Source organism: Capra hircus, chromosome 28 (assembly GCF_001704415.2).
Source record: "Capra hircus breed San Clemente chromosome 28, ASM170441v1, whole genome shotgun sequence".
NCBI classification, from domain to species: Eukaryota; Metazoa; Chordata; class Mammalia; order Artiodactyla; family Bovidae; genus Capra; species Capra hircus.
Window position 1 is genome coordinate 42,874,788 of NC_030835.1, and position 288,358 is coordinate 43,163,145.

General features: G+C 48.0%; 1 protein-coding gene and 1 non-coding gene across 2 annotated transcripts; both read right to left on the reverse strand.

Moving 5' to 3' along the window:
* Positions 26,849-208,961, reverse strand: GALNT2 (polypeptide N-acetylgalactosaminyltransferase 2). The gene is made up of 16 exons (XM_018042312.1): positions 208,750-208,961; positions 112,106-112,199; positions 92,672-92,825; positions 65,165-65,263; positions 64,842-64,909; positions 64,525-64,590; positions 57,424-57,545; positions 56,353-56,440; positions 53,275-53,362; positions 52,129-52,232; positions 48,100-48,226; positions 39,529-39,621; positions 38,988-39,071; positions 37,297-37,423; positions 33,535-33,654; positions 26,849-29,342 (listed from the first exon to the last, which is right to left on the reverse strand). The coding sequence occupies exons 1-16, from the start codon at positions 208,873-208,875 to the stop codon at positions 29,187-29,189; spliced, it is 1,716 nt and encodes a 571-aa protein (XP_017897801.1). The 5' UTR covers positions 208,876-208,961; the 3' UTR covers positions 26,849-29,186.
* On the reverse strand, positions 50,298-50,370 carry TRNAE-UUC. The gene has a single exon. It is a non-coding gene; the product is annotated as a tRNA-Glu (tRNA).

A 288,358-nucleotide genomic window follows, 5' to 3' on the forward strand; every position in this document is an offset into this window, starting at 1 on the left:
TCTGGTGGAACCTGTTGTGATAGCATCAGCTCTTGGGTTCAAAGGGATTTCTCTGCTCTTTCTTGGAGGACAAAATGCCAGGTGGCACTGACTAGGAAAGCCTGCAGGGACCTGGACTGCACCCATGGATGGGGTGTGGGGTGACTGGTCAAAAGTCACCAGACTCCCTACCTCCCTGGGTCTGAAGGCTGGCAGGTCCACACTGGACAGGCTCACCGGGAAGCTGGTCATTGTTCTCGACCAGGAAGGGGCCCAGCTAGAGGTTCTCAGGGGAGAGGCTGCCAGCAGGGCCCTGGCAGAGGCTGGGAGGTAGGTGGCCCCCTTCATTCTGTGGCAAACCAGACCTGTGGGAGGTCTTTGCTGCAGGGTCTAGAAAGGAAGGGTGGACAGTGAGCTTCCAACCCTGTTGGGAAAGCACCAGCAGGACTTCTAAGCTTCTCCAGAGAACATCTGATAGCTGAATGCAAGGTAGACTGTCGGGCTCCGTACAGTTTCTCCTGTGTCACATGGCCTCAGCTGTCTTTGGAAGTAGGTAAGGTAATTCTTGGGCTTCCCTGGTGGCTCAGAGGTAAAAACTCTACTTGCAATGCAGGAGACTGCCTGCAGTGCAGGAGACTCAGGTTTTATCCCTGAATTGGGAAGATCCCCTGGAGGAGGCAATGGCAACCCACTGCAGTATTCTTGCCTGTGGAATCCCAGGACAGAGGAGCCTGACAGGCCATAGTCCATGGGGTCACAAGAGTCAGACAGTGACAGTACCAAGCAACTGAGCCACCACCACCACCGCTAATTCTTAGGAGACTCTAATTAGGATGATTTTCTGTTTGGATTTGGTAGCTTCTTTAGCAGGGTCTGTATTTGTCTTTTCTTCCCACACTCTGCTTCCTCCCCAAAGCCTCAATTTTGAACAATATTTTACTTTGGTCACTGGAACATTACATGAGTATTTCAAAACTCAGGTAAGTGACATAGAAACTTGGCGTCTGGACCATTCTGGGCAAAGAAATCCAGTTTATTGACTGCATTAGACAAGACCTGGCCACCAAAAACGGATTAACTCTGCAGCTGCTGCCTAGATAAGATCGCAGATGGATGAGGAGGACCTGGGTGCATGGCGGGCGCCGCCACCACCCTGAGGAGCCCTGTCTCAGCATCTGCCTGGAGAGGGCCCCTGACGAGGGGGCGAGGCAGGCGTGCCGCCACCATTGAGAGATGCCCCCTCCAGCCTGTAGTGGGGCGCACCACCGCCACCCTGAGGAGCCCTGCCTGGAGAGGGCCCCTGACGAGGGGGCGATGCAGGCGTGCCGCCACCATTGAGAGATGCCCCCTCCAGCCTGTAGTGGGGCGCACCACCGCCACCCTGAGGAGCCCTGCCTGGAGAGGGCCCCTGACGAGGGGGCGAGGCAGGCGTGCCGCCACCATTGAGAGATGCCGCCTGCAGCCTGTGATGAAGGGAAAAGGCGCCCCCCACAGCAGGCCCTGAGGTGGAGGAGAACAACTCAGTGATAGGCTGATGGGAGAGGGGAGGAAGGTTTCACTGACCTGTGCCACGGGCAGCCATGCACAGACAGACACGGCCATGTCCATGGGCCCAGAGAGCTCCCTGTGCCCCAGTTCTCCACCCGGGCTCCCCACAGGGTGGGCCTGGACACCTGCGTCCCCAGCTTGCAGGTAGGCATTGGCAAGGGGTACGTTTTACTGCTTGCCCAGGTGAGCCGGTGGGCCTGATGCTGAGACCATGGTCTAAACCACTGCACAGACTGCTCCCCGGATTCACCAGCGGGGCTGGCGGCTTTAGGCCCAGTTTATGTAATGCCTTTATAGGGCATTTTCTCCTGTCTGAGGCTTTATAGACAGGTGAGATCAAACCTCTCTTCTGATCTGAAATATTGCAGATGCTCAAGGTGCACCCCCTCCCTGCACCATTCTCTCAGCTGCATTCCTTTCTTGCCCTGGATCCAGGCGGGAGCTTTTGGCTGAAGGCCTGATCCAGCCCAGGTTGACCTGCTGGTGAGCTGAGGTCTGGGCAGTGGTTGGCTGGAAAAGAGCCCTCGGCTGCAGCCAGCCCTGTGCTGAGCCAGCTGACTTCTCAGCAGGTGGCACAGGGGGAGGGGAAGGGGAAGGGGGGCCCCTGGAACCTCTCCCCAGGCGCCTGCCGGCTGTCTTGTGAACCAGGGGCTGGGGGTGGAAGGCAGGTCTCCAGAGCGTCATGATCCCTTTCCCCAGGTGCTGGCTGCCCACTCGCCAGCTTGTGTCTGTGTCTCATTCTAGCCCCACAGTGGGCAAAGGCTCATCCGCAGTCTTGGGTGTAGAAAGCCAAGGGCTCCAAAGGAAAGGGAGCCCAGGAAACAGAGCACAGTTCCCAGGAAATGCCTCAGCCCTGCCCAAGGGGCACCGCAGCCCACTCTGGAGGAGAGCTCTGCGGGATGGCCCTGTGGTTCTGCACCCTTGACTGTCACCCTAAACACCTTCTGTCTTTATTAGGAAGAGTGCTGCGACTCCAGTACCTAAGCCTTTATTCCATGTGGCTTCTCTGTGTGGCTCATTTTTAAAAGGATTTTTAAAGCTCCCTTCTGAGTATGTCCTTCTCTCCCATTAAGAAGTACAAGAGGGTATCAGTACCAGGGGGGCACTTGGAGCGTCGCTCGAGGATGTGAGCAGCAAGTGAGGATGTGTCCCGCGTGCTGGGCCTGCGTCTTTCCCCCTGCCCGGAACACGCCCCCTTTCTCCACCGCCCAGGCCCTCCCGGCTGTGGCCACTGCTGGAGGCGCTGCCGTGGGAGTGGAGAGCAGCCGTGCACCGGGCACAGCCAGGGCTGGGGCTCCTTAGAGGAGGGGAGACACTTGGCTGTGCCTCTTCTCCATCAGCTACTGTGCTGCAGATGTAGGGCTTTTTTCCTGCGCTACTTGGAAGCGAGTCCTTTTGTGTCCATATTTGGAGATGAAGGCTGAGCTGGAGGAGAGGCCCCTGACTTCTGTGGGGACTAAGGGGAAGGAGGAGATGGGAGTGGGTGCAGGTGTGAGGGCGTGGGTGTCCGTCAGGTGGGGTGTCCTGTGGCAGAGGGTGAAGGGTCACAGTGGAGCATACCCGAGACACCGCATCTCCCAGCTGGAGGACCGCAAGGGTAGAGCACCTCCCTGCCTGATCTCTCTTTAATCTGTGGTTCATTCTTTTACACATTCCTCAGACAAGGCTATATCAAAGCCAAACTGTGACCACAGTAATGAGTATCACACCCGGGCCTGGCTCTCGGCTCTGCCGGTGCCTCCGCTTACTCCTCAGGACTGCCTGGGAGCCAGGACCGCCACTGCCCCTCCTCCTTGAGTGGGGAAAGTGATGCTTCACGCCCGTGGTGGCTCCAGGGACCTCAGTCACTCCCACCGCCGCCCCCACTGTTGGCGGCTCACTCTTCCGGCAGGGATGGTGCCAAGAGCCAGGCACCCAGCTAGCAAACGGCATGATCTGTGCCTCAAGGGCGCTGGGCGCACATGTGTGGGCTCCACCCGAAGGAGGTCTCCATAAGGGGCAAGCCCTGTGTGGTGGGGGTGCTGTCGGAACTGCTGCCGGGGCACAGTACCCACCCTTCAAACCGTGGGGCGCTTCACGCTGCCTGCCTGCGCACCCCCAGGAAGACGGGATCTGAGCCTCAGGAGGCTGGAGCAGGCCTGCCTCTGACCAGGACCAGCTGGTTTATATGTAACTGTCTTTGGAGCGCATGGCAGCACGTAGAACAACAGAGCAGGAAGTGGTCTCAGCTGCTCGAGAGGCACCGGGAAAGCTGCTCGCCTCATCCGAGCTCACCTTAGGTTGCGACACGGCCTTTCACTCCCTCAGAAGCTTGTAGCTGGTTCTGTTTTCCCCTGGGAAGTGTGCCCACCTCTTTCCTCGCCTTCCTCCACTAGGAAGGGACTGTGGTTCAGGCAACAGTGAGTGGTGGAAAAAATAATTAATGGGACAGATGATATTTTAGCTTTTTAATTAGCTCTCCCCCTAGACTTAGCTGTTTTAAAAAAATACATCTAGCTTCACAGTTGGGAACTTCCTGTAAGTAGTACACAGAGGAGGGAATGGGGCTTCTGTGATTTTAGTAGGTTTAAAAAGATAGACTCAAAGCAGTTGTATACCTTTTTAGGTGTAAATTTTAGAACTGGAGTTGTGGGATTTTTGGTTGAGGTATTTTGGGGTAACTTTCATCCATTCCAACCTAATAGCCCAGTATGACGTGATCCTTATTGATACTTATCACTGCTTATCAATAGAAGTACAGTGTCGAAAGTGGGATGGATGCTCTGCCAGCTCCAGTACCAGTGAAGCCCCGTGTCCAGTCCTGGCCCCTCCCTACAGCAGGAGGCATCGACCAGTCAGGGGTCCAGGAGGCAAGGACAGTGGGTCCACATCGAAAGCGAATGATAGCAGGGGCAGCTGGGGAGACGGGGTGGCGAGTGGGGTGCCGCGCTGGCCCGGGGCAGGGGCTTGGCAGCGGTCTCTGGTCCTCCTCCCCGCTGCTGGGCACGGTGCAGGTCACCCGCAGGTGCCTCGCCACAGGGGAGGGGATTTCCAGCACCAGAAAGAGCTGCCCAGCATGGGAACAGGACACCTTCCAAAGCAGGGGACGCTGCCTACTGCTAACCGCCTTGATGGACAGGGGCGGCGTTGGGCAGGACACTCTTGCTGCAGCTCTGATCTTGACTAAGGAAGAGCAGAAAATGGGCAGGGATTGAGGCCCTGGTCCCAAGGCCTGGCCCCTGGCAGGTGCTGTAACCAGAATGAAGATGCTGTGTCCGGAGGAGGGCTTACCCTCCCCCCAGCCCCTTCCTCTTCCTCGTGATGGTGCCCACTTCCACAGAGTTTCTGACAGGGACATCTGTGTCAAAGAATCTGGAAAGATCGCTGCTTGACATTTTGTTGTTGTTGCCACCATTAGCATTATCTTGTGTTTTTTCAGTTAAGAATCTTTAGGAGAAATTTTTTAATCTTCCTGGAAACTGCATGCATCACAGTTGACATCACACAACTTCTTCTCCATCCCTTTTGACAGTAAAGCAGACCCTTTTGATTATTTTTAAAAATCAAGATTTTGATTTTACACAAAGCATGCTTGAAACACCTTTTTTTTTAACAAATGAAATGAGCTAATTCTGAGTACTAAAATATTAAGTATGACCCCCCAAATTATTATTCAAGTCAGATATCTAATCATGTGTTTTTTATTTCTTCAACAAAGTGATTACACTCAGCAGCTTTGAAATATAGTAAGACACATTGCATTTGCTTTCTTTTCGGGGAGGGCCGGTGCAGGAGGGGATCACAGGACAAAGGAAATCAGGGACTGCGTGTGGGATCTGTTGCCAGAAGTAAATAATAGCGGAGGTTAGGCAGAGCCTGGGGAACCACCCCAGGGATTCTCCTGAAAGTGAAGAGGGATGGCAGGTAAGGGGACCCAGGGGCCACAAGCACATTCTACCACCTGAGCCTTCCCAACCGCTGCTGTTCCTGGGGGAGTCCAAGAATGCTGGGGTCCTCCCTTCTCTCACCTCCCATCTTTTGCCTATGGGGGGCACAGGAGCCCCCACTATCAGAGGTTGAATTGTGCAGCCTGCAGGGTCTACTGCTGCCGTCAGCACTGCCTGTCCTCCCCTTCCTCAGAAGGTTCTGGAATCAGGCATACAACTGGGATGAGCATTTACTGCCAGAAGGCAGGTCCCTGGGAGCAAAGAGAGATGGGGGGGAAAGTGCCCACAAGTGGAGCAGGCATGTGTGGGGCATCAGCAGAGCAAGCTTTGGCTTGGGTGGTAATCTAGGAGGCCAAGGAGTGGAAATTGTTTTCATCAACATAGAAAGTCTTTATATTATGAGGTGTTGGATGCCACTTTCCAGGGTTCTTTTTATACATCATTGGAGGAGGATAAAAGATTTTGAGGAGCATGTGTTTAACCTCAATAACCTAAAATAAGAATTAAAACTTTTTACAGTACATCATGGCAATGTTTTAAGTTCTTTCATAGCCAAAACTAACTTTTAAACACAATTTTAAAGTTTCCATGATATCTTTGCTTGCCACATCTTTCATTAAGTGTTGGAATTACCTTTGCTAAATTGTTTTGTTGACCTCTCATGATCATTTTATATTATTGGTGACTTTCCTCCCCCATCAACTTTATATCTTCCTTCCAACTTTCCTCTCTACATCATTGCCTCTTACTCCCGCCTCTGTATGCATCTCCTCTCCTTTTTCTTCCCCTGCTTTTATCTCCCCACCTCCCTCTCCACATTCCTTTGGTGAGCCCTGGAATCGCTCCCTGACTGTCCTCTCCAGATTCAGAGGGGCCGGTCTTGTCCCACCCTCTTGCAACTATCGTCACCACACCACTGCGATTCAATAGTGGAATGGGTGGGAGATGTGAACATTTGTATCGAAGACACTGCGAGGGTAGAGACAGCCCAGAAAGAGGCTTGGCTTCAACACAGATGAAACAAAAACCCCTTTATAGTTGAGAATGGATATCAGAATTTAATTGACTAATCCTAGGGGGTCCCCCCTTCCATGCCATGTTTCCTGAACTTTCATCGTGTCCCCTGGTGGTATGGCTCTCTTTGAGGTTCACAGGAATACTTGGAAAGTCAAACAGCCACTCTGATTTGAGAGATAGGACAGCAGAGGGAAAGTGGACTAAAAGTCATTCATTAAATAAACTATGAACTCTTCTGAACCATCAGACACTGGGGATGTAAGCAAGGACAGCCTTTCCCATCAGGGACTGTCAAGCTGTGGGAGAGACAGACAGAGATCTCGTGTGACCAGAGTAATAGTATGGAAAAAAAAAAAGGAACAGCGACCATATTTTCTCACTCAGAAATAGGGCAGACTGTTTTTGAAGGAATGTTAATGGGGGATCAGAGAGAGGTCAGCTGTGGATACTACACAAAATGAACCAGCTTGCTGCTTGAAACAAGCCTGCGTCACATGGGCCCATCTTGGGCCAGAGGCTCTGGGATTTGCCACTGGGAGAGTCTTGGGGTCAACAGGTAAAAGTCCAACAGTTCTGCCTCTGTTTAACCACCCTGACACTACGGGGCAGGTGAAATGCATCCATGTTCAAGTTTGTGCTCCAAGGAGAGACAGTCCGTCTGGAGGAAGTAGCTGCTTCTGAGGAAGCCAGGCAGCTGGACACTGGTCTCCTCCGCACAGATCCTGTCTGGGGGCAGCAGCTGCCCCACCAACCCGGGCCCCTTCCCTCCCCACCCCAGGAACTGGAAAAAGGTTGGGTGAGATCTGCCCTCTCTCAAGCCAGATGGTAGCAGTGGCTTTCTATCTAGTCACCATCCACCAAATCAGAATGTCTACAGACCACGAGTAAACAACCCCACAAATGGAGACTCACAGCCAGATTAAGTGTATTCATGAGGATAACAGAATGAAATATTTTAAAACGCAGAAAAATTGTTGTCCTGCTGTAGACTGTATAAGCGCTGGGAAGGGTAGGCGGCTTTGTCTGTTTCCAAGACTGTTAGAATGAAAAATAACGACGCGGCCCTCCCCCAATCAGCCCACCTCTCGAGCCTCTCCATGTCCGACCAGCAGAGGGCAGCAGAGGACGCCGCGTGCGCTTCCGCAGTCTCTGCACAGCGCACTGGTTCCCCCGCGATGCAGTTAGGGTCGCACAGCGTTCCAGGCCCAGTGGATGCTGCAGCGAGAGACACACAAGGTGTCTACGGATACAGCGCTAGGAGAGAGAGCAGTAAGCAAGTCACACTCACAGATGACTTCCTGGGGGCAGGGATGGAAAAGGAACTCGGGACACAATTCCACACTAGTTCCCCTGCAAATGTGTGCCAGGTGTTTACCAGGCCCAGGCCAGGTGACAAGATAAAGACTCCTGCCGTCCTGAAGTTGGGGGAGAGGGTTGGACCCAGTAAACCAAAAAGTGCTTGTACACTGTTTGTACAGATACTTAGTTCTACAGACAGCAGGACAGTTCGGGTTTGATGGGTGCTGAGGCTAGGCTGAGGGGCTTCTGTTTGGAGCAGGTCCCACGGGAGGGTCGGCACAGCAGCTCCAGGGGCCCAGCCAGCCCCACCCTCTGCCAGACTGTGCTGAGGTCACGGGGGGCAGCTGCGCCTGGGCCCTTGGGGAAGAGCAGGGGTCTTGGGCGGAACAGGCTGTGGCAGAGGGGACGGGGCCCAGAGAGGAGGCCAACTCAGCAGGACAGGGAAGGTGCCCTCTGGGGAAGCTGAGGGTGTTGGAGCAGAACCAGCAGAGTGGTTGGTGGAGTGCTCCCAGGCCCCGGAGGGCAGGACGGTGGTTCCTGGCTGTGGATAAAGGGAGGGGCTGAGACAGAAGGTGGGCGGGAGAGGGAAGCCGCGCTGTGGGGCCCTCGCAAACAAGCTGCCGTGGTCCCGCAGGTGGTCTCAGCTTCCAGAACCCTCCCCTCCTCTGGGATTCCCCAGGGACCAAGGCAAGGCTTGACTTCTGACTAGGACTGCTGCAGATGTGAAAATGCGACTCCTGCTTTCATCTTGGCCGCAGCCCCAAGAGGCCAAGGACAGCGAAGCATCCCGACCCCGCGGAGCTGTTGGGCTCAGCAGGGGACCCAACACCCTTTGGAAGTTTCCAGAGGGTTGCCCAGAGTTCTCGGCGTGTCCCCTGTGTGTCCCTGCAGCCTCGGCTGGGCAGCCTGCAGCATCTCAGGAAGCTTCTCCCTACTGCAGTGACCATGGTGGAGCAGGAACAGAAGACAGGATCCTGCAGGGCCTGGCTGTCCAGGCCAGAGACCCTCCCACAGGGTGGCCCTGGGGAAGTGAGGACTGTGAACCCTGGACCCTGCCGAGGGGCCCTGGGGGTCCTGCGCAGAGTGACCCATGGCGGCGGCCTCTGCAGGGGGATGTGCTCTGAGGCTGTGCAGCGGCAGGCTGGGCACAGGCTCCACCCTGAATGCGCCCAATGCCTCTGTGGGCCTCGGTTTCTGGGAACAAAGGACCTGCCTGACTTCTTTACAGAGATCACCATGAAGACATCAGGGTGTGACACGTGGGGACTACTGCCCCCGTTAATGACCCTGGGCTCGGTAGGCGGAGGGCTCCAGTAACAGTGGAGGTCAGCCCTGTCCCAGGCCTCCTGCTCTCAGGCCTGAGGCCTGGTATGCGTCAACCTCCCTGGAAGCAGAAGGCCAGGTAAAGGATGGAACATACAGGGCGTATTCCAGGAAGAGGCTGATCTTTCTAGTGTGAAAAGTGAGACCCCCTAAAAGATGAGATCCCAGCCATGGGGGAGTCCATGTTCCCTCTTTTTCCCAGTCATGCACCCCGCCTCCAAGCAACATCAGGACCCAGTGGAGACAGTCCAGCTCCAAGTGGGGTGAAGGGAACCAAGGGATTACAGGTCCAAGGGATGTGGGGACGGGGATGACATCCAGGGGCAGAGCCCCTGTATGAGGGGATCCCTGTCTTAGGAGCAGAACAGGTTTAGGAAACCAGTCCAGAGTGCCCCACCGCCAGCCCTGCAGGGGTTCCTTTCTTCTAAATCTGTATGTTTCACCAGACACCCCTGCTTGTGGAGTACCCCCCTTCCTTTTAGTAACAGGGAACACTTGCTACTAAAAGATTCACTTGTGTGCACATCTCAGGGCACAAGAGAAGGTGCTCAAAACATGGAGATGGATAGAGGATGCCCAGGCGGCCCAAAGCCGACTGTGGATGTGCAGGTGCTTTCAGAAGAGGGATTGCTTCCAAAAGGCTTTCACTCAGTATTAGGACTGAGATCTCCTCACCAGCTACCACCAGAATCCACAGCAGAAAACAGGAGGCTCCAGGGTGCCTCCCCCTGCAGCTGCACCACTGGGCATCTCACAGAAAATGCCTGAGGGCTCCAGTTTCTCCACACCTGTGACAACACTTGCTGTCTTTGTCTTTTTGATAGTAATGATTCTAACAGGTATGAGGTCTCATTGTGGTTTTAATTAGCATTTTGCTGATGATTGCAATGTTAGCTTCCTCCTCTTACCCTTCCCCCCATGAATGAATGAAACAAAGATGCTCATTTGGTCTGAACCTTTGCAACCTCATGGTCTGTCCATGGAATTCTTCAGGCAAGAATGCTGGAGTGGGTTGATATTCCCTTCTCCAGGGGATCTTCCCGACCCAGGGATCAACCTGAGTATCCTGCATTGCAAGCAGATTCTTTACCATCTGAGGTTCAGTCGCCTCGTACCTGTTGGCTATTTGTATGTCTTCTTTGGAGAAATTAAAAATAGAACTACCACATGATCCAGCAATTTTACTTCTGGGTATTTATCCAAAAGAATTGAAATGAAGATCTTGAAATGACATTAACACTCCCATGATGATTGTAGCACTGTTTGCAACAGCCGAGATGTGGAAACAACCTAATGTCCACTGACAGATGATTGGATAAAGACAACGTGGACTATACATTGCTGATGAAAAATGAATCAGTGGTTAATCTAAGAGAGAAATGGAGATTTTTATTCAAACCAACATGAGGATTATAACCCAGGAGACAGTCTTTCAGAGAGCTCTGAGGACTGTTCCCCCTGTTAGAGGGAAACACAGCTCTACACATTTTTGAGACAAAGGATCACATGTCATGGTAACATACGAACAGTTGGCACAGTCCAACCAGGTGAGCGCAGGTCATCGTGACTCCTTACAGGATCGATGTTATCTCCTGAAGACTGAGCCCGATGGTGCCAGGAGGAAATTGCTTTTTCTTGGCAAGCAGGCTTGCAAGGATGTGGGTAACGAATGGTGCAGATGCACCACACACGCTAAAGAGGGTGAGGGCCCAGTCGGGAAGAGTGAGAATTTTATGTTTAAACTTTCTCTTGTTCTGCTTTCAAAATAATTTTTGTTTCATCAGCATAAGATGCAATGTTAGTGTTTGAAAAGAAGGATATTCTGCAACAGTGCAAATGTGGCTGAACTTTGAGGACCTTATGCTTAGTGGAAAAGGTCAGTTTTTATTCCAGTCCCAAAGAAGGGCAATGCCAAAGAATGTTCAAACTACCGTACAACTGGGCTCATCTCACATGCTAGCAAGGGAATGCTCAAAATCCTTCAAGCTAGGCTTCAACAGTACATGAACTGAGAACTTCTAGATGTACAAGCTGGGTTTAGAAAAGGCAGAGGAACCAGAGATCAAACTGCCAACAACCACTAGATCATAGAAAAAGCAAGGGAATTCCAGAAAATCATCTACTTCTACTTCATTGACTATACTAACGCCCTTTGAATGTGTGGGTCACAACAAACTATGGAAAATTCTTAAAGAGATGGGAATATCAGACCACCTTACCTGCCTGCAGAGAAATCTGTATTCAGGTCAAGAAGCAACAGTTAGAACTGAACATGGAACGATGGACTGGTTCAAAATTGGGAAAGGAGTATGACAAGGCTGTATATTCTCACCCTGCTTATTTAACTCCTATGCAGGGTATATCATGAGAAACGCTGGGCTGGATGAACCACAAGCTGGAATCAAGATTGCTGGGAGAAATATTAATCACCTCGGATATGCAGATGACACCATCCTTATGGCAGAAAGTGAAGAAGAACTAAAGAGCCTCTTGAAGAAAGTGAAAGAGGAGAGTGAAAAAGTTGGCTTAACGCTCAACATTCAGAAAACTAAGATCATGACATCTGGTCCCATCACTGCATGACAAATAGAAGGGGAAAGTGGAAGCAGTGACAGATTTTCTTTTCTTGGGCTCCAAAATCACTGCAGATGGTGGCTGTAGCCATGAAATTAAAAGATGCTTGCTCCTTGGAAGAAAAGCTATGACCAACCTAGACAGTGTATTAAAAAGCAGAGACATTACTTTGCTAACAAAGGTCCATCTAGTCAAAGCTATGGCTTTTCCAGTAGTCATGTACAGATGTGACAGCTAGACTATAAAGAAGGCTGGGCCCCAAAGAATTGATGCTTTTGAATTGTGGTGCTGGAGAAGACTCTTGAGAGTTCAAACCAGTCAATCCTAAAGGAAATCAACCTGAATATTCATTGGAAGGACTGACGCTGAAGTTGGAGCTCCAATACTTTAGCCACCTAATGGAAAGAGCCAACTCATTGGAAAAGACCCTGATGCTAGGAAAGATTGATGAGAAGGGGATGACAAGGATGATATGGCTGAATGGCATCACCAACATAATGGACATGAGTTTGAACAAACTCTGGGAGATGGTGAAGAACAGGGAAGCCTGGCATGCTGCGGTCCATGGGGTCACAAAGAGTTGGACATGACTTAGTGACTGAACAATAACAGAAATGCTTAGTGACATAAGTCAGACACAGCAAGGCAGACTCCACTTACAGGACAGTGGTTTCCCACAGCCTGGGGCAGGGTGGAAGGGTTCAGGCCCAACATGGCAGGGCCCCTAGCACCCTCATTCCTGACACCCTGGGACCTGCACACGAGATTTCTTCACAACATGTGATGCTCAAGCCTGATGCTGAGAAAAAAACCCGCATTTTACTTTTTCTTTTTCGATTGAAGTTCAGAGGGTAGAAGGGGGGCTTCAATCCCTGAATCTCCCAGGAGCTCAGCCACCAGCCAGTGGTCCCCCAGCACCTCCCTCTCCCCAGGCTTTCCCCCACCTCATAGGAAGGAGGGGAGGAGGTCGGCAGGGCTTCCCAATCCAGGGAGTGGGGTCTGTTAACACAGACTCAACTGGCTGGAAGTGATGCTTTATTGCGTAGGACAAGTAATTTGAGAACACCTTCGCCTGCCCCCTTTGCAGGCATCTCTTGAACAGGGGGCCCTGGGATCCTCCCTGTACCCCAACTTCCCTTACATGGAATCCAAACCTCTCCAAGCCCAGAGGCTGTTCATTTCTCTTTCTAAAGTTGCATTCACTCACTAGCAGCAAGGAGCCCCCTTTCCTGCTGGATCTTTTCAAGACCACATGGATCCTCTCAAGACCACAATCAAACTGTGGCCAGCACCCCTCTGGGGACCAGTGGACTAGCAGGTGTTGCTGGGTCACCCTCCCAGGGAGCACCCTCACTTTGGTAACAGCCTGTTAGACTGGGTCCGTGTGGAAGGGGCAGCAGGGAGACTCATGACCTCCCCCCTCAAGGATTTCCTAGAACTTCCGTGTATGTCGCCTTTCATGGCAGATGGAAATTACAGGGGCAGGCAGAGTTAAGGCTGCTAGTCAGCTGACCTTGAGATGGCGAGACTGTCCTGGGTCATCTGGGTGGGGTGGCGTAACCACAGGAGTCCTTCCCAAGTGCATTCACTGAGGAGTATGCGACTATGGAAGACTGTGAGAGGAACCGCTGCCGGCTTTGAAGATGGAAGTGACCAAAAGCCATGGAATATGGACAAGCTCCAGGAAGAAGCTGGGGAAGGCATGAAAATGGAATCTTCCCCCAGAGCCTCCAGAAAGGAAACCCCCCCTCCCCCCCCCAGACACCTTGGTTTTAACTCAGTGAGACCTGCACCAGACTTCTGCACCAGGACAGGAAGACAGCATGTTTATATTGTCTAAGCCACCTAGCTGGAGGGAATTCGTTACAGCAACAACAGGAAACTACTAGCGTGGGGACTTGAGACCCAAGAGTGCCTTTGAGGGCAGCTGGGATATTGGGGTTTTCTCAATAAATATGGAGGAGAAGGCAATGGCACCCACTCCAGCACTCTCGCCTGGAAAGTCCCATGGATGGAGGAGGCTGGTGGGCTGCAGTCCATGGGGTCGCTGAGAGTCGGACACGACTGAGCGAGTTCACTTTCACTTTTCACTTTCATGCATTGGAGAAGGAAATGGCAACCCACTCCAGTGTTCTTGCCTGGAGAATCCCAGGGACGGGGGAGCCTGGTGGGCTGCTGTCTATGGGGTCGCACAGAGTCGGACACGACTGAAGTGACTTAGCAGCAGCAGCAATAAATATGGGGGGCTTCCCAGGTAGCACTAGTAGTAAAGAGCCTCCTGTCAGTGCAGGAGACCTCAGAGACCTGGGTTGGAAATATCCCCTGGAGGAGGGCACACAACCCACTCTAGTGTTCTTGCCTGGAGAATCACATGGACAGAGGAGCCTGTTGGGCTACAGTCCACAGGGTCACAAAGAGTCAGCCACGACTGCAGTGACCTAGCATGCACACATGCAATAAATATGGCTTTGACAGGTGTTCAGCACATCATTTCTGTGGCCTCTTGGAAGAACAGAATGAGCAGGTTTTAATGGAAGAAGCTGGAATCGGGGGATGGGTCACATGAGGGCATCTGGCTTTGTGATCTCCAAATACACAGAGGTCAGCATGGATACTGCCTTCTGTGCTTCCAGTTCACAAACGCGAGCTCTAACTTCTCCCTGTGGTTGGGAGGAGAGTGAGCAAAGTGACGTTTAAGCAGAACTGTGCAGGTGGTAAAGCTTTGTGACAGGGATATTGTCTCAGGTGAAGCCTTTGGACTTAGCCCATCTGAGTTCATCTGTCACCTAAACAAAGGATGGTGGCACATGACAGGTGACCTGTGATCTGGTATAGAGAGAGCCCTGACCTTAAAATGCAGCCTGCTGGGACAGAGGCACATGCCAGGCTGGAGACACGGATGGCGGTTTGGAAGACCCTGGAGATGGATCTCTCTCCGGGTTTCGAACCACCTGGCCCAGGGCCCCTCCAGGCTTTCCAACTCTGCACCATTCCCTGGGCTGACCCTGCATTTAGGGAGGTGGAGGCAGGGCCTGGCGTTATGTTGACTGGCCACATGCCTGCAAGATGAAGTGGTTCTCGTGGGATAAGAAAAAACTGGGCCTTGGAGCCAGGACCTTTGAACCAGGACCTTTGAACTGAAGCCAAGCTCTGTTGTTCACTGCGTTTGCAAATAAATTATGGATCCTCCTTGACCCCTCAGTTCATCTTTTATGGAAAGATGAAGAACTACCTCACAGGGTGACTGTAAGGGTCTTGTCACGACACCCAATGACTAGCTGAGTGTTTCCCAGGTGCCAGCCCCTGCCAGGCTCTTCATCTGCATTATCGAACAGGAGAGGGTCTAGGGAAATGCTCTGGAAAGTACTGTGTTCTTCTCCTGGGGCTGCTGTAGCAAATTACTAAAATATGGGTGGCTTAAAATGACAGAAATGTGTTCACTAACAATTCTGGAGGCCACAGGTCTGAAGTCAAGATGCTGGCAGAGCCACACTCCCTCCGGGGACTCTGAGGAGAGTCTGTTCTTTGCCGCTTCTAACTGCTGTTGGTGGCTGGCAGCCCTTGGCCGGCAGTCACAACACTCAGTTTCTGCCTCTGCCTTCATTTTGCCTTTTCTTCCATGTGTGGCAACACTCCCCCGCCTCTCTCGTGTTTTAAAACAATTATTGACAAAGCCTTATATATATATATATATATATATATGGGCTTTCCTCATAGCTCAGTTGGTGAAGAATCTGCCTGCACTGCAGGAGACCTGGGTTCAATTCTTGGGTCGGAAAGATCCCCTGGAGAAGGAAACAGCAATCCACTCTAGTACTCTTGCCTGGAGAATCCCATGGACAAAGGAACCTGGCAGGCTATAGTCCATGGGGTCAAAGATCAGACATGACTTAGTGACTAAACTACTGCTATTTAATTAATTTATTTTGACTGCACTGGGTCTTCATTGCTGTGTGCAGGCTTGCACAAGCAGCAGTCACTCTAGTTGCAGTGAGTGGGCTCCAGGGTACAGGTACTGATGCACAGGCTTTGTTGCTCTGCAGCATGTGGGATCTACCCAGACCAGGGATCACACCCGTGTACCCTGCATTGGCAGGTGGATTCTTTACTACCAGGTCACAAGGGACTCTCCTGCTTCTCTTTTATAAGGACATTTGTTATTGGATTTAGGGCCCTCTTGGACAACCTAGGGCTATCTCTCCGATATCATGATCCTTAAGTTAATCACAACTGCCGAGACCTCTTTTCTTTATCAGGTAACATTTACAGGCTCCAGAAATTAGGAATTGGGACCTAATATCTTTGGGTGGCCACTATTCAGCCAGCCTACAACAGTCCATCCTCTGGTCCCTAAAGATTCATGTCCATCCCAACTGCAAAATATAGTCACCTTGTTCCAACATCCTCCAAAGTCTCAGCCCATTCAGTATCAATTCAAGCTGAAAATCTTATTTAAATCTCATCAGCTCAAAAGTCTTCAATTAAAACATCTAAATGAGATATCGGTAAGACTATGGATGTAAACCATCCTGCGGGAAAATACCTCTCCTCCTCTGGACCTGTGAAATTAGAAAATAAATAATTGATTCCCAAAATACAAATGGTGGGGCAGGCACAGAATAATAGTTACAGAAATTCTCATTCCAAAAGGTGGAAAAGGGGGCCAGCAATCCAAAGTCCTTTGGAAACTCAGCAGAGCAGCTTCCATTAAGGTCAAGGTGTGGGAGCAGTCCTCTGGGGCTGGAGGTTCCATCCTCTGGTCCGTGGCTCAGACACCAGGGATTAGGATCTATTATCTTTGAAAGAAAGTGAAAGTGTTAGTCGCTCATTCGTGCCCCACTCTTTGCGACCCCATAGACTCTAGCCCACCAGGCTGCTCTGTCTGTGGGATTCTCCAGGCAAGAATACTGGAATGGGTTGCCATTCCCTTCTCCAGGGGATCTTCCTGACTCAGAGACTGAACCAAGGTCTCCTGCATTGTAGGCAGGTTCTTTACTGTCTGAGCCACCAGGGAAGTCTAAAAGCCTACAGTACCCAGTATTCCCAGGCAGTCTCCCATCCAAGTACTAACCAGGCTTGGACCCTGCTTAGGTTCTGAGATCAGCTGAGTTTGGGCATGTTCAGAGTGGTTTGGCTGTAGTGGTTCTTATTGACTCTGCTGCTAGTACCATGCTGGCGTCAGTTGTTCAAAGTATATTTTTCATAAGAGTGTGTTAGAACATACTTTAGAACAATTGTATCTTACTAGTAGATAATCCTGACTGATGGTCATCATACAGGTTGCCTGGGCCGCACTGAACTAAACTTCTTCCTTTTTCCTTTCTGGCCTGGGGGTCAGCTTGGGGACAGCCATACATGCTTTTTTTTTTTTTTTCATCCTGTGCAAAGGCCTCAGCAAATGCAACCACCCCAGCCCTCCTCAGGTCCCCTTGGATTCTGAGGAGCAGGGTGGGGAGGAGGTACTCTCTTCTCCTCGAGCGGCCACCTGTTGGTTCATAGCAACCTGTAAGGCAAATTGGTTTGCATAGGGAAGTGACCGCTGAGCTGGGTGCCCAGCCCTGCCGAGCCACCAGGTCTGAGCTTGGCCCCCAGAGAGGGGCCTATCCCAGGAGGAACCCCACAGATTCCTCTTGGGAAGTCCTGTCCACAACGTCCCCCTCACCCCTCATGGTGCCTTGGAAGGACCTAGACGTCACATGTTCTGAAGAAGCCAGACAAGTCCCTGCAGAGTAGGAAAGAGGCAGGTTGGGATGTGGCCTCATGGTGTGAACACTCCTGAAAACAGTGGGCCCTCCTCCCAATCACAGATCCATCTCCTTCTGTTCAGCTACGGGGACACTGGATGTCCAGAGTCCACAGGTGTGACTGGAGCTCTGCCCTACATTAGTGTTCCCCATCCCCTCTGCTCACCTTCCCTCCTCTCTCGATTTCTCTCCAGGTATCTTTGTGCTACCCAGTGACCCCTTAGCCTCTTCTGGGTGACTCCTCAGAACCCATCTGTCTGTGTCCTCAGAGCCCAGGGCCTAATCTAGATTCAAGCATGGTGTCTGGCTTAGCCCATGTGCAATGGAAATCGTGTGTTTTCCTAACAGGAAGATGCCTCAATAACAAATGTCTTAGGAAGAAGCCTTCACTAGCCTCCCGGAGGTAAGGGCTCTTCATTTCCACAGTGATGGGTGACACAGAAAGAGCCCTGGGCCAGGCGTTGGGGCATTGGCAGAGTCTCTAAGGACTCCCACGGCCCCGTCTTGTGATTAAATAGAGGTCTGGCTCTTCGGCAGGAATCCGCCCACTCTGGCTGCCTATGAGGCTGTCATCTGGTTATCAAGGGAGCTTGGTGAGTGAGTAGTTGATGCTCAAGTTAAAAAGCACTGTGGTCTTCCCTTCTGTAAGATTCTTATATCCATCGAGAGATGGATTTTCATGCTAATACTGCAGGTGGTGTGACAGACGGCTGGGCAGTGATAGTCTGAGGTGAAGGGGCCTTTTGGAATCTCTCAGTCCCATCACTGGGCAACCTCTCATGTAAGAACCGACTTTGGACCCTGGCCACCGGAGTGCAGACACAGACCTTGCTGCCTGGGCCTTCATCCGCAGTGTGATCACAGGCAGACTGGAGACCCTCCCTGCCACCACCGGCTTCTCAATGTCAAGAAGGCCCTCACCATCTGGATCCTCTGTCTCTGGGGCTAACTTAGGTAAAATAAAACGAAGCAGTGGTGAAAGACCATATTAGGGAGGAAAAGCCTGAATTTTATTGAGAGAGATGCAGCTATAAATTTCAGGTCAAATATGTGAGACTCAAGCTACAGGTCTGAGCAGCTCTTTCCCCATAACTATCATTATGAAAAGATACTTAACAGGCAAGAGCGTTTCTCACTGGCAGTTCTCTGCCCCTTGCCCTCCCTGGAAGGGAGCCACCACCCTCTCAGGAGCCCTGCTATCCCAGGAAGAGGAGGGCATGGTGGGTATTTCCCAGAGTGGGGGTCAGGCTGACCAACAAGCCCAGGGCCTCAGGAACCCTCCCCCTCCGCTTCCCCACACACTCCTTGCAGCCCGGAGCCCAGGGGTAAAGACGGCCTCTATATAGGGACAGAGGGACATGTGGGGAGTTCTAGCTGCAGGGCTTGTCAGAGCAGCCAGCATTCCAGTTGTATCCTCTGCTTCGCCTAAAGAACTGGCCCAAAGCCCATACAGTTCCTTAAGGTGCTGATACCAAAACCCAATTCAGCGATCAGCAGAGACCAAAGGAAGAATCTGCTCTCAAGTGCTTTCTTTAAACACATCTCTCAGTTCTAGTCCATCCTCCTTCCAGGAAGGTGGTGGAAGTGGGCCTGTTAGTTTATTTATCACCGAACTCCCTGATCCAGGAGAGAAAGAGCAGGGCTGGTTAGAGGGTTAGAGTCACATACAGACCTTCTCCCACAGTCCAGGAACCAGTGTTTGCCTCAAGCCAGAGCCCAGGAGCCACTTGGGACTGTATTCTTCAGTCCTTGCTTGGATCAAGCCGTTTTTTGCCCCAAAGAAGCTAGCTGTCCATGTTTGAATACTTTTTGCAAGTCTTATTCAATTTATCACCTACTTCTTTAGCGTAAGTTCTGTCACTCAAGGCCTCTGACCCTAAGGATTCCAAATTGAAATCACAAAACGCAGACCTCTGATATGAAGTCCCTCTGAGTCCCAAATGAGGAAAGTGGTTTCCTATGAAGCAGGCTGGCGTAAAAGCACAGCAGTAGAATCACACTGTCCTATCCTTTCCCCATTTTCCTGATGAGAAAACAGAGCAGAGAGACTGAAACACCAAGGTCATGTAATCAGTGCTCAAGCTGGAGCCCATGAAGCTGGCCATACAGCAGTCTGGCTCCAGAATCCACAATTTAAACACCACCCTCAACTGCTCCACAAGGCCACCAGAGGACGCAGCAGCCAGCATTTACATGGAGAAGTGTGGGGCATTCTGCCATCTGACAAGGGCTGCAAGCTAGTCATGGTCTGAACCAAGGGGTGTGCTCCTCACAGTGTGGTCCTGGGAACCACCGGGGAGTTTGTTGGAAATGCAGATTCTCACTGAATTAGCAGTTTAGGGCATGGGGGCCCAGGAGATTCCAACGCGCTGAGGTTTGAAAAGCTGGTCTAGTTCACAAGCCAGCCACGATGATCCTTCCTTAGGAAACTCTGCAGACACAGCAATGCTTGCCCCACTGGTCTTGGACTGGTGTGACATGCATTTTTTGTTTGTTTGTTTTTCAGCTCCAAAAGGAACTGAAATATGCAGCAAGATTTGAGAATTATACCTGTTATACAAAAGGCAGGATTTTGAAGTCTGAGAACTAGGCTCAAATGATTGTTCTGCTGACCACTGAGTGACCGCTACATGACTCAACTCTTAAACATTCAGTGTTCCACTTTGCTCATCTGCTGTGGGGTGGGTAGAAGTGAAGATTGAAGGAGATCACTCATAAGGCAGTGAGCACAGTTTCTGGCCACCCACAGGCCCCATCTTTCAATCAAGCAGCCTCCCCATGTCCCCCAGCTAGTGCCTGAGCAGACTGAGAGTGTTGGAAGGAGAGCTGGGATGCTGGGGGTTCATCATGGTTTATAACTTTAAAGAAGTTGTCCAGTGCTTAGAGTTGACCCTGCAGACATGTGTACCCTAGGACATCTGGTTTGGAACTGGCAGGAGGCCAATCTGAGCTGTGCATATGGGTTTGGGAATTCATGAGGGCGAAAGCCTGTATTAGTCTTCCAGTGCTGCTATAACAAGGAAGAGTGGTGGGGAAGGCATAGGATAGACATTCCGTTTCCAAAAGGGAGAAACTGGAAAGAAGAAAGGGTTAACAGTCCAAAGGAAGTCTGAAACCTTCCATTAGAAGGACAAATTCCATTAGATTGTATGGGTTAAGAACAATCCTCTTTGATACTACAAAGAAAGAAAATTACAGGCTAATATCTTTGATAAATATAGATGCAAAAATCCTCAACAAAGTATTAACAAGTTCAACAATATATAAAAGAGATCATACACCATGATCAAGTGGAATTTATCCTAGAGATGCAAGGATGCTTCAATATCCTCAGATTAATCATTGTGATACATACACCACAGTGACAGAAGCAAGGACAAAAACCACATGGTTGTCTCAATAGACACAGAAAAACCACTTGACAAAATTCACCATCCATTCAAGACAAAAACTCTCACATAGTTGGTGTAGAGGGAGCATCTCGCTGTTTAGTCACTAAGTTGTGTCTGACTCTTTCGGAACCTCATGGACTCCTCTGTCCAGGGATTTCCCAGGCAAGAATACTGGAGAGTGGGTTCCCATTCCCTTCTCTGGGGGATCTTCCCGACCCAGGGATTGAACCTGGATTTTCTGCCTTGCGGGGAGGATTCTTTGGCACTGAGCCACCAGGAAAGCCCCGGAAGGAACGTATCTCAACATCATAAAAGTCACCTATGACAAACCCACAGTTAACATTATGCTCAACAGTGAAAAGCTGAAAGCCTTGCCTCTAAAATTAGAAATAAGATAGGATGCCCACTCTTGCCACTGCTTTGATGCACAGCATCAAAAGTCCTACACAGCAATGAGAAAAGAAAGAAAAAAAAAGGTATCCAAATTGGAAAGGAAGAAGTAAATCTGTCACTATTTGCAGATGATATGATACTGCATATAGAAAACACTAAAAGTGAAGTGAAAGTGAAAGGGAAGTCGCTCAGTCGTGTCCGACTGTGCGACCCCATGGACTGCAGCCTACCAGGCTCCTCCCTCCATGGGATTCTCCAGGCAAGAGTACTGGAGTGGGGTGCCATTTCCTCCTCCAGGGGATCTTCCTGACCCAGGGATTGAACCTGGGTCTCCCGCATTCCAGGCAGACGCTTTAACCTCTGAGCCACCAGGGAAGCCCAGAAAACACTAAAGCCTTCGCCAAAAAATTTTTTGAGCTAATAAATCAGCTCAGTAAAGTTGCAGTAAAGTTGAAGTATACAAGGATTAATACATAGAAATCTGTTGCTTTCCTATACATTAATAATGAACTATCAGAAAAGGAATTCAAGAAAACAATCCCATTTACAATTGCAGCAAAAAGAACAGAATACAAAGGGATAAAGTTAACCAAGGAAGTGAAAGACCTATACTCTGAAGAGTATAAAATATTGATGAATGAAATTAAATGATACAAAGAAATGGCAAAAATATCCCGTATTCTCGGATTGGAAGAATTAATATTGCTGAAATGTCCATTCTACCCAAAGCAATCCACAGATGTAATGCAATCCATATCAAAGTACCCATTACATTTTTTCATATAAATAGAATGAATAATTCTAAAATTTATATGGAAATTTAAAAACCCTGAATAACCAAAGCAAATGTGAGGAAAAAAACAAAGCTGGATTTATCACACTCCCTGACTTCAGACTATACTACAAAACTACAGCAATCAAAACAGTATGCTACCAGCACAAACACAGACACAGATCAATGGAATAGAATAGAGAGCCCAGAAATAAACCCATGCACTTATGGCCAGTTAATCTATGACAAAGAAGGCAAGAATATACAATGAAGAAAATAATAGTCTCTTCAATACATGGTGTTGGGAAAACTGGACAGCTACATCTAAAAGAATGAAATCAGAACAAGTTTCTCACACCATCTACAAAAATAAACTGAAAATGTGCTAAAGACCTAAATGTAAGACTAGAAACTATAAAACTCCTAGAAGAAAACATATGCAGAACACTCTTCGACAGAAATTGCGACAGTATTTTTAAGGATCTGTCTCTTTGGGCAAAGGGAACAAAAGCAAAAATAAACAAATGTGACCTAATTAAACTTAAAAATTTTTGTCCAGCAAAGGAGACCACTGACAAAATGAAAAGACAACCTACCAAATGGGAAAAAATATTTGCAAATGGTATGACCGACAAGAAGTTAATATCCAAAATATATAAACAGCTCATACAACTCAGTATCAAAAACAAAACAAAACTAACTCGATTAAACAAATGAGAAAAGGGAACGTTAGTACACTGTTGGTGGGAGTGTAAATTTATGCAACCGCTATGGGAAAACAGAATGGAGTTTCCTCAAAAACAAAAATAGAACTACCATATAATCTAGCGATCTAGCTCCTGGGTATATGTCTGGAAAAAAAAAACAAAACACTAATTCAAAAAGATACAAGTACCCAGTGTTCATAGCCGAATTATTTATAATTACCAAGGTATGAACTTGGAGAAGGAAGTGGCAACCAACTAGAGTATTCTTGCCTAGAAAATCCCGTGGACAGAGGAGCCTGGTGGACTAAAGTCCATGTGGTCACAAAAACTGGACACAACTTAGCAAATGAGCACACACACACCAAGATATGGAACCAACCTGTGTTCATCAACATAAGAATGGACAAAGAAAATGTGGCGTTCTATACAGAACACTACTCAGCCTTAAAAAAGAATGAAATCTTACTTCTGCTTCATTGACTATGCTAAAGCCTTTGACTGTGTAGATTACAAAGACCTGTGGAAAATTCTTAAAGAGGTAGGCGTACCAGACTACTTTATTTGTCTCTGAGAAACCCATATGCAGGTCAAGAAGCAACACTTAGAACTGGACATGAATCAATGAACTGATTCAAAATTGAGAGGGGAGTTCATCAAAGTTGCTTATTTAACTTATATGCAGAGTACATCATGTGAAATGCTGGGCTGGGTGAATCACAAACTGGAATCAAGATGGTCAGGAGAAATATCAACAACGTCAGATATGCAGATGATACCTCTTTAATGGCAGAAAGTGAAGAGGAACTAAACAGCTTCTTGATGAGAGTGAAAGAAGAGAGTGGAAAAGCTGGCTTAAAACTCAACATTCAAAAAACTAAGATCATGGCATCCAGTCCCCATCATGGCAAACAGATGGGGAAAAAATGGAAACAGTGAAAGATTTTCTTGGATTCCAAAATCACTGTGGATGGCAACTGCAGCCATGAAATTAAAAGATACTTACTTGCTCCTCGGAAGAAAAGTGAAAAGTGGAAGTATTAGTAGCTTCAGTCATGTCCAATTCTTTGCGACCCCATGGACTATAGCCCACCAGGCTCCTCTGTCCATGGGATTTTCCAGCAAGAATACTGGAGTGGGTTGCCATTTCCCCGACCCAGGGATTGAACCTGGGTTGGGAAGCCCTGCCAGCCTCCTCCCCTCCTTCCTCTGAGGTAGGGGGAAAGCCTGGGGAGAGGGAGGTGCTGGGGGGCCACAGATTGGTGACTGAGCTCCTGGGAGACTCAGGGACTGAAGCCCCCCTTTCACCCTCTGAACTTCAATCAGAAAAAAAAAGTAAAAAGTGGGTTTTTTTTCTCAGCATCAAGCTTTAGCATCATGTGTTGTGAACCTGCTCACTGAAAACTCAGCACCTGTAACAAGCCTTTCCCCAGGCCCTGTTCCAGGTCCCTCCCTGCATGCTCACAAGTGCCACTGCCTGCATGAGGACGCCCGGCCAGGGATGTTGTCACATCTCACCTCTCATCATGACCATGACCTCGGGAGGCGAGCAGATTGCCCTGTCTCTCAGACCTGACTTTCCTAAGGTGAGACAGGGCTGGGAGGCAGGAGCCTGCGGTGAGGGCCCATCTGAACTTGCTATGCGCCCCAGGCCTCCCTCGTTTTCTGGGAGTGATTCCCAGCCCGCCTGCCTCTCCCTGCCTCACTCTGCCCGGGGCTCCTTGCCCTCCTGCTGGATCAGAAAGAGGACCGTCTCAATGTGGGTAAACTGGGCAAGAGGCTTGTCCCACTTGGCCCTCAGAATCAAGGCTGGGGCCAAGATCAGGGTCAAGGTTGCTGGGGGTCCTGCGGGGCTCTGCTTCCTGCTGCCCCACCTCCAACTGTCCTACAGTGAGAAGACATGGCTGCTGAGGCACAGAGCTGGTCCCAGAGCACAGCTGTGGGTCACAGGTGGCATCTACTCTGAGATGCTTAGCATTTAGGAGGCCCAGGGACTTCGATGGGAAAAAAATGACGGCTATACTTACTCCTAACTGAATGAAGCCAATTAACTGGGCACCTCGTCACACATACACACACAAATCATGTATCTTCACGTCATATTAATTGTAGATTTTTCACACTACTGTTTATGCTCATCACTACTTTGAATTTACAGCAATTATCAGACATGAGGGTGTACTATTTAACACATTAAGAAACACGTACTATAAAAATATTTTGATAATCACCTTAGTATCATTAGTTGTCTTGGTGATCTCAAGGTATGAGTCTCACTCACTTGAAAACAAAGGGGCCCCACATTGCCAGCAGACACCGGAGGACCAGGGTGAAGCCTCCTCTCATGAAGGATGCAGGAACCTGTGACCATGTGGCCACCCTGCCCATCCAGCTGCTTCCAGAATTCTTTTAGGAGTGACAAGTGTGGTGGGCACAGTGCTTGCCTGAGCAACTGCCCCTCCCTGTCCTGGCCAGCAGATGCGCCCAGGAGTGAGGATGGTGGTGCTGGGAGGTGACCGCTGCCCATGGCCCAGGCACCTGAGCACCCAGTTCTGGGCAACGGGGCCTGAGAGGTCTGTGCAGGGAGTGGGGCGGTCACTGGGAAACGTGTGTCTGCCCTAGGAGGAGGAGGAAAGAAGGAGAAAGATGCACGGGGGCAGCAGGAAACTCTTCCTTTTCACTGTCTTTCTGCATCTAGGTGGGAGCAGGCAGGGGTTGGTCAGGCAGAAACCAGTTTGTTCACAATGAAGTCAAGTCCCAGGATCAAGTTGGAACTCTGTCACCCTGGGCCTTCCTGTTTTACGAGATAATAAATGTTTCTTAATTTATATTGCATTTAGTTGGAATTTCTGACATTCTTAATGGAAGGTGCTTCAGTAGAGAATTCTGTACAATTCAAGAGCACCGTGGACAGTTAATTTCTGGAAGTTCTTCAGCAACCCTGCACCACTTTGAGTCCCCATGTCTTGGCCCCCGATGGAGGACCCTACCCCTAACCACCCCAAAGATTCTCTTCATTACCTTCAGGAGGCCAGGGCCGCCTAAGACTGAATCTATTTCCCTAACTGTTGTCTGTGGTCCAAAATCAGACTGCCCTGGATGTAACCTGGGGCGGGGACCAGTGATGGTCTTTTCCGCAGCCTCCGCCCAGCATCCAGGCTGGGCCCACAGGCGCTCAGGCAGGAGCTGCTGGGCAAATATTTCTGACTGCTTCTTTGGGACCCCACAGATGCAATGACATTTGTAAATAGGATGTTTATCATATCCAGGTACACATAATACATAAATCAAATACATATATATTGTATCATCAGTAAGTTGCTCAGGAATATATAAGAACATCTATGAAGAGAATTTTCTTCTTTTAGGAGAGTCCATGGACAGAAGAGGGCATGTGAACATTTTATTTTTCTGGCTGAACGTTTTTCAGAATGTGAAATACATTACAGAATCTAATTGCTGAGTTGGCGTAAGTATTTTACTCTGTTTTTGCAAATCTGATCCTCCCTGCTCCAGCCCGTGGCTCATACAGCTCCCCTCTCCGCAGAAACGGCCTCCACCACTGACCAGACCTACCCAATCTGGTCTCTAAATACCCTACCTGGAGCCTGCTGGACACCCTGCTTTCTCTTTTTCTGGCTTTTGTTCAAAGGCTGAGGATGAGGGGGAAGAACTCATCCAGCCTGGGATGGAAGTGGAGAGCCCAGATAACTGGTGAATAGTATAGGGATTTAAAATACTCTTAAAGCTGTGATGACAGCAGCCCCTTACCATTCCCCTGCCTCATGTAGAGGGCAGGCGCTGGGTCTCAGTGCCTGAGGCTGACCGGTGAGTACTTAGTGGTATGACCTTGAGCAGATTAGCCTGTGACCTTGAGCAGGCTAACAGCTTCAAGAATCAGCTTCCCAAACCAACTGTAAAATGCAGCCCATAATGCTCTCCCCCCAGGTGACTGAAGAGACAATGAGGACGTATTGAAGCGCTCCACATGGGGCCGGGCACACAAATGGTACTGGCTATTATTACAAATAAGAGTAAATGCCAAAAGGTGCGGCAGTAAAAGGCGAGCGCATTGTAAGAGTGTGATAAGAGTGGTGACTGAGCAGCCCCCACCCCCCAAGGCAGACCATAGTCACAGTCCCCAAACATCAGTCACATCCATCCGATAGAGACCACGTATCTATAAAGTATCTTCTCTTTATTTAAGTTAAACAATTTTCAAGGATGGTTTCCATCTATAAAATGGACAAAGTACAAGCTCTGTACAGCAGTTCTGTTTAAAAATCAACTGGAAAAAAAATTACCAAACTATATTTTGAATCTGCAAAACATACTCACAGATACCATCATTTTAGCTTTTATGAAGACATAACAAAGACCAGCACAGAGAAGACAACTAATTTTGCCACGCTTTGCTCAAAGGGCTCCTAGGAAAGAAAGTTGACTTGTAAAAACAGGAGTGGGAGGGTGGGGCAGTCCCAATGACTGAAGAGCAATGCAGCCACAGTAAGTCCCCTTGGCACACTGTGTCATGTAAACATAGCTCACCTTAGAGAGCCCTCCCAGCCCACCTCTGCTCGCAACGCCCACACCATCCAGGCTACCACCCCCACCAGCTCAGGGATGGGCAGTTGCCCCCCAGGGCCCAGGGGGACCCATCTTGATGTTACCAAGGTTGGTAAGACTTCTGGGTGGGGTGGAGGTGCGTGGGCGAAAGATTTGTCAAGAATCTGATGACAGTTTGCTTCACTTGAAAGCCAAATTTAATTTCCACCCATGGGATTTTTTTTTCCTAACAGTAGTAGTAGCCTGACCAGGGATCCCAAGGGCTGGATGACTGCTTCCTGGCCCACCTGCATTCAGCAGCCTTGTACAGGTATCCAGGACTCATCCCAAGAGCTTACTGGTGGTCAAGATCAGCCTCTGAAGATAGAGGTGTGCAGAGTTAATCCAACCAGGGCCTCCCTGTCTGCTGAAAATACACCTGGTTGGTTGGCAGAGGGCAAAAACGCACAGGACAAAGTCACCCAGCCAGGCCTCCAGGCCTGAGCACACTGTCATGAAGCAAAGCCACGTGGGGCTTTTGCAGTGGAGGAAGCAAGACCAGCATCCCCTTTCCTAGAAGAAACAGGCAGGGAAGAGCTGCACTTGGCAGACTGTCTACCTGGCAGAACCCTTTGGGGCCACTTCCCTGTGACCACCCAGGCCCTCCAGAGGGGCCAGGACATGTGCCCATGTGACTCCTCACCAGGTCTGGCACCTGAAGCGTTGGGCCAGGGGGCGCAGGAAGACAGGAGGGCAGTAATCCTGGGAGTGACTGGGGCACCCTCCTGTGGGCGCTGCAGCTGGGCCACCACTGCATGTGAGCCCCTCAGAGGCCAGGAGGGCTCTGCGGGCCAGGCCAGGGGTCAGGGAGGTGCTCAGGCCTCTTCCTGCTTGACTTTCAGTTTACAACTGGCTCGTGTTTTATGCTGACACAAGCCTCCTTCCTAAGCCACAAAGCTCCTGTTCGTACCCTGAATCCTCAGTGTCAGCGAGCAGGTGTTCACTTCCCCTAATTCTTGACCCAAAGCCCCTGAGGCAGGCGGGACAGGGCCCAGCTCGCCCGGGCCCTCACACGGCGCCCCATGCTGCCTGTGACAGCTTCCAACCATCACTGGGAGCTGGGAGATTGTTTTTTACTCAACTTTATCCTTAGAAAACAGAAATTTAATTTACACAGACCCAAAGCAATATCTGTCAAAACAAGTAACCCATCCAGGGTTTACAGACACCAAGGGCACAAAAAGTGGATTTCAACACACAGCGTGACTCCCAGCTGAAGCCAAACCGAGATGCTGGGGTCGGGGCCTCCGAGCAGCGCTAGCCTCCGCGGGGGTGGAGGGGGGCACCGCGCAGCGGGCACAGTGGCACCACCTCACCTCTAAGGCTCCGGGGGCTATGGAAGCCCCCTCCTCCCGCCGGCCCCTCCTCCTCACGGCTATGATGAGCTTTGTGGAGAAATTACAAGATGAGGATGACTTACGGAAACCACAGGAACTGACCGTACATTCTCTCCTCATCTATATCTGGGTTTAGTGTCCCACCGTAGAAAAGTTCATATCCAAAGAGAGCAGGTACACCACATGGAAGGGGTCTGCGCTGGTAAGACAGTTGGGAGGCAGGCCCGGGGAAACACCGTGGCCGCGACCGGGGTGGACCCCGCACAGGTGTCTGGATCTGGGTGGAGGCTGGAGAGGGGCCCTCCCTGCGCGCAGGGCGCCCCTTCTCTCCCGGTCCACCCTCCGGGGCGCGGTGCTCCGCAGGGGCGCTGGGCGGCCGGGGCGCAGGGCGAGGAGGGCGCGGCAGCTCCATCTCCTCGCGGCTCTGGTGCCGCCCGCACTGCGCTGAGGTCTCCCGACCTGCAGACCATGATGGAATACTGAGGTATATAGTTTCTCGGAAAGTTTAAGAAACAGACTTGATGACGTGCTCGTCGCTGGGTGGCCAGGCGCGGGCAGACGTGGGAGGCTCCACTACGGCTGCAGGTTGAGCGAGAACTTCCACTGCTGCGACAGCGCCGGGCCGCACACCTCCACGCTCAGGCCGCCCGTCTTGGCTGCGCGGCTGTCCAGGCACAGGTTGCTGCCCACATGCCGCAGCTTAGAATTGCCCTCGATCTGCTCCCATTTCTGCAAAAGACAGGAGGACACCTTACAACAAGGGTGCCGACAGGGGAGGACGCAGGGGGTCTGCTCTCCGGGTCTGCTGGCCCCGCTCAAGACAAGGTCCCTGACTACAAGGGACGGGCGGGTACAGCAGCCCTGGGACAGAACAGATGTCTCTGAGGGCCAAGAAGAGACCAGCGCGCTCTACTGGGTTTGCAGCTCAACCTCTTCTCTGGAGACCACTTTCCTGCCCCATCCTTCCCCCTCTTCTGGCATCTCCTCATCCAAACCCTGGGCTCAGGTCCTTGTTCCTCCTCAGTCTTAACAAGGACCTGACACACAGGAGGATTTCCGGGAGGGACTTTGTGCTCATTCACAAGAAGGGCCTCATCTGAGGGTATTTCCCCTGAGGAAGGAGCCACAGGAACCCGGCTGACTCCAGGAGGGCCCAGGCTGCCCCGGCTGTTGAAGGCAGCTCTGCCCAGCCCGGCGTCAGTCACCTCCGAGGGCCCACTTACACTCAGGGCCTTGTGCTGTACCAGAGGGATGGGGAGCGGCCAAATGAGAGGGAAGTGGATGCCGGTATGGACGGAACGCTGTGCTGGGGAGCCCACTTCTCCACCATCTGTGTTCTCACCCTTTCCACCTTGGTGGGCGTGAGAAGCCCATCTCAGCCACCCTGAGTCCCCAGGTACGGCCTGCCAAGCTCCACATGTGCTGTCCAGGGTGTAGCACCACACTCCTGTGTGTACACACCTGTGCCCCACTGAACCCAGACCAGCCCACCAGGTAAACCAGAAAACAAGCCCACAGCCCAGCTGCGGGAAACCTGAGGGCCTCTCACCCTGTTGTTCATCCCTATGTAAAAATCTCTAATGTTTGTTCTTAAAAAAAGTAACATGCTTTTTTCTTTCAAAAGCTCTCCCTTCATTAATGCAGGCTGTGATTCTAATTAATTCTCTACACTGTGTGCACTGAGGCTCCTTTCTGTCGGTAGTTTTGCAGATCCTTTGGACACCATGGAATTCAATTTTCTTCCTCCTGCTTTCCTTTCTCCTTTGACTCTGCAAATGCAGTCATAACACAAATACACAGATGTGCCTGGAAGCCAAATGTTTCAACTGGCAAGACAGTGCAGCTTCGAAACAGAACTCTCTGAGGAGCCTCCTCTCAAAGGGCAAGTGACTAAGGTGGGAAAGAGGCAAAGCGCGGTGGGGAGGAGCTCTCCACTGGGACTGGCTACACAGGGCCCTGCACGGATACGCCGGTGGGGACCTGGGAAGCCTCTTGATCCAGCCTGCTGGCTGGGAGCTTTGCCAACAGTGAGATGCATCACAATCTCCCATCGCCTCCCCCTTCACTCCTCTCCCCTTCGCTGTCACTCCTCCTGCTCTTTTCCTGCTGTCACGTGAAATGTGTCTGTACTGCCAACATCCGTGTGTCACTCTGAGTGGCCAGGACCCGTGTGACAAAGAATGTGGGATGGATGGACCGTGACTGTTCTCTCAGTGAGCTCTGCCTGTGTCTCAGCGTCAGCCAGATGGAGGGCTTAAAAAATGCTGAAACCCCAGCTCCATCAGCAGAAGGTGGCCTCAAGCCCTGGACCCAGAGGGCTGTGGTGGGGCAGGCAGACTTCTCAAATGCTGAGGGTCCACTGAAGGGCCACACCTTCTCTAACAGGTAAGCTCTCACTGTAGGAGACTCCTCCAGAGATGGAGCATCTGTATGTCTGTAACCAAGGCTTGGAGTTCAGATAAGGTCATCACGTTATCCCTCCTCTATGCACAGACGCCCCTGCCCTGACACCCAGGCAGCACACCTGGTCTGACTCATGTTTTCCAATGTCGACTGGTAGGTCCCAGGAGGTCGGGGCAGGAACAGGGACTCCTTTGTTTAACAGTCCCTCCTTCTCACTTGGGTGCCACAGACATCAAAACAGATAGGCATTTAAGGACCAGATGGGGTTTGGCAGAGCAGGGCAGGGGGCACCCAGAACCAGGTGGGGGACAAAGGAGAGACTTTGCAAGTGTTTCCGGACACCTGGGATCCAAGCAAGGGGCCTGGTCTGGGCTGCGCTGTCCCGGGCACCCTTCTATAAGTGAGTGGTGGGTAGGAAATGCGTGTGGGGTCCTGGCTCCAGCAGGCCCCAGGCCTCAGTTTCCCTAGACCTGCCTGTCTTGTGAGGAGGGACAGAAGAGAGTAAGCCCAGGTGCCCGGGGAAAGTCATTTAGGGGCTGCACTAGCCACTTCCCCTGGGCTCAAAAAAGGCTTTGCCCCCAAGGCAGCACCAGGGCACAGATCAGAAAACACCAGCTAAAAAACGTAAATGTGCATTCTGAACGGTTTGAAAAAGATAACTTGAGTGTGTGTGTGTAACATATCTACTTGCACCTTAATCATTTACAATTTATAAACTTAAAAGGAAAAATATTTAATGAATAAACAAAAACGTGGAATTTCTCTTCAAAATGTCCCGTGGTGGGGGCCTTCCCTGGTGGTCCCGTGGTTAGGACTCTGTGCTTCCGCGGCAGGGGGGCACAAGTCCATCCCTGGTCGGGAACTAAGATCCCGCATGCAGCCCAGCCAGTGCACCCCACCAGCAATGAGGCCGGCTGAACCAGTGGAAGTTCAGCTTTGCTTTAAAAATGAGTTTATGACTTTACTCATGAGTAGTTAATGAAATACTGACCCACAAACCAGCCTAGAAAAGACAGCCAAAAAAAAAAGAAGAAAAGACACAAGGTTCATGATAATGTCTCCAAAGGAGGTGTGTGTGTGTTTAAATTCAATTTTTATTCCAAAGACTGTAATAGGTAGAAAGAAAATAGCCAAAACTAGAAACAACTGCCTTAACTGGAAATTAGAAGTAGTTGATTTGCAGGTGAGCAAACAGTAGTGATAGTCTTGGCACTCTGATAACAGCTATAACCAAGAAGGCATAAAAATAACCAATGTCCTGATACATAATATGGATGCGCAGCACATACAGTAAATGACAAGAAAGGAAGAAAGAAAGGAAAAGGAAAGGGAAAAAAAAATCCACAAAACCCCCAAACTCAGAAATTAACAGTAATTTAAGAACATACCATAGTGAAGACTTTTGGTAGCAAAATTTTCGCAATTCTTAAAATAGGAGTCTTCAAAAGTACTTAAGTTCAAAAGCTAAAAAAACTGAAGACAGAACAGTTATACTGGCTTAGAAGAGCTGCCACCTGTCACGAGGATGATAGTCAGCCCTAGTTCCAAACACAATGATAACTGGTGCAGCCAAAAACACAATGTCCAGGGATGTGGGGAGGATATAAGCCACATTAGGCCTCTGGCTTCAGAAATAAAGGGCTCTTCATAGATACTGTTTTATAAAATGCAGGTCAGGTCTTTCCTTTCAGGGTTGGGGTTCATCAGCAAGGAAGTGAAACACCTCCTCTGAGCTGACGTTATCATGAACTCCACTATCTTTTCTAGGCTGGTTCGTAGGTCACTGTCTCACTAACTTCTCATGAGTAAAGTCACGAACTCTCATCTTTAAAGCAAAACTGAACTCCATTGGTTCGGCCAGCCTGGTTCCTGGCGGGCTGCCCTGGGCTACTCGGGTGCTGCAGAGAAGCCAGCGCCCGGGACTCTGCCAGGTCACTCCCGGCTCTGGGGCCAGGGGTCCGTGCCTCCAGGCAGGGTTGGCGGCAGGGAGCTGCAATCCACGCACCCCAGCCACCAGCAGCCCATGCGTCAGGCGCTCCCAGGCACCGCCAGGCACAGTCTTCCCCGGCGCAAGAGGCCTGTCTCAGGGAGGGCCCAGCCTGGCTCATCTGGCCCCCAGGGGGAGCGGGAACCACCTCTGGTGCTGGCACTCCCACCCCAGTGCCCAGCCCTCGTTGACCTGCACAGGAGCTGAACACGTAGCTGCAAAGCACAGCCCTGCCTCTGCAGCCTATTAAAGGGGAGGCTCAACATAAAGAGATGAATCCAGAGGTGACAGGATAAATACCTAGGATGGTGAACTCTGGCAGAAGTTTGGACTGGCCTGTGTGGCACCCATCCCGTGCTCCTCACAGTGACCCCAGTGCAGGATTTGCTGGGTGTTCACAGCTTGTCAGGGGCTCCACGTGGGGACACAAGACGGCACAAGTCACAGGTGCCCCCGTGAACGCCCAGCCCCTGGGACCCCAGCCCTGGGGCAGCGGGGAGCTGGCTCGGGCTCGGCCCTACTGGCGCCTACCTGCCTGCTGTCGTTCTCACGGCAGCCCTGCAGCTTTATGAGGGAGCCAGGCGCCCGGTCCACCACGGTCAGGCACAGGTCCATGTGCTTCACCGACTTTTCCTTGGTAAGGGCCCATTCCTGCAACACAAACCCGAGGTCAGGGCTCGGCTCACGGGGCTGCGGGGTGAGGATGCAGCGAGGAAGGGCCCAAGAAGGGAGGCATGCAGGGAACAGGCTTCAGGAGCCCCAGCTAGCTCAGGGCCAGCAAGGGACTTTGTGCCCAAGAGCAAGTCTCCAGCAGGAGTGTCAGGAGCTTCACCTCTGAGCACGAGGCCAACGCCAGTAAGTACTTCAGCCCAAACACAGGCAAGTGCTCCACACTCCATCTTCCATCATTAACTGTGAGCTGTGAACACTGCAGCCCCAGCTTGTCACCCACGGGTGGCCAGTTAGGGCCAACGTGTCCTTGGAATGAGTCTGGCCTGACACAGGTACAGTTTGGAAATAGCATTTATGACTGTGGCTGTCCTGTGTGAAATTATAAACCAAACACAGCACATTTAGCCTCACTACCAACCACTAAGCCAGGCTACTGATGCGTGTGAAGCCCTGTGAGCTCCCTACGAATGGATCCAGGTCTTTGCCCTCACATGGCACAGCCAGCCCTGGGTGCCCAGAATGTGCCTGGCACTGTTCTAAGCCCTTTATACAGTAGTCCCATGAGAGGCTATTATTAACTCCATTTTACAGATGAGAAAACTGAGCCAGAAAGTGCTGAAATAACTTGCCTATGATCTTAAAGAACAGACATACATGTGAGCACACGCACACGCACACACACACACCCCTTAAAAGCTGAGAGCAGAACCCTTTATTCCGAACACTAAACAAGAGCATGAGAAAGGGGAGGAGGCTGAGAAGGGGACGCGATGGGTGAGTATGACCAGGCAGGAGAGGAGGTAGGAAGTCTACTCTGGGCAGGGCCACAGTGGAGGCAGGAGGACACGGCTTCTGACCTTCACTCTAGGACTTGATGCTTGCAAAAGGATAAAACCCACATGAGGCCCCAGGACCTGGAGCCTCTTCTAAGTCAGAATCCCTCAGGAGGTGCCCTCTCTGCTTCTTCTGTACCCCAAGGAAAGCTGCTATAGGTCAGTCTGTCTATTTATCTGTCTACTCATCCACCCAGTGACTGTCCACTGAGTGCCCACACATTTAAAGGCATTCTCTGAGGTCTGGACCCATGGCAGGGAACACACAGGCCAGGTCTTGCTCCCCAGAGGTTCTGTCCCTTGTGGGGAGAGTACGTATCACCCTAGTGCTTGTGTTGTGTAACATGAGGCACAATTAAGCATTGTGCAGAGATTGTTTTCCTGTTCTCTGCTCTCAGGGGACAGAGCTAAGGGAAGGATGTAGAATCTTTTAAAGAAGCCTCATTGCTCCTCACCTAAATCACCTTGGAGCAGATGGTCTGTTATCAGGACAGTGTTAACATCTGGGGGCCACACATGCACCCCCAACCCACTCAGCAGTGAGATATGAGTCCAGCTCAGGGGGTGGCTGTGGGGCAGAGGCTTGGGCCACATCCAGGAAAGGGAGGGAGAGCTCCTGGGCCATGGGGGGGCTTATTTGTCCCGACAGGGGTTCAGACTAGGCAGCTCCCTCGAATCCCTCAGCTTCAACTTTCTCACCTTCTGATTAGTGTTTCTCAAAGCGAACTCCAGTAGGAATTCTATGAAAAGTTGCTTCCAGGTCAAGTAAATTTGGGAAAACACTGAATTTGGACCATTTGTCACTGTTGCAAGTTTACCAGTAGCCTATGAGAGGCTCTGAAAAGTCCTAGAGGAGGAGAACCTGCGTGGCCTGTCTTCCATGGAAGCCCAGAGCCCCGTGCCCACCCGTCCCCGGGGCTCTTGGTTCTGAGTATGCAGCGCGTTCTCAGAAGGGCCACGTGCTGGGCCGTGAGGGTGGTTCCAGTCTTCCAGGAGGCTGTCCTTCCCAGGGACGGGGGGAGTAGGGGGCCTCAAAGCAGCACCCAGTGCCACGGAGGTGCCAGGAGGGGGCAGAGCCTGCACCTTCCGTTCCTCTAGGTGTCCTTGTACAACAGGAGCTCGGCCTCTCCGTTTAGTAAGAGGAGTGATGGGGCAGCCCTCTGTATGGGGAGGGGTTTTCAACTGTTCCTGGAAGCTGCTGGGGGCTTTGCTGATCTCCACGGAAAGCTCACATCTGAATGTTTCTACAATCTTCCTGCCACCGTATACTTCATTATTTTAAAACAGACTTTACACTGAATCCCAGAAAAACTAATTCAGCTACGCAAGCAGCAGAGATTGCTGCCATTTCCTTTTTCTGTTGCATGTTAGTGATCTAAATTTGCAAATAAAGTTCATGAATATTTAAGAAGTACTTTTTCAAGCTGCCACTCTTAAATTTTCCCATTTCCTGTGTGTCTGCTGAGGCCCAGTCAGAAACCAGATGACACATCTTACCCTCTCAGAGCCGCGTCCAGTTTTCCATAAGGACGTGCTATTTAGTTCGCGCGTGGCTACGTGAGTTGCAGTGAAATACAGTGAGAACTTCACACCGTTAGCCTCACCAGTTTCCAGTGCTGGGCATCCACATGTGGCCAGTGGCTGCTGTGCTGAGTGGTGCAGATCTAGAACCTTCTCTTCAGCACACAGAGGACTACAGGGTGCTCTGATCTGGAAAGGGGCTCACTGCGTCCAGGTTGGTCCACGGAGGACGGTGCTCCCTGACTGGGGGTGGAAGTGTTGTACCGCCTTGCTGTTACCTGCCCCTTTGCATCCTTCCTGCTGGGAAACCCTCCCTGCCCAGCACTCACGGAGGGTCACCCAGCCTGGAGGGCTTCCAAACACCCTGATGCTCTAATTCCAGATTCCTGAAATCAGGCTTTCTGTGCGTGGGACCCGGGATCCATGCTTCCCCAAAGTTTCTGGGCTCTTCTGCTGAGAGCCAGGGAGGTAGCCCGCCTTGGGATATGAGCTGGAGCCGGCTGGGGGCTGTTTGCTCCCCACGTCCTGCCTGTCACACGTCTGGACAACCACAGAGACGACACCACCCGGAGAAGACAGGAGGCCAGGCACCAGAGGCTGCCATCTGTCTAGACATTTCCCAAGAGGATGGAGCCCAGCCAACTTCACACAAAGGCAGGCACCCTCTTTTGAAAATAGTTCCATTTAAAGAAGACTGGGATACACTGAGCTCAAGTGACTTTTTTTTCCAATGGCAGGCCCCGTAAGAGTAGATGGCAGCACCCAGCACTGCCCAGCCATTTTTTGTGTCCAAAGCCCTCATTCTACCACATGCCTGCTATCAACTCACAGGAAAACCACTTTCCAGAACACTGTCCTCTGGGAGATAGGCCACAGCTGGGCCTGTCAAGTCCTCACTCACCTTCCTCCTTTCCCACGAGGACAGAGCTGTGAGTGTTCACATATAAGCTGTTATCATCTAATGGGCAGCCCTAGCAGCTGTGGGTAAGCACCTGCACACACAGACCTGGGCAGGCACAGATGCAGACAGCTGCCCTGGGATGAGCACACGGCCCAGGGTGTCAGTGCAGAGAGGAGGATGGGGGGAGGGGAGACCCAGGTCGCCCGCCCTGCGCACCAGAGCCCGCCCAAGGCTGACCACAGCTCCAGGAGGACATCCCCTCTGGCCCTGAGGCCAGCTGTGAGCGGGTGGCCATCTCAGGAGGAGGGTGGTGAAAGGAAGTGTGGCCTCAGGCCCCTCACCTTCCCCGGCGCCCCATGCACGTACCTGGTTGCCCCCAGCATTGTGACACTCATAAACTCCAACAACACCATCAGCGAAGTGGCCCAAAGTGTCCAGGCAGTTGGTTCCCTGCTGCAAGGCCCCAAAAGCTATATCCTGATGGTCAGGAACCCTGGAATCAAGGAGACAGTCACTCACTGCACTCAGGGTTGCTGGCTCCCTGTCTGCCCAGCCCTGTGCTCAGAGCCCTCAGAAGGGAGCCAGGCAGTGAGAGAGCAAGGGCCCCCTCAGGTCAGGCGCCCCCAGCTGCACCCTGAGACGGCGTGGCTTCAAGATTCTCAATCCCTGACGCTACAGGGAGAATTTTAGGTTGAAGCAGTCTTTTTGTTTTGTACCAGAGAAATTTTTCTGGAAAGAAAATGCTCCTTTTCTCTTTAGTGTTACTTGTTCAAAGTCACTTAGAAAAGCAGTTAATGTGGTCAGATCCTGCTGCTTGGAACTTTCCAGTAGACTGAGGACTAACCTTTACTTAAGAGAGGGGAGAACACAGGTGGGTCAGCCACGTGTCCTCGTGCAAACAGAGCAAGAGAGCACAGTGGCGGGGCGGCCGGCTGCAGGGTCAGAGCTGGCCCCGGGCCTGCCTTGGCTGCGCACCAGCCTTGCGCGCTGCTGTGTGCCCTCCTCCTCAGTGGGGTTGCTTCAGGGGCCACAGAGCAGCCCTCAGCGTGGCTGGGCCCACAGGCTCATGCAGGGAAGGCAGAGTGTGTCGCTGATGCAGCACAAATATCAGGCTGGTGCCCCCCTTGCTGGGCACGGTCAGGGCAGACGATCTACCCATGGCTGTGGTGTGAATGCTTTACACATGTGATCCCACGTGGCACAGGGCCCATGGTCACCCCAAATCACCAGGGATCTCGGGTCAAAACTGCTGTAACGTCACCGCATCTGGTCACACAGGCCAGTGACTGACACTAAAGCGCCAGGAGGGGCTATGGTCCACTGCTGTGAGCCCCTGGTCTGCGGAGGGAGAGGCAACGGCTGGGACGTTACACTGCCGCCGGCCTGCCCAGAGCGGGCAGGGAGGGGACTTCTGTTCTTCCCCTTCCCGGGGGGTGTGGGAAACACGGCAGAGGGACCCCAAGAGCGCGGTAAGTGGACAGCAGCAGAGAGGCCGTGTGGCCTCAGACGAAGCTCTGTGGCCAGGGCTCTGAGAGCCCCTTAGCACAGAAGGGGATGGTGGTGACTCTGCAGTCACAGCCTCTGTGTGCAGACACATTACCTGCTGTGAAATGCACTGGGAAAAGTCAGAGAAAGGAATGCGCCCCACTGAGGCAAGCCCTGTCTGCTGACTCCTCTAAGAAGATGAAGTCCAGAGCAGCCTGAAGCCCACAGACCCACAGGCCTCCTGCTGTGCCTCAGGATGCGAGTGGGCAGGCATCAAAACAACAGGCCAGTGTGGTTATCTGAGCCTCTGCTGGGCGCTCTCCCCTGCTGGCCAAGCCTTGGTCTCCGTCCCTACACAACTGCAGGGGGCAAAGGGGCCTCAAGGGGGAGTCCCAGGCAGGGGGAGCCTGCGGGCTGGGGACAAGGGCACCCCCTTGGGGAGCCTGAGGACAGCGGCCAACTCCTGGCCTCTCCCCCTAACATGACCTTCCTTCCACCTCCAGGCCCTGCACCCGGTGGGAGCTGGCTGCCTCCGAGTCCTTCTGAAGCAGAACCCGGCCCCAGGGCCTCACCTTAGCTCTGGGTAGACATTTTCCAGGTACCATTTGAAAGGCTTGCAGTTAAGTTTCTTCCTGAGCTCCAGTCGGCTCTGAATACTGGAGAAAGAGACAAGATTCTTTAAGATAAATTTAAAAAACAGATGGGCTCTACATCAAACCTGGAAATCTGCCGATGAGAAAAAGAGCTGGGGCAGGCAGTGGGGACTGGAGCAGCCACACTGCTTTTAGACTCCTCTGTCCCCCTGTGCTTCCCGAGAGGGCCCTCGCTGCCCTTGAGCGGAGTCCCCTCTTTGACACCTGGTCGGCTTACGGCACGCACGCACGCACGCACACACACACGCACACACGCACACAAACGCACTCACACACACGCACACACACACGCACGTGCACGCACGCACACACACACGCACACACGCACGCACACACACGTGCACACACGCACGCACGCACACACGCACATGCACGCACACACACACACGCACGCACACACGCACACGCACACACACGATCCCAAGAAGCCAAATAGCGAGAGGCCATGGGCCACACTCACTTCCCATAGGGGACGTTTCTGGCGGAAGGCACGGCTGCGTAGTAGAAGTTCTTGTACTCGTCCATCCAGACCTCTGCTGCCCGGCGGGTGTTACTAGGAACGAAACAAGTCTCCTTGAGCCGTGAGCTGCCTTCTTCCCATCGGCGCTGCTTGGCCTGCACTGAGCAAGCGCTGCGGAGGCTTCAGGGTCAGGCTTCTGGGGGGCTGGCGGCCTGACAGGGGCCCACATGGATCAGGGAGCAGGCTGTCCCCCACCCCAGGTGCCTTCAGGTGGCTGGCATTCAGCAGGTATCACTGAACAACAAATACAACCTCCTCATCTCTCTTTGAACACAGATTGTCAAAGAGCAAAAGTCAAAGTTAGAATGACTGCACAGGGAGCTATTTTAAAACACGGACGTGGCTGTACCACCAAGAAGGGCTGAAGAGAATCACTCTCAGTAACTCTTGTTGTGTAGCCCAGAAGGCTGGTGTCCGGGAGCAAAAACAAGAATCCTTGACCTCCTCTCTCTGGCCTTTCTCATCATGCCTGTGATGGAGAGCTATGACCAAACAGCTCTGGGAAAGGTGAGAGCAAGTCACAGTTACTATTAAATTACTTCGGGCAGAGCTGAGCTGAGAGCACCCTGTTTGGACCAGAAATAGTGAGGGAGAGTAGTATATGCCCCACATTTGGGGTTCCTACTCTCCTGTGCAGAACAGGCTTCTCTAGAAGGCCAGAAGACCCCACACTGACATCTCACAATCACGGAGAGAAACAACCTATGATCAATAAGGCCAGTGGGACAAGCTACCTTGGAATGTAAGATATGTACTAAAGGCCGCCACATGCCCGGCACCAGCATCTTCTCCTGCCAGCGTTCTCCTTAGAGCATCTGCGGAGTAGCACTAAGGCAGTGAGCGTCTCTGCCTCAGTATCCCTGGACTCTGCTCCAAAGCACACTCACATTTTGGGCTGAGAGCCAGTTCTCTTTCAGAACCCATATAAAGGCATTCCATGCTTCTAAGATAGATACATTAGGGAGACAATATTCATATTCTACAAGAATAGGTATTGTTCCCCTATTAGAAAGGTCTTTTTAAAATGGAAAGTGAAAGAAAGGGAAAGTTGCTCAGTCATGTCTGACTCTTACGGACCCCATGGCCTATACAGTCCATGGAATTCTCCAGGCAAGAATACTGGAGTGGGTAGCCTTTCCCTTCTGCAGGGGAGCTTCCCAACCCAGGGATCAAACTCAGGTCTCCACATTACAGGCAGATTCTTTACCAGTTGAGCCACAAGGGAAGGCCATGAATACTGGAGTGGGTAGCCTATCCCTTCTCCAGGGGATCTTCCAGACCCAGGAATCGAACCGGGGTCTCCTATACTGCAGATGGATTCTTTGCCAACTGAGCAATAAGTGGGGAGCCTTCAAATCATCTGAGTTACAATTAATAAAATAATTTGTTTGGGGCCTATATCCTTCTTGGCACCTCTTCTGTCAGGTCCATACCATTTCTGTCCTTTATTGAGCCCATCTTTGCATGAAAAGTTCCCTTGGTATCTCTAATTGTCTTGAAGAGATCTCTCTAGTCTTTCCCATTCTATTGTTTTCCTCTATTTCTTTGCATTGATTGCGGAGGAAGGCTTTCTTCTCTCTCCTTGCTATTCTTTGGAACTCTGCATTCAAATGGGTATATCTTTCCTTTTCTCCTTTGCTTTTCGCTTCCCTTCTTTTCACAGCTATTTGTAAGACCTCCTCAGGCAGCCATTTTGCTTTTTTGCATTTCTTTTTCTTGGGGATGGTCTTGATCCCTGTCTCCTGTACCATGTCACGAACCTCTGTCCATAGTTTATCAGGCACTCTGTGTATCAGATGCAGTCCCTTAAATCTATCTGTCACTTCCACTGTATAATCATAAGGGATTTGATTTAGGTCATACCTGAATGGTCTAGTGGTTTTCCCTACTTTCTTCAATTTAAGTCTGAATTTGGTAATAAGGAGTTCATGATCTGAGTCACAGTCAGCTGCTGGTCTTGTTTTTGCTGACTGTATAGAGCTTCTCCATCTTTGGCCGCAAAGAATAGAATCAATCTGATTTCGGTGTTAACCGTCTGGTAATATCCATGTGTGTAGAGTCTTCTCTTGTGTTGCTGGAAGAGGCTGTTTGTTATGACCAGTGAGTTCTCTTGGCAAAACTTTATTAGCCTTTGCCCTGCTTCATTCTGCATTCCAAGGCCAAATTTACCTGTTACTCCAGGTGTTTCTTGACTTCCTACTTTTGCATTCCAGTCCCCTATAATGAAAAGGACATCTTATTCCAGTGTTAGTTCTAGAAGGTCTTATAGGTCTTCACAGAACTGTCAACTTCAGCTCCTTCAGCATCACTGGTCGGGACATAGACTTGGATTATCGTGATATTGAATGGTTTGCCCTGGAAACGAATGTAGATCATTCTGTCCTTTTTGAGATTACATCCAAATACTGCATTTCAGACTCTTTGCTGCCTATGATGGCTATTCCATTTCTTCTAAGGGATTCTTGCCCACAGTAGTAGATATAATGGTCATCTGAGTTAAATTCACACATTCCAGTCCATTCCTAGAATGTTGATGTTCACTCTTGCCATCTCCTGTTTGGCAAGAATACACAGATGTACAAAAACGATCTTCACAACCCAGTGAATCACGATGGTGTGATCACTCACCTAGAGCTAGACATCCTGGAATGCGAAGTGAAGTGGCCCTTAGGAAGCATCACTATGAACAAAGCTAGTGGAGCTGATGGAATTCCAGTTGACCTATTTGAAATCCTAAAAGATGATGCTGTGAAAGTGCTGCATTTAATATGTCAGCAAATTTGGAAAACTCAGTCGTGGCCACAGGACTGGAAAAGGTCAGTTTTCATTCCAATCCCAAAGAAAGGCAATGCCAAAAAATGTTCAAACTACCGCACAATTGCACTCATCTCACACACTAGTAAAGTTATACTCAAAATTCTCCAAACCAGGCTTCAGCAATACTTGAACCGTGAACTTCCAGATGTTTAAGCTGGTTTTCGAAAAGGCAGAGGAACCAAAGATCAAATTGCCAACATCCGCTGGATCATCAAAAAAGCAAGAGAGTTCCAAAAAAACATTTATTTCTGCTTTATTGACTATGCCAAAGCCTTTAAATGCGTGGATCACAATAAATAGTGGAAAATTCTGAAAGAGATGGGAATACCAGACCACCTGACTTGCCTCTTGAGAAAACCATATGCAGATCAGAAAGCAACAGTTAGAACTGGACATGGAACAACACACTGGTTCCAAATAGGAAAAGGAGTACATCAAGGCTGTATACTGTCACCCTGCTTATTTAACTTACATGCAAAGTACATCATGAGAAACGTTGGCTGGAAGAAGCACAAGCTGGAATCAAGATTGCTGGGAGAAATATCAATAATCTCAAGATACACAGATGACACCACCCTTATGGCAGGAAGTGAAGAACTAAAGAGCCTCTTGAAGAAAGTGAAAGAGGAGAGTGAAAAAGTTGGCTTAAAGCTCAACATTCAGAAAACTAAGATCATGGCATCTGGTCCCATGACTTCATGGCAGATAGATGGGGAAACAGTGGAATCAGTGGCTGACTTTATTTTGGGGGCTCCAAAATCACAGCAGATGGTGACTGCAGCCATGAAATTAAAAGACGCTTACTCCTTGGAAGGAAAGTTATGACCAACCTAGACAGCATATTAAAAAGCAGAGACATTACTTTGCCAACAAAGGTCTGTCTAGTCAAGGCTATGGTTTTTCCAGTGGCCTTGTATGGATGCGAGAGTTGGACTATAAAGAAAGCTGAGTACCAGAGAATTGATGTTTTTGAAATGTGATGTTGGAAAAGACTCTGGAGAGTCCCTTGGACTGCAAGGAGATCCAACCAGTCCATCCTAAAGAAAATCAGTCCTGAATATTCACTGGAAGGACTGATGCTGAAGCTGAAACTCCAATACTTAGGCCACCTGATGTGAAGAGCTGACTCATTTGAAAAGACCCTGATGCTGGGAAAGATTGAGGGCAGGAAGAGAAGGGGATGACAGAGGATGAGATATGAGATGGCATCACTGACTCAATGGACATGAGTTTGGGTGGGCTCCAGGAGTTGGTGATGGACAGACAGGCGTGGCGTGCTGCAGTTCATGCGGTCAGAAAGAGTCGGACACGACTGAGCAACTGAACTGAACTGATCCTTCATAGCAAGTGATATATGTGTCTAGATGGATCGTTGTTTAGAAGACCCTGTAAGAGGCAGAGAAGATAATTCAAATGTACCTGTCCTCTGATCTAGCAGTTCCCACATCTAGAAATTTACCTCAAGAAAATAACCAACCAGGAATGAAAACATGCTTAATTTAGCACTGCTTACAATGGCAGAATGAACAGAAACTATAGAACCATCAGTAGTAAAGTGGTCAAACACATGGGCTCTCTGAGGCCACAAAAGATACAGGTGTACGTTTCACATGGTGCCACGGGAAGACGTCCCGACTTGACGGATGAAGATACAGTAGTAGCAGAAAAGCACCTTTCTGTGTGAGCGGGAGAAGAGTGGTGAGGAGGGGAGTGGGGGAGAGCAAGACTGAAGGATGTTCTCACCAAATTAAAAGATTTTAGGAAGTGCAATCATACAGCAGTTGCAAATCACCTAAAAGTCATTAGTGTTAAGTCATTTCTCAGCTCTTAAATGCGAAGCCCCCTTTTCTGCCTACTTAATAAAAAAAGGTACGTAGGTAGCCTCAAAGAATGAGCCTCATGTGCTGCTCAACGCTAGTTTAAATTCACTGACGCAAATATTTCTCAGGCGCCTATATGGCAAGCAGCCTTCTAGGAGCTGTAGGCACAGGGCACCTTGCCTTTGCTCCCCTCCCTGCCCAGCCTTGGTGCAGGTAAAGTAGTTCTGCCAGGAAGCAGGCAGGAGAGAGACGATGGGACTGGCCAGTCACACACACTACACAGGAAAAAGTTTGGTAAGAGAGTAAGTTTAAACTGCTGCTTTCTGTGTTTAATTTAATCGTAGTTGCCCTTACCATGAACACGTCTCACCATTAGTTGCTAACAGTAAACCCAAACGTCTCCCAAGGCACCCGCCCTGCAGCCCCATGGCTGTTCTGGCCTTGGCTCCCGGCCAGGGAGCTCTAACCCACATCCACATGCTAGCACGTTAGCAACACTCTCCAGTCTCGTAAGAGGCTTTGTAAGAGGCTAACTAGAAACAAGGCTGTAAGCAAAAGAGAAGGACACGCCCAAGGGTTCTCACTCAACGGGTATCCAGGGACGTGCTTTGATGTAAGGGCTTGCAGGTGTGGCATCACCTGGCTCTCTCTAAAGCAACAGGGCACACATGTGCAGAATAAGGCAGGAACCCAGGAGCCCCCTCTGCACCCACTCCCCCATCGTCCCTGCCTGTCTGCCTCCTTCCCTTCCTCACACAGTGACCTGCACAAATGAGATGGTTCTCTACCTGCCACCGTAAACCTACTTTAGAGTCTGTATCTCAATGCCGAAATCTAGCAGCCTCAAGCACTAACTGTACTTAGAGATTTGGATAAAAAATAACATGGACTCCAGAGCCAAGTGGCCAAGACTGAATATCACTTTCCAGCTGCATGAACTTAGACAAAGGAACTGAACCATTTTGTGCCTCAGTTTCTCATACCCCTAAAGCGGAAATGGTGGTGATGGTTTAGATCGCCAAGTTGTGTCTGACTTTTATGACCCCACAGACTGTAGCCCACAAGGCTCCCCTGTCCATAGGATTTTTCCATGGCAAGAATGGCAAGAATCCATGGCAAGAATATTGGAGTGAGTTGCCATTTCCTTCTTCAAGGGATCTTCCCGACCCGGGGAATGAACCTATGTCTCCTGCATGGCAGGCAGTCTCCAACATGACAGACAGATTCTTTACCACTGAGCCACCAGGGAAGCCCAGAAATAATAATACTTAATTTATAAGGCTTTATGAGGAGTATGGGATTGGAATGAAATAGTAAAGTAATGCTTAAAGTTCTCCAAGCCAGGCTTCAGCAATACATGAAAAGTGAACTCCCTGATATTCAAGCTGGTTTTAGAAAAGGCAGAGGAACCAGAGATCAAATTGCCAACATCTGCTAGATCATCGAAAAATCAAGAGAGTTCCAGAAAAACATCTATTTGTGCTTTATTGACTATGCCAAAGCCTTTGACTGTGTGGATCACAAGAAACTGTGGAAAATTCTGAAAGAGATGGGAATACCAGACCACCTGACTTGCCTCTTGAGAAACCTGTCTGCAGGTCAGAAAGCAACAGTTAGAACTGGATATGGAACAACATACTGGTTCCAAACAGAAAAGGAGTACGTCAAGGCTGTATATTGTCACCCTGCTTATTTAACTTATATGCAGAGCACATCATGAGAAATGCTGGGCTGGAAGAAGCACAAGCTAGAATCAAGATTGCCGGGAGAATTATCAATAACCTCAGATATGCTGATAACACCACCCTTATGGCAGAAAGTGAAGAAGAACTAAAGAGCCTCTTGATGAAAGTGAAAGAGGAGAGTGAAAAAGTTGGCTTAAAGCTCAACATTCAGAAAACTAAGATCATGGCATCCAGTCCCATCACTTCATGGCAGATAGATGGGAAAACAGTGGAAACAGTAGCTGACTTTATTTTTCTGGGCTCCAAAATCACTGCAGATGGTGACTGCAGCCATGAAATTAAAAGACGCTTACTCCTTGGAAGGAAAATTATGACCAACCTAGACAGCATATTGAAAACCAGAGACATTACTTTGCCAGCAAAGGTCCATCTAGTCAAGGCTATGGTTTTTCCAGCAGCATGTATGGATGTGAGAGTTGGACTATAAAGAAAAGCTGAGCACAGAAGAATTGATGCTTTTGAACTGTGGTGTTGGAGAAGACTCTTGAGAGTCCCTTGAACTGCATGGAAATCCAACCAGTCCAACCTAAAGGAGATCAGTCTTGCGTATTCACTGGAAGGACTGATGCTGAAGCTGAAACTCCAGTACTTTGGCCACCGGATGGAAAGAGCTGACTCACTGGAGAAGACCCTGATGCTGGAAAAGACTGAGGACAGGAGGAGAAGGGAACGACAGAGGATGAGATGGTTGGATGGCATCATCGACTCGATGGACATGGGTTTGGGTGGACTCCGGGAGTTGGTGATGGACAGGGAGGCCTGGCGTGCTGCAGTTCATGGGGTCGCAAAGAGTCGGACACGACTAAGCGACTGACCTGAACTGATGAGGAGTATGTACTCCTCATACTCATACACATGGAGAGTATGTGAATATTTATAAAGCATCCAACAGCCTAGCACATATGAAACACTTTATAAATATTAGTTATTTTGGTCAAGTTCCAACTTTTAGATGGTGAAATACTTATACCCTGAATGTGACATAATAGAAGAAATTAAAGAGAACTGGACTTCAAAACTAACACATTCCACCATCCTAACTTTTAGGTGAGTCAGCCAAGAGGGGGCAGCAAGGGCCTTGCTGAAGGCCTGACGATCCATGCTGCCCCCAGTTCTGAACCACGGTCCATTTCCTCCCCATATCTCCAGCATAAGGACTCCCGGACTGTAAAATACACTGGAAAAGCTTCCCTTCTAAAGAACAGTGGGGTTTTTCCCTTTAAAAAAGCATATAAAGCGATGCCTTGTGTATTTTATTTTTTTTTTGTCTTGTGTATTTTAAAAGACTGTTTTCTGAAACCCCAGGCTTTGCTGGTAGCTATCAGGCTTTGATTTGAAGTGTTTGATCTGTCTCTACAAGAGGTTTCTGAGAAGAGTCTCACGGTGCCCTAGAGGAAAACGTACATATCACTGTTTGATTTTGTAGAGGTTGTCATGTAAGAACATACTTTTGTTTCTAACAAAGAGAAATGAAGTTTAGACAACATCCAGGAAATGATATACTTATTGGGAGAAGGCAATTTGGTCAGAAGCATTATATGATATTTGGCTTCTGGTCAAGTTTCCCTGAACATAGACTCCCTATGCTAAGAAACCTAGTTTCTGTACGATACAGGAATACTGTGCAGTCTGTACTTCACACGTGCTTTAAAATGCCACACGGAACATAAGCTGGTCATCCCCCACCTTACGCATGCCACCCTACTCTGAGGCTTCCTGTGTCTGTAGGGGCACCGCGTCAGCCAAGTGTGTGAGTGCTAGTGTGGGTGTCACCAAGGAGTCCCTGCTCGCTCTCTCCTGCTCATCAGTAAACATGCCTGCCTGGCCCCTGCCCTCTGCTGCCTGCACCATCATTTCCTCTTGGTGTCATCCTTGCCATCCTCTGGCCAGGGACGAGAAGAACCCTTCTAAAGTCCAAAACAAAGGAGTCTAGTAGCTGCTTAAAACCCACAGGGGCTCCCTGCTCCCCAATCAGACAGCACGATGCGCTGTCCTCAGTCCCTACAGCTGCCCCTGTCATTGCCGAGGGGCGGCCCCTTGCAGGACATGTTTCCACACAGCCCACGGTCAGGCCTGTGCAGGGCTGGTCAGCAGTGCTCGGGGCCCTGCTGGGCTTCTTGGCCACTTACCGGGCGAAGACAGTGCCGCTGCCTCCCGGGAAGGTGTAGGGGTGCTGCTTCCTGAACACGTGTCCCACGCGGCTGCAGGGAATGATCTCCAGGCTGCCGCCACACTGCCACACGCGGAACGAGATCTCTGAGGTGGGGAAGACATGGGTGACCGAGGGCCTGGGCTGCCCACGGGTGTGGATACCCACCCTACCTCCAGGGCCTGAGGCAATGCCAACAGGGAGGTCCCTTTCCCAGTGGGGGGAATGTCCCCTGGGGGGACATCTGACACTGGTCTCTAGACTCCAGGGCACAATCAAGGAAGTATGTGTGTGGTGGGATGCAAGTGCATATCAAATCATCCTGCTGTATACCTTAAATATATACAATTTTAAATTGTCAGTGAAACCTCAATAAAGATGGAGAAAAAAAAGATTGAATGAAATATCCTAAAGATTGAATGATGGTGTCTGCACAGCAGTGGTATTATACAGACAATATAAAGTAGTGTAGATAAAGTGAATAATTTATGCCCAACAAACTACCCACACTGGGACATTTACTATCTTAGATTTTACCACTGAGCAGAATGTCACCAAATTCCTTGTTTTCATGAAAGAAGTCTATTCCAAATTCTAAAGAAAGTAAGAGCACACTTGAAATATTTTTCAGATTTAGACTAGAAACCCTAGGACAAGAGTGACTCCCTGACCCACTGTGGACAGAAGACTCCTGGCAGCAAGCCAGGCATCCCTGTAACATCACCAACACTGTAGATGAGGCTCGGCCCAGAACTCCTCTCTGACTGGTTCTCCACAGTGGAGTATTACTATGCCTCCTAAGGATCCAAGTTAGAAAAGGCAACCAACAGTGCACAAACGTCCATGATCAAGAGGCATGAAATGCCCACATCAGTGTCTAAGAGGCAACTGTGTACACCACCTTCCTCTAAAACTCAAGTGCCCAGAGCATCCGCCTGCACCTGAGCTTCCTCCACCCGGGACAAAAACAATGTCTCCCCTTAAATCGCAAAACTTATCTCATCCCTGGGCAGCAGCAGGTGTCCAGCCAGCCGGCCAAGTCCAGTGACCAATGACGCCAGAAGGACAGCCGACTCAGCACCTGAGCAAGCAGGCGCGGGTCATGAGACATGCACACGCAGGCAGCCCAGAGCACCACGCTTGGGGGCAGCCTGGACACAGGGGGCCGGCCGGGCTCCCGTCCTGATCGCCAGCCACTCTGAGCAGGGGCGTGACCGAACTCGAGAAACAGGTTACACGGGAAAATCAAGATATGATATGATGGAGGGTTAGACTTCGTTTTTCTGAAAGGCTTCCTGAGGTTGGTGTGAAAGGGTGTTTGCTCAGCATCACTCTGCGCCCCTGACAACACGCGGGGGAGTGAGACAGAACGGCACACACAGTCACCGCTGCCAGCGCGGACGGCTCAGAGCCAAGGGCTTCCCGTGGAACTCAAGGCCTCGTGCGGCAGCAGGTGCCCAGGCTGTGGCCAAAGGCATGTGACACCCACGTGAGAGGAGGGCAGCAGGAATCTCTACGGGGGCCAGTGAGTGGAAGCCCCGAACACCTCCCTGTGTGGCAGTCTGGGGATTTTAATGACCACTTCCTTCATCATATTAGAAATGTGTGGTCATAACCACCAAGCCTACACAGTGTTGAACAAAACTTGACTAGGAGGCTCTCTGTATCTAAGGAGATAAGATTCAAAGATATAGTTGCCTATCTGGAAAATTCAAAACTGGGGGCCATGAAGACTCCCTGGCTCCTGTATGGGGAGCCTGTTAAACCAGTAAGGGAGCCATTCAGAGACCTGGTGGGAGAGTTTTAAGGCCACGAGCAACTACAGCTATGTTCAACTGATTTCACTGGGCTCCAACGAGGGATGATCGATTACTCAGGAAAACATGGTGGCTTTTTAATTAGGCAGTTTGTATCTGTATCTTGGCTCTACTATCAATAAGCTCGAGACCTCAAGCAAGACCTCAGTCCCTTCCAGAAAGCATGAAACGAGAGGACGCACTGGGGGTGGTCAGCATCCTTCCTAAGGCTGCGGGGATGGGCTGAAAAGGACAAATCCTAAGGAGTCTAACCCCCACATCTCACAGGGGCCAGAGCTAGCATTCTTTGTCCTTTTTATTTACTTAAAAAAAATTTTTTTTCTCCTTTTTTGGCCACAACGCAAGGCTTGTGGGATCTTAGTTCCCCAACCAGGGATTGAACCTGGTGCCACAGCAATGAAAGTGCTGAGTCCTAACCACTGGACCACCGGGGAATTCTCTCTGTTTCTTTTAACTGCTTTAATTAGATTTACACTGTAGGTCAGGAAATCTGGGAGCACTAGTAGATTTGGTGGGGCATCCCAAGAGGGGGTGTTTGGATTTGACTCGGGCATCCCCACTCCCTGACTCTCCTAATAGGTACCCACATCAGCCCTCAGGCTGGACAACCACTGTGGGTGTGCACGTAGCACCCAGAAAATCAAGTCTGAGCGGTGCCAAGATGAGAGAAGGACTCACTGCAAGCTCTTCCTGCTGAAACTCTGTGCCTCTTTAATCCTGATGTGAGAAGACCCTCCAGAGTGGCCGCGTCAGAGCCCGCCACGGGAGGAAGTGCCACGGTGCCAGCAGCACCCAGACCACATGACCTCAGACCTTCTTTCCCACCCACCACGCACCACCCCACCTGAGCCCCTCGAGCCCTTCCAGGGGACCTCGCACACGGCCCGGGAACTTAAACACACAAACCAAGCCGACAGGAAACCAGGTAGCAGGAGAGAGTGTCTCCCCCCCCGCTGGCCTCCGGGGGCAGTCTCCTCTGCCATTTAAATCAATACTCTTTCTACACTCTGATGCTTTGAAAGGCTGGCTGCCTCCGTCCACCTTCACCTCACAGCACACAGCGAACCCCGAGTGGTGATCCTGGCTGGCTGGGCTGCCCCAGGGGTGCCAGCAGGGCAAAGGTGACAGAATTCTCTCCAGGAGATTAACAATCCTTCTGAAGCCTTCTGTGCTCAGATTTCAATCAAGCCCTGCCTCCTTGTCAGTGTATCCTTAAAAAAATCCAAAAGGCATCTGACTCAGGTCCTTCCTCCGGGTGTAGTTACTGAATCTAAAGAAGCTTTCAAAATCTACCAAGGTGATAACCTCTCTCCACAAATGAGACATTATCACTAACATTGATATCATAAAATGAGAGAAAAATAACAGGCTTGTCTAACCTAGTTTTTTCTTTTAAACAAACAAAAAAAATCAAAGTCTCTGTTGTAAGTAAAAACTACTACAAGCGATAACAGCATCCTTCTTCGCTCCTTCTACCCAGGCGAGAAAGTAATTTGGCAGCACTCAAAGGTGAGGAGACTCAGCTCAAAAACTTCAAGTGAAACAAACAAAACCCCCTGAACAAAAGAACTAACATGACGCAAGAGTCCTTCTATATTTACGCAGTAAATATGATGCAACTACCAATAAAGACCAAACTCCATACAATGTAATTGTCCCTAATCATTGGTAAAAATGATTTGTATGCACTACAAACAAAAACAAAATAGAACCGTCCCTGCCACATGATTACAGTTCAGCCAGTCTAACAGGCTTCGCTGGGACTCATTTTCCACCCTGTGTGTCTGAAAATGAGTCTAAGAGCCTGAAGGGTTCCCCCAATTTTTGTCAGTCTGTTTTCCAAACTCCTGAATTCAGATGACATTAAAAAGTATGGAATTTCCTTCAAAGACTCTGTATCTAGCATCCTACCTTCTTAAGGAAACACATTCTAATGCCCAACCCAAGACACTTTTGAGAGTAAAAAGGGTGCTATTTATACTTTATAAGGGGACTAATTATGTCTGTTACACGGTAACTTTAATGTCTCTACAAACCTTTTCCAATTGGCACCTCGATACTACAAACTCTCACTCAATAATTTCTCCAAAACTTCCACTTTTCATTTCTACTCCTTGGTTGTCAGGAAAAGACCATGGTTTTAGCAGAATTGGAAACAGTTTGGTGTTCAAAGACACAAGGCTCATACGTACCCAGGTTTTCTCCTCCCCACACATCCATCATCATGTCATACTTCCCCAGCTCTTCAAAATAGAACTTATCCATCACGAACAACCCTCCAGCAATCATAGGGGTTCTACAGAGGCAGAGAGGGTAGACGAGAAGAGAGGTCGAAGGTCAAGGTTAGATCACCAGCATTCTAATGCCAAGGTCAAGCCTGAAAACCAGACTTCAAAACAACAGCACAGCCTGGCCCTTAGCTCAGAGCTCTAGGGGCCCCTCTCAGCTTGACCTCTGCTGGCTTCAGTGCCCTGCTCAGATGCTTCCAAGTGCGAGGGGCTGCAGGGAGCCTCCCTACGTGAGAGCAGCTGCTCGGCTGGGACGCTTGCTCGTGTGCCGCAGGCTAGCACTCGGCTTTTCTGTGCCAGGTTCCCTGGAGGATTACAAGCAGCAACAGGCTCACAGCGCCCAGTGCACGCAGGAGGCCCTCGGCGACGCTAGCCACCCTCCTTCTCATCCTCATCACAGGGCAGCTTCTTCCTCTGTGGGAGGAAGCGTCATCTTCTCGTCTCCTCTCAGCCTGGGGACAGGCCAACAGCAGAGCCCCAGCCCTGTCTCCATGGAGTCACTGTGAGAAGTCCAGGCCCCACGCTGCTGGAGCTCCCTGCTGACGGGGGACAAACGCTACAGTGTAGACACTGACAGTGTCCGCAGGGACCCCTGAGCTAGGTGTTCCCGGACAGGCATCCCCACCACGCCTGGGGACCCCACCCCGCTGGCAGTGACACAGGTGCCTCCTCTGCTTGCACAGAGGAGGGCAGGATCCGGTGAGTAAGGGGGGCTGTCTGGCAGCGGTGGGGCTCACCCTGGCTGCCCACCTCTCTGCCCAGACCCTGAGGGCAGCCTGAGACCCCATCCTGTGTGGAAAATGCTCTACATTATCAGCAAAAACGACGTGAAATTGGCAGATTTGATATACTTAAGTACAAGAAAATAAATCTCAAAGTACTTTATTCTACAAGCTGTTGGCAGAGACTCTCCCTTGAGTGAAGATGAGGGCAAGTGAGGGTGTGGCTGGAGACAAGAGCGCGACGCGGTCCCGAGGGAACATGAGGCTGGAGCCTGACGTCTCACCTGCGACCTCAGAGAAGGGAACCTGAAGGACACCTGGCACTTACTTTATGGGAGCGACGGGGTTCCCCTGCCGGGACCGTCTCTGCTCAGGGGTCATGTAGTCCCATTTGAACACCAAGTTCCAGTCAAAACCTGCGGGTCACAGAAGAGAAAAGAAACACAGGATGCTGTAGGCACGGGCTGCCTGCTGCTGGTACTTCCGTCCCTGGTCGCTTAAAGATATCTGGTATTTGGATGGATTCACTGAAAACCAAAGGAAAAACAGAGACGACGCAGAGGGAAGAGGGAGAGACTGTGGGGCAGAGTGGGACAGGGAGACCAGAGGGGTGGGCACACACTGAAATCCTTCCCCATGAGGCTTATCCAACACAGAAGCTGTGGGGCAGTTTTTCCTAAAACCAAAAAGTGTAAGTGTGAAATAAGGCAACTGGAGTCTGTGAGGTGATATCCAAGGGCTGTAAGGAGGTGAGAAAGAAGAGTGATGGATTGAAAAACCTGCCAGGCACCTCCTAACAAGGTCCCAGGGGAGGAGAGAGAGGGCAGAGAGGGATGAGAGTACGGGTTCCCGGGCCGCAAACTTGGTCCCTTCAGTCTCTCCTGGTTGCAGCTGAGCCACGTGAGGTGGGATTTCACCAAATCCTCTCGGAATGGACCTGGCCCAGCCCTGGGGCAGCATGAGGCTGCACCCATGCAGGTCACCTCACCATCCACACCTGCTCCACGTAAGCAGGTGCTGCAGGAGGCGAGCCCGTCACAGCTCAGCTCCTGCACATCCTTGAGGGGTAAGACAAACTGGACAGTCACACCAAGGGTGACAGTGACAGCCAAGGGCTTGAACTGGAAAGCCCCAAACACGCTCACATTTACTAAGCATCTCTGGAATCTTGCCTCGCAACCTAAGTGCCTCCTCCCAGCACGACTGCCCCCAGTTGAGGCACTGGGTGGGAGCCGCCCAATCACGGCCCTGGCCTCCGCCAGCCACCCCAGTGGCTGCACTATCGTCACCCCTTTTCTCAGGCAGGGATGCTGAGGGGCAGAGGGGACGTGGCCTGCCCGTGACAACGCGGCCTGAAAGAGGCACCAGGGCCCAGGGCTCCCCGGCGGGGCCCAGTGTTCCGCTCTCTGAGGTTCCTTCCAATGTCTCAGTTTCACTGTCTCCTTTGTTTACTGTCGGTTGACCCTCAGCTGTCTGTCTGTCTGGAATAGTCCATCTTCTAATCAGTTCAAAACGTTAGAGATGGAAAAGAAGCCCCTCAGCTTACATAAAGGAACTGGGGTGCTGGGCCGTTAGAAGAAGAGTTCACTCGTCTGAGGTGTAGAAGAATCCAGACTGAATAAATCGCAGACACGGAAGGCAAAGGTTCTGACGCCTCTCTGGTTTCTCTCTTTACAGTAGGCTTTGCTGAGTTCTTGGCTCTTAGCTGAGTTCTGAGAGGACAGGCTGCCAACCAGCTGAGTTTCAGAACTTGAAGCATTTACCACTGGGCTGCGCAGGAGCCTGTATGCCCCAGGTCACCCCACAGACAGTCCTGGGGTCACAGGAGAGCCTGCAGGCCCCAGGTCACCCCACAGACAGTCCGGGGGTCACAGGAGAGCCTGCAGGCCCCAGGTCACCCCCACAGACAGTCCTGGGTCACAGGAGAGCCTGCGGGCCCCAGGTCACCCCCACAGACAGTCCTGGGTCACAGAAGAGCCTGCGGGCCCCAGGTCACCCCACAGACAGTCCGGGGGTCACAGGAGAGCCTGCGGGCCTCAGGTCACCCACAGACAGTCCGGGGGTCACAGGAGAGCCTGTGAGCCCCAGGTCACCCCCACAGAGAGTCCTGGGTCACAGGAGAGCCTGTGGGCCAGAGGTCACCCCCACAGACAGTCCTGGGTCACAGGAGAGCCTGCAGGCCCCAGGTCACCCCACAGACAGTCCTGGGTCACAGGAGAGCCTGCGGGACCCAGGTCACCCCATAGACACACAGTCCTGGGTCACAGGGACAATAGGGTTGGCTCCTCAGGGTCAGCTAGCATGAGGCCTGTGTACCCATCAGCTTTGTGAAGCTCCTCATGAAAACAGCAGCTCTCCAGGTGGAGTCCAGGAGCCCCTGGAGTCCTCAGGTCCTTTCTGGAGGTCTGTGATATTGAAACTCCTTTCATATTTATATTAAGGCTTTACAGGCCCCTTTCGATCTCATTTTTCCAAAGTGCAGGAAGGAGTTTTCCGGAAGCTTCAGGATAGGAGGCGTCAGCGCACGTGGGCAGCACAGGTGTGCCTGCATCACTCGCTGCTCTCACCGTCAGCCTTACTTTCTAACACAGCAAATGTTCATCAGCACAGCCCACGTGAACGAAGCTCTTTGGGACCTTCAGTAATTTTCAGGACGGTGAGGACTGCCAACGCAGGAGCCACAGGAGACATGGGTTTGAGCCTTGGGTCGGGAATATCCTTTGGAGGAAGAAATGGCAATCCACTCCAGTATTCTTGCGAGGGTAATCCCACTGACAAAGGAGCCTAGAAGGCTGCAGTCCATGGGGTCTTGAAGAGTCATACTCGACTGAGCACAACAAAGACAAGATTAGACACCTCACTATGGTGCTTTGTGGAGGGTGGGTTTTACGGGTCACACTCAAGACATAAGGGCCCTTGGGAAACTAGTGGCATGATTCAGACAAAAGGGTCCCCAGAAGGAGGCGGGACATGGGTGGCTAGTGGGGAAGGGGGGCTGACAGTTAGGCCATAGGAAGGATGGGCCGTGCAGGCCTGGAGGCCCGGAAATCAGGGCAGAGCCAGGTGGATGGGTTTCCAGCCCGAGATGGAGGCTATGAGGGGATGGTGGGGTGTCGAGGACAGACCCCGTCAGCCTGGCATCTGTCCACCGGCTCCCACGGGGATGGCTCTGTACACCAAGCCACACGTCCCTGCAGCCATGTAAGCCCAGCAGATAAGGATGGGAACCGTGGAGGCAGTCTCAGGGAGCCCAGGCTGCTTCTGCCCCCTTATGAGCCCTGTGGCTTGAGCACAGGCGCGCTCCTGGTGGGGACCTGCAGGCCCGCATGCAGGTGCTATCGCTGCCCCTGACCTGAGATGGAGCAGCGCTGAGCTGCACACAGGCTGGGCCCCAAGCAGCACCTACCGCCTTTTAAGTCCGCAGACGCGCCCACGTACTGAAAGTTGTCCATGTTGATGACATCAATGATGGGGGACACGACACGGGTCCTGTCCTGAAATGCAGGGGAGGCAAGAGCAGGTGTCAGGACCAACCAGGACCTGCATGGGGGAGGCCTGAATGTCAGTGCCCAGAGGGAGATCCCCACCCCCAACACCTGCCGCCCCTCGCCCTGGAGTTTGCCCCCTGGCTTGGCACCCGCAGCCCTGCGCTGTGCTGGGGGTCAGGGGCATAGAGAACACAGCCCCAGAGGAGGTGCCAGGGGGTGTGGGGTAGCCCCGCACATGTTCACTGGTGGAGAACAACTATCTCCTGGGACCGTTCCTGGTTTTGTTTTATTTCCCTAACAGCCAAGAACAAATGTCAATTTTTATTAACCCCAAAGAAGAAATTAAGAGTGGCGGACAGCATCTCAGCAAGCGTTAGCATGAGACTATGTAGTGAGGATTACAACACATCATTTGAGTTAGTTCATGTTTCATGATTTGCTGCTTATCTGAATTCCTGGCTACGGTACAAAAAGAATGACTTGTTCCTTTAATATTTCTCTAGCACTTTCATTACATTTGCTTTACTGTCCCAAAGAACCTCTTTCTTAGTAGGAAGAAAAGAAAGTCAATAAAACAAGCAGATGGCAACAGAGATATCACAAGAGGCTGAACATAACAGTAACACTAGAGATAGCGTTTCTAGGAGGCAAAGGTGAGCAGTCCCTGCTCACCTAACGGCCTCATGCGTCCCTGTGTGGCTGGGGCTGCTCCTGCCCACCAGCTGTAGCCCGGGTCTCAGGGTGGCAAGGCCAGGCTGGGGCCCTGTGGCCTCTGTCCTCAGCGCTCTACCTGCTTTGAGCTCAGAATCGGTGCAAAGCTTCAGGCAGGAAGGGAAGACCCTCCGAAGGGGAGGGCTGTCTTAGATGATGCAGACTCTCAGCAGCCTCTGCTCACCCTCCCCGGTATCTGCCAAGTGGTTTTCCCCAGTTGACAGATTCCCCCAGTGGACAAAATCGCCCCCGAGGCCCGCCCCAGCCCGCACCCTCACCTCAGCCACCCTCTCCAGGAGGGGCTCCAGCCAGCGCTCGTTGCACTCGCAGTGGCTGTCCAGGAAGGTCAGGACCTTGGCCTGCGCCGCGTCGGCCCCGCGCACCCGCGACCTCATCAGGCCTGTGGAGCGACAGCGAAAGCGCGTCAGGGGAGAGCCCGAGCGGGCCCAGCATCTGCGCCTCCTCACGCAGCCCCCTCTCTGGCACAGACTTTACCACAGCGTTTGCAGAGGGATCGATGCTGCCTTGAGGTCACCCAGGTAAGGACTTTTTTTTTAAAGCTCACTGGATGACTGAGGAAACAACTTGAAAAACTGCCTTCTGAGGAAGGCTTTTGCATAATTGGAGTCTTTACCAAGCAACTGAAATGTGCAACTTCTGAAACTACTTTCACGACAACAGAGTTTTCTAATTAACTAGGGTAAGGAATGGGTCACCCAGACACTTCAAGTGCTAAGGGAGCCTATTTTAATGGCAGTGATTCAATGAAAATAGTGTTGTCAATGTCTTTGTCTTCAAAGACTTATCACAAGCCAAATTAACATAAATGATAAAGCCCAGTTGTTTGACTTTTACACAAAATTAGTTATACTATTTGGTCACATTAAAAAATTATATACTTGTGATCTGCTAATAATATACACCTTTTATTATCACACAAAGTCTTCTCATACATAGTATATTCATCACTACATGGTGTGGTCATAACTGGCTTTTGCTGGGCTTCGTACACGGAGACAATGAGAATGTTCACAACCAGTGAGGACAGTACAGTGTTGTATGTTCTTTATACAGGACAGTAGTCAAAAAGGGTTTTCAATGATTCTTAAAGACCCGCATGCTAGAGCAGAAAGAATGGGCAAACAATTTCTGGGTCTGCTATTATGAAGTAGCTTGTAATAGGCAAACCACGTTCCAGAGAACAAGTATAAACTCTTGAGCAAAATGGAAAATCCAATTTGGGAAAGGGCTCGAGTAGCCAAGGGCAGGCAGAAACTAGAGGGCATTCAACCCCTAAATGAAGAAAATTAGGGATTTCCCTGGTGGTCTAATGGTTAAGAATCCATCTTCCAATGCAGGGGATCTGGGTTTGATCCTTGACTGGGGAAAGATCCCACACAGTGGGGACAACCAAGTCCATGTACACAGCAGGAGAAGTGCATGTGCTGAGACTAGAGAGAAGCCCTGCGAGCCGTAACTAGAGAAAGCCTGAGGGCCAGAGTGAAGGCCAGTGTAGCCAAGTTTATTATTAAAATCACATAGAGTGAGAGCGCTCTTTACATGGGACTTCCCCCCAGTGGTACTCTCCAACCCACTGCAATGGAGCTGTTTGGGGCTGAAGTATCAGAGGGTAGAGTCTGGGGTTTCTAGAGCGGCTGAAACAGAAGGAGGAGATCCTGGGAGGGATCTGGTGATCCCTGAAATCCTTGGCTGACTCCTGACCTGCAGGCACAGAGGAGACCTTGAAGAGTCCATGAAGAGAAACAATCAGAAGATTTCTGCTGGAATCGAGCTTTGGCACTCGAGTTCTGCCAGGTTAGAAGGGTTTGGTAAACACCTCAGTTCTACAGAAACTCCAGCAGGGACACATTAGGAACACAGACTATGTCTCAGGAATAAGGGTTTCACCTAAGATATACTCATCCGAACGAAGTATAACGACAAACCTACCCAGGTTCAAGGTCATAAACTAGTCATTTAATTAACCAGATGTAACAAAGATCTTTCTCTAGACAAAGGTAACAGAATCTAGTGTCTCTACTACATATCATTCACATTTCCAACATAAAATTAAAACATTAGCAGACATGAGAAGAGAAAAATGTATTCCATATTCAAGAGAAAAAAAATCAATAGAAACATCCTGAAATGATTCAAATGTTGAAATCAACAGATGAGATTTTAAAGATGCTATTATAATAACTCTATCCAAGAACTCCAAGGAAATGATTGGAATGAGCAAACATGGGGAATCTCAGCAGAGAAATGAAAACTACAAGAATTAAATGGATATTCCTGAACTGAAAACTGCAATTGTCTGAAATAAAAAACTGACTGACTGGGCTGAATAGTAGATTAACCGTATCAGTGAATTTGAAAATGGATCAATAAAAACTGACCTATCTGGTGAATACAGAGAATAATACTGAAAGAGGAAAAAAAGATGAAGCAACCTATGGACAATATCAAGTGGTGTAACACACAGGTGCACTTAGAGGCCAAGAATGAAGCGTGAAACAACATGTAAAGAAACAGAAGGCCAAAGATTTCCCGAATTCAGTGAACACTTCAACTTACAAATTCAAAGGGATCAGCAAATCTGCAGCAGGATAAATGAAAGGCAAATCAAATATAACCAGGTCACAGTCAAACTGCTAAAAACCAAAGATAAAGAGACAGTCTGGAAATCAGCGAGAAGAAATACCCTGCAGCAGACGAGGAATCAGCAACACGGATGCCTACACATAAGCAGAGAGACAGAGGCCAGAGGCAGTGGGGCAGCGTGTTCAAGTGCTGGAAGGCAGACTAATGGTCAGCTCAGATCCCTACACGTGAGACAGAGGGACAGAAGCCAGAGGCAGTGGGGCGGCGTGTTCAAGTGCTGGAAGGCAGACGAACGGTCAGCTCAGACGCCTACACGTGAGCAGAGAGACAGAGGCCAGAGACGTTGGGGCTGTGTGTTCACAGTGCTGGAAGGCAGACGAACGGTCAGCTCAGACGCCTACACGTAAGCAGAGAGACACAGGCCAGAGGCAGTGGGGCGGCGTGTTCAAGTGCTGGAAGGCAGACGAACGGTCAGCTCAGACGCCTACACGTGAGCAGAGAGACAGAGGCCAGAGGCAGTGGGGCGGCGTGTTCACAGGGCTGGAAGGCAGATGAATGGTCAGCTCAGAATTCTACTCAGAGAATACACTCTTCACTAACAAAGGAAAAAGAAAGGCTTTTCAGACAAAGAGAAAGTGAGAGATTTTATTTCCTACAAGAAAAATGAAGTTTTAAAGGTTCTCTGGGCTGAAGGGAAATGACATTAGACAGAAAGCTGAATCTATGGAAAGAAATGAAGATACTAGAATCAAAAAATGCACGGATAAATTTTACAGTCCATTTATATATTCTAATTTCTTTATAAGATAACATTATTTTAAAGCAAGCATTTTAACACTGTTATTTTGGGGTTTAAACCATATCATAACAACAAATGAAGGAAATATATGATAACAACAATATTCAGGACAAGGAATAGAAATGGAATTAATTGTTGCAAGGTTTTACATAAAGTTGTAATTGACTCTAAATAGACTGTTACAAGTTAAAAATGTATGTTGTAACACTCAGAGCAACCAGGATAAGAAGTATATAGCTAAAAGGCTACAAAAAATATGAAAATGGAACACTAAAATAAACAAAAATTACTTCAAACTACATTACCAAGCTACAGTAATCAAAACAGGATGGCCTTGGCATAAAAATAAGTATACAGGTCAATGAGACAGAATGGAGAGCCCAGAAATAAACACACACACACATACGGCTATTAATTTACAACAAAGGAACTAAGAACACATACGGAGAAAGGATAATCTCTTTAATAAATGGTGTCAGGAAACTGGACAGCCACATGCAAAAGAAAGAAACTGGACCCCTATCTTACATCATACACAAAAATCAACTCAAAATGGATTAAAGGTCTGAAAATTAAGGCTTGAAACCATAAAACTTCTAGAAGAAAATATAGGCAAGCTTCTTAACATTCAGTTCAGTTCAGTTGCTCAGTCATGTCCGACTCTTTGCGACCCCATGAACTGCAGCACGCCAGGCCTCCCTGTCCATCACCAACTCCTGGAGTTCACTCAGACTCATGTCCATCAAGTGGTGGCAATGATCTTTTTTTAAATTTGACACCAAAGCAAAGGCAGCAAAAGCAAAAATAAATGATGGGATTACATCAAAGTAAAAAGCTTCTCCAGAGCACGTAGACACACAAAAACTACTCATAAAATGAGAAGGCAACCTATAGAAGGAGAAAAAGTATCTGGAAATCACACAGCTGATAAGAGATTAGTGTCCAAAATATACAAAGAACTCACACAACTCAATACCAAAAACAAAAACAAGATAATCTGATTAAAAATGGCCAGAGGAATTGAAAAGACATTTTTCCAATGAAGACATATAAATGGACAACAGGTACATGAAAAGGTGCTCAACATAAAGGGGCTTATAATCATAATAATAATTACATAATTATGATCAAATTTTATCATATAATTATATAATCACATAACTCATATCATATAATTATATGATATATATTTTATGATATTCATATCATATAATCACAATTTTATCATATATAATCATAATTATAATCATAATCATCAGGGGATTCAAACCAAAACACCTCACACTTCACAGAATGTCTGTATCAAAAATTCAGGCGACATCAATTGCTGGTAAGGGCGTGGAGAGAAGGGAACGCCTGTGCACTGTTCGCAGGCATGCAGACATGTGTGTCCACTGTGGAAACCAGTACGGACAGTCCTCAAAGATTGAAAGTAGAACTGCCGTATGAGCCAGCAATTCCAAGGAAGTAAGAGTCACTACAGGCATCCCCATGCTTGCTGCAGCATTATTTACTATAGCCAAGGCACTGAAGCAAACCAAATGTCCACTGGCAGACGAATGGATAAAGAAAACGCCACACACACACACACACACACACACACACACACACACACACACACACACACACACACACACACACACACACTGCCGCTTGCACCAACAGTATGGATGGATCTTGAGGGCATAATGCTACATGAAATAAGTCAAACAGAGAAAAAGACAAATACTCAGTGAGCTCACTAATATGGAAATCTAAAAAAGCTAACCCAAAGGTAAAGAGAACAACTGGTGGTTGCTGGAGGGAGGGGATGGGTGAGCGTGGTCAAAAAGCACACATTCCCAGTTAATGAGACAGAAGCTCTGGGCATGTGATGTACAGCGTGGCGACCACAGTTAATCATACTGCATTGTTTATTTGAAAGTTGCTTTGAGAGGCAGATCCTGAAAGTTCTCATCACAGGAAAAAGAACTTGTAGCTGTGTGAGGTGATGGGTGTTAACTAAGCTTACTGTGGTGACCACTTCACAATACATACATATATCAAATCACTATATTGTATACCTCAAATGAATACAATATTTTATGTCAATTATATATATCAATAACCTGGAAAAAATCAACTAATCAGGCAGGACAGCAGGAACAAGAAGCACAGGGACAAATTGAGAACCTGGCTTATGAGCAAGGTTTTGGCCCCACTGCTGTCACTAAACAGCTGGATGATCTTGGAAAAGCAACTTAACTTCCTTCACCTTTAATGTTTCCATCTGTACAACAGCAACTAGGTTTTCAAACTTTCAAAGTACATCAGTATTATCAAAATGCAGACGTCCAGGCGCCACCCCTAGACATCTAAAAATTCTAATTCAATTGTGGGTAGCGTCAAGGAATGGTCTTCCTTTAGGTTCCCTAGGTGATTATAATCAATAGCCAGGTAGGGAACGCTGGCACAATTAACTCCCAGCACTAAACGACCCAAGGTTGCTCCTTCACTGTAAGACCTCAAGCAACTGGCTTGCTCTGTCGTCTAGCAGCGTTGCTATGAGCACTTCTGTATATGTTCAACTATATGGGACACACACACAGGCACACGCACACTTGGGTGTGTATTTTCTGATGCAACTATCTCATTCCTCACGTGCTCCACATAGGTCTATCACAATCTGGCTTCCCACAGCTGCTCCTCTTCATTCCTTCCCAAAACAAGGTGGGTTCCCCTCCACATGAACTGCCTAACTTGAAGCAAATGGCAAGCTTCTTTTAGAAACACTGCTTTTGATTTCTAAGCAGGTTACAGGCACTCTGATAAGGCTGGCATGCGGTTTGCCAGTAACAACGGCCAACATGAAAGATAATTTCTTTTCTTTTTTTTCCTCTTCATCTTTTCCCCCATGCCAGAGGACACTTTGGTTTTGAATTCAACAAGTTATTATGTACCTTCTCTGGGGGCAAGTACAGTGCAAGATTTTGGTTTACTCAAAGCTTGGGGGACAGATATAAGTCCAGCAAACAGTTGGCTTAGGGGCAAGGCTGACCCCATTGTTTATGCATCTTGAACATCTGGACTGGAGATCTCTGTTGGTTAAAATATGATGTTGATGATATCGCCCTAACAGGCTCACCCACTTTATTGACTGGTTAGATTCTTGCTAAGAAAAACTGACTCCAGCTGGAGCACACAGGGGACCAGATGAAAGACAATGTTCTCTGATCAAAGGGCACAGCCACCACTCCAGGATCAACACTCATCCTCAAATAGCAAAAACAGCCCATAGTTTAAAGCTCTGCCATTTTCCCTACAGAAAGATTCTCAGGACCCTGGAAGAGCCAAGAATCCGGCCATTAGCTCTCTACCAGCATGGATGCACTGGCTGTTAATTACACTGTGATTTCAGTTTCCTTTCCAGACACTTCAAAGTAATGCTTTCCTCTCTGGAGTCTCTCTTATAACTGCCAATAAAGTGGACTCGATGAGCCCAGCTCCAGCAAAGACAAGACTGACAGCAGGTTTCAAGGCTGGCATTTGCAATAAGCACGTAATTACAGTGCTCTTTCCCCTTTTTGGATGGTTCACCTTGGGCAAGCTGTCGAACTTGAATCCCAGTTATTTAAGCAGATGCCTGAAGCATGGAGTCATTAAAGTTCTCATTACTAAATCTTTTTCTTCTTAATTCTAGTACTCAAGGGACTTGATAAGATTTCCTAGGTTGTGAAAGAGAGAAGCCAGTTTTCTAAATACATAAATAACAATGTAATTTGAACTCGAGCCCTAGTGCACAATTTCAATTAGGTAAGCTTTTAATGTCCTTCCTATGTTTGCTGGGAGAGGCTCCCAAGAGGCTGTGCTGGAGGGAGGCAGACAAAAGACGAGACAGTTAATTGTTCCTGCACCTGAAATGTTTCTTCACACTATTACTGGGTTCAGGGAAAATCAGAATTCAACTGTTTTGGTATTGAATTAAGAGAAGTCTTACCTTCTCGCCGATCGTTTCGGAGTACACGTACTTTCTCAATTTTCCCCAAGAGAGCCCCGTCTTCAGCTGGGAAAAGAAAAGAAGCAAAGCTTTTGAACCTCAAGTTTACAAAGGGCTTGCGGGGGCAGGGATGGTGATTCTCCATCACCTATGGGCTGATGAGCCCCTTGGGGCATCAGAGAGGCCCTCTTTTTGCTGCTCCCACTTCTTGAGGCCTTTTCTTGAAACTTGTCCTTAGCACCCACAGCCCAGAAAGGCTGGTGCCCAGGAGAAGGGCCAGAAGGAGGGGTGGGGGTGGGGGACTGGTCTCTACTTACGGTCATTGCTGTAGTCATCCACCAAGATGATTTCTTTTATCAGGTGGGGCGGGCTTTTCTTAAGGACACTGAGGAAAGGCAGAAAGATACAGTTGCAGGCCTTTCAGGGGTGTGATGCGGGTGGGAAACTCTCATCCCCTGGCCCCAGTCCTGGATGGAGGAGCCACCAGCCCCTCCTGTGCTGCACAGTCAGGGGACCTGTCTGCTCCCCCAGACAGCCCTTGCCTGGCTGTGCTGGGCACTTGGCCCTTGTTCGGCATCGCTGCTGGGGATGCCCCTCTTCGCTTCAGTGGGTGGGAATGGGTGGCAGCTGCAGGCCTCACCTGACCACTGTCCTCAGCAGAGCTGACCTGGCTTCATTGTGAAATGTGATGACCACGCTGGTGGCTGGCAGATCTACCCGCCACTGCTTCCGCTGACACCTGCAGGAAAAGAAGGAGTGACCTGAACCATGAGCTGGGACCAACCCCAGCGAGCCCCCTGACAGCGTGGGCAGCCGGCCCTGCAGGACAGCACTCGGGGTGAACCTGCCGTGTGCAGGAGGCACTGGCCTATTCTGAGATGCAGTCACAGTGGGCCATCAGGAAACAGGAAACACAACCAGAGCAACAATTTAAAAGATGAAAGATTTCAGCAAAATGTAACATACTGAGAACATCTTTCTAACGTGTTAAAAAAAAATGTGTTTCGAAACAGTGAATTCCCATTTAGTCGCACATGCTGATACACCTATATAGATGTGCTTTTCACAGTTCACAGTGGTTACTTCTGAGGGGTGGAATCAACTGTGTGATGCTGCTCTTTTCTTCTCTCCTATTTTGCCTGCAGCAAGCATGTGGGTTGCTGGGATTCTCAGCCGAGCTGTATTTGGTATCCGGCTCTACCCTGGTCCTGGATCGCAAGACACACGCCCCTCACCTTGCCAGACTGTCATCCCAGGGGCCAGTGCTGCAGGCTGCTGTGGGAGAGGGAAGGATGGTTGGGCCTTTGAGCCCATCAGCTCCCCTTCTACTTCCAGCAGCACTGAAAAAATCAGGCTGAATAAAGTCCCTACAAATTGTGGGCAGACTGCAACAGGCAGTCTGTACCCTGCAGACAGACACACGGCTGTGAGGGCCCAGAAAAGCTGTTTCAGAACACAGGACTCTAGAGCCCTGGGCTGAAGATGCTGAGCCATCACCCACTAGGCAACAGAAAGGACCAGCAAAAGGAGATCGGGCTCAGCAGGTACAACATAAGGGACACTGCAAGTCCCTCGAAAGCTCCATGACCTTGAAAAACATGCCAGCAGAGAGGTGATGCTCCGGAGAATCCTGAGAGAGCAAGACCCCTGGGCAGGCTTATAGTTCTTGAGGACTGCTGCGAACAAACTGTGGCATGAGGGCATTCAGGGAGTTATCAGTCTGGTGGCAAAAGGGGTGAGGACAGACAGCTAAAGCCTCTTTGGCCTCTGGAAGCAGCTCTTGGCCCGAGGTGGAGACAGTGATGATCTTGCCTGCAGTAGGGTGGGGACCATCAGTCAGCCACCAGGGACGTGGTCCCTCCACACTGTGCTCACCATCTGGGATCCCTGCACTGGTAGCAGAGAAGGTGGAACACTTTCCATTGGGCCAACATATTTTCAAGAGTTTGTTTTACTCTCGGGACTTTACTGGTGGTGCAGTGGCTAAGTGGCTAAGTGCTCTCAACGCAGGGAGTCTGGATTCAGCCCTGGGTCAGGGCACTAGATCCCACATGCCACAACTAAGAGCTCTCATGCCACAACAAACAAAGACCCCAGCGCAGCCAAACAAGTATTTTTTGAAGAACTTGTTTTACTCTTTAGCTCTTAATGTAATTGACCACAGCTGCAAGTGATCTGCTCCCAGAATTGAAACTATTCAACTTAATGATAAGAAATGAGTAGGAAAAGGAGAAAGATTAATATATTTGGAGCTCAGCAGCGCCTTAAAGGAAAATGGTTGACACATATTTTCCCTCAGGACTGGGAAAACTATTTCAGAGAGCAAATTCTGAAAATGAGCAAGAAAAGCAGTACGATTAAAAAGCAATTAGGTCAGATCACAAAATGGGCTTCTTCTGTTTACCTTAGTTATATGGATATCTGGATTTTAATTAACTATGAGAAAATGACATACCAGTCACTGTTGGGGGAAAGAATGCATTCTGGAATTAATGTCAAGTCTTTAATGACAAGTAGATTGATAGGCTGGAGTGTTTTTTCTTTTTTTTTCACTTTTAAGAATTTGTCGATTGTTAGATTAAGGAAGTAAGAATCTGCAAGGTTCAACTGTAAACAAATGATCAACAAATGTCATTCCCAAGAACCAAAACTGCAAAGCTAATGAAATAAGAACCCCAGGATAGGAGCCAATACTCTGCAATCAGACCCCACTCCACACAGTTGAGGGGGGTGCTTTGCTGAGCTGAGCAGATTTGCTGAACTCTGTCTGGTGCAGCCACGTGAAAAATCAAAAGGAGAGAAAGGAGCATTTTTCAGGCTTAAATCATAGTAAACTCAGCTGATGCAATCACGTCCTATTCCCTCGTTTTCTGTCTCTCTGCAGGAAGCCTCGTCTTCCATGAGCATTTGAAATTCTCAAGGGGCTTTGGACACATTTTTCAGAACGCAGCATTCACACCATTTTATTAAAATTCCTCTCCAGTCATAAGGCACCAAGTTTTGCTAGGAATTGGCAATTAGGAAATTTAAGACGTATATCCTATTTCTAAGATAAAGAGGGATGACAAGTAAAAACCGAGAAATAACTCATACCTTGTGAGTTTAAGAGTGTTATATGTACGTATATGAATTCAGATCCTAAGGCTTCACACTGAGCCAAGAAAAAGGAGGGGTTGTTTGAAGAATTTCTTTAAAAAGAAACAGAATAAATCTTGCATGTAAAGAGCTCTGTCGCTGCCAAGCAGTCTTCTCTGCTTCAGAGCTGGTGAAAGAACGCCTGCCTGATATAGAAACCCACTAGGGGGGCTAGCTGTCAGGGGCACCTTCATCCTGAAGCTTCTCTGAGAACTGAGCAGAAGCCGGGGCTTAGTTGGCATCAGCAGCATGGAGAGTCTGCAGTCAATTCTGTTCTCCCTCCCAGACGACGCAGCTGAGGCAGTGTGATGTGGAGGATAGCTTTGGGTCAAGTTCACTTGAGTTCCATGGGTCATTCTGGTAATTTCCTGTCCAGTTAAATGGGGACTTTAAAAAACTGGACACACAATGATTTTAAAAAATATTTTATTGAGCTTTAAATTTCTGTGAGATGATGGCCATCGTATCTCTCTCTCAATCAGCTGATGTCTAGTACACTGAGCACCTGAGCCCTCAGCGTGCAGAAGGAACCTGTCTCTGGGGAGGCTTGTCTCTGATGCAAACGTTATATGTAGGTTTGGTTGAGACACTGATGAAATATTCAAACACCACATGTCCTCAGACTGGGAAGCTTGGGGCTCCGTTTAGTAACATGGAAGGTTGCTCCATGGTGTGGAAAAGGGTACAGAAATATGCTGTCTACCCCATGCCCTCGACCTACCTCCCAGCCCCACTGCTGGTCTGGCCTGTGGCAACCTTGGTCACTGAGTGACCTGAGGCACTGCACCCTTCTTCGTCTGTGAAACCGGCCCGTACAATTTTGCATGGTCAGTGGGACAATCAAGTATCGAAGAAGGACTCTGAACACTGGAAAGGTTGCTGTCATCCTAATAAGGGCTATCGTATGCACTTGGCTGTCATGTATCAACAGGCATCTACCCAGGCATCTTCTACCAAGCACCTGGGGCTCAACCCCTCTCTGACACCAGCAGGGTCCCCGGAGAGGGCTGTGAAGACCCCACTACCCTAAGCATTCAACACCAGCCCTGCTCTAGCCATGCCCTGGGGCCCCACATAGGGGCAGATTTCCAGCAAATGGGGACCCTGGGTGTCAGTCTCCATGGCAGCGGATTCTTGCTGTGTGTCCATGGTGGGCCTTCTGGCTGGGTCTCAGCTTCCCATGGAACACCTGGAGGGGAAATACCAGGATCATTCACAGTATTTCAAGGTTCTGGTTGCTGTCATGTGTGTTTCTCTTTAGAAATTACTGACCTAAAGAAATTTTGGAAATAAATTTTGGATTTATGCTGTGATTTTACCTGGAGTCTGCCCCTGAGAGACAAATCCAGCTTTGATTTGCTGAGAACAAAACAAGGCACAGCATGGGGAGAAAAATAAACAAGCAAAACAAATTCAGCTCAGTCCAGCTCAGTCACACAGTCATGTCCAACTCTTTGCAACCCCATGGACTGCAGCACTCCTATCCATCGACCGCAGGCCTCCCTGTCCATCACCAACTCCCGGAGCTCACTCAAACTCACGTTCATGGAGTCGGTGATGCCATCCAGCCATCTCATCCTCTGTCGTCCCCTTCTCCTCCTACCTTCAATCTTTCCCAGCATCAGGGTCTTTTCCAACGAGTCAGTTCTTTGCATCAGGTGGCCAATATATTGGAGTTTCAGCTTCAGCATCAGTCCTTCCAAAGAATATTCAGGACTGATTTCCTTCAGGATGGACTGGTTAGATCTCTTTGCAGTCCAAGGGACTCTCAAGAGTCTTCCCCAACACCACAGTTCAGAAGCATCAATTCTTCTGTGCTTAGCTTTCTTCATATTCCAATTCTCACATCCATACTTGACCACTAGAAAAACCATAGCCTTGACTAGATGGACCTTTGTTGGCAAAGTAAAGTCTCTGCTTTTTAATATGTTGTCTAGGTAGGTCATAGCTTTTCTTCCAAGGAGCAAGCGTTTTTAATTCCATAGCTGCAGTCACCATCTGCAGTGATTTTAGAGCCCCCCAAAATAAAACGCAGCCACTGTTTCTACTGTTTCCCCATCTATTTGCTATGAAGTGATGGATGCCATAATCTTAGTTTTCTGAATGTTGAGCTTTAAGCCAGCTTTTTCACTCTCCTCTTTCACTTTCATCAAGAGGCTCTTTAGTTCTTCACTTTCTGCCATAAGGGTGGTGTCATCTGCATATCTGAAGTTATTGATATTTCTCCCAGCAATCTTGATTCTAGCTTGGGCTTCATCCAGCCCAGCATTTCACATGATGTACTCTGCATAGAAGTTAAATAAGCAGGGTGACAATAGACAGCCTTGACGTACTCCTTTTCCTATTTGGAACCAGTCTGTTGTTCCATGTCCAGTTCGAACTGTTGCTTCCTGACCTGCATACAGGTTTCTCAAGAGGCAGCTGAGGTGGTCTGGTATTCTCATCTCTTTAAGAGTTTTTTTAAGAATTTTCCACAGTTTGTTGTGAAAAACAAATTATCAAAGCTAAGGATCAAGTCTTGGACCATGATCAACTCAGGTGTGGTAATGAGTATCCTGTGGCCTGTTGGGGAGAGAGGCAGCAGGCCTGCTTTTTCCCAGGTCGCCACCACCACCACCATCATGGTTATGTCTGCAAGATATCGCAGACATAAAATCTAGAAGATGTTATACAAGCACCTAGGTGTTCCTGCCTGGAGAATCCCAGGGATGGGGGAGCCTGGTGGGCTGCCGTCTATGGGGTAGCACAGAGTCAGACATGACTGAAGCGACTTAGCAGCAAGCACCCTCCACTCCACTTTTTCAAATCTTAATACTTTGCAACACTGGTACCTGATGATTTTTTAAATGAAATAAAACTCGACATGTAATAGTTTAAGTCCTGGTATGTCTTTCCCACCTCAAATCCCATCTTCACCAATGGTAACACTATCCTAAGCTTGGTTCATCAGTATTCCTCAGTACATCTTCATCAAACCACATGTGTTGTGTGTGTGTGTGTGTGTGTTAGTTGCTCAGTTGTGTCTGACTCTTTGTGACTCCATGGACTGTAGCCCACCAGGCTCCTCTGTGCATGGGATTCTCCAGGCAGGGTTGCCATTTCCTTCTCCAGGGGATCTTTCTGACCCAGGGATCAAACCCAGGTCTCCCACATTGCAGGCAGATTCTTTACAGCCTGAGCAGTTCGTAAGCAGAATGGAGCATTGCTTTGCGTATGGCTGACACTGCACTGCGGCTTGCTCTCTCCGCTTTTGGGAATGTACCTGCTTTGACACACATGGCTCTGTTTTATTCACACCCACTGCTGCATGGCTGTCTCTTGCAGGAACACACCACATCCAATCCCTTTCTGCTGACAGTCAATCTCTCTGTTAGGAACAACGCAGTCGTGGGTACTGTCTTTTTGCATATGTGAGAAAATTTCTCTGCATCATTTGCCCGCAGACGACTCCCAGTCACAGATTTATGTTATTCAGCAAGCTGATTTTGAAGGCTGTTCCCAGCTTTACCCCACCCACAAGGGCAGCATTCACGGTGCTCCAAATTCTCACCATCCCCTGACAGCATCAAATTTTGCCCACCAGATAGATATGAAATAGCCTCTTAGTATCCTAATTTTCTTTCCCCTGTTTACTAGAGAGGGCACACATCTTGTCATATGTTCATGAGCTGATGATTAAAGACCCCTTTCTAAAATATTATCCCAGGGCCACAGTTTGAAAAATCAAACTTAAAAAGTATGTGTGACAGAATACATCTTAAACAAAATAACAGGATCTGCCACAGACTTGGAGAAGATTTTTGCAGTACTCACGGCTGACAGAGAATACTATCTGGAATATATAAATTCCTATCATCGAATAATAATGAGGTAAAAACCTGACAAATAGTGGACAAAGAATATGAGCAACCATTTAACAGAAGAAACAATCTAACCAGCTCACAGGGCCACTGCTGGCCATGGCTGGAGTCCGTGGACTGTGCACTCAGCAACCTGACTTGAGCTCTCAGTCCTGAGAATCTGTATATTCTCTGGATTTTCCACCCATTGATTCATCCACATTTTGCCCTTTTCTTTACACCACTTCTACATTTACAGTTCTTGTCTCAATAAGGCACTGTTTATGGCCTGCAATGCAATATGCAATAAAAAAAGGTAGTAGAGAACATCTCATCTTCAAAGTGAATGCAATTCACTTCTCATAAAGCATCATGTTTGCCATAGACATTTTACAGATACCTTTAATCTAGTAAAGTAATGCTCAAAATTCTCCAAGCCAGGCTTCAGCAATACGTGAACTGTGAACTTCCTGACGTTCAAGCTGGATTTAGAAAAGGCAGGGGAACCAGAGATCAAATTGCCAACATCCGCTGGATCATTGAAAAAACAAGAGAATTCCAGAAAAACCTGCTTTATTGACTATGCCAAAGCCTTTGACTGTGTGGATCACAATAAACTGCGGAAAATTCTGAAAGAGACAGGAATACGAGACCACCTGACCTGTCTCTTGAGAAATCTGTATGCAGGTCAGAAAGCAACAGTTAGAATAGGAAAATAGGAAAAGGAGTACATCAAGGCTATATATTGTCACCCTGCTTATTTAACTTATATGTAGAGTACATCATGAGAAACGCTGGGTTGGAGGAAGCACAAGCTGGAATCAGGACTGCTGGGAGAAACATCAATAACTTCAGATATGCAGATGACACCACCCTTATGGCAGAAAGTGAAGAAGAACTAAAGAGCCTCTTGATTAAAGTGAAAGAGGAGAGTGAAAAAGCTGGCTTAAAGCTCAACATTCAGAAAACTAAGATTATGGCATCCATCACTTCATAGCAAATAGATGGGGAAACAGTAGAAATAATGGCTAACTTTATTTTGGGGGGCTCCAATATCACTGCAGACAGTGACTGCAGCCACGAAATTAAAAGACACTTACTTCTTAGAATAAAAGTTATGACCAACCTACACAGCACATTAAAAAGCAGAGTCATTACTTTGCCAACAACGGTCCATCTAATCAAGGCTATGGTTTTTCCAGCAGTCATGTATAGATGTGAGAGTTGGACTGTGAAGAAAGCTGAGCATCAAAGAATTGATGGTTTTGAACTGTGGTGTTGGAGAACACTCTTGAGAGTCCCTTGGACTGCAAGGAGATCCAACCAGTCCATCCTAAAGGAGATCAGTCCTCAGTGTTCATTGGAAGGACTGATGCTAAAGCTGAAACTCCTATACTTTGGGCACCTGATGCGAAGAACTGACTCATTGGAAAAGGCCCTGATGCTGGGAAAGATTGAAGGCAGGAGAAGAAGGTTGGATGGTATCACCGACTCAATGGACCTGAGTTTGGGTAAACTCTGGGAGTTGGTGATGGACAGGGAGGCATGGGGTCGCAAAGAGTCGGACATGACTGAGCGACTGAACTGAATTTAATCAGATTAAGGAAATTCCAAGTGCCAAATCAAGTTTATGATTTTTTCCCTTGCATCTATTAAGAAGATCATATAGCTTTCCTCCTTTAATCCTTTGAGAAGGAATATTATATTAATGTATCTCATGCTGTTCTATCATTTTTGTATTCCTAAATGAAACTCCCCTTGGCTATGACTTTTTAAATAGAGCAATATTAGATACACTGGTACCTGGTTCCCAGTTTTTGACTCTATCATCCTAACAGTAGCTGGCCTACAATGTTCCGTTCTTCTTCATTCTTTGTCCAGTTTCACAAGAAGGTATTCGTGCCCTCAAGAAGTGAACAAGGCAGCTTTCCCTCTCTTTCTAGAAAGTCTCTAAAACAGTCTGTGAATTCAGGGAAGATAAACTTCTTACTGTTAAAAAGACCTTTCATGGCTTGCATTCATATTTTTCTATTTCTTGAATGACTCTGGTCATTTCCACGTTCCTAGAAAACGAAGCATTGCATTAAATTTTCAAATTTGCATACAAGTGTACCCACAGTTTTCTTATAATCTTTACAAACTCTACTCTGTCCATAGTTATATCTGCTCCACTCTTTTATTCCTAACATTATTTAATCAGGTTTTTTACATTTATCAGTATTCTTAGAGATTTCTAATTGTTGAAAATCAAGCTTTAAATGATCCTCTGTTTCTTATTTTCCCAGTTTATTAAATTTTTCTTTCTCCTTATTTCCTTTCTTCTGTTTTGAGGTTTACCCCATTTGTGTGTGTGTGTTTGCCTTTTTGAGTCACAGATCTGTCTTACAGTTTAAAAGTCCAACCAGACTATCACTGGAGAAACAAAGGCGGTTCCGTACACAACCGAGAGGAGGGTGGGGTGAAAGAGGAAGGGGTGCCTGCAGGTGTAACGACTAGCCCTAACGCTGCAAGAGTGATGTGGCACCTGCCTTGGTCCTGTGCCAAGCTATGCACGTAGGGTGGTGCCTCGGGCGATGGACAGCAACACAGCACTGGGCTGGGCTGGTCTCTCCGACAGACAGAGCTCTTGGAAAGGTGCCAGTCTCCACGTGCACCCTCGGTCCAGGTGAGACAAGCCAAGGGAGGCTGTGTCGGGGTCAAGCTCAGGTGGCAGGGCCAGGGGTTTCAAAAAACAAAAGATCCGATCAAAATATATTGTCAGTTCCCAGGCCCTCTGCCTCTGCTTGCATGTGGAGGTGTGCGTGTGTAGGGTCCTACCACACAGAGCCTGGGACGCAGGCTATGAACAGCAGGTGACCCAGCTGAGGCCCCGAAAGTATCTTTTGTCCTTTGCCCTCGCCCACAGGGAACACATTTTCTGTTCAAAGAAAGAAAGAGGCAGGTCTGCTGTTTGAGTTGACTGTGTCCTGGTAGTGGACACAGCGGTCCCCACGGGAGCTGGAACTTTCAGTACAAGCTGTGCAGCTGAAGCCACTCGCTCACCCCATCTGGAGCCAACCATAGGCTGGGCATGCTCCTCATCAGGGACCTGCTGTGCTCTGGGGCCAGGTAGCTGTCCTGGCATGATCTTACGGGCATCACTCACAGAAAGTGAGTGCCAGACTCTCCCAAAAGCAGGTCGTCAACATGCAGACGCCTTGGCTCTGCCCACACAAGTAGGTCTGGCTGATGCCTGGGAATGTGAGTTTTAGAAGCTCCCTCCTGGACGTGAAGCAGCGCATCAAGAGAGCCAGGCCTAAGGCCTCATGGCCCTGGGCCCTGTGGAAGACGGTGGGAGCCTGGATTCACAGCAAGGCACCCTGAACTCAGACCAGCCCTCCCTCCAGCCCCAGGGCAGGCAGAGACCTTAGAGCCTCAACCCCAGTGATTTCGACTTCAACACAACCTGAACAAGGGGTCAGCCTCACACTGCCACCTCCACGGCTCATTTGCTCTGAGGGGCTAGGGAGGCCAGGGGGTAAAACGGGAGTTGGAAATGGGATTTACTAAAGCAGGAAGGTAAAAAAAGAGGTCTCACAGCTGTTGTATAATGTTCATTTAATTAAAATACAGTCTTAATAACCCTTCAAGCAGTGATAATGACATGATGTTCCACCTAATCAACTAATTTCTGATCAGTCCTAATAGCTAGAGAGCTTATTCTATAGAGGTCTTTTAAAATGGAAAAGAATCAAATCCAAAGATATTTTAAAACCTCTGCAGGACCCATCTGAAATTAAGCTTCTTAAAAATCCAGTTGGCAGCGGATCTGAATTAGCCCCAGATAGTGGCAGGTCTGTCTCACTCTGAAGTTTTCAGTCCAAAGCACCCCAATGTTTCACCCGAGTGTTCTCGTACCTCGCGCTGCGTCTGACCACAGGAGCGTGTTCTTATACCAAGAACGAGGTGTCTGAAACCCTTCTCAAGATATCAGAAACTGGAGTCTGTTGTGTTTACCACTCTCCCTTTGAAGTCCTCTGATCCCCTGGAAAAGCCAAGCACTCCAGAGGTGAAAGGATAGCAGACGGTCCAGGAGCACAGACTCCTCACTGAAGCCGCTGCAGCAGAGCCACGGAGAACACACGCTGCCCAGAACACACAGGGTCCTCTCCCGGCCCTGAGGGAGTGGGTGCCAGGTTTCTACTTGCTGCTTTCAGCCAGTGCCTTTTGGAGAAAGCAAACTATTTTCTCATTCAAAGAGTATCACCTGCCCTTTACTGCCTCCAGTTTTACAGATACTAAATTTTAACTGAGAACTTTTTCAAGAGTGGATAGCGACTGAATGTTAAGAAAATAACAGCCGTGGATGAAGCCCTTTGAGGTTCTTATCCTTCCAAGTGCACTTCAGGCAGGACCTCCTGTTCATGGCTGAGGAAGTCAGAGCAGAGAGAAAGCAGAGCTTGAACTTCTTACCCCTTCCGATGCAGGGAGCCACCCTCTCGGGATGAGGGTGCACACTGTTTATCAGAGAGTGAGAGCCGTGGGTCCCCACCTGTTCCACAGACACAGGGCACCTCCACCTTCCTCCTGGACTCAAGTTTCCAGGTTTCTCTTTGCACTGCTCTGTGAAGAGACCTGCTCCCTGCTGGCTCGCGGTTGATCACGCGAGCCCCTCTTGGCTTTAGTCAGACAACCGGCTTTCCTCTCTGTCCTGCGTCTCCCTTCCGATCCTCCCCCCAAATACGGGTCAAATAACCCCTGGGACTGGAAGGATGGCAGGTTCAAGTGCACGGGCCTTGCTGTGGTTCTGACTTTTAAGGACACTGACTTTATCACGGAAGATGCTTTTGGGTACTTTTCAAAGACAGTTAACTCTATGTTTTTGCTTGTTGTACAAAGATAAAATTTTTACCGATTTCCTCACAAGGATGAAAGGCAAACAGAAGAGTTTTGTCACTGGTTAAGGACAAGGATGTAAACTGGAAGCAGAACCCTCCTTGGCCCCAGCCCATCAGGGTTTCACACAAATAACCAAAGGAATATTCAGCACTTGGCTTGAGATGGCCTGTTCCCACCCTCTCCAACCAAAGCTAGGGTGATATCTTGTTCCCTGAGACCTTGCTCATGTCAAGTGTAACAGCATCCTTTTGGAATCTTGGTGGCGGGGGGCGGGGAATTAACTTCTAATGAATGGCAGAAAGATGGTATGTTATGGTCAAGGATGATGAAGTTATCCGATTCATGCTTCCTGACACTGACAGCCACAGCGTCTATGCTCAGTCCTTCTGACTGCAATGTCGTGGAGTCTCTCTTGTGCACCCCTGAAAAAGGGCACAACCATCTTGGTAACACAAAAGTCACACCCCTCTTGCCCCCTTCTTACAGAGCTTGTTTTGGGCAAACTGCCAAGCCCTAGAGATGAGTTCTGCTTGGCCAAAGACAAACTCCTTTCCCTAGCCTCCACCATGATCTCCAATACCATGACTTAGTTCTGGCTAACGAATAGCAACAGAAAGTCTGCTGGGGGATTCCAGAAAAGATGTACTTTGCTGATAAAAGCAAACAGTCCCTAAAGAAAAGACTATTTTGGACCCCTTTGCTTCCTGCCTTGAAAGTAATTATGATGCATGGAGCTATGGCAGCTTTCCTGAAACTATACAAGGCAAAAAAGATGAGGCAGAAAAACAAACAAACAAAAAAAAAAGTGTTTCTAAACAAGAAAAAGGATTTAAGTGCATATGAATATGATATTATACCAATATACTTGAAAACCAAGTGGCATTTATAATAAGCTATAAATTATCAAAATTAATTCAAGCGAAGCACAGGAAAATTTGCCATGTGTCAATATCCATATGGGAATTTTAAGTTATCCAAGGATTACACTGATTCAAACAAAAGCAGCTCTAGGTTTAGATGACTTTTACAGGTGAATTGCAAGAAACAGTTCCTTTATAAATAAGTTTTTCTTAAGCATCTTTTTTTTTTTTTACACATTTGTTCTAAATTCATTTTATAAAGTTAGCATAAGTGTAAAGCCAAACCCACATGAAGGGAGGAGGAGGGAAGGGAAAGGAGGAGACCATGGATAATTTCAATTAGGAATCTTAATTCAAGACCCCAAATAAAATACCAACCAAACTGAGCAATTTACTGAAAAAATTCTGGTAGATTCTCAGAACTAAATAATGTACTGACTTTTAAAAATATACTTCCTTTCAAATGAATGGGCAAAGAGGTTATAAAAAAATACTCACCCCAATACTGTTAGCATTAAAGAAGTAAAGAAACAAACTCCACTCCCATCACCAGAGAACTTCGCCAGTCCAGGTTTGATTCATGATACTGGATGCTTGGGGCTGGTGCACTGGGATGACCCAGAGGGATGGTACGGGGAGGGAAGAGGGAGGGGGGTTCAGGATGGGAACACGTGTATACCTGTGGCGGATTCATGTTGATGTATGGCAAAACCAATACAATGTTGTAAAGTAATTAACCTCCAATTAAAATAAATAAATTTATATTAAAAAAAGAAAAGAAAATCGAATATATAAAGCCATTCAAAATGAACACTAGATTTAAAATGTTTTCTATGCATCACTGAGTGAAAAAGTAGACTGCCCAATAGCAACTGCAGTGTTGTGCAGTTTATACAGAACGGTCTGCATCTAACTACTGGGAGGTATAGGAGACACGTCAGGAAGGATCTCTTAGCAGCTTTCAAATATATCACCTGGCAGCGTTAACTGTGGTCACCATGCTGTACAGCACACCCCCAATACTTATTTATCCTATAACTGGAAGTTCGTTACTTGTGATTACCTTTATCCAACTCCTCCACCTTCTACCTCCGCCTCTGGTAGCCAAATCTGATGAGTTTTTTAGTTCACATGTAAGTGAGATCATATAGTATTTATTCTTCTTCATCTGAATTATCTCATTTAGCAAAATGTCTTCAAGATCCATCCATGTAGTCACAAATGGCAGAATTTCCTTCTTTTTTTATGGCTCGATAACTTTCCATTGTACATGCATGTGTGTGCAAGTATATAACATCCATTCATCCCTCAGTGGGCACTGACATTGCCTACATGTCTTAGAAAGTGTTAGTCACTCAGTCGTGTCCAATTCTTTGAGACCCCACGGACTGTAGTCCGCCAGGCTCCTCTGTCCATGGAATCCTCTAGGTAAGAATACTGCAAGTGAAGTGAAGTGAAAAATACTGGAGTGGTTGCCATTTCCTTCTCCAGGGGATCCCCCCAATCCAGGGATCAAACCTGTCTCCTGCATTGCAGGCAGACTATTCACTGTCTGGGCCACCAGGGGGCTTTCCACGTCTTGGCTATTATGAACAACGCTGCAGTGAGCATGAAGCGCAGATTATCTGAGACAGGGATTTCATTTCCTTTGGAGATACACCCAGGAGTGAAATTGCTGGGTGGCATGGTATCAGTAGTTTCATTTTTTATTTTTTGAGGAACCTCCACACATTTTCCACAGTGGCTACACCAATTTACTTTCCCACCAACAGTGCACAGGGGTTCCCTTTTCTCCACATCCTCACCAACACTTGTTATCTGTTACCTTTTTCGTGACAGTCAATCTAACAGGTGTGAAGTGATTGTCTCACTGTGGTTTGACTGGCATTTCCCTGATGATTAATGATGCTGAGCACATTTTCACGTACCCGTTGGCCATTTTACCAACAGGAACATGAAACAGGTACATCTACCTTCTCTGGAAAAATGTCTATTCCTATTCTGGTCCTTTGCTCACCTTTTGATAACATTTGATCATTATTTTTGCTATTTACGTGAGTTCTTTATATACGCTGGATATTAGCTCCTTATCAAATATGATTTGCTCACATGGCCTCCTTCCCACTCTGCAGGCTGTCCTTTCACTTCACTGGCTGCCCTCTTGCTGTATTAACCACCCATCTATTACTCAACCCTTCATCTTGACCCCCACACATCTGATCCCCATATGTTTTCTCACTACTGCATTTAACATTGTCTTATTCCATAAATCTGATCATTTATTTTACTCTCTTCTATTTTCACTCCCTTGACCTAAGCTCTAAGAAGGCAAAAAAAATTTTTTATCAGTTTTGTTCATTGCTCTTTCCCTGGTGACCTGTCACAAGGCACTCAAATCCTTACTGAATGAATGCAGAAACGCCAAGCGTCAAAATAAATCAACAATGAATAATATAAAAATTGGAATCTAAGTACAATATTCCGACTGCAATATTTTCTTCTTTTAATAGGCTTGAATTTTCACAGACATGAATTTTTCCCTTTCTTTCGTCATTGTCAGATGGGGGAAATCATGGTTGATCCAATATGCTTAAGATGAATATTATTCTAAGCCTGCACTTTTAATTTTATAGATTGAAAGGGGATCTGGGTTCTCGCAGATTCCATCACGAGCACTTGACAGCCAGAGTATGCGTGGATGGGTCAGTTCCAAGAGCAAGCAGGCAGGTGTTTGGGGGTGAGCGTGTGGGTACATCCACTGGCAACACCGCTGCTCTCACACTCATCAGAAAAGTCAAAGGAATCCCTGAATCTGCAGCCTAAATGACTAACAAAGGTATGACACATTTTATAACACTGGGGTTATTTCCCGAAATATTCAAGACTTCCATTGAAAAGGATTTTTTTTTTTCAATTGTTTCATGGTTCCATGGTGATGGTGAAGCAGCTCATTTAAAAGTGTGGCTGAAACAGGATGGTTTTTGTTCAGACCCACCGATTCATCTCGTTTACAAAGCAACACTCTGCTGACTCCATTTTAATTGCCCTGATTTCTTCTGAAACAGGTGGGATTGCTGTTTCAAAGTGGTTTCTCCAACTGCTTTTGGTCAATAATGAAACACTCCAATGTCGTGCTGCAGTGAGAAGACCCAGGTGCCCCTCAGTGTCACACGTGGGAAGCTGAACATCTGCCCTCCATGCCACACTCATGTCGGGAGCACTCAAAGCCAGCTTCACACACTCACACGCCACTAGGCACACACAACAACATCATAATATCCTGTATTTGTACCACTGTTTGCAGTTTATGAAATTTTTTCATAGACATCTGAGCCTAAGAAAAATGTGTACGATGGGCAGGGCAGGTGTTATGGTTTTATAGCTAAGAAATCCAGGGTTTAAAGAAATTATTTCAACCTTAGTTTGACAGTAAGTGGTACAGCCATTAACAGAAGCTACATCTCCCAACTTCAAGTCCACTCTATTTTTATGTACTCTCTTTTGGGACAGACATTGCTGCTTAAAACGAAATTTATGAACTGTGAACTTCCCACTGAATTTAGTTCCAAATAGAACACTCAGCTTTTTCTTGCTCTCAGTGATAGTAAAAAGTCGCTTGTTGTAGATCAACCTACCCACTGAAAGCAACTAGAAATTCTGGATGAAACACATCAAAAACACTGATTTGAAGGTACTGGAGATAGAAAAGGCATCTGGGTTCTCGATCTAGCCAGGTGCTGGAGGGCCAGGTTCTCAGAAGGAAGAGGAGTCGTGGGAGTAAGTCCAACACTCTCCGGTCCTCCTCCCCCAGGCAGGGTGGAGCCAAGAGGCTGAACGAGCCAGGAGGAGCGATGGTGCTGCCGGTGGCATGGGGCTGGGGGGCCAGACTGGGAGTCAAGTCAACAAGGAAGAGGGCCTCCGACACACAGCCCGGACTCCCAGGGAGAATCCCAGTGGGCTGCTGCCCGGGAGCACAGAGATCTGGATGCTCACCAGCTCTCCCACAGAAGACCGACCTCCAGGTCTGCTTCAGCTCAACTCCAGACTCAAGGCAATCTGCCCTATTCTAAGTGCCTGCCAGAGAGCAAAACTAGATCCTCTTCAGAGGGAGAAAACATCAGCTACAGACTGTAAATATCTCCATACCTGTTCATACACAGCAAAATATAATAACTGAAATCAAAATTAAATAGGTGGGTTTGAAAGCAGAATAGATTTCCAAAGCAGGGCAAAAAATTAGGGGGCTGGAAGGCAGGCCAATAGAATTATGTCCAGACTGAAGCTCAAGGAATGAAAGAGAATAAAAAAATATAGAAAATAGCATAAGAGGGACACAGGACATGCGGAAATATCTAACAAAGACGTAGTTAGGGCCCAGCGGGAGTGGGGAGAGAGAGTGTGGCACAGAAACACTGGCACAGCACAAAGCTGTAAGATTCAGGGGCAAGCAGAGACTCCAGCCACGTTCAGCATGGCGACAGTGCCAGGCGCAGTCTAACGAGACTGCTGAAGCCAAAGGTAAACATCCTCAGGGTGGCTAGAGAACACAGTCAAGATCCCTTCAAAAAGCAACAAGAAGACTAACAGCTGATACTCCACCAGGAAGAATGGAGGCAGAAGACAAGTAAATGGTGATGTAAAAGATCAGAAAGTACCTGTCAACCTGGGCATCTCTACTCAGTGAAAACACTCTTCAAAAATGAAAATGAAATAAAGATTTTTTCAGATAAAATGAGAGGACAGATTCCATTGCCAGCAAATTGGCACAGAAAGAAATATTCACAGAAGCTATGAGAACTGAGGAAACCACACCAGGTGGGAAAATGAAAAAATAAAAAATGAGGGAAAATGGAAATATCAATATGCAGATAAATCTAAAAGATATTTACTGTGAAAAAACAATATAAGATATCCAGTAGGGTTTGCACATAAATAAGGAATTAAACCAAATGACAATAATGCACCAAAGGGAGTGGAGGGGAAGTGGTCTGTGCCTTGTCCAGGAGGAAATGAGAGTATTCATTTATATTAGATTCTAATTGCCAAGTTAATGGTGCGGGAAATACTTAGTCCAAAGGAAGCATGAAAGGAGAGGAGAAGAAACACCAAATGGGTGGGAAGAATAGAACCCACCAGAAGAACAGAACCAGACGGCGAGACGATAGTGTTGTTTTGTTTTGTTTTTTAAGTTATAGTTTTGTCCAGATATATGCCCATGAGTGGGACTGCTGGATCATATGGCAACTGTATTTTAGTTTCTTGAGCAAATTCTGTACTATTTTCCATAGGGGCCACACAAACTTACATTCCCACCAACAGTGTAGGAGGGTTCCCTTTTCTCCACACCCTCTCCAGCATTTGTTATCTGTGGACTTTTTATGATGGCCAGTTTGGCCAGTGAGAGGTGGAACTTCATTGCAGTTTTGATTTGCATTTCCCTAGTAACTAGTGGCACTGCGTTTATCTTCATGCACCTGCTGGCCATCTGTGCGTCTTTCCTGGAGGCAGGGCCTATGCAGGTTTCTGCCCGTTTCTTGACCGGGCCCTTTGTCTTCTGTTGCTGAGCTGTGTGCACTCTCTGCCGAGTTTGGAAATTAAGCCTGTGTCGGCCACCTTGTCTGCAAATGTTTTTCTCCTGCTCTGGTTGTCTCTGTGTTTATGGTTTCCTTTACTGTACAGAAGCTTCTAAGTTTGATTAGGTCTCATTTGTTTATTTTTGCTTTTGTTTCTATTGCCTTGGGAAACTGACCTAAGAAAACAATGGTACAATTTATGTCAGAGAATGTTCTCGCTGCGTCATCTAGGAATGTTATGGTGTCATGTCTTAAGACATTTTGAGTTTCTTCTTGTGTATGGTGTGAGGGTGTGTTAAAACTTCATTGATTTACATGTGGCTGTCCAGCTTTCCCAATACTGCTTGCTGAAGAGACTGCATTTTCCCACTGCATAGTCTTACCTCCTCTTGCCAAAGATTGACTGACTCCAGGTGTACGGTTTATTTCTGGGGTCTCTATTCTGTTCCACTGACCCATGTTTGTTTCTGTGCCAATGCCACATTGTTTTGATTCCTGTGGCTTTATAGTTATGCCTGAAGTCTGGGAGGGTTATGCCTCCTGCTTTGTTTTTTCTAGGATTGCTTTGGCAATTCTGGGTCTTTTATGGTTCCATACACATTTTAGAATTATTTGTTCTTGTTTTATGAAAAATGTCATAGGTAATTTGGTTTGGAGAACATTAAATCTGTAGATTGCTTTGTGTAGGAAAGTCATTTTATTAGTAACAATAATAATTCTTCCAATCAAAGAGCATGGGATACCTTCCCATTTCTTTGAATCAGCTTCCATTTCCTTCAATAATGTTTTGTAGTTCTCAGCATATGTCTTTTAGGTCAGGTTTATTGCTAGGTATTTTATTTTTTTGGATGTGATTTTAAAGGGGATTTTTTTCTTTAACATTTCCTTTCTGATAGAACACTGTTAATGTAAAGAAAGGCAACTGACTTTTATACGTTAGCCTTGTATCCTGCTACTTTGTTGTACTATCAGTTCTAGCAGTTTCTGTGTGGAGCCTTTAGGGTTTTCTATATATAGTACCATGTCATCTGAATACAATGACAATTTTACCTCTTCCCTTCCAATCTGGCTAGCTTTTATTTCTTTTTCTTGTCTGATTGCTGTGGCTAGGACTTGTTGCGTACTATGTTGACTAGAAGTGATGAGAGTGGGCATCCTAGTCTTGTTCCAGATTTCAGCAAGAAGGCTTTCTCAACATTTCACAGGTGAATACTATACTGGCTGTGGCATCTTTGTCATAAATGGCTTCTATTATGTTGAGAAATGTTTCCTCAGGCGCAGAGTATTCTTCAATTGAGGTGCACATAAGGCCTGAAATGATCCAAAAGGAAGACCATATAAAGGGCAAAAGAGAGTGGTCCTGGTGCTAAAAACTTGGGAGTCGGTTTTATGAAAACACTAAAAATAAAAACAAACGAACAGAAAGCAAAGGGACAGGAGAGGAGCAATGGCATGGCTTTGGTCTGAATCTGGCACTCAAGGTGCAAGTCAGGCCACATGAGGAGTTGGGGGTAGGGGCGAAAGCAAAGCACCTGGCAGCTGGCCTCCTCCCGCTGCCCAGCTGCTCAGCTTCTGCGCCTGCCCACCTCCCATGCTGGGGCAGGGGGATCACACTGACGGCACACAGGCAGTGGCCTCACCGCCGCCAGCGTGCAAGAACATTTCAGGGGAACGGAAACAGTGTGTTCTGCAATTACGAGAACCCGAGGCTGGAAAAAGGGGACAAAAACCTTGGTTTCTCTCCATTTCTCAGGGTTCTGTCAGTACGTGTCCAGCTGGGAACACGATGTCTCAAGCTACCAACACCCAGCTCTTCCTGCTTTTTGGGGTGCATTCAGCCCTCATGTGAAAGACTCACACCTGAAAACTGGCAGCAGAGAAGACAATTGTGCAGGGCAGATGGTGAGGCACCAAGTCTAGAAGACGGGACTGTGCGCAGAAACCTGGGTACCCAGAGCTCTATCCCTTCCCCTCACTGCCTGCCCCTTGTCCACCACGTGTGACGTCAGGCAGGTGATCCTGCCCCACAGCAGTGGCCAGCTCTCCCACCTGCTGCATGGACTGGGATAAACCACACAGCACAATGACTGTGCCATCTAAGACTTGTGGGGGAAGGGCTCTAGACGGGGGTGCCTGGACAGAGGTCTCAGGGACTTGCATATGATGTCACCTGGAGAAGGTGACATTTGCTGACTCAGACGAAGTAAGATGAAGCATGTAAAAGGCTGGGCACAGGCCAGGACGCCCTCACAATGCCCAACAATGTGTGTGGTTACTGTCGGACAGGCTTTTAAGCCTCACTGCCACACCATACTCAGCCCCGCCAGTCACAAACGCCGATGAGGCCACTGAAACGCAGAGCATGCAGTGGGCCCAGCTCTGAGAAGCCAGCCCCATCCACCAGGGCCCTGCCCACAGGAACCCACAGGGCCAGAGGGGGTCCACCGGGCCCCAGACTGACCTTTGAATGGAGAGCAGCTGGGGCAGCAGCTATGCCACAGGCCTGGTTGTGTATGCTTATAAAATGCCACTTTCATAAGAAAAATGTGGTCTGAAACAAAGCCTTGGGCCCCAGAAATGAGAGACTCTCCCATACCCACTGACAAGGAGCAGAAATGCCCTTCAGAGCTGGGCTTCCTCTTGTTTCTCCAGATCTCTTGCCTCCTAAAAATGAGACTGAATCTCACAATAACTGCCTTCAGAGCTTCATGCCAAGCTGCCGAGTTTACCCTGAGAACCCTTCCTTGGCTTCAGCAATGTTTACTCCTTCCAAGTAACAATGAGAAGTCTGGAGGGTGTCCCTCCCACAGCCCTTAATCCTGATTAGGCACTCTCCTAAGACAACTGACCTCAACTCTGACATGCCACCAGAGCAATGAACACAGCCCATCACTGTAGTGCTAGCCGCTGATTTAAAATTTCTTAAAAAAAAAAAAAAAAAAAAAAAAGCCTCTCAGGAACTCTGATCTCTGTTTCAGTTCAGTTCAGTTCAGTTCAGTTCAGTTGCTCAGTCGTGTCCGACTCTTTGCGACCCCATGAATCCCAGCACGCCAGGCCTCCCTGTCCATCACCAACTTCTGGAGTTCACTCAAACTCACGTCTATCGAGTTGGTGATGCCATCCAGCCATCTTATCCTCTGTCGTCCCCTTCTCCTCCTGCCCTCAATCCCTCCCAGCATCAGAGTCTTTTCCAATGAGTCAACTCTTCGCATAAGGTGGCCAAAGTACTGGAGTTGCTGCTTTAGCATCATTCCTTCCAAAGAAATCCCAGGGCTGATCTCCTTCAGAATGGACTGGTTGGATCTCCTTGCAGTCCAAGGGACTCTCCAGAGTCTTCTCCAACACCACAGTTCAAAAGCATCAATTCCTCGGTGCTCAGCTTTCTTCACAGTCCAACTCTCACATCCATACATGATCACTGGAAAAACCATAACCTTGACTAGATGGACCTTTGTTCACAAAGTAATTTGGGCTGCATTAAAGCCAGACATTTTAAGAGTGGTCAAAACAGAGTTCTTTAAAAACAGAAAAACAAAGTCCGTTAGTGGTTCTTAAACAAAGCAAAAGCTTACAACTGTAATTTATAAATTGAGTCAACACACTTTGTCCTTGATGCAAAGGCTGCCAGAAAACCCATTAGGTGTGTGAAGTGGATGAAATTTGCTCCCAGAGAAGGACCCTCATGGGATCATGGTTGGGCTGCTCTAGTCTCAGGAGCAATACTTCAGTTTTAGATTTTAAAAAATGCCTTAAAACCCTTCATTTTTAATTTAATGATAAAAGGGAAAGGTGTCAACAAAGAAGGAAGTCTCTAATGATTTAAACTTTTGAAACCTGAAGGAATCTGTTCCTTGACTAAGTGGTTCTCCCTTTTAAGAGACTGACTGCTGCTGCTGCTGCTGCTAAGTTGCTTCAGCCGTGTCCTACATAAATAAAAGGCACAGTATTGGCTGATGTGGGAGAGAAGAAAACAAGATAATGTTTCTCCCCAAAGGGTTTATTTGATTTCACTTATATAAACAATTTTAAAGTAAACCATCTAGAGCTCTCCCCAGCAGACAGAATGATGTTCCATACACGTCCCAGGCTCCAGTCCACTTTTATACCTCACTTCCCCATCATATGCAGCTCTGGACAAACACCAGAAAAGAGAACACAACACAAAGCTTTCTGAGCCAGATTCTGGAAAGGCTTTCGCAGGGACAACCCTCTCCTCACAACAGCTCTGTTCTAAAGAAGGTAGCAGAGCGTCCCTGCTGGGGTCTTGGCACTGCGAGAGGTTTGAGCCCCTACGGCGCTTGGCCTGGACTCTGGTCAGCCTGGGTTTTAAATCTGCTCACCGTGTCAGATCATCCAGAGACGGTCCTGGGCCTCTCTCCTCCTTGTGCATGTTCACTGTCTGGGGAATGACACCCCAGCTCATGGTTTAAAATATCATCTGTGCACTCAACATTCCCAAACCGACATTCCCGCTAAGACCTTTCTCCTACACATTTCCAAACACTGACAGAACAAGTCTGTCTACCTTAGATGCTCAATGCACCTTGGACTTAGCCTGTCTGAATTTTACCCTCTGACGTGTCCCCTAGACCTGTACCACTCACAGTTCTTCCATCTCATGAGGGGCTTCAGCCTGAGTCACCTTGTCCATCCATCTGTCCATCCATCAGCCCATCCTGTTGACTCTGCCTTCAGAATATGCCCAAATCTGACTGCCTCTCACCACCTCCAATGCTGCTTCCCATGATCTTTTGTCAAGAGAGGAAAAACAGCTTCCAAACGTGAGGGGGGAAGAAACAAGTCATCTGAAAAGGCCTCTAAAAAACTCCCATTGGTTTAATTTGCTAAGTCTTCATAATTTATTTGAAATTTCAAATAATGTTAATTGAGGTAGAAAATCTTTATTTTCAACTGAGAGACTGAACTTTCAAGACTGGGATGGGCTACCACCTTTCTAATTTCTAAGTGAGTCTAAGAGTTCCAGTATGTCATATCCAGTATTTCACTCAGAGCAGGCTTTTCTACACTTCCTCCTTCATATAAATATTTTTTCTTGGCATAGTATTTGCTACACACTTAAAAAGGTAAATAAAACATAACCCAAAAGTATAGGCTTTTTGTTTGTTTGCAAGGTTCTGAACTTGATTTCTTGGCTCTACCCTGGAACACAGTGAATAAGGGGTGGGTTGTAAGTCATCACTTTCCAGTCCTCTGAGAACCTACCACACAAGAGACACCAGCAGTTCAGCAGCTCCTCCTTACTGCTTAAAAATCTCCCTTTCATCCACCTTTGTTCTTCTATGACTCTTCATATTAAATTTACTGGGTACTCACCATATGCCTGCCACTGAGCCAGGCAATTCACTCACTCAACAAATACTAAGTTTAACGGGTGCCATGAGATGTCTGAATAATAACCCCAGACACGGTCAAGTGGGCCTTAGGAAGCATCACTATGAATAAATCTAGTGGCGATGATGGAATTCCAGTTGAGCTATTTCAAACCCTAAAAGATAATGCTGTTAAAGTGCTGCACTCAGTAAGCCAGCAAATTTGGAAAACTTGGCAGTGGCCACAGGACTGGGAAAGGTCAGTTTTCATTGCAATACCAATGAAGATGAATGCCAAAGATTATTCAAACTACTGCACAATTGCCTCATCTCATATGCTAGCAAAGTAATGCTCAAAATTCTCCAAGCCAGGCTTTAAAAGTACGTGAACTGTGAACTTCCAGATGTTCAAGCTGGTTTTAGAAAAGGCATAGGAACCAGAGATCAAACTGCCAACATCTGTTGGATCATATAAAAAGCAAGAAAGTTCCAGAAAAACAGCTTCTTCTTTTTCTTAAAGAGATGGGAATACCACATCACCTGATATGCCTCCTGAGAAATCTGTGTGCAGGTCAAGAAGCAACAGTTAGAACAGGACATGAAACAATGGACTGGTTCCAAATAGGGAAAGGAATATGCTAAAGTTGTATATTGTCACCCTGCTTATTTAACTTATATGCAGAGTATATCATGTGAAATGCCAGGCTGGATGAAGTACAAGCTGGAATCAAGATTGCTGGGAGAAATACCAATAACCTCAGATACACTGATGACACCACCCTTATGGCAGAAAGCGAAGAACTAAAGAGCCTCTTGATGAAAGTGAAAGAGGAGAATGAAAAAGTTGGCTTAAAGCTCAACATTCAGAAATGAAGATCATGGCATCCAGTCCCATCACTTCATGGCAAACAGATGGGGAAACAATGGAAACTTTATTTTCTTGGGCTCCAAAATCACTGCAGATGGTGACTGCAGCCATGAAATTGCAAGATGCTTACTCCTTGGAAGAAAAGCTATGACCAACCTAGATAGCATTTTAAAAAGCAGAGACATTACTTTGCCAACAAAGGTCCATCTAGTCAAAGCTATGGTTTTTCCAATAGTCATGTATGGATGTGAGAGTTGGACTATAAACAAAGCTGAGTGCCGAAGAACTGATGCTTTTGAACTGTGGTGTTGGAGAAGACTCTTGAGAGTCCCTTGGACTGCAAGGAGATCCAAACCGTCAATCCTAAAGGAAATCAGTCCTGAATATTCACTAGAAGGACTGATGCTGAAACTCCAATAGTTTGGCCACTTGATGTGATGAACTGACCCATTGGAAAAGATCCTGATGCTGGGAAAGATTGAGGGCAGGAGGAGAAAGGGACAACAGAGGATGAGATGGTTGGATGGCATCACTGACTCAATGGACATGAGTTTGAGCAAACTCCGGGAGTTGGTGATGGATAGGGAAGCCTGGCGTGCTGCAGTTTATGAGGTCGCAAAGAGTCAGACATGACTGAGTGAACTGAATTAAACTGAATAGCCCACTACCTTAATGAGCACATTCAGAGCAACATATAGATAGGTGAGACCCGTGGTTTGTAGGTGGTGATGAAGATCATGGAGAAGGATCAACCAGAGAAGTGCGTGGGGATGCTGCAGGGAGAGGCTGGGACCTCACTCCCAGGGCAGGAGCTCAAAGGAGGCGGGTCTGGAACAAAATCTTAGGGGAGGAGGAGCCAGCCTTTGGGAATATTTCCTTTAACCCTCACAGTAGCCAGATCATAATGTCATAATGTCACAGTATTTCATAAGTGACAAAAGACACAGGATTAGGAATTGGAGAAACAGGCTTTCAAACAAGGCCTCTATGACTCCCAAGCCTTTGTTCTTAACCTCTACCTGCACTCCTTTCAGATTTATCATAAGTAAAGACTGAATCCCACAGGCAACCATTTCCATCAGTCTACACAAAGGGAGATGCCGCAGAGCCAAATATATGGTATTTATACAGGAACGTCAAATGCTTTAACAGCCCTCTATTAGATATGGGTTAGGGGTGGGATTCAAATCAGTAACTTAATCTCCTTAGCCTGATATTCAATAATACTGGCTGTTCTAAAGCGGAGTCTTTGCAGACAGGACGTTGGCTCAATTCCAGGCATCAAATTGACTTTGGGGAGATTTTAATTTAGTCCAAATCCAAGAAACGTGGCAGGCATCCCAGCTGCTCCTTTCGCACATGCAGATGAACAGTAGCTGGAGCTAAAATTAAGGCACCTAAAACATAGCCCACTGCAGGATGAATATTCAAACATCTGTTTGGACGAACTCATATTTCAAAAACTGAAAAATATATATATAGTTTTGTGAATATTTAAGGGACTTGGGCTGGAGACAGAACTCCAGTCTACGCACTGTTGAGCATCAGAAAGAACACCATTTTCTCTTAGCTGTGAGGAAAGGTCACATAGGAAAACAGCTCTTAAACCAAAAAGTAAAAGAAAACTCATACCATCTCACGGAGATGTCATTCTAAGTGGTGGATTCCAGTCACCAGGAACAATTTTTGAGCTAGATTCTGCTAGAACTTGAACCTCTCTCCCGAGTTTAGGCCAAATCCCAGACTGTCTCCTAAGTAAAAGCCATGCTAAGTCCTTCTGGCCTCAGCCACTGCTCCCAGCACAGGGCACGTTATAAACATTGCTCTCTCCACAGTGAGGACAACCTTCATATCCCGAGCCACGAGCTATGGGAGTGACTGGCACAGGACGGATCCAGAGGGCTCGGTGAGCCGAGGGGTGAGAGTGGTGGGGACGCAGGCCCCGCGACCCCCCCTAGACATGCAGGCGGCACCACGTGTGGCTGTGCACCAGCTTCGGGGCCTTGCAACCCGAGCCCACGGGTCCCTGAATCCTAGCTCAGGAACTTATATTCTAGACAGGGTGCTTACCAGTTACCCATGCTGACTCCAACCAGCAGCCCATCACAGGGGTTAAGTAAAGCTGCCTTAAACATAAATTAATAGGTTATAACAAATACTAAGCAAAGACAATCTTCTAGGCCAAATTTAGAAAAATGATGAGATTCTTAGTATCATGTACAATGTATATGTTTATATACTGATCATATGTTTCATATATTATCTCTCTTACACACACAAACACACACACAACTTCCTGAGTCTGAAAGAACTGTAACTGTACACAATTGTGAGCTGCTCTGGGTATACAGAGTGGACTACAACCCCACCCCTGCAAAAAAGACCTGCTTGTAAGAGCAGGCAGAGTGCATCTGTATGACTAACTGGTGCACACACAGTTACAAAACTCCCCTGAAATCAGGAAAGAAGAGGAAAAGTGTTAACGTGTTCACGTGGAGCCTGGTGGCTCTTGTTTCTCTCCAGCTCACTGGCCCTTCAGTACCCAGAACTGGCAGCCAGAGGCACGGAACCCCAGGTGGCACTCTGCAGGCCCAGAGCTACCTGTCAGAGCCAGTCACTGGCCTCCTGCCTGGATGCCTGCAGTTCAAGACTCTCCTAGACGTTCACTGCCTCAAATGCACTGGTCCGGAGCAGACTGTCCAAGGGCACACTGCCTCACACCTCCTCCTGCCCCCTACCTCCTGTCCTCTCCACCAGGCAGAGCAGGAGACGTTTTTCTGCTGGAACCCGAGGATCCAAGCACGGCGTCTGCATCACAGTGGATATGGCAGCCACGTATCTTTACACGATGGATGGACAACTCTAAAAGAAGCCTGGTGAGCAGGAAGGCCTGGCAGCATCCAGGGAACAACTCCCCTCCAAAAGCAGCTCCTTATTTTACAATAAAACCAGATTAACCATCTAAGGCCCCTAGTGTGAATAGCGTTCCAACGAGAGACGGTTGCCAGCAAGGCTCAAAGGCACAGAGTAGCCATGAGGGTCATGTTATCACCTCTGTAGTCAGTGTGACAAAACGCACGTTCGGGGATCTGGAGGCCTCCCATGCTGTGCCTCAGAAGCCCTCGGTCCCTGAGAACCAAGGGACAGATGCAGACCACAGCCTGTGCCTCAAGCACTCGGAGTGGGGAGACAGCCCCAGGACCCTGCTCCAAGTTTATTCTCAATTTAACTTCAACCCTGAGGCGCTGTTTCGCTCTCTTTACTGGTCTCTAGAGCATTCCCAACTTTGAGCTTCCCAGTAAGCAAGACTCTTTTTTCCCAGTCAGGTTGTGAACAACAGAAAATTGCTTTGTGAATGGATTTTAAACATGAGTGACCAGTGCACACGAGGGCAGTCACACTGGTGGCTCCCATGCCCTGACCAGCGGCCTGAACACGCCAGGGGGTCAGGAGGACTGGAATGTGACCTCAGGCAGCACTTTCACTCCCTGCAGGTGAGGTTCACTGAAACATGCCTCAAACTTTTCCTAGTTTTCCGGCCCTGTGAAGACACGGCACACACTGTTTTGAAGAGTTAAAAGAAGAAACAAGCATCCCATTGGAAGTTACTCACTGTCAGAGAGGAAGTGGTCAAGGCGGCGCCCGGCCGTGGACTGACACTTACTGGTCATGCCTAGTGTCGGGAACTGCTCTGTCCATCCGCAGCTTATCGCTCTCGACTTGGTTGAACTTGTTGCGTGCATAGGGGTCCTGCCCGGAGCGGACCATTGTCCCGCCAACGTAAGCCTCCTGGTTAAAGTCCCGCCATCGCACTTTCCCTGCAAGGAGCAGAGCAGAGAGTGTGGGATGTGGGCATGAGTGACCAGAGAGCTTGGCACAGGGGCCGCGCATCAGCGTGACTTCAAGGAGTGGTGCCAGGGCTGCAGCTGACGGCAATCTGAACCAACGGGCTACCCGAGAGTGGCCCGAACAAGCAGCAGTAACTGAACTGTTACAGTTTGCAATGTGAAAGGTAAAACCCAGATTTCAAGCATTTGTCCAGTGAACAGTTTCTATGCCCAAATATCCAGGAGAAAGGCACCACTTACACTTCATACAAAAAGAAATACTATGCTTGTCCCACCTTCCCAGGGATTACGGTAACACCAAAAGCACCTCAGACATGGTGACAAAGTTTTTGAACAAGTGAAAGTAAGGTATCTCATCATGTGACATCAGGTGTCCTCCAAACACCATCAAAAGAATGCTGTGTCCCTTTCTCTATTGCAGAGTTGAGGAAACTGAGATGCAGTTATATGTGATTTGTTCCAGGTTGTAGAGTAAATTTTCTATATAAAAGCTCATCCACTTCCTGTTACAATTGTCCTGCAAGGTCAAAAGCCCCATCTCATCTCAGCTGGTTGCCATGGAAATGATGCTGGGGGGTCATAGAGGTCTGGCTTCTCAAATAGGAAAGCAATTCCAAAACTCATGAGATCCCAGACCGTGAGCAATTCTCAGTCTCTGATAAACACTGGGTTCCAGGAGCCAGCCCACCTGCCTGCATTCTCTTCAGCCTAAGATAAAATGTTTCCAGCACACGTTTTCCATGCTGGCAGCCCGAGAAGTACCTATGGATCCTCCACTCTCCACACTTCTGCCTTCACCTTGGGCTCCAGCGCTCCAGCCCCTCCTCCTCACCACATGAGCTCACCCCTCCCCAGCTACACGAATCAGAAGCCCTGCCAAAATCTACCCCAGCAGCACTGACCCAGAATGCAAATAGGCTGGTTCCCATTAAACTAACTTGTTTAATGGCCTGAAAACTCTTCACTTCACAAGGAACTTGGAAGTACAGTGCCCCATCCCAAGCCAGAGAAAGGACCATCACCCACGAGATGCTGTCTCCAATTCTGCTTCTTGCCTGGAGAACTAGGCTCAGCAGGAAGTGGCCTGGTTGGTGGGGGGTGGAAGGGGGTGTCCTGTGTATAGGGGTTGGGATCAAGGCCCCTGCTGAGTTCCTGGTCCTTCAACCCCCCTGTGCCATGAGACTCCTGAACCCTTTCTGCAATAAGGCAGCAGAGGGCTTTATGGATGACTCACGAGGATCAGCTCCGGGGCTGGGGGTGTCCCTGTCTCGGCCTCACGCCATCGCTGTGTACCAGATGTTGACTATGTGCTAGGGATCTCATTGGCTCCTGCAGGTACGTCAACAAAAACAGAGCTGATGCCTGCCTGTGAAAGCCATGCTCTGGGAGACTGGTGGCGGGGTGGTGGGTACAGACAAGAAGATAATGACCATGTTAGTAACTGAGCTAAGTACTAAGAGTGAGGACTGTAGTTCTATGGAGGCGTCTAACAGAGGAGCCTGGTCTAGAGGTGAAGAGGGGCCAGGGGACGCCCCCGGGGAAGGAGCACCTGAGCTGAGATCTGAGGGATCACAGAGCAGTGGAAGAGAAGCTGTCTCAAAATCCTACCATTCTTTAGCCTCCAAAGATGGGATGACCCACTCAGACGCTCTCCTCAGTGAGCCCTGCCCTCTGACACGACAGTCTTTACAGCACTCCTGGGGGCCCTGCCTGGCCTGGTGACAGCAAATTTCCCAAGGCACACAACATTTTACCGGACACAGGTGATATATGACCTTTCTTTCATAAAAGCTTAGCAATATATTAGAGTACTGCAGGGACTTTCAAACGTATTTGACTATGACACACAGCTCACATCATGGCCTGTAAACACATCATGTTACATCATGTTGTAAACACACAGAGGTGAAATGAAGGTTTCCTTCCTTGCTACCTGTGAACACATACCTTCTATTGTTTCATGTGGGTGTGACTCACAAAACTGGCTCCACATTCTTGCTATTGTTGTTCAGTTGCTAAGTCATGTCTGACTCTTCACAGCCCCACAGCATGCCAGGCTTCCCTGTCTTTCACTATCTTCCAGAATTTGCTCAGATTCACGTCCATTGAGTCGGGGATGCTATCTAATCATCTTATCCTCTGCCACCCACTTCTCCTTTTGCCTTCAATCTTTCCCAGCATCGGGGCCTTTCCCAATGAGTCAGTGGGTAAAGAATCCACTGCAATGCAGGAGACACAGGAGACGTGGGTTTGACCCCAGAGCTGGGAAGATCCCCTGGAGAAGAGAATGGCAACCCACTCCAGTATTCTTGCCTGGAGAATCCCACAGCAGAGGAGCCTGGTGGGCTACAGTCCATGGGGCCGCAAAGCAATTAAGCACACATGGCTCCACCCTCTAAGAATGTGGGTTACAGGACCAGCGATTTCTGCATTACAGAGTTGCCAGGGCTGGAGCAGGAAAAGGCAGTGAAAGCAGTGTTCTCAGAGGGAACACGCACCCGGGTGCAAGCTCAGGCAGTAAGGCAAGAAGCAGATGTGGAGTAACCTGGGACTGGGCGGCTAAGGCAGAGGCTGGAGAGAGTCAAAACTACAGACACCGTGTCTGAATATACTGACAGAAAAAAACTACACTTATAAATCACCTTGTATTTTTATCACATTTTAAAATTTTAGAAAGAGCTTTAGAATAAGAGTTTCAAAAAATTACATGAAAATTTAGTGAAATGGACCTGGCTAAGCAGAAGCAGTGGATGGAAAATACCCCACAGATACGAAACTTTTCATGAGAAAGCAGAAGACGCCAGCTTCATCACCGAGACAACAGGAAAACAGAACAGGCACTGAAACAGCAGGAGGGGGGAAAAGGACCCTCACCCTGAGAAGGGCTGTGGAAACTGCTTGCTTGTTACATGGGGTTCTAAAGATCTCGATGAGGAGATTTCTAGCAGACAGACCTTCAAAGCTAAAGGAGGAATGGTGTGACCCCGAGCATTGACACCTCTGGTTCCACACAAGGTGAGGCTTCCCGATGGTTCTGGCAGGCTTCCCCCACTCCCAGCCCTCTAGCAGCCCCCCAGCCCCCTTTTGTGGACACACGCAGCCACTCAAGTCCTCCCCACCCTTCAAGGCCAACCTCGTCTCCTGGGTCCCTGGTACACCATTTCTCCCAGGGTGAGGAACGGGATCCTGGGGGGCACGGACCAGCCCTCTACCTTGACCCCAGCCCAAGATGGCAGTGGGGAAGCGCCAAGCGAGACCTGAGTCACTCAGAAGGCCTGGCCCTGCAGGCAGTCTCCTGCTGACCCCCGGCCTGAGGACTGCTCTCACACACGCTGGACACTGGCTTGAGACCTCCTTCCACGGGCTTGCAGGCATTTTCTAAATGGCGCCCTCTCAAGCCATTTTTCCATCCCCTCCACAAGGAGTCACAGAAGCCAGGCTCCAGGGGCAGCACCTCTGCCTCTGCCAACATTAATTACCAGACCCCCCTCTGGTCAGCCTTGTTCCGAGGCCCTCCATGGTGACCTGCAAACTCTTACTGAACCACAGACCACCCCCCACTGGCCGCACAGAGCCCATGCTCACACACGAGAAACTGTGATACTAGAAGGCTGCTGCTGCTGCTGAGTCGCTTCAGTCGTGTCCAACTCTGTGCGACCCCATAGACGGCAGCCCACCAGGCTCCCCCGTCCCTGGGGTTCTCCAGGCAAGAACACTGGAGTGGGTTGCCATTTCCTTCTCCAATGCATGAAAGTGAAAAGTGAAAGTGAAGTCATTCAGTTGTGTCCGATGCTTAGCGACCCCATGGACTGCAGCCCACCAGGCTCCTCTGTCCATGGGATTTTCCAGGCAAGAGTGCTGGAGTGGGGTGCCACTGCCTTCTCCGATACTAGAAGGCAGGGCTGTTCTAATTTATTTACTCCAGGCTGCCGGCTGCCTAGCTGCCTCCCAGGGTGGCCACCTCCTCCAGGAAGCCTCTCTGGTATCCTCAGCTGCAGTTCCTCCCCAGGGCCTTCCTCACTCACAGCTCCATCCTGAAAAGGGTTTTCTTACACACCTACTGTTAGAGGCCCTCACAGTTTTTACCACTCCTTCATCTAATAACTAACTCAAAACTGTGCCAAGGCACAGCTCTAAGTCTGCCCACCTCTAACTGCTGTTTGCCCTGCTCTGCTGGCACGTTGCTGGCTCAGGGGTCCCCAGGAACCCTGTGCCCTGTCTCTATATGGTCTGGACTCGGAGACACACTCATTTAAAGCATTCAGTATCCTCCTAACAGCATCTTTGTACCTCTTTCCAGTCCAGACATCAAGGTCCCGATGGAGAAGGCAGGGATAAGCGGTCCTAAGGTGAGGACCTCCTGCCGCTCCTACCACTGGGCCACTCTGCCAGACACACCATCCACTGGCCGCCCTGTCCTTACCACACACTGGCCCCTGGCCCGGCAATTCCTTCTCTTCTTCCTTTCTCATCTCTTACTTACTAGAAAAACCTGCCATTGACATTCTTCCTGTCACACCTGCTGTCCCTCACAAGGCTTTGCAGTTGATACATCCTGGAATCCAGAGTTTCTTCTCTCTTCCCCTTATCCACCCATCAGGCCTTAAGTTATGTTGTCTTTCCAGAATCTGTTTCTTCCTAGTTGAGTTTTGGGATTTACCCCCCTATCCATCTTATCTGGACTGGAGAACAGCATCTTTGGAGCAGAGGCTAGCTGGGGATCATAACACGCGTGGTCCAGGGTGCCCGCGTGGGATGCAGAGGTCGGGGTGTCCCAGGTCTGTGCCCTGTGGGGTCTGGGCAAGGCTGGCTCACACACGGTCCCAAGTGCCTCTCAGGACATCACTGTCATGGGAATGCACATTCTAGGCTCCAAATAACCAACCCTCAAATTATCGTTTAGAAAAGACGCTTTTATATTGCGGAAATTGCTTGCCTTTGGATAATGGTGTTCGATTAACTTTAAAATATTACTAAACTTCCAAACACTGTCATTTTTTTTCTCAAAATTTTTATTTTTACTAAACCTCATATTTAAAGAAACAATGATGTAAATCTGAAAATGAGCGCTCAAAGGATTACCACCACAAAACATCTGGCAACATCAAAACATACACGGTCTTCAGATGAGGGCCCCCTCGGCTGTGCCAGTCCTGTGGTCGATGGGGACCCTCTGACACACTCCCCAAGGCAGCCTCATCTTCTGCGTCAGCAGATGCAGGAGGGGAGGTGACAGGCCCTGGCGGTGCAGCCCTGCCCGCCAGGGGGCAGGGGTGGCAGGAGACGTCTGGACTCTGCTCTGGCAACACAGCCACACAGCAAATCTTCACTCAATTCTCCCCGGGAAGGACAGCTTAAACAAACTGAAAGCCTGCCTGTGTGAAACAGCGAGCCTCTTCTGGGAAAGCAGCCAAGAAGGGAAATAGAATGAATTTTAAATCAAAGGACAAAGCTCTCCAATTTATTTTAACCTCTCAGTTGATCTCAGATTGAATGTAATTTTACTATGCTTAAGAGGAAAAAATTCCTCATATTCTTCCTCTAGAAGGTCATAATGTTGTGCCAAGAAAGAGAAGACCAGGGCAAGCCCAGAATTACAAACAAATGTGTCCATTTAAATGACAAAGACATGTAAATAATACTATTATTTGTCTTTATTATTTGTGTGACAGGCTTTTCCACCTATGAGACACTGTCTTCTGAATGAAATAAGGGATCCTACACAACTCATTTTTAAGGATGAAAAAATAGAAAATTCAAAGAGTGATTAAAAGCTAGTTAGAAGACAATATAAGAAAAAAAAAATCAGATGCTGTAGGGTAAATACTCTAAATTTATTTACAATTCTTTGTACTGCCAAAATAACTAAGACCCACTGTGAAACACTATGATTTGCATTACGAGGTCTATACCTGGCTTGAAATCAAGGAATCTTCATATACATTTTTCTTTATCAAACTGTAAACAGAAATTCCTCCTTCTCCCTCTATGAGTAATAGTGTCTAAACACAATAAATTTAGTTTGTTGCATATGGACTGTGAAGAAGGCTGAGCGACAAATTGATGCTTTTGAACTGTGGTGTTGGAGAAGACTCTTGAGACTCCCTTGGACTGCAAGGAGATCCAACCAGTCCATTCTAGAGGAGATCAGCCCTGGGATTTCTTTGGAAGGAATGATGCTAAAGCTGAAACTCCAGTACTTTGGCCACCTCATGGAAGAGTTGATTCATTGGAAAAGACCCTGATGCTGGGAGGGATTGGGGGCAGGAGGAGAAGGGGACGACAGAGGATGAGATGGCTGGATGGCATCACTGACTCGATGGACATGAGTCTGAGTGAACTTCGGGAGTTGGTGATGGACAGGGAGGCCTGGCGTGCTGGGATTCATGGGGTCGCAAAGAGTCAGACACGACTGAGCGACTGAAATGAACTGGTATGGTTTTTCTTCCTGAATATTAGTAAAAGTATCAAAGCGAACCTCCTACTCAGAATTGGGGCTGATACTTAAAAGACAGGAGGAGAGAAAGACGGGCTTGCCAGCCAGCACCCACAGGACAGCAGCTCCGCACAGACCCCACCCAGCACAGAAGAACCCTGCAGAGCACGTGCCGTGACTGCAGTTTGTTTGTGGTTTAGTTGCTCAGTCACGTCCAGCTCTTTGCAATGCCACGAACTGGAGACGGCCAGGCTCCTCTGTCCATGGGGATTTCCAGGCAAGACTATTGGAGCAGGTTGCCATTCTCTCCTCCAGGGGATCTTCTTAATCCAGGGACTGAACTCCGTCTCCTGCACCGCAGGCATACTCTTTACCCCTGAGCGACCAGGGACGTCACCACAGCTTCCACTGTGCTAACAGGGCAACTGAGATGTGGAAGTTAAACTATAAAATGGAACCACAACTCCCACTGTGGCTGACAACTCACTTGGAAGTGGGTGGAATTGTAACTAAGCACCAAAAAGCACCCCCGCAGTGCAGGCCCCATTCCTTCCTTCCAGAGGGCACCAGCCTCCCCGCCCCGTCCTGGCACACTGGAGTCTGACTGGAGGAGATGGGGCCTCTCCTGAAGGCTGACGTCATGTGTTGAAGTCAGAAGGTACCAGGGATGTGGATGTGAAGGGCTCTTCGTTAAACCCCCCAACATGCAGCCAGCCGGAGCTGCCAGCCTGCGCTTCCTTCTACAACAACACTGCTTCCCTACAACTTCCACTCTCTGGAGTCTCAAATAAAAAGAAAAAAAATTAGCCTCAGCCTCTTCTCTGTGGCACCTTTTCAAATATTTGGGCATCATGATCCCACTTTGCCCTTCTCACCCCTTTGTAAAAACATCCATTTGAGTGCTCTTCATCAGATGCTGCTTCCAGCCTCCTCCCCATCTGAGCCATCATCATCTGGATCTACGTGAATTTATGAGCATCTCTGAACACCCTGTGCCCAGAACAGAGTGAAATATTTGAGGGGTGGGCGACAGCACAGAAGACACTGGGCGCTGTTGGAACTGTTTGGGGCGTGACATTTCTACTAATACAGCTCAGAGTCATGTTGCTTTAAGAGTTCCACCCCTATTCTGGCTACTGACTTGACCTAAGTCCTTTGTTTTGCTTTCTTACTCATTGGAAGTGGAGGACAATAGAAGATTTGTTTTTAATGTTGGCTAGGGGGCAAGGTATAGGCACCCTCTAGAAAACAACTTGGTCATTAATATTAAAAAAAAACGCATGTGTTGCTACTGATCCTGCAATTTCACTTTAGGGAATTCATTTCAAGAAAATAATTAGGGACACACAGATTTATAAGACTTACATATAAAGATACTGGCTGGAAACCTTGTGTGTCTTATAATATAGGAAAAACTCAATAAGCTTATAGTAATGGATGCACATTGTCATTAAAAACGCAGGAGTTATTTAAGGACATGAGAAGGTATATATGACATATTACCTTAGTAAGAAATAGGCAAGAATAGTGTAGTGCCGTATCTGTAATAATCTGGATGTAAGCAGATAGTAGGGGCTGCCTGTCACCCGTCCTGAGCTATTTCAGGAGGAAGGTGGAGGAGGGGGCCCCTCTCGGAGACCTGGCGAGAACCTCACGGTGCTGTTGCTGGGAAAGAGGGTTATGTGTGGGTAGACTGCCCAGTTAATCCCCAAGATCTCGGGCAGTGTTATCCATCTAGTAGATGACTTGGAATGTGGTACAATGGGGATGTGTGGACAAAGGGGCCCAAACGCCCAGGAGATAGTGTTGGACTCAGAGAGCGAGGTGTCTGGGCTCAGGCCTCCGTGCTGGGCTTGGCGCACCTGAGAGGCTGCAGAGACAGCTGACTGCAGCCACGGGGGTGAGTGCGTCCAGGTGTCCGCCCAGCGCGAGACTGGGGAACACGCAGCGGGAGAGCCGCAGTCATTAAGAGGTGGTGGAGTTATATGCGAACACAATGCTTTTATTTTTGCTTCTCTGAATTTCTTAAATTTTCTCTGAATTTCTTAAAATTTCTAAAAGCAAACATCATTGTTGGTTAGTTGCTAAGTCATGTCCAACTAACTCCATGACCCCATGCTCCTGGCAGCCTGTCAGGCTCCTCTGTCCATGGAATCTTCCATACAAGAATATTGGAGTGGGGTGGCATTTCCATCTCCAGGGAATCTTCCTGACCCGGAGATCGAACTCGCATCTCCTGCATTACAGGCAGATTATTTACCATTGAGCCACTGAGGTTATTTGCTTTTAAAATGTTTCTCTAGGGATACTCAGAGCTACTTCCTTTCCTGATGAGGACACCGGGCAGACCCTGGGGCTTCAGGCCTGGGTCGCAGGAGGCACGTGGTGTTAGCTGCCCCCTGGCTGCTGCACATGCTACCAGAGGACTTGGCTCATGGCATCCAGGTGCAGAGGTGCAGTGGAGGAGTGTCCAACCTTAAGAAGGAGGGAGACGCTGACACACGCTATCTGCCACAGGGAAGCAAGGGAAACAAGCCTGTCACAGGAGAAAAAAATACCACGTGACTCCACATATGAGGTGCCTGGAAGAGAAGGGTGGGTGCCAGGGGCTGGAGAGGGGATGAGGAGTCAGTGTTTAATGGGGTCAGAGGCTCCGTTTGAGAAGATGAGAAAACTCTGGAGGTGGATGGAAGTGATCGTGGCAGACAAAGTGAATGTACTTACTTGCCACTGACCTCTGTACTTCAAAATAGTTAAAATGGTAAATTTTATGTTATATATATTTTAACATGATTTTTAAAAAAAAAAAAAGCACAATGCTGGAACCCATGAAATCCCTCAGGAGGGGGAGAGGCCGGGGAGCAGTCCTCCTGACCCTGAAACGTAGCATTGCAAAAGCTGTTTGAGATAATGTACACAGGACATTCCGGCCAATTCTATCCAGGGTCATCTAACCAGTCTGGAAATCCCAGCTCAAGTCGAGTCTATCCTATGTGCCAAAAACACACACAGTTGGTTCACCTCACTGCTCTTCCCTGGGAGGCGGAACTGCTAAACACTGTGCAGTGGCAACTCATACCCAGGATTTAAGACCTGCTACACACTTCGCCATTCCCATCTCATTCATCTTTACAGGAACGTGATTTCTGCTTTTTGACCTCAAGTGTCTCCGGTGATGAACCAGCAGCGGGTGAGAGGGGTGGGGTGAAGATCCAGCAAGGGATGGGAAGGACCTCCTAGATACCCCAAAACCTAACCAGGACTCTCCTTTCCTCACTCTCTCCATACCCACTCTCCAAGCTTCACTCCCTCACACGAGGTTTCCAATGAACACAAGAGTAACACTGAGGTCTTGCAAAAGCAAGAAGAAAATCTGCTCTCAGAGGGCACGTCTTCTAAGGATGGGAGTTCCTGGGCAAGACCCTCCACCAAAAGCCATCCTCAAAGCCAGATGCTGGCCCTTCAAATGCAACTGGCCTGTTCCTTCTGTGTCACCTGCTACCCTGCCAACCAGTCTCCTCAATCAGATCAGAGATGCCGAGGAGACAAGAGAAGGAGATACAGGAGGGAGAATTACAAAGAGAAACTGATTTTTCAAACCCAAAAGCTTTTTCTGCACCCAGGGAAAAAAGAAAAAACTTATCTCCATTAGACAGATTTTCAAAAAACAAAAAACTGATGAATAAATACTCTATTTGAAACTCTTTGAAAATCAGTATTTGAAAAAAAGAAATTCAGTGCTTCTAGCTGGAAAACATGATGATGAAGTAGAAACGATGGTCACAGAATCTAAGGGCAAAAGTCCTCCATGCTGGACCTGAAATGCTTTTGCTTACAGGGTGTGTGGTTAAAGAACACTGGAGGCCGTTGCCTCGGGGCGTCACTGCTATCTTACATCTGGCTCCCGCGTCGCTCAGGGGGCCAGGCTGAGCCACCAGCTTGTGTGCACCTCCTTCCTCCCATCTGCCAGAGAGCCATTACACCTAGAAACACAGGAAGCCATGGCATTCCCAAAGAACCTGCTCACAGAGGGCAAAGCGCTGTGACCAGTGGCTCCTTGCAGACCACAGAATTCTGCCCATGCCCATCATTCTTGGAGAAAACATACTTCTTAACCATAACAAAATAGTTTCTAAAGGAAAAAATCACACATATGATGGATGAGTAAGAAAAAATGTTTTAAACAAGAAAAGAAGATAAAGTCCTTTAAAGGCAAAGTAAAAGGATTTGGTGCATTCATCAAAAGTTATTAGTAATATTTCAAAAAAAAAGAGGAAAATCAGTATATTTCTATCTCTTTAAAGATAAATAAATCAACTGCATAACAGTTAAGAACATGAAAGCCCAGGTCAGTGCCACATCGATTTCAACTACTGGGTCTGACTGTAGCAAGCAGCTACATGTAGGACATGTCCTGAAGACAGCTTCTCCCTCTCTCTCCAGTATGCCTTGAAGTCCAAGAGAACACTTGGTTTTATTAATAAAAGACAACCCACAGGAAATCTCTCATTAATCCACACAGAAGAAGTACACCCTATTATTATAAGGAAACACTTTTTAGCTAACTGTTCTGTTCAGATGCTCCCCACTACTCTTGTGTGCCTCTCTCACATAAGAAGGAGCTGTGGTTTGGGGCTTCCGAGTCAGTGGGGAGAGAGGGGCAGGTCTAATGCAGATGTCTAATGCACACACACACTCCCAAGTTGAGTGCAGCTGGAACCTGTGTTGGGTGTTACACAGGCCTGGACTCCCTGGACTGACAGTGTCCCAGAAAGAAACACTAATAATCAAACTCTCGGTCACCATTAAACAAAATTTCATGCACTAACTTCCTGTTTTCAGGAGTTTGTAAGTTATTACTCCAGCCCAACAGATAAACAAGCTGAAAAGCCAACAAGTCCTCTCAGATCGCTCAGAAGTGAGGTTACAGGGCAAACTGCTGCTCCCAAAACTGGGGAGACCAGCTGGTGAATACAGAGAATCACAACCTCCCAGAGCAGCAGCCTGTGGGAGGCAGAGCCTGAGGAGGAAGCCTGAGCTGCAGGATGAACGACTGGAGGCTCGCTGTGAATGAGCCTGAGTGCCAAGGTCAGGGGGCCCCATACTTCCGTGAGTTCTACCTCCAGGAGCTTAACCAGGTTTCCCAGAGTGACTACTGGAGACAGAACCCCTCATGCCTCCAGTGGAGGAGGGAGCTGTTCTGAAAGAGAAGGCGCACTCTGGTGGCTCAGCAGCAAAGAATCCACTGGCAGTGCAGAAGATGTGGGTTCATTCCGTGAGTCAGGAAGATCCCCTGGAGTGGGAAATGGAACCCACTCCAGTATTCTTGCCAGGAAACCCATGGTTCCTTGAGTCAGGAAGGTCCCCTGGAGTGGGAAATGGCAACCCACTCCAGTATTCTTGCCAGGAAACCCACGGTTCCTTGAGTCAGGAAGGTCCCCTGGAGTGGGAAATGGAACCCACTCCAGTATTCTTGCCAGGAAAACCCATGGACAGAGGAGCCAGATGGGCTTCAATCCATTTGGGCTGGAAGAGCTGGACATGACTCAACTAAACCACCATCTGTTGTTAGGAAGTCTTGCCCTTGAGAACCCGACCAACTGGGCTGTTATCGGAGCCTAATCAATCTGAAGGAAGGGAAATACCCAACTCCAGGGACCCCGACTATCTTGTCCCACCTGAGTGGGAGGAAAGCTGAGATTCGTTTGTGAAACAGATGCCAGGGGTGCAGGCTCACTAGAAGACTGAGACCACTATGGCACCAAAGGCTGGGTTAGGGGAGTTCCTCTTACCCAGGACATCGTATCTGGCTTTTAAGAAAAGAATTATAAGACACACTGAAAAGGAAAAGGAATGCTTGAAGAGATGAAGCAAGCAGCAAAATCAGACTCACATATGGCAGGATGTTGGAATCATCAGCCAGGAATTTAAAGCAACTATAATCAATATGCTAAGAGCTCTAACAAAAAAAAGAAGACGAAATGAAAGAAAAAATGACTACCATAGGCAAAGAGATAAAAATTCTAAGAAAATTATAAAATAATGGTAGAGATAAAAAATACTAACAGAAATGAAGTATGACTTTGAGGGGACTGGACATGGCTGATGAGATGACCTCGGGGCTTGAGGATATGACAACAGAAACTTCCAAAATAAAAATCGAAGATAAAAAACAAGACTAGGAAAAAAAAAAAAAAACAAACAAAAAACCCAAAGCAAAACAGAATACCTAAGAACTGTTGGATAACTACAAAAGGTGTAAGAGGTATAAGTGGTTCCACTTACAGAAAAAAAAGAGAAAGGAATATAAGAAATATTTGAAGCAATAATGACTGAAAATTTCCTCATGTTAACTACAACAGCAAACCACAGATTCAGCAAGGTCAGAAAGCACCATACAGGACAAATACAAAAAAACTACACCCAAGCATACTCAGACTGTAGAAAACTAATCATAAAGAAAAAACCTTGAAAGAAGACAGAGGGGGAAAAATAGCTTTACAGAAACAAAGATATGAATTACATCCAACTTCTCCTCAGAAAAAAATGAATACCTCAGAAAAATGACTCGATGGACGTGAGTCTGAGTGAACTCCAGGAGCTGGTGATGGACAGGGAGGCCTGGCGTGCTGCGATTCATGGGGTCGCGAAGAGTCGGACACGGCTGAGCGACTGAACTGACTGAACTCTCCTCAGAAACCGTGCAAGCAAGAAGAGAGTGCAATGAGCTATTTAAAGGGCTGAGAGAAAAAAAATCATCAACCTAGAATTCTGAACCCTATGAAATCTCTGAAAGTGAAGGGGAAATGAAGACTTTCTCAAATCACAAAAACTGAGGGAATATGTTGCCAGTAGACCTGCCTTGCATGAGGTGTTAGCAGAAGCTCTTCAGAGAGAAGGAAGATGATTCATGTCAGAAGTGAGGATCACCATGAAGAAAGGAAGAGCATCAGAGAAGGAAAAATTGAAGGTAAAATTACAGCTTCAATTTTTCTTCTCTTCTTAACTGATCTAACAGATACATTTGCTCAACAACAATAACAGCTATCATATATTTGATGCTGTACGCTTATATCTGCATTCATGTGTATGGCTGACGTGTGTGAATTGAACGACAGTAATGATACAGAGAACGGGGGGAGAGATTCATGACAGTTGCTGTTAGAGGCCTGTGCTGTGAAGCAGGTTACTGTTGTCTGAAATTAGACTTGGATTACCTATAACAAAATGTAAAAAAGCGAGAAAGTGGAATCATACAATGTTTAATTAAAACCACAAAAGGCAGACAAAGAGTGGAAGACACAGAACAGAGAACAAGAGCAGGAGCAGGAGCAGACAAGAATAACACACATGGCAGACACTGACACAGCTGTGTAGTGATTACTTTACACTGTCATGATCCAAACACACCAATTAAAAGACACACTGTCAGGATGGATAAAAAAGCAAGCTCCGACTACCTACATGCTGTGTACAAGAAATCTACTTTATTTATTTATTTTTTTTTTTCCTTTTAGTGGATGTATTTTAAAGAATATTTGACACATGATAAACCAGAACCCATGCAAAAATAAGCCATATTATAAAAGGTTTAATAAATTACAGTCAAAACACACAAAATAAAAAGAAAATGATCAAATGAACAACTGGTCTAGGAACAAAGGAAGCACAATCTGTACAGGATACAAAAGACTGTAAGGTGGACATAGCAAATTTATTGTTTATTAAGACTGGTATTTGAGAAAAAGTAAATAAATTGTGCTTTAAAAGAGCTAAAGATTTGCTTCAGTGAAGTAAAAGTTCACTAGAAAAGCCTCTACAATTAAACAGTGAATTAGAAATAATTCACCTGAGGTTTGGGGCAGGAATTTACCTTTTCATAATCTGTAATCTATATAAATTTGACCATAAAAGTCAGACTGTTTTTTAGGCTTCCACATTACTATTTATAGGTAACTAGGTTTATCAACAAAAAAGACCAGATCTTAAGCAACTTGTCTGGTTGTTAACAAATATTTATAAAACTATATTCATTAAAAAAATTATATGATCTAGAATATTTAATAATCCAGACTAGCCTTTCCTGACAAAATCAAAGATATTTTGCTATTATTTCTCTTTTCTCCTGAAGAGTAAATAAGCGCAACCTTGAAATGTTTCCACGTAACGATTCCCAATATCACTCAAGAAATATATTATCTCAAGAAAGAGGATTCTTCTTTATGAATTCTTTAGAAGTACAATTAAGAGATGGCTTTGCCTTTTCTCTTAGTTTAACCGAGAAATGCATTTAAATTAGTAAATTAAAGTGTCTTCAACTTATTTGATGCTTTAGACATTTAGTAAGCACATGAGATACACTACAAAACTTTAGGCTATAAGAGCCTTGAGAGCCCAAACAAAACTTTATTGAATTAGGAATGATCACAACAGTTTTAAGTACCCTTCAAGAAAGCAGTTAAAAAAAAAAAATCAGTATTCTTGTTTATCAAGCTGAGTATGTAATATATTTCAAATAAATGCTTTCTTAACTTCACATCATCAATTAAGGAGAAAGGACATGTTTTGACAAATCGTTAGTTCAAAGTAAAATGTTTCATTGCTAATACGCTACATTAACTAGTATGCTTTAAAATTCTACTATCCTACTCACCTCCCCACACAAAGTGATGGCATTAATATTACTAAAGATAAATTTTTGGCTCACCAGATGAAAAAGGCATTTGAATTTAAGAGAAGTACTCTTCAGGGTCAATCTAACATTCCCATAGAAGGCCCTCAAATTCCAGTTTAAGAAATACTTGCGTGCAGTCAGATGCTAAGTCGTGTCTGACTCTTTGTGACCCCATGGACTGTAGCCCACCAGGCTCCTCTATCCATGGGATTCTCCAGGCAAGAATACTGGAGTGGGTTGCCATTTCCTTCTCCGAAATCTACTTTAAATATGAAGACACATATAGGTGAAAAGTAAAGGGATGAAAAAAATATACCGTCCCAATACTACTCAAAGGACGGCAGGAGGAGCTGTATTAGCTCAAACAGAACAAACTTCACACCAAGAAAAGTCTCCAGGAATAAAGAAGGGAAATACATAATGATAAAGGCGTCAACCTGCCAAGATGACAGAATAGTCCTTAATGTACATGTGCCTAACAAGAGCATTAAAACACATGATAAAAAAAACTAAGAAACCTGCAAGGAGGAACACAATACATAGGTCACAGAACAAATCTTAGTGAAATTAAAAAATACTCCGAATCAAATAAGAATGAAAATACAACTTACCAAAATTTTGTGTAATGCAGTGAAATCAGTGTATGACAAGAAAATGGCAGCATTGAATAGAATATGGAAAACAAGAAAGATTTGACATTTATCGTCTAAGCTCCTACCTCAGAAAACTAGAAAAGTAGAATAAATCCTAAGTAAACAAAAGAAAATAAATAATAAAAATTACAAAGCTAAGAAATGAGAAAGAATTCTAAAAACTGGTTCTTTGAAAAGAGCAATAAAATCAAGAATCCTCTAGTCAGGCTGCCTATGAACAAATGAGAGAAGACACAGATTAGAATGTCAGAAATGAAAGAGGGTACATCAGTATACAGATCCTGTGGACATTAAAAGGAGAATAAAGGAATACTATGAACACCTCTATGCCTGCAAATTTGATAACTAGATGAATGGGCCAATTTCTTGAAAGATACAATCTCCAAAACTAAGACAAGAAAAAATAGGCAATTTCAATAGGCCTATATCTATCTTAAAAATTGAATCAAGTTACTAACCTCCTATAACAAATGGCACTAGACCCAGCTGCATTCATTGGTGAATTCTGCCAAACATTTAAGGAAGAAATTATACCAATTCTCTATAGTCTCTTCCAGAAATAGAAGCAGAGTGAATACTTCCTACTTTATTTTATGAGGCCAGTGTTAACCCTAATAACAAAACCAGACAAAGGCATTACAAGAAAAAAAATTTTTAAACCAATACTTCTTGTGAACATAAATGCCAAAATCCTCAACAAAATACTGGCAAGTTGAATCCAACAATGTGTAAAAAAGACCTGTACACAATGACCAAATATGATTTATCTCAGGTATGCAAGTCTAGTTCAATATATGAAGATCAGTTAATGTGATCTACCACACTAAGAAGTTAAAGAAGGAAAATCCCATGATCATAGTTACAAATGCAGAAAAAGCAGATGATCAAATTCAACACTTGTTCATGATAAAAATTTTCAGCAAACTAAGAACAGAGGGGAAACTTCCTCAACTTGATAAAGAACATCTAAAAAAACCTTCATCTAACATCATATTTAACGATGAGAAACTAAAAGCTTTCCTTCTAAGATCAGGAACAGGGCAAGAATGTCTTCTCTCATCACTCCCTTTTAATATCATACTAGAAGTCCCAGCTAATGCAGCAAGACAAGAAAACAGAACAAAAGATAGAATACAAACTGAGAAGGAAGAAATAAAACTGGTTTTGTTTGCAGGTGACATGACTGTCTATATAGAAAAACCGAAAGAATCAGCCAGAAAAATCCCTGGAACTGTTAAGTAATTACAACAATCCTTGCTATAATTGCAGGATATACAATGAATACACGAAAGTCAATTGCTTTCCTGTAGTAAACGAACAAGCAGAATTTAAAATTACAAGCACAATACCATTTACATTAGCACCCTCAAAACAGAGATACTTTGATACAAGTTTAACAAAATAGACACAAAAATTTATATGACCAAAACCAAAAAACTCTAATGAAAAATATTTTAAAAGAACTAAATGAATGGACAGATACCCTATGTTCATGGATTAGAAGACTCAATATTGTCAAAATGTCAATTCTTACCAACTTGATCTGCAGACTCAACACAAACCAAATCAAAATCCCAGCAAGTTATTTTGTGAGTATCAACAAACTAATTCTAAAGTTTATATGAAAAGGCAAAACAAAAAACCAGAAAGCCCAACACAAGATCAAAGGGAAAGAACAAAATTGGAAGACTAACGTTACCCAACTTCAAGATTAAATCTCAAGGGAAAGTAGTATTGGAAGGAATAAACAGATAGATCTTTGGAACAGAGAAGACAGCCCAGGAAGAGACCCACATAAATACAGTCCACTGATTTTTGACAAAGGAATAAGGCAACAACAAGACAATGATGGCCTATTCAATAACTAATACTGAACAACTGGATATCCGTATGAAAGGAATAAAAATCTAGGCAGAGACCCTACAACATTAAACTCTTCTCAAAAATTAACTCAAAATGGATCACAGACCTAAATATGGAACACAAAATAATAAAAATCCTAGAAGATAACACAGGAAAAAAAATCTAGGTAACCTTGAACATGGCAATGACTTTTTAGTTATATTGAAGGTATACTCTATGAAGGAACTGATAAAGCTAAACTTCATTAACTTAAGACTTTCTGCTCTGAGCAAGACACTGTCAAGAGAAGAAGCAGCCAAGCCACAGACAGAGAAAGTGTCTGCGTATTATATATCCAACAAAGGACAATTATCCAAAAGACACAGAGAACCCTTAAAAGTTAACAAGAAGAAAAGGAACAGCCCAGTTCCAATGTGGGAAGAAGACCTAAACAGACATTTCCGCAACGAAGCTGTACCTGTGACAAACATACGGTGGCCCTAGTGCTAAAGAACCCGCCTGCCAGTAAGCTATCACTTCCAACCTATTAGAAGGGCCAGACTGAAATACCAACTGCTGGTGAGGATGTGGGATAACAGGAACTCTCATTCACTGCTGGTGCGAGTGCAAAACGGTACAGACACTTTGGAAGACAGTTTGGCAGTTTCTTATAAGTGTATTCCTGCCATATGATCCTTGTATTTACCCAAATGAATTGAAAACTTATGTCCACACACACAAAATTGAACACAGATGTTTACAGCAGCTTTATTCATAACTGCCAAACTTGGAAGCAACCACGATGTCTTTCTGAATGTCCTTGCTAGCTGAATGGATAAATAGATTGATATATCTAGACAACAGAATACTATTCACAATAAAAACAGAAGGGTTATCAAGCCGTGAAAAGACATAGATAAGCGCTCACTGCATGATACTAAGTGAAAGAAGGCAATGCGAAAAGGCTACCTACTATTTGATTCCAACTATGACATTCTGGAAAAGGCAAAAGTCATGGAGAAAGTAAAAGGGTCAGTGGTCGCCAGGGGCTGGGGGAAGGATGACTAGGCAGAGCAGAGAGGACTGGTAGGGCAGTGAAACTACCCCACGTGATCCTGCAGTGGAACACACATGTCACTGAATATAGAATACCATCAGGAAGTCCTAACATGACTACGGACGTTGGGTGTATCACTCTCGGTTCATTGATTGTAACAAATGTCCCATCTGGAGGGTGGGGGATGTTGACAGTGGGAGAGTATGGGGGCGAGGAGTATATGGAAACCTCTGTACACTCTGCTCAGTTTTGCTGAGAACTTAAACTGCTCTAAAAAAAATAAAGTTTATTAAAAAAAAAAATCAGTGAACTGATACATACCATCCTGTATTTTTTTAATTCTATTTTTCCTTTCAAGAAATTTTGGTCACCTCCCAGTAAAGTCATTTCACAAGGCACTTGGGGTTTGAAGGAAGGCTGCTCTAGGGTAGTGTCTTCACTTCCTCATGAAATCCATTCTCCACCCGACAGGAGACTTGCTCCAAATGCCACATCCAGCTCATTCACAGGGGACAAGACAGGTCTGCCCCCCCGCCCCGCCCCCACCAGCAGCCCAAGGCTGGCCTGTCCCGGAGGCAGCTGCAGTACCTGGAGGGAGGGTCTCCATGCTGTGTGCTTTCTCATCCCCATTGCTGTGATGCAGGTCTTTCTTTTTAACTGGGTCAATGTCATTCCAGTCCTCCTGGGAGAGAAAAGATAGCAAATGAGTTGACAGGTTCCTGGAGCACACTTCCATTCATCAGGTCAATAAACAGTGAATCTTTCTAGGCAAGTGGACGCTGGGGACACAGCAAGGTGACACCTCCCATCTATAGGATTGCGCTCCAGACCTGCTCCGTGGTGGAGACCCAAGGACAGAAGTGTGGGACCTGCTTTTCTTTCTCCGTTTTCTATGTATAACACGTACGGAAAGAAATACTCTGGAGACTTGGGGAGGGTGGAGAAGGGAGACAGAGAAACTAGATTAAATAAGAGAATTCAATAGTGGCCAAATCAAAGCCATTAAACTCAGGGTCGCTCTCAGGATGCCTTCTACAGCTTAAGGGTACCATAGAACCAGAGTCTCCCTCGGGCAACTGTACCAGGCTCAAAGGTTGTTAAATGATTTCTGTAATTCTACTGAATAATAGTGGAGGGAGGGGAAAGGATGGCCGAGCTTTCCTTCTGGCTAACAAGGCTACAAATTAAGGGCTTAATGTAAAACCAGATGATAGAAGCTCTGGCAGAATTTATTGAACTCATCTGCGCAAACAATTTAATCTATCAATATTAATCAAACTAAATAGCAACCTCCTGACCACAGAGCTAAATATATTTTTCAGCCACTCGGGACCTGATTTCTGTGAATACCATAAGAAAGGTTTCTGTATACACCCCAAATCAGCAATATCCCATGGCTCGTAATCCTCCCACACAGACAGACGTCTGTGGGCCAAGCATCATCCGCTGGCCATTTCCCCAGCAGATGCTACGAGGACGCCGTCTCCCGCAGGGGAAACCCAGCCAGTCTTGCTTGGATTTATCCAGCCAGCATTCCTCCAGCCAGCAAGGGCTGTGTGACCGCTAGACACGTTTTGGCTCTAAACAATGACAAGTGAGGTCTGCAGAAAGAGAAGTTCTCAGGGGCTGCGCCAAATCAGATGTGTTTCCTAAATGCAACTGGCTGCCAGTAAGCTGCCTTTTTACTCAAGAGGTAGAACAGTTAGAGGAATTGGGCCTAAGCCTCCTCCTCTGGAGGCCAGCTTGTCCTTCAGTTCCTTCTGAGGTGAAATGAAGCTGGTTTATCCCAGCAAGGGAGGGATCGTGGGAGGAACTTCCCACCAACTTATCACAAGGCCTTCTCAGGCCTCCAAGTGCTATGACTTTTGAAGACCCTAGCTTCCCTTGTGGCTCAGCTGGTAAAGAATCCGCCTGCAATGCGAAAAACCTGGGATCGATCCCTGGGTTGGGAAGATCCCCTGGAGAAGGGAAAGGCTAAGCACTCCAGTATTCTGGCCTGGGGAGTTCCAAAGACTGTATAGTCCGTGGGGTCTCAAAGAGTCGGACATGACTGAAGCAATTTAGCACGCACAGCATGTACTCCATTTAAATACTTTTTGCTGCAAAAAAAATTTTTAAGGATATTTATAATTTGACTTTTGAGATTATTTGGTTATAAATAAACTTTAAATTTACTATTGGCAAAGATTTCAAGACAATCTTGGCAACTGCCAGGGAGAGAGAGAGAATCTCTCTCTGCCTTCACAATATAAGGAGACAGGTGAATACTAAATCCAGCAAGTAATGAAGCTACCAGAATCACAGTGTGCAGACTTTTAATTAATTAAGCTTTATTAATTTTTGTTTTGTAGCTTGCTGGTAACATTTTGTGGTTAATAACTTTTTCCCACAGGCATCTCGCCTACTACACACACTGGCTAACCAATCACACCATTTAACCTTGAATTTGAACAAAATCAAAAGTAAACAACAACAAAAAGCGAATTGCTGCTGGTGGGGCCACCAGGCTGTAGTGTGCACCAAATCAACATTTGTAAGTCAACCATCAATGTTTTCTTAGAAAATAAACGTCCTCTTCGCACAAACAAGATTGACCAGTCCGTACATAAAACTCCCTGACCTGTCTCTACGCTTCCCCGCCCCACCCCGGCCATGCGGCAACGAACCGAGCCCACCATAGAACTGAGGCCAAAGATGAGGTCCAACTACATAACAAGGGCACCGCAAAGTCCCAGCAGGTGACGGGATGCTAAGCACCATGATGAACACCTACGCACTAGACACTGCACGAGGATACTTCTTCACCCTGGCAACAAGCCTGCCATTGTATTAGTCCTATCCAACAACAGGGACACCAAAGATCAGGGAGGTTAAGCAAACTGTCCAGGTTACACAGCGGGCAAGCAGCTCAAGTCGGCCCTTCAGCAGGCAGGATGGGGATGGCCGGCCAGGGCCCAGTTGGAACCAAGTTACAAGAGCCTGATTCTCACAGTATCACAAAAATCCAAGAGTACATTTCTAGGGAGTGATCCACAAAGGACTGTTCAGTGCTGCTGCTGCTAAGTCGCTTCAGTCGTGTCCGACCCTGTGCGACCCCACAGACGGTGGCCCACCAGGCCCCTCCGTCCATGGGATTTTCGAGGCAAGAGTACTGGAGTGGGGTGCCATTGCCTTCTCCGGTTTAGTCCTGCACTGCACGCAAAGTCAAAAAGTGCAAATCACCACATTGACTACCCCCTCCTAGAGGAGGGTGGGGAGGGGGAGGAAGGTGGGGAGGGGGAGGAGGGGACAAAGAGGAGGGAGAGGGGAAGGGAGGAGGGGCACTTCGGCCGCTAACACTCACAGGGCCCTTGCTAGGGGCTGAACCCCACCCTAGACCCTGCCCACGTGTCCATCCTCCTTACAATACTAGCACTGTCTCATTCTACTGATGGGAAGGCTGAGGCACCCATCACGGAGTCAGAGCACATTGCAAGGCTGGAGTGTAGCTCAGAGTCTCAAACCTCCCCGTGCCCCACCCTTAGAGAAGACAGCTCCCCTCTACCACCACAACAGTCAAAACTAGAGAAAAACCGTGCATTTCCTATTCCCCTCAGGACATGACGGCCCTGTAAATTCCTCTAGGTCGGGCTGGCCCATCAGACCCGCTGGCTGAGATGATGCCCACACAACTGTCTACTGCAGGTCTGCCCACTCATGGCTTGTCAACACGTCCACCCCATGTTGTTGCTAGACATTTGGGAAGGGCTGAGGGCAACCCACTCCAGTACTCTTGCCTGGAGAGTCCCATGGACAGAGAAGCCTGGTGGGCCACAGTCTATGGGCTCGCAAAGAGTTGGACGTGACTGAAGCGACTTAGCACACACAGCACGAGGGTGCAGGTGACACCCAGCCTGGGACATCGCGACGCGTGCCGGGGGCCGCTGCCCCTCAGCGGAGTCCACACCAGACCCCACAAGGAAAACGAGGAAACAGAATGACAGGGAGGAGATTTGGGACCTGTGTTGTGGAAATGTCACTCTGGCTGTGGTGAGGGAGGAATTGGAGGGGGCAGGAGACGGGCCAGGAGGCCGGAAGGTGCGGCGGCTGGGGTGGGGGCACTGCTGGGGGGCCGCAGGTGGGAAGGAAGTGGCACAGGGGACAGTCATCCACAAGACACATGGGGAAGTCATCAGGGTAGGGCAGGGGTGGCGCTAGGAAGAGGAGTCTGTCCTGGAGGTGCTGGGTTACCCCGAGACACCACAAGCGGAAAGAAGACGGGAGGAAGGCGATGGTCCAGGGTGGCAGGAGAGGCTGGAGTGCCAGGGACAGGCCAGACACATGGCGTGCAGAGATGGGGCCTGGCCTGGGAGCCAGAGCCCTGGGTGCTGGTCACGGCTTTGCTTTGCTGGTGGTGGGGTCTGAGTAACAAGCCTGCCTTCTCAAAGATGGGGATGTGGGGCTAAGGCACTGGAGGGCCCCTGGGAGTCCCAGGGAACAGACCCAGGTATGAGCACTTGATCACGTGTCCTGCCTATAATCCACTAAGGATCTAAAGGCAACACAGGTCCCTTCAAGGCAGAGGATGGGGGAGGTCTCCGGCACATTTCTTTTGTACCCATAGCACCCAGCAGGGTGGTGGTCTTGGGGTAACTGCTCAATAATAAATGCAATTGAAAAAAATCCTCACTCTATTTACTCAGATTAATTTTACTGGCTTTGCTCACTTTGCAGAGGAAGCTTTTCACTACAACCATCCCCCTCACACATTCACACGTATCGTAAGACATACACACATCAGTGGAGGCTCTGTTTAAAAGTAGAGACGCACGGAATATGATCATACAGAGTGGCTCCTTTAGCCAGTCCCTGCCGGCATCCAGGATGCAACACCGGCCATCTGTTTTCTCTGTGTTAAGAGAAAATGACACACGGACAGACAGATCCTCTTTTCAGCGACAAGCATAAACTGCTCAGGTTAGTGGGGTAATGGTGTGGTTTGATGCTGGCTGGGTCAAAAGTTGCAGAGAATCCAAAGCCTGTGATCCGACCCATACATCTGCTTTTACTTCCCAGGAGGCAGCTCCATCTCTGCTGTGCTCCTCCTGCCCGAGGAGGGATGCAGACACTGACTGCGTAGTGACTCACCCACACACGGAGGATGCTGCAGACACATGCACACCAGGCGGGCTTGGCGGTTCAAAATGAAAGCCACGTTCTGTCAGGAAACGTGACCCAAGGACTAGGATTCTCTGCTGCCCAGACTAAGGGGACGCCACTGGCCCCGCGTGACTTCATCGTTTGGATGAAGCCTTGGATACACTCACATGCAGCCCCAGAAAGATGCAGAAAGCATTGACCAGGGCACTGAGACTCTCTCCCTTTTCAGATGGCATTTGGCCAGATACTGCAAGACTAACTCCTGCCCTCCTCACTGACTTACCTGGCAGGTAGTTACTACTATTAGATACTTGAATTTGTTAGTTTTCAGTCCAAAAGCTCAAGGTACGCATTACTCTTACAAATGCATACAGCAGAAGCAGTCTATTCCCTGAAACACAAGTGGAATTAACTCAGGCCATGAGTGAGATCAAATGAAAATAAACAACTGAAAAACGTCTATTTATCTACCATAATTAAAGAGCATGGCAGCCAAAATCCATCCTATTTCTAAGCAGATAAAGGAGCAACGGCTTTTAACAAAATGACATTAGTTTCAGAAACAGTAAATCTAACAGGTTGGTTTGTTGAATAGTTATGAAAATTAAGGGTAAATAGGCTTAGTTATTAAAATAACTTTCTGCACTATATTTCCAATGCGATCTGTCTCTGTTTCAAAATAAGAGGAAATAAATAAAAGGTGGGCTTGGTGTTGGCCTGAGACAAAGCGTCAGTCTTGGTGGTGGGGGGCTGGGCCAAGAGGGAGCCGGGAGGGGGACTTGGACAGAGGTGGGAAGCAACCATCGGCGTCGGGGCACAGCCAGTCAGGCGACCCCTGAGGCTCAGCAGACAGCCACCACCTCGCTCAGGGCACCAGGTCAGCCCTCATGTCCCAGGTGAGGGGACAGCCAGAAGGGTTGGGTGACTTCTCGTTGTTACCAGTCGCTGCCAAACAGATCCCCTCAAAACTTAGTAACTTGGAAGAAGAACACTTAATACCTCACACACCGTCAGAAGGCCAAGGGTCTGTCTGCTTCTGGCCCAGTCTCTCACGAACCACCACGGCAGCACCACCACGGCAGCCGGGGCTGCGGGGCCCAGGGCTGCTTCCAGTGAGTGAGCTGGGCGGGGAGAGGGGACCCCAGGCCCAGCCCAGGAATTGCAGGCGGGTCGCAGCTCCTGGTCATCCAGGAGAGCTGAGTCAGCAGTTCAATCCACACCCAAGAGGGGGGCCCAGACCCCTTCTGAGCAGAGGCAGGCACAGACGAGGCCACGTCGCACAGACTGACGCAGCGCTGCAGCACCCCAGCGGCTACCCGCATGTGCGAGGCTGCGCGGCAAAGTGGCACTCCACCACGCGCTGACCTCCTCACCACCACCCAACGCAGACTGTTCTCCCCACCGTAACACGTGTGAATTATGAACCACCACCAAAACAAACATGCCTACACATGTAAGATCACATAACAAAGAATAAACATATGTGGCTAAACCATCAAAGGCTGCCTTCATGAAGTTTAAATGCCTAATGCAACATTGTTAGCACAGGTGAAAATATCACTGGGGAGGAAAAAAAGAAAATAAACAGGTTGTTTTCACTCCCTGCTTACTGAAATACATTTTGTCACCATTAAATTCCTTCAGCTGACTAGCCCGTCTGCTCAGAGGCAGATCAAGTTACCAAAAATACCACCTGAAGGACTTCTTGAATCTTTTCTCATCAAATGTCTACTTTTCACTGTTATTTAATGACTGTTCAGTAATCCACCACCAGGAACAACATTCTAGTTTGGGGGAAAAAAAAAGCCAGGTTACCAGATGTGTTAAAAAGATGTTCTGTTTCCACAGCCCATTTCTTAAGAGCACACTGCCAAGCTAAGAACAGAAAACTGCTAAGTGGTTTGCTTGAAAGCAAATTTTAAAGAGTGGATGTAGTTTTCTGTTGAAGACCTAGATCCCTACCCCCAGAACTCTCCCTCCAAAGTGATCACAACGTAACTGCAGGGTCCTCTAACTGTTCAGGTGGCAGCCCACCAGGTGGTGCAGGGCACAGTCAGGCCTTCTCACCAAAGGATGAGGAAGGCACTGATACAAGGAAATGTATCTACACTTTCTACCTCAGACCCAATATGCAGCATGGAAACACCTCTATCCACGCCCCTGAAATGACATAACTGGCAGGGCCCCAGCGAATTGTTACATCATTTAAACTCTGAGTCCATGTTCACTGACAACATTTAACCTCCTTCTTCCACTATGAAGACCCAGCCTTTACTCCTCTTTTAATTATCCTACTCCAACCACTAAGCTTCCTCCTTTCTGCCCATAATGAGCTCATTCTCGGACTTGTCAAAATATGAAGTGAAGTGAAGTGAAGTGAAGTCGGTCAGTCGTGTCTGACTCTTTGCGACCCCATGGACTGTAGCCTACCAGGCTCCTCTGTCCATGGGATTTTCCAGGCAATAGTCCTCGAGTGGGTTGCCATTTCCTTCTCTAGGGGATCTTCCCAACCCAGGGATCGAACCCGGGTCTCCCGCACTGTACACAGACGCTTTACCGTCTGAGCCACCAGGGAAGTCCTATTCGTATGCTATTCATATGTTATCTCGTATGTTATACTCCCAAACCTGTGGTTGATGCTGTTTAGTCGCTAAGTCACGTCCGACTCTTTTGCGACCCCACGAACTATACAGCCCACCAGGCTCCTCTATCTCATGGGATTTCCCAGGCAAGAACAGTGGAGTGGGTTGCCATTTCCTCCTCCAGGGGAATCTTCCTGACCCAGGGATTGAACCTTCGTTTCCTGCATCGGCAGGTGGATTCTTTACCACTGAGCTACCAGGGAACCCCCCTTAAACATGTAACTTCAGCTTAATCATGAGAAAAACATCAGACAAGCCCCAAATGAGGGATATTCTACAAAATCTCTGACCAGGCCTCCTCAAAACTGTCAAAGTCATCAAAAGAAGGAAGGCAGGGAACCACTAGAGCCCAGAGGAGCCTAAGGAGACACGACGACTAAATGAAACTGGTACCCGGACAGGCTGCTGAAACAGAAAGAGGACATTAAGGAGAAACTCAGGAAATCTGAACAAAGTAGCTAATAATAACATCATCAATACTGGCTCTTTAATAAGGGAAACTGGTTATAGTTGGCATGGGAACTCTGTACTATGTTCCCATTTTCTCTGTAAATCTTAAATTGCTCTAAAGATAAAGTGTGGGCATAGATCTTACACCTACATGAAAGGAAAATAATCACATTAAACACTCCTGTATTTATCAATCATGTATTTCTAGGGCATCTGTCCATTTTAAATGGCAATGTTAAGCCCTCTCCACATCCTTCAGGGAACTAAGGTGTGAGTCAGCATTTCCTGATTTTAAAGCCAATTTTGTATTGAGACACACACCTAGGAGCGATCTATTTTACACCACAATCCTCTTCCAAGAACAATCAATCCCCTCCCCCCAGCCAAAGCAGCAGGTGGCCCAGGGCAGAGGGAACACAGGCAGGACTATTAACATTCCTTATACCGCGAAGAAGTTTATGACGCAAGACAGCTCCTGGGCCAGGTCCTAAATATCCACGGAGTGGATGACGGAGCAGAGCCTACAGGTGAGCTGAGTGCCTGCCATTTGCGGCCTCATTCTTTATCACGTGGGCTGATTCCACCTCTTTCTTCCGTAAGCAGAGAAACAAACGGCTTCTCCTGTTAGGAGTCTGCACACAGCCCCTCCTTAACTGCTGCTTCTCTTTCTGTTCCGGTAGTCTTAACATTAGCTGAAGCAGCAAACTTGACTCAAAAGTGGCTTTTTCCAAAAAAAAAAAAAAAAAGGGTTTTAGAAAGACTTTCCCCCATGACTTACGTATAAGTCAATTTTTTTTAATGTTAAAAAATAACTCCCAACAGATGAGGAAAAAAGTGGCAGGAGAGAAGCTACACAAGCAACTGCCCGGCCAGCACCAAGTGGCACCGCAGTGAGACGCGGGGACACCCTCAGCGGCCTCAGATCACTGCGCGCTCCCCTCCACCCCCAGGAGCCACACCACGCCACCACCCTTCTGCATGCTCACCGCCTCCAGGACACCTCCCCCACGGCGGCACCCAACCTCAGGCTCAACGCTCTAGAGGCAAAGCTGCTTCCCCACTTGCTTGGGCTCCCAGGTGGATGAGGGCGCATAGAACTGGCTGCAACACCACCTTGTAACCAGTAGGTGTCGCCAGCCCGCACTTCATCCCCAACACTGGTCTTCGCCCCAGGGGTCCCGGTCCGCTCAGTTCCAGGGAGCCACCTGAGTCAGAACTGGCTCCAGGGAGGGATGAGTGAGACCCTCGATGGACTCCAAATCTGGGGTCTGTTTTGAAGAGCGTCTGCAGGGGAAAACGTTATGTGAAGGACTCCAAAGGAACCCAGGGTTAGAAACTTAAATGGAAAATTTGTAATTAATTTTTCCCCCTTCTACAACCACAAATCATCACCGAGTCAGAAATTCCTGGCAGTGAGCATGTGGGCACCGACTCTCTGGGTATCATTCATGAACAACCACCCCACAGGAACACACAAATGCCCGCCAAGGTGGATATGGGGACTTGGAGGAGAGTCCTAGTTCAAGGACAACGTGGATGTTGATCCACTCCTCTCTGTGACAATGAGAATCAGAGACCTAGACGTGGGGGAAAAGGCAAGTGTGGGGCAGTCAGGGGAAGAGAGGGAGCCTTCCCAGAGCTGCCCTGGGAGAGGTGAGCGGGGGGGGGGGGGGGGGGGTGCAACACACACCCATGGCCAGGCCAGGGCCAGCAACCTGAAGGTGGGAGGAGGAGGTGTTTGAAGAATATTTGAAAATTCATATCAAGGTCGGCATGTAAAATGAAGGTGACCACATGGATTTTTAAAAACATAAAATTAGTGAATGTGGCTAGAGGACCAGAAATACCAGGTAGGAGGCACAGCTCAAAAGATGTATGTCATATGCAACCAAGAAATAAACTCGTGAGCATCTCAGTGAGATGCGGGGAGACATTTGCTAGAGTTTCTAGCAAATGAGCAACAGTAAATGGGAACTGTACAGCATTTTTATTAATTTAAAATTTACATGTTCTCATTAACCTTCTCTTGATTTATAGTTCAATGGCTAATTGCCATGTGAGTATTACCCAAAGAGTTGGACACGACTGAGCAACTGAAATGATTACCCAAAAACTCCAGAAGGGTTGTCCTAAATCTATTTTTCTCAAAAGGTCTTTATTCGTTTCAAATTCCTCTTCCACAATGAATTTGTGCCAACGGCACACTCATGCCTCGTGCGCCCACTTCACAGACAAGTGACCCCTGAGAAAGGGGGTTCATGGGCACTCTGGAGTCTGGATTCCACTGGAACCCGCTGTAAAATGCTGGTTTGGCCACAGCTCCGAGTTCTTCTCCACGTTACAGAACCCAGAGAGCGCACCCCTGATGTGAATGAGCTGTAGCAGGCTCTGCACAGAGACCCGCCCCCAAGAGGAGCAGGGCAGCCAGCCTGCCGGGCAGGTTCCAGGGGTGCCTGCTGTGTGCCCCTCCCGCCTATGTTCTGCAAGGGGCAAGGTGCACAGCCCCTGCCAGGGACAGGGAGCTGGATTCTTTACCTCTGGCACACTTACTTACACGTCCATTTTCTGCCTGGGATGTCTTCCACACGATTCCAGTATTACAACATGGGCTACAAATGTCTCACTATCTTATTTAAAAGGAAAAGGATTGGGTTAGTTGAACTTGACTGGAAAGTAATTTGGCGCCATATATCAAGAACTGGAAAGACAGAACTGTTAAGCTGAGAAATCTCATTTCTGTGAATTTATCCTCATGAACTAACCCAAAATAAGGAACAAATTTTATACATGGATGTCGCAGCATTGCTCATAAAAGAAAAAAAAGAAGAAACTTAAAATATTAACTGACAGGTTGGTTAAATTATGTCACAGCCCCTCAGAAGAATATTAGGCAACCATTAAGAATTATAAAGACCACCCAGTTATATGCAAAATGCATATAATACATTAAATGAAAATGCAGGAGACAAAATTTTACATATACAATGAAACAAACTATAAAAAAAGTACCCATATAGATAAGCCTGGAATGAAATGCACTAAAATAAACATGGTTGTGTTGAGAGTGGAGAATGATGAGTGTTGTCTCCATGTCTTGAACTTTCTGTCATATTATTAAATTACTTTCATGAATAATAAATTTTAACACAGGCACGTTTAGGTTGGAACTTGAAACCTACCCAATATTTCATATCAATAACGCATCAGGCCCATACCTGGCCTGAGGCTACGAAAGCTGCCCAAGTTAGCAAGGAGCTGCTTCCAGAAGCAGGTGTGTGCCCGGCCCTGCGTTCACAGTGTGTGGTTGAGGCACTACTCCAGAGCCCACGCAGGCTGCCCCTGCCCTGGAGCTGGGGAGGACTGAGAGGGCGCGCTGGCCTGGGCAGGGCTCGGTGCTGCCAGACTCTGCTCCTGCAGGCCTGCTGAGAGCCCAGCTCCTCTGGCTCTAGCCCTTTCCCTCTGAGTGTTTTTTCCCAAGAAACCGGTCAACAAAAGATTGAACTGATCCTGTGTGCTTGCGGCCACAGCTGGCACTGATCTGTCAAACAAAGGGGTAGCTGGACGTTCTCACAAGTTCCCTGGCAACTACACGCAGAGACCACAGCGCATTGTTCTTCCAGGCCCGTCACCGACTGTCCTGACAGAGGACACGGGGGCGGGAATGCCGATGACAGGGACGCCGCCCCCACAGAGCTGATGCTCCCTGCGAGATCCCGGTTCACAGGTCCATGCTGTGTGCATGTCTCCCAGACACTCTTCACACGCCCTTGAGGAGCAGGGTTCACGTCCTCAGCGAAAAGCAAGAAACCTGAGAACCAAAGAGACCGAGTCAAGAGCACGGAGCCAATGGGCAGCGAGGGCACCAGGGTTCACACTCTGTCCACAAGGCCAGGCCAGCCCTGGGTGGTCTGACCATCCCCTGCCCTTCTGGGGCAGGCCTGGTTCAGCGGCCTGACTGACTGGCCTGGCCTGAGACAGGATCCGCAATAACTCGGGGCAACCCCCCCTTGTCTTCCCTTATTCAACTTCACAAGAATTATCATTTTACACTAATTTTTTTTTTTTCCCAAGGCTGCTTTTCGTGCCCACACGTTTTATCTTGCTTAATTATAAGGAGAAAGATGGTAGGAAGGTGATTTGCTGCATGGAACTCGGGTTCACAGGCAAATTCAGATTTCTGCTCTGGAGTTCACTCAGTAGGAATCGTAACTGCTGCCCAAGGGGACACTGCAGGAATGAAGTGAGACCCGTGCAGTGGATGCTAAGCCTGACACACTTACAGGCTCTCAATGCGTGACCCCCATCCCACATCACAGGCCTAGACATTTAAGGGACTTATTTTACAGCAGAGAAAAGTGAAGCGCACACACACAGAAATTATCTGAGATCCCACAGTTAAAAAAGTCATGAGACTTCTATCCACTGCAGACCCACAGAGTCTATAGAATTCAAGAATCACCACCAGGATATGCCAACCGCATGGAATTTGTTTAAGCAGTGCTTGCCTCTCATCACTAATGTGTTAAAGTCTGAGAATTTAACCACCTCTTCTGATATAGTTATTTCTAATTCAGATTTTAATTTAATGTTGAGTTTCAAAGAGCCAGTTTATCTCTTAATTTACTCTCTACAGCCCAAAGATTCAGGTATCCATTGGCTTTGAAACTAGAAAAACTAGATTCAAATCCATGTTCCAGAACTTTACAAATTATCAATCATTCTAATTCTCAGTAGCACATATCCAGAATGCTGGACGTTGAGAGGTTTAAAGAAAGTAAACGTGAAATACTTTGAATACAGCAGAGCTAACACTTTGAGGATGTGCTGCTGCTGCTGCTGCTGCTGCTGCTAAGTTGCTTCAGTCGTGTCCAACTCTGTGCGACCCCACAGACAGCGGCCCACCAGGCTTCCCCATCCCTGGGACTGTCCAGGCAAGAACACTGGAGTGGGTTGCCATTTTCCTTCTCCAATGCATGAAAGTGAAAAGTGAAAGTGAAGTCGCTCAGTTGTGTCTGACTCTTAGCGATCCCGTCGACTACAGCCCACCAAGCTCCTCTGTCCATGCGATTTTCCAAGCAAGAGTACTGCAGTGGGGTGCCATTGCCTTCTCCAATGAGGATGTGTTGGGCCAGATGAATTAAGCACCAGAAAGAACTCATTAGAAGTCAGTGGGCCTTACATGGGTGTGAAAGGCAGAAGAGTTTACTTGAAGCAAATCAAGCAGAACATGAAACGCACTCTGACTCACGCGCACAGAGGCCCAGGAAACAGCCCTGTAGTCCCGGCTCAGGCGCACAGAGGCCCCGGACACAGCCCTGTAGTCCCGGCTCACGCGCACAGAGGCCCCGGACACAGCCCTGTAGTCCCGGCTCACGCGCACAGAGGCCTAGGAAACAGCCCTGTAGTCCCGGATCCCGCCAGCAAAACCCATGCCTGGGGAGCGCCAGTGTCTGTTTTTAAAGAAATTCTGCTGGTGAGCATCTCCAAAAGTTTATACCTCATATCTTACAAAAGGGAGTGGGTGGCTTAAAATAAAAAATCTAAACAGAAACACCAAAGAAATGGAACATCAAGACTGATGGAAATGAGGAAGCACATTTGAATCCTCATCTTGAGCTTTCCAAAGACGAAAGTAAACGAAGAAACATAAAGAAGAATTTATGATGTGATGAGAAGTGGTCAAAGGTGAGGAACCTGCCCAAGGTGAACAGGACATGATCAGGTAAGAACCCATTCAGATCAGAGACTCCTATCCCTCGTGAAGCCCTAAGTACCTAAACACAGACTGCATTTCTGGTGGCCAATCCTAAAATTTGTCATGAAAGGAATGGATTTGGAGTCACGGGTGGTGGTGGATTAAAGTGTCTGCATTTCTTTCCTGCTCCTCTCCAGGGTGCTGGAGTGCACGGCCCTAAGCCGCCTGGACCCCGGCCCTGGGACTTACTGTAGCTCACTGGGTGGCAGCAACCCAGAGTCCAAGATAGGTTCGTCATCCTGTTCTCTGTCTGCCCCCTCCAAACTCAGCCCTATGGCCCGCACACGTAAGGAAGCAGGCCCGGGTCCTGGAAAGCCAAGGCGCCCCAGAAAGCAGCCATCAAGGCCTGGGGCGGGCAGGTGGGGCCAGCTTGGCCAGCCGGCAACCCAGCTGTCACTTGACTGAATGAGTACACACAACCCGCGGAAAGCCCAGTCAACCCAAGGGCTGCAGGAAGTGAGAAACCGCCCGTTTCTGGGTGGTGGGCTCGGCAGCAGCAGATAAGGGAAACACAGATGCAGAACGGACCCCCACAAGAAATGTCCAACAGCAGCTCCAAGGCCTCAGGAAGCTGCTGTTGTATGGCAGCTGCCCACAACACCTTGGGGTAAGATATGCAAGGACAATTCAGGCAAAGGCTCCAAAGGAAGCAAAACTAGTGTCAGCCACACAGCTGCAGCAACAGCCTGCACTGTGAATATTATATTCCCTCAGAAAGAATAAAAGGGTCTGAGGGAGCCTGTACAAAAAAAAAAAGAGAGAAAGATGAAAGTGAGAGACCTTTTGAGCTTTAGAAGCCATTCCTGATATAACCGATTTACTCATTTAACAGGCATTTGTTTGAATGTTTACTTTTAGGCCAGGTCCTTTCCCAGGAGGCAGAGATGAAGAGAGAACTGTACACCATCAGGTCCCGCCCTCAACAGGCTGGACACACGCTGCGTGATCCCTGGCACGTCTGTGCCCTCCCTGGGGACAGTGGCTACTGGTCGCTGCACGGAATCTCTGTGGGCTCCTGGGACAGTGGCTATTGGTCGCTGTACGGAATCTCTGTGGGCTCCTGGGACAGTGGCTACTGGTCGCTGCACGGAATCTCTGTGGGCTCCTGGGACAGGGCCTGACACACGTGCTACCTGATCAATAACACTAGCACTGATACCACGGTAGGTACCACCACTAGGATCAAGCACAATCTCGACACCAATGGTGCTATCCCTGTGCTGTGGCTCAAAGATGGGCTGGAGAAGTCGTAGCAGGGAGCACAGGGGCGAGGGAGGGTGGGATGGGGCTGTTAGGGAAGGACTGTGGTCCTCCTGGGGAGGCAGAGGGGAAGGTCTGATGCAGGCGCAGAGACCAGAGCTGGCCCATGAACTAGACAGGGAGCAACTGGGTGCAGCTCCTGGCTTGAGAACACAGCCTCCTTGCCCACCTGCCCCCTCAAAACTCCCAGCATCATTTCAGGTCAAAAGGCAAGGATGGTAAGCCCACCCACCAAGTCCTCTAGGCTGGGAGCACACTCTGGCAAGCAGGGCCAGGGCCCTGGGAAAGCTGATGGGGCCCCAGGACTGCAGTTCCCCAGCAGGGTCTCAGTCCTGCAGGTCCCCAGTGAGAGAGGGACTGAGAACCAGCAGGGCCACTGTGGCTAGAGGCGGCAGTCTGGAGGAGCGGGGTGGGCTGTGTCCCTCTGCACTGACCAGGGCTCAGCTGGCCCGTCCGTGACAGTCAGCCTTCCCCCTACCCAGGCCTCACCACAGGTCAAGGGGGCCGCCCACCCAGTCATAACCAAGAGGGTCTGTGCGACCTGGCACCCGGAGGCCAGATATACCCAAGGGTCCCTGCAGACTCCATGTGGGGTTCTGGGTGGCGTGCAGCCCTGGGGCCAAACATGTGCGAAGAACCTTTCCCTCCCCACTGAGAAAAGTCGGGCACACCTGCTGCCCAACAAGACTAGTTTTCAGTGTCTTCTTCAGACCAGAGTGAAATGCAAAGCAGGGATCCAAATAAAGACTCGAAGTTAGGTGAAATTCTCCGGTTGACCTCACATTGAGGGTTTTGAGACCCTTCTTAAACTGAAGGGAACACTGAACATTTTGAAAGAAAAGCAATCAAGGGACTTAGCATCATGGGCACATTTAAGGAAACTTATGCAACATCATGGCCTTCCCTGGTGGCTCAGCTGGTAAAGAATCTGCCTGCAATGCTGGAGACCTGGGTTCGATCCCTGGGTTAGGAAGATCCCCTGGAGAAAGGAAAGGCTACCCTAGCCCAGTACTCTGACTTCGAGAATTCCATGGACTACAGTCCATGGGACTGCAAAGAGTCGGACACAACTGAACAACTTTCATTACGTAACACACATTCCTGTGGAGGAAGTAAGAGAAAAGAAGGTTCCTGTGGTAAATAACAGAGCACATCCATAGTGACCAACTGCAGGGCGGACGGTGCGCTCCCAGGGCTGGGCCACCGCTAACCAGAGGTGACCGACTGCGGGTCAGGACGGGTGCTTCATGTGGAGCTCTATTGCAACTGTTCCTCCTCGGCTCTGCTAAAAGCAGTGTCAGAGCCTCACCAGATACAAACGCTGCCCCTTCACCCACTTCAAACATCTGACGTCAGAACAAACAAACCCCCGTCTGGCTGTGCAGTCGTGAACAGCTGGGGCTGGGATGCTGTTCAGAAACACTCTGACACCAGGGGCTCACAGCATTGTGCAGACATATGGACAAGCCCTCCAGACAGCATTTGTCCAACTAACTTGGAGGCTAATAGTCCAAGACCTTAAGATGACAGAAAACACAAGAGCTCCTAAGGAGAGAAGCGAATGGGCACCCCAAGTCTGTCCACCCGCAGTCTGACGTGATGTACGCAAAGGGAGGAGTGATAGGACCCTCTGCAGGAGGCCAGGCTGCCCGCCCATTAGGAGTTAAGGCTCTGCGGCCCCAGCTGACCACTTCTGCTCTTTGGTGTCTTTAAGGAAGGGAGCGTACATCGGCGATAGTGTCAAGCCTCCCTCCGGTTCCCTCCTACATACACTGGGTTCAGGCCTCATCCACGTGCTGGGGAAATGTGCTGGCCCTTATCCATCCTCTCACAACACAAAATGCCACCCTTATCCTGCCCGCCACTGCCCAGGCAGTCCCGAGGGCTCACTGTTTCCCAGCCCATCAGGCAGGCCACACCACTCCTTCAGTGCCGCTGCAGCTAGACCCCACCCCACACACTCAAGCTGATCTCTTACTGAACCCTCAGCGCTCATTCAGGTCTGCTCCCTCAGGTTCCCGTACACAGCATGATCATTCTCACCTCCTTGGCTGGGCTCAAGATTTTTTTTGTTTTGTTTTTTTCATTTTTAAAGTAAGGTATAAAATAGATAACAATAAAATTCACTCCAGTCTACGGCTCTGAGTTCTGACAATTGTTCACAGCCATGCAACCATCAACACAGAAGGACACAGCAGCTCATCACCCAGAAAACTCCCCCACGCACCTTCACCTCCACTCCCAGGGAACCCCGATCTGTGTTCTGTCGGCAACGCTGCCTTTTCTGGAAGGTCATATGGACTGAATCAGGCAGCATGTGACCTCTGACTCCGCTTCCTCCTCTCTAACGACTGCCTGGGGTCCACCGTGTGTACCGCTCCCTCGTGCAGGGGAGCTGTGTCCACTGCCAGCTGCCACATCGCACATACCGGCGTCCACGGCTAGGTCATCCACTCCCCAGAAGAGGGCCAGTGAAGGAGCTTCCAGTTTGGGGCAAACACAAATAGAAGGTTCTGAATTCTGCGAGCACACAGATTTCCATTTCCCTCAGATAAATATCTAAGGGGTTACTGGGTGGCCTGGGAGCATGCCTAACTCTAAGAACTGCCGGCTGTCCTCCAAACCCTGTGCTGCTTTGCATTCCCACAGCAGGCGTGAGCTCTGGTCACTCTGCGTCCTCACCGTAGTGCTGTTACCATTTTGGGTTTTAAGTCATCCTAACAGGTATATGCGCCATAATGCTGTTTCCTTATCTGCTCTAAGTATGCTCAGTACACACGAGGCATCATGCTTGACGGCTCACACACTCCTCAATTAAGGCTGACTTCAGCTCTATACCATCAGTGCTTTCAAATGAGGACACTGAAGTGACCTTGATCCAGGGTCAAAAGACTACAAAATCCATGGCTTCCAATCAGATCTCTCCCACAAAGACTTTTCTTACCCCTTCATGGGGTCTCCATGTTCCTTCAGAGCCTGGCTCATATGTGACCTATGTAATAGTTTCTCTAAATCATTACATAATACAGCCCAGCCTGGCCTTTCTTGCACTTCATCAGTTCCTTAACTACTTTATTGGTCTCTAGATAGAGAATCAAAGTATTCTCAAAATAGCTCATGCTTCTTATCTCCCAAGCAAGATGCTTCTTCTTGGGGCCAGAGCTCCTCTCTCTCTCTCTCTCTCTCCACCATTACCTTTTCACCTTGTGCATTTCAGGCATGGACAGAAATGCATCAGAATATGTAGGTGTGTGGAAACCAGGGGCGAAGGTGTGCTCTAGAGAACGCTACCTATTTGTGCCCCAGGGCCCCACAACCTACAGGCTCATCCACCCTGCCAGGGGCATCAGGCTGCTAGGGCAGTTGAGCAGCAGAAAAGGTGGTAGGTTTGGGGTCAAGGTAAAGCCCTGCCCCACCCATCAGAAACCTCATAAACTGATCCATGACAAATGGTAATAAAATATCCAGTGTCTAGGAAGCAGGGTAAAACAGCTGTTGGCAACACATGGAAAGAATCAAGAGTTTTAGAAACTAATATTAAACTCAAAAGACACATAAGCCTCTTAGAGTTAACGAATCAATCACCATCCCCCCAGGGATGAGGAGACGTCCCAAGGTGACAGTGGAAAGCAAGGCGAAAGCCAGACCCAGTGCTGACCACACAGCTGACCTTGGCCTCGTCCCTGGAGATCTGGAAAGCAGCCCCACTGGGAGCCCTGCCGTGCACGCAGTGACTCCTCACGTGCCGTCCCCACAGGCCAGTCCGCCCCCAGGATGCAGGACACAGGGCTGCGCTCCACATCCACTCCTCTAGACCTTGCCTCTCACCTTCTCCAAGCCCAGCCCCATGCTGTCACCTGTCCAAAGCAAAGCCTACTTACTGTTCCCATCGGCTTGAGAGCAGGGGCCCCAAACACATGCCCCCCCACAACTGAAAGAAACAAAAGCCTCATCCTTTCTGTCCATCATCACCCATGGAAGCCCCCCGTCTCCCTCACCTCCACCCTCCCCTCGTGTCACAGGGGCCACCACGGGTCCTCCCATGGCCCTCTGGCTACCCCCACGGGTCAACGCACTGCAGTCCTGACTGGTCTCGATCGTTTACTCCTCTCTCTAGCGAGCCACTAGGGAACCCGACCCTTGGAAGGAACACTCTCGCCCCTGCTTGGACCCTACAACCAAATTTCCTCACACTGAGGCATCATTTGTCTGTAACCTTCAGGGCCTTCTCCTGACCAGGCCCCATCTCTAATCTCTCTCCTCTGATCAGGCTTGGGGATTCCTCATCTTTGAGTTCCTTTATCTGACTGCTCACTTGGGAAGCCCAGTTTCGGTTTATAACCACGCTCTCTTAGGAACAGTCCTTAGATGCCATGTGCTGCGGCCCCCACAGCCTGGCTCTGTGTGTGTGTGTGTGTGTGTTGGGGTGCTGTGTTGAGGGTCCTACACTGCCCCCCCAGCCCCAGGGTTGAGACCCTGTTTGGTCATCGGCCCCTTCACCCATCCTAAGGCTTGGAGGGAAGGGACTAAATGATCTCTCGCAACATATCCCAACTCCTGATCTGTTTTTGAAGGTCCCAGAATAAATTAAACTTTATTTTAGATTTCTGAGTTAGTGGCTGCCCTAAACAAAGCTCCTGGTGGAGTTGTATCCAGTTTCTGTCCATGGACAGCCTGGCCGGAGCACTGTTGGGAGCCAGAGGTGAGCTGTGATGGGCACGGTGGCAGTGGCCACTCTCCTGGAGGTCAGAGGCGGCAGGAGAGCCTGACTTCTCACCACAGCTCCCCCGAGCCTCAGGCTGAGCTCTGGGGGCACTGCCCTCTGCTTCCTGCTCTGTACATGTGCTGACACTCTCAGGCAGGAACTCAGGGAGAAGGGGAAATGCTTCTGCAGAATGCCAAATGGAGGACAGCAGAGGCTACACGCCTAAGCTGGAGTAGGCACTCAGGGCAGAGAAGAGGGCCAGCTCTACCTGGGGGCCCTGATGTGTGGGGCGCCACGCCCCAAATCAAGGCCCTTCCTGGCAAAGATCCTGCGGCTCACAGAAAGCCTTTAAGTACTAGTGTTGAAATACCGTACTGCAAGGGGTCTTAGACTGGCATGCCCAATGGGAAAACCTTCTCTAAAGCTGATTTATGATAAACTGACAAACGCTACCTGAATGAGTTTGCTGGGGCTGCCATAACAACGTGCCACAGACCAGGGGACTTAAACACAGAAATTTATTATCTCAGTTCTGGAAGTGACAAGTGCGAAGTCAAGGTCTGGGCAGTGCCCTGCTCCCTCTGAAGGCCATGGAGAGGGCTGCTGCGGGCCTCACCCCCTGGCATGCCGATGGTCGTCTCCTCCCTGCCTCTTCACATGGTCTTCCCTCCGTGTTTCTGTATGTCCCCCTCTTATAAGGACACCAGTCCTAATCGAGCAGGGTCCTCCCTAATGACCTCACTATAACTTGATTATCTCTGTAAAGATCCCCCTACAAAAAAGTCACATTCTGAGGTCCTGGGGCTAGGAGCCCGTATCTTTGTTTTCGTCGGGGGACACATAATACTGTCTCCCAGACAGTTCACAGGAACAGAGCACGTGAAAGAAGGGCTATTCCCCTCGCACTCAACCCTTGGCTTCAGCACGGACCTGGGCCGTTTGTTCAAGGACCACGGGCTCTGAACCTCCCGGGGAAGTGGGAGTGTCCAGTGCGTGCATGGGCTGTGGCCCCTCTCTATTAAGGAAGCATCCCACCTGGAGGGAAACTTCGTCACCTGGCTCTGTGACTTGGGCCGCAGCTTAGTACCAAACACGGGATGTGCAACTGTGTCATTTCTAATGGGAAGGAACAGTCAGAAACTTAAAACATGCAAAATATACATTCTCATTGCACAACAGGGATAAGTCCTGGGTAGCAGCTCAGCAGACACTCTGATTATGCAAGCTCTTTTCAGAAAGCTTCCAGTCTCCAAGAAGCTAATCTGACAGAGACTTATTATTCTCTCCAAATAATGGGTGAAAAAAGAAACCATTGCTGAGTCTTTATGAGACCGACCCCCAGGCAGACAGGCCTGCACAATCAATCTGCATAAAAGTTGGTGAGAGGGCTGGGCACCAGTAGCTTTTATGAGAGTATCAATTCCACCAGCCCCTGATGAAGGGAAGTGAGTGAATGATAGGAGGCCCCAGCCCTGCTGCCCCCCTCGCTGCTGCTGGCCTGATAGGAGGGCTGGGCCCAGGACAAAGGCTGCAATCAATCTCAAAGAGTGAGGAGCAGGGCGCAGGAGACAGCCAAGCTCACTGTGTCTGACAAAAGACACTTTTCACAACCGAGACCTTTGGGCTACAATTATGAAAAGACAGCGGGGGTGGGAGCCGGGAGGGTGCGAGAGGGGCTGATGACTGGTGAATTAGAAGGCTTAGAGGTGTCCTCAGACAAAATTAGACATTCTGTACGAATTATTTTTTGAAAGGACTGGGTAAATTACACCAAGGTCATTGTAATACGTATTTCTATGTAGAAAGTATTATGGGTATTTTTTTCCCTAACAGAGAATTAAAGTGTACTGGCCATGATTTAAAAAAACAGACAGAAAAATCTCTAAGTTGTTCAGGGATGAGCCTCATAAATTACTGTCTCAGGATATTTGTCAAATCCGAATACAGAAATACTCTTTGCAGAAAGACTGTAAGAAAAACAGTCTAGACCATCAGTGAGTATCTGCAGTTTGAGGCATGGCACCTGGCATATGTGGTTCAAGCAGTTCGTTTAAATTTATCTCATCTAAATATATTTAAAAGGACTGAATACATTTAGTCAAGTTTTAAGTTTTACTGATAGCAACAGACAAAAACCCTTAAGGCATGGGAAGACGGGTGTGATCAGGAGACGGCGACAGAGCAGGTAACAGGAAGGAAACGGAACCTGAGACCTTAGGCAGATGGGGAGGTGTCCTCCTCCAAGTGCACCTGGGAGCCGGGGACTAAGAGGCAGACCCGGCCCCGTGAAGACAGGCAGGTCTCGGGGTCATCTGTGTGTGGACAGAGGCTGGGAAGGAGCATGACACTCGTCACATGCAGCTAACAACAGGGTGAGCTGGTTCCTTCATGTGCCAGCAGCCCAGCGGCTGTCAAACTTTTTTGCCAAAACCCACTGTAAGAGATAAATTTGATGCAGAGAGGCAGCACACAATTCATATAATACATATATGTTGGAGAAGGCAATGGCACCCCATGCCAGTACTCTCACCTGGAAAATCCCATGGACAAAGGAGCCTGGCGGGTTGCAGTCCATGGGGTCGCTAGCAGCTGGACACTACTGAGCGACTTCACTTTCACTTTTCACTTTCATGCATTGAAGGAAATGGCAACCCACTCCAGTATTCTTGCCTGGGGAATCCCAGGGACGGGGGAGCCTGGTGGGCGGCCGTCTATGGGGTCGCACAGAGTCGGACACGACTGAGGCGACTTAGCAGTAGCAGCAGCAATACATATATGCATACATAAAATTTCATAAAATACCATCTACATTCACTATGTGTTATGTGCTAGTATTTTCCATCTTTTTTAAAAATACTTTTAAGTTAGTTTCATTATCTACTTAGTGGTTGATATTTAAAACTGGAGACTTGCCCTTGTCTTTGGAAGAGTCATGTTCAAGGTTCCAGCCTGTCCACTTACACACCAGGAGTCCACACCCGAGGCAAAGAGGCAGAAGCTGTCACTGGTCTGAGCTGTAGGGAGTCGTCTTTTTGCTCCTTGGAGCTGACACCTTTGATGAGCTCCAGGAGCCGTGCAGCCCATCCTCGGGTCTGCCCACGAGGACCCTGGCTGAGCAGAGGGGATATGCCAGGGGAGGAAGTCTGAGCTAATCAGAGAACAGGAAGTCCTCCTCCGGGGGGGGCACTGCAGAGAACAGGGGTCAGCGTCTTAGTACTTTCATTACGGAAACGTGGACCTCGAGTTGCCTCCGCTATGGCATCCTGTGCCCTGAAGGCAGTTAACATTTCTGGCAGGGCCATCGTTCCTGGCTTCATGGAGGTACCTGGATGGACGATTAGACCGTTTATCACCTTTATTCTCTTTGACCTGGATCTGGGCTCCCCGGTGGCTCAGGTGGTAAAGAATTCACCTGCCAGTTCAGGAGACACAAGAGACGTTGGTTCAATCCCTGGGTCAGGAAGATCCCCTGGAGAAGGACATGCAACCCACTTCAGTATCCTTGCCTGGACAGAGAAACCTGGCAGGCTACAGTCCATGGGGGCGCAAAGATTCAGACATGAGTGACTGCACACGCACGCATACGCACACAACCTGGATCTTAATGTGCAGCCCTGCGTTTGAATGAAAACAGCCGTTAGAACAGGAGATGAAGGCGTGAGGCTCTACTGACACAGCCCTCAGTGCCTGTTCCTGCGGGGGTACATCCTGGAGCCCCGTGAGCTCCAGCGACGGGAGGGGCAGAGAGAGAAGGCAGCGGTGGTCACCAACCGTGCTGTAATCATTGTGCTGGCAGACAGCAAAGTCCAGGCCAGGAGGCTACACAAAATCCTGAACATATTTGCGCAAGAGAAACAACATACTGTTTCCAGAAGCACCTCGGACAGTGTAACTTAACCAGAGGAAAGCTGAGCAGCAGCACACACAGGCACACAGCACTGCCGCGGCATCAGCCTGTACTCAGAGCTGCAAGCAGCAGCCCCACCTGGGGGTTCCGTGAGTCCCTTTGAGGCCACGAGAACAGATTCCCCAGGGAAGGAAAAGCAAAGATGGTTTCCTCTGTGCTCAGGGGAGAGCGGGCTTCCATCCCAAGCAGCACAGTCAGAGGCGAGCTGCAGAGCCCCAGTCCAGGAGGCTGACCGCCTGGATGGGAGTGAGGCTGCTTGGTGCCTCCTGCCACCTAGAAAGGGCAAGCGGAGGGCTGATGTCCCAGAACCTCCTCTCTTGTATGGCCAGACACCACAGCAGCTCTACAGAGGCACCCGGGAAAGATGGTCAGTGGAGTTTAAAGTCTCAAAACAAGAGAAAACTCCAGAAGAACTTTGAAACTACTATAAAAGGAAAAGAGACTCTATAAGAAGATTCATCCACAGAGGAGAGGAGACTTTACTTCCAAAATAAAATTATATGCACATCCCCTCCCAACCCCAAATTCAAACTCCAGTGGAGACATTCACTTCTAAGAAGGCTGCTGACAAAAACAAAGCCTCAGGACAGAGAAAACTGAGGCTGTTTTTGTGTATCTTCTTAAAACAGCTTTCAGAAATAGGTTCAAAATTAAGAATTAAAAAAAAGGGGGATTTCTGATTGTTTCATCCAAACACAAATTTCTGGAAGCAAATCTGCCCTCTGGGAGATGTATGAAATATGCCTGAAAGGTCACTTCTGGGTGTCCTCTCGTGGGCCTCCATGTGAGATCAAGAGGAAAGAAAAATGGAGGCACAGAGAGGTGGGCAGCTATCCATGTGGCAAATAACCAAACGCGCGGCCAGCTCCAGAACTCCAGAGCCCAGGATGGAGCAGCCTGCAGGGGTCCGGGGGGCCGCCACCTGTGCACTGACACTCCACGTGGGGACACAGTCAGGGAGGACACTGGGGGGATACAAATTGTCTCTACAGAGTAAATTAAGGGTGGAAGGCCCGAACAGGCCCCAGCATGTCAGGATCAATGGCCCCGAAGGACCCAGAGAATCTCTGCTGAGCTTGTGCCAGCGGCCGCTGATCCGGAAGGGAAGTCCTCAGGAGCGCGCAAGGCGTCCGGGGGGCTCTACCCCACTGCGCTATTCTGAGTGAAGGGTGTGTGGCTGCAACTTCCTGCCCGGGACACAGAATTATTCAATGTATCTGTCTATTTATATTTATATGGCTGAGACATAAAACAACCAAACAATAGCAAAGCCCACTGCCTACCTCATTAAGCTGACTCAGGCAGCACACTCTGCAAGACACACACACACACACACACACACACACACACACACACACACACACACGAGTGGTTTCCTCGCTCCTCTTAATACAAGGGTCCTCAACCTTCTGCAGATTGCCGAGCACCAAAGAAGTCCAGGACCACCGGGAGGAGGGGGAACCTCCCTCCCCGAGACCCAAACTGCACACGCTGCAGGCAGCCACTGAAATAGCGCCTTGAAAGCTGGTGACTTGGTGGCCAGTGTGACTGATGCTCCTATACCCTAGGAGGTCCTGCACTGTTCCCCCCGGGAGAGAGGAGGTCTAGTTAGAGAGCAGCAGCGTTTGCATTCAGGTGGCTGAGAATCAGCTAGGAGCCCCTGTAAGAGGCTGAGCACTGAACGCTGGCTTGGAGCGAGGGGGCATCTTTAGGATGAGGCCTCTGCAGCAAGGAGGTGGGGTTGGGAGGGCAGCAAAGCCTGCTAGACAAGGGCCTGGCCAGTCCTGTGGGGCCTCAGGACCCACTACCCTGCTCACAGAGTTAGAAGAGGATTCCACAGTCACAGAGACTGTGCTGAAATGTCCGGGGCTGAAGAACGTCCCTGCGGCATCCAGAAGAAAAGCCCCCAACAGCATCTGGCTCCCCCAGAGCATGCGGGGCACCCTGCTTCCCGGTGATCTCTCCCCTGGTGGGTGGCCTTCATGCCGTCCAATGACCCATCTCTGTCGGGCAGCATCTCTGTCTTTGAAGCCTGAAGCCATGGACTTCCTCGGGGGCGCAGTGGTTATGCGTACCACCTTGCAATGCAGGGTGCGCAGGTTCAATCCTGTGAGGGAGCTGAGATCCTGAAGGCCTCGGGGCAACTAAACCTGTGTGCTCCAACTACTGAGCCTGTGCTCGAGAGCCTGTGCCACAACGAGCACCCAGAGCAGCCAAACAGAAGAGCTGAAGTCGAAAACCGCAGAGAGAGGGAGGCCTGTGTCTGCTGGGCTGGGCATATCATCCAGGTGTCTAAGAGGTCGTACCTGTATTTATTACTGTCAACCTTATCCTGGGGTCGGTGAGTGCAGACACCCAAGAGCACTGGGGCAGGGTGGGGAGGGGGTGGTGCTTGCCACTAAGACTCCTGAGCACCTGTTTGGGGGCCACGGTGAGGCTCAACGGAACCTCAGCGCATGGCTCTCTGTCAGCTCCCCAAAGGCGCACACCCAGCAGGCGAGGTTGAGACATCTGCCAGGAGACAGACACCCACCAAGCACGGGAGGGAGGCAGCAGAGCACGGAGAGGACGGCAGCCGCAACCCCTAACAGGAGCCAGGTCAGCAACCCCCAAGATCCGCCTGAGCCTTTACAAGGGAATGGAAGTGGCGAGCGAAGAGAGGGGATGTGGTCTGGCAGGGCCAAGGAAGGAGACACACGCTGCCGAAGCAGCCCGTGATCTCTCCCTCCCTCGGGGAGAGGCACTCACCAGCCTCAGACCACAGCCGCCCCCACTTGACCGGCTCTCCAGCCATTTCCGCCAGGAGCCAAGGACCCCAACGTGAGCACACAGGCAAAACCACACCTTCACCTTGAAGCGGGTGGTGCCCAGTGAAATGTTTTCACCATAATGAGTGTTTAATAAAATGAGATCATTATAACTCATGGTCAGCTAAACTAGGAAACAAAATGCCAGAGGAAAGGTTTTGGAGGTGTTTCTTTAATTGCTGTATTAATCATCCAGGGATGACATCCTACAAAGAGCACAAAAGCAATCCTCCACACAGGATGGAGTCAAATCTTAGAACATCAAGTGGGATCACCTCTACTGCACCCCCTCCTCCGTGACACCCCCACCCACCGCCAGGCCCAGACCCCGGGCCTCACCACCTGTCCTGCTGTATGGACTCCGCTTCCTGTTTCTGTTCCCAGGCTGGCTTCCCTGACACCCTGCTCCAGTGCATCAGGGGGAGCACTGCACAGCACACCCACACCCAGGGCCCCCACCATCCTCACCTCCACCTTCCCACCGTTTCCAAGCACCCCCCCACACACACACACCTCCAGCAGCTGCCAGCTTATAAGTGACTTGCCAATAGGCATGCACGACCCCTCCCCTCCTGCCCCTCCCAGGGAACGGCCCACCCCTCTGGCTTAGCCCTGGTCCCACCGCTCTGTAATCACTTGTTTTCTTGCCTCTCCTGAACAGGTCAGCCCCAACGGCAGCGTGGGCTCCCTGCGCCGGTGTGCGGGGCAAGCACAGCGGAGATGTAACATGGAAGGCACTCACGGGTGCTCCCACAGAGGCCTTCCTCTGCCAGGAGCCGGCCGCTTCTCTCCAGCCTGGCAGGAAAGGAGGGGCCCCAACCCACACTTTAAAGAAAAAGTTTTCTCAGAAAAAGTAAAGAATCAGAAACATGATTTAGTTATTAACAAAAAGTACTGGAGAAGGAGGGGCGGTGGTTCAGGGCCCTGGTCTGGCAGGGTGGAGAGGGGACTCGGGACTCCCAGCCCTGCCCAGGGAGTGGGGGCCCCCCAACTGCACGGAAGGGGAATCGTGGTCAGCCTTCAGCTTCCAGGCTTCCCCTATCCCATTCCAGATAGCAGAAGCAAAACGACTGGCTTTTCCATTCCGAGCCCAGAAGAAGGAAGGAAAAGAGGGCCTATCTTAGCCAGGCCTCCACCGCTCAGTGAGGGCCGAGGAGGAGACAGGACCCACTAGAGGTCAGGGCCACAGCAAACTGCGGCACACAGCGCTGGGAACGTGGCCTGAGGGGGCGGAACAGGTAGAGTGCTGGCTCTCCTGGCCGAAGGAAAGCCGGAAGAAACCCCCACACATGAGCCCACCTGTGTGTCTCTCCACACGTACCCTTTTTCTCCCAGTAGACACTTCACTTGTTTCACTGCCTTCTATCTCCGTGTGGAAATTCACTTCTACACAGCTGAGGGGCCAGGGCCTTGTCACTAGCCACTGGTCTAGCAGCTAAGATTCAGCGTTTTCACTGCTGCGGCCTGACCTCGGGAACCAAAATCTGCTTCCAGTCACTGCAGGCCAAGGCCACTGAGATCCCTGGATCTCAGCCCCTTTTCTCCTTGATTTCACAGGTTACCAAACAAGAGGAGCCTGACTTAACTCCAAGGTCTTTCCCAAAGGCCTGCCAGCAAGTATCTGAAAACTGTGGAAGATTAACTCAGAGTCACACTGTCTCCACAACCAGTTTGGAAGCCACCATTTCAGAAATGCTCACTGTACCCTTTGCACCAAACCAGCCACCTCTTCCCACAGGGTTCTTGCGCCCTACAAGCAGCGCTCCGCCCTCTCACTAGCCCCTCTGCTCTCCTCGCCCCACACAAGACTCAGACGCTGGTTCATGATGCATGAGCATCACAGAAGGAAAGCAACGCCCGGGATCTGCTTGAAGACGTGCCGGCCAGTTCACGGCAGCCAGAGCGACTGCGACCCAAAAGGCTGCAAGCAACAAATGCTGGACAGGGTGTCAGAAAAGGGAAGCCTCCTACACTGCTGGTGGGAGCGCAAACTAGTACAGCCACTACGGAGAACAGTGTGGAGACTCCTGAAAAAGCTGGAAATAGAACTGCCTTATGACCCAGCAATCCCACTGCTGGGCCTACACACCGAGGAAACCAGAACCGAAAGAGACACAGTACCCCAATGTTCATCGCAGCACTGTTTATAGTAGCCAGGACATGGAAGCAACCTAGATGTCCATCAGCAGACGAATGGATAAGAAAGCTGTAGTACATATACACAATGGAGTATTACTCAGCTATTAAAAAGAATACATTTGAATCAGTTCTAATGAGGTGGATGAAACTGGAGCCTATTATACAGAGTGAAGTAAGCCAGAAAGAAAAACACCAATACAGTATACTAACACATATATATGGAATTTAGAAAGGTGGTAACAATAACCCTGTATGCGAGACAGCAAAAGAGACACAGATGTGTAGAACAGTCTTTTGGACTCTGTGGGAGAGGGCGAGGGTGGGATGATTTGGGAGAATGGCATTGAAACATGTATACTATCATATGCGAAACGAATCGCCAGTCCAGGTTCGATACAGGATGCTCAGGGGTGGTGCACTGGGATGACCCAGAGGGATGGGATGGGGAGGGAATTGGGATGGGGGTTCAGGATGGGGAACACGTGTACACCCGTGGCGGATTCATGTTGATGTATGACAGAACCAGTGTAGTGTTGTAGGGTAGTTAGCCTCCAATAAAAATGGATAAATTTATATTTTTAAAAGTTTAATAATTAAAAAATGAAAATATACCAGCCAAAGAGGGGTAAAAGCATATCCAAGAAAAGGCAAAGCAAGCACAGAACATCCTGATGGCCCCCGAAGCGGGGGCGGTAGCAATACAGGAGTTCATAGCATCTACGCCTGTGGGTTTTCCATAATAAAAATTTTTTTTAAGATAAAATGCTAAGAGTCTGTGTATTTCTTACAATCATAATTATAACGCTAGGCAGGGAACAGGGGCCACTGTATCTGTGGTCATTTGGTCACAGGCCAGTGACCCCCACTGTCCCAGCCTCCAGCTGCTCTCCTCAAGTAATTATCAGCCCTTGGCCTCCACATTCAGAAGCACTTGGCCAGACACTGAATCACGGTCACTCAGACAGGGAACAACCAGGGTCATTCTTGAAATGTGGCCCCAAAGCAGCGCAGTGACCGCCTCACCTCTGACCTGCTCTACGTCGTGATCCAAGTTAAAATGCCGGCCCAGGTCTGCGCTCACACATGGCTCCCCACAGGCGTCAGGTTGCAAAGCACTGTCGAGTTATGCTTTTGTAAACTGAATACATTCCGACAGCTTTCAGAGCACTCAGACTTCCGAAGGTTTTAAAAAGCACCACCTCTGTTCAGAAGGATGCTGCTTTTAATATGATGAAGATGTAAAGGTTAGCAATTAAAGCCACTAAAAACTAAACTCTCAGTAACTGACAAATGCCTAAATGACAGGAAGACCACCACCACATGGGAAAAAGAAAATGAGCTAGGTACTGCCGAACTCGGTGCCAGGCACGCAGCACCTGAACAGACACGAACAGTCGTCACAGCTGGAAAGTCTGGGTGTCCCCTGGACACCCTCCACATAGTGCCACAGGTGAAGGCAGGCACGACACCCTCTGAAGGATGAGAGCGCACCTGAGGCTGAGGACCAGAGCTGCAGCCAGGCAAAGGGCAGGGGAAGAGACAGCGAGTGCAGCCGCCGGATGACGCTTCCTCCCGGGTCCCCCCGCATCCGTCATACCCTGGACAAAGCAACAGTGCACGGGCCCCACACAGGGCTTCTGGGGCAGGGGGCCGCCTGAAGGGTGGGGACCACTCTCCTCGCGCACCCATACATCCTGAACTCCGTTCTGTGCATTTCATCCTCACTCCCCACACCCCACTGCCACCCCCGGGCAGGGGGCCCCTCAAATCCATCACAACCAGGAGGCAACTACAGAGCCTGCGGGTGGTCTCTCCCCTGGAGCTTTCAGCCGCAGAAACCAAGAGCTAGAGTTGGGACCTTACCCAGGTGACAAGGCTCCCTTCGTGACACAGCAGAGTGGCCTGGCCACCCCTCTCCCAGTCCCCGACCCCCGGCGCCCGCTGCTCAGAGAGCCCTGGGGGTCCTGCCTCTGGACCCAGCTCCAGGAGCACTGGAGCCACGCAACCACCACACGCAGGCAGCTGTGAGCCTGCACCTCCGGCGAGGGGGGCGCCTCTGCCAGGACACAGCACCTCCTCGGTGCACGCTCAGGCTCATCCCACTGCAGACGCTGAAAGGATAAGTGGTAAGTGAGTACTCTGGGAAACCCATGAAAGCCAGTGTACACAGGCCCCCAGGTAAGGCAGAGGGGAGAAAAATCTCTGAGCAGTAAGTACCCAGAGAGCATTCAGCAAATAAGCGAATGTATTTTCTTCAGGCCATGCTCTGCTTAAGAAGTTAAATTTCAGACTCCCAGACACACCAGGAGTCAGACCATCTTCACCCACAGCAGGGTCCCTGCTCACGTGGTACTCCCTGTGCTAAACCCACTCAGGTGGGCCTCAACACCCCCACGGGCAGGACGCTCCAGGCCTTTCACTCAGCAAGACAGAGGCACAGAGAGGTGACAGCTCCTGCCCCGGGGCGGAATGTAAACTCACCTCTGGCTCCAGACCCTGGCCGTGATCCCTGGCCACGAGGCTCCCCTGCAGGACTGCTGGGGTGCTCGGTGCTACCTTTGGAAACACCTGTCACTTCCACAGGTGTGGGAAAGAGACGGACCGGCCCCACGCTGCCTGGCAGAGAGTGGGGAAGGCTCCCAGCCACAGCCCGGCCTGTCTGCAGTCTCCCCTCACCTCACAGGCCTCTGCCTCCCTGGCTCTGGTCTCTGCTAGGCTTCCTGGTCCTAAAACACAGTCCCATCTCTCACTAAGCAGTGTATGGCTTTTCTGGGTGGACCAATTGACAGCACACCCTGTACAATCATTCTCTAAGTGCTAAACAAGTAACTCACAGAAAAGTGAAAACCCTTTACAGACCCTGTGAAATCACTTGAGAAAAACAGGGAGACAGAGCCCATCACCACACGGGGAAATGTGAGACAGAGAAGATATGCTCCACCCACCCAGGACATGGCCCTGGAGTGACGGCAGTGCAGCCAGGGGCCCTCAGTGGGCAGCCCTGCGGGAGGCACATCGGGTGTGGCCAGGGTCTCTGCTCGGCATCCCCGGCCAAGCTGAAACTCGACGCAGACTGCTCAGCAAGGCTCTGGAGTGTTGACCAGGCTTTGAACCCTTTACATGTGTTGACACTTAATTCCCTTCACAACCCAAGGTCAAAAAGTAAGCCTACCAAAACCCCCAGAAAACAGCAAGTGCTGGTGATGGTGTGGAGAAATCGGGATCCCTGCAGACCGCTGGTGGGAATATAAACGGTGCAGCTGCTGTGGAAAACAGTATGGATGTTCCTCAAAAGTTAAAAGTAGAGTTGCCACATGACCCAGTAACCCCTCTCCTTGGAATATACTCCAAAGAACTGAAAGCAGAGGTCTGCATACTCAAGTTCACAGCAGTATTATTCCCAACATCCTAGAGACAGAAGCAACAAGTGTCCTCTGATGGAGGAATGAAAAAACAAAATGTGATATAGCCACACAATGGAATGTTACTCAGTGTTTAAAACGGGAGGAAATTCTGACACCTGCTATAACACGCATAAACTTGTGGACATGACAATCAGTGAAACAAGCCAGTCACAAAAGGACCGATATTATAAGATTCCCTTAATATGAGGTACCAATACTGTACGATTCCATTAATACGAGGTACCAAATTGGCCAAATTCATAGAGACGGAAAGCAGAATGGTGGTCGTCAGGGCTGGGGCGGGTGGGGGAGGGGGAATGCTTAATGGAGACTAGGTTATAATTTGGAAAGATGAAAATGTTTTGGAGATGGATGGTGGCGCTGGTTGGACAAAAATGTGAATGTTTTTAATGTCAATGGTACACTTAGAAAAGGTTAAGATGGTAAATTTTGTTATAGATATGTGATTAAAACAACAACAAAGAAATGGTTTAAAGGGAAATAAAGGGCACAACCAGGGTCTGCTGAACCTAGTATGTAGCCCCGGAGCAGAGGCTATCTTAAATGATGGGCAGGTCTTTTCTTTCAGCTGTAACATCAAGACTCCATGACACACTGTTTCCGAAATCAATCAGCTCCTACTATCTTCTTGTCAGACCTAATTCACAGCGCTAGCAACCCCTTTAAAAAACAGATTACCTAGAATGTTGGTAAGACATTCTACCAACATATGTTGGTATCCACATAGCTATACACTCCTGCTTACTTTGTGGTTTGTTCCAAAACACACACATTTGCAAGGAATGAATGCTTTTGCCATGATGACACAAAACCAGAGAAATAAGGACACAGCTTGTTTACAACCCAGGAAAACGGATATCTCCATTTTTCTGTCTTTTAACACCACCATTTGGTAAACAGATAGGAGATCCTTTGGGTAAATTTAAAGACTGTGTAAGTGGGTTGTACAAAGACACATACCTCTGAGAGCCACCTCATTCACTGTACGTTACACTAAATGACTTGACAATTCACTCACCACAAGGCGTACACAAGCCTCTCCTGGAAGAACAAACAGGGCCGGGGGGCACTGAGGGGAGGTTCCTAAACAAGAGGGTATCTAAACACCTCAGACAGGATTAGGTGTAGGAGGGGGAAGAATGAATCCGCAATACATTTGCAAAAACAGCCTTCTGCAGCAGGACCAGGAGCGAGCCAGCCCAGAAAACACAGCCTGCAGAAATGACAAGCTTCCTAGCACCGCTGCAACACTCCGAGCTAGGATTCTGAATTTCTATAGAAACAGGCAGTAGGCTTCAAAGGGACCTTACAAGCCACCGTGTCCTCCTACCCCTGCCCCTCCGTGGGTTCCCAGAGACCATGAAACGTCCACCCAGGCACTGCAGGACACAAACTATTGTGGAGGGGAGGGAAACTGGGCCTGGGTGGCCAAGACGGGGAGCTGCAGGGGCAGACACTGAACACAAGTTCTCTGCCAAACATCCCTGGCAGGGACCATGGTGCAGCTAACTCTAGCTGTTCCCAAATATGAGGCACAGGCAAGGCAAGGACAAACTATTTCATGTGCCCAGACCCACAGCTCTAGCAAGGGGAGAAGGCAGGCCTGGAGAGCAGGGCAAGGCCCTGCGTGGAGGGCACCCTGGCACAGGCTCCAGCCTGGCTGGGGAGGGACACAGACATCCGGGCAAACACAGCCTCTCTGAGAAGGCTGGACCAACTCACCTTTGCTCTCCCTCCCAACGCTGCGCAACCCTGAGTCTGTGAACACAACCGGAATGACCAGCCCACAGCACAGTGAAAGGCGTCCTGCGGCTTAAGGACCTCCACTCCCAGCTATAACCCCAAAGCAAAATGATTCTCCAGGAAGCTGGGCAATCTTCACAGGCAGTAACAAGACCAGATTTCCTTTGACAGCAAACGGATCCCATCTTTACCCCCGAGTCCACGCACTGGCAAATTACTGAGCTCAGTGCTTTGCTTTTTCTTCCCCAGAATTGTATCTAAAACACAAAAAGCAGAACTCCTGGTGCGCTGCTCTTTCTGTCGGTGGCCATTTTCTCATGATCCTACCAGCTCTGGGCTGACTGTAGGTTAGAGAGGTCCCAGCTTATCAGAAAGAAAAGGACGGCACGCAGGTGGAATCAGCCACTCCGGGCAGCACAGCACTGCCGGGAGGTCACGCGTTCACACACCTGTGCCACGGCAGGGGAAACGGTCTGCAAGTGCACCACACGCCTGCCTCACAGTGTCAGCGCTGTCCCCAGGCGTGCAGCACACTCGTCTCACCGCAGCAGTGTCACCAGCGTGCGGCACGGTCTCACAGCAGCAGTGATGAGCAGCTGGGAAGCGCACCTGTTCCACGGCACCCGTGACTGCTTCCCTCTGAGGAAAGGGAGGAGCCTCTGCAGCCAGTCCACCGAGAGGAGGGCGTCTGCTCTCTTTCCTGCAGACACTGCAGGGGAGGGCGAGATCCCTCCGTGTAACCCAGCGGGGCACCCACCAGCAATTCAGGGGTGGAGCATCAGCCGCTCACACCCTCCACACCACCTCACAGCCCAAAGTACACGCTGCAAATCCTCGTGTTTTGCTGAAAAGGGAAGCCCACCATACACATGGTCCTTTGTTTGTCTAGTTCTCTCGGATGCTAATGAATCTTCACACCTGCTTCCAGGCCACCCAGAGAGTGGGGCTAGGGCATGGGTCTCCTCCATGTATGGAACCCACTATCCTCCCCTCACAGGGCAGGAGGGTGAGCACTGCTGGGGCAGTGTGGGCTCTCCATAGACCAGGCGTCTCTCTGTAGGGCCATACAGCTCAGAGGCCAGCGCATTGGACACAGACGGACACACCTCACATCATGAGTCAGACGCACAGGACTCAGTGCATGGGCTCCAATGCTAACTCACGATTCTTCAGGAGCAGCAGAGACCTCAGTGTCCTCACTTAAACTTCCTTCTTTAAATATATGGAGACAGGGATGAATCCCCGTCTCTCACAGTGAGGAAAGGGACCAGGGAAGTGACGTGATTGTCAGCAGTCCATGGTGAGAGAAAACTAGAGGCTGAGGCTCCAAGCTGGTCTCATTAGACCACAGTCCCTGGAGACATCCCTCAGGATCCCCACCACTGACATCTGATGGAACCACGGGGGTGGGGCAGGGGGCTGTAGCCAGAGGACTTAGGAAAGGTGTCAGCAGTGACAAGCAAGGGATTTCAATCAAGCCATCACTGAACAAAGATCAAGAAAAAAAGGTAAAAGGGATGAGTGAAGGACTAGAATAAGGTACAACCACCGGTAAAACAAATCACAATTAAAATACCAGGGGACAACAATGATGGTGTGTTTAAAGACTTGGAGGAAATATTCATCTCCATAAAATCAATAGAAATCAAAGGAGAAAGTGTTCCATTTTCATTCATGAAACAAAATAAAAGTGGAACCCTGTACAACATCATTCCTGAGTCAATCCTATTTTTTTCTCTCTCCTTTCAGTGTGTTTACTTAAGCGGGCTGCCACCCAAGCTGCACACCTCAAGGAGGGCTGGCAAATCCCCTTGGCTGTGTCAGGACACGGGGTCTGAAGCAGTGAGCTCCTGACACTCTGGCCAGGGAGAGCCTCAGAGTCAGGAGAATTTAATTAGAAAGCAATGGCCTTTCTTCAAAAACTTAAGTAATTCACATATACCCCTCAGCCTTGGGAGAGGCAGTGATTCATTTCTGATTGTTGGAACGGTGGCAGTGGGCTGCCCAGCTGAGGGTCAGCAGGAAGCACCCTCTCCAGCAGCAGCAGGTGAGGAGGTACAAGGCCCACATCCCAGCCTCAGCACCTAGGTGCACCTTCTGGGTGACAGTGTGCAGTGACACCCGCCTGACCACAGCATGAGTCAGCACTGGGCCGACTCCAGGAAAATCTTTCTTCCATGCTGGCCACCCCTGCACAGCTGGGACCCAGCTACACCACCTTCCAGCCGGGCCCGGAGCGGGGAGACAGACAGCAGCTCCTCTGTACAAGCGTTTGGCCTCACTGCTCCCAGTAGGAGCACTGGGGCAGCCCGCATCCCGGGGAGCTATACCCTAGGAGGGAAGCTGGGAAGCAGAAGCTCTGGTGGCAGCACAGACTCCCACCTGGAGGAAAGACTCTCAACTCAGAAGGACCCACAGCCCCCAGCTGCTGCTCCTGCCACCCTGGGGACCGGTGAGAAGCCAGGGAAGGCGGTGATGGGGGGCGACTGAGTGGGGGAGAAGCGCTTGGTCTCAGGGTGGTTTCCACACGTTCTTGCGGGATGACCTTGGACCAGACGCTGACATTCTCACTTCCTGTAAAGGGCACAACCAGGAACCTCCTCCCACTCCTCCACGCCAAGCCCTGGGAGGATCCACACCAGTGGTGCCTGGAAGAGCATCAGTGCAGAACACTGGCCCATCATCTGCAAGGGACTCCCATGCCCAGGCCTCCAGAAGGGCCCCCAGTCTGTGACGCGAAGCCCCCGCTTTGGGGTGGACACACTCCCCCAGGGAGGGGGAGTTGTGGCTCTGGGCCAGGGGTGGTCAGGAGGCCACACTCTACACTGGAAATCACGCCAGGCAGGCACCTGGGATACACAGGCTGTAGGGACACAGCATGTCTGAGATGCTGGGCTAAATGGGGAGAGTGTGACTTCACACCTCCCCAACAAGGTGTGGACCCCACCTCCCTCAGAGCTCAGTGGCAGGGTCACCTGCAGACAGCGGATGGCCAGACACACCTGGACAGTAAGACAAGGAGCGGACGTATCAGGCGTGTTCTGATCCGGGGTCACCAGCAGTTACCCGATACCCCACCGAAACAGCAGGACTCTTCCATCTCCTGCGCTCCCCCGTGTCGCCCCAAACGCTTGAGACAGTGAGAAGGAAAGTGATGCGTAGTGTCCACAGCACACCCAGGGCTTCACACACTTCAGCTCACTTCACTATGCTGACAAGGCTCCCGAGGAAGTCTTTTATCCTCATTTTACAGTAAACTGAGGGTCAGAAACGGCACTTGTCTCAGACCCCTCAAGCAACAAACGGCAGAGACAGATTTCACATTCACACCCAAGCTCACCAGGCTCAAGAGGCTCCTCACATCCCCACCCCGTTCTCTGCAGGGGGCAGGATGAAGGCTAAGTCACCGAGGTCACTGAGACACACCACCTTCCGACGCCACCTCTCAGGGGAAGGCAGTCTGATGTGGCTGTCTATGCCTGACAGTTCCAAGAAAGAAAAGTGGAAGGCACCTGGGCTGAATTCACAGGTTCTGTCAGCACAACGGAAGTGAGGTAAAGAGAAGTGGAGAATGGAGTCTTCTCTCAAACAAGCGTCACCAAATAGAATCACCAAGAGAAAGGAGCCTCAGGAATCTGCACAAACATGAAGATTCTGTGTTAAGTTTACGGGACCGTCCTCCATGAGCACCCACACCACGCCTGCAGCCGGGGCGGCGTCTCCTCGGGGCTCTCCCAGCAGAACCTGCTCCTGGGTGCAGGACTGCCCCCGTGTCGACCCCTCTGAGGCGGAGGCGAGCCTGAAGACTGGCAGTGGGACAGCCTGTCCTGGTCTCTCTCTTAGAGGTAACAACAACAGCGCGTCTTACACACCTCACACCTCGGACTGGAATTTATATTTTATAATGTTTTCAAATTATATAACATTTCTAGATGGTTCAAAATACTGTCAAATATTCTGTCTCACAGGAACTTCACCTGTCTCAGACGCAAGTCAAATAGGGTTTCAAATTCCCACTGTTCTTAAATAAAAGCAGAGAAACGGAGACACGTTGCTCGGAGATTTTTTAAACAAGTGGCAACACCAACAATGGACTGGAGCTTCTCGAGCTGGGCCCACGGGGAGGAGCCTAAAGTTCCGGTAGGAGCAGCAGGTAAATGCAGGTGGCCTGGCCCCACCTGCACTGGGCTCCACGACTTGGACCCGTCTGAAGATCAAAGCCTCAAGATGAGCTGACTCGGGGGGAAGACCTCCGTAAATACAGAGCATCACCGGCTTTAAAAGAGGCTGAGTCAAGGAAACTAGTCCTCCCCACTGAGCCCGGGATGCCCTCCACCTGGCCCCAGACCAGCAGGAGAGGATGTGGGAGGAAAGATTAGAAAGAGGCCCTGAAACAGAGCAACTGGCTGCTGTGTGTGGACAACGGGGCAGCTACTGGAGGGGGTCGACTTAGAGCTCCCCTTCCCACGGTATCAAACAAATTCAGGTGGATGAAGAGTTAAATGTGGAAACCAAGCAAACAAACCAAACATCAGAACACTGTGTAAGTAAATATTAGTTCTATCTGATTTCTAGGTGAGAAAGGCATTTCTGAGCTTAAAAGCAATGGAAGACACCACAAACGAAGAGAATGAGAATTTAACTACACGAACTTAAGTCTCCTTAACTTAAAAAGAGAAAAAACAAAAAAACTCCGCCGAACTATTAACCCCTCCAGAAATAGACAGACAGTTGTCATTTGTAATATTTAGTAAACAGCAAATACAAAGTCATGAGAAAAGCAGTTAATATAAGTGGGAAGCTGTTCTGTTCAGGAGAATTAAAGAACTGAAAATGGCTATGTCAACCACCACCTACACGATGAACAAAGATTTTATTTGCAAATATTAATGTTTGCTGTGGCAAAGGCACAAAAGAGTCTTCTGGTCCAAGCACGAACTGATACAACCTTTCTGAAAAGAAGGTGACAACCTCTATCTCAGAAACGTTCAAACTCTCTGACCTTACAATTCTGCTCTTAGGAATTTATTCTTAAGGAAACGGTAAAAAATACAGCCAAGGTTTGTGCACAAAGATATTCATTGTAAATTAAATGACCGACAGAGAATTATTAACAGCTAGGTAGATAGGGACACAACTTCACGTTGTTACTAAAAGCTTTCAGATCATGAAAATTTACTTATGACGCAGTGTTTAAACTTTCAAAGCAGGGATAAAAACTGTACATGTTTTTATCTCAAGGATATTTAAAAAATAAAGAAAATAAAGCTTAGAAGGAACCACAGCAGTGCTGCTTTTGAAGTATGGACTACATGTCAGTTCTTTCTGCTTCCCATGATGTTCTTCTGTATTTTTATATTTAATATGCACTCATCCTATAAGGCGGGAGGGTAACAGGTGACTACCCTTACTCTCTCATGCAAGGCAAAAGGCGGCTATCACAACAGACACTAGAACATTTTTATGACATTCAGAAAGAAAAGAAAATCTAACAGTGGTTCTTTATTCTGCAGCAAACTACTCAAAACATTTTTTGCTGCTGCTGCTGCTTCTGCTGCTAAGTCGCTTCAGTCGTGTCCAACTCTGTGCGACCCCATAGATGGCAGCCCACCTGGCTGCCCCGTCCCTGGGATTCTCCAGGCAGGAACACTGGAGTGGGTCGCCATTTCCTTCTCCAATGTATGAAAGTGAAAATTGAAAGTGAAGTCGCTCAGCCGTGTCCAACTCTGTGCCACCCCATAGACGGCAGCCCACCAGGCTCCTCTGTCCATGGGATTTTCCAGGCAAGAGTACTGGAGTGGGGTGCCTTTGCCTTCTCCCAAAACATTTTTAAATCACTGCTTTAATTCTTTCAACCACTGGCTCCACCTGCGTCAAGAAATGCAGAGATCGCCCCTTTTCATCAAAGTACTGCCGTCCATTCCTTCTCCCGCCCCCCCCGCCCCCCCGCCCTGCCCAAGTAAGCACCAAAACAACTCGCAAGTCACCAGGCTTGCCCAGTCTCTTCTTTAAGTCTCCTATTTTCACATTTACCAGCAAGACCCAGCTTTGCAGCAAAACCAGAGGCAGGGGCAGGGCCAGCTGGCAGGCAACTTTCCAGTCCACCAGGGGTGAGCTGGAGAGTCTGGGTTCCAGGAGCTTCAGTGCACACCAGGGAGCCCACCCCAGTATCAGCCAGAGAGATGGCCACTGGGCCCCTTGAGGGAGAGGAGTCAGTATGTTCTTTCCCCAGAAGCCCCTGGTTCTTGGGTTGGAAGACCTGGCCTCCCCCATTTCTGTCCCCTTTGGGGCTATCTGCATCTGGCCCAGCCCAAGCCCCTCCTTCTCTCTCTGGGACTCACCCTCTAGCTTTCTGCTCCCCTGAGAAACAGAGAGCAATCAGGTGGCAGGGGTGGGGGGCGGGGGCGAGGGACCAGCCCCTCCGCTGCTTTAGCAGCCATCCTGCCAGCTCCATCCTGGCCCAGGGTGCTGCTTCACCGGTGGCCCACAAACTGTCAGAGTGGGTCGGCCACTGTCCGCCACGCTCAGCTAAACACAGAGAGCTCAGATCTCCAAACCCAGCTAAGTGGAAATTCCAGACAGTTCGTCTGCAGAGGTCCCCCAGGGACAGGCAAATGGGAGCGCCCGCAGGAGGAAGGAGCCAGGGCCAGGGAGGCCCGTCTGCTCCAGACCCTGAAGCTGGCTGCCTCCACAGCAGACCCCAAGCTTGCTGGCCTGTGTCCCATGGGTGCTCCTTGAGGCCGCCCCCCGCCCCAGTCCCAGGAGTCCACACAAAGTGTCCCCGTTCCAGTCGGGCTTGCAGCACAGCGCATCCTTCGCTCAGCTCATGCACAGCAGCAGCCAGAAACAAGCATTTAATGAGTGCTTTCCGGCTGCCAAAGCCTGTGGCGAGTGCTTCTGAGGCCACTGAATTTACTCCACAAGCAAGGCAGTTGTGCCTGAGCTGTGTGTGGATGCTCGGCTCACATACAAAAGGCTACGGCTCCAGCTCAGAAGCTGCAAGGAGTGCAGGCACAGGGGGCTGTGGAGCAGGTGCTGAAGAACTCAAAACCCTAAGATGTGGAGGGATTAGACGCTCAGCGTAGAGCAGAAGACCTGCATGGCAGTAGAAGGTGGTCTGAGAGTGCTCTTCAGATATCCAAGAGACTTTCACATGCAGAAGGCATTAAGACCAGAAAGTCGCACAGTGGTGGGTCAGCCAACCAGGAGCTTCAGAGACACCAAGGGTTTCGGGGCTGTCCAGCGAACTCTGCACGTTTCCAGCAAGGAGACCGAGGCCACACAGATCTTCCACACAACCTGGATGACACCAGCTGTGTCCTGCCCACCCAGAATGTTCCAGGAGGAGAGTCATCGGGGGCCGAAGGGGAAATACCTGCACTGGGGCGCAGCTGTGGAAGCTTACAGAGCTAATGCTCTGACACTGACTGAACACGTACCGAGGGAGGAGCCAGGCGTGTGGTCCCTCCTGAAAGGCACTCGGGAGCCACTGTCCCCTCCGAAAGCTCTAGATTTGTGGGTTTCCTCCCCAAATAGCACACAGGCTATAGGCGAGAAAAGAATAAGAAACAGAAAAATTCACAGCATATCCGCAGCCAGAATTTGGCTTTAAACCCTAGTAACATAATCTATTCTGAGCACTAGACAAGTTAGCTAATTCCCGATGAGCCAGATTAGAAACAGTCTACAAACGCATAGCAAACTCATCACAAATTACAAGAGTGCCCAAAATACGCCCGTCACTTATGAGCTGCTAATAGTGCCACATGGCCACCGAGGGGCTGGTGTCCTGGGGCCCAGGAGAAAGAGGGCAGTAGTGCTGTCCTCTGCAGAATTCCTCCCGAATCACTGAGCCCCACGGGCCCGGGACGACAGGGCTGAGCCACCCTGACGGGCTCACGGAGACGAGCGATCACAGGGCACCCTGCACCACCTCCAGAAGGCTGTCCTGAGTGGGGCCCGTCGGGGAGCACTCCAACGGACGGCAAAAGGGGTCCAGAGGAGGGGAGACTGGGACTTCAGCACGGAAGAGCCTGGAAAGAAGGGGCTTCCTGGCCAAAGCTCAGGTACTCTGACCAGTCTGGGAGACACACCCAGAAACATCCCTGGCAAACTCCCTTCTCTGCTCCGAGACAGTTTCTGCTTTGCTCTCCATCCTCCCACCCAAGAAATGGTGACTTTCTGGAGACAAACTGGAACCCAGTGGTTCCAACCTCAGGACACAAGAACCAACTGGGCGCCTTTTTTCCATAGTCGGGGGCACTGGGCTCCATGTCCTCAGTGGAGGGACCCTCTGAGCAGCGAGGCACTGACCTCCAGTGTCCGGGGCCAGTGAGGAGCCCTGAGCCCCATTATCACTGGAATGATACAAGGCCCTGGGGAGACCCCACGTGGCACATGGAACCCTGTCTGTGGTAAGTGCGGGTGACAGCCCCTCCCCCGCAGCCCAGGAGGACTCGGTGACCATCCCTGCAAAGATGAGACACTCTGGGGAAGGTGGAGAGAATGGTATCTGAGGCGGGTGCTGGGTCCCATTCGTTCTCCCGCTCCCAGCACAGCCGCAGAAGCCGTCAGGGGTCAGGGGCCCCACAGAGGCACTGCGGTCATTGGCGACGCTCTCAGAGCAAGGCCCAGGGACATCTTGTTTTCACCTGTGAAGATGCGCCACGCTGCACACCTCGGAGGCAGCACCCATGGCGGCCACGAGGACCCCCCCCCAACTGCAGCCAGCTGGGGGCGCTGACGAGCAGCACCCATGGCGGCCACGAGGACTCTCACTGCAGCCGGCTGGGGGCGCTGATGAGCAGCACCCATGGCGGCCACGAGGACCCCACCTCCAGCCAGCTGGGGGCGCTAACGAGCAGGACCCATGGCGGCCACGAGGACCCCCCCCCCCCACTGCAGCCGGCTGGGGGCGCTGACGAGCAGCACCCATGGCGGCCACGAGGACTCTCACTGCAGCCGGCTGGGGGCGCTGATGAGCAGCACCCATGGCGGCCACGAGGACTCTCACTGCAGCCGGCTGGGGGCGCTGACGAGCAGCACCCATGGCGGCCACGAGGACCCCACCTCCAGCCAGCTGGGGGCGCTAACGAGCAGGACCCATGGCGGCCACGAGGACCCCCCCCCCACTGCAGCCGGCTGGGGGCGCTGACGAGCAGCACCCATGGCGGCCACGAGGACCCCGCCTCCAGCCGGCTGGGGGCGCTGACGAGCAGCACATGACGACCACGAGGACCTCCACTGCAGCCGGCTGGGGGCGCTAACGGTCAGATGGCGCGGGCGGCTGCGGAGAGGAGCACACACAGCAAAGGTGACCATGTCCCACTCTCTTCACACGCAACTTTCAAAATGAAGTTTAAATCAAGCACTAAGACAGGCCTCCAAAGCGGGTGCCTGGGCGAGCCACAAAGAGGACTCTGGGGCAGCTTCCGCCTGGCCCGCTTCCCAAATGAGGTGTGGCCAGCCCACAGGGAGGGGTGTACGTTTTCTGGGTCTTGTGCTGTGCAAACATCAACATCCGTCTTGAGAGCCGGAGACACTCTGGGCACACCCACAGCCAGCCACCAGGAACACGGGAGCCCCAGGAGCGGGAGGCTGTGCGCCCACAGGAATGAAGGGCTGGGAGCTGAGGTCTCCCTCCCGACGCCGACGGTGTCCTAACCCCTTAGCTCCTCTTCTGGCCTCAGCAGAGGGCACCAAGAGGCTACTTGTGGCCGTGAGCTGACGGGGTGGCCCACCTGAGGGTGCTCGCTCAGGGGGACCAGCAGATTTCTTCCTACCGTGGGGTGGGGGGGGTCTCATCCTCACTCCGATCTTCTCAGAGCATCAGCTCCATTCATCCTCCACTGCAGCCCCCTTTTCATCCAACAGTCACGCAGGCCCGACAGCGCCCCAGGGGGCCCCAAAGCCACTGGACAGCTGACCCCTCTGGACCACACTCTTCACCAGGTCCATCCGTGCACCACACACAGCACGGGGTACCTGCCTCCCCCATCTGGCTCTCACTGTGACCCAGGCGCCCTCTCTGCCCCAGGCACCTTGCCCAGGGATGTTCTCCATCTCAGGGTCTCGCCTGGGCTGTCCATGGACCAGGACCATCTTGTCTCCACCCGCCATCTGGGTGACGCACCTCATCGGGGGAGTGTCCTCTCCAAGAGGCCTCTCCATCAGTCCCTTTGTTTATGTGTGGCCTCCACCGGGCTCTGGGCACTTGGGGAAGCCCACCCTTCCCACTGTCCGACAAGTTCTGGTCATGGAAACGTGGAATTGAGGAGACAGGTGGGGAAATCAGAACTCTGATGAAAATCTTTCTGGAAGGGCTGGGCACATGTACTTCAGTTCTAAATAAAAGATGACATGAAGCATGACAAGAATGTTTAAAATGAGCTTAGTTTTTCACTGAAAAGGAAATGAGAGTATCAGTGTTGAAACCCTCAGAACTTGCTCACCTAACACAAACTGGCCTGTTATCCTCTGCTGCTGCTGCTAAGTCACTTCAGTCATGTGTGACCCCATAGACAGCAGCCCACTAGGCTCCCCTGTCCCTGGGATTCTCCAGGCAAGAACACTGGAGTGGGTTGCCATTTCCTTCTCCAATGCATGAAAGTGAAAAGTGAAAGGGAAGTCACTCAGTCATGTCCGACTCTTCACGACCCCATGGACCGCAGCCTACCAGGCTCCTCTGTCCATGGGATTTTCCAGGCAAGAGTACTGGAGTGGGGTGCCATCGCTTTCTCCTCTGCACCCCAGTATAATTTCTCAGTGCCCAACCCCTCAGGCACAGCTCTCCTGCCACCAAAATCTGTGACCCCACTCTCCACTACACAACTTAGGATAGTTTCAATACTATTGATATTTCCATATGTGCAATAGACATAAAATCTAAGACATAATCTTGGCTGAAAGGCTTATAATCCAAACACAGTAAGTCAACCTTTCATCTTCCATTATTCAATCTGCCTTTAATTTAAAACTCATGATGCTCTCAAACTCCAGCCCAGTCTGGAGTGACACTCCTCAGGGTGGGGTTTGGGGGCATCCAGCAAACTGCAGGATCTGAAAAACGGGGACCTTCCCACAGCTGTTCTCTCTCCCTCCACGCCCACCCCCCACCACACACACACCACAACCCTATACAGCTTCCTTAGCCCCATCTCAGTTCATCTGACTTGGAGAAGGGAGCCTACACTGTGATTCTGCAATGGGGCATCACACCTTCAGAAGCTTGGTTATCTTCTCTTGACGTCTATTGACTTTAAGCCAGGCTCAAGAAGCCCTGACATTGGACAAGAAAAGATAGGAAGGACTTGGTAGAGATCAGGTTATGTGATGACTCAAGTTCTTTCAGATTCTTCAACAAATAAAGCCGAATCTGAAGGGAGAAGGTGGTCTGCCTGGCAAAGAAGGGGACAAAGGTGGTACAGACCAGCCATCAGACCACTGAGCGCAGCGACCCGGGCTTCACAGCCACACAGGCGGGCTCTGGAGGGACAGACCATATTCCCAGACCAAACGGGCCCTCACCCGCCAGGAGGGGCCCTGGGCAGGGCTATGAGCGTAGGTCTCACCTGCAGCCCCCATTTTTGTTGCTGGAGTCGTGGGAAGGGCTCCAACCAAAGGCAAGTAGAAATTCCAAAGCCCTGGGTTTGACTTCTCTGAGGACCTGAAGGGATCCAGTGTGTTCAGGAATACTACAAGCACCTTCCAGCCTCTTTAATGAGGACTGCCACCCGCCCTCATGAAGCACCCAGAGACCTGAAATTAAACGCCCATATGTGACACCTCAGCTACTTCCGGACACAGTGTAATCAGGGAGGTTTTTCATCCTGTAGGCAGATTTGAGGAGAATCCCTAACTATATTGTCTTTGTTCTTTAATGACACTTAATAACACTGGGGATAAGGGGACACGCCAGCTTGGCTCAGAAGGGCTCTTCCAGTGGCCGAACAGTCCTTTCAGCAATGACCACCAGCATAGCATCACGCTGTGTTCTTCAGAGCTAGCGTTGTTCCCTCTCCCGCCCTCCACATTTGCAGCAAAATTAAAGAGAAGAAAATAATCAAATCAACTCCAAGAAAGTACCTGTCAGTACTATGGCTTAAACTAATCCCATCTAACCTATGCCAATATTGTTCACCCTGGATAGATCTAATGACAACATCTTCCTTGCTTTTCAGATTTGAGCTGGGCACAGGGTTGATTCAAGTGCTGCTGAAGTCTGGAAGGCAGGGACCAGCCTCTCAGATCACCCATAAGCCACCTTCTGCACATTTTAATTACATGGCAGAAGCTGCACTTCGGGGTCTCCAAAGTTCACCAAGGGAACATAAGTCTAAGAAACCAACACTGTGGTGTTCTCACATGTTCAGAGTGCTCGCACAGAGGTTTTGGGGTTTGGTTTCTAGATCACATTTGCTAAGGTCATTGTAAAACTGCACATACTGAGAAACAAGCAAAGGTTATGATCAGGGGGCTAAAGGAGACAAAAGGCGGCAATTAGCACATCCTATTTCTCACAACAGAGGAGAAGGGCATAAGCACACTTGCTGCCTTCTAGATGGTATACATCCCCCCACCTTCCATGTCACCAGAAAGCAAGGAAGCAGAAAAGACCTTCAAAACACGAGGTAAAGATCTGTCCCAACATGGTCCCAGACAGGACGCTCCCAGATGGGCACAGAGTGAAAGATTAGACGGGGGAGCCTGCAGGGGCTGGGGAGGCGCCAGGCTGGCCTTTACCTATGGGGGCAGCACACGCACGCCTGAGTCCGCACAGCTGGGCTGTGTTCAGATCCTGGTACTCTGATGCACACGGCCCCAGGGCAGACCCTGCGCACCCCACACGGCCCCAGGGCAGACCCTGCGCACCCCACACGGCCCCAGGGCAGACCCTGCGCACCCCACACGGCCCCAGGGCAGACCCTGCGCACCCCACACGGCCCCAGGGCAGACCCTGCGCACCCCACACGGCCCCAGGGCAGACCCTGCGCACCCCACACGGCCCCAGGGCAGACCCTGCGCACCCCACACGGCCCCAGGGCAGACCCTGCGCACCCCACACGGCCCCAGGGCAGACCCTGCGCACCCCACACGGCCCCAGGGCAGACCCTGCGCACCCCACACGGCCCCAGGGCAGACCCTGGGCACCCGACAGAGCCCCAGGGCAGACCCTGTGCACCCCACACGGCCCCAGGGCAGACCCTGGGCACCCCACACGGCCCCAGGGCAGACCCTGGGCACCCCACACGGCCCCAGGGCAGACCCTGGGCACCCCACACGGCCCCAGGGCAGACCCTGGGCACCCCACACGGCCCCAGGGCAGACCCTGGGCACCCCACACGGCCCCAGGGCAGACCCTGGGCACCCGACACGGCCCCAGGGCAGACCCTGCGCACCCCACACGGCCCCAGGGCAGACCCTGCGCACCCCACACGGCCCCAGGGCAGACCCTGCGCACCCCACACGGCCCCAGGGCAGACCCTGCGCACCCCACACGGCCCCAGGGCAGACCCTGCGCACCCCACACGGCCCCAGGGCAGACCCTGCGCACCCCACACGGCCCCAGGGCAGACCCTGGGCACCCCACACGGCCCCAGGGCAGACCCTGGGCACCCCACACGGCCCCAGGGCAGACCCTGGGCACATCCACGATGCTGCTGTGACCCAAAACACATGTGGAACTCCTCCCATGGGTGGCACCCTCAGAGCCCACAGCATAATTTTCATCCTTTAAGGCTAGTTTGTTTTTTGGAAATAGCTAACAACCACTCAGAGCCAAGAGTCATGAATAAGGTGGGTGACTAAGCTTGGTAATTTCATTCATGGTCAGAAACTCACAGTGGGCTGAAAGTAACCAGCACATATTCTCAGATGGCTTGTAACCCAGCTGCAGTGGTGATGCTGAGGGCAGTCCTCCAACCATGCTCTGTGCAGGGATATGAGGGGGGTCCCCCGCCCCAAACAGAATGTGGGAAGATCACCCCTTCTTTCACACACACATTCCAATGAGTCTGTGAAATCCAGCCCTCTGGTTTACAGTCGTTCGTGATAATCACTCGTCACTCCTGCACATCCCCAACTCGATGCAGCCCCTAACAAGTCGTTATTACCGAGAGGACACTGCACACTTTGTCGGAAATGCAGACCAGGAAGCACAGCCCTGCAGAGATGCCAGCACCGCACGGGTACAGCCAAGCCCCAGCAGTGAGTGTAAGCACCATGTGCATTCCACGCAGGGGGCAGATAAACATACTCACACTGCACAGACCTACAACTCATCCCAATCATCTTCAGTGGGTTTATCCTAAATACAGATAATAAATTCAGTGTTACTAACAGCTGAGACCTTTAAAATCCTCTGAAGGGAAACACACACCACTACACCTTTCACATCCCTCCACAGTGGCTGACTGGCTGTGGTTTTCTGGTTTCTCTACAATTGGAAGAAGAAATTTGCATTTAAAAGGTGCAACTAAAAAACATGAGATAAAATACAAACACAAACACTGATGCGGGACCTCCCTGGAACACACGCTTCTCAACAGGAAAATGTGTGGATTTCACTGGGTGGCGAGGAGTCGCTGATCTGGGAGCCTCGAGGCTTGGGTCGCAGATTTGCTAAACCTGGATCTAACGGACAGTGGATTTTCTCAAGGGAAGGTTACGCCACTTGCTTTTCCAAGAAAAGAAACAGCTGGGATACAGCCATCTAATCTCTTCTATAATCATGTTGCAAGTCTCTGCAGCGTGGCCCATCTCCCAGGAGACACACAGCACTAGTGATTCCAAAGGTCAGATCACCCATCTCTGACAGGATCAACAAGAGGATCTCCGGCCAGAACTAAGACAGACGCCAGTAACTCCTGCAACACACACACCTGCGTCACAAACCGCCTAACCGCACATCTGTCTAAGGCTCTCTTCTCCAACCCCTACCTCAGGATTCAGGAACAGCACTAAAACTCTCCTTGTCAGCGATGCAGCCAATCGGAAAACTGATGCACGAAAGAAGGAGAGAACTAGAGAGTGAAGTTTGGCTTGCAGCAGAAGCAGAACAGCAGGGAGAATCAGGAAAATGAAGAGGAGAGGACAGAAAGCAAAACAGAGTTGTCCAAGTGAGAAAGCCCTGCCGTGCTTCTTCCAGCACTGGGTGCCTCCCTGCCTGGGGCAGAGACAGCTCTCCTCCAGGGGGATCTGGTTCCCCTCACATTCTCACACAGAGGACCACGGCCCCAGCAGACAAAAGGGATGAGCCAGAGTGGATGCTCAGATCCTGGGGTGGACAGGGAAGCAGCTCCATCTCATGGGACACCAGCTGCAGCTGCTGTAAGGTCGCCTCTGGATGGGGACTGGGTGGCCAGCAGAACGCAGTGTCATGGAGAGGCACCTGCTCTGCACCCATCCTAGGGAGCTTCTGATAGATGTGGACAAAGGTGAGACATCGTAAACCAAGGTTAATCAACATCTAGCCTGGTGCCTACATCAAGGTTTGCTGATGAGGCACCCAGCCTGTCAAAAAGTAAGGAAATAACTGGAAATGTTGTTTCAACCATAGTGAAAAGATGCGCCGCTACAGCCTCACCATGTCTGATCATGGGTGATGAGCAGGGGCATGGCCACCGTGCAGAAACACACCAGAGGGTACGCGAGCATGTACCAGAGAAAAAGGAAGGGAGGAAGGCTGAGTACAGAGTCCTGCGGAGGGAAGGGCTGAAGGAGCAGGTCTGGGTCTGGCTCTGAGACACAAGGGCCTAATCGGTGTGTCCAGCTCGCCTGGTGATGCCAGAGAGGAGAAGTGTACAGGCTCCATTTAACACAGAACCTAGTGCACCACACAGCAAACATGTGGGGGGTCACACAGATGGGTGTGACACTCCAAAGAACAAAGACTCAGGGAGAGTCTTTGGATGGGGCTCAGGCACCAGGAGGATTTGCAGCCTGGCAGCTCCAGAGAGACACCCTCTGCAGGAACCACATCCTTCTCAGGAAGAGTCCTGGCAGGCCCGATATGGGCGCAGGCGTCCACAAGGAGAGCTGAGACCCAACAACCTCACAGGCTGCTCATGACCAGCTCCCAGAACAGTGGATGGGACTGTGGGAAGAGATGGGGAGACCCCAGTAGAACACAGGCTAGGGGGCAGGCCTGGAGAAGCTCCGATGTTCTGTGTGATGGCACCAAATGGCCAAAAACCCAAAGGTGGACCAACCTGATGCTGAGTCCGGACTTGTATGTCTCAGGAAAGGACACGAGGGTAAGAGGTTGTCACGGTTATACCGACAGTACCCAGAAGTTTCACCCGGGGCAGAGAGCACGGTGACGAAACTCAGACACATCACTTGCTAATAGGAAGGAACCAGGCTCTCTGGGAAAAAGGCCAGTTCTAGGTCTGGGCAGGACATACACAATGTGACCCTGGAAATCCTATCATGCGAGCTAGCAAGCCAGGAAGATCACACCAAAAGGACCCAGGAGCCACTAATACTCTCCCACTGACCAAAGCTGGGACAAGTTTAACATTAATAAGAACAGTAACAGCAATACACCAAAACACAAATGTTTAAATCCCTGAGTTCACAATGATCTAAATCCAAAGCAAATACAACTCCCGCTTGGTCACCAGTGACTGAAACCTGAGAAATAGAAGAGAAAGAACCCAGAAGTGAGTGATCTTTCCCATATGGACAGAACCCCAAGGTGAACAGACAGTTGGGCAAGGCAGAGCAGTCCTTTCCAAGTCTTCAAACCAGGAAGTAAAAGCAGCTGATGAATGGGGTGTTGTAACCCAGGTATCAGGGGATGCAGGCACAGATATCAACAGTTGCACAACTGGAGATTCCAGCCTGAAGAACAGAACTCCTCCCGTGAGCGCAACCGGCCCACCTCTCCAAAAATAAAAATAAAACCCAAACTTGAATCTCACCGTACTTCACATCCAACCTCCAATTCGCAGACATAAAGGAGCACCAAGGAACGGGCTAAACTCCACCCTGGGGATGCACCTGCCTAATTCAGACTGCGGAAACGTGTAGGCAAAGCCCAGCCCCCTGAACAAACGCATTATGAAAACAAACCAAGAAATAAGATCAAACCACAGGAAAGATAAAAGAGGAAACTGTGACTTAAGAAAACAGACAATTAAATCATAAAGAGTGACTCTATCTGAATCCTGAATTAAGGAAAAACTGTAAAATAAGTTTATGACATTTATGAACTAACTGGGAATGTGAATGCTAATTAAATATTTGACGTTATTAAGCAATTTGTTCATTTGGGAGTATGAGCCACACCTTATTAGGTTTGTTTAAAAGTACTTATATTTGAGAGATATGTAGTAAAATATTTACAGATGAAAAAAGAAACATTTCCGGGCTCTGCTTGGAGGGGACCAGGGCGGGGGCAGGACGGACCACATACTGCTGGTGGCTGCAGGAGGGCAATGGGCATGTGGGGTTCATAGTACCATTCTGTCTGCTTACGTGTATTTGAACTCCTCCATAATACCTTTAAAAAAAAAAGGCAGGCTGGGCTAAGAGCTAGGTCCTCCAGAGAAGGTGAGATCTGGACCAAACCCTGCAGGCTGGGGTGGTGGGAGCACAGGGCAGGAGGCAACGACGCCAGAGGAGAAGCGCCAGCCCGCCTGCCGCGGTCTGCACACTGGCGTTCCCAAAGTCACAGGTGGAAAGCCGAACGCTGAGCGTGTTGGGAGGTGGGCCTTTGGGAGGTGATCACGTCGTGAGAGGGGAGCCAGTGTGAATGGGACCTTATAAAGGAGGGACCCCTAACCCCTCTGCCCTGCGAGGACACAGAAGTCTGCATCCTGCGAGAGGACCTCACAGAAACCCCTGCCGCTGGGCCTGGTCTCAGCCCTCCAGCCTCCGGAACCCTAAGAACCCAATGTGCGCTGCTTACAGCAACCTGAACACGCTCCTCACAGGACGGAAGGGGGCCAACACCGAGGCCGGGGGCGGGCGGGAGAAAACATGGCCACGGAGGGGCCTTCCTTTTACGCCGTCAAGCTGGGACTCCGCGACGGGGAGACCGGCCATATTATGGTTCAAATGTCGCAGGTCGGCAGATGGAGGCCCGGTCACTTACGTGGGCTCCCATCAACTGCTGGCCTGCACATTGGAGACCTGTTCTTACTGCTGTGATTAACTCCACACCACACAATCCTGGGTTCTGGACCAGACAGGAAAGTGAGCTGAGGACATGTATCCCGGATCAGGCACACACTCCACCTCAGCAGGCCAGCTCACCGCCTGATCCAGGACTACCAGCTCGGGAGATCCCTGCCCATGGGGGTGGCCCAAGCCCACCACCAGTGTCCAGGTCGGCACGCTGCCTCATAAACCCACTCCCCATCCTCTGGCTAAGTGAGAGGAGGGGGAGTGGCTTACCTCCACCTCACTACCACTCAAAAAGAATTGTTTTGCAGAGGTGATAATATGGAAAATGTCCGTCAATTTACTAACCTCACATGCCTTCCTAAATTTCACCAACAAGCCATTCACCTGGAAAATTTCTTCACAAGTAAGAGTTTGAGGCTACCAGGTAAAGGCAGAGAAAGGGCAAGAAGGACTAAATCTCTCACTGGAATGAGATGTGGAAACAACAGGCAACTCAGCTGAAAACCTGATATTCAATATGGTAAAGAAGGAATCACTGTGGCCCATTTCAAACTCCTCGGATCACCAGGGATGCAGCTCAGGGTGTGGGGACCTCCGACTCCAGCTGAAGCCAGCTCTGAACTTAAAGGAGACAGAGGACAAAACCAGCTGCCCTCAGAAGGACACTGACGCCGGGGACTTCTGCACAATGGCCTCCACCACAGTCCATGTTCTAGCCCAGTCCGTGGTCTGTCTGCACTGTTCCCATGCCCTAGTGCTCACATGGCTTTCTGAGGCCAGACAGCCTTCCTGCTCTCAGTACCATGAGATATCACCACATCCCCAGGGTAAACTCCCTGCTCTGCTTAAAGTAGCCTTCAATCGTCTGCTTAAAAAAAAAATTATTTATTTGGCTGCATCACGTCTGCAGGATCTTTAGTCGAGGCATGTGGGATCGAGTTCCCTAACCAGGGATCAAACCTGGGCCCCCTGCAATGGGAGAGTGGAGTCTTAGCCACTGGACCACCAGGGAAGTCCTTCAATAGGCTGCTTTTACTTGTAACCAATAAGATCTTTTAAAAGAAAATACATTAAAAATCAAAGAACAAAAAAGAGGCTACAGTGTGTGAATCTGGTGCCCACCACTCAGGTGATACAGGACAAGGGCAATCAACATTTTACTCCCAGATTTCAAGTCCTAAACTCTAGACACACACACAGGTACATACACACACATACATCCCCTCCCTCTGCCCCCTATATTCTCACAAGTCAGGGATGACCAACACCTCCAACTCATCCTTTTCAGCTTCTGCTGGCTAGTGTGCTTCCAGCACTTGAGAGAGGAGAGCGTGGATTTCTCTGGGGCCTCAGGGTCTCCCTGCTCTGTGCAGAGCTCGCCTGGAGGGGCAGGTCCTGTGTGTGTGGTCCTGTTCTGCATCTCTGCTCCCTGATCCACTGCAGCCCCCAACCCCCGTTCTCCAGAAAGGTGGGCTAAGGTCCAAACCCTCTGAGCTCACACTCACATACCCGCATTCCCAGTTTCAGCTCAACCAGGAAAGTCCCTGGACAAATACGTTGGAGAAAAAATAAAATTCAGGAAAGCACAGCTGAGATGGACCCTCAGAGCTCAGGCAAAGCAGCCAGAAAGCAGCAGGTACTGTAGAGGAACAGCAAGGAGCCGGCACGGTGTCACTAGGCGCCCCGCCCCTGCCTCGCTCAGCCTCTGTGCGCCGCGGAAGCTCCCTCCTCGGGAGTGGGCGCCGGACCGAGGTGACAGTGTCACGCCCTCACGGCTGCGCTGGGCTCCCCCAAGGAGCCACACTCCAGCCACTTCAACTCCCGGCCTGTGAGACTTGGGGGCACCTGGCCCCAGAATCTGTGACTCAGACAAGGACAGCCGAGAACATCATCTGTCCCTTCTTCCCCGAAACGTGCCTCCCACACAGGAAGATGCACAAGATGGGTGAAGGAGGCCGCCACAAAACTGAAGGCCCGCAGTAGGGACCGCGGACTGCAAGCCGGGGCAGGCCCGAGACTGCGGGGTGTGACGGCTGCCAGCATGAGGCTGCAGGCGGGAGGACACGGGTCCCCTGGCGCCCGGCCCACGAGGTGACCACCCAGCACCACACGTGACACACAGTTCTGCTCCACACCAGCGACCCCACCACAGGAGCCAGAAACAAGCCTGGCACACGGACACCGACCATGTCCAAAGACCCAGAGGGTACAGACTTGTGAGATGAATGTGCTAGGCCTCTGGACTCTCAGGGCCCACGACCCGCTCCCCCGGTCACTGCCCATCCTCGCTGCTGTGGGCCCTGTCTTCCTGTTTCACACACTGACCCCTCTCAGGGACTCCTCCCCACTGCTCCCACCTCTCCATCAGCCCTGCAGCCTCCACAGCCTCTCCTGCTGCATCCGAGGCCCCCTCCCGTGAGATCCGGGCCCTCCACCCCTTCCGGCCACCCAGCCCCTGTGAACTGCACAGCTCGCCCACTTGCCATTTTGTGCCCAGGGAGGTGCTCTCCATTGCTCTTCTGAGAGATGATTTAACTGGTCATCAAATCCTTTCTACCAGGGCCAGACTGGACCTGGGAGCCAAGAAGCAAAGTTTCACGGTGTAACCCTCACTGGATTCCTAAAGACATCAAATGTCATCTGTGAACAGCAGCACGAGCAGCCTGTGGAGGCATCTGGGACAGAATTTTCAACACCCACACCCCAGGACAATTGGGCCAGAGCTGGTGGCTGGCAGAACCCTCCGCAGCCCCGTCCAAAGCTAGCTCCAGGTCTCAGCACTGCCTTCCCCTTACTGCTGCTCCAGCAGCCCCGCTTCGGCCACACCCAGTGGGGGCACTCACAGGCCTCTCATCACCGTCACACACGAAGCAGTAAGACTCTCTAGCAGTGAGAGCACGCCCTGGGCCACCTCCCCGTGCTGGCCATCGGAGCTCCGTGGAGAACAGGAGAGCCCGCATGCCCGTCACTGCACCTCTGCTGGGGGTGGGGTCATCCGGGGAAAATGAGTCACTGGGAAGACAGGACAGGAGGGGACAGGGGGAGCCAGCATCCCTCTGCCTCTCCTCAGGCTCCGCAAGGTCTAGGACTCGGGGGTCTTAGAGGCCTTCAGGGGGCATCCAGAGAAACAAGAGGCGCAGCCTGCACTGGGTCAGTGTCCAGACGAGTGATGCCTCTGTGAGCAGCACAAGTGGTAGGTGTGCACTCCCCTCCCTTCACAAGTAAGAGAATGAAGGCTCGGAGAGATGAACAGCCACTGTGCGCAGGACGGCTGCACAGTGCGGAGGCGGCTCGGTGGAGGCAGGTCTCCACGTGAGAAGCGGGAAGATCTAGGCAGGGTGCCCCAGCTCATCTCACCACACAGCTCTCCATCCAAACGCCCAGGTGGGCCTGGTTATGCTTCAAGACTTCAGAGTGCAGGATGTGTGCTGATGCCTGTGCAGAATTCAAGGCGAGCCCCTCGGCCCACAGGTCAGGGGAGGGGGCCACAAGGGGGCGTGAACCTGGGTCACTTGGGGCCTGCCACCCTGCTGTCCCTGCCCAAGTGGAAGTTGCCCCTCGCCACCATCCTTCAAGGCTGGGGTCTAATTTTGTTGACAGTGTGTCCTCAACTTACAAACTCCTGGGGTGGAAAATAAGTGGGTCAATGACTATGGCAGGGAAAAATAACCAAGTATCATCGGAGAAGGCGATGGCACCCCACTCCAGTACTCTAGCCTGGAAAATCCCATGGACAGAGGAGCCTGGTAGGCTGCAGTCCACGGGGTCGCGAAGAGTTGGACACGACTGAGCAACTTCCCTTTCACTTTTCACTTTCATGCATTGGAGAAGGAAATGGCAACCCACTCCAGTGTTCCTGCCTGGAGAATCCCAGGGACGGGGAGGGGAGCCTGGTGGGCTGCTGTCTATGGGGTCACACAGTCAGACACGACTGAAGGGACTTAGCAGCAGCAGCACAAGAGATGCAGGAAGCAGGCTTGGCTGCAGCAAAGGGGTGATCTGTTTAGGACAATGGTTCTTAACCTTGGCTGCTGATGCCTACCCCCTGCCTCCAAGAAACAGCCTGAGCAGGGGCTGCCCATGCCCAGGTATCAGCCGTGCACAGAACAAGCCTCCAGGTCACTCCCTGCTCCTCACGGTGGACATGGGCTCAGCACGGCTTTCAGTTCTGCTGCACCTCCCACAGAGCACAGCACAGACTCTGAATAAACACTGGTTCGTTTCTGATGATTCCAGATGAACGATCTCACCAAATGCACATCCCTAAAAGGAAGAGCAGCCTTCATAAGCAGAGTCCATTTATATTTCTATCATTAACCATTTAGTGTCAGAGCTGGGTGGCTTCCACCTGCCCCATTTCACCAGGGTCTCCAATTATCTGCAGATCTAACCTTGATAGATGTTGGGACTTCATAATGTTGCAGCCTGAGTGTTGCCTAAATAGTAACCATGCCATAAGACACACAGGGGAGCCAGTCCTGGCTGGGCCAGAGAATCCAAGAGCTGTTGGTGATCCCAGACACGGATGTCAGACCGACTGACCATACAAGCCGGTGCAGGTGGCAGGGCTGCCGTCCCTGGGCCTGGTGGTCCTACAGGACGCTCGGGGCCCTGTCCCACTCCCCAAGGGAGTGCCGCACCCACCTGCTCCTCCTTCCCAGCCCCGCGTTATCAGTTCACAGCAGTGAGGACATCAAAGTACACTCAGCAATAGTCAGCTTGCCTGCTGCTCTCCTCAAACATCTCATGAAACACCTCGCCAAAATTCACCCAAAACCTCCTTAGGCATCAGGTCCTCTCATAGGTCTTCTGTCCTCACCTCTCTTAGGGAGACAGGCATCTCAGGGAAGGCCCATCTGCAGGGTGAGAGATCAATGCAGCGGGGTGAATCTGCACATTTTTCATGAGATAGCATAAAAGAAAAAAGAATATTCAGCAGGATGGGTGGATAGATGGATAGATTTCACCTTCAAAACAATTAGAAAACCTCTTCCTAGATCATCTTATTTTGACCTCACTGATCAATGTTAGACCAGAACTGCTCTTTCAGGATCATCCACATTGCTTCACGGGTGGACAATCTCTTGTGGCCTTGAGTGGGAGCTCTTGGGTGCAGTGAGCCCACCTCTTCCTGCTGCCTCCACCCTAACCCAGCACTCTGTCCTATGCAGTCTGCTGGACCCTCTGTGAGCTTGTCCAAAGCTCAGCCCCTCTCACAGCACTCTAGAGTTTATCAGGAGGACATCTGTCCACACCTGCAGGAGGAATGGGAGGAAACACACAGGGAGCCAAGTCCAGGATGCCAGGTTCCCACAGAGCCACCTCCAAGAGGCAGCCTAAGCCCCAGGAACTACTGGGTGCTGCTTCCACCTTCCTCACGCTCTGACTCTGATCATTAATGTCTCAAGTCTAACGAACATCTTTTAGGAAGATTTTTTTCTTTTACTCACGTAAACCACCCTCCAAAACTCCTGCTCCCGCAGAGATACATAAACCACTTTTCAGTTCAGTTCAGTTCAGTTGCTCAGTCGTGTCCGACTCTTTGCAACCCCATGAATCGCAGCACACCAGGCTTCCCTGTCCATCACCATGTCCATCCCGGAGTTCACTCAGACTCACGTCCACCGAGTCCGTGATGCCATCCAGCCATCTTTTCCGCGGTCGTCCCCTTCTCCTCCTACCCCCAAACCCTCCCAGCATCAGAGTCTTTTCCAATGAGTCAACTCTTCGCATGAGGTGGCCAAAGTACTGGAGCTTCAGCTTTAGCATCATTCCTTCCAAAGAAATCCCAGGGTTGATCTCCTTCAGAATGGACTGGTTGGACCTCCTTGCAGTCCAAGGGACTCTCAAGAGTCTTCTCCAACACCACCATTCAAATACATCAATTCTTCGGCACTCAGCCTTCTTCACAGTCCAGCTCTCACATCCATACATGACCGCAGGAAAAACCATAGCCTTGACTAGATGGACCTTAGTCAGCAAAGTAATGTCTCTGCTTTTGAATATGCTATCTAGGTTGGTCATAACTTTCCTTCCAAGGAGTAAGCGTCTTTTAATTTCATGGCTTCAGTCACCATCTGCAGTGATTTTGGAGTCCCCCAAAATAAAGTCTGACACTGTTTCCACTGTTTCCCCATCTATTTCCCATGAAGTGATGGGACCAGATGCCATGATCTTTGTTTTCTGAATGTTGAGCTTTAAGCCAACTTTTTCGCTCTCCTCTTTCACTTTCATCGAGAGGCTTTTTAGCTCCTCTTCACTTTCTGCCATAAGGGTGGTCTCATCTGCATATCTGAGGTTACTGAGATTTCTCCTGGCAATCTTGATTCCAGCTTGTGTTTCTTCAAGTCCAGCATTTCTCATGATATACTCTGCATAGAAGTCAAATGAGCAGGGTGACAATAGACAGCCTTGATGTACTCCTTTTCCTATTTGGAACCAGTCTGTTGTTCCATGTCCAGTTCTAACTGTTGCTTCCTGACCTGCATACAGATTTCTCAAGAGGCAGGTTAGGCGGTCTGGTATTCCCATCTCTTTCAGAATTTTCTACAGTTTCTTGTGATCCACACAGTCAAAGGCTTTGGCATAGTCAATAAAGCAGAAATAGATGTTTTTCTGGAACTCTCTTGCTTTTTCCATGATCCAGCGGATGTTGGCAATTTGACCTCTGGTTCCTCTGCCTTTTCTAAAACCAGCTTGAACATCAGGGAGTTCACGGTTCACGTATTGCTGAAGCCTGGCTTGGAGAATTTTGAGCATTACTTTACTAGCATGTGAGATGAGTGCAATTGTGTGGTAGTTGGAGCATTCTTTTGCATTGCCTTTCTTTGGAATTGGAATGAAAACTGACCTTTTCCAGTCCTGTGGCCACTGCTGAGTTTTCCAAATTTGCTGGCATATTGAGTGTAGCACTTTCACAGCATCATCTTTCAGGATTTGAAACAGCTCAACAGGAATTCCATCACCTCCACTAGCTGTGTTCGTAGTGATGCTTTCTAAGGCCCACTTGACTTCACATTCCAAGATGTCTGGCTCTAGATTAGTAATCACATCATCATGATTATCTGGGTCATGAAGATCCTTTTGGTACAGTTCTTCTGTGTATTCTTGCCACCTCTTCTTAATATCTTCTGCTTCTGTTAGGTCCATACCATTCCTGTCCTTTATCGAGCCCATCTTTGCATGAAGTGTTTCCTTGGTATCTCTAATTTTCTTGAAGAGATCTCTAGTCTTTCCCATTCTGTTGTTTTCCTCTATTTCTTTGCACTGATCGCTGAAGAAGGCTTTCTTATCTCTTCTTGCTATTCTTTGGAACTCTGCATTCAGATGCTTATATCTTTCCTTTTCTCCTTTGCTTTTTGCCTCTCTTCTTTTCAGAGCTATTTGTAAGGCCTCCCCAGACAGCCATTTTGCTTTTTTGCATTTCTTTTCCATGGGGATGATCTTGATCCCTGTCTCCTGTACAATGTCACAAACCTCATTCCATAGTTCATCAGGCACTCTATCTATCAGATCTAGACCCTTAAATCTATTTCTCACTTCCACTGTATAATCATAAGGGATTTGATTTAGGTCATACCTGAATGGTCTAGCAGTTTTCCCTGCTTTCTTCAATTTAAGTCTGAATTTGGCAATAAGGAGATCATGATCTGAACCACAGTCAGCTCCTGGTCTTGTTTTTGCTGACTGTATAGAGCTTCTCCATCTTTGGCTGCAAAGAATATAATCAATCTGATTTCAGTGTTGACCATCTGGTGATGTCCATGTGTAAAGTCTTCTCTTGTGTTGTTGGAAGAGGGTGTTTGCTATGACCAGTGCATTTTCTTGGCAAAACTCTATTAGTCTTTGTCCTGCTCCATTCCGCATTCCAAGGCCAAATTTGCCTGTTACTCCAGGTGTTTCTTGACTTCCTACTTTTGCATTCCAGTCCCCTTTAATGAAAAGGACATCTTTTTGGGGTGTTACTTCTAAAAGATCTGTAGATCTTCATAAAACTGTTCAACTTCAGTTTCTTCAGCATTACTGGTTGGTGCATAGACTTGGATAACTGTGATATTGAATGGTTTGCCTTGGAGACGAACAGAGATCATTCTGTCGTTTTTGAGATTGCATCCAAGTACTGCATTTCAGACTCTTTTGTTGACCATGATGGCTACTCCATTTCTTCTGAGGGATTCCTGCCCGCAGTAGTAGATATAATGGTCATCAGAGTTAAGTTCACCCATTCCAGTCCATTTTAGTTCACTGATTCCTAGAATGTCGATGTTCACCCTTGCCATATCTTGTTTGTTCACTTCCAATTTGCCTTGATTCATGGACCTGACATTCCAGGTTCCTATGCAATATTGCTCTTTACAGCATCGGACCTTGCTTCTATCACCAGTCACATCCACAACCGGGTGTTGTTTTTGTTTTGGCTCCATCCCTTCATTCTTTCTGGAGTTATTTCTCCACTGATCTCCGGTAGCATACTGGGCAGTTACTGACCTGGGGAGTTCCTCTTTCAGTATCCTATCATTTTTGCCTTTTCATACTGTTCATGGGGTACTCAAGACAATACTGAAGTGGCTTGCCATTCCCTTCTCCAGTGGACCACATTCTGTCATTCTCTCCACCATGACCCACCCATCTTGGGTTGCCCCATGGGCATGGCTTGGCTTCACTGAGTTAGACAAGGCTGTGGTCCTAGTGTGATTAGATTGACTAGTTTTCTGTGAGTATGGTTTCACTGCGTCTGCCCTCTGATGCCCTCTTGCAACACCTACCATCTTAGTCATCAAAAACCTACCTAGAAGTTGAAAGAGCCCCATTACTCGCTTTTCTTTAATCAACAGATTAAACCACACACACACTCGGTCTATGAGAAGAAACTACAACTCACATTTCCTTGAATGAGTCCCTCTCCACCTGTCAAGGGCAGCCAGTCCCCCAACAAGGAGAAGGCAACTCACTGCATCCATCAGTCAGCCTCTGAGCCACAGCCGTTTCTCACCATCACCCATGAGTAACCTCCCTGAGCGTTTGAGATCTTACATCCTGCTGACAGGATGCCACCTTCCGGAGAAACGCTGGGCAGCCTGCCTTCTGGGTTCTACAGTCAAGTTTCTGGAACTTGGTTCAGCTCTGAGCATGGGGCCCAGGGTTCAGACCACCTACCCGTCAGGGTAACACCTGCACTGTCCATCAGGGTGACACCTGCACTGCCCGTCAGGACACCTGCACCGCCCATCAGGACAACACCTGCACCGCCCATCAGGACACCTGCACCACCCGTCAGGACAACACCTGCACCACCCGTCAGGACACCTGCACCGCCCATCAGGACAACACCTGCACCGCCCATCAGGACACCTGCACCGCCCATCAGGACAACACCTGCACCGCCCATCAGGACAACACCTGCACCGCCCATCAGGACAACACCTGCACCGCCCATCAGGACACCTGCACCGCCCATCAGGAAAACACCTGCACCGCCCATCAGGACACCTGCACCGCCCGTCAGGACGACACCTGCACCGCCCGTCAGGACACCTGCACCACCCGTCAGGACAACACCTGCACCGCCCATCAGGACACCTGCACCGCCCGTCATGACGACACCTGCACCGCCCGTCATGACGACACCTGCACCATCCATCAGGAGAGGGTGACACCTGCACCGCCTGTCAGGACGACACCTGCACCACCCATCAGGACAGGGTGACACCTGCACCGGCCGTCATGACGACACCTGCACCGCCCGTCAGGACACCTGCACTGCCCGTCATGATGACACCTGCACCGCCCATCAGGACACCTGCACCACCCGTCAGGAAAACACCTGCACCGCCCATCAGGACACCTGCACCGCCCATCATGACGACACCTGCACCGCCCATCAGGACACCTGCACCGCCCATCAGGACGACACCTGCACCGCCCGTCAGGACACCTGCACCGCCCATCAGGACGACACCTGCACCGCCCGTCAGGACACCTGCACCGCCCGTCAGGACGACACCTGCACCGCCCGTCAGGACGACACCTGCACCGCCCGTCATGACGACACCTGCACCGCCCATCAGGACGACACCTGCACCGCCCATCAGGACGACACCTGCACCGCCCGTCAGGACACCTGCACCGCCCATCAGGACGACACCTGCACCGCCCATCAGGACACCTGCACCGCCCATCAGGACGACACCTGCACCGCCCGTCAGGACACCTGCACCGTCCGTCATGACGACACCTGCACCGCCCATCAGGACGACACCTGCACCGCCCATCAGGACGACACCTGCACCGCCCATCAGGACGACACCTGCACCGCCCATCAGGACGACACCTGCACCGCCCGTCAGGACACCTGCACCGCCCATCAGGACGACACCTGCACCGCCCGTCAGGACACCTGCACCGCCCGTCAGGACACCTGCACCGTCCGTCATGACGACACCTGCACCGCCCATCAGGACACCTGCACCGCCCATCAGGATGACACCTGCACCGCCCATCAGGACACCTGCACCGCCCATCAGGACAACACCTGCACCGCCCATCAGGACAGGGTGACACCTGCACCGCCTGTCAGGACGACACCTGCACTCCTGCAATGTGCCCACCACGTGCCCCAAGACTACCTCTGCTTTGTCACTGAACATACTGCCTCTTCAAGGTGTTATGGAACACCCGCGAGGGTGAAAGGGAGCGTGTGACCCCCCAGGGCTGTCCTGGGACACCAGTGTGTACAGCCCACCTGCTGACTGAGGACTTGGCACAGTGCTTGGCAAGAGCAACTATTCAACGAGGACTGAAGAAACCAGCAACAGGAGTGTGAGCAAATGCACAGGATCACATCATCCTGTCCCACCTCAACCCCCATGAATAAATGAACAGGCACTAAAGCCAAACACAAAACAAAAAAACTGAAGCATCTCCAGGAGAGGGTGGGTTTAAAAGCAGTGGCCAAATGACATGTGGCTTCAGCGAACTGCAGGGGCAGAGAGCCTCAGGTGTCCAGGGTCCCGCCCCCAGGCCCCAAGGGTGCTCCAGCTCCCAGAGGCAGCCTCCCTGCTGTCATCTCCTGCTGGCACCCCTTCTCACACTCAACTCTCTGGGTGATAAAATGCCCCTCCCTGCAAGGCATGGTCAGGCTCACAGAGGAATACACTCGCTGCCCAGAGATCCATGGCTTATTCATGTGGAGAATACAGAACTGTGCTATCATCAAGTGTCCAGGAGACGGAGGACAATGCCTGCTCACTGTGCAATGGGCAGACTTGAGCAAGAAGAGCTGACACAGACTTGTCACGTGGTTAATATGCAACTATTGCACAAGACCAGCCTCTGAGACGTCAGAGCCTAAAGAAATGAACCATCTTTACTGCATCCACCATGATGGCCTACAGGGCTGAGAATAAAGATGAGTGGGAGAGGCTCGAAAGATAAAGGGTGTGCTGACAGGGGTCAGGGCCTGGACCTTGGAGCCTGGCCTCTGTCACTTACTAGCTGTGTCACAAACAAGCCTGTGCCTGCAGCCCAATGTGTAAAAGGGGGGTGATCATCCTCATGAGCCCACAGGTCGCTAACACCAAACCAGATGTCAGTGTCCTGAGGAGCCAGGCTGCAAAGATACCCACAGGAGTCCTTGCTTTTGTACGCTGCTCTCTGTGTACCTGCCACCCTTCATCCACACCAACCACCATGCGGATGAGGTGGGTCAGAAAGAACACGTCCCCTGAGCACAGGCAAGAGCCACAGAGGTCATCGAATCCAAGACCCAGCAACTGCAAGGCCGTGAACTCCACCTAACACTCAAGAGGAAGGGTTATCAATGAAACCATGAAACACCAACCATTACAAGATGCAACCTCATTTTAGAGATGTTAAAATGTGAGGGGGAAATGTGCATTTTAGAATCAATGAGACATAGTGTGAGAAGAACCCCAGGGCCCTGGAGCTCAGGGTCTGGTCCTGACTGGACAATGTCCAAGGCCAGTCTGAGCCCACAGAGCAGTGGTGTCCAGTGCGGGCTGCTCCTCAGTAACCTTTGGGACCTTGTTTAAATTCCAGGCTCCTTGTTCTGATTCAGTAGATCTAGGCAGGGAACACGACACACTCTGGAAGGGGCAGATGGTAGAGAATTCCTGCCACTCACCAGTTAGCCCTTGCATGCCCTGCCCACTGCCACGCCCTGGGCTGAGAAAGTGTAAAGATGTGTGTGTCAGTCACAGCACGGAGACTGGTGAGGCCAACAGAAAGGATCTGCCCTCCCCGAGGTGCCCCTTCCCCCCGGCCTCTGGCATCAGGTCACCCGTGTGGGGAGGAAAGGCCCAGGAGCACAGAGGTGTGGGCCTGACCCAGCACTGTTTGTGGTTCTCCCACACCTCCCTCCTGGTACGTCTCCCACACACTCTCCCCGACTCTGATTCATCTGGAGTGTGCGGCTGCAGACTTCCAATTAGAAAGGGGGCTGGAGGCATCCTGGGCGGCATTTCCCCAAGTCAGCTGTGACTCAGCCTGGCAAAGCCCCAAGGGCCTTTACAGCGGCCTCCTTCTGCCCGTTGATTGGCTTAGTAAGCAGCAAGAACCAGTCATCACAGGCGATCACTGCTCACTGCACATTTACCAGCGCCTCCTGGGACTCAGAGGAAGAACAGGCACACGGCTCCTTCCTCCCAGTGTGGGGACACAGGTGGAGCTCTGTGGCTGGTGAATTACACATTCCAGGATTTCTAAAGCCTATTAAGAAAGGACAGCCTACATGAGGATATAGCTCCAGCCACCTGTCTCCCTCCTCCCGCCCCCACTCAGCGTTTCACATCTACTTTATGACTCAAGGCATCCAACGAGGCAGGGGTTTTAAAGCTTCCCATTTCTGATGCTAGACAGCTGGGGGCGGAATGCCAGACAAGCGGGTCACAGTGACAGCCCCCGCTCTCTCAAGCCCACCAGCTGCTTCTGATGACTGATTTTACCATGATAGGAAAGGATTCCTTGGCCATCTATGCCCAAATCCCGGGAAGAGAGGACTTCAGCCTTTTTAGATAGTGGTTCTACTAAGTTTTAGAGAAGGGAGCGGGGGAGACCGTGGGAGAGAGAGCCCCCTCCCCCACCGACTCCGGCAGCACCTCCCAGGCCCAGAGCCACCGGCCCAAGCAGGTCCAACATCCTACATCTTGAAAGAACTTAAGGAGCTTATAAGAATACCTGGGAGTCAGAGGGACAGGCTGCTGGCGGGACAGGGCACGTGTCCAGCATGGTGACTGCACAGCAAGCACTGAGTGAAGCAATTTGTTAACGACACCAAATCCGTGATGTCGGAGGGAGAAGCACCTCCGCCCTGAGCAGGGAATTCTGCTGGAGGAAGAAGTCATCACTGCGGGATATCAGGTGGAAGCAGCTCTCTCCAAGCAAATGACTAGGGGAAGGGAGGGAGTAAATAACTAGCCATTACCTAATAAGGGGTTTGTCTACACCAGCTGACTCATTCCAGAACTGAGGCCAAAATCAGGGTTAACTGAACAGGGCCGACATGATAATTACGCTTTTTTTTTGTCTTTTCATTTTTGGTGTTTTTAAAGCCACAACTCCTTTCCTTAGAGCCACACACAGGATCCTGCAGGACGCACTTTCCTGGAGACAGAAATGCATCCTCGGACAGTCCGGCTGATGCAGGCAGCCTGCAGCCCATTGACACCTGCCCCAAACCGAACAGGAGCGCTGACCAGCACTTCTTCCCAACCCTGAGGCTGAGGGTGGAAACGTGTCCGTGGCCATGGATGCTTGTCTTGATGAAAAGACAGCAGCTGCGGGAAAGCATTTCCACGCTCACCTCTGCGTCAGTCTTTGCTGAATAAAAATAGTCACTTTGCACAAAAGCAGTGGTCGTTCATGGATGCAAAGTGAACCACAGGAAAGACAGTAAAAGCCACACTCAGTCTCTGCAGCACAAACCGAGATTCCATGAATGTCATTAAAATCTATTAAAGGGATTTGGGCCTCTGTGAAATCTAAGGAAAGAATATTAAAGGACCACAATTCTCTCTCTACCTCTGCAAATAGCTCTTTCTAGCAACTGTTTTTCTGGATAGCATCACCTAGGAGGAAGTTGAGGCTGTTATAAATTCTGCCAAGCAAATGACTAGGATTATAAGAATCCCTTAACGCCAAGACTTCCCTGGTGGTCCAGTAGTTGAGAATCCACCTGCCAATGCACGGGACATGGATTTGGTCCCTGCTCAGGAAAGATTCCACATGCTGCAGGGCAATTAAGCCCACGCACCATAACGACTGAGAACCCTCGGGCCTGTGCACTGCAACAAGAGAGGCCACTGCAATAAGCCCACACACAGCAGCTAGAGAAAGCCCTTGTGCAGCAACGAAGACCCAGTGCAGGCAAAAATTAACTCATTTTTAAAAATTATATTTAAAATGTTTTTTAAAAAATAAGAATCCCTAACATAAAGTGCTGTGTTCTAAACATTATCTCAGAAAGACCAACATACACAGGTCTCAGGCCCAGTAAGATGCATCAAAGCAAAATGTCACTTCTCCCAGCTCCAGAGGGAGTCCTCGATGACACCTTGTCCACACTCCTCCTGTGGCCACCCGTCCCCGGGCCACCACAGTCACAGTATCCGGAAGGTTTCCAACCTCTCCACTACCCAAGATCCTCTTTGTAGTTTCCCCTATGGACTCTTTCCATGAACACCTAGGAAAAAACCAGGGAATGACTTAGTTTGCTCTCTCGATGGGGGAAAAAAGCCACAAGGTGCCCTGAGTCATCACACTTAGTGAATGTCATTCTAACCAGATGCAGAGGCAGTTGTCACAAAGCCCATACAGCCTTATGTCAGATGAATAAGCAACCTCCACCTGGCTTTGGCAAATACTAATACTTCAAAGACTCCAACAGGGAACCCCTGAGGCATTCTGTTCTTTCCCCACAGAACCACATCTGCTGCAAACTCTTTCAGAAAATAAACTGGGGTTTCTAAAACAGAAAATCATCTGTTTGGGCTTGCAATTTCTGAGAGACACAACTTCACTTTAAGACCAAAACTGCAGCATGTATTGTTAAGCTGTAGTCACTGTCTCAAGCAGGAGCTCCCCTCCTGCATTTATAGCACGGAAAATCTGACCTCCAGCCAAGGGTTGGGGTGCCCAGGGTGCCAAGGACCCGCTGGGCTCCAGAAACTCAACACAAAACACAACATAACTGTCCCCACAGGGTTTCAGCTCATCTCCCCTTTCCTTACTTTAAAAAGAAAGAGTTGAGCTTATTTTTTCAGGAGAAAGAGATTCTTCTAAGAAAATAAAAAACGGTGAGCCCTGTAAGCCCTTAAAGTGTTCAGTTCCATTCAATTCAGTCGCTCAGTCGTGTCCGACTCTTTGAGACCCCATGAGTGACAACACGCCAGGCCTCTTGTCCGTCACCAACTCCCGGAGTTCACTCAGACTCACATCCATTGAGTCGGTAATGCCATCTAGCCATCTCATCATCAGTCGTCCCCTTCTCCTCCTGCCCCCAATCCCTCTCAGCATCAGGGTCTTTTTCAATGAGTTAACTCATCGCATGAGGTGGCCAAAGTACTGGAGTTTCAGCTTCAGCATCAGTTCTTCCAATGAACATCCAGGACTGATCTCCATTAGGATGGACTGGTTGGATCTCCTTGCAGTCCAAGGGACTCTCAAGAGTCTTCTCCAACACCACAGTTCAAAAGCATCAATTCTTCAGGGCTCAGCTTTCTTCAGAGTCCAACTCTCACATCCATACATAACCACAGGAAAAAACCATAGCCTTGACTAGATGGACCACTGTCGGCCAAGTAATATCTCTGCTTTTGAATATGCTGTCTAGGTTGGTCATACCTTTCCTTCCAAGGAGTAAGCGTCTTTTAATTTCATGGCTCCAATCACCATCTGCAGTGATTTGGGAGCCCAAAAAAATGAAGTCTGACACTGTTTCCACTCTTTCCCCATCTATTTGCCATGAAGTGATGGGACCGGGTGCCATGATCTTCTTTTTCTGAATGTTGAGCTTTACGTCAACTTTTTCACTCTCCTCTTTCACTTTCATCAAGAGGCTTTTTAGTTTCTCTTCACTTTCTGCCATAAGGGTGGTGTTATCTGCATAATCTGAGGTTATTGATATTTCTCCCGGCAATCTTGATTCCAGCTTGTGCTTCTTCCAGCCCAGCATTTTTCATGATGTACTCTGCATAGAAGTTAAATAAACAGGGTACAATAGACAGCCTTGACGTACACCTTTTCCTATTTGGAACCAGTCTGTTGTTTCCTGACTGTTGCTTCCTGACCTGCATATAGGTTTCTCAAGAGGCAGGTCAGGTGGTCTGGTATTCCCATCTCTTCCAGAATTTTCCACAGTTTATTGTGATCCACACAGTCAAAGGCTTTGGCATAGTCAATAAAGCAGAAATAGACGTTTTTCTGGAACTCTCTTGCTTTTTCCATGATCCAGCGGATGTTGGCAATTTGATCTCTGGTTCCTCTGCCTTTTCTAAAACCAGCTTGAACATCCAGAAATTCACACTTAACGTATTGCTGAAGCCTGACCTGGAGCGTGTGAGATGAGTGCAACTGTGCGGTAGTTTGAGCATTCTTTAGCATTGCCTTTCTTTGGGATTGGAATGAAAACCGACCTTTTCCAGTCCTGTGGCCAATGCTGAGTTTTCCAAATTTGCTGGCATATTGAGTGCAGCACTTTCACAGCATCATCTTTCAGGATTTGAAATAGCTCAACAGGAATTCCATCACCTCCACTAGCTTTGTTTGTAGTGATGCTTCTGAAGGCCCACTTGACTTCACATTCCAGGATGTCTGGCTCTAGGTGAGTGATCACACCATCATGATTATCTGGGTCATGAAGCTCTTTTTTGTTTAGTTCTCCTGTATTCTTGCCACCTCTTCTTAATATCTTCTGCTTCTGTTAGGTCCATACCATTTCTGTCCTTTATCAAGCCCATCTCTGCACGAAATGTTCCCTTGGTATCTCTAATTTTCTTGAAGAGATCTCTAGTCTTTCCCATTCTATTGTTTTCCTCTATTTCTTTCCACTGATCGCTGAAGAAGGCTTTCTTATCTCTTCTTGCTATTCTTTGGAACTCTGCATTCAGATGTTTATATCTTTCCTTTTCTCCTTGGCTTTTCGCCTCTCTTCTTTTCACAGCTATTTGTAAGGCCTCCTCAGACAACCATTTTGCTCTCTTGCATTTCTTTTCCATGGGGATGGTCTTGATCCCTGTCTCCTGTACAATGTCACAAACCTCCATCCATAGTTCATCAAGCACTCTATCTATCAGATCTAGACCCTTAAATCTATTTCTCACTTCCACTGTATAATCATAAGGGATTTGATTTAGGTCATACCTGAATGATCTAGTGGTTTTCCCTGCTTTCTTCAATTTAAGTCTGAATTTGGCAATAAGGAGTTCATGATCTGAGCCACAGTCAGCTCCCAGTCTTGTTTTTACTGACTGTATAGAGCTTCTCCATCTTTGACTGCAAAGAATATAATCAATCTGATTTCGGTGTTGACCATCTGGTGATGTCCATGTGTAGAGTCTTCTCTCGTGTTGTTGGAAGAGGGTGTTTGCTATGACCAGTGAGTTCTCTTGGCAAAACTCTATTATCCTTTGCCCTGCTCCATTCCGTATTCCAAGGCCAAATTTGCCTGTTACTCCAGGTGTTTCTTGACTTCCTACTTTTGCATTCCAGTCCCCTATAATGAAAAGGACATCGTTTTTAGGTGTTAGTTCTAAAAGGTCTTGTACGTCTTCACAGAACCGTTCAACTTCAGCTTCTTCAGCATTACTGGTTGGGGCATAGGCTTGGATTACCGTGATATTGAATGGTTTGCCTTGGAGATGAACAGAGATCATTCTGTTGGTTTTGAGATTGCATCCAAGTACTGCATTTCGGACTCTTTTGTTGACCATGATGGCTACTCCATTTCTTCTGAGGGATTCCTGCCTGCAGTAGTAGATATAATGGTCATCTGAGTTAAATTCACCCATTCCAGTCCATTTTAATTCACTGATTCCTAGAATGTCGACGTTCACCCTTGCCATCTCTTGTTTGACCACTTCCAATTTGCCTTGATTCATGGACCTAACATTCCAGGTTCCTATACAATATTGCTCTTTACAGCATCGGACCTTGCTTCTATCACCAGTCACCTTCACAGCTGGGTATTGTTTTTGCTTTGGCTCTGTTTCTTCATTCTTTCTGGAGTTATTTCTCCATTGATCTCCAGTTGCATATTGGGCATCTAACAATCTGGGGAGTTCATCTTTCAGTGTCTTATTTTTTTGCCTTTCATACTGTTCATGGGGTTCTCAAGGGAAGAATACTGAAGTGGTTTGCCATTCCCTTCTCCAGTGGACCACATTCTGTCAGACATCTCCACCATGACACGTCCATCTTGGGTGGCCCCACACGGCATGGCTTAGTTTCATTGAGTTAGACAAGGCCGTGGTCCGTGTGATCAGATTGGCTAGTTTTCTGTAATTATGGTTTCAGTGTGTCTGCCCTTTGATACCCTCTCACAACACCTACCGTCTTACTTGGGTTTCTCTTACCCTGGACATGGGATATGTCTTCACGGCTGCTCCAGCAAAGCGCAACCCCACGTCCAAGGAGCGGCGGTTGCACAGGCACAGGAGGGCCAAGAGGAGCTACTCCACGTTCAAGGTCAGGAGGGGCAGCTGCGAGGACATACCCCTCGTCCAAGGTAAGGAGCAGCGGCTGCACTTTGCTGGCGCAGCCGTGAAGAGATACCCTTAAAGTGTATTAGCACCTAAAATCAGCTCCTCAGAGAGACAATTTGTCTTTGCACTTTACACAACGCAGACAGCTTGCAGGAAGGGGGAACTGTGCCTGCCAAGCAAGCATGCAGGCGGGGAGCAACAAGGAAGGTGCATCTTAGGAGCAGTGTCTCACTCCGTCCACTGTGTACTTCTGCCTGGCAAAGGGGCAGAACGGGAGATGAGGAAGCTGACCCTAAATCTCTTCTACAGACTTCGATCCTTAGTTCCAGCACACTCCATTCCAAAGAACCAGGAAAGGTGTCCACATTACAGAGTTACATGAGGGAGGAGAGGGAGGAACTGGAATCATCACACAAAAAACAGCAGTAATGATAACCTATCACAGATTTACAGAACCCACAGTTCCACTTACGACACATTTTTCTTCCATTGCCTTATGTTGTTTATTAAACCTTTATTCCTGGTCCTGAGCCTTGCTGACCAGGATCTGAACACTTGTTAAAACACCATCAGGATGCTAAGGATCCTTTAAGTGGTCTAAAAAAGGCACGTTGCATCTGTCTTGACAAACTGAGAGTATATTCTGCAGGCTTGAGATTCCCAGCTCAACAAACACACTGGCATCTGACACGTCAAGGGCAGGGAGGCGCATGTGAGCGCAGCCAGCCTCCAGGGAGTCTGATGGAACTGACCAAGCAGCCCAGCCCCTCCAAGGAAGCACGAGACAGGGAGGGTGCTCATTCAACATTCACTGCAAAAGCCAGAACTGCAATGAGGCACCCCTGGTGCGCGACACATTTAGGAAGCGGGAGGTGGGTTATATATACACACATATACACATATGTGGGTTTCCCTTGTGGCTGAGCTGGTACAGAATCCGCCTGCAATGCAGGAGACCTGGGTTTGATCTGTGGGTTGGGAAGATCCCCTGGAGAAGGGAAAGGCTTCTCACTCCAGTATTCTGGCCTGGAGAATTCCATGGACTGTATAGTCTATGGGATCACAAAGAGTCAGACACAACGGAGCAACTTTCACAACATACACATATGTACATACATACATGCACATACATATACATACACACATATCTATTTTATGTATTGCATTTAAGAAGTGTCGGGGAAACATACAGACACATACATATATATGTGCATACACGTTCGCACATGCATGCACTGTACGTGTATACTTCTTCCCCTACACTTCCTAAATGTGTCTCACACCAGGTGGGGTGTGTGTGGGTTGGTGTATACATGCACACTTCCCCAGACACTTTCTGAATGTGTGGCTATACATGCCTATGCATATGTATATACACAAACAGGCTGTGAATCGAGGCAGCCTTGCATTCTAATCACACTTCTCTGACTTAGGAACGTCTGACCCTGAGGAAGTTTCTCAGCATTTGTACCTGCTCATTTGCAGAATCAGGTCAGTAATACCTATACCTCACAGGATGGTTAATGGTGAAAAGAAATGCTGGGTGGCCTGGCAACAGAGCTGTGTGGACTCGCTGGACACTCCAGAAACACAACGGAGTGTTACTGATCTCGAGAAACTCGCAGCAGTGAACATACTAGGCTCCTGACTGCCTGAGACAGCCAGGGACAGCGGCCCCCACCTGCTGGGCCCCGGACACACGTCCCCGCCCACCCCAGCTCCGCTCCAGGTCACCAGGGCTGGCTTCTGGGGATGGTGGCCAGCCCAGGCACCTGCCTGCTCGCAGGGATGAGAATCAGGAGAGCAGGTCAGGGGCGCGAGACTGCAGCAGTCCACAGCAGCCCCTACTCCCCAGCACACAGTGGCGGCCTGTGCTCTGTGGAAGAGCCAGCATCAAAGCACACCAGGGGATCCGGGGCACCAGGAGTGCAGCTCTCCCAAGAAAGAGAGCAAGCATGCGGTCAGAGGAAATCACAGACCCCTCTCCTCCCCAGGGAGGCGATTCTACATCTAAGCCAGGGTATGGCGGGCAGATTCCCTGAACGACTGGGTGTAGATACCACCTCAGTTAGCATTCCAGCCGCCCCCCCCCAAGACCCATCTCTGGGGTGAATGTCCCCCCCACCACCATGCCTCCTGCCACATCTCAGGCCACCCCCGGCACACAGTCCGTGCTCAGTAAGTATATCCTGAAAAAGGACACAGCAAATCCACAAGCTACACAATTCACGTGCACACAGTCTAAAGAGATGCTGTCCCATAGCGGGGACCCCACCCCTGGAAGGAGCAGACAAACCAAGAGACAGGGAAGAAAGAAGGCCATTCCCAATGGGACACAGATTCTGTGGGAGCACACTGACCCCAGAGAAGCTAGATATGCCTGCAAATCCCCAATCCCATGAATTACCCCATATAGTTCAAGTGTGTGCTAAAAAGACTATAAAGTTTCCGGAAGAATGAAGTTATGCCAAATCTCTACTTAAAAACATCTACTTACCAGACTGCAAAGAAGAAAATTCAGAAGTTATTCTGGTATTAACTACTAAGAATTACATACTCTTTTTAATAATATACACTCACACATATTAACTCATTTTTGATCCCTGAAATCTAAGATGAATTAATATTATTATCTATTTTATTGATGCCAAAGCTGAAGACTCAGAAATGAAAAAGTTGCCCTAAACTGCCAACCAGTTAAGTATTAACGATTCAATGTATATTTCGTACATGTGATGTTTTACATTTTGCTGATATCAAGAATAGATTAAATTATGTTTCATGTCATGTTAAATATAAGAAATAGCAGCATTTACAATAGCCAGAAGGTGGAGTTAATACAACTGTCCATCAACAGATGATGAATGGATACATACAGTGAAATATTATTCGGTCTTAAAAAGGAAATTCTAACGCACACTACATCACAGACAAATCTTGAAGATGCTGTGCTAAATGAAGTAAATCGAGATCACAAAAGGACAAATATTCTATGCTTCCATTCATATGAGGTCTCTTTAATAGTCAAATTCATAGAAACAGAAAGTAGCGTGGTGGTTGCCAGGGGCCAGGTTGGGGTGGAGTCAGTATCTAAAGGGGACGGAGTTTCAGTTTTACAAAATGAAGTTCTGGAGATGGATGGTGGTGATGGTTGCAAGACAATGTGAATGTACTTAAGGCCACTGAACTGGACATTTAAAAATAGTTCAGATGGAATATTTTATTTTAGGTATATTTTACCACAATTTAAAATTTGTTAAATGATTTTTAAAAGAAAATATAAAAAGTAAGGAAATCTACTTGGTTCACTGAAAAGTGGTAATGTTAATATGATAAAAAATTACACCTACCGAGTAAAATACGGTGTTTTAACAATTTGAATTAATGGTTCATTAAATTAGGAGTTTGGTGTATACAGTCTCCCGTGACCCTGGGTCTGAGTTGTGAAATGCCAGACAAGCCCTTTCATTTTTGGTTCCTGTTCCCAGCCGCAGCTTTGGACAGTAACTTAGTATGATTCTGATGTTCTCACAAGTTTAATAGGAAGAGGGAATCATTTTGTTTGCTTCTAAACAAACCATTCAGACAGAAATGAAGGAATTACTCATTATGCGGAATCTGTTTACCATCTGTTGCTAAAGGAACGTCTTTACTGAACTGGAGGACCTCTGCGTGAATTAAACCCCAAAAGAAAAGATGCCTTCGAGGTTTCAAGTCTCTTTGATTCTGAGACTGCACATATTTCAGACCAAATCGATTCTATCTTTGAGAAGAAATAAATGAAGGGGTATTAAGGAGACTCAGCATGGACAGCAGTTCTCAACCAGGCACCCCCGGGGCTAGGAAAATGGAGTTAATTGGGAATTAATAAGGACTAATTTGCCTAATGGAAAAAAAATTCAAGTAAGCTGCGGGTCAAATGCAGAAACATTAAAGAGGTCCTGGCAAGAAGAGGGAGGGAGGGAGGGAGAGGATTAGAGGCCTGGGTGCCACCTTCTGCCCTGGGCACCAACTACTGCCCTGAGCACCAACTACTGCCCTGAGCAATAAGCAGCCATTATCTGCTCCTCCGAATCCTCCAGTGACAAGATTCGCATATTAACAAACATCACATAGAAATCACTTAAGCAAATGACTGATCTGCAATGAACAGGAGTTCTTTAGTCATAATTATCATACATAGTACATCTTTAACACGTTTGGTTCAGTAATTAAAATCCTCTTAAAAGGGAAAATGTTCTGCCATGGATCAACCTAACCTGGCACATCCTAGGGGCTTCCCTGGTGGCTGAGCGGTGAAGAATCTGCCTGCAATGCAGGAGACACAGGTTCGATCCCTGGTCAGGGGGAGACCCCCAAAGAAGGAAATGGCAACCCACTCAGTATTCTTGCTGGGAAAATCCATGAACAGAGGAGCCTGGTGGGCTACAGTCCATGGGGACACAAAAGAATCAGACACAATTTAGCAACAGCACTGTTTTCCATAATGAGAAGACACCTCACATGTAGACTGGCATAGTCTTCTTAAGATGGAAAGCAAGCTGGGCAGGAGCTGGCTCAGCTCAGTGACACGAGGGACTAAGGCAAATACCTTCCAACACGTGGCCATGCCAGCTACCTTCCTGCAAGACGCCAGTGTCTAACACAGCAGTGGTTTAGTGCCTCCCAGGCCTCCAGCATGTATACCTGGCGGGTGCAGGGCCCTTTTCGCCCAGTCTCCCCCAGCACAGCCTGCCTGTCTCCCCGCGGCAGCTCCAAGGCTCCCTTCTCAGGCAGAGTGACCTGGACATCTCATAGCCCAGCAGCTCAGCTCCAAGGAGAGTGAAGGGCAGGTGCCAGGCCTCTCAGGGCAGGGCCGTGCCAGCCTGGGGTCACACCCCCAAGGCCATTGGGCAAGGCCACCTCCAGAAGGCTGATGGATGCGAGCACACCTGACGGAGGGCAGGCTGTGTGTGTCTCAGCCCGTTTCCTATCTATAAAGGGGGAAGCAGCAGCCCCGTGGAAACAAGAGCCAGACACCTACCCACATTCAGGGTCAGCCTCACCGCCCCCTCTCATCTGCCCTCCCTAAGCTGCCTGGGTCTGACTGCTCCTCTTCTGAGAGCTTTAGTTCACCATATAAACTCCTTTAAGCCAAACTCTATAGATGTTCTGAGGGAATCACACGTATTCCATCCTAAGTACAGTAAGGCTGAGACTGCTTCCATTTAATAAGTGGAGAAGCTTAGGTTAGAGAGTTTAAGTACCTCACATGGCCAGAAAATGGTGCAGGGCAGATTCAAACCCACTTCTCAAAAGCATGACCTCTTAGCGACACATCCCGCTGTCCCTGCTGAGTGAGGTCACTGGAGGCTGAGGGACACAGCCCATGCGCCCTTGACCAGGTCAGAGCTGCAGGTCTGGCCACGGACGGGGCACCACGTCCTCTGCTCAGACATGCCTTCACACGGCGACAACCTGGGGCTCCCACCTCCCCTTCAGGAACTGATCCAAATAAAAGGCCACATCTGCATCCCAGCATCTAGTATTTAATTTTTCCCACAATGGACACTATCCATTATGAAGCTCAATGATCTCTGAAGTCTCAGTTCAGTTCAGTCACTCAGTCGTGTCTAACTCTCTGCAGCCCCATGGACTACAGCACGCCAGGCCTCCCTGTCCATCACCAGCTTCCAGAGCTTGCTCAACCTCATGTCTATCGAGTCGGTGATGACATCCAACCATCTCATCCTCTGTCATCCCCTCCTCCTCCTGCCTTCAATCTTTCCCAGCATCAGGGTCTTTTCCAATGAGTCAGTTCTCACTGGAAAGTCTTTGAGATTTGAAGTCTTTGAGTCTTTTGAAGTCTATGAGAGTCTTATCAAGTCTGTGTGCCGAGAACCTGTCAATTTTCCACAAGAAATGCTTCATTTTATTAGAAAATGAGAGCTATGCAACCCACCACAGTTTCCATTTGCTTCGGCTACCAAGACTCAGACCTGCTGAGAAGCTCGCACACTGGAGCTCTACTTGGCAGTTCTTCGGGGCTGGGGCTCTGCTGTCAGTGGGGACGACAATCCCCACTGGGATTACACAGGGTTACACTGAAGAGCGGACTCACACAGATGGGAACACCCCCAGGACTTGCTGGGGGATGAAACTCGGAGCTGGCACCCTTCACACTTCCTTCTTCACCCTCTTCTCCTTCTTCTCCCTGCCCTCCCTCTCCCCCCATCATACGGCCTCAAATTTTCAAACTCTTTAACAAATCTGTTTACACATAATATGCTTTTTCAGATAAGGTGCCTCGAATCTTTTCAAAAGTATACATAGCTTAAGTACACAAGAGCCATCATCTAAAAGTGGAAGGAAATTTCAGAGCTCTTGTGTAAATGGACATCGAATTTGGAGGTAAGGCTGTAAAATGTCACCCTCCCAAAATAAAGCCAAAAAGAACCAAAAGGATGAAAGACATGAGCCATCTGTGGCAATCTTTCTAGGAAATCGCTCACTCTCGCTGGCGACGATCTACAGATGTAGCTGATGAGAAGACAGTGTCGCAGATTCACTGAGAAACTGAAGCAAAGAATCCAAGGAATGTAAAATAGCTTATGGTATTATAATTTAGCAAAATACATTGGGGGGGCAACAGTTCTGTTGACTGATCCCTGAAGAATGTTGAGAAGAAGTCAGGTGCAACAGTCAGGATCCGATTTCTAGAATTCAGGTAATGGACAAGCTTTTAAACAGAGACTTTATCAGGTTGTTGACCAGGTAACTGACAGGGCACAAAGAAAACTCTAAGGCATCAGTCAGGTGGCAAGTGCAGAAAGCAGCCACTACCCAGGATGGAGGGAACAAGGGAAGAAGCGGAATTAGTGAGCCTTACAAACTCATGAGGAAGGGGTCTGAGGCCACCCCTGAGCAAGGGGGCTGCTCAGCTGATGATGGGTATCCAGGACAGGTGGGGAGCAGTGAGGCTGTTTCTGTCCATGCTGGGAAAGGACACACCAGAGTCTTCATGGCAGCAGAAAGAGACGGGTTCATGGGGCTGCCCTGGAGCAGGGAGACACAGGAAGGACCAAGCCCCTTCTCTGCCTCCCATTCTGCTGCCCTCTGGACCACACCTCCCCAAGCGCACAAATGCGCTGTGCAGAGTCCAGCTCTGGTGGCACAGAGCAGAGTCTACAAGGACTTGGAGCTGAGACAATAGTTTAATACATTGCACACTGAGTTTTTTGAAAAATGAATCTCTTTAGCACCCTAGGGAAAGGTTATTGATTCCATGCACAGAAATATCCCCAGAAGGGTGAAGGCCAATTCCTCAAACTTCCACAGAGGGAGGGAAGCTCACCTATGAAGACACAGTTGTCACCCAGCACACGTGCCTTCTCACCCAAGCTCGGCCTCATTAGTAATTCATGAATTGCTGTCCTTATTTACCCACAGTTTACAGCTCTGGTTTATGGAAACCCCAGACTTTGGTGGATAACCTCCTAGGTGAACTAATAACATTGAGTTTCCAAACCTATGAAACGCTGAGACCTAGGGTGATTCTCTGTCAAAATTCTACCCGAAATAGCTCACTGGCCTCTCTTTACAGACTGAAAAACTGACCAGGGCTTTTGAAGAAAATAATCATATAAGCCTCAAAGCTTTCTACAAATGTGTTCAGTTCAGTTCAGTCGCTCAGTCATGTCCAACTCTTTGCGACCCCATGAATCGCAGCACGCCAGGCCTCCCTGTCCATCACCAACTCCCAGAGTTCACTCAGACTCACGTCCATCGAGTCCGTGATGTCATCCAGCCATCTCATCCTCTGTCATCCCCTTCTCCTCCTGTCCCCAATCCCTCCCAGCATCAGAGTCTTTTCCAATGAGTCCACATAATTGTACAGAAGTAAAGAAAACAGACACAAAACATCAACTTCCTCCTGGAGAACCCACTTCCAGCATCTGTAAACTCTGTGCAGTTTATTATTCCCCAACAGAGGAATCAGCCTGAGTCCAGGAACCTCAGAAGCATGGGCACCCCCCAACTCCTGTGTCCCAGCCTGCACCACCTGATGCTCCCCGAGGGTCTCGGCTCCTGGGCAAGGGTCCCTGATGGAGAGCCTCTGCCCTCACTCAAATGGGCACACGCAGGGCTGTGGGCGAACAGTCAGGGTGTTGCACAGGGCGCTGAGCATCACCCACCAATTCCACAGTAGACTGGAAGGCACGGCTTTTTTCATTTCCCCCGAGTGGCTGACAATCTGTGTCCTCTAATAATGAAAAAGTTCCTGATGCTTTTGATCAGCTGGTACTTGATCAGAGTTTTCCTTGAGAATTACATCCACATGGTCACTGACCCTCACACATAGGATCATACCTCCTCCCTCAAAACAGTGAAAACAAACCAACCCCACCCAGATTAAACTAAGATAGGAAAACGAAATCCAAGACTGCTCAACTACTGAAAACCTCAGGCCACTCCTGATATTCATTCAGTCCAGGAAGGAGGTTGCAATTCCTTTAAGCTCCAAACAAGTCATTGCCATATATTCTGATCATTTTTATTGTAAATAACAACCCTCGAGATGTCCCTTTAATGCAACAAGTCAAGTGCAATCTACAAGCAAACCCCTCCACCCTGCGGATTCTTCATTTGTGAGATTCAGTAGTTAGGACTGGTCATGAGATGAGACAGTTCTTAAAATATGAACACTAAGCATGCTCCAACCGGCGGGTCCCTTCTCCCCAGGGCAGGGTGTGCTGGGTTCAAAGCAGCCTGCTCAGGGCCCAGCACATAACCCTACCTCCACCTCCGCCAGCACCTTCACAGGTGAAACACCTTGCTCCTTGAGATGGAAGGAAAAGTGCTGAGCTCCACAAAACAACTTTACATTTCTAATGAAGTGTGCCAGGTACAACTTTTTCGGCCAGGAAGAAGGAAAGATGCATGCACATTTGCGTGTGTGTGCACGCATGTGTGTGCACAAGTCTATGTGTGTGTAGCTGCAGACATAAAATGACTTTCCAGCAGCTGAGTTAAGGGGCAAGCACACACACGCACGTCCACAGCCCCCACACAATGTACAGAACACTTTCTACTAATGGGCACACAGACACTTAGCTGGGAAGACGGCTGTGCCAAACAGCCTTTACTAATGACAAGTTATGAACCTCTCCTAAAGATCCTGCCCAGTGAGCCAGGCTGCAACTGAGTCTTCATTTCTGCAAAAGTGTGTTCTGTGCAGAGGTGAAACAGAGGAGGAGGAACAAGGGTGAAAGGAAAATAAATCTCTTAGCACACAAAGAAACCTGCTCATTTCACAACTTTTTTTCCTCCCTGACCAATAAGAAAACCCCCCAAAAATGTAAGGGACAGAAGGCCCAATGTCCATCGGGTGAGCTGTCTTCCCCCTCCTAGGCCTCCTCTGCTGCCCACCCTTCCTTCCCCTTGATCTGTGCCTTCCGCCCCCAACTACCACCACCAGCGCACTAGGCAAATAACCACTGCTGAACACAGGGCAGGGACACGCATCCACTCTCACTGAATTTTTCTTCCAGTGACTCCAGATGCCATCAGTGCCTCCCAACTCCCCAAATAATTGAGGACATAATTTTGTCTTCTATCGCATCCTCAGAACACCAAGCCCTGGAATAAATCCTATCACTGGTTCTCTACAACCCACAAAGGTGGACAAACCTCACCAGTCACTCAGCACATATCTGGGGCACCCAGGGTCCTCCCTGAACTTAGGAGGTCAACCTCAAACCCTTCACAGGTCGCATCATACATTTCAACAGATGCTACCAAAGGGCAAGCTTTCACTTGCGTGAAGTGGCGCAGTGACTTGCTAACCCCAGGCTGGGTCACCTAGAAGGAGCAACGTCCAGGGAGAGGAGGCAGGGGCCAGGCTGTCTCACACAGGGCAGCAGACCCTTCACTGAGCCCGGGCTCAAGGCCTTGCCATCACCAGGACTCCACCCGTTTCAGTCTCATCGTAAAGCTGACAAAATACCAACCACAGCCCCTACAGTGCGCTGGGTGCCAGGCCACATGCAGGGAACGCGGTGACTGGCACAGATGAACCCCTGAGCGCAACCATGCCCTGAGCACTCTCTGACCTTGCGGGCCCCTGCCCACCGCACTTCCACCTGCTGGCCCTTCTGCTTTACACTGTACAAGCACGTCAAGTTCCCTGGCCCCAGGCCTTTGCACATGGCCTTCTCCATGCCTGGGCAGTCCCTAGCATACCCTTCTAGATGTTAGTTCTCCCTCAAATATGCCCTCTTCAGTCCTTTCTGATGGGCTTCTGTGGAGCTCCCCGTACAGCTGACACTGCCTTGGTGGCCCCCAACCCTAGTCCCACCCAGACCCTCATTTGCCTCACTCCCTGTGGCCTCCCTTGGGCTGGTACAAAATGGCTAAGGATGAATCTCTGTAAAGATGGAGGGCTGGGAGGGGAGGAGCTGGGCAGGTGCTGGCCCTCAAGATGCTCAGTCTACCACAGGCGTCCTCAAATCCCAGGACACAGACTAGCACTGGTCCCTGGTCTGTGAGGAACTGAGCCACACAGCAGTGGGCGAATGAGAGAACCTTCACCTGTATTTACAGCTGCTCCCCACTGCTAGCATCCCCCTGGTCTGTAGAAAAGCTGTCTTCCACAAAACTGGTCCTCGGTGTCAAAAAGTTTGGTGACCGCTGGTCTACTGGATGCAAGTGTGCAGCTGGCTGGAGAGTTCTGGTGTCAACAGTGGCACCTGGTGAGGGACACGGGAAGGTGGGGGGCCGTAAGCCCCATTCTCTGCTGGATCAGCAGGATCCTGGAGATACAGACCCTCCACTCCACACACATGTGGCCCAGTGTTCAAGGGCTGGCTGAGCAGAGCTCAGGCCCACCCACGGCTCCAGCTCCTCTCCCTGTTCGTCTCAGGCACTGCTTCCCTCTGTCACAGACAGATCAGAGGATGGGGCAGCGGGGCCCTGCACAGGGGAAGGGCTGAGAGATGCCATGGGGATCTTCAAGCACATGCAGTTATAGCTGCTCCCAATCATCCCAGAGACACCAAGCAAACACGCAGCGTGGCCCCAGCCATCACTCAGAAGAAACCACACGCTGAATGCCGACCACCTCCGTCTATGTTCTCTGGGTATCATTTAACAGCTAAGAGCTTTTTCAAGCAAAGACCAGTGTCTTAAAACGGGATTTTAAATCTCAAAACATTTTAATGTGCTGCAAGCATCTGAGGGTTGCCAGTGACCTTTAGTCACCTCTTACCCTGGCTCCCAGCTCCCCCGTCCTGGCTCCCTAATTAGTACTTTAAATGTGATTTGTGTATGTGGTTTCCTGGCTATCAGCTTGGACAACGGCTAGCTTTCTAGGTTTTCTCCACTGTGTCTACGTGTACAGACCGAAAACTACACCTTCCTTCTTACAGCTCCAACACTCCTTTCCTGGAATAATTAAGGAACACTGGAAATACAGAAGCTATCAGAGCCAGACCGTCCCCCAGCTCACACTGAGGGGTGGGGCACGGAGCAAGGGGACCCCACAAGGGGGGTCAGCTGCGAAGCGTCAGGAGGATCTGGCCGCCAGAACATCTATGGACGGAAAAGGCAGGACTTGAACCCAGACATGCATGAAATGCCCACCCATCACTCCTCCATCACGCCCATTACTCCATTTGGTCTGCTTTGCTCTTGAGCCCCTGGGAACGTATACCACACTTTGGCCAATCACAATTTCTATCTTAAAATGTGATCCAAATGTGACAAATCCGGCCCCACTCAGCACCAAAACTTCAACCTGAGCAAAAATGAAGCATGCCAGGTCCACAGCAAGTCCACAAGCTGGAGAGAGGGAGACAGAACGCAGAAGGCGGAGAGTCTCTTCCCGGGGTTCCGCCCCGATTCATATCCTAGCCACCAATTCACACCATGAAGCTACCCTCCACCTGGATGTCTGCTCCCAGCAAGGTCCCTCCCGCCCCCAGAGGAGCCCAGAGTGGCCCCTGAAGCATCTGTGAGAAAGAACAGTGAGTACACGTGCCAGTGAAATTAAAGGAACCCTCATTACTCTGCACCAGCATCGTCCCCACCAACTCACTCATTTCCATCAGCTCCCTCCCCACAGACAAACGCAGGAAGGGTAATAGGCAGTACCAGCAGGATTCGAACCCAGGTCTGACGTCACAGCCAGCCTCCTTCGATTACCATACCCGAAGTTCACGTTTCCAGGCGGATTACTCGTCTTGAAATCATCACACAGCATATCTATTAGTCTGCAGTCTAGTTCTAAGGTACCTTGATGAGAGGCATCAGAGAAACCACATGCACGCTGTTCTAATCATCAGAACTAGTCCTGCCCTCACAGGGACCTCTGCTGCGATTATTGACTCGTCGCCACTTGTCACTCACCTACAGTTTCAAAAGCAAGTCAGAAACTGAACTAATGAGACTACAGGAATGCTTACTAATTAAAACCTTGTGGGAAAGTTTTCAAATAACATGCTGTATTCAGGTAATAACAGCTCAAGATATAGAAAAAAAGATTGCCAATTAAGAGTTTTTAAAAATTAATTATACAGTCACATAGTTAAAAACCACATCCTTGTATAATTTTCAAAGACATGAGACTAAGGGATAAAATTGGGAAACAGTGTCCTGGTGGGGGCGGGGGGGTGGGAAAGTTCTGGCCTACAGCTTCTTGCCTCTCGCTCCACAGACTTGGGGTCTGCCAGGCACTCAGCCACCCCTTCCGGGGCCGTTTCCTCACTAGAGGGGCAAGGACTGCAGATCCCTGTCCTCACCCGTCTGCCAGGGAGAAGGCCCTAGACAAGGTCCATGCAGGTGGAGGTGCTTCCTGGAAAGGAGGCTCTTGGCTTAAACACAGTGTGTGTGTGTCGGGGTTGGGGGGGTAGCCTGGCTCAGTGGGCACAGATGCCTGGGGCTGGTGATGCCAACTAGAGGACGGCCCAGCCAGCCAAGGGCACGAGCCCCTCCCACCCTGACACCATGAGACTTTACATCCACGTTTACAATGTGGCTACCAGGGCCCGCTCTAATTGAACGACAAGGAGAGATGGCACATGCGGAAACCGAGGTACAGAGGGGCTGAGTACCTTGCCTGAGTTTACAGAACCAACTAGAGAAGCCAGAATTCAAACCCAGGCAGTGGCCCCTGGGCAACACATCCTGTGGGTCCTCTCAGGGTTACAGCCCAGGTCAGCCACCCACCCAGCCAAGAGCTTGATGGCAGCATGGCCCTGGGCTCCTCCCTGCAGACTCCCCTCAAACCCCGGACTGAGCCAGGATGATCTGGATGCTCTCCAGCTGCCCAGCGTAAGTGTGTCGAGCTGCCCAGCTATGCACAGAGACCTGGACACTGGCACAGGAACTCGGCCAGCCAAATGGGCAGAGCCACCCCCTCCAACCCAGCACATGGGGGCCTGGGGCACCAGAGTCATCCCACAGGCAGTCCAGACCCCCACACACAGCAGCCCCCCCCCCCCCACAGAAGCCTCAGCTAAACTCTCCCAGGACTAGGAAAGCTTGGCTTTCAAACACCCCTCGGATAGCGGGAAAGAGTATCAGGCCAACAGGAATCAGAAAATCCCTCGGGGCCAATATGCCACCATGCATTCCCCACCAGTAAGTCAGAAAAACTTTTAAGCTGAAAACTCTATCTTAAGTATAAACACTTACATGCCAAGTCAGAGTCATGCCCATGGAGGGCTTACTTCACCTACATTCCAGTTCTTTGGAAAACAAGAGAGCCCCAAGTAACAGCTTCTTGATGCAGACTGATGGGGGGCCTCCTAAGTCAGCAAGCGCAGACAGAAGACAAGCCTCAGCAGCCTCTGCACAGGGAGGCCTCACGGGGCCTCACCTGCCTCCGCAGGCTTGTCCGTGCGGTCTGGATGCCCAAGCTATGCCTTTTTCCTGATGCCCAGCCGTAGGCCCGGAACTCAGACCACACAAGAACAGCCTGGGCTGGCTCCTGAAATCAGCACTTTGCAATGTAAAGGTCAAGGAGTGATCACCAGCCTAGGCAATCAGCACCTTCCAGGCTGAAGCAGCAGCTTTGCAGCTTCGAGACAGAAACCTGCCATTTGTAAGCTACTGGGGACTCGGGACTGTGGCTCTGGGACCAGCACGACTGCAGCCGACCTGCCCTAGAGCCAAACCTTGGGCAGCTTCGGGAATATTAACATTCCAGCCCCAGCCATGCTACGTCACGACCGGTGGGGCAAGATAATAACCTCGGGATCCACAGAACACCAGCTGTGTGAGGGCAGGAGGCCTGCAAGCAGGCAGGGAGGAAAGACTGACGACCCGCAGCTCAAAATGCTTCAGGCTTCCCGGCCACAGCCCTGACACAATGTGCAGCACCAGGAATTATACTTCACAGAAAATACGCACCATCGTATAGTTGTCAAAAATCTCTCACATACAAATACAGTGAAAAGCATGAGGCTTTCACAATAACATCCTGTGGGGGAAACAAAAAGGAATACTATATATATTTATTAAAGGTCTCCCACCGTGGCTTCCCAAACCAACCACAGCTCCAGCGGATCACCTGTGACAGCAGGCAAACTGCCTGCGATAAGTGACGTATAGGCATGTTCTGCCCTCTGGTGCCTGCCGCACAAGAAGGGGTCGGCAGCGTCGTAAGACATCCAAGCCAGATGCTGCTGAGCGACAGCGTCTCTGGGCCGCTGAGCAACTTGGCCAAAAGCAAGCGATCTCCCAAACTACCTAAATTGCTACTCTACCATCAAAAGGTTCACAAAAAGTAGCAATTTCCAGAGAATTTAGGTAATTCTTGGAGAAGAAACAGTACCAAGCATAAGAATAGTTTCCCGGTGATACAGGGAGACAATTCAGGATCTTAGGCGACCTCTGAAGCATCCTTTTTAAAAGAATCATTGCTGGATATTGCTAAACTACAGAAAGATATAGAGGCTTATGTACGTTTTAACTGACTATGTTTTTGTAACTGATGAGAAATATATTTTGGCCATTCAGATGACAAAAATATATTTCTCATATACATTTTATCTTTGGCCTTATTTCTGACTCACAAACTCACAAGCTCCCCAAACCCTTGGGGTTTTCTGAGCACTAAGAGCCACAGAAGCATCTTTTGTTCCACTTGGTCTCTTGTCCTCTGATCCACAAGGTGAAATGAGTATCCTGTTACTCATGACAAGCTCCTTTCCACCACTGCTGGGCCGATGTCAGTGAGGAGGCCTTTGGAAGTACCTGCAGATGGGGGCTGGTTGCAGGGGAACCAACCATGAATAGAGGGGTGCAACCTTCAATCCCATCCAGTGATTTCCTCGAGGGAGAGGGGCTGGAGTTTGACTCAGTCACCAATAGCCAATAACTTGATCAATAGTGTCTATGGAGTGAAGCCTCCAGAAACCCAAAAGGACGGAGTCTGCTGAGCTTCCAGGCTGGGGAGCCAGAACACATCCACGTGCCACCAGGCTGGGTCCCAAGCAGGAGGAGAACCACCTTTGTTTGGGACCTTACAACTACTATGTGTCTCTTCACCAGACTTAACTTGTATCCTTGAATATCGTCTGTAACAATTCAGTAATCTAGTAAATAAATGGGTTTTCTACTCTAGCTAATTAACTGAACCCAAGAAGGGGTTCATGGGAACCTCTGATTTATAGCATGTTGGTCAGAAACACAGGTGACAATTTGGGCTTGCAATTGCCATCTGAAGGAGGGGAGTGTGGGAGGTGGGGAGTCTGCAGGACTGCGGCCTTGCCTATAGGACCTGATGCATTTCCAGGTGGACAGCGTCAGAACTAGGCTGAATGGCAGGACATTCAGCTGGTATATGGACACTGACTGGTTGTGGAGGGGAAGCTCACCACCCCCCCCCACACACACCCACACAGCTACTGGAAACTGGGAGTAGAAACCTTTCGCTGACTGTATTACAAAGTCTTAATTTCCTTTTTAAAAATACTAGTTTTCTGCTGGTTTGCTAATTTAAGTACATACACCTATAAAATTTTTTAACTTTTTAAATAAAATTTTCAAAGTAGGCAAAAATAAAGTAGTATTATGAACCCCGGGTGCCCGTCAGTCATTCAACAGCACACTCAGTCAATCTTGTTCCCTCATACTTTTTCAACAGTGGTAGTGTCACTGTGTCCATAAATACTTACAGTTTTTATCTATAAAAGGTAAGAATGTTCAAAAAACATAACCACAAGGCCATTACTGCCACTAAATAAAATTAATACTGATGCCTTAAATTTCATCTACTATCCAGTCCCTATTCAACTTACCCCTAATTATTACTTCTTAGGTCTTTCTCTAGTTATTTTGGTGAGCAACTGTGAACTTCTTAAAGGGTGGCAGAACACCATGTTCACATCTGCAGACCCCAGCACTCAACAGGGTGCCTCGTGGCCAGAAATGCTCAAAGCCTTTCGAAGGTGTTCCTCAACTGTGCATCTCTCAAAAATAACAAGCAGGAAGTCCTTCCGTTTACAAGGATTCTGGGGACTGGGAGTGAACAGACGTAACGGCACACATTTTGATGAGGCTACCGTTTCCCCTCATTAAGGTCAGGGCCTGGAGCTGGGATCTCACAGAAGAAGGGAACTGACACAGGAGAAAAAGAGAGGCTTCAATCATGAATTCTTAGATGCACTTTATTTCCAGTCTGACATGAGATTGAGGTGAACCTCACAGTGATCAACATCTTGTGTCTGCCTCTATAGCTTTCTACCTCTTTCTGCTTAACGACCTTTACTAATACACCAAACCTCCCTGACCCTCAGTTTCCTCATCTTTAGATCAGGGATAGTTCTTGTAGCTAAAGAACTATCATGGCCTGGGCCGTAACACACCATCATGACCAGCACTTGCTCACACACAAGACACACCCACAGCAGAGTCTGCAGGAGGCAGGTCAGTGCCTTGGAAGAAGATTTCAGGAGCAATACTAAAGCAATGTAATCTCCAGACACAAAATCAGGTGGGACAGAAGTGGAGGGTAAACTGGGAAGCTAGATAAAATTCCCAGAAGAGTCAAATTTGGCCAACTCTACATGATGCTAAGCGATGGTGAGAGCCCAGGGCCCTCAGGAAACATTGCATCCACCAGAGCTTGGAGGTACAGAGGAAGAAGACTCCTGTCTCAGATAAACAGACACAAACATCTCTGAGGCAAAAAGCAGACACTGGAAGATGTATTTCACATATATTTTCCTTTTTATCCACGCACAAGAGTGATACATGGAAAAATCAATGTCTAAGTCTAAAAGAGCTCTTTAAATAAGTAGAAAATAAAAATGTTAACTGATAAGAAACCACCATGTCACAGTTCAACGGAAACTTTTTTTCTTGCCTAGTGGTACATAAGATAGTGGTTTTACAAATAAAAGCATCTTAGATTCAACAAAAAATGGTATATTCCAGACACAGGGACACATCAGTAGTCACCAGAAGTGAGACAGGAAGGAAAACAGGTGCGTCACTTACTGTGCAGGGGAACGGAGTGGGAGGAGGAAATGGAGAAAGGCGCCAAGCCTTGAAGGTCGCAGCGCAAGAGCTCACAATCCAGGTCAGTGGGGTGGCCCCTGAGGTAGGAAGGACCAGGGCAATGACTCCAAGGCCTCCCACACCAGGCCAACATCGGCATCCAGGACGGTCACACATCTTCGCACACAGGAGTCAGCATTCATTTACGGGTGTCGCTAAAACACAGGCTTTTACTTCTAAAGTTCCCACAGGGTGACTCATCTGAAGTGTGTCCCCCTTCTGGAGCAGCACCCTTCAGGAGGAGACACGCTTCCTTTCTGGACGAGCCTCTGATGCCGAGATGAAGAAACCCTGAATGGTGGCTCCTGAGTCAGAAGACTTTAAAATGACCTTTCCTCTGCAGCCATGTCCACATTCTGGTTTTTTATCCAGAAACACGTTGGCAGCACAGCACACACCACACCCCAACAAGGCATCTAAAGACCCCTCATGAATGCCAATAACTACTATGAAAAGCGGCCGATGCTCTTGCTTGAGAACTCCCTAAAGGAGCTGCAGGCAATGAAACCACATGTCCATGTTATTTCCTACAAATATCACAGATCACAGTGCTTCAACACAACTCCACTGCCAAGAACAGCCTCTCCAAAACCCGGGGACAGGCAGGCCTCTAACCTCCTATTTCCTGCAGATGAGAAAACCACAAGTCTCCCCACCCACAGCAACTCACAGAGACAATATCCCAGTGGAAACTCCGTACAGGAGCAGGTGCACAGGGCCCAGTGGGACTTCTCATTAAATGGTGATGTGTGTGGAGAGCACTCTACAAAGGAGCTGTGTAACTGAGTGGGGAGCCTGACAGTGGATGGGGATGTTCATGCAGTTCAGCCAGCCCTGCAGAGACCAGCACAGAAATCACACCCGAGGGCTGTGGCATGAACACAGGCCACAAAGTAAAGCAACACATTAACCTGCAGCACCTGGCGTGGTCTCCAGCCCGAGGTGGGAGAGGGTGAACTGGGAGCGTACATCCTGTGTTACCCAGGAGAAGAACCCTCCTCACCCAGGACTCCTCGAGGAATAAGAATGAAAGGCCCGAGAAAAAGAAAAACAATTATCAAATACTAACACAAATATATGGAACCTAGAAAGATGGTACTGATATTCGCAGAGCAGCAATGGAGACACAGACATTGAGAATAGACTTGTGGGCACAGCCTGGGGGGGAGAAGGAGAGGGTGGGAGGTACGGAGAGAGTAACCTGGAAACATACATTACCATATGTAAAACAGACAGCCAAGGGGAATTTGCTGTATGACTCAGGAAGCTCAAACCAGCTCCCTAACAACCTAGAGGGGTGTGATGGGGAGAGAGGTGGAGGGATGTTCAAGCAGGAGGGGACATGGGTAAACAAATCTAAGGATGATTCATGCTGCTGTTTGGTAGAAACCAATGCAATACTGTAAAGCAATTATTCTTCAATTAAAAATAAATAAATTTTTTAAAAAAGAACGAAAGACCTGACCTTGCCACAGGACAGAGGAAACGCCACCACTGACAGACCAGAGGCCACAGATTCCCAGAAAGAAAACAGGCTCAGTATTTAGCAAAGGAAATCAAGGCATAGAGAGCGCACCCAACATGTCAGACACTCTGAAGCTGGAGTTGCTGCTGCTCTGGGTCTTGGCTCAAACCTGCTCAACCTGTACCTCGCAGGCACCAGCCCCTCTGCTTACTATAACTGGCCCTCCCTGACTCCTGACCCCTCAGGGACGCCCCTCTCTCCTCTGCACTCAGCCCCTTCTCACACTATGTCTTTTCACTACCTAGCACTGTGTTTGGTCCCACTGCCCCCAAGGTGAAAGTTCCCCAGGGGTTGAGATGATGTCTCTGTTCTATTCACTGCTGTAGCCCAAACACCGAGGAGTGCCTGGCACACAGCAAGTCTCAAGCAACACTCATCAGAAGAATCGATGCAAGGGCCCGCAGCCTGTTTTCGTGTCTGCTCCTGCCAACAGGCAGCAGAGACTTCAGGACACACAGAGGCCTGAGGACAAGAACACGGGATGCATTTCACACAGCAAACGGTAAGGATGGAGAAAGCAGCTAAAGGGAATGGCCTCCTGTGGAGCACTGCTGTGGGGGCATCCTCCCTAGAGCACCTTCCGGGAACTTCCCACCACCTTCGGAGCATCTGGGCACGGGCAGCGCGTGGAAGGACGCCTGGGAAGCGAGGGCCCCATCCCGCAGGGAGGAAAAAAAGTCAAGCTCACGCTGACCACAGCAGCGGTTCTTAAGTGAGGGCGAGCCTGTCCCCTGGGATGCCTGTTAAGGCCTAGACATGGTCACAGCTGAGAAGGGTGGTACCACTAGCAGAAGCTGCTAAATATCGACAGTGCACAGGCCAGCCCCCTGCCCCCAGCAAACGTTATCTGGTCCAAAATGCCGACTGTGTCAAGGCTGAGGGGCCCTACGTTAGAGCGACCACTGCCCCCAGGCGCCCCCATCCCTGCCAAAATGCTGGTCCTGGTTTGGGCTCTGGGAATTCAGCAACTCTCTCCCTGGTGCCCAGGCCATCCCTCCTCCCAGAGAGTCACTAGGCAGGACCAGGTAGTCAGTGGGAGGCGCTGGGAGGCCAGGTGGGCAGACCAAGGGAAGGCTGAGTCACAAGTGACCAGGCAGCCCCTGTAAGAGTGGGGGCAGGGACGCAGGACTCCCAGAGCCAAGAAAAGCTATTGGAATGTAAGGCCAGGAATGAGATTCCATGAGACAGTTTAGTTTTTTTCAAATCCAGCCACAATGAATCATTGCCATCTTCATCCCGGCATGCTAAGAAACTCAATCTGTACAAAATGACACTTGCTTCCTGGGCCTATAATATTGGTCATGACTAAATGCAGAAACGCCCAGTGCCTCAGTTTGCCCTGCAGGAGGCAGACGCAGCAGGAGCCTGGACTCGGGAGGTGGAGAGGGCGGTGCTCCTCAGGGAACAACCTGTTGGATCTTTAAGCCCGTGGGAGAGGCTCTCCTTCCTGACTGGACAGATACACTGCACAAGTTTTACTGGAACCTCCACACTGGGGGCTCATCCTTCAGGTCAATTGCGTGGCCAAGGTCAGCGCATCCTCACACAGCTAGGAAAACAAAGTCAACTCTACTTGGAGTGCAGGAGTGTCTGTAGGAGGCTGGCACCAACATGCTCAACGCAACTCTCCCCATGGAGAAGGGCTCCTCGCCACACTTGGCCTGTGCCGGGTCCCACCCAGGCGGCGCCAGGGGAGGTGCTGGGAGGTCCTTGCGAAGGAACCACCCCATAAGGCAGCGTGGTGGCAAGGGTCCAAGGCCACGGCGGTGGGACAGGCATCCCCAGCAGCAGCAGCCTGGAATCAAAGGCTTCCTCAAGGGGAGGCCACCCTTCAGGTCAGGGCAGTAAGGCCGGGCCAACACCTGCTCTGATTGAGGCAGTGTCTCTCCAGGAGCCAAGCTCAGCGTACCTAAGGACAACCACGGCAAGGGCACAGGGGCCAGGGCCGGGAGGCCCTGCAGTGGGGGCGGATCAGGGAGCAGGGGTCCCGAGGAAGGAGCAGGGCAGGTGGGGGCAGAGGGGCTCCAGAGAGGGGCATTCTTTTAGCATCCTTACGGAAGGCTCCCACCGTCAGGAGCTATGTGACATGGCCGTGGGTGTGCTTCCACCTCGTTATCCGCCTGGGTCGCAGGACAGGGGTCACGGGGAAAACAGAGGAAGAACAAACAGGGGGTGTGAGCTTGGCCAGTTTGGGCTATTTTCTCACTCCAGGATTTCTGCTGGGTCACTAGGGGACTTCACAGATTTCTCCCAGGAACACCTTGCCTTCTCTTCCGGATCTTGGCCAGAACCTGGCAGTCAGCTCCTGTGTGTGCCTGGTCTCTGACCCAGGCAGCCTACCACCTCCCTCCACTAAGCCAAATGCCACTGAATTTGCTAGCGGTTCCGGCAGCAGGGCGCTGCCTGTCTTGAAATCAACATCTTCCCAAAGTGACTTCTCAATCCCTAGAGATGTCAGAAACATGAATGGCAGCAACAGTAAACTGTGAGTGTGAGTGTGAGTGTGTGTGTGTGTGTATAAACTCACATGATTACACACAATATATAGTTTCATATACGTAATCACATACACATCTCCCCTTGCCCCACCCCAACTGTTCTCCTGCCGCCGCCGCCGCCGCCGCTGCTCAGTCGCTTCAGTCGTGTCCGACTCTGTGGCCCCGTGGACTGCAGCCCACCAGGCTCTGCCGCCCCTGGGATTCTACAGGCAAGAACGCTGCAGTGGCTTGCCATTTCCTTCCGACCTCCTCTCAAATACCTCTCCCCGTGATCCAAACAGGAGACCCACCTCCCATCAGGAGCTGGGATGGGAGATTCAAAAGGGGCCTGAAGTCTCCACACAAAACTAACAGCTCCCCAGGCGCCCCGAGCCCATGCCGGGAGCCGGATGGAGCCCAGGCAAGCCAGCCTGCTCCATGCTGGGGACAGCGGGCTCTCTCACTCTCACCAGGGGGCTGGGGAAAGAGCCCCTCAGCTCTCGCCATCGGTCACAGCCTGCTCCTGTCATGTGTGAGCCCCACGTCGCTCCAGAGGAGTGACACTTATATTTTCTTTAGAAAAAGTTTCCCTAGAGAAACTTTGTCAGATTTGCCATTTGTCAGATTCTCTGGCTGTACAGTGGCTTTCCCCAACTCCTGCATGCTCGATCTCAACTCCAAACCCTCCTTTCAAGTGGAATTTAACTGACTAGCTGGCAGGGTGTGGCCTAGGCCTCCTTCTCAACCCCTCACGGACACGCTCACAGATCTGCTGATGTGCAGGAAAGCAGGTGGCAGCCGCTGTGTTCCGCCTCATCTCCCACGTGTGGGTGATGACAGCCACCTTGCCTCCTGCCAGGAGGAGCAAGCCTGTAGGCAGCGGGCGAAAGGGGCGCCTAGAGCCTGGTCGTGGGGGGCACCGGCTCCTCACCACAGGAGCCCCACTTAGGGACACAATCAGCAGCACTCCACTGGTCTGAGCAACCACCAAAGAAAGATATGTCCTGCACCCACTCTCCTGGTGGCTTCCCACAGACAGGAGCCCCACTCTGACACCACAGCTGGAGACGAGAGAGCTGGCATGTTGCCCAGACCACTTCTCAAAAAGGCAGTCTTTGATGTCACTCAGGGTCATGGTACCGGCCCAAATGAACCAACAAAATCAACCTGGGAGGAATGGATGAAGGACTTAAAAAAAAAAAAAGGGAAACCTCTAAAGAACAAGAAGATGACAGTTCAATATATTTTCAAGAAGATTCTGGGCTTTTTCCCTCCCCGCACCCCACCCTAGACACCATCTACTCAGCACCTACTATTTGCCAACACCTACTAACGGCCTCTAGTCTTTAGCCATAAGAACTATCCCTATTCTAAAGATGAGGAAACTGAGGGTCAGAGAGGTTTGGTAAATTAGTAAAGGTCACTAAGCAGAAAGAGGTAGAAAGCTCATCTAGTCTTAGTACCAAGAAATGGATCCATGCCATTCTTCTTAAATGTCTACTGCCCAGCTCAAAAACACCAGTGGTTCCCTACGGACAATCAGACTATGAACCAACAAGTCAGCTCAGCTTGGCATTCAAGGCCCTTTACAATTTAGTCCCAAACTCTTTCAAGTGTACATTCTCATATTCCCCTACAAACGTACCCACTCCAGCCAAGTGAGGCCCCTCTGTACTCTTAAGAAGAGGTCAACCCCTCTCCTAGAAACCCCCTCCATACCTGACCCAAAGGCGCCCAGCTTGGACCTCAGGGCAGGGACTGCAGCACCTGCTCACGGAGGAAAGGCAAGGGGAAGTGACCAGAAGGACAGGCCCTGGTCAGGCTCTACGAGAACGCCTTCCCTGCCTCCCAAGGGTGTGGGAGCACAGACAATGTGTCCCGGGCTACACACACTCTCTCAGGAGAGACCATTCTTCACATACTAGAAAACCCTTCCCTCGCCAACCAAAAGAGACACACTTCACCCAGAGGCACTTTCATTCCAACAGAAATCCCTTCCTTTCTCTGCAGTTCCATCATGCCAAGATACCAAGGCCCAGAGGAGGCTTAACATGATTAAAATTTTAAAGTATTTAATATGCTCAAAGGCAAGGTATCCTTGAAGTGCAAATCATCAATCTGGGGGAAAGAGAGAAACAGGGGGAGGGAAGATTCTATGCAAAAGTAAATAAAATATAATTTCAAGCGATATTACGCACAAAGGTCAGGTGTGTGCATACGGTCAGGTTGTACTGATCATACAACCTGAACTTCAGCATTGAGTCCTGATTAGGGCAGCCTCTGCTCCTACTGAGTTGATTAAACCTGCACTGTGAGGTGAGTGGGTTCTCTGGGTTTCACCAGATGGAGAATAACCATCCTCAGAGGAGTTATTCAACAGGCAAGGCACAGAGTGACAAGCCTGGGCTGGGTGCTGAAGCAGCAGAAACTCCAGTCAGGCTCCCATCAGACAAACAATCCCCCAAAGCCTAATACTGAAGCCTAGTACCCTGTGGAAAATGTCAAGGTGAAGAGAAATTGACTAATTAGAGCCTTGACTTGAATGGTACAAAATGAGAGAAGAAATATAAGTCCATTTACACCTAAAAAACTATAGCTAGTATTTAAGTTCTGCCTATATACTCATACTACCTTAGCATTTTCACGCCCATACTTTACAAGCCAGAAAATCTATACATTTCCCTTTATCGCAAGGATGAACTAAATTTGAAGAGACTTTCTAGTCTCTGAATCCATGGAAACAACTCAGGAGGGAGAAAAGACCATGCAGTTTTAGATTCTAGACTAAGAAATTCAGGACACAGGTTCTATTGACTCCTCCAGAAACGGTCTTAGGGTGTTCTCTTTAATATACAGGTCCAAGCCATGTTAACGAGTCTTCTCCAACTTCAAAAACTATTGCATGTACACAACTCTTCTTCAACTGACAAACTGCCAAACCATTCTAAGGGCTGCTGCTGCTGCTAAAAGAACAGAATCCCAAAATCATCAATCCATGTACGATTGTTCATTTCCCACATTTTCTTTCTATGTGGTCTCTGAACCTTCCTACTGCCACGTGGCCACAAGGAGTTCTGGGACTATTACTTTTGTTTTTTTTTTTTTTTTTTGAAGGATCAACTGGAAGACCCTTCAAAAACCATCCACCAGCTGAAGCCCACCAGGGAGAAGTCAGCCTCTCCAGATGCTAACCCTGTTCCTGTTTCCAATCGCAAGGAGAGGGGATCACAAAGCACCGCTTGGGTGTTTGGTTTTCTTCCACATGAAAGGCAGGAAGCTTTGCCAGGTCTCACCAGCACACCGGGCTACATGGACCTGCGAAAGCACCATTTGCTGGGAAGCAAAGCTTTTGAAATAATTCCAGTTTAATACGACCACAGTTTTCAAAGGGCTGCACTGCTTGCACCGCTCTTTACCATTCAAGGATGGACAAACTCCACGTACCTAAATAACAGTTCCTTGGATTAAAACAGGGAAAAGACAGGGCTAAGAGAACCTGTCAGCTCAGAAACAAGCTAGGCCAGTTCTGTACATGAGAAGGCTTTTCCCTCTGCCCCTCTAGATATAGCCTAAGAAATTTACCATGAATCAAATAAGACACCTGTCTCCACCTAATACCTTCCGCTGAGAATGAAGGAAAGAAGGCCGGACGGAAGGAAACCTCTGAAGTAGCCAGGCCTCAGCGTTGACATTTACGGTCTGACTTTAGGGCTCCAGTCTCCTCATCCAGTTACTAGCGTCCTGCTTGTTCCAGGATACCATTCTCTGGTTCCAGTTCAACCCATGGTCCACCTTCATTAACTGAGAATTTCCTGGATTTGCGCTGACACTAACCGTCACAGTTATAGGGGTTACACGGTGTGGGGTCACTTTCAAAGCCTGGTAGTTGCCAAACACGACAAACACCGCTGGCGGCATGCGCACCGCCCAGAGCCCCCGGCTCTCCCAGCAGGATCGCAGGGCCAGGCGCCCCAGGCGCTCCATTTCCTTCCTAGAGCGGCTGGCTGTGCAGAGCGGCTCACGCGGTCCCCACGGCCCAACCCCTCGGCCCTTGGAACCCATCTAGAACACACTCAGCAGAAGGACCACCCCACTGAACAGGAGCGAGGGGCTGGGAGAGGCGGGCGCCGGGGGCCGCGCCGAAGGGCCGGCCGAGCCGGTCAAGGCGAGCACCGGGGCACGGAGGGGACCGTCGGGGGTGTGGGCGGCCGGCCTCGCCCGGGCGCGGGGGCCTTCCGCCTGCACCGCCAGGGCGGTCTGTTCCGTCGGGCGCGGGGCTGGCTGCGCCCCCGCCCCCAGGGGAAGCGGGCCGAGACCCAGAACTGCCCCCTCCCCGCGGCGCGGCGAGGAGGGGGAGGTAGGGGGGCTGCAGTGGCTGGTTCCAAAGGGCTGAAAAGAAACTTGGACTCCTCTCTCCCAAGGTACGTGACACGTCGGAAAGGCAGCCGCCTCTCTCCCTTCCCCCCACCCCCTTTTGTGCTTTCCCATACTCTCACCCCCAAACTTCTCACCGCAGGGCACTGGGCTCCCGACGGCCGGACGACACTCAGATTAAGAGGAGCAGAGAGCGGGGCCAGGGGGCGACCAGAGGCGTCAGCGACCCCAGCCCCGGGAGCCGCGCGGGGTCGCCCCCTCCCGAGCCCGGAGAGCACCGAGCGGCCGGCGGCGCCCCCGGCCCCAGGGACTCGGTCGCGAGGCCCAAGGCGGGGGCGGATGGCCAGAGCCGAGATCCGGGCGGAGAAGGGCAGGAGGGACCAGGAGACCCCTCGGTCCCCGGCGGTGCGTCCGGGCGAGGGGCCTCGCGGCGCGGCCCGGGCGCAGGGGCGCCGGGGACCCCGGGGGCCGGGCCGCGCGGGCAGGCGCCCCACTCACCTTCCTGCCGGCGCCGCCGCCCGCGCCCGCGGCCAGTGCGGAGCCGCCCCCCGAGTACATGTAGTAGGCGATGCCCAGCACCCACAGGAAGGCGAAGCAGAGCAGCATCCGCGAGCGCCGCCGCATCCTCCCGACTCGGCCGCCGGCCGCGGCCGCTGCTCGCGAGTCTGCCTGGGGCCGCGGCGGGCGCGGGCCGGGGAGGAGCGGAGGAAGGGGAAGGGCGCGGCGGCTCCTCCCCCGGCGCGGCTGGCGGCGGGGGCGGCACGCGCCCAGCGCCCGAGCTCCGCCCCGGCCGGGAGCGCCGCGCGGCGCCGGAGCAGGAAGCGGCAGCCGCGGAGGCGGCCAGGGGGTCAGGGAGCAAAGGGCGACCAATCGGCGGCGGCTGCGGGGGCCCGGCGCGGGCGGAAGGGGGGATTACCGCGTCTCGGCGGCGGCGGCTCGGGTGCCCCCCGGCGAGTGCCTCCGCGGGCCGCCGCCCGGCCGCCGCGGTGAGTGACAGGTGGTCGCCGGGGCCCCGGGCGGGGCGCGCACACGTGCGCACACACACGGGCGCCCACACCGGGGACAGCGGGTCGCCGCTTCCTCACGCTGCCCGGGCGAGAGCATTACCGCCTCGGTCCTCAGGCTTCGGGACCACCCAAGACCCCTGGCAGGCTCCCTCTTATTGGCCGACCGACCTGAGTTTTTTGGTGCAAACCCCCTCTTCAGGACCAGACTCGGCTGCTGCTCACTGCAGTTTTCTTACCAATCTTGCAGCAAAAACACCCCTAATCCCCAGGTGTCTGTTTTATTTATTTGTTTACGCAGAGGCGGGGGCCTAGCGGTAGAAACCGAGAGGTTTTTTTTTCAAGGGAATATGTTTCTGGGGATGAACAGAGCGCTTAATAGCAGGGTTTTCTTTTTCGTTTATTTATTTATTTATTTTTTTAATTTTACTTTACAATACTGTATTGGTTTTGCCATACATTGACATGAATCCGCCACGGGTGTACATGAGTTCGCAATCCTGAACCCCCCTCCCACCTCTCTCCCCATATCATCAAACGCGAAATGAGGAAAAAGGAAGGCAACACGTATTTTTAAAATCGTTTCTTTGCAGTTGTTTCGATATTAGAAGAAAGAAGAGGCAGCACAAGTAACAGCTTTAAAGATGCAAGAAGACAGATCTGTCTTGTAACAGAATCTGAGTAACCTTGACAATGCCCTTGTAACAGCAAAGTTTCCAGTGTTCCTAGGAAAGAAAGAATGTTACTTAGCGCTTAATACTTTAAAAGGGATTCCAGGAGCTGCCCAGTTCAGAGGATAAAGGCAGCTGTCTGCGTCTGAATCTCTACTCACATCCTCAATAAAACACAAACACAAACAAGCCTCCAGCTCTACTATGACAGTGAATGTCATGAACTGACCTTCAAATTACTTAAGTAGAATAAAGAAAAGACATATTCCAACAGAGCTCCCTCCACTGTTGCCAAGGACTTAAGTGTAACCCAGGCTTAAATCCTTCTATGAAGAGCAAGTCCAACCCCAAGAACTAAACACTGAACACAGGTTGGGTACTTGACCGGACAAGGGAAGAGGTCTGAAAGAGAATGGGACAGGATGTGGCAGGCTTGAGGAAGCCTTGGTTTTGGAAAGTGTCAAATAAATAGAGAAATGGCAGTGCCCTTTGGAGAGCTGGTAGTGAAGGGAAAGAAAGAACTGAAAAAGGAAAATTAAGGATCCCACAGAAATAAATGACAACTAATCCCTCCCTCAGAGTGGTTATCTATTAAAAACTGCACTTCAGTATGCAGAGAAAAGAGACTTCCCAAGTGACTCAGTGGTAAAGAAACCTCCTGCCAATGCAAGAGACACAGGTTCTATCCCTGGGTCGGGAAGATCCCCTGGAGAAAGCACTGGCAACCCACTCCAGTATTCCTGCCTGGGGAATCCCATGGACAGAGGAGCCAGTCCATGGTGTTGCCAAAGAATCGGGCATGACTTAGCGACTAAACAACAACAGTGCAGAGAAGAGGGCATTCTAGAACCATGAGCCCTGTATCAGGATGCCTAGTAACACTAAAACATCAAAATAACTGCATAAAAAGCTACTGCAAAGAAGAAAATACATTTCTTATAAGATGAATCATAACATTTCAACTGATGAAAATCCTCCATCAATAAAACTACAAAGCAGAGAAAAATTGTAACACTGTATGTCAAACTCTCAAGCTGAACAAAGTTTCCTATATTTGGATGCAGAGAGAGAGACACACACACACACACACACACGTTTACATACCACTAGAATCAGAAATTCAAAACCTAAGAATATATTATATAAAAATTAGGGTGAATTACAGTAGAAGTTGATCAGATTCAAGAAATTAAAAATAAAGACAAAACTATCCCAGAAACAAGTAATTGTAAGACACACAAGAGAGAATATATCAAATACAATTATGTAAAAGAACACTGAATAATGGCAAGAAAATCATCAAGAAATTGAGGATAAGATAAAGAAGTAAAAAAGCTTTCAGAGATAAGTGGTTGAGATGAAAGCCAGGAAAGAAAAACCAAAATACATATCACTGGAGCCTCTAAAGTTGAAACACCAAACAGTGAAGCAGAATTAATATTAACACAATCATTTCAGAGGTAATCTACAGCATGATGACTAGCGTTACCACTATCATGGGGTATTTTTAAAGATTGTTGAGTGCCTCCTAAGAGTTCTCATCACAAGGAAAAAAAAACTTTCTTTCTTTCCTTTTTTTTTTGTATCTAAATGAGATGATGCATATTAACTAAACATTGTAGGACTCATACAATATATGTTAGTCAAACCATTATTCTGTGCACAATGCTATATGTCAATCATATCTCAATAAAACTTGGAGGAAAACTATAATCCCAGAAAACAATCCAGAAACAAGAGAAAAATTTTATATCAACTTCCGTATACCGTGGAAGGGGCTTCCTGTGGCTTAGCAGTAAAGAATCCATCTGCAGTGCAGCAAACACAGGTTTAATCCCTGAGTCGGGAAGATGCCCTGGAGAAGGAAATGGCAGCCCACTCCAGTATTCTTGCCTGGGAAATCCCATGGACAGAGGAGCTTGGCGGCCCGTAGTCCATGGGATCACAAAAGAGTCAGACATGAAACTAAACAACAACAACCATATACCTTGGAGAATGGAGTGGGCTAATCAACTCCAAAACATATTTTATTAAAACTACCAGATTTTAAAGGCAAAAAGATCAAGTTACTTATAGAAATAAATATTTAGGCAAGGCAACAGTAGAAGAGTATTCACAAGACACTCAAGGAAAGAAAGTACCAGCCAAGGATTTTTGGGTTCAGCTTTAAAGCATCCAGGCTACAGGCAAAGATGAGAACTGAGTACAAAAAGTATGCCTTTCTTGGAGAATGAGCTTCCCCCAAACAAGAGATAAGTCAGTGATAGTTTCTCAGTCGTGTCCAACTCTTTTTATGGCTAAAGCTTCAACTCCATTGTGCACAGCAGCGGGTCTGAAGGCACTGTAGTTTGTAGACATGAAGTCAGAAGAAAGGCTGGATGTGATGTGGGGAAGTCTAAAGACAAAGAAACTGCAAAGATGAAATAGACCTTGTGACAACAACTAAAATCCACGAGGGCAAATGTGAATCTACCTCCAACACTGATTATGCAAAAAAGAAACTCCAGAATGAGATATCACTTCACATCCATTAGTATGGCTATTCTTTTTAAACAACAACAAAAATCCCAAAACATAACAAACATTGAAAAGGATGTGGAGAAATTGGAACTCCTATTCCTTAAAAAAATTAAACCTAGAATTACCATATGATTCAGCACCTCCACTCCTGGGTACATACCTAAAAGGAGTGAGAGCAAGGGCTTGAACAGTGCTCCTGTGTTCACGGCACCATTAGTCACAATAGCCAGGACAGGGGAGCAACCCAGTCTCCATCAACGTATGAATGAATGTTGATGTTCATCAATGTTCATCAATGTGTGAATGAAATGTGACATAGAGGGGAATATTTGACTTTTAAAAGAAAGGAAATTTTGGCATAAGTTACACCATGATCAGTTCAGTTCATTCAGTTGTGTCCAACTCTTTTCAACCCCATGGACTGCAGCACACCAGGCCTCCCTTTCCATCACCAACTCCTGGAGCTTACTCAAGCTCATGTCCATCGAGTCGGTGATGCCATCCAACCATCTCATCCTCTGTCGTCCCCTTCTCCTCCTGTCTTCAATCTTTCCCAGCATCAGGTCTTTTCCAATGAGTCAGCTCTTTGCATCAGGTGGCCTAAGTATTGTTGTTTCAGCTTCAACATCAGGCCTTCCAATGAACACCCAGGACTGATCTCCCTTAGGATGGACTGGTTGGATCTCCTTGCAGTCCAAGGGACTCTCGAGTCTTCTCCAACACCACAAATTAAAATCATCAATTCTTTGGTGATCAGCTTTCTTTATAGTCCAACTCTCACATCCATACATGACTACTGGAAAAACCATAGCTTTGACTAGAAAGACCTTTGTCAGCAAAGTAATGTCTCTGCTTTTGAATATGCTATCCAGGTTGGTCATAACTTTTCTTCCAAGGAGTAAGCGTCTTTTAAATCCTGAAAGATGATGCTGTGAAAGTACTACACTCAATATGCCAGCAAATTTGGAAAACTCAGCAGTGGCAAGAGGACGGGAAAAGTCAGTTTTCATTCCAATCCCAAAGAAAGGCAATGCAAAAGAATGCTCAAACTACTGCACAATTGCACTCATCTCACACGCTAGTAAAGTAATGCTCAAAATTCTCCAAGCCAGGCTTCAGCAATACGTGAACTGTGAACTCCATGATGTTCAAGCTGGTTTTAGAAAAGGCAGAGGAACCAGAGATCAAATTGCCAACATCCGCTGGATCATGGAAAAAGCAAGAGAGTTCCAGAAAAACATCTATTTCTGCTTTATTGACTATGCCATAGCCTTTGACTGTGTGGATCACAAGAAACTGTGGAAAATTCTGAAAGAGATGGGAATACCAGATCACCTGACCTGCCTCTTGAGAAATCTGTATGCAGGTCAGGAAGCAACAGTTAGAACTGGACGTGGAACAACAGACTGGTTCCAAATAGGAAAAGGAGTACATCAAGGCTGTATATTGTCACCCTGCTTATTTAACTTATATGCAGAGTACATCATGAGAAACGCTGGACTGGAAGAAACACAAGCTGGAATCAAGATTGCTGGGAGAAATATCAATAACCTCAGATATGCAGGTGACACCACCCTTATGGCAGAAAGTGAAGAGGAGCTAAAAAGCCTCTTGATGAAAGTGAAAGAGGAGAGTGAAAAAGTTGGCTTAAAGCTCAACATTCAGAAAACGAAGATCATGGCATCCGGTCCCATCACTTCATGGGAAATAGATGGGGAAACAGTGGAAACAGTGTCAGACTTTATTTTTGGGGCTCCAAAATCACCACAGATGTTGACTGCAGCCATGAAATTAAAAGACGCTTACTCCTTGGAAGAAAAGTTATGACCAACCTAGATAGCATATTCAAAAGCAGAGACATTACTTTGCCGACTAAGGTCCATCTAGTCAAGGCTATGGTTTTTCCTGTGGTCATGTAAGGATGTGAGAGTTGGACTATGAAGAAGGCTGAGCGCCGAAGAATTGATGCTTTTGAACTGTGGTGTTGGAGAAGACTCTTGAGAGTCCCCTGGACTGCAAGGAGATCCAACCAGTCCATTCTGAAGGAGATCAACCCTGGGATTTTTTGGAAGGGATGATGCCAAAGCTGAAACTCCAGTACTTTGGCCAGCTCATGCGAAGAGTTGACTCATTGGAAAAGACTCTGATGCTGGGAGGGATTGGGGGCAGGAGGAGAAGGGGACGACAGAGGATGAGATGACTGGATGGCATCACGAACTCGATGGACGTGAGTCTGAGTGAACTCCGGGAGATGGTGATGGACAGGGAGGCCTGGCATGCTGCGATTCATGGGGTCGCAAAGAGTAGGACACGACTGAGCGACTGAACTGAACTGACTGAATTTCATGGCTGCAGTCACCATCTGCAGTGATTTTGGAGCCCAACAAAATAAAGTGTTGTCACTGTTTCCCCATCTATTTGCCATGAAATGTTGGGATTGGACCCCATGATCTTAGTTTTTTGAATGATACAGCATGATACTAAGTGAAATAAACCAGGCATAAAAAGACAGATACTATGAACCCACTTATATGAAGTACCTAGACAAGTCAAATTCACAGAAAGAGAAAGAAGGGTAGTTACTTGGTAGTTACTTGGGACTGGGAGAGGGGAAATGGGGAAACTGGTACAGAGTTCCAGTTTGGGGAGATGACAAAGTTCTGGGGATGGATGGTGGTCCAGAACAATGTGCATATGTTTAATGTCCCTGAAATGTACATTTGAAGCTGATTCAAATGGTAAATTTTGTGTTATGTACATTTTACACAATACAAAGACATGACAAATGGAAGAAATTATGTCCACACCTAGCATAGATAAAGGAGCAAAGTAATATCCTTCATATAGTAAGAACTTAAATATTAAGAAGGACAAAACACATAAACAGACAATTCACAGGAAAGAGCTTATGAGTTGTAAACATGTGAAGAGATGTTCCACTTTACTCGGAAAAGAGTTGCAAAGTAAAACTACAGAGATACTATTTATCCCCCCAACAAACTGGCAAAAATTGGAAAGCATGACAAGAACTCTGTTGGTAGGGCTATAAGAAAGAATAAGGAAGCCTTTTATGAACAGATATGGAATGACTTCTGGGATATGTTATTAAACATTAAATGAAGTATTAAATGCAAAATACAATAGCTTATATATTACATGCTACTTTTATATAAGAAAGAAGGGCAAATAAGAAAACATACAAATATCGGTTTATTTTGGCAACTGACACATCAATGACAAAGCAGAAGATAATGAAATGAGTTACCTGTAAGGAGTGGGAGGAAGAGAGAGAGGAACAGGAGAGTGTAAGACCTGATGCCTTTCTCCTAGGCTTGATCCTGGAAGCATGTTTTCTGTGTTAGCCACTCAGTCATGTCTGACTCTTTGTGACCCCATGGACTGTAGCCTGCCGGGTTCCTCCATCCATGGGATTTTCCAGGCAAGACTAATGGAGTGGATTGCCATTTCCTTCTCCAGGGAATGTTTCTGACCCAGGGATTGAACCCAGGTCTCCCGCATTGCAAGCAGACTCTTTACTGTCTAAGCCACCAGAGAAGTCCTGGAAACATGTTAATGTCCTACATATTCAAAGGTAAAATAAAATCAACAAAACTATGACGGGATCACTAAAAACTGAATCCAAAGAGAAATGCCTGAACCCAACTATATTGTGAATGGATAACATAATCCGATTGAAAGGGGATAAAGGGATTAATATGTATAACTTTTAAACAAAGTACTTAGGCTATACACCCTCAGCCTAGAAAACGGACTCCAGACAATTCTTGAACTCTTCTCTATGCTTCTTCTTCATAGTGTCATGGTTGTCACAATCGAAATATTTTATGCACATTGTGCCATTGAGCAAATCAGAAAATGTATTGTTTCAGGGATCTAGGGTTTTCATTATGGAAGAAAGGAGATACAGTGTGGAATGAGGGAAGGCAGAGATTACTTGGAGTAGATGTGGAATTAGAACAGTGCGAACTCATTATTTTATAAATATATATACACTTGTCTACGCTCATCTTTATGTCCACATATAAACAAACATTTCTACATATACCATATTCATGTATGTACATATTTCCTAGGTCTGTCCATTGAAAGAACCAGAGCAACAATATCTTGGCATAAATGAGTACATCTTGCAACTAGATCTTGGTTTCTAAATCCCATTTTCCATCCCAAGAAAGTTTCCTTGGAGCAGCAATTGATCCGTGACTGGAGCCTCAGTTCAGCTCAGTTGCTCAGTCGTGTCCAACTCTTTCTCTTTGCAACTCCATGGACTGCAGCACACCAGGCTTCCCTGTCCATCACTAACTCCTGGAGCTTACTCAAGCTCATGTCCATTGAGTCGGTGATGCCATCCAACCATCTCATCCTCTGTTGTCCCCTTCTCCTCCTGCCTTTAATCTTTCCCAGCATCAGAATCTTTTCCAATGAGTCAGTTCTTCGCATCAAGTGACCGAAGTTTGGAGCTTCAGTTTCAGCATCAGTCCTTCCAATGAATATTCAGGACTGATTTACTTTAGGATGAACTGGTTGGATCTCCTTGCAGTCCAAGGGACTCTCAAGAGCCTTCTCCAACACCACGGTTCAAAAGCATCAATTCTTCAGTGATCAGCTTTCTTTACAGTCCAACTCTCACATCCATACACGACTACTGGAAAAACCATAGCTTTGACTAGGCAGATATTTGTTGGCAGAATAATGTCTCTGCTTTTTAATATGCTGTCTAGGTTGGTCATAGCTTTTCTTCCAAGGAGCAAGCGTCTTTTAATTTCATGGCTGCAGTCACCATCTGCAGTGATTTGAGAGCCCCCAAAATAAAGTCTGTCACTGTTTCCACTGTTTCCCCATATATTTGCCATTGAAGTGATGGGACCAGATGGGATTTTAGTTTTCTGAATGTTGAGTTTTAAGCCAACTTTTTCACTCACCTCTTTCACTTTCATTAAGGGGCTCTTTAGTTCTTCTTCACTTTCTGCCATAAGGGTAGTGTCATCTGCATATCTGAGGCTATTCCTATTTCTCCCAGCAGTCTTGAATCCAGCTTGTGCTTCATCCAGCCTGGCACTTCGCAAAATGTACTCTGCATATAACTGAAATAAGCAGGATGACAATATACAGCTTTGACGTACTCCTTTCCCAGTTTGGAACCAGTCTGTTGTTCCATGTCCAGTTTTAACTCATGCTTCTTGACCTGCATACAGATTTCTCGGGAGGCAGATAAGGTGGTCTCGTATTCCCATCTCTTGAAGAATTTCCCACATCTAGACTGGAGCCGAGATGGTACTAGGTGAGCCGAGAACATCTGGTAATAGAAAGTAAGGTACAGAGTTTCAGTTTGGGGAGATAGGGGTAAAAGGTCACAGGGGCCAGCTTGAAGGGCCCATTGTCTAAATCTAGGACACATATGTGTCAAAATAAATACTGAATAAAATGGAAATCCAAGAGTACATGCTGGTAATTAATAGATAAACAAATGGAGGAGATGAGAGGGCTCTTTCTTTCCATAGAATGCCAGCTGATAAAAGTGAAGGGAAGGTGACGTTAAAAGTCAGTGTTTTGCAACCATCATAGTAATGGTTGGCTGGAGAAGACTCATTAGTAGACATTCAAGTGTGTGTGGTGGGGGCAGGAGGAACAGGAAGGCTGGATGAGAAGGAGGATGTTTCTAATGTCTTTTGTCAGAATACTTGTTAGTTACAGAGGAAGACTAGTAACTGTACAGTGGAGAGATTGGGCAACACCTTGGCGAGGGGATCAGATGACTCACTCAATGAGGGTCAAGTGGATATCCTGCGTCTGCACAAATGCCCTGAGGAAGACACAAAATGCCATTTTAGTATTCTGGCCAAGGATACACAACTTGAATCTCACAGTGAATAAATATTGAAAGAAACAAAATTGAAGAACAGTCTGTAAAATAATTGACTTGTGTTCTTCAGAAATGTCATTATTATGCAAGACAAGGAAAGGGCCAAGAGCTGGTCCAGACTAGTGGACCTGAGGAGACAGACAGGATGACTATTGAGCCCATGATCCTCTGTGAGGGGCTAAGAATGTGACAAGAACAATTAATGAAAGTGTATGAGGCATGCAGGATAGGCAGCAACATAGCTCAGCCGTACAACACTGCCCGCACGCGTGGGGGTGAGATTTTCTGACTGCGAGAGCTATGGCATGACTACATAGGAAAGCCTTGTTCTTAGGAATTAGCAACTGAAGTGTCAAAGGTTAAAGCGGCCTGATACACACAGCTACCCTCAGAAGTTCAGGACGAGTGTAGATGCAGGACAATAAAACAGCTGCAGCAAAATGCTCAATATCTGGAGGTGATAAGTCTAGGTGAAGAGCACGTAAGAATTGTTTTGCCAACTTTCCTATAAGCTTGATTTATTTGCTTTAAAAAACGATTGAACTGACAGTGTGCTAGAGCCTGAGGATCTGCTGCATTTTGCGAATGAAGACAGATACAGAACCCTGAAACCATTTGAGTAAAGCTACCCAGCTCAGGCCTCTAAATTTCACTGTATCTTGGTTCCTGAGGCAGCTCGCACGGGCAGAACTCTCCTTTCCCTTCCTTTCACCCGTGTCTACCTTCCTGCCACACTCGCACCTACACCTGCTTGTACACATGTCCTGTGTTTCTCTGGGTAATAAGCCGAGTGCCAACTCTCCTAAAGTGCTGACTTGTCCTTGGCTCAGCCTAGGCGGCTCTGCGGTAGTCATTCTTCTGGGTCATCTTCTCCTGCCGGAAGCCCTTAGGGCGCTTTTCTTGAGTGTTCAGTACTGCAGGAACAGTGCCTACTTACAGCAACACGTCAATGAAATGGAGATATTTCTGCAGCCATTCACTGTCCCAGCTGCTGTTGGCAGAGGTGTCAGGAACCCTGTACAATTTGCTGAAATATGTGTCTTTATGCAACAGAACCTCTTTTTCTTTTTTTTATAATCTGATTGTTCAGTTTTCCTTTTCCTAAACTATTTTAGTAGGGGGAAAACATCCAATTAGGAAAGAATAGAAAAACAAAATTTTAACTTCTTAGATGGGACCAGAATATTATTCACTGAAATTGAATAACAAGAACTATTTACCTCTAAAATTTGAAGTGCGTTTATACAGTGTGTGCTGAGTCACTTCAATCATGTCCCACTGTTTGCGACCCTATGGACTGCAGTCTGCCAGGTTCCCCATCCATGGATGTTGAGGCTCCTATAAAAATTCTTCCCTGTAGCTCAAATGGTAAAGAATCTGCCTGCAGTGCAGGAGACCAGGGTTCCATCCCTGGGTTGGGAAGATCCTCTGGAGAAGGGAATAGCAATCCACTCCAATATTCTTGCCTGGAGAATCCCGTAGACAGAGGAGCCTGGCAGGCTACGGTCTGTGGGGTTACGAAAAGCTGGACACGACTGACTAACACACGTTGTAAAAAGCAGACATTAAAGTCTGCTGCCCGTGTCCTACCATGAGCTGGCTTTAAGGCGAGGGGACACTTAGAAGTATACCAGTCCCATCCACAGTGAGTCGAGGACTACTGTCCCTCCCATACCCAGTGGATACGTATGTTGACCACCTCCCATAATCTTCCCAGAAATTTCCTGACTTGAGCTGAGACTGAGAAATTATTCATCATTGTGATTTAGGTTAAAGAATTCGATTGCCCTATAAATATAAACATTACCGACGTGCTTATTACACACCAGGCATTGTTCCAAGTGCTATTTGTATATTATTTTCCATGATTATTACTGATCTTCAGAACAGCCTGATAAAGTAAACACTATGATTATTCCAGTTTTACCATGAGGCCCAGTGCTGTTGTGTTACCTGCCCAAGGCAGCTCAGCAAGCAGTCTTTGGGGAAATTGAGGACCTTTTGGCTTTGGATCTGGGTGCTGGCTGCGGGAGCCACTGAGTTTCTGAAAAAGTCTGATGGACTGGAAAGCTATGATAGATGCATTACCTATATGCAAGTTATGCTTCAGTTAAACAGAAAGGAGGAGGAATCACTGACTCTTTTTTGGCATCTAAAGCCTCAGTGAAACAGCCTGGCTCATCAGCCTCTGTCCAGAACCCCCTCAGCACTGCTGTCTTCCCTTCCCTGCTGGCCCTGGCAGTCCACCGAGCAGAGAACAGAGCAGCCCAGAAGTGTCTGCACAGCCTCCTTGCCCCACACTAGGGGAACGGCAGGCCACGGGGGGTGAAGGGCCAGCTGCCCAGGGGCTTCTTCCTGCTCGTCATTGTCCATCGTTGTGCTGGAGCCCACCCCCAGCCTCTCCTGGACAGGAGCTCCAGACTAGAGCTGGGAGCTGGCACAATAGCTCCTTTCCTTCTGGATGGTTCTTTCTCCAGGAGTGCCTGGGACAAGGAGGACATCCCCATGATCATGCTGTTGTCAACCAAGCATGTGCTTGTAACTCGCCTCCTGCCTGTGTGAATCCTTGCACCCAAGAGTACCAGGAAACCCATTCCAGGGGAGGGGTGCCCCCAGGGCAATCTCTGCTGTTGCCAACATGGGGCAAGCTGCCCCAGAGTTGCTAAGGGCCTTTGTCTTGTCCACACTCCTCAGAGATGACAATCGTTGTTGTCCACTCTTGTATTGCACATCCTGGGTGGGGAGGAGAACCTTCTGATGATCAGCAGCTGCTTCCCTAACCTCAGAAGTCCTCTTCCCGTCCTCTCCTCCAGCCCATGGTGGCTGCCCTGTTTTACAATGGGCTTCTCCTGGGAGACCTCTCAGTTCCCAAGATATATAAACCCCTGGTGCACTTGCCTTGGCGGCCCGTTATATAGACCTGGACTCTGGGTGAACAGACTTCCAACTCTCACAGAGTGCTTACACAGGCACAGCTCACTGAGTACTCATGAGTTATCACTCTGTTCATCTCAGAGGACTGCCTGAGGCTCAGAGAATTCAGGTAAGTTTTCTAAACCATCCATGCAACTAGAATATAGCAGGGCCAAGTGAAGACCCAGGCCATTCACTCTAGGCTCACAGCGATACCCCCTCTTCCCTTAGCTGCAGAGTCCCAAGATGGGAACATGTGCATGGGTGTGCTGGGGAAGTCACTCATTTATTTATAGTTTATACAACACTCACATTTGAAGATAATTGGAATCATCTTACAAAACCCACAAACACATACACATAAGATATAGAGAGAAGTGTTGTGTGGGCAGACAGTGTCATGGGGGATTTTCCATTTCCCCCTCCCCCTGCCAGATTTCTAATCCTGGAGAACTTTGTAAAAATACAATTTCCTGAGATTCCCACCCCACACCTACTGAGTCAGAATTGGCAAGAGGGGAGCTGGCTCATTTACTGTGTTTAAATTCGGTAAGGCAAGTATGTAAAGGACACTAGATGCAGACTGAAGCGAGAGCAGGTTCTACACTGCGTAGCTGTAGGGCTCAGAGTCTCTGACAGCCCCCTGGGCCTGGGCAGCTCTCAGGGGCCCAAAGCAACCCTTCCCCAGAACCTGCTTAAGGACAGATGTGGCCTGTTCTGGACACAACTCACCTTTCGAGCCTAACGCCTTACGATCCCAGAACCAGAGACTTCAGTGGTTTTCTGTGAACTATAGGTCTTTCCTATCCCTATAAAATGTAGTGGACTTGTAGGGAAAAAGAATTGAAATGCAATTTATGAAAACAAAGTCATTATGTAATCAAAAGGCAAACATCTCCAATTTAAGAATAAATGAAGGAATATTAGATCATATTTTGACATGATTGTTAATTTTTAGTTCTGATAATGCTGTTGTACTTACGTAGACAAATGTTCTCATTCTTAGCAGATGTAGCCTGAAATGCTTAAGGGGTGAAGTGTCATGATGTCTGCAACTTACTTTCAAATGGGCCAGCAAAGAAGTATTTATATTTAGAGAGAGAGTTATTTTATAGAGAGAGGTTTAAATATGTATCTTCCCCCAGGGGCTCAGCGGTAAAGAATCAGCCTGCCACGCAGAAGCCACAGAAAAGTATGGGTTCGATCCCTCTGTTAGGAAAATCCTCCGGAGATGGGCATGGCAACTCACTCCAGTATTCTTGCCTGGAGAATTCCATGGACAGAGAAGAGTCAGACATGGCTGAAGCAACTGAGCAGGCCACAGGCATAAATATATAGAGAGAAACCACATATGGAAAAACATTAATTATTGAATCCAGGTGGAGACCATAATGAGATTACTATCCCATTCTTTCAACTTTGTCTATATTTAAAATTTTTTCAAGGTGAAAAGTTGGGAGAAAAAAACAATAAAGGAAAAATGACGGAAATTTGCAGGATAATTGCAGTGAAAATAATCATAATTTTTCCTAAAAAAAAAAAATCCCCAAAAAGCAAAAACCCAGACCTTGTCGCCAGGCAGAAACATCTGGCATTCTCGGCTGGCTGGCAGGCAGGCAGTCTATCAGTTACTGAACACGTGTTCACTACAGGTCTCTGTTAGGTTCAGAACTTCTCTAACAAGTGAAGAGGACACAAAAATGTGCTCTGTGGGGTGTCTGTCCTCAAAACTGCCAAGGATTAAGCTCAGCTCCACAGAACTTTTTTTTGCTCTGGATCTAATCTCTTGGGAAGTTCTAAAAAAGCATGTAAATTATCCATACCTCTGTTAGCAAAGATGCTTCATCCTCAGACAGAATGTCTTTTTAGAAACTTCTTAACCAGGAAGAGAATCCAGGATGTTCTAGGATGTCAGAAAAGAGAGATTATACTAAGAAAAATTCCTGCATCCAATACCAAGGGGGCCAATGTGCTGGACACAAGATGCACTATGTCTGGAGGTCCTAGGAAGGAAATGAGTGCAGAGCTGGGGCAATGTTAAGCATGGCAGAACAGAAGAAAGGTTTGACCTCTGTAGGGATGAGGGATGGAAAGCCCTGGAGAGAAAAGGGCTTGAGACAGAGGGCCTGATGAGCCTGATGAGGTTGGTGACGAGAAGGGGACACAGTCACAGCTTGTCCTACTTCGAGGATGGGGCAGCGAGCTGGGCAGGTGACCATGAGGAAATGTCCGGGAATCAGCTCCCTTAGGCTAGCTGCAGGATCAGGTGAACAGGCCTAGGGGTAATTTCTGAGCTGTTTTTGTGTAAGGAGGTAATGGGAGGGAGAACATTTCTCCCCATGAAGATAACTGACCATTCCTGAGCATTTCATTGAGTAATTGGGGATATAGGGTTCAAACTATAAATCTCCAGTAAGCTGAGTCACCCATTCGGCAAAGACTTTTTTGAGTATATACTTTTTTCAAGCTCTATTATAGGTTACAGGAAACACTGATGAAGAACACAGAGAAAAACCTCTGCTTTCAAGAAAAAAAAAAAAATCTCATACTTTTTAGTATAGTGTATACAAGGCTGAGGAAATGGGTTTCAATTCACTTGGATCTTCTGCTCCAGACTTGGTTGTGGGGTGGGGAGCTGGAGGTGGGTCCCAGAGGTTAGCCCACGAGGCACTTCAGAGAGTGAGAAGGAGCACCAAGAGGCTCCAGGTGTCTGCAGGAACCTCCCAGACTCCCACACCCGCTAAGCGAGCCGAGCTGACCAGAATGGGTAGGGAGCAGACACCGCACTAACATATTTCTGACTTGCAGCTGAAACCAGGAGGCTCTGCTTAGAATGATTTATGAAGATGTTTTGTTTTTATTTTTGAACATAGTTGACTTTGAATAAATGAACCATGCTCCTAAGAAATTTCTAATTAAGGTGTTGCTCTGTGAAACAGCCTTTACGCTCAAGAAACTTATTGCCTCGTTTGAAAGACAGAACACACAAAGAATAGACAGGAAGGCAATAAAAAGTGTCAAAATGCTGGGGTGGACAATTAAGAGGTCAACAGAAAATTTTAAATGCAATATATGTGGTAGAGAGCAAGACATGATTCTAAGTCTCTTTTAGGTTTCCAAACAAAAAAAGGTTTACTGAGCTTAATCTCCCACTGCATTGATCTGGCTTTAAATCAGAAGCAGCTCTCAATTGTAGTTGTGCTAAGCTGTGCTCAGATGCTCAGTCGTATCCGACTCTTTGTTACCCCATGCACTGCAACCCACCAGGCTCCTCTGTCCATGGAGATTCTCCAGGCAAGAATACTGGTGTGGTTGCCACGCCCTCCTCCAGGTTGGGATCTTCCCAACCCAGGGATCAAACCCAAGTCTCCCGCATTGCAGGCGAATTCTTTACTGACAGAGTCCCCAGGGAAGCCCCCAGTTATAATTATGACAGTTCAAAAAGAAAAGGCAGGTACATGTGGGCCAGAGTGCTGGAAGGGTTGTGGGGGAGGGTTTGAGTTAGGCTTTCAAGGATAAATATTGTTTAGTCTGAAGTGTGATCATTCTGGGAGGATGGATGGACGAGGGGACAGAAGTGGGACAGGTGACAGGCAGAGATGGCAGCAATGGAGGTGTGCAGACAGCTGTGGTCCAGGCGGCGCCCAGCTGGAAGTGGGCTCACAGACCTGTACATCTGAACTTGACCCAATAGGCATGTGGGTGGGGGAAATGAAATAAACTAAAAGCAGTGTTGTAGGGTTTTTCAAAAGATCAGTAGATGAGTCAGGATGTACTGCAGTTACAAGCCTGCTGGTGCCATCAGCGTGGGGCTGGGGTGGACCTGAACTTGGGCAGGTGCTCCCAGGCGGGGGTGTCAAGCCAGACTGTGTAAACAGCTCCTGGTCCCCTCGGGTGAGGAACTCCTCCCCTGAGGGTCTCCACAGGGCAGGGGGCTCAGGCTCCAGGCAACAGGGGACAGTGGCAGGTGGGCTCAGGGAGGAGCCCTGCTCACTTGTTCACCCAGTATTACTGGGCACATGCTTGGTGCTGGGCACTGCCCTGGGAACTTGGGTAGCATCAGGGAACACAGGGTCCTTTTGGGGCTTACATTCCAGCACAGGGGTGAGAAAAGTGATGAGCTTACTCATAACAAGCAAGGAGAGTGAAGAGTGCGTTTGGAGGCAGAAGGTGTGCTGGACGGAAGGGGTGGGGCACAGTGGGGTGGTCAGGCTACAGTGTTAAAGGGGAGGCCTGGCAGGCCCCATGGAGCCCAGACTGCTGGCGGTGAGAGGGTTTGCCAACAAGTCCCTAGGGAAGGGCTTCCAGGCAAGAGCCAGAGGAGCCAGGGCGTGTTCTGAGGCGGGAGCTTGTCTGGCCTGCAGGGTCAACAGGGGAGGCCAGTGTTGGTGGATCAAAAGGAGAGTGAAGGGAAGGAGATTCGAGATGGGTCAAAGGTCGAAGCCAGCTGGGGACGTGGGGCCCCATGGGTGCCATAGGACTTGGCTTCTGCCCTGAGTGAGACGAATGCCTTGGGGGATTTGGGGCAGAGGAGACGTGGTGGATGCCGGCTGCTGTGTCGGCAGCGCGCATGGAGAGCAGCAGTAGGAAGATCTTCAGAAAAGAAATGTGATCACTGAGACGGGGTGGTGGCTCAGATGGGGGTACAGCGGAGCAGGTGAGGAGGGTCTGTCTCTTCAATCTTGAGGGTAGAACCAACGAGACTTCCTGCAGGTGGTAAGTTGGGTCTGGGAGAGAGAAAGAAGTTAAGGTTGATGTAGCTTAAGGGAACTCTGCCCAGAGCTGCCCTCAGCAGAGGCAGCAAGACAGGAGATAGGGCTGGTTCCTGGGGAAGGAACAGGGGGCAGGGGTGGGGGTGTTGAGTGAGAGATGTCCCACAGACTCTCTGAGACATTGCAAAACTGTGGACAGGAGTGTCTGGAGTTTGGGAGGGAGGTGAGGGTTGAGATGGATGTGGTGGCCCCTGGCCGTGGAGGGGTGACTGAGGACACCAAGAGTGCAGGGAGGTTGGGGACAGGTGCTGAGGACTGAGCTCTGGGGTCTAAAGTTCCTTGGAAAGTTAAATACAGTAAAATACAACTGAAAATCTAATATCAAATAAAAATAGGGAGAAGAGGGAGGGGAAGCGAGGGAGAGAATTCAATGAACTCTGGAATTGTGTTGCAAAGAAGAGCAAGGAAATGAGGTGATGGGTGAGTTAGGGATCCAAACACAATGTTTGATGAGGGGTGTTTGTAAGGCGAGTAGGGGAATGTCCTCTCAGTGGGTATGTCAGTTAAGGGCAATGGTGTTGTGCCCCACTCAGGAGAGCACTGTACCACTGAGGCCACTGGTGGGGCCTGTAAGGCAGGAGAAGGTGGAAGCCACACAGAGGAGCCACGCAGCTATTATTTCATAGTTCTGGAGGTTGGAAGTCCAAGATCAAAGGGTCTGCAGGAGCAGCTTCTCTGGAGGCCGCTCTCCTTGGTGTGGAGGGTCTGTCTACACACAGACAGGCCTTGTGTAGGTCTCCCCTTGTCCCTGTGTCCTCCCTGTGTCTTACTATGGTCCTCCCATGATCCTTCCTCTGTGCTTGTCTGGATCTCTTCTTCTTAAAGGAAACCAGTCACATTGGATTAGGGCCCAACCTATGACCTCATCTGAACATAATTACCTCTTAAAGGTCCTGTTTCCAAATATAGTTACATTCTGAGGAACCAATTCAACATATGAATTTGGGGAACATAATTTAACCCATAACACTACAGAACAAATTAGATCAGATTTCTTCCTGAGGTGGCAAAACTGGAGTCAGAATAAAGCCGTGGTTAAGATGGGGGCAGATGCTGTCTGCTAAATCCTCCCACCAAATTAAATGTGCAGTGGAGAGCAGCAAGCGTTAGGGTATGAGACATAGAAATCCCCAGTGTAAGCAGACAAGGGCAAAGCCAGGACCTGCGGCCAGGCTGATCTCAGGAGGGAGCTCCCACAAGCCTGGCTTTCTGCCACCCCTCAGAGCCTCCCAGTCCTGCTCTGTGCTTCACGCTTCTCTAAAGTACCTGCTTCCTCTACCTCTGGGCTCACAGGCCAGCTGTGGCCCTCCCAGGCCCCATCCTACCGCCTAGCAGATTTGAGCGGTGATCTGGTGGCTCTAGTGGTAAAGAATTTGTGTGCCAACGCAGGAGAAGCAAGAGATGCGAGTTTGATCCCTGGGTCGGGAAGATTCCCTGGAGAAGCAAATGGCAATTCTCTCTGGTATTCTTGCTTGGAAAATTCCATGGACAGACAAGCCTGGTGGGCTATGGTCTACTGTGTTCACACACACACACACACACACACACACACACACACACACACACACACATTGAGGCTTAATTCCAGATTCCTAGGAACTAAAAGTCCAATTGGCTGGATTGAGTAAAATTCATCCCCTCTCCCAAACAGTGAGAAAAGGGAACTCTTTTACACTGTTGGTAGGAATGCAAACTAATACAGCCACTATGGGGAACAGTGTGAAGATTCCTTAAAAAACTGGAAATAGAACTGCCATATGACCCAGCAATCTCACTGCTGGGCATACACACAGAGGAAACCAGAACTGAAAGAGACATGTGTACCCCAATGTTCATCGCAGCACTGTTTATAATAGCCAGGACATGGAAGCAACCTAGATGTCCATCAGCAGACGAATGGATAAGAAAGCTGTGGTACATATACACAATGGAATATTACTCAGCCATTAAAAAGAATGCATTTGAATCAGTTCTGGATGAAACTGGAGCCTGTTATACAGAGTGAAGTAAGCCAGAAAGAAAAACACCAATAGAGTATGCTAATGCATATATATGGAATTTAGAAAGATGGTAACGATAATCCTGTATGCAAGACAGCAAAAGAGACAAAGATGTGAAGAACAGTCTTTTGGACTCTGTGGGAGAGGGTGAAGTTGGGATGATTTGGGAGAATGGCATTGAAACATGTAAATTATCATATGTGTAACGAATCGCCAGTCCAGGTTTGATGCATGAGACAGGATGCTCGGGGCTGGTGCACTGGGATGACCCAGAGGGATGGGATGGGGAGGGAGGTGGGAGAGGGGTTCAGGATGGGGGACACATGTACACCCATGGATGATTCTATGGCAAAACTCACTACAATATTGTAAAATAATTATCCTTCAATTAAACAAATTTGTATTTTTTTTAAAAAAGCACAGAATACAAGTATGGCTGAAGGGTCCATCCTGGGATGCCTTCAGTAAGGAGCCTGCCAGGGAGGGTAAGGGTTGGGTGAGGCGAGGTGAGAGGAGTCAGAACTGAGTGCAGGAAGGGAGCCACGAAGAGCTCCTGTGCAGAGCAGACAGGAGGTGAGGGAAGCAAAGATAGGTCTGAATGGCTTTGGGAGAGTGAGATCCAGAAATATGCAAAAAGACAGTGACAAGACAGTTTAGGCCAGGTAACGCTCCAGGGACTGTGAGTGCACATCATGAGGCAGAATGACAGGGAATGAGGGGGCCCCAGACACTTACTAGGTGTTGTTGCTTTCCTGTGCTTAGAATACTTGGGGCAAATTCAGGGAACTTTCTATGTGGAATAGAAGACAAAAATGCCACAGAGAATGGGTTATCAAGTAGATTGCCCCTAAAGCAGAAATCAATTCATTATGTGAATTGAATCTGCCAAACGAAAGGGAATATTTGGAAATATTCAAACATTTAAGAATGATTAACTTTGCTTTGGGGCTTCTGTGGTGGCTCAGTGGTAAAACAATCTGCCTGCAATGCAGGAGACCCAGGTTCAGACCCTGGGTTGGGAAGAGCCTCTGGAGAAGGTAATGGCAACACACTTCTATTCCTGCCTGGAAAATCCCCATGGACAGAGGAGCCTGGCAGGCTATAGTCCACAGGGCCACAAAGAGTCAGACACGACTGAGCGAAAAGACACAACTTTGCTCTTGATGACTGAAATTTAACAAATAAGTCTCTTTTCTTTGCCTCTAACCTGTGAAAGGGAGTCCCTCGTAGTTCAGTTCATAAAGAATCTGCCTGCAATGCAGGAGACCTGGGTTCAAGTCCTGGGTCAGGAAGATCCCCTGGAGAAGGAAATGGCAATCCACTCCAGTATTCTTGCTTGAGAAATCCCATGGACAGAGGAGCCTGGAGGCATACAGTCCATAAGGTCGCAAAGAGTCGGATACGACTTGGCGACTAAAACAGAGTCACCGTAATAAGTTTTTTCTCACTGGGCCTTGTCTTACTTGCTGTAGGATGATGCTGAGTGAATCACACTCTCTTGGAACCTTACTTTATCTGTCTCTAAAATGGGTATCATACTACTTATTCTGCTGCCTCGCCAGGCTACCAGAGACTCACCTGGGCTCATGGGAGAGTGTGTGGAAGAATTTTGCAAATTACAGAGCTCATCTGTGCCTCAGCCCGTCTGTTCCTGAGGGTGGGTGGGTGACATTCCCCAGTGGCTTGTGCCATAACCGTGTGGCTTGGGAGGTGGTAGCAGGTGGTGGGGAGCAGGCCTGCTGTTGTCCTCAAAGGGGGTTTCATGTCAAGTGCCACTGCACAGCAGGCTGGCCAGCTGCCTGCCCAGACCTGCAGGGGACTTGTCCTGTCAAGTATATTTCAGCAGCAACTGTAAGTGATGCCGACAGGCCTGCCTCACATGATCGATGCACAGTGAGACCCTGCCTCCTGTGCCCCTCCTCCACTCACCCACTGGTTCATGTAGATTTGTGTTTACGGTAATCAAGTTTATTTCTTCTTCATCCAGACCTTGGTGCCAGAGTCAGAGCATCATATACACAGAAAACTGGCACAGCTCATTCTCATTGAGGGCTAACACTTTAAACCTTTTCTTATGTAGTATATAAATTGTGTCACTCTCCCTTTCCATCAGTTCAACTATTTTTCAGTCTTTTGTCCCAGCTCCCCAAGGTACAAGATGTTAGATGTGCAGTCTCATGAGAAAAGCCCTGTGACCCACCCCCTGGTGAATATTACTGGGACGACCGCTCCCACATGAGCCCGAGCTGCTAGAAAGCCTCCTGGCTCAGGTGGGATGCTTGGTCACCACCTGACTCTGGCTGTGAGCACGTTTAGTAGTGGCGAAGGAAGCTGAAATCTGCAATGGCGGTTTATTTTACTTTAGTCATTCTTAGCTGCCCAACACACTCAAACATCCTCCCCACATTAAAAAAATGATAATTTATTTTTTATTGAGGATAATTGCTTTACAGAATTTTGCTGTTTCCTGTCAAACCTCAACACGAATCAGCCATAGGTATACATACACCCCTCCGTTTTGAAACTCCCTCCTGTCTCCCGCCCTTTCGCACCCCTCTAGGTTGATACAGAGCCCCTGTTTGAGTTTCCTGAGCCATACAGCAAATTCCCATTGGTTGGCTATTTTACATATGGTAATGTAAGTTTCCATGTTACTCTTTCCATGCATCTCACCCTGTCCTCCCCTCTCCCCATGTCCATAAGTCTATTCTCTATGTCTGTTTCTCCAACTTTGCCCAGTAAATAAATTCTTCAGTACCATTTTTCTAGATTCCATATATATGTGTTACAATATGGTATTTATCTTTCTTTTTCTGACTCACTTAACTCTGTATAATAAGCTCTAGGCTCATCCACCTCATTAGAATTGACTCAAATGTGTTCCTTTTATGGCTGAGTAATATTCCACCATGTATATGTACCACAACTTCTTTATCCATACATCTGTTGTTGGACATCTACATTGCTTCCATGTTCCAGCTATTGTAAATAGTGTTGCAATGAACAATGGGATACATGTGTCTTTTTAAATTTTGGTTTCCTCAGGGTATATAATGAGGAGTGGGATTGCTGGGTCATGTGGTGGCTTTATTCCTAGTTTTTTAAGGAATCTCCATACCGTCTTCCATAGTGGCTGTATCAATTTACATTCCCACAAACAGTGCAAGAGTGTTCCCTTTTTCCCACACCATCTCCAGCATTTATTGTTTGTAGACTTTTTGATGAGGGCCATTCTGACTGGTGTGAGGTGATATCTCATTGTAGTTTTGATTTGCATTTCTCTACTGATGAGTAATGTTGAGCATCTTTTCATGTGTTTGTTAGCCATCTATGTCTTCTTTGGAGAAATGTCTGTTTAGGTCTCTTTCCCACTTTTTGATTGGGTTGTTTGTTTTTCTGGTATTGAGTTGTATGAGCTGCTTTTATATTGTGGAAATTAATCCTTTGTCAGTGGTTTCATTTGCTATTATTTTCTCCCATTCCGAGGGTTTTCTTTTCACATTGCTTATAGTTTCCTTTGCTGTACAAAAGCTTTTAGGTTTAATCAGGTCCCACTTGTTTACTTTTGTTTTCATTTCCATTACTCTAGGAGGTGGGTCATAGAGGATCTCACTTTGATTTATGTCCTCGAGTGTTCTGTGTATGTTTTCCTCCAAGAGTTTTATAGTTTCTGGTCTTACATTTAGGTCTTTGATCCATTTTGAGTTTATCTTTGTGTATGGTGTTAGGAAGTGTTCTAATTTCATTCTTTTACATGTAGCTGTCCAGTTTTCCCAGCACCATTTATTGAAGAGGCCGTCTTTGCCCCATTGTATATTCTTGCCTCCTTTGTAAAAAATAAGGTACCCTAGGTGCATGGGTTTATTTCTGGGCTTTCTATCTTGTTCCATTGGTCTATAGTTCTGTTTTTGTGCCAGTACCATACTGTCTTGATGACTGTAGCTTTGTAGTATAACCTGAGGTCAGGAAGCTTGATTCCTCCAGCTCCATTCTTCTTTCTCAAGACTGCTTTGGCTATTCAGGGTAGTTTGTGTTGCCATATGAATTGTGAAAATGATTTTGTTCTAGTTCTGTGAAAAATGCCATTGGTAATTTGATAGGGATCACATTGAATCTGTAGATTACATTTGGTAGTATAATCATTTTTACAATATTGAATCTTCCTACCCAGCAACATGGAATATCTCTCCATCTATTTATGTCATCTTTGATTTCTTTCATTAGTTTCTTCTAATTTTCTGTGTACAGTTCTTTCATATCCTTGCTGCTGCTAAGTCTCTTCAGTCGTGCCCAACTCTGTGCAACCCCATAGACGGCAACCCACCAGGCTCTCCCATCCCTCGGATTCTCCAGGCAAGAACACTGGAGTGGGTTGCCATTTCCTTCTCCAATGCATTAAAGTGAAAAGTGAAAGTAAAGTCGCTCAGTCTTGCCCAACTCTTAGCGACCCCATGGACTGCAGCCTACCAGGCTCCTTTGTCCATGGGATTTTCCAGGCAAGAGTACTGGAGTGGGTTGCCATTGCCTTCTCCGTTCATATCCTTAGGTAAGTTATTCCTAGATATTTGATTCTTTTTGTTGAAATAGTGAATGGGATTGATTCCTTAATTGCTCTGATTTGTCATTGTTAATATATAGAAATGCAAGTGATTTCTGTGTATTTATTTTGTATCCTGGAACTTTGCTAAATTCACTGATTAGTTCTAGTAATTTTCTGATACTATCTTTAGGGTTTTCTATGTACAGTATCATGTCACCTGCAAACAGTGAGAGTTTTACTTCTTTTCCAATCTGGATTTCTTTTATTTCTTTTTCTTCTCTGATTGCTGTAGCTAGGACTTCCAGAACTATGTTGAGTAATAGTGGTGAAAGTGGACACCCTTGTCTTGTTCCTGATCTTAGGGGGAATGCGTTCCATTTTTCACCATTGAGAATAAAGTTTGCTGTAGGCTTATCATATATGGGCTTACTATGTTGAGGTAGGTTCCTTCTACGCCCATTTTTTGAAGAGTTTTAATCATAAATAGGTGCTGAATGTTTTCAAAGGCTTTTTATACATCTATTGAGATGATCATATGGCTTTTATCTTTCAGTTTGTTAATATGGTATATCACATTGATTGATTTGTACATATTGAAGAATCCTTGCATCCTGAGAATAAACCCAACTTGATCATGGTTCATGAACTTTTTGATATGTTGCTGAATTCTGTTTGCTAAAATTGTGTTGAGGATTTTTGCATCTATGTTCATCAGTGATACTGGCCTATAGTTTTCTTTGTGTGTGTGTTGTCTTTGTCTGGTTTTGGTATCAGGGTGATGGTAGCCTCATAGAATGAGTTTGGAAGTGTTCCTTCCTCTGCAATTTTTTTGAAAGAGTTTTAGAATGTTTGATAGAATTCTCCTGTAAAGCCATCTGGTCCTGGGCTTTTGTTTTTGGGAGATTTTTTATCACAGCTTCAGTTTCAGTGCTTGTAATTGGATTGTTCATAATTTCTATTTCTTCTTGGTTCAGTCTTGGAAGAATGAACTTTTCTAAGAATCTGTCCATTTTTTCCAGGTTATCTATTTTATTCCCATATAGTTGTTCATTACAGTCTTTTATAATCCTTTGTATTTCTGTTGCCTGTTGTAACCTCTCCTTTATCATTTCTACTTTTGTTGATTTGATTATTCTCTCTTTTTTTCTTGATGAGTCTGGCTAAGGGTTTGTCGATTTTGTTTTTCTTCTCAAAAACCAGCTTTTAGTTTTATTATTCTTTACTACTGTTTCTTTCATTTCTTTTTCATTTATTTCTGCTGAGATCTTTATGATTTCTTTCCTTCTACTAATTATGGGTTTTTTTTCTTCTTTTTCCAGTTGCTTTAGGTGTAAAGTTAAGCTGTCTATTCGATGTCTTTCTTGTTTCTTGAGGTAGGACTGTATTGCTATAATCTTCCCTCTTAGAGCTGCTTTTGCTGCATCGCATAGGTTTTGAGTTGTTGTGTTCTCATTGTTATTTGTTTCTAGAAAATTTTTGATTTCCCTTTTGACTTCTTCAGTAACCTGTTGGTTATTTAGAAACGTGTTGTTTAATCTCCATGTGTTTGTGTTTCTTACAGTTTTTGATATCTAGTCTCATAGCGTGGTCAGAGAAGATGCTTGATACGATTTCAATTTTCTGAAATTTACTGAGGTTTGACCTGTGACTCAAGATGTGGTCTATCCTGGAGAATGTTTCATGTGCCCTTGAAAAGATGGTGTATTATATTGCATTTGGATGGAATGTCCTGAAGATATCAATGAGATCCATCTCATCTAATGTATCGTTTAAGACTTGTGTTTCCTAATTTCTGTCTTGATGCTCTGTCCACTGGTGTAAGCGGGGTGTAAAGTCTCCCACTATTATTGTGTTCCTGTCCGTTTCTCCTTTCACGTCTGTTAGTGTTTGTCTTAGGTACTGAGGTGCTCCTGTGGTGGGTGCATAGATATTTACAGTTGTCATGTCTTCCTCTTGGATTGACCCCAGATCATTCTGTAGTGTCCTTCCTTACCTCTTGTGATCATCTTTACTTTAAGGTCTGTTTTGTCTGATATGAGGATTGTTACTCCAGCTTTCTTTTGCTTCCTATTTGCATGGAATATATTTTTCCATCCTCTCACTTTCTGTCTATGTGTCTTGAGGTCTGAAGAGGGTTTCTTGTAGACAGCATATATATGGGTCTTGTTTTTGTATCCATTCAGCCAGGCTGTGTCTTTTGGTGGGAGCATTTAATCCATTTACATTTAAGGTAATTATTGATATATATGTTCCTATTGCCATTTTCTAATTGTTTGGGGCTGATTTTGTAGATCTTTTTTCTTCCACTGTATTTCTTTACTTTACAAGTCCGTTTAACATTTGTTGTAAAGCTGGTTTGGCGGTACTGAATTCTCTTAACTTTTGCTTGTCTATAAGTCTTTTTATTTGTCCATCAACTTTGAATGAGATCCTTGCTGGGTACAGTAATCTTGGTTGTAGATTTTTCCCTTTCAGTGCTTTAAATATATACTGCCATTCCCTTCTGGCCTGCAGAGTTTCTGCTGAAAGATCAGCTGGTAAGCATATGGGGTTTCCCTTGTATGTTACTTGGTGCTTCTCCCTTGCTGCTTTTAATATTCTTTGTTTGTGTTTAGTTTTTGTTAGTTTGATTAGTATGTATCTTGGTGTGTTTCTCCTTGGATTTATCCTGTTTGGGACTCTTTGTGCCTCTTGAACTTGATTGACTATTTCCTTTTCCATGTTGGGGAAATTTTCAACTTATCTCTTCAAAATTTTCTCATACCCTTTCTTTTTCTCTTCTTCTTCTGGGACCCCTATAATTTGAATGTTGATGCATTTGATATGGTCCCAGAGGTCTCTGAGACTGTTCTCAACTCTTTTCATTCTTTTTACTTTATTCTGCTCTTCAGAAGTTATTTCCACAATTTCATCTTCCAGCACACTGACTTGTTCTTCTACTTCAGGTATTCTGGTATTGATTCCATCTAGAGTATATTTAATTTCAGTAATTGTGTTGTTTGTCTCTGTACGCTTATTCTTTAATCCTTCTAGGTCTTTGTTAATTGATTCTTGCATTTTCTCCATTTTGTTTTCGAGGTTTTTGATCATATTTACTATCATTATTCTGAATTCTTTTTCAGGTAATTTTCCCATTTCCTCTTCATTTATTTGGACTTCTGTGTTTCTAGTTTGTTCCTTCATTCGTGCAGTATTTCTGTGCCTTTTCTTTTTTTTTTTTAAAGTTATTGTGTTTGAGGTTTCCTTTTCCCAGGCTTCAAGGAAAGTTGAATTCTTTCCTTTAAGATGGTTGAATTCTTTCTTCATTTTGGTTTCTGCCCTCCTAAGGTTGGTCCAGTGGTTTATGTGAGCTTTGTATAGGGTGAGATTTGTGCCGAGTTTTTGTTTGTTTGTTTTTCCTCTGATGAGCAAGGCTGAGTGAGGTGGTACTGCTGTTTGCTGATCATTGGGTTTGTATTTTTGTTTTGTTTGTTGTTTAGATGAGGCGTCTCACATGAGGTGCTGCTGGTGGCTGGGTGATGCCAGGTCTTGTATTCAAGTGGTTTCCTTTGTGTGAGTTCTCACCATTTGATACTCCCTAGGGTTAGTTCTCAGGTCATCTAGGGTCTTGGGGTCAGTGCTCCCACTCCAAATGCCCAGGGTTTGATCTCTAGTCAGGGATAAAGATTCCACAAGTGGTTTGTTGTGGCCGTAAGGGAAAGTAAAACAAATATCCAAAAATGAGAAACCAAAGATGAACCCTAGATCAATGGCAGTTACAAAATCAGGCAAATAATAACCAAAATACTGGAATATACACATATACATATACACCCATGAGCAAAGTGAAAACAGCCCAACAAAATTAAAGTACAGTAGATTGACCCGGTGAACAAAAGAAATCAAAAATTATATTTACCAGTTAAGAAGAAAACTAACTAAAGCACAAACTGGAAAACAAAACTAAAGCAAGGTGCCAATTGGGGAATAAAGCAATGAAAATAAAACTAACAAATACGCTGAGAGGAAAGAAGAGGAAAAAAAGAAAGAATAGATATGCAAAGTTAAATAGAGGTAGATAAAGAAGATTTATATACATTAAATATTAGCTGCAAGGGGAGAAGTACAGTAGGAAAAGCAAACAAAGGAATAAATGTAGAAAAAATAATAATAGGTTTAAAAGATTAAGAGAAAAGAAAAAAAAGAGGAAAATGCCACAGAACTGCAAAAGCCCAACATAGAGGCAGAGGTTTATGACAACAATAGAAGATATGACTGAGGAAAAAAAAAAGCTCAAAAGCTTAATTGGATTTCTTAGTGCCAATAAAATCAATGACTACAACAGAGTGGGGAAAAAAAGAAAAGAAAAAATTCCAAAAGAACCTACAGAACAAGTCAAAAAATAAGAATGATAAATGTTTTTCTTGAGTCACTGCTGTCAGAGTCCTTTCCCTTGCTGGGAGTCACAGTCCACCTCACCTCCCTAGGATGCCCTCCAGCACTGTACTGGTCTCTGGACCTGCTGTGGGGGCAGCTCAGATTCTAGTCTGGTCCTACGCCTGTGTGTTCTTGCCTCCAATGTCCACAGCTATCAGAGCTAGTGTGTTTTCTTTTGTGGGAACTCTCAATGGCCTCTTATCTATTCCATAGACACAGAGTCCACCTAGTTGATCGAGTGGATTTAATCTGCAGCTTGTGCACCTGGTGGGAAGGTTCTGGGTCTTGTTCCTTAGCCACACTGCCCCTGGGTTTCAACTATGGTATTATTTCCACCTCTACATGTGGGTCATCCACGGTTTCCTCCTGAGGCTGCCCTGGAGGGCTTGGGCTTGCCCCTGTGAGGGCCAGGTGTGGAGGTGGTGCAGCTGCTTGAGTCGCAGGGGTTCTGGCAGCACCAGGTACTCAGGGGAGTAGGCAGCTAGGGCAGCAGGAAATATAGTGCTCTAGAAGGGTATGGCAACCAGTATTGGCCAAAATGCTCCAGTATTCTTGCCTGGAGAATCCCCTCTCTGACAGAGAAGCCTGGCAGGCCACAGTCTACAGGGTCACAAGGAGTTGGACACTACCAAAGCAACCCTGCGTACATAGATGTCTGATTTTTTCTGCCTGTGGCAGCTCTGCCCCAGTGAGAGTTGAGCAGGAAGGTGATGCAGCTGCTTGACTTGCAGGGACCCTGGTGGCACGAAGTGTGCAGGGACACAGACTGCCTCTGCTGCAGGAGTTATGACCCTATCAGAGTATTTTTTTGAGCCTCTTGTAGCTGGTGGTCAGAAGGCCTCTTTGGCCAATCTTTCTCCATAACTCCACCTGTTCAGGCACTTAGAGGGCTCCCTTGCCTGGGGTCCTTATTCTCTGTTGTTTGGCGTGTCAGGCACATAGAGGGGCCCCCCTGGCTGGGATCCTACATAGATCCTACATAGATCGGCGCATCAGTCACTGAAAGGGGCACACTGGGTGGGGTCCTGCTCCAGTGTGTCAGGCGTTTGATGGGCCAGCCTCTATTGTTCACCTTCCGATGCTGGCATGTGGGGAGGGAGAGACTATGGTGATGGCCCCACCCCCTACGCGTGACTCAGCAGTATCACCTTGCTTCCATGGCTGCCTGGCTTTCCTCCACTGGCATTTCCCACCACGATCTCCTCCCTCACATCCCCTCCATCTGTCTCTCTGCAGTCAACAGCAGCCCTCACCCTGGAATTTCTCCACATTCCCTAAACTCTAGCTCCCGGCTGCTGCCCCTTCCAGGAGACCTGTGCTCCTGCCCGGCATATGTATATGTGCCACCAGGACTGTCTGATTCTCATTCCATTTAGCCTGCCACAGATCAGATGTTTCACTCTCAGCCTTTAGTGTTTCTCCTCTGACTCAGAAAATTGCCCCGCTGTGGGGCTCGGACCCCTGCTTCAGTTCCCCACCCACTGAGGGCAGGTCCAGTCCTACTAACGCTCCTGTTTTTTTCCCCTACTTCCTTTGTTCTACCGAGGTTTGCATGGTTCTATATATTCTTTTCCACTGGCCAAGTACTCCTGTCTGCTCTCAGCTGGTGTTCTGAATGTATTCTGTGTCTGAAGGTGTATTCCTGATGTATCTGTGGAGAGAGATGTACTCCATGTCCACCTAGCTCTCCGCCATCTTGTTCTCCCATCCTCCTCACATTCTGATGGCTGGTCCCACCGTGACTCCCACCTTTGCAACCCAAAGGCCCCACCCCCTTGCTGCTGGGTGGCTTGGGTTCTGCCAATCAGCTGTGCTCTCCTGAAGATTCTGTTGGTTGGTAGATGACCAGCTGTTCTGTTTTCCCTGTCACTGATTGTACGTGAGGCTTTCAGTGCTGAAATCGGTGAAGTCCCCAGCAACTTGGCTGATCTGGTCCCTATTTAGTCCCCAGCAACCTGGCTGATCTGGTCCTTATTTATAGCTTCCTGTGTGAGGAGCAGGCTGGGCTGGGCACCCACTTTGCTGGCCTGGGTAGAGGCGACCTGGGTTGATGGTAGTAGCAGCCACCTTTCAACCCAGTGCTGGCAGAGGAGTGAGAGCTGGAGTTGTGTCTGTAAATTTCCCAACATTTTCTGGGCTTCTGAATAGTCTCTAAGGTATCACTTCCTGTAAACTAGCTGGGGAGCTCTGGCCAGAGAGAGGGGCTTCAGGTTCATCAGAAGCTCAGGAGTGGCCTTGGAGACTATTTCTATTTCTCCAATTAGCCCTCCAGCTTAGGGGGCTCGCCTGTGGCTGCTGGATGGCTCACAGGTGCAGAAAGAGTGCAGAATTTTCTCACTTGTGTCCAGAGGGAGAAGCAGTACTTCTGCCCCAGAAACCCAAGCAATCTAGAAATTTAGGCTGATTGGACCTACATAGACCATACTCCCCACCAGATGATGATATGGCCAGAGGAATGGAGGGTGCTCATTGGCTTAAGCAGAGTCAAACTTTCCCCAAAGCACATGGACTGTGTTGGCAAGAGGCAGATGTCAGAATTAAGTTGGTTTTCTGTTAGGGAGTGGAAATGTGAGGGAAATGGGGCAGGGGAGGTGACAAGAAGTATCTTGACATGTGGCCTTTGCCTTGCTGCTCATGAAACCTGAAATTCAGCTCAAACATGGCCTCCAGCATAAGCCGTGATGCAGACCCAACACAGGGGGCCCTCTCTTTCTTTCTTTTTGCTTTTAATTGAAGTATAGTTATTTCACAATGTTGTGTTCATTTCTGCTGTACAGCCAAGTGACTCAATTATACACATATATACATTCTTTTTTCATGTGCTTTTCCATTATGGTTTAATCACAGAATATTGACTATAGTTATTTATGCTATATAGTAAGACCTTGCTGTTTATCTTTTCTCTACATAATAGCTTCTATCTGATAATCCCAAACTCCCACTCCAGCCTTCTCCCAGCCCCCCTGCTGCTTGGCAACTACCAATGTATCTATCCTCTATGTCTCCATGGAGCTCTTTCTCCTCTGAGATCTATTCTGCCTACTGGGTATAGCATGCTCACATATAGCCTATGTGTTGCTCTATGTACCTATGTCTGGGCCTAGTCATCTCCCTGGCTGTACTGTCGGAAGAGGCCAGGGCCCCACCTGACATGTTTCTGCAGCCCTGTCCTGCAGACCACAGGACACTGACAGCAGAGGGGTCTACTAAACACCCAGCCCCTCCAAGTTCCTGATTCCAGCCCCACCAGGGTGTCTGAAGCTGGTCTACTAGGAACTCTGTTTCGTGAGAACTTACCCTATGAAAATACGCACATTTCAACTTTCTGTGTGTTTCTTTTTAAGTCTATTGCATGGTGCTGAGGACTCGGGCCTCCAAATTTCTGCAAATACTCTTCTCCTGAGAGGTCAGTCACATGGAGCATCTTCATCCCAGGAGGCAAAGCCCTCACCTGCTTATTACATATGGAGTGATACAGGGCAGGGGGCCTGTTCTGCTGTGAAAGCAGCCTCCACTGGGATCAGCTGAGCACATGGTCTGGCGTGGAAGTGATGACTCAGTATTTAAAAGCTCCTCCCCAACATGTTCTTTCACTGGTGGTTGGGGATGAGAACTGAGAAGAGGACTTATTTTAAAGACACCTTTAATCAAAGTACTCAATAAAAGGGCTGAAAGAGAAAACCCATCATTTTGAAATGAGTAGGCTGGTTGTTTCAAAGGGAAGTATTAGCATATTTCAAGAACACTGTTACAGTAGGTTTGAGAAGGCAGTATTTGACCAGATGGATTTTTTTTATCTGTAAAATGCCCTGTGGAATCAGTGTTTCATTGGACTAACAAAGTAAAATTCATGTTTTATGACAGGACAAGAAAAATCTGAGAGTAGAATTTTAATTTAAGCACTGAATTTTTCTCTGCCTGTTTGGGCCTCCTCTTTCCCCTTGTGTATATTAAGCAGAACTCCTTAGGATATGATCTTCCTTCTTAATCCTGTAGGGACACACGATATCCCGCTACTCATTTATGTGCAGATATGGATCACATAAACTGTCAATATGTCATCTGATGTATAACCCTTTGTCTCAAAAACTATAACTGTACTTTGACCTCTAGCAGGCAGAATAGACCTCCGAACTTCTGAAAGACTGTCTCCTAGGTTATAATCCTCAGGTTGGCTCGAATAAAATTAAAATTGTCTTATTTCTTTCTTAGATTGACTACTTATTAACTTTCTCATCAACAGGACACAGCTGAGAAATATTGCCTTGTCCCATTCTCAGGCCTCATTTTGACCATCAGCTTCAGACTCTTCCTACCAACACTTTCTCAAAGAACCACACCAGGTTCACAGGTGGCTCTGAGGAGCAGAGGAAGATCCCAAAGTACACAGGAGGGTCAGGAGATGCCCAGACTCCACCCGCCATGAAATCCTCCCACGGAGACTCTGCAGGGCAGGCTCAGGGTCAGGGGAGGTCTGACAGCATCTGGAGAGGGGTCAGAACAAGGCCTGCTGACCAGCGTGTGTGTGAAGGGCATGGCTCAGGCCCTTTTGGAGATGGAAGTGACTAGTAGGCACACGGAAGGGTGGAAGGCTGGCTGGTTGTCTGGACTGACAGCCTGTGGTGGGGTGAGTGGGGAAGTAGAAGCCTAGTTCCTGTCAGGGGCCCCAGGAACTCAGGTCACCTCAAACAACCTAGATGGCAGACGCCGGCAGACACTAGATTCATACTCCCAGTAGAGAGGAGGTTTCTCCTAAGGTAATCCCTGTCCTGACCATCACTGGTTCAAGGATTAGCAATATAAAACAGACTGCAGGTATCATTTGCACACCTGTGTGGGGTTGGGGCCAACCTAGGGGGTCAGCTATACTGATTCACAACAACAAGCAAATTAAGAGGCCAGGGTCTGCCTCATAAGGCAAAGCCAGTATTAATGGTTAATAGCAAGAAAGAAGTCAGGAAAACAAGGTAAGAAGATCACAGGCACATAGCAGCCATGCACAGGTGTGGGGGTCATACCCTCTGCCAGGGTGGCCGGTCACAGAGGCGGGCAGGGCCTGCAGCCTAGCCTAAGTTCCACTTGTGAAGATAGAGGCCCTCATAGAGGGGCTGTGCACACTCATGAAACGGGGCGCCTTTTACTAACTCATGGAAAACCTGGAAGAGGCTCTGACGGGACACCAGACCTTAGCTTGTGAAGGGAAGAATGGGGATGTGGCTGGGGACATTCAGGCACTTTTCATATGAGATTTGGGCAAATCTTGTGTAAAAACTAAGAATATAGGCAAATCCAAAAGAGAGCTGGTGGGGACTGCCAGGTGAACAAGGCCCAGAGAGAAGGCCTCATGTCATCCGGGTGAAGCCAGCCAGGCGCCCCACATGGTGTTTCTCTGAAAGCTCCACACCCCCGCCTCCCAGTGGGGGCTCTTTCCCATGAGTTAAAGGTGTGGTTCTGACCTCAACGGCTGACCATGTATGAACTCTTTTCTATTTTTAATAGAGTAACAGGAGCCAAGAATCTTGGGAAAGCTTTACAGCCACACCTGGGAGTGGGGCTGGGAATGCAGCCCTTCCACAGACCTTGCTTGGATGTCTGGTGGCCAAGGAGGTCCTGAGACCCTGTGTACTTCGTACCACTTGCCTCTCCCAGCTGCTCTTTAAACCTTACATTTTATACCATTTTTACTGGATTACTGTACATCCCATATCACAGAGAAAATAAATGTCACCAGAAACGGGCATCTTGGAACTTTCTGCCCAGCATTGCTGTGATATTGTGATATAATAAGAAATGTGTATTTTGGTCTTTGCCCCTGGCTCCTGGCCAGAGCTCCTAAAACCCTTATAATCTCCTAAGTGAAAAAATCCTCTCGCCTCTTTTGTTGTAATATTTGGAGGGGACTGATAAAAGTGAAAGGAGCCCCTTTCAACCACACCTGAGTTTATGCTAATGAGGTGACTTTTGGCTGGTCTCTGAGAATGGGGGACTATTTGCAACTAGCATATGATTAGAGGGTTGGAACTTTCAGCCTCACCTGAAAGGGAGGGGAGAGGGGCTGGAGGTTGAATTGATTGATCACTGATAGCCAATGATTTAATCAGTTGTGTTACATCATGAAGCCTCCATAAACCCCTAACTGAAGGGGTTCAGGGAGTTGCTTCGAGGTTCCTGACCTGGAGGGTGGTGCACCTGGAGATGGGGTGCCAACTCTGTGTCTCAACTCCCAGACTTGCCCTATGCACCTCATCCATTAACCGTTCCCACGTTGTAGCCCTTACAGTATGTAAAATACATGCATAAGTAAATGTCTCCCTGAGTTCTGTGAGCTTTTCTCGCAAATTATTGAACCCAAGGAAAGAACTGTGGAAGCTCTGATTTATACTCACTTGGTCAGAAGTGCAGGTCACAACCTAGACCTCGCATTGGTGGCTAATGTGGGAGCAGCTTGTGGGACTGAGCCCTTAATGTGTGGGGTATGCTAACCCAGACAGGTAGTTAGTGTAAGAACTGTCTAATATAAGGAAATGTTCCCCTCTCTCCCCACACACATGGTGTCAGAAGTACTGTGGGAGTAAAGAAAACTGTTTTTTTTTCTTTTCCTTGCAGACGTTTATTCTAACGGTGTTTATTCTTTGTTCATTCTCTCTCGCCTGCAGAAGGAAATATGTTATTCAACAGAAAGAAAAATGTTCCCTTGCTTCAGTCGAAATTTTAAGCTCCTATTTCTCCTTCTCTCTCTCTCAGCACAAAATTTCTTAAAAGAATATCATAGACTTCTGCTTCATCCTATGATAGAATACAGGGACGGGATTTACTCTCAAGTCTTAAGCAAAATGGCATAGAAAATTGTACAAAACTATTTTAAAATGTTTTTTAGATTTTAGACAACAAGCAATACATGATTGATATTTCTGGGAGAAGGGAATTAAACCAGATATTGCTCCAGTGTCGTGCCTGGAGACAATTTCCAGGATGTTTTGCAGGGAAGGGGTCCCAGATAGTCTGATGATCATACTGAGTTCAGGATAAAGAGGTCAAAACTGGGGGAGAGGGGGCAAGATGACTAGAATTTGTGGGATAGAATACTGACCAGGTGAAAATAAGAGCTCAGTGGAAAACGAGTTCAGGATGTCTGTAGAAGGAACCACTCAAGTGTCTAGATGAATACTGATCTGCCTCTGTATGAAAAGGGAGTTACCTGAATCTGATAAAAGAATCCTGCAAACAGAAGGCTAAACATTCTTAGAATTCACATATGGGTAAGAATAAGTTATATTTCCAACACTGAGACTGGAAATACTTTGTAATATGCAGAGTATCAGGTATAATCCTTAGTAGTTGGGATAAATTCGGAGAAGGCAATGGCACCCCACTCCAGTACTCTTGCCTGGAAAATCCCATGGGCGGAGGAGCCTGGTGGGCTGCAGTCCATGGGGTAGCTAGGAGTCGGACACGACTGAGCGACTTCACTTTCACTTCTCATTTTCATGCATTGGAGAAGGAAATGGCAACCCACTCCAGTGTTCTTGTCTGGAGACTCCCAGGGACGGGGGAGCCTGGTGGGCTACCGTCTATGGGGTCGCACAGAGTCGGACACAACTGGGGCGACTTAGCATCAAAGACTGCTTGAGACCAGCGCTAAGAAAACTTAACAGCAAAGCATGAAAGGAGCAAAGATATTCCACGGAACTTAACAGCCTTTTATAACTAAGTCCTACAACTTTTAAAGCAACACAAAACTAGCACTCTCAAAATGTAAAAATCACAATATCCACTATTTAACCAAAAATTACTAGGCATGCAAAAATGGTAAAAATGCAAACCATTATTAGGACAAAAAATAATCAGTAGAAATATACCTAGAATGATAGATATGACAGGAATAAAAGAATTATACTTCATTGTTTAATAAAATACAGGAAAAGACAAATGTGACGAAATAAATGGAAGGTATAAGAATACCTGAATGGAACATATAAAGATGAGGAATACAATATCCAAAACTTAGAAACACAGTAGAATTAACAGGAGATTAGCTATATCAGGAAGAAATGTTAATGAATGTTAATAAAGACATAGCAACAGAAACCCTTCAAAATCAAGTACACAGAGAAAAAAAGGGTTTGGGAAAAAAGTCAGAATATCAATAATGTGTGAGAAAACATCTGTCTGGGGTCCCAGAAGTTGTGGAAAAGAGAGGGAGAGAGAAAAATAAAGAAATAATGGTCAAAGTTTTTCCAAACCTGATGAAATCTATAAACCAGAGATTCAAGAATCTCAACAAAATCAAACAGAAGAAACAAAATTATATAAAGGGTTATAACCAAATTGCTGAGATCCAGAAATAGAGGGGATTTTTTTCAAACAACTAAAAGAAAAAGACACAGAGAAAGAAAAATGAGAATGTCAGAAGAATTCTTGGTAGAAACTATGTCAGCCAGATGACACTGGAATGACATTTAAAACACTGAAAAAAGAAAACTGTTAATCTGGAATATCATATGCAGGAGAAATAGCTTCAGAAGTGAAATAGAAATAAACACTGTTTAAGATAAACAAACTCTGAACTATTTATCACCATCAAACCTGCACGATAAGAGATATTCAGTTCAGTTCAGTTGCTCAGTTGTCCAACTCTGCAACCCCATGGACTGCAGCACGCCAGGCTTCCCTGTCCAACTCCTGGAGCTTGCTCAAACTCATGTCCATCGAGTCAGTGATGCCATCCAACAATCTCATTCTCCTCCTGCCATTCTCCTCCTGCCTTCAATCTCTCCTCCTGCCTTCAATCTTTCCTTCAATCTTTCCTCCTGTCTTCAATCTTTTCTAATGAGTCAGTTCTTCACATTAGGTGGCCAAAGTATTGGAGTTTCAGTTTTAGCATCAGCCCTTCCAATGAATATCCAGGGTTGATTTCCTTTAGGATTAACTGATTTGATTTCCTTGCAGTCCAAGGGACTCTCAAGAGTGTTCTCCAACACCACAATTCAAAAGCATCAATTCTTTGGTGATCAGCTTTCTTTATAGTCCAACTCTCACATCCACACATGACTACTGGAAAAACCATAGCTTTGACTAGACCGACCTTTGTTAGCAAAGTAATGTCTCTGCTTTTTAATATGCTGTCTAGGTTGGTCATAGCTTTTCTTCCAAGGAGCAAGTGTCTTTTAATTTCATGGCTGCAGTGATTTTGGAGCCCAAGAAAATAAAGTCAGTCACTGTTTCCATTCTTTCCTCACCTATTTGCTATGAAGTGATGGGACCAGATGCTATGATCTTAGTTTTTTGTAATAAAAGATATTACAGGAAGTTAATTCTTTAGGAAGAAAATGGTTCCGGATGAAAATTTGGAGCAATACAAAGGAATGAAGAATGCAGAAACATTTAGATATTAAACAACATATTTCTAAATAGTCTATAGGTCAACGAAGAAATCACAAAGGAAATTAGAAGATATCTGAGGAAATATAACACATCAAAATTTGTTGGTTTCAGTTAAAACAGTGCTCAGAGGGAAATATATAGCATTATGTGCTTAAATGATATAGATAGCTCCCCAAAATCAATGAATCCTAGGCTTCCTTCTGAGCAGACTATAAAAGGAAGAGTCAAAGTAATCAGAAAAAAAGAAAATAAATAGTACTGAAATGAAATGAATTAAGTGGAAAATACAACAATAGAGAATAACCAAAAAGACCAAAAGCTAATTCTGTGAGGAGTATAAAATTTGTAACCCCCAAGCCTGACTGACAAATAAGACATAAAAAGAATAAGAAAAGACAAGAAAAAATTAAAAAGAGAAAAGATACCAATTACTAATATTAGGAATGAAAAAGGAGCAGTATTTCAGATTTTATAAACATAAAGAGAATATAAAGGAATAGTATAAACAATTTACATCTATAAATCAACAAATTAAATAAAATGGGCAAAGTCCTTGAAAAGTACAAACATAACTTATGAAGAAATAATTTATTGATAGCCCTGTAACTATTAATGAAATTAAATTTATAGTTTAAACTTTCCTGAGAATGAAAAGAGCAAATTTACACTGAAGAAATCTGAAAAACATTATCTCAGGTAGGTAATCAAAATTACTATCAATAGTGATAATTTCCATTAATAGCATGTGCCCTTAGTATAATGAGATGAAAATAATACTTTTAACTCTGTGGTCTTCCTCCCCAAAACTCATCATCCAGATCTAATAATGAAAAAAACATAAAACAAGCCCCAATTTAGGGACATTCAATAAAATACCTTGACCAGTGCTCCTCAAAACCTTCAAGATGATCAAAAGAAGATCTTTGAAACTATCTTAGCCAACAAGACTTCTTAAAAATTTATTCAAATAGAAGGGTAATTGGTTTACAGAATTTTGTTGTTTTCTGTCAAACCTCAACATGAATCAACCATAGGTATACATATATCCCCTCCCTTTTGAGCCTCCCTCCCATCTCCCTCCCCACCCCACCCCTCTAAGTTGATACAGAGCTCCTGTTTGAGTTTCCTGAGCCATACAGCAAATCCAACAAGATTTTAAAGTGACAGGAAAACTAGCAGTATCATCGTGCCCTATGTGATCTTGGAACAAAAAAAGGACATTAAGAAAAAAATTTAAATATGAATAAATTATGAACTTTAGTTAATAATAGTGTATCTGTATCAGCTAATAATTATGATAAATGTACCATATTAACGCAAACTGTTAATAAGATAAATTTGATGTGGAGTATATGGAAACTCTCTGTACTATCTTCATAGCTTTTCTGTAAACCTAAAACTATTCTAACATAAAAAAGTTGCTTAAAAAAACACACACACAAAGAAAACTCCAGGCCTGGAGGCCTTCACTGATGAATTCTAGTAACCACTTAGAAAAGGAATAACACCAATTTACAATCTCTTCAAGAAAACAAAAGAGGAAGGAACATTTTCCAAATCATTCTATGAGGCCAATGTTGTCCTGATAACAAAACAATACAAAGACATTACAAGAAAAGAAATTGCAGATTAATATCTTTCAGGAACACAGGAAAAATTCTTAGCAAAAGTTTAGCAAAAGCATGGTCCAGAATACATTATTATCAAGTAGGGTTTATGCCAGGAATACAAAGCTTAGTTATCATGTAAAAATCAATGGAATTCACCATGTTAACAGATTTAAAAAGAAAAATCACATGATCATCTCAATAGATGCTGAGAAAGCATTTGACAAAAATTTAGTATTCATTTCTGATTTGGAAAAGAGTCAGACATGACTTAGTGACTGAACGACAACATGATTTAGAAAAACTCAGCAACAAGTGAAGTGGAATGCAAAGCACGAAAGGAAGCCAATTTCCTCCACCTGATACACCTATTATACTCAGTGATGAAAAACTGAATGCGCCACCCCTAATTTCACCCCTAATATTTAGACCAAAACAGGATTATCTGCTCTTGCTTTCTCCATTTCACTTTGTACTGGAAGTGCTCATTGGTTCAGTAAAAGTGAACCAATGAGCACTTCTTTTCTCCAGAAAAAACAAGTCAAATGTGTAGACATCAAAAGCAAAAAAAAAAAAAAAGAGAGAGATTATGCTCATGGATGATGCAACATGATTGACCACGTATAAATACTACTGAATTTACAAAAGTGGTAGCTAACCTTCTAGGTGAATTTAGTAATACTGGTATTAAAAAACAATTGTATTTATGTATACTAGCAATGAACAATTAAATTTAAAATATAATGTCATTTACAATTACATCAGGCTTCCCTGGTGGCTCAGATGTTAAAGCGCCTGCCTGGGATGCAGGAGACCTGGGTTCAATCCCTGGGTTGGGAAGATTCCCTGGAGAAGGAAACGGCAACCCACTCAAGTACTCTTGCCTGGAGAATCCCATGGAGGGAGGAGCCTGGTAGGCTATAGTCCATGGGGTCGCAAAGAGTCGGACACGACTGAGCAACTTCACGACAATTGCATCAATATTTAGTGACATATTTCAGAAAATGCATGCAAGATCTGTACACTGAAGACTACAAAATAGTGTTGAGAAAAATTAAAGAAGATCTAAATAAATGGAGAGAACATCATGCTCATTAATTGGAGACAATATTTTTTAATGTCACTTTTCCCAAAATTTATTTATAGATTTAGAGACTCCTAATCAAATTTGTAGCTGGCTCGTTGGGTAAACACTGGCAAGTCACATCTAATATTTATAGGTAAATGTAAATGCCCTAAACTAGTCAAAACAATTTTGAAAAGTAAGAACCAAACTGAAATACCCACACTGATTTTAAGATTTACTGTAAAGATATAGTATTCCAGAGATTGTGACACTTCTATTTAGATAAATGTATAGATCACAGAGACACAATGTAAGCAAGAATGGCAGAGTAAGAACCTACAAAACTCTTTAAGGGCAATGAGACCACTGAGAAAATTGTCAGATTCATCTTTTTCCTCTCTCTGGAAATCATCCAAAGACTTGCAGCAAATTGAGGAGTCTATTCAAGAAAAATAGCTGAATCTTTGTAAGAACACATTATCTAATTTCCATACCCATTTCCCCAATTCTGAAGTAGCTTTGAAAACAAACAGCCCACATTTACAGTGAAAACCAGCAGCCTGGCAGTGATCAGAGGGGGCAGACTGGAGATGGAACTCATCTGAAACCTCATTCCCAGAGAATTGTCATTATTTGACCCATTTGGTGGTTCTCCAAGAGATCAGTCACAAAATTCTTCTTCATTTGACCTGACTAGGAGTTTGCCTAGTGCAAAAAACCTTTGCCCAGGAATGTTTGTTGGAGACAGCCTGAGGCAATTGTCTAATATTGCAAATATCTGAAGAACTGGTTTAGCATTTAGCGTAAAGAATGTGTTCTCCAAAAGCATTAAAGTAAAAGGTGGATAATAAGATGTTTATGGGAGGCTTTGAAAAGCTCTGGTATGTTTCTGGGAATCTATAAGGTCACGTGTCCATGTAGAGCCGTATGCATGCTCAGAGCTATGTGCATCCTCAGGAAAAACTTGAGGAGGCTCCCTTCTGGTTGACCTTGAGGCTGTGTGAAAATAGCAAGTGAAGGCCAAAGCAGAAATGTAGACTGCCTGGCTGAGTGTTGAATGTATTCCCTAACATACACATAGAGCCCCATAACAAAGACTGGGAGACATATTGGTTTCAGACATTTAAGGACATTTCTGATGAGTTGACCTCAAGCTCACCCAGTAAAAACTTCAGAGGCACACATGATCAAAAAATACAGACTCAACAGAATTAGTTCAGAAAACTAACAATCATAAATCTTAGAGGGAGGGAGATTCTGACTTCCAGAATTGCCACCTTGTATTATTTGAACAAAAAGTTTTGAGAGAGGCAAAGAAAAAAGAAAGCACAGCCCATGCACAGGAAAGAAAAACCAGCTAATAGAATACTATCTCTGATGGAGCACAGATTTTGGATTTACTAGACAAGATTCTAGCTCAGATATTTTGAATATGTTCAAAGAACTAACGGAAGACATGTACAAGGAACTAAAGGAAAGTATGAGAACAATGGTTCAGTGAAGAGAACAGAAATAAAGAGATACAACAATGTATGTATATATCTAATAGATTTATATGTGTATATATACACAAATAGAAGTTAGAAATTCTAGGATCAAAGAGTACAACACTTAAAATGAAGGGCTAGATGGACTCAACAGCAAATGTGAGCAGGAAAAGAATCAGCAAACTTGAAAATAAGTCCATTGAGATTATTCATCTGAGGAAGAGAAAGAAAAATGAGTGAAGAAAAATGAACAGAGCCTTAGAGAGCTGTGGTTGACTGTCAAACATACGTCAACATGTGAATAATGGGAGTTCTGAAAAGAGACGCTGCACAAGAAGACCAGCAAGACTATTTAAAGAAGGAGAGGCTGAAAACTTTCCAAATTTGATGCAAAACATTACACATCAATAAGCTCAATAAACTTCAAGCAGAATAAATTAAAGAGGTCAACACCTAGGCACATCATAGTCACATTGCTGAAAGTCAAAGACAAAGATAGAACCACAAAAGGAGCAAAAAAACAAACAAACAGCTCATCAGTATGGAGCAACATGAAGATCAACAGTATCTCATGAAAAATTATGGAGATCAGAGGCAGTGGGATTGAACAGTCAAAGTCCTGAAAGCAAAAGATTTCTAATCAAGAAGTCTACAACTAGCAAAGCAATTCTTCAAAAATAAAGGAAAAATAAGACATACTCATACAACAAAACTTGAGGGAATTTGTTTCTAGCCAACCTACGCTCCAAGAGCTACTGAAGGGAGCCTTTCAAGCTGAAATAAAGGACACTTAACAGTGATTCAAACCAACATGAAGAAACAAAGAGCTCCAGTAATGGTAGATATAAAAGGCTATATGAATGTATTTTTAATTAATTTTTTCCTCAGTTGATTTAAAGTATAACTGAAGAAATCAATAATTAGATCAAATGGAAGAAATTAAGACCAGAAATGTAACCACTGGAATATGCTGAATTGAGTTTTAGCAAAGATATCAGTTCAATGGGGGAGTAGATTGTCTAACAAATACTAGAACATCATACCAAAATGACTCTCAGATCATATTCAAAATCAATTCAAGTTGGATAATAAGCCTAAACTTAAGACATAAAATTATAGGGACTCCCCTGGTGGTCCAGTGGTTAAGAATCCACCTTCCAATGCAGGGGACATTGTTTTCACCCCTGGTCAGGGAACTAAGATCCCACATGGTGTGGAGCAACTAAGTCCATGCACTGCAAGTACTGAGCCTGAGCACCACAACCAGAGAGTCTGTACACTGCAAGGAAAGTTCCCACGTGCTGAAACTAAGACTCTACCAGCCAAATAAATAAATAAATTTTAAAAAAACTATAGAGGAATCTCCTAGAAGGGAAAAAGCATGAACCATGAAAGAATAAATTGTTATGCTGAGCATCATAGAAATTAAAAATGCTCATAAGAAAACGAAAAGGCAAATCACAGCGTGGGAAAGAATATTTGTAGCATATATTTGATAAAGAGTTTGAATCTAGAATATACAAAGAACTTTTACAACTCAATGAAAAACTGGGTGAAATTTTTATTGACACATTACCAAATTAGATATTTAATAAGCTGATGGAAAAATGTTCAAATTATCTATCATCAGGGGAATGTAAATTAACATCCCAGTGATAGTCTACTACATATCCCATTTGAAGAGCTAAATTAAAGAGACTGCCAATGTCAATTTTTAGCAAAGACGTGTGGCAACTTTGTCAAAACTCGGTATTTTTGGTGGAACTCTCACCCATTGCTGTTGAGTATGTAAAATGGTGCAGTCACTTTGGTGAATACAGTTTGGCAGTTTCTTATAAAGTTTTATGTAACCCTGCTTTATTTCTAGAAATCTTTTTACTAAGTGTTTCAGAGAAATGAAAAGAATATGTCCACGTGTTCTCATTTATACCTAGCAGTTTTATTCATAATTGCCTAAAACTGGTAACAACAAGATGTCCATCAACTGTTGAAAGGGTTAACACTTTCTAGCATATTCATGCTAAGGAATACTATTCAGCAAGAAAAAGAAACAGACTGCCGAAACACAACAACATGGATGCATTTCTACAGCATTATGCTAAGTGGAAAAAGCCAGAAAAAAAAAAAGAGAGAAAACATGATTCCATTTATATGAAATTCTAGAAAAGGCCAAACTATAGTGGCAGAAAGCAGATCAGTTGCTAGGGCCCTGAGATGGAAGCAGAGGTTTGACTGAAAAGAGCACAAGGGAACTTTTTGGAAAAATAAATTTGTTCTCTAACATGATTATAGTGGCAGTTATACAACTACAGTCAACCCTTCATATCCACAGGTTCTGCATCCTTGGATTCTAATCAACTGTGGATCCAAAATATTTGGAAAGAAGAATTTCAGAAACTTCTAGAGAGTTAAGCTTTGCCTCACATTAATTATATGTTGTTTACATTGTATTAAAAGTAATCTAGAAATGATTTAAGGTATGCAAAGATTGGGGTGTTTATGTGCCATTCTACATCATTTTATTTAAGGGACTTGAGAATCTGTGAAGGGAAGGATCAAGGTGTGGGGTGGAGGAGGGGCTGGAATCAATTCTCCGAGGATCCTGAGGGATGATTGTATTTATACATTTTTCAAAAGTCATCAACATGTACATGCAAAATTAGTGGGTTTAATTAGTTTTAAAATTACACCTCAACAAGGCAGACATAAAAACACACAACATACATACAACAAGGCTGACTTAAAACACACACACAACAGAAGTCCCTTCTTGGGGCCTTTGAACTTAAAGCTCACCCTGGACCTTCTCACAGAAATCTGTGTGGCCCACTCCCTCACTGCAGTCAACTCCCTGCCCAAGCTTCACCTGTCCTGGGGGCCTTCTCTGTGCCCTCTCTTGAAAATAGAACCCCTAGCACTTCCCAGGTGGCCCAGTGGTGAGGACTCTGCACCTCCACCGCATCAGATGTGAGATTCCTCTTGGGGGAACTAAGATCCCGCATGCTGCGTGGAGTGGCCAAATGTGTACAGATAGACAGACGGCACCCGTGCTTTATCAGCGTCTATCCTTGGTTGCTGTTTTGTTGTTGAGTCACTATGTCATGTCTGACTCTTTTGCGATCCCAGGGCCTGTAGCCTTCCAGGCTCCTCTGTCCATGGGATTTCTCAGGCAAGAGTGCTAGAGTGGGTTGCCATTCCCTTCTCCAGGGGATCTTCCTTATCCAGGGGTCCAACCCAGGGATAGAACCCACATTTCCTCCATTGCAGGTGTATTCTTCTACTGCTGAGCTACCAGCGAAGCCTAAATTTTTACCCTGTGTTATATTCTTTGTGGTAATTATCACTACAAAAATTAAACAGATGAAATAAACACAGAGCAAGAAACACAACCCCTGTTTCTCCTTCCTCCCCTACAGTTTGGCACAAACAGCCGTTTGTTTTGCCCCACCTTTCTATGAGACTCCTCCAGGTTGCCTCTAGCTTCAGTCTCGGTCAGGTTCACCTTGCCGTAACATTTCACATTTTCAATCTCTTCCTTCTTCCTGGCGTGTGCTCTTTGCTGGCTCACATAATCTCCCTCTCTTCTGAACTGTTCTCAGCTGCTTGGCTTCTCCCTTTCGGTTCTCTTTCCAAGCCTCTCCTCCTTCACCCCTTAGAGGCGGGCCTCCACCAGGATGTTTCTTGCTTTGGTTCTGCCCTTAGTGAGCTCTGGGCATGTTATCCTACCCTCTACAAAATCTCACTCATCACTTCCAAATACAGCAATCCAGGCCCAATCACGTCTTGGCAGCCCAGGGGGTCTTACATTGTCAACGGCCATAAGAAAACCGTAAGAGAAAGGAGTTTAAATTAGCTTTAATTTAAACCAGTCTGTATCACACAACTAGAAGGGATGTGTGAGAAATACATGGTTAGAGTAAAAATCAAATGAGCACTAGTGTTGCAACTCCAACGGAAGTTTATAATCACCATCCCCAATCTAATCCAGCCCAAGCTTTACAGCCACACAGGAGACCTCCCCCCCTTCCATCATATGACAGCAATAACGTTCCTGGCAACCACTGCTCTGTCCCCATGACGGCTCCACCCCTTCTTCAGCTCAGCCCTTGGCACGTGTGCAGAGCTGATCATGAGGGAACCTGCCCACTGAGACATTTTCCCAGACAAGAAAGCCTCCCTTTGCTATTCATTCTCCTTTTGGATCCAGGATGCCTTGCAGACCCGGGAGCTACCTCATAAAGTGATGTGCCTGCTACCCTATGTGAGACAAAGGAGCATGTCACCATGAATTTAAGAAAATAAAATCTGTCCACAGTAAAATGGATTTAGTGGTCACAGTGGTATTCATAAAACACCTCTCCTCAGCTTCTGAAGCACAGGCTTTAATAATTTAATGTTTTTTCTGCTGTGACAGAAAGTCCACAGTAAGATAAAGCCTACATCTGCCCCATTTTCATGGCAGCAGAACTATTGTCTCTTCTGCCACCTTTAAACACTTCTCTGTGTAAAGTCTCTTCATACCAGGGCACTGATTTGGGATGCCCGTCTCCTCCAGGCTGATCAGGATGAAAGGCCCAGTTCTTGAAAGGTTTAGCAAAGAAAAAGGATTTCAGTATTTGCCCTTGACCTAACTAACTTATATAGTTTTTTTCCAAATTCTGAATCCTTAACCTAACTACAAAAGTAACAAGATAAATGCAAAACTAAACATCTAGTATCCTGCCGCACAGACCAGATAGATGCTCCACAATTACTTTCCCTCTTGTGGGTTTATTATTGTTACTAAAATTTTCCCAATTAATGCAATATATCTAAGGGTTTTGTTGTTGTTTGGGTGTGGGGGAGCTGTGCAGCACCAAGGATTGAAACTGTGCCCCCTGAAGTGGAATCAGAGAGTCTTAACCACTGGACTGCCAGGGAAGTCCCATATCTAAGGTTTTAATACATTAAAAATATATAAACATTTTTAAAATATAAAAAGTAATAAATATTCCCGCTGAAAATTTGGAAAATAGAAAATATACAAAGAAGATAACTGCAATACCTATAACTACACGGGCGAAGAATCACTGCAAATATATCTTACAGCTATTCAGTTTTTTTAATGGGCATGCACACAGATTTGCACGTCTATGAGGTCATACAATATATACTGTTCTATAGTCTATTTCATTTAATAATTCACTGTGAGCATTTAGTGATCATATAGTATTTTTAATGTCTTTTTATAGCATTCCATTATATGCCTTGTATCATTTATATAACACAGATCTTATTTTTTTTTAATGTTTCAGTTGTTTCTATTTATTTGCTTATAAATAATACATGCTCATACATTTATTTTAGTACATCTCTATTTCCATAGGATGAATTCTTGGATGATATAATTTTTGGTAAGATAAACCTAGGATTTTGAAATGCCCCTGAAGATCTAGGACTTGCCAGTTAGGACCCTGTACATTTAATAAACTCTCCAGTGATTCTTCTTAGAGCCCAGTTGCAATCCCATTGTTTACCAGTCTTAAGAACATGTAATGAATTAGGTGTTTATTCTCAAAGCTGGTATTCTAGGACCTGCCTTCTAGTTATGTATCGGGCTCTCTACAAGTCCTAACAGAGGACCAAGTGAGATGCTATTGTTTTCAAGTTATAAGTATGGAAATCGAGAGAGATTCAATCCCTTACCCAAGGTCTGCTGCTGCTGCTAAGTCGCTTCAGTCGTGTCTGACTCTGTGTGACCCCATAGACGGCAGCCCAGCAGGCTCCCCCGTCCCTGCGATTCTCCAGGCAAGAACACTGGAGTGGGTTGCCATTTCCTTCTCCAGTGCATGAAAGTGAAAAGTGAAAGTGAAGTCACTCAGTCGTGTCCGACTCTGTGCGACCCCATGGACTGTAGCCCACCAGGCTCCTCCATCCATGGGATTTTCCAGGCAAGAGTACTGGAGGGGGGTGCCATTGCCTTCTCCATACCCATGAACACTAATAGATGGGACTTGGACCCAGGTCAGTGACGCGCATGCTCTTCTCCTACAGGACTCTCACTAAGGCCTCGCCCACCCCCCCGGAACGGGGCGTGCATTCTGCTGCAGGGGCCGGCCTGTCTAGGTTGGAGCCCATCTTTAAGTCTAGCCCTGTGACTTCATACAAATACTGTCCTTGTTGGCATTTGCTTCTTCATTTCCAAAATACAAACAAGAACAGTACGCATAGGGATGTGCAGTGGGCTAGATCAGTTAATGCTTAGACTTGGGCCTGGGGCTTTGGAAATATTCATTACATTTGTCATCATTGTCATTGTTTCTGCTATTACATTCCAGGCAGACCAGCATTACTGGCCATTGTCCAAACACAAGCTGGTCACTGATTTGTTCTGCTCACACTGTTTTCTACGCTCGGCATGCTTACCCCATCTTCGTACAATCGACTTTATGGCTAATATTTATTGGTGATGCTGGTAGAATAAATCCTCCTTATCCTCCCAAAGCCATTCTCTTCCTTATTGTTCATGATCTCTTCCTTTCTATTATACTACCTGTAACTCTTTTATATTTTTCATCCTGTCTGTCTTGTTTCAGAGTTTGTGTATACTTGCTTACTTCCTTACTAAACCAGCAGCTTGCTGAGGGAAGAGACTGTCCTGGGAACTGTCACACACACAGTGTGAAGGACACTGCAAAGACGATGCCAGAGAGCCCACGTTTAATCCCAGGCCCGCCCCTTTGTTTAAGTTCTCTGTAAGCCGGTTTTACATCGTAAAGTGGCCATGGTAATAAGACCTATTTGTAGATTTGCTGGGGGATCAAATGCATCAATATATGTAATGTGTTTGGAATTGTGTCTGGAGCAAAGCAAATGCTCAAAAAAATGCTAGTTTCTCTAATTTTACATAATAGCCACTGAGTGTTACTTAAGTGAATGCCAACACGTATGAATCACAATTAGTCATTAGACATTTGCCTTAACTGTCCCCTCTTTGATATCTGAGTGAAAAGCTGTGTGGACTCTCTGGATATTATCTGGTGCAATCAGGAATAATTTCGTAAGATTAGTCTTCTCATTGGTGGTGCTAATGGGTGAGGGTAGTAGTAGTAGTGATTATTGAGCTCTAAGCTCTGGGTCAAAGAGAACAGATATAGGTAAATCTTATAAAAATAAAGGAGAAAATAACTTCTGGAAAATGACCCTTTAATTTCTCTAAAAGTCAAACTGTTTGTGAGAAACACTGAGGCCAACAGCAAACACCTTGCTGAAGGCATCTTGGGGCCACAAGAATAGACCTGTTTGGTTGTTAGTGTTACATCCAGAGGGGTGGCCAGCTATAAGTAGAACCAGGGAAACTGCTGCTGTCTAGTTACACTTCTTGTTTCCCTAGAACTTCTGTTCCCACCCCAAAGAGCAATATGGCTGCCATCCATCCCATCAGTTCAGTTCAGTTCAGTTCAGTCACTCAGTCATGTCTGACTCTTTGCAACCCCATGGACTTCAGCATGCCAGGCCTCCCTGTTCATCATCAATTCCCGGAGCTTACTCAAACTCATGTCCAGTGGGTCAGTGATGCCATCCAACCATTTCATCCTCTGTTATCCCCTTCTTCTCCCGCCTTCAATCTTTCCCAGCATCAGGGTCTTTTCCAATGAGTCAGCTCTTCGCATCAGGTGGCCAAAGTATTAGAGTTTCAGCTTCAGCATCAGCCCTTCCAATGAATATTCAGGACTGATTTCCTTTAGGATGGACTGGCTGGTTCTCCTTGCAGTCCAGGGACTCTCAAGAGTTTTGTCCCACACCACAGTTCAAAAGCATCAATTCTTTGGCCCTCAGCTTTCTGTATAGTCCAACTCTTACATCCATACACGACTACTGGAAAAACTATAGTTTTGGCTTAGATGGGCCTGAAAGATGGACTGAGCTCAAATTTAATAAGAGGTCAGAACATCAGCAATTTGTTCTGACCTTTGATTTCTGACCTCTTATTAAATTCGAGCTCAGTTGCCAGCTCTCAGGCTTTCACAATTTTCTTCTTAGTCGGGGTGTTATGCAGTCTGTTTTAATTCTTTTAGTGGTTACCCTTGGAATCATAATGTATATTCTCAATGTATCATAAGTTAGTGTTAATCTTGGGGCTTCCCTGGCAGCTCAGCAGTAAAGAATCCATATGCAGTGCAGGAGCCACAGGAGATGTGAGTTCGATCCCTGGGGTGGGAAGATCCCCTGGAGGAGGAAGTGGCAACCCACTCCAGTATTCTTGCCCGGAGAATCCCATGGACAGAGGAGCCTGGCAGGCTACAGTCCACAGGGTCACACACAGTTGGATATGACTGAAGCGACTTAGCACACACACAGTGTTAATCTCTACTTTTACCTTCCTTCTGGGTAATATACTGCCTCTCTGGAACAATTACTGTTATACTGCACAATACTAAAATACATTTCTCTGGCCATGATGACTGAGCCCTTCTCATCATTAAAGAGGTTATTTCAAAGCAGGAAAACAGGTTTCAGTATGTCCACATCAGTTAGTAATAGGCAGAGCTCTGAGGCGATGCTTAGGTGCAGAGGGAAAGAGCCTTGAGGTTTTTTGAGCCAAGTAGAAGTCAGAGATTAGATCCGAGAGTAATCAGAGATAGCTGCTAGAAACATATAACCTACCAAGACTGAATGATGAAGAAACAGAAAATCTAAAAAGACTAATTTGTAAGCAGATTGAATCAGAAACAAAAAACCTACCAACAAACAAAAGTCCAGGATGAGATGGCTTCACTGGTGAATTCTACCAAACATTTAAAGAAAAATTAATACCTTCTCAAACTCTTCCAAAAGATAGAATAGGAGGGAACACTTCCAAAACTCAATTTATGAAGTCAGCATTGCCCTGATACCAAAATCAGACAAGAACATCACAAAGAAATGGAAGTCATAGGCCAATATACCTGATGAACATAGATGCAAAAATCTTCAATGAAATATTAGAAAATCAAATTTAACAATATATTAAGAAGATGATGTACCATGATCAAGTGGGGTTTATTCCAGGGTTGCAAGGATGGTTCAATACCTGCAAATCAATCAGTGTGATACACCACATTAACCAAACGAAGGGTAAAAACCATACGATCATCTCAGCAGACACAGGAAATATCCAGCAAAATTCATCATCCGTTCAATATCAAACTTCTCGACAAAAAGGTGTGGTATTGGTGCAAAACAGACACATAAATGAATGGGTCAGAATAGAGAGCCCAGAAGTGAACCCACACATATACGGTCAATTAATCTATGACAGCTGCAGTCCATGGGGCTGCTAAGAGTCAGACACGACTGAGCGACTTCATTTTCACTTTTCACTTTCATGCATTGGAGAAGGAAATGGCAACCCACTCCAGTGTTCTTGCCTGGAGAATTCCAGGGACGAGGGAGCCTGGTGGCTGCCGTCTATGGGGTTGCAGAGTCAGACATGACTGAAGCGACTTAGCAGCAGCAGCAGTCACAAATATGCTGGGGGAAGGGAAAATCTCTTCCATAAATGGTGTTGGGAAAACTGGACAGCTATGTGCAAAGGAATGAGACTGGATTTCTATCTTACACCATACACAAAAAACAAACTCAAAATGGATTAAAAACCTGAACATAAAGATTAAAAACCTAAAATCATAACACTTCTAGAAGAAAACATAAGGGTAATTTCCTTGACATTGGTCTTGACAATGGTTTTTCTTTCTTTCTTTTTTTGGATTTGACACCAAAAGCAAAGGCAACAAAAGCAAAAAATAAACAAGTGAGACTACATCAAATTAAAATACTTCTGCATAGCAAAGGAAACTATCAAGGAAATGAAAAGGGAACCTACTGAAAGGAAGAAAATATTTGCAAATTGTGTATCCGATAAAGGGGTTAATATATAAAAGTTGAAGAATCTATGCGATTCAGTAGGAATGCAACAAAAAAACCAATAAAAAAGCAAGCAGAAGAACTGAACAGACATTTTTCTGAAGAAAACAACCAAATGATCAATTGATATGTGAAAAGATGCTCAGCACCACTAAACATCAGGGAAATACAAAGCAAGACCACAGTGAGGTATCACCTCACACCTGTTTGAATGACTTTTATCAAAAAGATAAGAGATCATAAACATTGGTGAGGAGGATGAGGAGAAAAGGGAACCCTTGTGCACTGCTGGGGATGTAAATTGGTTTCAGGCAGTACAGAAAACAGTGTGGAGATTCCTCAAAAAAATAAACGTAGACCTGTCATATGATCCAGCAGTTCCACATCTGGGCATTCATACGGAGAAAATGAAACCGTTATCTCGAAAAGACATCTGAACCCCTATATCCTTTGCAGCATTCTTTACAATAGCCAAGACGTGGAAACAGTGTTTCTATTGATGGAAGAATGAATAAAGAAAATGTTGCCTACATACAATGAAATATTATTCAGCCATACAAAGAAGGAAACCTTGTCATCTGCAACAACATGGACGGATCTTCAGGGCACTGTGCTAGATGAAATGCCATCAGAGAAAGACAAATACTAATATGATCTCATTTACATGTGGAACCTTAAGAAGTTGAGCTCATAGCTACAGAGAACATCCTGCTGATTTCCAGAGCGGGTGTTTGGGGCAGCAGGGGGCTGGAATAGTGATCAAAAGGTACAAATTTTCAGTTTTAGGAGAAAGAAGTTCTGGGGATGTAACATACAGCAATGATAACTATAGTTAACAATACTGTATTATATATTTGAAAGTTGTTAGATCTTAAAAGGTCTCATCACAAGAAAAATAAATTTTTAACTCAGTGATATATGTTAACTAAACTTATTGTAGTAATTATTTCATGTTACATAAATATATCAAAACCTTACACTGTACCCCTTTGACGAATACAACGTCAGTTGTATCTCAGTAAAACTGGGAGTGGGGAGATCTGGCCAATAAAGGACTTAAGCAACACGTGTCTTTCCTGGGGATTGTTTGGGGGGTTCCCAGCTTACTGGTGACTTCTTGCAGTTAAAACTGTGCTCTCTAGGATGAGGTAACCGCTGTTGGAGGGTGCCCTGCTCACATGGAGATTGTGAGAATGCAACACCTGTGCTTGTACCAGGCTGGTCGTCGTCACATCAGGGGAACTGAGATCAGAACCGGGTATTAGCAAACAGAAAATATCTAAATAGTTGAAGAATCTATACAATTCAGTAGGAATACAACAAAAAATCCAATAAAAAAGAGCAAGAAAGGAGGCAATTCATTTTGCAGTGCTTACTCCTAAGATAAAATGTGGAGCACAGAGCAAGCTGACCGGGAGTCAGAGCGGAGCTCGGCCTTGAGGTGATCTTAGGACTGGGTTCTGCCTCTTCTATTGGTTGATACGTCACAGTGAGATTTCCTTAAATCAATGTGGTATGAGGTTTCCTGAGAGAACCGCGCTGTTGAGTGGCCAGGTGAGAAAGACAGCTTGTCGCCAGTGCTGGGCACAGACGTGTGGACACTGAGACCCAGGTTTCCAGGCCCAGTGCTCGAGAATGCCTGGGAGCTCCCTGTCCACATGCTAACAGGGCACTCAGAACAGGGAAGAGCTAGACTTTTCTCTCTGTTCCCCATCCCACTCTGGGGGCATTTGAAACTCCAGGGAGCAGAGAGTTAATAGAATGCGATGAATAAACACGGAATCTTCCAAGAAGTGGGCTTTCTCCAGAGGTGTAGAGTACACACTGAGACACAACAAACCCCGGGAAGACACCAGCGAGGCCCAAGCCAGCAAGCCCAGCTCTTTTTAAAACTGCTTTTGGAAGAGAAGTGATCAGAATGCTGACATCCTTCTCATCTCCACTGGCTTCAAAAAATGAGACCATTGGAGGGAAAATATTAAATTTAACCGGGGCCTAATTCTTCACCTTTGTAGGGTGCAGGTTAGGTACCTAAGAATGGGTATACACCTAACTGGACTAGTGGTGCAAAACTGGGGCCCTGTGCCCATCCCCAAATCCCACTGAAACCAGAGGATGACTGGTAACATCCTTAGGTGTTGCTACTCCTGAGACTTCGCATTTTACCGTCGTAAACCATCAAACCGAAGACTTATCTGGGAGAAGGAGCTCTCTCTCAGCCTCCCAGACTCTTGGAGTTTACTAGGCTTCCTCAGCTGCTGATCTACTTCCTTATGGCCCAAGATGATTCCAAACAAAAATGACTGGGAGTCCCCTTTTTTTGAGTGGCTCAGCTGATATAAATGGATACCATTTTTACGTCCTATTCCTCCTCCCCTCCAACCAGCAGTTAAGTTTGAACTCCTTCATTAGCCAGTCAATTTATTTCTGCCTTCCATCTGACTAGCGCAAAATTTAATCTAATTTAAAACTTAATCAGGTGAAGCAATCAACACAATATGGAAATCCAGGATTTCCTCTGCATAGTGTACAAATAAGAAAAATGTGTTTCCCAGCATAATTCGGGAAGAACGCTTTACAGCGTAGGGAGTAACCTGGGGGAAGACCACGTACCTGCTGCTGGGGGATGATGAGGTGTCCACTCGCTGACCAGGACCCCTGACACAGGCAGACAGAAGAGCTGGTGGCATCCTGGCAAGGACACTGAGGACAGGTTTGGGTGTCCATACGGGATCCTAACAGGCTCATCTGACAGTCAATCCTGGTTCAGCAGAAAAGGCAGTGAGTTTTGCCATGGAAGGTGTCTCATCATTGATGACTCCCTGTGGGAGCCTCAGTTCTCTTATCTGGCCAGTGGGGACCCGTCCCTACCCATCATGGTGGTTACGGGCACCACCTGGGTCACAAGCCCAAGCTGGTCATAAGCACAAAAGCACTCTGCAGGTGCCAGTTATTTTTTTTTTAATCAAAGGAGACTGGCTATGCCGTAAACAATCATCGGAAGCAGATGCGTCAATCAATCAGCAGTTGGTGTGGGACGCCTCACAGTGGCAGCGCTCAGGGGCGCGGGACACCCGAGGGCCCGTGCTGCAGCGCGCACAGCCCTTTCGGAAATGGGTCGCAGGATAAGTCTGGGCAGTGGGTGTCGGTGAATGCTGAGGATGAGATGATGTCGGGCAGAATGAGGAGTTTAAATCTGCAAGGATGAGGAAGGAGCCCTTCAGATTCACTCCTTCATTAAAAAAAATTATTTGCTCAACACATGTCTATTGTGTGTTTGATCTAGATTAGGCAGAGGAGCAAAACCGCGAGGCAAAGCTGTGCCGCGCATGCTGGGAGCCTCCGAATAGAGCTATGAGAGCATCAGGAGAGAGAGACAGGGGAGGGAGGGAGAGAGCAGGCAGGTTGTGGTGGATCAAGGAGTCTGCCTGTGTGCCTGGCTTTGATTCAGAGGCGCAGAGCCACTGCCCTTGAAGACAGACCCAAGGAGAATGAATAAGTCTTTCCTTTGTTTTGGTGGATGCTCACCTCGCTGACGGGGCTGATTCAGAGTGTGGATTTGCAGGCAGTTGAGCAGCGGAGTGCCCGGAGCAGAGGCACTTCTGAGGGTTCCCAGACAGAGCCCAGGAGGGGTTCTGGGCCAGTTCACTGCAGGCAGCTGCACCTCTCTCTTTGCCACACACACACGTGCACACACACAGACATGCACACACACCACATGGCTGGCTGGGACCAGATCCTATGATCCGTGACCTAGCGGAAGTCCTGGTCCCAGCACCTGAAACCTTGACTACTTGGCTTAGGATGGAGAGGATTCCAAGGAATCGTCTCTCGCATCTTTTGAGAGGGGGACACCTTGCCATTGAGGCAAAATCAAGGTCCTGGTGGCCCAGATAGGCAAGCGAGTGGCACCAACAGCCCAAAAACGGGCTGTGAGGCTCAAACCCACTTGCTCCCAATGTGAGCTTGGTCTGAAAATAAGATGGGAATAACCCAAGCTGTCCCTCCATTCCCCATATGTTCCTCCATCCCCCAAATGCACTGGGTGGAAGGCAGGGCTTTCACTGGTGGCTGAATTGGCACATTGTGAAGACCAGAGGCTGGAGGGTCAGGAGGCCTGGAGTCCCTCACTGCCCCCTGATCGGCTGGTCTTATGACCGTGGGAACATGCCTTATGACCGTGGGAACTTGCCTTGTCCTTCTGGGCCTCAGTTTACTCCTTTGTAAATGGGAGGTGTTGGCTTAGAGCTATGGTCCTCACCTGGCAGGTGGTGGTGGAGGGCTGCAGAGTCAGCCCCTTGGAGGAGGGTGGGATAGGTGGGTGTGGACCCTGCTGGAAGGGTGTTGGCTGGATGAAGGTGAGGAAGTTGGGGCCTCAGGGAATATGTCCACCTCACCCTGCTGCCCTAAAACCTATGTTAACTTTTTAAACTCCAGACCATCTCACAACTGATCATTACCACTCCTAAGGCAAGTACAGTAGAATTGATCTTCCTGTTTCCAAAAGAAGAAATCAATAAAAAAGTGACGTCTTCCAGGAAACAGCTGAATCTTCAATATGCGAGGATGCTGAAAACAAACCATTAATCCCCAAATTTCAAAACATCACAAAGTTATAATTGAAACAATTGATTGGTAGCCCTGACACTAAACTGAAAATTCACACCCCACCCTAACCTGGCACCACCCTAGGGAGTGATATCTCACAAGCCTTCTTGGAGTTGGTGGGGACAATTTCAACCCCAGCCTCCTCTCTGCCTTTGGCTCCAGCTTCCACGCCCTCTGCAGTGTGGGATCCACCCTCTGGCCTCTGCCTCCTCCCTCCCTACACAGTCCCAGGGCTGGGCTCTCTTCTTTGCCTGTCCTTCCTGCCCTCCCCTGGCTCCCAAGACAGTGGGCCCCTGGCCAGGTCCCCAGGGCCCTGCTCACCTGGTCCAGTTCTTTCTCTCACCCCTTCCCATCAAGCTTCACAGCCTTCATCCCTTTCCTGAAACCTCTCTATGTCTTCTGCACAGAGCAGCCTGGCCTCTTACTCCACAGAGAAGGGCAGGGCTCATCTGGAAGCAACATTCTCTCGACCGCCCTGTTGCCCAGACCAACCAGGACCCCACTGTGCCCAACCCCTCCAGCCTCAGGGCCTGCACTCTGGACTCCCTCCTTCAGCTGCCTCAGCCCCTTCAGCTCAGGAGTACACGGCCCCTGGAGATTTAAAGAAAGAACTGTGTACTAACAGGGAAAGCTCTATGCCTGGCGATCAGGAGACCCACACCACAAGGCGGCGCGGTCTCCCCCACCTCCAGTCCCCTTGAGCAGAGGAAGCCCACTCCATCCGGCCCCTCCTCTGGCTGTGCCCCCTCCCTCCAGCCCTCAGCCCTCAGGTCCTGCAGGCCCTTGCTCTGGCCCAAGGCCCTGGTGCTGGCTCCATGGGGCCACCTGCTGTCTCACACGGGCTGGAGGAGGCTCCATAGCTCTGGGTCCTGATGGTGGAGGGAGGCAGGGAGGAAAACACCCAGTGTGGTCCAGCCCCTAGATGAAGCAGACATGATGCAAACCACGATTTCTTAATATTCTCAGTGTGATTCTGTTCAGTGAGACTGTCTTCGTCTCTCTTTGATCAAACCCTTCTCACTTTCCTTCTTTGGCATGAGGAGGGATGGATGCATCTCCAGGGCAGAGTAAGGGGGAGGAAAACTCCCCATTACAGGGAAATGCTCTCAGTACCCCAGAAGAACAGTCCTCTGACCTTGCTCCTGCTGCCCTCAGCCTGCCCTCTGACCTCCTTCTCCCCATCATTCCCACCTGGAGAACGTGGAAATTCCCTGCATCTCATCAGCATCCCTAGTCCCTTGCTCACTCTCCACTTCTGCTTGCCGCCCACAACCCCTTCCTCTGAAATGGCCCTCCCCAAGTCCTCGCTGCCCTCCAGTCGCTACATCCAGTGCAGAGCTTAAAATCCTTCTCATTTGCCATTTCAGGCCCCGGAAGCAGAAGTAATCCTTGCTTTTCTCTAAGCTATAGGCTGTTCCTTCCCCAATTCTCTGCCTCTTAGATGAGAGTATTTCTTGTCTGCTCTCTGAATTCTAGCTGCCTTCCATTCTCTTACAATTTTCCAACCTCAGTGAGAGACTCACAACCTCCCCATGGAACTTAAGGCCCCCAAAGCTCAGTAGCTGTAAATCTTCTACAAAATGGCCACCAGGCATTTCGAGCTCAGTCTGCCCCAGATTGAACTTGTTGCCCTCTTTTCTAAATCTCGCAGCACTTTTTTCTTTTCATGAATGCCACGATTGTTCACGACCGTTTATCACCTGCACGCAGCCTCCATCTCTGCCTGGCCCCCTCCTCCTCACCCGCCACACAAGCCTTCTCTGAGGCCTCACCACTCTCCTCCAGGACACTCCGCGGTGCTGCCGGCATGAACTTCCTGAAGCTGCTCTCGGGGTTTAGACCCTTCCATGGCTTCCTGTTGACTCCTGTAGATATGAAACCCAAACCTTAGCGGCAACAGGCTCTTATTTGGATAATGTGAGACTGCAAGAGACTCAGCGGTATCCAAGCTCGACAGCGCCCTCCGATGGATGTTGTCTGGGGCAACAGCCAGTGTAAAGAGCTTGGGTTTGCTTTTTATTGATTGATTAATTTTTAATTAAAAATTATTGGAGTATAGTTGATTTACAATATTGTGTTAGTTTCTGCTGTACAGCACAGTGAATCAGTTATATATATGCATATATCCACTCTTTTAAAGGTTCTTTTCCTACATAGGCCACTGCAGAATGTTGAATAGCTCCCTATGTTATATTCTTATTTGTAATATATTTTGTATACAGTAGCGTATATGTGTCAATCCGAGTTTCCCAGTCTATCCCTCCCCCTTTCTCCCCGGCAACCATAAGTTTGTTTCTACATCTGCAACTCCATCTCTGTTTTGTAAATAATTTTATTTGTACCCTTTTATTAAGATTCCACATGTAACTGATATTATATAATATTTGTCATAGTCTATCTGACTTGCTTAACTCAGTATGACAATCTGCAGGTCCACCCACATCACTGCAAATGACATTATTTCATTCCTTTTCAGTCAGTCAGTCATTTCAGTTGCTCAGTCATGTCCGACTCTTTGCAACCCCATGGACTGCAGCATGCCAGGCCTCCCTGTCCATTGCCAATTCCCGGAGCTTGCTCAAACTCATGTCCATTGAGTCAGTGATGCCATCCAACCATCTCATCTCTGTTGTCCCCTTCTACTCCTGCCTTTGACCTTCCCAGCATCAGGGTCTTTTCCAATGAGTCAGTTCTTCACATCAGGTAGCCAAAGTATTGGAATTACAGCTTCAGCATCAATCCTTCCAATGAATATTCAGGACTGATTTCCTTTGGGATGGACTGGTTGGATCTCCTTTCAGTCTAAGGGACTCTCAATAGTCTTCTCCAACACCATAGTTCAAAAGCATCAATTCTTCAGTGCTCAGTGTTCTTTACAGTTCAACTCTCACATCCATACATGACTATTGGAAAAAACTATAGCTTTGACTAGACGGACTTTGTTGGCAAAGTAATGCCCCTGCTTTTTAATATGCTGTCTAGGTTGGTCATAGTTATTCTTCCAAAGAGCAAGTGTCTTTTAATTTTATGGCTGCAATCACCATCTGCAGTGATTTTGGAGCCCAAGAAAATAAAGTCTGTTACTGTTTCCATTGTTTCCCCATCTATTTGCCATGAAATGATGGGACAGGATGCCATGATCTTAGTTTTCTGAATGCTGAGCTTTAAGCCACCCTCTTCACTCTTCTCTTTCACTTTCATCAAGAGACTCTTTAGTTCTTCTTTGCTTTCAGCCATAAGGGTGATGTCACCTGCCTGTCTGAGGTTATTGATATTTATCCCGGCAATCTTGATTCCAGCTTGTGCTTCCTTCAGCCTGGCATTTCACATGATGTACTCTGTATATAAGTTAAATAAGCAGGGTGACAACATATAGCCTTGACATACTCCTTTCCCAGTTTGGAACCAGTCCATTGTTCCGTATCCAGTACAAACTGTTGCTTCTTGACCTGCATAAAGGTTTCTCATGATGTCTGTGGCAGACCACCTGAATTTTCCACAGTTTGTTATGATCTACACAGTCAAAGGCTTTGGCATAGTCAATAAAGCAGAAGTAGATGTTTTTCTGGAATTCTCTTGCTTTTTTTGATGATCCAACAGATGTTGGCAATTTGATCTCTGGTTCCTCTGCCTCTTCTAAATCTAGCTTGAGTATCTGGAAGTTCATGGTTCACGTACTGTTGAAACCTGGCTTGGAGAAGTTTGAGCATTACTTTGCTAGTGGGTGAGATGAGTCCAATTGTGCGGTAGTTTGAACATTCTTTGGCATTGCCTTTCTTTGGGATTGGAATGAAAACTGACCTTTTCCAGTCCTGTGGCCAGGGCTGACTTTTCAAAACTTGCTGGCATATTGAGTGCAGCACTTTCACAGCATCATCTTTTAGGATTTGAAATAGCTCAGCTGGTATTCCATCACCTCCACTAACTTTGTTCATAGTGATGCTTCCGAAGGCCCACTTGATTTCACATTCCAGGATGTCTGGCTCTAGGTGAGTGATCACACCATCGTGATTATCTGGGTCATGAAGATCTTTTTTGTACAGTTCTTCTGTGTATTCTTGCCATCTTTTCTTAATATCTTCTGCTTCTTTTAGGTCCATACCATTTCTGTCCTTTATTGTACCCATCTTTGCATGAAATGTTCCCTTGGTATCTCTAATTTTCTTGAAGAGATCTCTGATCTTTCTCATTCTATTGTTTTCCTCTATTTCTTTGCATTGATCACTGAGGAAAGCCTTCTTTTCTCTCCTTGTTACTCTTTGGAAATCTGCATTCAAATGGGTATATCTTCCCCTTTCTCCTTTGCTTTTCACTTCTTTTCTTTTCTCAGCTACTTGTAAGGCCTCCTCAGAGAACCATTTTGCCTTTTTGCATTTCCTTTTCTTGGGGATGGTCTTGATCCCTGCCTCCTGTACAATGTCACTAACCTCCAACCTAGTTCTTCAGTCACTCTATCAGATCTAATCCCTTGAATCTGTTTGTCACTTCCACTGTATAATTGTAAGGGAATGGTCTAGTGGTTTTCTCCAACTTAAGTCTGAATTTGGCAATAAATAGTTCATGATCTGAGTCACAGTCAGCTCCCAGTCTTGCTTTTGCTGACTGTATAGAGCTTCTCCATCTTTGGCTGCAAAGAAGATAGTCAGTCTGATTTCAGTGTTGACCATCTGGTGATGCCCATGTGCAGAGGCTTCTCTTGTGTTGTTGGAAGAGGGTGTTTGCTATGACCAGTGTGTTCTTTTGGTAAAACTCTATTAGCCTTTGCGCTGCTTCATTCTGTACTCCAAGGCCAAATTTGCCTGTTACTCCAGGTGTTTCTTGACTTCCTACTTTTGCATCCCAATCCCCTATAATGAAAAGGACATCTTTTTGGGGTGTTAGTTCTAGAAGGTCTTCATAGAACCGTTCAACTTCAGCTTCTTTAGCATTACTGGTTGGGGCATAGACTTGGATTACTGTGATACTGAATGCTTTGCCTTGGAAATGAACAGAGATCGTTCTGTCATTTTTGAGATTGCATCCAAGTACTGCATTTCAGACTCTTTTGTTAACTATGATGGCAACTCCATTTCTTCTAAGAGATTCTTGCCCACATCTGCATTAAATTCATTCATTCCAGTCCATCTTAGTTTGCTGATTCCCAAAATGTCAGCATCCACTCTTGCCGTCTCCTGTTTGTCCACTTCCAGTTTGCCTTGATTCCAGGAACATTCCAGGTTCCTATGCAATATTGCTCTTTACAGCATCGGACCTTACTTCCATCACCAGTCACATCCACAACTGGGCATTGTTTTTGCTGTGACTCTGTCTCTTCATTCTTTCTGGAGTTATTTCTCCAGTCTTCTCCAGCAGCAGGTTATAGGGCACCTACTGACCTGTGGATTTCATCTTTTAGTGTCCTATCTTTTTGTCTTTTCATATATTCATGGGGTTCTCAAGGCAAGAGTACTGCAGTGTTTTGCCATTCCCTTCTCCAGTGGACCACGTTTTGTCAGAACTCTCCACCAAGACCTATCTGTCTTGGGTGGCCCTACACGGCATGGCTCATAGTTTCATTGAGTTAGACAAGGCTGTGCTCCTTGTGATCAGTTTGATTAGTTTTCTGTGATCGTGGTTTTCATTCTTTCACTCTGGAGGTAATGAAGATAAAGGCCACCCCCTTCAGAAGGTCCCGGGGATGCACTGCTGCACTCAGTGCCCCCGAGCCTGCAGCAGGCCACCGCCGGCCCACACCTCCACCAGAGACTCCTGCTTCTCACAGGCAAGTCTAGGTCAGTCTCTTGTGGGGTTATTGCTTCTTTCTCCTGGGTTCTGGTGCACACAAGGTTTAGTTTGTGCCCTCCAAGAGTTTGTTTCCCCAGTCCTGTGAGTTCTGTAATCAAATCCCATGGGCATCCAAAGTCAAATTCTCTGGTGGTTTTCAGTCCCTTTGCCAGATCTTCAGGTTGAGGAATCTGTTATGGGTCCTAGAACTCTCTTAACAGTGGGAGAATTTCTTTGGTGTAATTGTTCTGCAGTTTGTGGTTGTCTGCTCGGAGGCTCTGTGGTGGGGTTAATGGCGACCTCCTCCACGAGGGCTTATGCCACAGTCGGTGTGACCCGGGTAGCAGCACCCAGAGCCCCTGCCCCTGCGGCAGGCCACTTCTGACCCATACCTCTGCAGGACACTCAAACACAGGTCTGGCTCAATCTCTGGGGGGTCTCTGGATCCTGGTGCACACAAGGTTTTGTTTGAACCCTCTGAGCGTCTCTGGCGGGTATGGGGTTTGATTCTAAATGCGATTTTGCCCCCCTACTGTCTTGCTTGGGCCTTTGTCCTCAGCTATGGGATATCTTTTTTTGGTGGGATCCAGCATTTTCCTGCTGATGGTTGTTCAGCAGTGAGCTGTAATGTTGGAGTTCTTGCAGGAAAAGAACACACCTCCTTCTACTCCACCATCTTGAGAGCTCATTCTTTTTAGTGACTGAATAATATTCCATTGTATATATACACCACAGCTTCTTTATACATTGCTCTGTTGATGGACGTTTAGGTTGCTTCCATGTTCTGGCCTTTGTAAATAGTGCTGCAATGAACACTGGGGTACATGCATCTTTTCAAATTATGGTTTTCTCGGGATATATGCCCAGTGGTGGGGCTGCTGGGTCATAAGGTAGCTCTACTTTTCCTTTTTAAAGGAACCTCCTGCAGTATGTATTCTCCATAGTGGCTGCACCAATTTACATTCCCATCAACAGTATAGGAGTGTTCCCTTTTCTCTAGACCCTCTCCAGAGTGTATGGTTTGAGATTTTTTGATGAGGGTGGGTTTGTTTTTTAAATAAAGGAGACAAGTAGAGATACAGAGGATTCACAAGGACCAGAGGATGAATGAGTCTCCTGGGAACATTGTGAGCAGTGGAGAGTGGCATGCAGGGCAGATCTTTTGTGTATTTAGGTGTCTGCTCCCAAAGCATCTGCTATTCTTCTCTGATTAGGGTCACTGTTTTGAACACAGGTGTTTTTGGTTTTGTTTTTGTTTTTCTGGAATGCCCTCTTGTAACTGTGTGATATGGCCCTCCTATAGTATGTGTTTAATTAAAATGTTAGCATAGTCTTTGAAAAGATGGATAAATGTGTCTCCTGGCCCAGCAATGTGCCAATAACCCAGTGGTGCCTAACAATAAATTAGACTGGATGAAGTCACCCTAGAAATTTATGATAGACTCGTGGGGACAAAGATCACAGACTTTTCTAGAGGGAGAAGTGGGTGCAGGGGAAGAGGAAGACCTGGAACAGAGCATGATTCCAGGATCCAGCCTGCGACAGGCTTAGTGAGGGCCCAGAAAAAAGGGCCTCTGGAAACACGAAATCACTGGAGTCTGGGAAGCAGTGGAATTTGGTAGAGTTGATGTAGAAAGAAAAGAAGAGGCGTCCCTGGTCTCATCTCAGCTGGAGGCTTCCCAGTGCTCCAGGGACTGGCCTCTCTCTGGTGTAGCTGCACTGGGCTCGACAGTTTCTGGGCTACCCCAGGTTCTTTGACCTTAGTGCTCCAGGTGTCAAGAGTGCTTTCCTTTCTTTATTTTAAGCTGTAGGTTTTATCAGTATTCATGTGTGGTGAGACCAACAGATCAGGAGATGACTGTTGTTGGAAAGAGTCTATTATTGCTGTGGACTGAACATTTATGTCTCTCCTTCAACTCTTAGGTTGAAAACCTAATGCCCAATTCAAAGGTATCAGGAGATGGGGCCACTAGGAGGTGATCAGGTTATGAGGGTGGAGCCCCCAAGAATGTGGTTAGATGCCCTGAAAAAAGAGACCCTTGAGAGCTCCCTCCCCCTTCTCCACCTGAGGACATGGTGAGAAGAACCAGGAAGTGGGTTTCACTGGACATTGAGTCTATTGGCACCTGATCTTAGACTTCCAGTCCCCAGAACTGTGAGAAATAAATGTCTCTTGGACTTCCTTGGTGGTACAGTGGATAAGAATCCATCTGCAGAGGACATGAGTTTGATCCCTGGTCTAGGAAGATTCCACATGCCACAGGGCAACTAAGCTCAGGCACCACAACTACCGAGCTTGTGCTCGAGAGCCGGCAAGCCACAACTGCTGAAGCCTGAGTGCCTAGAGCTTGTGCTCCACAACAAGAGAAGCTACTGCCATGAGAAGGCTGCTCCTTGCAACAAAGAGCAGCCCCTGCTCGTTACAACCAGGGAAAGCCCACACGCAGCAATGAAGACCCGGGGCAGACAAAAATAAATAAACATTATTAAAGAAGAAATAAATGTCTCTTATTTATGAACCACCTAGTCTGTGTGGTATTTTGTTATAACAGCTTCAAGATAGATATGCTCAGATAATAGCACTCACAGATCCTTAGGGGAGGGGGCACACCTTGCCGTGGGTGGGTGGGAGACACGTGGGGAAAGCTCCAGGGTGCTCAGGTGGCAGAGGGAAGGGGAAATGTAGGCAAGGAGCCTTTGCTGTGGTTTCTGGGGAAGAACAGGCAACGCAGGGTCAGCGGGCTCAGGACTGGCTGGTTTGGATCATTTCCGGGCTCTGGGGCATATGGACCCTCTGGTTGCCCAGTACCTGCCCTGGGCAATGAGGTTATATTGATAGTGGTTCTCGAGAGTGAGAACCGCAGAGGTGGTGGGCTGTGGGCTCTGGGTGGTTGGTTTGCATTTGAAAGGTGCTCTCTAGGAGAGCTGTCCATTCTGTGGGAAGAGGGAAGCCGAAGAAGGGGCAGTGCCTGCAGGGTCAGAAGGCCCAGATGTCAACACATCAGAAAACATAAAATAAAAATCATGATTAACACATCTTTGCTCCTCTTGGCTCCACCCCCTTCTCCTTCCAGGTTCAGCCTAAAAACCTACCTCCTTGAAGAAGATAGGCAGGGAAGGCTTTTTCTTTTATTTCTTTGAAAGAACTCAGCATGAGTTAAGGTTATTGCTTTAGCTGCAGTTCCTGGAAAACAGAGTGAGGCAAAGATTTAGTGGCAATGTTCTATTTGGGAGGGAAGAGTTTGAGGCAGTGAGAGAGAGAAGGGAAGCAAGGTGGGGAGGGAGGCATCATCTGCCCAGTGAGGTACTGCTCTGCTGGGGCAGCTTCCGCGGGCTTCAGGTGGCCACTCAGCAGGAGCCCCTGTTCCACTTCCAGTACGCAGCTGCCAGACAGGCTGCATGGAGACGAGGCGAGGCAGGCTCTCCCCTCCTGCTCTCCCTCCATGGGTCAGTGCTCCTTCACACTCTGGGCTGCCTGATCTGACCACTTGAAGCTGGACCTTCAGACCAGTGTGGTGGCATTTTTAACTCAAGTCTGGAAGTGGCAAGAGAAGACATCAACTCTGAGCCCAGGGAGAGAGCTGGCATTCCAAGGGCAGTTTACTGGTCTGTCCCTGGAAGGTCCAGGGAGTGTTGGAACTGAGAGGTCTGGAGCTACATCTGACCTAGGTCCCCAGCTAGGCCAGAAACATCTTCCAGGCAGAGACTGTCTCTGCTTGATTTGTACCTTGTTGCCAGACCCAGCATACAGCCTGGAGGAAAGTAGGTGCTGAACCCAGGTTTGCAATTCCAAGTTCAACTTCTAGAGAGTTGCGCAGCTGTGTGTTCCCCAAGTGGCTGACTCACTCTTGTCTCCACAACATGTTCATAGCTAGGCTGAGGGGGTCCTGAGGATGTGGAGCATTTCCTCTTTTCCTAGTGATTAGCTCAGAGTCTGGAGTATAGTAGGTGCTCAGTGAGAATGTGCTGCCATGTGCTGAGTGAAGGCGTGCAGCTCGCAGAAGGGTGGCTAGACCATCCGAGTTATTTCACAAGTGGGCCCACTTGACTTGCAAGACACTCTCCTGGGCTGCTTGTTCAAATACAGTGAAACCAAGGCGCTCCAACCTGGAAGACACCATTTCATTTGTTCATTACTCACTTGTGGTAGCAAAGACTTTCTTTTCTGGTAATATGCCAGATTAGACAACCTGAAGATTTTCTTGCTTATAGAACACCTGGAAATAATGATCAAAATGTTACATCTGTAACTCAGTGGGACCCTGTGGGGTCTTCCCAAGACAGAGCTCCCCATGTCCTCTGCCTATCTCTTGTTTGTAGAAAAGCTTTAGTTTTCCAGGCCTCCCCTGAGTCACAAAACCTGACTCGAGAATTAATGACTAAACTAATGAGAACATGTAGCAACAACAGAAACGAAAAATAGCAGTTGGACCACAAGAAACAATGGTAATTTATACAATAGATAGATCAGCTGTATAGCAGCCATAGAATTTTTAGTTCTTCCCTGGAGGACAGGGGTAGCAGTGTCTGATGCACATTTCTGAGCCATTTTACAGATGCTAAAACCCCCACCAGATGGAAGAAGGTAACTGCTGGAGCCTGAGACTGATGATGGTAACCCCTGTGACGCCACCCTGTCACCTCTCCAACAACCAGAAGGTCATGCACGAGCTGATTACACACCCTGAAGCGCCCCCCTCGCCTGACCTGTAAAGACCCTTCCCCGAAACCCACTGGGGAATTGGGGTGTTTTAAGCAGTAGTTGCCAACACTTCTTGTTCGGCACGTGCAATAAATGCATTTTCCTTCACCACAAACTGGTGTCGGTTGATGGGCTTTACTTTGTACAGGTGAGTGGACCCAAGTCTGGTTCAGTAACACTGTCTATTGAGATGCATAATTGAGATTTCAAGAAAGGAAGGGGTCTCCCCAGGGGCAAAACCAAATAGTTACATTCGATCTTCATTATTCGCAAACTCCGTATTTGGTAAATAGGTTAATTGCAGAATTTATTTGTAACTCCCAAATCAATCCCTGGGGAGCCTTCACAGTCATTTGCATATGTGTTCAGTTCAGTTCAGTTCAGTTCAGTCGCTCAGTCGTGTCCGACTCTGCGATCCCATGGACTACAGCACGCCAGGCTTCCCTGTCCATCACCAACTCCCGGAGCTCACTCAACACATGTCCGTCGAGTTGGTGATGTCATCCAACCATCTTATCCTCTGTTGTCCTCTTCTCCTCCTGCCTTCAATCTTCCCCAGCATCAGGGTCTTTTGCAATCAGTCAGTTCTTTGCATCAGGTGGCCAATATTGAAGTTTCAGCTTCAGCATCAGTCCTTCCAATGAATATCTGGGTTGATTTCCTTTAGGATTAACTGCTTTGATTTCCTTGCAGTCCAAGGGACTCTCAAGAGTCTTCTCCAACACCACAGTTCAAAAGCATCAATTCTTCAGCGCTCAGCTTTCTTTATAGTCCAACTCACATCCTTACATGACCACTGGAAGAACCATAGCTTTGACTAGATGAACCTTTGTTGGCAAAGTAATGTCTCTGCTTTTTACTATGCTGTCTAGGTTGGTCATAGTTTTTCTTCCAAGGAGCAAGCATCTTTTAATTTCATGGCTGCACTCATCACCTGCAGTGATTTGGGAGCCCAAGAAAATAAAGCCTTTCACTATTTCCATTGTTTCCCCATCTATTTGCCATGAAGTGATGGGACTGGATGCCATGTGTACAGAGCCACAAAAAAATGTGAGCCACTCTGTGCGCATGTCCAGCTGAGGTTGGTCAAGGTGATGCTCTTGTCTCCTTTGCGTTGTTGCTTTCACTGTTTAAAATGGCCCGCAAATGTAGTGCTGAAGTGCAGTCTAGTGCTGCTAAGTTTAATAGAGGCATGTTGTGTCTTACAGAGAAAATATGTGTTAGATAAGCTTCATTCACTCAAACTTATGAGTTATAGGGTTGTTGGTTGTGAATTTAATGTTAGTGAATCCACAATACTATTTTTTAAAGTATCCTTAAACACACATAAAGAGAACAAGGGAAGAGAACAATTATGTGTTGATCAGTTGATGAAAATATTGTGACCAGAGGCTTATAGGAATCTAACTGTAGCTCCCCTGGGAACAGTAGTTCAGTATTCAGTTATTCAGTGATTCTCGACTTTTCAGAAGGTGACTACCACAAACAACAGGAATCAAGTGTATCTAATAAGAGTTTCAAGAGAGAATAGGGAAAATTGATGTTTGAAGTGGCTGAGAATTTTCCAGAATTGATTTAAGAAACATGTTTTCAGATTCACTAAGTACAATGTGTCCCAAGCAAGATCAAGAGAAATTCATATGTTGACTCAGCGTATAGAACCCACAGAAAACCCACCATAAACATCTTAAAAACAACCACAACAAAAAGACAGTATAAAAAGTAAATACTATTAGATTGACAATACAATTCATGATAGCAGCAACAGACGATAGAATACAGTGGAATTTCATTTTAAGTACTAAGAGAAAATAACTGATATCCTAGAAATCTATGTCAATATAAACTATTCAAGAATCAGGGGAAAACAAAGATATTTCCAGACAAACAAGGATTAAAATGATTTTCTGCTAGCAGAACCTCACTGAAAGAATGACTGAGTATATGTTTCAGGAGTAAAGAAACTGAACCCACAAGGAAAGAGTGAGCTGCCACAAAGCAGGAAAGAAAGAAATTTATCAACAAGGAAGTAAATCTACAGAAACACTCCATGTAAAACAAACACAGACAGAGCTTGAGCAGTATTCTCAACATTTGTTCATTCAATAAATACTTATTGAGCGTGTAAAATCAGTGTTAGTAAGATAATGGTGAATAAAAAAGACCCAAAATGCCGATCCTCAAGAGAATTATAAATAAATAGATAAAATATTTAGCATGCTGCAGGGGAATACATGCAATAGTGAATTAAGTCAGGGAGGGGGAGGGGGACAGGGATAAACAAAGCTCCAGCCTCACCTTGAAGTCCAGTCAACTCAAAGGATAATAAGCAAACTGGAGGCTGAGGGTGAGATACTTGGTTCTTGTCTCTGCATTCATCTTCTTAGAGGCAGGATCACTTTTTTCCCCCCCTCATCCAAAGTGACTTAAAAAAAAGAAAAGGGACACTATGAGCAGCCACCCTTGTGCGTGCATGCTAAGTTGTTTCAGTTGTGTCCGACTCTTTGAGACCCCATGGACTGTAGCCCACCAGGCTCCTCTATCCATGGGATTCTCCAGGCAAGAACACTGGAGTGGGTTGCTATGCCCTTCTCCAGCCTCCTTCTAAAGGGACAATCTATGAAGATCAGTGCAAGTGGCAAAGCCATGGGAGGTAAACGCAGTGACCATCGGGCAGTTTGGCAGTGGAGGTTGTCTACAGCCAATCTGGTTCTTCCCAACTTTAAGGAAAATGCAACAACCTAATCGGGCAGAAATTCACAGGACTGAGAGGGTCCTGGTAAGTTGGAGAGATATTAGAATTTAGCATTTGGAAGAGTTTGGGAAGAAGGGTGTTTAAATCAAACCCTTCTGAGAAAAAGCGAGTAAGAGATTTTGTGGGTTGTGGCCAGTTGTAAATTTATTTTAATGCCAGAGTTTTTAAAAAGTGGATTTTACAATCTATGAGTGAGTTTTATTTATGAACTTAAACTTGATCTATTTTCTTCCTGTTCTCTTGCATAAAATAGGCCGAGCTTGCCTGGTGTGACTCAAACTGTGAAGCAGAACAATTGTGCAATATCTGAGTTCTCCAGCTTGTAAAATTCAAATTTGTCTAATTTATAAACAATATTTATGAATGGTTTTCTAGGACAAAGGCACCATTCCTCCAATACACTTCTGGGCACTTCCCTCCCTCTGCAGGTCCTACTGTGCTCAGCCAGGTGGGGAGCACTTCCCAGTCTCAGCTGATGCCCCAGAGCCAGGGACAGAGGGAGTACAGCACTGCCCTGCCCGTGAGGCTCTCAGAACTGACTTCCACCACCCTGTGTGTGAAATGGTCCAAATAGCGTCTCCAAGAGAAAACAAACTGAGTTACAAACAGCTGAATCCAATTAATTTTTGTAATTCATAATCACATGTTCAGTTCAGTCACTCAGTCGTGTCTGACTCTTTGTGACCCCATGAATCGCAGCACGCCAGGCCTCCCTGTATATCACCAGCTCCCGAAGTTCAATCAAACTCATGTCCATCGAGTCGCTGATGCCATCCCACCATCTCATCCTCTGTTGTCCCCTTCTCCTCCTGCCCCCAATCCCTCCCAGCATCAGAGTCTTTTCCAATGAGTCAACTCTTCGCATGAGGTGGCCAAAGTACTGGAGTTTCTGCTTTAGCATCATTCCTTCCAAAGAAATCCCAGGGCTGATCTCCTTCAGAATGGACTGGTTGGATCTCCTTGCAGTCCAAGGGACTCTCCAGAGTCTTCTCCAACACCACAGTTCAAAAGCATCAATTCTTTGGCACTCAGCTTTCTTCACAGTCCAACTCTCACATCCATACATGACCACAGGAAAAACCATAGCCTTGACTAGACGGACCTTTGTTGGCAAAGTAATGTCTCTGCTTTTGAATATGCTATCTAGGTTGGTCACAACTTTTCTTCCAAGGAGTAAGCGTCTTTTAATTTCATGGCTGCAATCACCATCTGCAGTGATTTTCGAGCCCCCCAAAATAAAGTCTGACACCGTTTCCACTGTTTCCCCAACTATTTCCCATGAAGTGATGGAACCAGATGCCATGATCTTAGTTTTCTAAATGTTGAGCTTTAAGCCAACTTTTTCACCCTCCACTTTCACTTTAATCAAGAGGCTTTTTAGTTCCTCTTCACTTTCTGCCATAAGGGTGGTGTCATCTGCATATCTGAGGTTATTGAGATTTCTCCCGGCAATCTTGATTCCAGCTTGTGCTTCTTCCAGCCCAGCGTTTCTCGTGATGTCCTCTGCATAGAAGTTCAATGAGCAGGTGACAACACACAGCCTTGATGCACTCCTTTTCCTATTTGGAACCAGCCTGCTGTTGAGAGGGATGCAAAATCAGAGGACAATGACGGACGATCAAGACAGACGATTTGTAACTTCACTGAGGAAACTGCTATGCTGTCCACCCCCAGATTCCTCAGCATTTTCTTGGAGAGCTGGACCCCTCCAGGCTGGGGAGGGCAAGAAGCTCATTCTAGTCAACCCAAGGAGAATGAATCACTCTTACCACCTAGGAGGTAAGCCAAAAAAAAAGAGGTCAGTCACATCCTAATTTTCCCTTGGAAGCAACTTCAGTGGTTTCTGCTCCCTGCAGGAGGGAGTGGGGTGCACCCAACAGCCTGGAGGAGGAGTGCTGGGAGGGGGCACCCCTGCATCCCGAGGCGCAAGCTCTCCTCTGGGAGTCTAGGTGACGGGTGGAGTGTGAGTCGGGGTGGGGACTGTGCTCGGGCTCAGTTCTCTGTGTCCTCTGAGCTCTCTTGAGAACACACCTGGGAAGGGCCACCATAGATGGAGCTGGGAATTTGGAACTTGAAATCCAAGGCTTATATCTGACTCAAGGAGACAGGAGCTTGTGTGACAAAAAAGGAAACTGGAATGAGTAATATCTGTTGTCCTGGAGCCAAAACCTGAGGAATCTGATCACCAGCACCACCTGGGGAGCCTGAAGAAAACAGGCGGATATTGGCCCCACCCAAGAAACACCAGATCAGAGATTCTGGCACAGAGTCCAGGATTGTGTGCTTTATCAAACTTCCCTGGTGATTCAGATGATAAGCCTGGTCAAGGAAAGCATGGTATGTGGAATCCAACAGGAAGTATCACACTGGAGATTCATTCATTAGAATTATATTGGCACAGAAAGCACTCTTCCAAATCAATACGGAAAATATGGCAATCATATGGAAATATGGACAAGGCAGTTTTATTTTTAAAAACACAAACGGTCAATACTTACTTGGAAAGATGTTCATCCTAACTATTAAAGAAGCAACCAGATGCAATTGTTTCTACACAACAAATTGGCAAAGATGGAAACATTGGATTGTTCTTAGCGTGGGAGGGTATGGCAAGACCTGCATTCTTGCACTCCGTTGATGGGACCGTAAATGATGCCACCTATTTAGGGAGCTTTTAAATGAAAGTACAATTTTTAAATAAATGTAGCTTTCATGAAGCCTTGGGGTTTCCCAGGTGGCACTAGTCGTAAAGAACTTGTCTGTCAATGCAGGAGACATAAGAAATGCAGGTTTGATCCCTGGGTTGGGAAGGTCCCCTGGAGGGGGAAATGGCAACCCCCTCCAGTATTCCTGCCTGAAGAATCCCACGGACAGAGAAGCCCTGTAGGCCTCAGTCCATAGGGCTGCAGAGAGCTGGACACGACTGAAGTGACTTAGGGGGCACAGGCAGCTTTCGTGCAACAATTCCAAGGGCTTTACTCAGATACGCAGATATTTGAGGAAGCAAGTCAAACATATATGCATAAAAATGGTCCTTGCAGCATTGTTTATCATAGAAAGACCTGGAAATGACCCAAATGTCCTTTAATAGGTGGCAAAACCACAGAAGAGACTAATAGTAATTCAACTGTTAAGAAGAATCACTCAAAAAAAAAAAAAAAAAGATGACCCGGATCTACATGTGCTGACATGGAACAAGGTGTGGAGATACTGTTTCATAAAAGAAAAATAAATAAATGAATAAAAGCAATATATGTGGCTGGAATTCATTTTGGGTAAAACAAAAGTGGGTAAAAATAGTTATTTGTGTTTATATATGCATAGAACACTGAGAAAGGAACGTAAGAAACTGTAAACTGAAGTTAACTTCGAGAATGGGAATAAGACTTCGATAAGAGGCATTTTTCATTTAGTTTTCATTTGACAATCTTATAAGTGATTTGAATTTTACCATGAGCATATATTACTTTTATAAAACAAAATAAGGTAATTAAGCCAAAGGCTTCAGCAGCACATGAACCACGAACTTCCAGATGTTCAAGCTGGTTTTAGAAAAGGCAGAGGAACCAGAGATCAAATTGCCAACATCCACTGGATCATAGAAAAAGGAAGAGAGTTCCAGAAAAACATCTACTTCTGCTTTATTGACTATGCCAAATCCTTTGACGGTGTGGATCACAATAAACTGTGGAAAATTCTGAAAGAGATGGGAATACCAGACCACCTGACCTGCCTCTTGAGAAACCTATATGCAGGTCAGGAAGCAACAGTTAGAACTGGACATGGAACAGCAGACTGGACTGAACTGAAGGGAAGTAGGAGCTCAGCTGCCAGCATATGCAGCGGCTGTGAGAACGGCGGCCTCGTTCTGGGGCCGCTCCTCCGGCAGTCGCTCGCCCTGCAGTCGCTGCCTCTGCAGCTGATAGCAGCCCACCCTACATATTTCCACAGTGAAGTTAGACTCACCTCCAGCAGGGAGCACTCGCCACAGGCCTGTGTCCTTCTGCTTTCCTCCCCAGACCCTGACGGATGTCCTGAGTCTGAGGTCTGAGGGATTCAAAGCCCCAGGAGCGGTGTTGATGGGAACTGGGTGGGTGGCGCCTCAGCTCAGGGAGGCGCTCTGCGCTCTTCGCAGAGGGCGCCCCCGCCGTCTGTCTCCCCACCCTCCGGCACCCATGCTCGAGGTAGACACCTAAATAAACCACTGCACTCAGGAATTTGGCTCAGGGTCTGCCTTGCAGGGAACCCTGTCAGAACTGCACACCCTTGGAGGTCCTTTTCCTAGGGCTCTGCAGAGGCCATGTTGAGAGCATGTTGCCAAAAAACCGGCCTCTGTTCACCAATGCCGAAGATAAACATGGAGACAGAATTCTGAAGGAGTAGGAGGGAGTATCTTCATTACTCTGCCAGCAAAGGGGGACCATAACACGCGAGCACTTTCAGGACTGTGCCCCCCTTCCTGGGAAACCGGAAGAGGGCTCATAGCTTTAGGTTGGAAAACGGGGCTGAAGATAAGGATCAGGGCTGATGTGGTCTTGCATTCTCCTCCTCCTGGCAGCATTGAGATCATGAGAGCTGGTGGCATCACGTGATTCCAGGACAGGTTCTGGTGGCCCTTGAGGTGACTGTCTGGTGACATTCTTTCTGGAATGAAGAGTGCTCCCAGAGGAAAGGAGTGTTAGGCAGTGTTGTCTTGCAGGGCTAAACATCAGGTATATCTAGAGGGCAATCACTTTCAGAGTGCAATTAAGCAAGAAAGAGGGAGAGCAAATATCTGCAGGTTAAATTGGTGGATAGAACAAGGGCTGGATAAGGAGCTAACAAAACGGGATACTGTTGGGGGCCAGCGTGAGGAACTCCACCTGTGGCAAAGTCATGAGGAAGGAAGCTTGGCATACACAAAGGCGTGATCAAGCCTCAGGAAACCCCCTGTTCCCGAGCATCTATCCCCAAAACCAGAGTACTTTATGGGGGGCTCTCCCCCATAACCATTTCTCTCAGAGAAGGAGTTAACTTGCAGCTCCAGTTAATAAAAATTCCTGGGCGTGACAAGAGTGTTTCAACTTACAAACTCTGAAGATTCTCTGGCCTGCCTGATCAGGCTCGTCCCGGCTGCATGTGATTGTTTACAGCCTCCGAACTGTGAGAGGCACGGGATGTTTTAAAACTTTCTAAATACAGACTCTTTTGAGAAGTTAGAAGATCATTAGTATAGTATTAGTGGGTTGATTAGAAATTATATTGGTGAAGGGTTTTTTTCATTTGTCGTGCCAATAATTACTGCTAATTCCCTGCCCTGGGTGTGACAAGGATGTCTCAGGTCAAACCTCTCTGCTGACAGACTAGCTTGTGTGACAGCCTCTCAGCCATAAACAGCACAGAGAGTTTGGAGTATTAGCATAGGGCTTTTTTCATTGATGAGTCAATGATTGCCATCAGGCCTCCGTATCCTTAGGCACCTGGGAATATATTAATCAATGTATTTGGAATATAGAAAAGGAAATATAGTAGTTTTTTGATGTTAGCAATACTAGACTTTTTGAGTTAATGAATTCTTTTATTATAGACCACTGTACTTTGTTATAAATCATTGTGTCCTTGCTATGCAAAAATATAACTTTATCACTATCTTAAGACAAAATAGATCTTAAGGGGAACATTGTGGAAGGGTTTACATTTGTTGAGCCAATATTTGCTGCTAAATCTCCATATTCCTGCCTTTATAATGAATATAACTAGCATATAGGAGAAATAAGTATTAACCTTTAAGATTAATCATGTTAAACCTTAGGTTAAGTAAGTTCCTTTCTTGACTGTAACTCACTACACCCTCACCCTGTAGGAATGCAACTTTATTTGGAGGGTGGCGCCTGATTTAAGAAAAAATTACCCCTGGAAAAATAAGTTTTCTGGTTAACTGACCGGTATCAGAAAGGGCCATAAAATGTCAGCAGACCTCATGGCCGAAAGATGATGAAACTCATAAGACCTTCGTATAATTTTATATGAAGCACCTGATTGTGACAAGGGTCAGGTCTGCTGACCCCCGTGTGACTCTGTATTCATCCCTATGTATAACAAAAAGATATATAAACAAACCTGAAAAATAAAGAAATCGGATCAGTTTCTGGAAAGACTGATTTCCCTGTGTTGTTTCTTTCTCACTCCCCGTTTTCCTGGCTGAACCCCCATCTGAAATGTGGGTACTCACCAAGCCTGCTAATTCTGCCTGGGCTTCTGAGATCGGACCGGGGAGGCCTCAGTGCCTCCTCTCCTTCGGGAGAATGGAAAGACGCCTGTGGCCTACATAGGTGGTGATTGGTATTCCATGTAAACCAGTTATTCAGCCTCTTTTCTCCACTAATTCTCCTACTACACTATCTATTTCTAATCTCCCTCTATATCTGTAGTTAAATAAGTTTTTTCCAGGATGCTGATTCCGTCCCCACCTTCGAATCACCCTGGATCCCCCAGGGCTGGACCCTGGCAGGATACCTCAGTTTCTGCTATAGCACCACCGACAACAGTGTGACGTTCAATGACCAAGATTCAGCATCGTGGCAGGCCCTCCACCGGGGCTCTCCAGGACCACCTCGTTTCATCATTCCAACCACCTGTGCATGCATGCATGAGTGCGTGTGTGTGTGTGTGTGTGTGTGTGCGTGTGTGTGTGTGCTCAGTCACGTCTGACTCTTTGCAACACTGTGGACTATAGCCTGGCAGGATCCTCTGTCCATGGGGATTCTCCAGGCAGGAATACTTGAGTGAGTTGCCATGCCCTCCTCCAGGGTATGTTTCTGACCCAGGGATCGAACCCATGTCTCTTAGGTCTCCTTCATAGGCAGGCGGGTCCTTTACCTCCAGTGATACCTGGGAAACCCTCATCGACCTGTGAGGCGTATGCTATTCTGATCTCCATTTCACCCTTGAGAAAACTGGGGTGACTGAGTTTACTGAGTCTCAGAAAGCTGGGGTGGATGAGGAGCAGCCCCCTAGCTTTACATGGGCCAGCTCATGCTCCTTGGGCTCTTGCTTGTAGAATAAAGGGCTCACAGGTCACTTCCTGTGGGGCTCCCACTCAGCAGAGATAAGAGGCTGATTAGCAAATCTAAACTGGGAAAAATCCGTTTAAGATGCTAGAGTCAGGCAGTTGGGAACTGAAGGGTGAAGATAGAGAAAGCATTTCATCTCAGGAAGGAGAAAGGCAACCTCTGGAGTAATGCTTCGGGGTGGGGGGGGCATCCAGGGAATCACCCCTCTACACTGTGTCCACATCATTAGGCATGGGCCTGGGTATGGCGGCAAAAAGAGTGGAACATGGCATGGGAACAGTTAGTCAGCTTGATCACCAGCAGCTGTTACTCTGGGTATTGGGCTTTCAGAGAAAAGCTGGAGCCTGAGAACAAGACCAGTTTGAGGAGGGGTCCACATCTCCGCTGGGCTTTACTGGTGGGTTAGTGGTAAAGAATCTGCCAGCCAATGCAGGAGATGTAAGAGACGTGGGTTTGATCCATGGGTTGGGAATATGCCCTGGAGAAGGAATGGCTGGGGAAATCCCATGGACAGAGGAGCCTGGTGGGCTACAGTCCTAGGGGTCCCAAAAGATTCGGACACGACTGAGCAACTGAACAACAATAACAACCACCACAGCTCTGCCAAAGCTCTTGTGGATTTGAACTCCCTCCTTAATCACCCATCAGATTAAGAAGAATATTCTGCAAGTAAAACCACTGTGTTTGCAAATGTAGCTTCAAGATAAATCCCTTAGTCTGCCTCCAGCCTTGATGCCACTTCTTATCCCCACTCCCCAATGATAATTTGGAACTTCTTTTAGAGATGGGGTGGGGGTGGGGTGCTCAGCAAACTGGTCTTGCTCCATTTGGAAATTCTAACAAGGCTGACGGGGCAAGCCCTCTGGGCTGAGGCCAATAGGGTGGAGGTGGTCCTGTGGGGGTGGCTCCCTGCCTGCCAATATTGCACACACCTGGCCTGATTTTCCTTGGGGCTGGGCTTTCTGCAGGCATCACACAAGCCATGTCTCCGCAGATGGCCTCCTGAATCTAAGATGACAGCTGCTGCTCCATGCAAGTTCCTTGCCCTAAACCACAGGGGATCCTTCCAAAATCTTATGGATGAGGGGTCTGAGAAAGGTACAAGTAGGAAGGGAGTTTAGAAAAACAAGGGGAAAGAATTTTATTAGCAGAAAATGCCAGGAACAGATTATTTTTCACTGATCAAAGCTCCAAGTATTCTTTGAATAATATTTATTCAAAGGGATGTTTTAAGTGGATAGAGAAGTAAACATCTGAACCCAGGATTGTCTCAGATTCTCTTGGGGGAAATAATCCTGGATGTGGGACCTGCCTCTGCAGTGTCCAGAGAAGGGAAACACAGATGGCCTGGCAACAGCCTGGTGCATTAAATTTTCAGGTGCTTCCCAAAGGTTAAAGCTCAGATAAACCCTGACAGGTACCTAGGTTTCCAACCTGGAGCTTTCCCCAGTAGCTGGAAGGTTCTGATCCTCCTTTAGAGTGCAAATACTGGGAGGGCATGGGGTACTGCAGCTGTTAGCAACACTTTATTCCTGCTGGGAATGAGGGCTTTGAGAAAAGGTTTTGAAGGAGGGAGGAGAGATGTTATAGGTTGAATTGTGCTACCCAGACCCACATGTTGAAGTCCCCCAGCAACTCAGAATGTGACCTTGATCAGAAATAAGGCTGTTGCAGATGTACGTCATTAAGACGAGACTGGGCCCTTAATCCAGTGTGACTGGCGTTCTTATAAAATAGGGAAATTTGGACACAGGCACACAGACGGAGAAAACACCACATGACGATGGAGGCAGATGTCAGGGCGATGCCGCTGTAGGCAAGGAGCACCAAAGATCACCAGCAAACCCTCAGGAGCTAGAGGAGAGTCTGGCACAGATTCCCCTCAACCCTCGAGAGAAACCAGCGCCATCAACATCTCGGTCTCTGACTTCTATGCGCCAGTCAATTTCTGCCGTCACCCAGTCTGTGGTTCCCTGTCACCATAGCCCTAGTGTCACAGAGTCCAGGCTTGTGCCGCTCACCACACGACAGGCCAAGAATCAGGAGACAATCTGCTGGGGGCAAGGAACAGCGATTTTATTTGGAAAGACAGCAGTCAGAGAACATGGCAGACTAGTGTCCCAAAGAACCATCTTTCCTGAGCCAGAATCCAGCCTTCTTTTATACCCAAAGGGGAGAGGGTGTGGCTGGTTGGTGCAAACTTTGGTGCAGGAATTCTTTGTTCTTGCAGCTGTCCACGTAGGTCAGGTCATAATGTTCCTGTAAAGCTCCAACAAGGCAAATGCTCTTCTCTGTTCTGCAGCTTTTTATTTCTATACAAATGGAAAGATGTTATAACCTTAAAGGTCAGAGAGCTGACAATGGGCTCTCTGTCTATTTCAGACTACAGCCGACATTCTTACCTTGTAGCAAAAGCAACAGAATACAAAGATTAAAGTAAAAAAGACATCCAGTATGGAGTCAGATGTGTTCTTCCCTGTTGCCTGAGCTGATTAATGATACAAGGAGTATGGACCGTGGTGGAATACACAGGAGGACAGAGGCCACACCTGGGAGGCTGGGACCGTGGGCCAGACTGCTTGGCGTTGGTAACCGATGAAGCGAGCAGGCCTGGGCACAGTCAGGACCAGGCTGTTTCCAGCCAGGCCAGGGGTGGGGAGAAAGTTTGCCTCCTCTGTCTCCTTGACTGAACACCCACCCATCTGCAGGCATTCAGGATGGTGAGCAAAGCTAAGTTCCTCCCACCTCCCTCAGGCAATCTGCTGCTGCTGAGAGCAGGAAGTTCAGGTGACTCACGGCTCTCTGAGGCCAACACACACCACGGGTGACAACCAGCCCTGAGAAGAAGTAGGAGCTCTAGTCACATCCAGCCCACTTTGGGCAAAACTTGTTTTTTCTGCCTCCAGCCTGCCTTCTTTTTGGATTTGCTGATGAATTTTGGTTCTTGTGCCATGTGGAAAAACCCTTATGGTGATTCACTACTTTTCCAAAGAGTCTCCCTGAAGATGCTTCATTCTCTAGAGTTATAGTTTCACACTGGAGTTCATAGGGAATCTTGGAGCGCTGAAGGTGGATCTG

Coding starts and splice junctions, on each gene's coding strand:
- GALNT2 (XM_018042312.1), bottom strand. CDS start 208,875: ATGCGGCGGCGCTCGCGGATGCTGCTCTGCTTCGCCTTCCTGTGGGTG. Junction 64,591..64,841: donor GGATGACTACAGCAATGACC/GTAAGTAGAGAC, acceptor TTCTTTTCCCAG/CTGAAGACGGGGCTCTCTTG. Junction 52,233..53,274: donor AACCCCGTCGCTCCCATAAA/GTAAGTGCCAGG, acceptor CTGCCTCTGTAG/AACCCCTATGATTGCTGGAG.